This window comes from Leuresthes tenuis, unplaced genomic scaffold (assembly GCF_036924035.1).
Source record: "Leuresthes tenuis unplaced genomic scaffold, fLeuTen1.0.hap1 SCAF_6, whole genome shotgun sequence".
Lineage (NCBI taxonomy): Eukaryota > Metazoa > Chordata > Actinopteri > Atheriniformes > Atherinopsidae > Leuresthes > Leuresthes tenuis.
The window spans coordinates 11,092,588-11,378,615 of NW_027325360.1; the positions used below are offsets into that span (position 1 = coordinate 11,092,588).

Below are 286,028 nucleotides of genomic sequence, written 5' to 3' on the forward strand. Positions count from 1 at the left end.
ATTCTTCTAGGTTTTGTGACTTTTTTCCTCCACTGTTGTTAACATTGAGCGCTGCATGTTGCGCTGCACACGCATGACCTTTACATTTAATTACATGACATTCAAAAAATATATATATATATTTCTTTCATGAAGCTATAACTGATCAAACTAGATTATTTTCACTCCATACTCATGTGTCCTTGAAATTCAAATTAGCGCCACAGAGACGAACTACAACAGAAGTATTCCCCCATCACTGCTTAAATGATCATTTAATCACGTTGTAAAACACTCTGATGTGGGCATTTGTCTTCATTAAGTGTTATTTTACTTCTGACACTCTACGTTTATGTTTGCGGACAAACTTGCAGACGTTTATTCAAGTCATAGTTTACATTCAGGAGTTGTGTGTCAAATTTTTACAATATGATGTTACTTATGCATGTGAATGAACATCTCCTTTGCCACTGATTAATAGACTTGCAGAGAGAATGAGCTCAGCACATTATACTTCTAATAATTAGTTCCATAAATTCTGCCTCTTGTTTATAAACGAGGAATTCTTCAACCAGTTCCAACAAGTCAACGAGCCAACTGTTAAATTGGGTGAAAATGCACAACAAAGACAACAAAGAAATTTGATTTAAGGCTTTCCAAGTTGCTTTCACCTGCACAGAATAAACAACAACAAAATCATCTGGTAAACTTTAACAGAGTGACAATCTTTCCTGTTGCTGCCCAGCAAACAGCCCCCCCCGGCCCCCTGAATCAGCTTGGTTCACATACACAAGATTAAGTAGCAAACGTGACATCCAAGACCAATCGGGCCACCCAAGAGAATCACAACCAGCGGAAAGGCTGTCAGAGCCCCCTTTTGCAACATTAATCTTCAAGCCTCTCCTGCACTGCCAACTCACATCTCCTTCAAACAGGACACGGAGGTAGAAGACTGAACTTTTCCCTCCCTAAAGGCTTTCTCCTCTCCATCAATTAACTCTTTGGGGGACGATTCATCGTCACCCACCATGTGTCAGGCAACTTCAAACGCTGGCAAAATGAATTGCTTTTCCAGACATTTTTAAAACTGGTCTTTAATATAGCAACAAGGAGATTAGCGTGGACGTTAGTTCAACTTGTAATCCACCTAAATGCCTTCATAAAGACACGTAAGACAGAAATTACTCTGAAATGAGGCTTTAAAGTGATTTATGACCCAGAAAACTACTTCAAACTTGTCTTTTGAGGGCTGTGGAGGCATTTCTGTGGCCTGTTTCACCCATTAACATGTTGATCTGTAGAATTTATCTCAAACAGAGGGCCATTAGAGGACGTGGCATGCTAACTGGACTAAATCACCTAAGCTACCGTTGTCCTCTTAACTGACTAGTAGCATCTTTGATCTCTTTCAGGAGGATGACTCTAGAGGGTGTGTGTGTGTGTGTGTGTGTTCATCCAGCCTAATAGTGGTGTGAATAGGAGAGCGGAAAAGATGAATACAGCAACTGATAAATAGCAGAACACGACCGTGTTATGTGTGGATGCCTTTAGTCCCAGGAGAGGGCCTTCCTAACCCCAACCTCTCGCTTGCTTCAGAGCTGAGAAGCAAAGGGGGACGACGCTTCATCTGAAAGTGTTCCTTTGAAGAGTGCAACGCTAAAATCAAGCGGCATGCCTTGAATACTTTCGGCTTGTTTTTGGTAAGACTTTTTGCACATGGCTGGAAACCCGATCTCTTGGAATACACCTTTTTTTTAAAGGTTAAGGCTGGTGATATGTTATATTTTTCTCATTGTCATCAAATGCTTCACAGGCACGTAAGGCACCAATGATCAGGAATATCTGTATTTCCACTATCTTGTAATCTTCATCTGAGCTGAGGCAGCTCATCAAATGAAGAAAATGCAATCTTTAGTGGTCGTAAGAGTAGCTGTTTGTGGAAAGGCTGCAAAAAAGACTTGCAAATTAGACATTTTCATGTCCTTCTTTTCTTTTTTTAAGTGCATAAACTCGGCTGCATAGTGTTGCCAGAAGGTAGCGGTGCAGGCTTTGCTTAAGTTCTTTAGAATAAATCATTTTTCAAACCAAAAACTAACCTTGAAAAGGAAAAAAATAACAGCTATGGTGGACAACCCCCAAGAGGAAACTGTAGAAGGCTCTTCTCCATTAAATACTTTATTCTCTGGTAATATCTGGGATACTATGTGCTATCTGGGACCATTCTAGTCATCACATGAGTTTACTGTTTGCTGGCTCAGATAGAAAAAACTTATTTTAATTGTCATTGTAAAAGTATTTCCATGCACTCAAGTCTTTGAAACAAGCAAAAACCACCTCATAAATAACTGTTGCGAGTCTTGCATTTGTGTTTTCAACCAGTCATTTAAAACTTAAGACATCCGGACCAATCCTCTACCACAGACGACACTCTGATGGTTCCTCTTGTACTGGTTCCTCCAGCCTGAAAGGTTTAGGCCAAATCCCAAATCCTCCCGTTGGCCCTTCCTCCCCATTTCTCAGTTAAAGTGATCAGTTTCTTTCAGGGATCAAAGAGTCGCGGTTATTTAGCTCTTCAGCAGGGATATTGGGAGCTAATTGGATGGCCCGATGAAGACCACTCCAAATGTGTACATGTGAATCAAATCACATGTACACATTACGACTCTGTGGGATTTTGTCCAGGATCTGTTCAGAAACTCATTCATGTCTGATCCGAATGCACTTAGAGGATGATGATGACATCAAACTCACAGATTGTTATATTTAGACCTGGTGTTAAATCAGCTGAATGACTATGTATGCAGCCCCAAGTGAAGCGAATCGGTGCTGCTTTATTGGCTAAATTTTGTCTTTTCCCTTGCTGAGGTGACTTTTCAGCTACTATCTGCAGCATTATTCCAGCTTGCCTGAATTAGCAGGAAGAGGTGGAGGAGTCAGGTGACCTTTCAGCTTTTGGGATTAAGTTTTGGTTTTCTCCTCCATGTGTTCTCGCTGTACAGATTGCTTTTACACCTGTTTGAAAGCCGATCACAATACGAGCCTGGCCACCTCCAAACGTGGTCTGGCAGATAAATTATCCACATACAGATCACATGTAAATCACATGGGATATGAGATTAAAAGAACTTTCGTTGAGGCGCCTCCGCCTTTTAAGGAAGAAAATGTCTGTTCTTTTCCGTATAGAAAAAAAAAGTCTCCCTTCTCTATCTTGGTGTACTTGTGGAGTTTTTTAAGGTTCTTGGCAGGTAGTTTTTTCAGGATCTTTGTTGCCACATTTCTGTTTATTTGCCTGAGTTTCTTCTGTCTGATCTGCCCAAACTGACTGAGATGTTTAGGATCTGGACTGTGGGGGTGAACCCATCTGTTACAGCTCTCCTCGGTTCTTCTTGTTGCCGAGGATCACTCTTAATGTCCCTGGCTGTATGTTTTGGCCTGTTGTCGTGTTGCAGAGTGAATCTGGTAACCTCCCCGATACTGTTGGATAAGAATCTACATATAAGTGCCTTAAGTGCCTAAAACCTTTACGTAGCGCTATATATGATAACAGAGAAAGGTTTCTGGAAAATCTATCAAGGTATCTCTTACGGATAAGATGAGCAGACAGGAATGCCTGTTTGGGGCCAATCTAAACAAATTAAAAAGCTGTGAAGTCATAAAAAAAATCATCACTTTGATGTGGAAGTAAAAGAAGACCTCATACACCCGGAGATATGAGAAGAAATTCATCAAAGTTGAGAGAAGTGCATTATCTCATGGTTTAAGTCATCATATCGCTCCGTCTTCTTGGTGTCATTTAGGGGAGTTTAATTTCTGTGAAGAGGAGACATAAAACCTGTTAAATAAAATGTAGATATAAAGTAGAATAGCTGTTTTGTTATCTCAGTATGTGGCGGAATAAGTACATTTGTTAAGGGATAATGAATAATAAAGGAATAATAAACAGTACACTTTGGATAAACAGGTTCTTCTTACTATTACTTGCCACGAGATTTTGTTTGGATAACCAGGATTCATCATCAATCTGTGCTCTTCAAAACAAGCTCCAGTACACGCAGTGTCCCGAAACCTCCAACACACACACACTCGAACAGGGGAGCTGGTCTTTGGCCGCAGAGGAGCGTCAGTCAGACAGCGACCGCGGACGGCAGCGAGCGTTAAGTCATGGGGCTGCAGGCAGCTTGCGTGAGTGAAAGTGTGTGTTATTTAGAGAAGCTTCATTAACAAATAACACGCTGACGCATGTTCAAATAAGTTTGACACCAGGTCTTCTGTCCAGCTGCTGGGGTGAAAACAGGATGCTGGGCTCGATCCGTGTGCTTTCCAGCAGAGCGGAGGAGTGTTTTCTTTCTTTATGACATAAACCAGAAATCCTCTATGGTTGTAAATAAAAACAGTTCAAATCGGATGAAGAATTCTTTCCCAGCTGACAAACAGCTACATGGTCTACTTTGCCTATGACTTTTCCTCATCAGCACTATAAAACTTTAAAGCACGACTGAATTAAATGCAATACGCAGCGTAGTTTGTTTCAGCATGACTCTTGGCTAGTCTTTTTTTAATGTTTTTTTTATTGCATCTTCCAGCTGGTGCAGCCAATTGTTGCTCAACTCATAAAAACAGTTAAACGTTACGACAGCATTAGTATTTTATGGCGTTTTCAGTCACTGTCATAATGAGCAGGTGCCACACTATACTGCACTGTAGCTGTTGCACATATCAGTCTGAAAACTGTACACACTGATCGAATACGAACGCAGTCTTTGTGCTCGGTCCAAATATATGACAATAGCTGCATCTTAAGCACCAAAGAGGATGAGAGCTGCTGTGCAGTATCACGTGCTTCTCTTCTATCAGATTAGCTGCTGCACATGTGCTCTGTCATCACGGTTTCCCTGTAGGACCCACACGACAGGCTCTTATTAGATCTTTGCAGGAGGTAAACTACAGCAAATTGCACACGGTGATGTAAGTGGAGTTTTCAAACCGTTTCTGAAGAGACATATTGCTGTTGAGTGTTTTTGCTCCGCCAACATGTGCCATGGTGTTGGAAAGATAGATGAAACGAAAAGCCTCTAAAAGCCGCTAAACAAGACGCTGAAGGTTTAACAATAGGACACCTGATGAGCCTCCTTCCGATCAAAGTATTGCTTATTTCTTAGTTGTTCCTGTGCGAGCGGCGTTTTTATGGCTGCTAAGCTGTTTGGACTGCATGTACTACAGAACACTGAGCCAATGTTTACGGCCGGACGGATCAGACCGGTTGTCTCGCTGATGTTTGCGTTGTAATGATGGTTTTGAACAATGCCACTGCGCTGCCATTCTCATTTCACATAATTTATTGTGCTTATAGGCCAAGTCGGGTGGAATGCTTTCAACTTTTATGATACAAAGTCGTGCCAAAAGCATTTTTTTTTTTTCCCCCGCTGCCTCTCTGATGGGAATTCAAAGGGGAAAAGCAACACATGCTGTCATTCATGCCCTGCTGTTCAGCTGGGCCATTACGCTCATATCAGATCGGCATGTTTGAAGTGACGAGTGACAGAACAACATAAATAGAGAGCGCAAGGCTGGAAGAGATTTGCAATGCAGTGCGTTAATTAACGAAGGTCTATACCAATTAGGGCTCCCATGATTGTTGGGTGAATGTCACGCAGTTTGGGCCTCAGCGCAAAGTAACACCACTGTTTACCAAGCACAAAGAGCGTAACAAGCACTGGCAACAAGTGTGCTGCCGGTAGTGTATGAGAGCGTATAGATTTTCCAGAGATCTCAACTTCATCCCATTTCGTCGGCTTCTGAAAAAGTTTCTTTTTGGCAGATGGATTAAATTAAACCGCATTTTCCAAGTTGAAAATAGAAACTATCGTGATACACGTGAAGTATTGCGTGAACTATTCTACCACGCATTAAAGAAAGACCGTTTTGAAATATAATGGGATGTGAATGAGGACCAGAAACATAACTGGCATGTGTGTTTTGGAGCGTTTTGAGTTCCTTACGCAGTTTGTAGGTCTTGTTTCTTTGTCATACTTGTACACAGAATGATTGGGGTGACCTGTTGATGCCACACGGGACTTGAGGAAACACCTCCCCACCCCCATTACTCATTACTGTCACTGCTGACAGTAATGAGATGCAGCTTTAGTTTTATGTACTCGTTGTTCTGCTCATACTTTTACATAAAAAGCACGAATAAAAAAAAAGGTTATTGGTGCGGGGCTCACTTAAACCAGTTGGAATCTTGGAAACGTGCACATTAAAAACGGAGTAACCTCACTGCACAGGAAGACTGTTCAAAGCTGCCATTTACATTCTACTTGTGCAGCTCTCCAAACCCTGAAACAATCAGGGTAGCAGGAGGAAAACACTCACGCAGAAAAAATGTCACTGGCTTTGGCCTACAGATATATTTATCTCTGAGTTTAAACAGGTTCTAATTGTAATAACATGTTCCCAATTGTTTTGCTGTTGCACAACTCGACCCACGAGTGCAAACACTTCATTAATCGAGCAGACTACATTAGGTAGTCAGTAATGAGGTGAATGTTTGAAGAGGAAAAGCGATAATGACCCAAATGTTTGGTTTTCATATATATAATTATGCATTTATTGACAAGGGTGATACAAGTCTGCTGTGGGACACACGCAGGTCAGGTCATCTAACAGGTGGGTGTCTTCAGTTTACTTGGTGGACCTCCTGCTCCTCTTGTCCCAGGAAAAGTTTGCTCCGTAGGATTTCACCCGGGGCTTTGAGGTCCTCTTCTCTGTGACGTCGTAGCTCCAACCTGAAGAACAAACATCAGAGTAAGTGATGGGTTCCAAAACGTCACTTTTGTTAACTTTGGCTGAGTTCCAACCACAATGAGGGCTTTTGCACACATCAACAGGCAGCGTGTAGTCAGGACGGCTCTAATCATTTTCATGGCGCAGTAAACAAAATAAGCCGGGTTTCCTTAGCTCAGTTTCAACAAACTTTCCCAGATGCTTCAGTTATGAGTCAAATTGACTGCTGCTACACAGGTCAGCTCACTCGTGTTTGACTACATTCAGCCAGCTGCCAGTTGTGTAATGATCGAGCCCATCACAAGTATTCTTCTGAATGTTTCAACCCTTCTGAGGCGTCTGCACAGATGGTCTCAGGTTTGAATCAACGGAACATTAAATCATCAATATTATCGTGCTCATTTATACATCTCATCAGCTCCCGTTATGTCACCTGTATCGATTTTCCACTCGTAAAAAACAACCAGAGTCCTGCTTTTCAGTTAGATAGACAAAAGGTTTCAAATCAGAAATATGAGACAGAAGAGTGAGCATGGATTAGCATGAAAACCAGGAAAGAAAATAAGCGTATGTTTAAAGAGATTAAGAGTGGATTTGATAGGAAGGCAGCATCACAAAGGATTCAAAGCAAGATAAAACAGATGAGTCAGAAAATCTGATTTGAATTACCAAGGGTGGAGTTTTAATATGCAACAGAAAAAACTGAGCCGGAGTCTGGAAGCACCTTCCAGAAAAGCTTGCTCACCTTTGATTTCGAGTGAAGGACAGAAAACACGTCATGAACTAAATGACCTGCTAATATACAAGGGGGGGTAAATGTACTGTGGAGCTAAACCACGAGGGGCTGTAAATAATAGCATTTTTGAATCAATCCTGTAACTACTTGTTTACACTGGAGCAACTGTGCCAGAAGTGAGTGATGTGCTGTCTTTTATTAGTACCAGTTAGAAGTCTGGCAGCTGCATTCTGAAATAATTGTAGTCTGGAAAGGTTGGACTGAGCTAACCCCACACACAAAGAGTCCCAGTAGTCCAGACGCAAGGAGATAGACACACACATAACTGTTTGCAGGCCCTCAAACGATCAAACAGGTTTTAATTTGACTTCAGATGGAGTCCTATGCTGGTTGAAAATAACAATTAAAATAAAAACACAGCTGAATTGTTTATGAAAATCAAAACGGTTCAATAAAACACCTCATTTTTGCTTGAACATGCACATTGTTAGGCAAAGGACCAACGTTATTTCTGAGTGGAAATGACCAAATATTATTACTTCAGCCTCAGTTAAATTAAATGGTTCTCCTCGATTATTAACTCATTCATTTGAGCCACGTGTTGACAGGTTTCGGACCAGCGTTAAGAAATACTACTTTAATGCCATCGAACAGAACAGCACCGACAGCGTGGTGCCTTTAGATGCAACCAGAAGGTCAAACTGTGCATTATCTGCATGACAGTGGTTTCAAAGACCGAACTAAGGAAACACAAGAGGGCCTAAGATGGAGCCTTAATGGACTCCACATTTGACGGGAGCAGGAGATGATGAGCGTCGTTCTGTTTTAACAGAAACAGTCCTGCTTGTCAGGAAGACATTCTGTAACATGGCAGCAAAAATGCATTTACTGAAGCGTTAAGTCAGAACAAGAAGCGGTCTCTCCACACCCCCAAAACTCAGAGGAGAGGTATCTATCATCACTACGTCGCATCATGTTGTTGCTGCTTTGAATAAATCCTGAAAAGCGCCTCACCATTTTTCTCAGCGAAAGCAATTGCATCTTCCTTGGAGGAGAATGCGAGCACCATGTTGGATAAAGGATCGGCCCTGAAACACAAAAAGACATTTTAGCTACACAAAAGTCACACATGTTGGAGGGAAATATGCTAACGTGTGGGAAAAACAGTGGATTTCGGTTTATGCGATTTAGGATGAGGTGCTTACGTTGACGCCCAGCCCATCAGCGGGTTCTCCCAGCGCTCTCTGGTGTCAAAGTCCATCTTCCACTTTTTGGTACTGTTGCTCCCAGACTGCATGGAGGTTTTGGCCGGCACAAAGATGTGAACCTTGCGGGTTTTGATGTGCTCCTCTGGGACCCCTGTCAAAGTGCTGATGTCCTAAGAGACATAATAAAAGTCCCAGTGTGAGTGGATTTTAGATTCCCCTTGTTTCCCTTGACCTCTTTGGATCAAACTTGTAGGCATGAAAACAAGAATATCAAAAAACAACAAAGAGATACATCTTTGCTGCACATCGGCTCAACTGGCAAACAAAGGGAATTCTACACAAAATCCGATTGTTGAGCAGCTTCCCGAATGGTTGTCAAGATCACAACGAGCCGATTCGTGCGATTTCCTCTGCTCCAACTACTGGGCTAAAGTGCTTCAACTGTTGCCATGGTAATCAATATTATCCTATTGAAATGTTACATTTTATTTGGGAAAAAAACTATCCTTTTTTCTCAGCTGTGTAGGAGACAACAAAAGAAACTTGGAAAAGGGTTCAAAGCTTTCCTTTTGAGCTACATTGTCTAAAACTGATGTTTTTCATTGCCAGCAGCCTTTTGGAAACCATTCTGGCTTTCATTGGACTTCATTTCTGATGCCTTTTCATTCCCTAATGAGAGATAAAAAATAGAAGAAAAAAATCTGCATGTGATTGATAGAAAAAAAGCCAATTTGGGCATTAGATCATAGGCGCTAAAATATACAACTGGACATGTGCTTGATGGCTGAAAAATGGAGTAAAGGAACTATTCCGGGGCTATAAAAATTAACAACTCCGTCAACGGCTTCATGTTTTATATTTCTGAACTGCAACATCAATCTGTGGAGATTTATGTATTACTTTGAAAAGCAGAGGTGTCGAAAAACAATGCAGAGTGAGAATTATAGGTACTCTAAAACAACCGCAAAATTTGGACTTTTTTTATTGTTTCCACAATATGTTGGTATTTTTGTCATTTCTAATGATGAAAACCTCTGATCTGAGAAAGATCACCATGGCAACTAATGCATCAACTTGCCCAAGAAAAGGTTAAGTTGAGAGGATTAGATGAAACTGCCATACAAACGTCATATAAACGGATATTTAATTGTCATCAAACCTATGGCACAAATATACACACAGTGAAATAACACAGAACAATGGTATGAAAATTATTTTTTTGTTGTTTATTTGATCTTTCAAATTTTCCAGATGTTCTATAATTGCATTTTATTTAAAATATTTTTACATATTTTGTCATGATAACACGATATTCATTAAATCCGTGATTTCGTGATTCTTTGGACACAGAAAACCGCATCTTTTGCTCACGTTGTTTTTATCTGAACATCAACGTCAGGCGACTGGAACACAGGACGAGTGTTTTAGTGTTTGTTGCATGTATTCTTGTGTGGCACGGCACTATCGGCGGACAGCCGAGCGCTATATGTCTGCAGGCATGTGTGGAAAAGACAAAGATTTTTTCTGAGAATGTGCCAACGTGCGTGCTGGAAAGCGATCCTTTCAAAATTTTCTTTTAATGCGAGAATTAGTATAAAAGGTACACATATGCTCGGTAGACCCAACAGAGCCAGACACATCTGAAAAGTTCCATTTTGGAGCAGAAAGAAAGAAAACATTAAAGCCAGCTATATGCTATAATTCATGCATTTACGTTGATGAAACAAGCGCCTAATATTTGAGGTGATTTATTCCAGACCATAAGAAAGTAGGCCAGTGTGACAATTGGAGGGGGGAGAGAGAGAGATAGAGAGAAGGGGGGGGGGGGGGGGGGGGGGGGGGGGGGGTACTAAAAGCATATTCCTGAGCAACTGGAGCCCCTTTAGGCTCCTATCAAAAATCTGGTCCAATTCTTCAGGGAATTAGCAAACAAGCAATGGGAAGTCGGCGACAAAACACAGATGAACCTCCCAGCACGCAGACAGCAGCCACCCAAGACCGAGGGCTTTCCAGGGAGCTCTCCTTTCAATGCAAGAATTTTACACATTTCAATGGCCATTACAACTTCAAAGAATCTAATTTTCGTCATTGTCTGTCATCTGCCAGTTGATTTGTAGAAAGGGGGTCATTTTCCATGAACCCCACACAAAAGCCCGCCTTTCCTTTGGCAAAGGAGCCAGCAATGGTATTTAAGCCCGGTAAATTACAGGTCCGACTGCTAAACTACTGCTTGTTTCAGTAAAACATCTTTTGCCACGCTAAGAGGCAAAAGAGACTGAATTTAATCATAAACAAGATCTGCACATTGAAAAGATTGTTAAAATGAAAGGAATAGGACGGACAAAAGAGGGCGAGGGGGGCTTCACAAGTGCTTGGTAATTATTTCCGGCTGCCCCATCTACTTAACCTTAACAATTCCTTCTTGTCACAAAGAGGAGGAAAACATGTTCTCCTCACTCAGAGGGGGTAATGGTTCATGACACAATAACACACAAGACAGTGTTGAGCGGCAACAAAATGAGATGCCAGCAATGCTCGGCTATCAAAAATGCTTTAAAATGTTGCTTCTTGGTGGACTTAAGTTTTTATTTTTAGTGGTTCAAAACATTTGTCTTTCCAAGAAAGAGAGAGAGGCACAAAAAAGAAAAAAAAAAACAAACAAAAAAACTTTGGACAGATGACGGGAACCATTAAAATACTTTTGGAGGATAAAATCCTCTGAGATGAGTTCAATTAAGTTTTAAAGTCAGAAACATTTAGAATTGTGTGGTTCCCCGCCTGCTCAGGGAGCTTTATGCATTAAAATCTGAGACACAGTAGAAATGATACCCTTGGGATTAACAGGTCAGGCTATGGTTACACGCATGTAGTTACATAAAGCATAACTGACACATGAGGCCCATGTATGGTACATTTGTGCGATAATTCGTCCAGATGTAGCAGACCTTAACTCCTATCTTAGGCGTGGATGAGCACAAAAGGTCCTTCATGAAAGAGGGAGGATGTGTCAAAACAAAAGCTCTGCCAAATCACTGAAAACGCTCTGCTCATTATCAGGAATTGTTTGCAAAAATACAAGTCTAGACTTCTAAGATACTTGCCTGCTTTACACTGAGAGCTAGGAGGGTTATCGGCATAAGGGGCTCACCCACAATACCCAGATTCACAAAGGGGGGATGATTGTGGCTGGAATGTGGTGTGTTCCCAGGACTAGAGAGGGCCATCACAAAAGGAAAACCCACACGGTGGGCATTTTTTCTTCTACCATGTACAGGAAGCAAAATGAGAACTATCAAGTTTGACACTATTCACAGGGCCTTCACGGGGCCCTACAATACCTGGCTGGGCAGACAGAATGCCGGGCTTAAGAAAGGGGGGAAAACGGCTGGCAAAGTCTCTGTCACGTGAAAGCGTGTCGATATTTCTGACACCTCTTGGCTACGTGCCAAATAAAGCGCATAGGACTTTGTCGCTGTGGGGCTGCTGGGCCCACCAGACGGCTGAAAGCTGGTACCCCTAATGCTCCCAACAGAGACCTGGGATTGAATATTTCTGTGTAAACAACAAAGAGGTGCCTTAGGTTGGAAAAACTGCTGGACAGAACAAGATTAGAAAAAGAAAAAGAAAGAAAAGCTTAAAGAATATTGAGGGGAAGGTCAAAATGCCAACTCAAAGACCTGTGAAATACATGTGAACTCATCAGTTTGGTCTAACTCGAGTTAAATACATTCAGGTGTGGCTCAGAAACAAACCTGAAAATGTTATATATTCACTTTAAATGTTTGGAAGGGAACGTGGGTCTGATTCCCATTTTTATTCCATTCCTTCTTCATTGAGGCATTAGTTCATGTTGGAGGGCCAGAAGCTGCAGTGAGGGTAACTTTTAGCCAACAGAACAAAAATGTGCCCCAGGAAATCCAGCCTGTCTCACTGAACCACAGGAGACATTGGAAAAACATCTTAAAAACTCACAGAGAATCAAAACACAGAGATGCACAGTAAAAAGCACACAAACGGCAACCCCACTGGGCAATGCAGAAGAATTACACTGCGTGGGCACAGCTTTTAGACTGTGTTCTCAACCTGATTTTAAGACTGTCTATTTATCATATCTGCTTTTATCATATAAACACTCAGGTCTACTGAAACGGACTGTTTAACTAAAACTCCCATCGAGGCTTCCTTTTCGGATCGTGTTTGTGGAAAAGCTTTCCAGAGGACCCACAGGAAGCAAAGAGTGTTGACGGGGTTTTAAAAGCAAGCTGAAGACCTACCTTTGAGGAAATTTCTGTTATTTATTTGCCCGTTTATTAATTCGTTTCTGCTGATTTACTTTTTGGTATGCACATTTAGTCTAGTTTAAAAGCCTTTTTTGTTGAAGTGCACTCGGAACACAGTCTTTTAAGGGGGCCGAGCTGGAAATTGCTGCTTTTAATTGAGGAGTTGGGTTGGTTTGTCGAACTGGGAGGCTAATAATAATCACAAGAATATGACTTGGTTAACATATCTGCAATAAAAATCAACAATTAAACATATTGAAATAATAAAAAATATTTTAGCACATGATAAGAAAACCAGCCTGTTTGACCCTCTGACTGACAGATGACCACATGTCCTCCTGACCCACCCGTTTGTTTAGTGCTCTCAGACCTGTTTTTATCAGATGCAGACGAACTCGGCAGCATAACACTAAGCGACAAAAACCTTCTCACGGTGTCAGCTCTTTTATCTCCAGCAGCAGGGATCACATGGTAAAAATCCAGAAGTGCAGCGTTCTGGTTAGAAAAGGAAAATAGCACGGCCGTGTCCTTGCATGCGCTCAAATAAATCAGGAAGTTTTTCACACAAAGCTGTTGCCTGTATGCACGCAGAATGAGGCGCTTTGCTTTTATCTATCACGTAGTTTTAGGACTGAAATTTCAATTACAAGGTGGCATCCCTGCCCTAAATACCCTCAACAAATCTCTGATTGCTTCACTTGTTTTCTAATCGAGACAAACACCTGACAGAGGATGCAACGGCCGCTCCATTAGAAGAACGGGGATGATATGGCCGGCACCATGTCTGTTTCTGTGAGTGTTCTTCCAGCCACCACTCTCCACATATCGTTTAGCACATCTTGTCAGTTTCAGATGATTTGCAGGTGAATGTCCACATTTCCTGCAGTTCATTTCCCACAGTTTATACAAAGGGATATTAAACCCAGATTTGCCTGCTCTGTGATATAAAACATGGTCTCCGTACTTCCCGATATCATTTGCAGATTGGTCCAAATGAAAGAGGATTTTTTTTTCTTTTGTGTAATGCATTTATGAAAGGGAATGAACTCTGCCAAGAGAGCAAATGTAATTTACCTTAAAAAGTGGTTTTTCGGACAAAAAAAATATTTCACAAAGAAGAAAATCAGATTCGACTTTTCTGTGCACGTTTGAGAGAAGTGAAGTGATACAAATCAAATTTCTTTCAAAGCGACCAACTCAGTTCTCCTGAACATATGTACTGCCTGGAGAGTTTCGCACAGAGCTACACGGGGGACAGAAAGACTTGAAAACAGGTGAGTGGAAGGACCTCGACTTTTGAACGCTCACTCTTGATTCACTTAGAGAACCTAATAGCCCCGTCTTTTTTTACTCAATCATAGGAAACTCCCTGCCTGCCTGTTCAGAACGGGAGGACTAAATACGAAAAAATAAATAAGTAAACCACAAAGAGGGAAAATCACATCTGTTCTTACAATGATCGTCTTTTCGGAATGATTAATTCTCCATCAAAGCCGGCCTGTGAGACTGTGTGGGACACATAACACAGAGTTAGAATCCTGGCGCTGACGGCAGGATCGACATGTGCGCATGATTTTCAGTGGCTGAGATAAATCTTAAATCGGTAAACATTAGCTGTTATAATGTGATCAGTTTATCAAGAACTACCATCGAATATCAGTCAAATACTCCAGAAAACAGCAACAGTTTAATCAATATTAAAATAAAAGCAGACATGTTTACCTTTAAATCAAAGGAAACGGTGTGAGCCGAGGATCGCACCGTCCCAACAACATGTCACTGCTGTCAAAGAGCTGTTGATACAAGCTGATATTTCCTGTTGGTGCGCTCAGATAAACAATCAAACAGATAAAGGAAGTCGAGGCTTCTCCACGCTTTGCTGGACCTCATAACTGGGACGACGCAACGAAGGTCCAGCCTATCGTACCATGGAGACCCGAACACCAAAAATGCAGCCTGGCAGCCAGAGAGGTCAGAAGGTCAGCGGAGCTGAATCATGTTGAGTCAGCATGTGTTGAAAACGCAAACACATCGCCGTTAACCCCCCACTGTCCCACCCACACCCAGACCCAGAGCCTCACTCATCAGCCTCGGCCGGTTCCCACCTTCACACGTCTTTGAAGTGGAAAAAAAAAAAAAGTGTGCCAATTACTGATTGGACATGGGGGGCATCTCTAATAGAAACAAATATTATGTTGCTGGGATTCAACACGAAAGAACGAGAAGCAGCCGGCTTCAGGGTCATCTTGGATCTCACGTTACACATACTGGTAAGGATGGGAGAAAAGAACGGAGGCGGGGGGGGCATTTATTAAAAAAAAAAACAAAAAAAACAGAAAAGCTGGATGCAGTCATGCCCGTTTGTGTCTGCATCTCTGATGTAATTTTATCAGTAAAACAACTTTTAAATCGTTTAATATTTATGAAGCTAAAACGTATTCATTTGCTTTTGGACTTTTGGATAGAACTTGGTTAGTATTTTTAGAATTTAAGAATCGTCAGAAATGACCTAAAACGACCATTACCTGCCGCCCTGAAACGATGTGACGTCAGTGCAGATATTTAGTTTAGTATTTAGATTCTTAGTTTCTCAGGACATTCTTCACCTCTTGCTTAAGCTATGTTAAGATTTCGAAATGTACAAACTGCAGGGAGTTTGTAGTGACGGCAGTACATAAAGAGAAGAGATCGAAACATATTAGAAACCACATTTGTGGGTGTAAACGCTGAAACTAACTTGCAAAACCAGAAAAGGAGCTGTTGGTTTACAGCTAATGAATAAATGAGCGTAGGTAAACAGAAGCCTTTTTTTCATCCTGGAAAAAAAAAATAAAAATCTGTAAACACGACACTTAGCAGCGAGACACTTCCTAAAAGTATCCAGTGCTGGCAGAGCTGAGGAGTCCTTTTAAGAGGCTTAGTCTCTATGGAAGAGAGTGTTAATGAATGAAATACCATTTAGTGGATGATACATAATAAAGCCTCTTGTCTGGCACTCTTCAAAGACCAACATCCTCTGACCCACTACTCCAAACTTGAGCCCAGAGATTTCTTTTGCATGAGTGCGCCGTATGAGAGCGGACAACCAGACAAAACAGACACTTAAGTTGACTATGTGCGAAGGAGGGAGGCGGGTGAGGGAGAAAAAAGGGGGAGCTGGAGTGGTGAACGTGGTCTGCCTCACTGTAGGTCACTCTGTGTGTGAGACCAGACGGGACCAGAGAATATTCACCTCTTTACTGTAGCTTTAAAGCACCGATGCTACAGATATACACAAACGGAGCTTCACCTCGATCTGTTCTTTAAGTGAAGTGCTGGCAAGTCCAAAACACCTTCACTTCACCAGTTTTCTTCTTTTAGTTTTATGGAAACCACCACCCACCATACTACAGTTGCCATATAACATAAGTATAGTGGATAACATTTGAATGTCTTGAGCCAAAAGTTGCTATTCTTATCAGTCTACAAATCAACACTGCCAAAACGTCTCGATATAGTCCCATTTCCATCCAACTTTGATGTAAAAATTCTAAAAATCTGACTGAACAGAAAATGTGAATTACGCATAAACTAAATTAATTTAAATTCCAAAAAGCTAACTTGCTTCGCTAGAATCGGAAGGGAGATTACTATTACTATAACTAAGTGATTTAATGAGAAACAGGGTTGAAGCATTACAAACAAAAAGAAATGAAGCCGCACAACAGGAATATACCAGAATAGCTGCACTATTCAATCCAATTTATTTTCAGCACCAAGTTTCACCACAATACAGTTCTTTGTCCATGGTTGGTATTTTTCCAATGCATGGTATGGTACGGCTTTTTAAAGCAGGTATGACTGTGATGATCTATGATTGGCTGCATGACTATGGCAAAAAAAATGTTTAAATAAATCACAATTTTTACGATTGATCGTGAAATCACCATTATCGAACAGGATTATTCATTTTATCATTTTATCTTTAGTGAATTTTAATGCCACTGTTACTTTTTAACACTATGCCTTTTAACCATAGGCAAGAATGGGGGGGGGGGGACTTCCTCGGAGGATAAACAGTTGCATTATATTGCATCCTGAATGGATGATTATGTTGCCGGGAAAGAAGTCGCTATTTTTGCTTGTTCCAAGAGTGACTCCTTCGAAGTGTTTCCATCCTCTCGTAGTTGATAGTCGAGCCCTAACTGTAGGTAGTTGTTAACCTTAGGTTGAGGGTTCCAACCAAGCAGAGCCTGACACTGTGGAGCACTGATTGGCTATGCACTGCTGCAGCAGTCACCAATCGGAAAGAGCACAATAAATACACGCTAGTCACCAAAACAAAAATGGAGAGGGGTTTTCATGATTTTTAATTTCTTTTCCAACTGTGTACATTGTGACATTTTTGTTCTGTCAACAAGCGTCGGCCTTGTTTCACGTCGACAAGCAGAAACAGCCGATCTTTTGTGTAATCACTCGGCACAATGCTTGCTATGTCTTCTCTTTTGTGCATCAACTTTTGATGCACAAAAAGGAGACATAGAACTTTTTCATCCTAAAACCGGGCGATTTATTTTAAATTCGGCCGTTTCCATCGACCTTTTATAATGCACAACTTCAAAAGGCACACTAAAAACATCTTAGGACACACAATTAGTGCCTGTATTTACAATCTAAGATATGAAACGCAAACCCCTGTTGAGGACACTTAGAATAATTTTGTATGATTAGAGAGTTTGTCACTCAAGACAAATCCTGAATCTAGAATCTTTCAACCTGATTCCAATTTAGGCCTTAAAAACAACCAACAACAGGCCTTCTGACTCAACCAACTTGCAGCAATCAAACTCCACATCTTGTGCGCAGATGGGATGCCACTTGCTAAGCATGTGCTGTGCTCTACATTTCGCAGGAGACCGAGGATTTCAGATTAACAAACATAAAATGCCAAGAATCAAATGGGCCAACGAATCTACTACTCTCTTCCTCTCCCCAGCTTCCTCCTTCCTTTTCCCTCAATTCCCTGCAGCCTAATAGCTGTCCTCCTCTGTCTCGTAAAACCCTAGTGCCTTTAGAGAACTCTATAACAAGGCTTCACAAGCGCTTTAAGATTACGGTGTTGTCTTTATGTGGAGAGAGGGAGCGCACTTGGCCATGGCTGAGGCCTGAGTAGACGTTCACGCACTTGGGCGTAAGTGGAAGACATAGTACTGCTTGTGGAAGCAGCTGTTTTGGTTTTAACTGCAGTTGTTTCAGCAAAGGAACAGAAAGTAAAGCAAGAGACCTGACTTTAATTGACTGAGGTCAAAGACATTCCGTGTAAGGCTGTGTATCAGTGGCCAGCCAGCTGGACCCTGGGAGCTGCCCAGCATGCTTAATCAAACAGTAATTACAAACAAAAGCAGGTCGGCATGGGCACTCAAGGGAACAGCTTCAGGCACTGAACTCCATCACGCAGGTCTTTTTATTTGGCATTATTCCTACGTTTCAAACAATGGCCTCAGAGCTTTGCTCATTTTAAAGTCAAATCTCCGATTTTACAGTTAAGGAAAGACCAAAACGAGTCAAATCCACAACTGTTGTTTTGATAACTAATCTGCTTATTCTTAAATATACTATAAGAGCCTCATTGACAGACCATGTTTTGTCCCTCGAGATCATTAATTTACTCCAAGACAACCAAAAGTCGCTAAATTTCAAGCTTAAAAAGGAGAGACTAGAGGACTAAACGCTTCAAAGTCTTTGAAAAATGAATAAAATTTGTCATTCAAGCTAAAAGAGCAGAGCTGCTTGAAAAAAAAAAAACTTATCAGCTGTCATTCTAAAATGATTGATTACAGCTGCTTTAATGACACAGCAAAGAGCAAAAATGCTGCTCATTACTGTCTTGTAGTAAATTTGTGCAGCAATGCCATCAAAGACCCTTTCCACGGAGTTGGTGCAGATTTTTGACCGGCAGGGTATTTTTGTCCTTCACAGCCTAAATTCGTCTGTAATGGAGATGGACAAACAAACTGTAGAGATCCAAGTTCCTGTAAGGTTTGCCTTTTTAGGACAGACGAGACCAAAGGACAAGATAATGAGTGTCGCAGACGAGAAACTTTCAGACAAAATGCAGCCTCATCAAAAAGAGGTTATTCAGAAATGTCCGTCACACAACGAGCAGCACAGCTTTCTCCACAGGCTGGATACAGCGTGCTCACCCACCTCTAAACACATCCACATCTTTGTGTGATTTGTCTAACCAGAAAGCAATTCACACTTATTGACAGCCCGATGAATGAACTAGCGTGCTGACATATGTTGAATGCCCAAAAGGGAGAGTGCTCTGGTTGCCCTCCTGCATGTGAGATGGAGACCACTGTACTGTAAACAGCTGAGGGCCTCTCTTTCTGGCCTGTCTGGGTGAACATTCGGGTACTTCCCGCCGTCGCCAGCAACAGCATGCCACAAAGGAACTTCTGTGGCCGACAACACTGAAGTGGCCACTGTCTTTTTCGTGAGTCTCAGGGTGTCTCACAAACTCTTTTCCATGCAAGCTCTTTTTTTTCTTTCAACCCCCTCCCCATTTTTAGAGGCCCTTTTTTTTTTCCTCTCCTCTGCTGTTCCTCTCAGTGGCCCCTACTGAGAGGACAGAGACAGACACTCCGCCCAGCCAAAGGTTTGTCTGCCAGTATGGCCAGCTTTGGTCTGGGACAAAAGCACATGCTGCCCACACTGCCCCCCTCCAACAAAACAAGTCCACAACAGACTCCCACATTCTCCCAAACTCCCTCTTTCGCAGTTATCTTCCATCTCCTTTTAATGAGAAAGCATGAACCTCAAAGACCGGTCTTTGTTTTGTACAGTTGGTACTTTGCTAACCTTGGCCATTTCAAATGCAAGCCTATCGCTGTTTGGGCTGTGCTTTAACACTTAATGAGGAGGCCCCAAAGACTCCAAAGACCTCGTCTCGAGTGAAAAGCTGTGCGCTACGAGCTGTGCCAGAAATTTCTTGGGAATGTTATGAATAATTCTATTTTGAATTCTATTAAAGACGTTCTAGCATTTTAAACTGTTGCCATGCATTCCCTGCAGGGATTCAGGTAACATTTTGTCCCATTCTTACTGCCAATACATCTTAAGGTAAGAAACAGAACGGGGCCACTGGTATTGTTGCATTTTTCATTTCATAATTCTATGCACATTCTTCACTGAGGACAGGTCAGGGCAGCAGGCAGGCCAGTCAAGACCCCATACCCACTTCTTCCCTTTGTAATATGTGCAAAAAGCAGTGTTTACTTGATTAAATGCATGGATATGTCTTGGAAAAACTATTTTAGCTATTTTTCTGCAGTGCCATCTGAGGGAAAGGTGACCTCGACTGTCCAGCTTCGGCTCGTGTCCTTGCCTTTCATTCCTAGAGGATCCCTTGAATTGTTTCATGATATTGTGCACTGCGGTAGGAGAAATATTCAAATCCTATCCAATCTTTCTTTGAGGAACATTCTTTATTAACATTGTAATGATTCTGTCACGTATTAATTGAACAACTGGAAATCTTCCACCCATCTTTGCTTCACAAAGACTCCTGTGGATTCTGCTTTTGTACCAAAATCCCGATTGAAATTGTTGTTTTTTTCATAAAACATTATAACTTGCCCTAACTTTTCCCTGTCGTATTGCAGACCTGAAATGCAAAAACAGATTTATATAAACAAATTAAATCAATGTGATGTCACAAAGCTATTTGGGGTTTATACTGTCTGTGTATAATTAACATTTTTAGGCAAATGTAGGAAACCCCACAAACAACACAACCATATAATTTCCCACCTCTGACAGCACAATGGAGGGGAGTCCAGGCAATGCAAGATATCGAGTGGGTCAGGCTGTAGAGCGCAAGTTTGAAAATGCTAGAATTTCAAAGACAGATTGCTAAAGCTCTGCAGCCTGCTCCTTCCTCTTTTGGTGAATTTCATTAGGCTCAGAAGGCTAAAAGTCCAAGCTGAGCATGGAGTAACACCTGAGATGACATGTTTTTCACAGTCAGAAAATCACTAGGACATGCTCATTGTTGTGCTAAATGGCCAAGCACCCGATTACTGGCAACACAAGCCAATAATAAAACAATATGCTGCATTCCGTACGTATAATATTCCAACTTCCACGTGGAAACGGCGTGCACCATCTGTTTGAGTCCAGCTGCTAAATGCTACTTTAAATATCCACCATTAAATCTGGATCTCTAATGAAACCGCCTGCATTGTGAGTCAGACAGAAGCAAAATTTTGACATGACATTTAAAGTCTGACAAATGAAGTGCTGTACAGTATAAAAAAAAGCACGTGGTAACCCTAAAGCACATCAAACTGTAAATCGCACCTTCTCGCATTCCAGCTTGAACCGATTAACCTTTCATCAACGTGTTCAAATAATTTTGCTCCGGCCTCTTCTTTAAGTTTAATACCTTACTATCCCAAAGAAATGTAGTGAAAAAAACGTCACACAAAAAAGGCCTTTTGTTATTTCAGCCGATGGATTTTTATCTGCCGCTCTCCTCTCCTCCTTTTTGACCTCTGAGTCAAAAGCTAATTTCAGACATTGAGTGTTACTGGTAATGATCACACAGCCAATATTCAGTCATTAATAACCTTGGGTAAAGCTAAGACACAGTACATGTTGTACATGTGGCAATACGACAATGCCCTGCCTATTTCTGCTCTTTTGGTAACTATAAAAATAGAGGCTGTAGGTTGGATTCTAACTTAAGTCTGCGTTATAATGACAGGTACGTTATTTTTAATGAACTTTACCCTCACCAATTTAAATTGGGTGGACAAAATGTTGGAAAAGACCAACCTGAATGTTAGCCAACACCATAAACTGGGTATGTGGAAAGTGATGACGCCAAACTACTACCTCAATTGTATGAGGGAAGCTATTCTGTAGTTGAAGGGACAGGGAGAAGTTGTGCAAAGACAAAACAACTCTGTGAGCATGCACAGAACTACCAATGACTAAAATTTGCCATTACCCCGTTACAAAAGCCTACTGTCCTGCACCAGCTGATTTTGGCAGCAGTTTAAGAGAAAGTTTTGAACGTTTTCTCTGGAAAGTAATTGGAAGACGGTCTATCAGACAAACAAAAATCCATGCGTCACGTTGACCAGGTGGGATCCTTACCAATTTCTCATCAACCGTAATAAGTTGTGTGTCTTGTCCCGGTTTCTCTGCCAGCCTCGACGCTGATGTACTTGCAGACCTGAAAAATCATTACATAGACATTACAGTCAGAGGTGCTCGGCAAACAAGTTAATGACACAAACAAGAAACAATCTGCAACCACTGACAATCTTGGAGGAGGTGGCGGGGTGAGAATTCAGTGAAAAGGAAGCGACAGGGACGGAGTCCCCCCCGCCACCTATTAGTTCTGTCTGGTGAATCTCTGGCAGACTCTTGCTCTCATCCTAATGACAGGACGTGCTTAATGTTGGCTGTGGTCAACTGTCAGGCGAGGACTGAGAAGCTCTTTGTGAAAGTGCAGCCGCGTCCTGTCACAGAGCAGCCAAGTGCCGTCTACACTCATCAAGGGAAGGGCACATTGCACATAATATTGTAATAATCAAAATATTATCTTCTAACAGATGAATGAGGGGAATTCCACAGAAGTCCCAGGTTGCAGATTTCAATGACGCAGACAGAAAATGAATAAATGAAAAACATTGTCGTGGCCAACAAAATTCAATGGATTTTGGTGTTAAAAATGTACACACATGTTAACTGAATAAAAAAGGTTCTGTTTCTTTCTATGAATAAAGCCCTGTGGACTGCATTCACCAGAAAATGATTGTATATTAGGACCAGGATCTTTTTTTGTGCTGAGACAATTGGTTCAGGATAGGGACACATCAAGTGTCTGCCTTGTGAGCAGAATCTGAAGATTTTCAGTTTAACCAGCAACTGGCAGATTATTATGTGAAAATCTAACTTTCTTTTTTTTTTTCTCCTAAACACAGCAGCAAAAGCACTTACACTTAAAGGGGAACTCCGGTATTTTTAAACCTAGACCTTATTTCTGGAATGAAATATCTTTATCGACTCACCGAGAACAGTTTGGCGAAAGTCGGCGTCCTTCGGAAGCTATTTAGAAAACTCGCGACCCATATAACAGAGTGAACGGGGCAAAGACGATGCAGCCTCTAAATAAGGCATTATCTGCCTTTATTTCACCAATACTTTAAGAAGAATGAATGAACGAACATGTACTGTAGCTCTGTTAGCTCATATCAATCAAATTTTGACAATGTGCACGACGACTTTTATTAAGATGCACGTTCTTAACGGAGTGAATGAGCTGTGCTGCAGCCATGCATGTCGATGAAGTGGTCCCAGTACAGGTGTGTGTAGAATTCCCTCCGTTAGCTCTCCTATAGCCGCAAGTAGCCACATAACAGTAGCTATGTGCTAACGGAGCAATAGTATGCGTTTGTTTGTTCATTCATTCGGCTTAAAGTATTGGTGAAATAAAGACAGATAATGCCTTATTTAGAGGCTGCATCGTCTTTGCCCCGTTCACTCCGTCATATGGATATACGCCGATCGCGAGTTATCTAAATAGCTTCCGCCAAACTGTTTTCGGTGAGTAGATAAACCAGTAGATAAACCAGAAATAAAGTCTAGGTTTAAAAATACCGGAGTTCCCTTTTAAGCACGTCTTCGCTGAGGAAATGTATATGAATGCCCACAGCTCACCTTTTCTTGAAAGAAACGCACAACCATAACGTCTCAAACAGAGGCTCTGAGACTGACAGGAACAACTCACAGATACAGAGACGTCACTGAGTGTCAGCTCATTCATTTTCTGTGCGTGGGGCTGACTTTCACCCTCTTGTCAGATATGATAAATTAGCCTGATTTTCTTTTTGCGGTCCAACAACTTCTGCAGACGGCAGTAGTGCTTCCACTTGTTGTTGTAAGTACTGTCTGTCTGTAGCTCTCAGCAAACAGAGGGTTAAACGTCCTACTAACGGCAATAAAAAGGGAATTTAATTAAACCAACATATGTACAAATTTTGATGTGAAAAACCCAGTACACTATGCTTTTATTTACCAAAATATAAAATACCACCCTTAATTTCAACAAGGTGTACGTGAGGTCTTTGATTTATAATGTAACCTTACTTACTAATGTACTATTTCTAACTAAATTTTAAGATAAGGATCAAATCAAGAGATGAGGGGATGCCATGATTTTACAGATGCTTATTCATCATTAAGCACCATAAGCAGCCTGTTACTGAGTATTGGAAACATCTTTATAAACAAAAGAGTGTGTTTCTTTTCTTATGAAATTAGTCACATTTGGTGATATAAAAATTTGAGTAAAAGCTAAATGAGAACAACACATCAAGGCCACAATAAATTATACATATCCATAAACCAAAGCGACCTACTATACTTTGATTTTTATTGTTATTTTTTAAAGACACCCCCCCCCTCAAAACCATGAAGTGTACTGAAAGTGGTTTAGCACAAAGTGAAAACAAATGAGCAAACATAATACTTGAAAGAAGCATAATAACTGTTCTGTAATGACACTGAGCACAGCATTTTGTGACGTAATGACACTGAATCCAGCATCCAACCGTGCCGTCGTTTCCCCTCATCCCTTTATGCTTCCGTGTCCAACTGATTCAGTTATTTTGGCAAGTTGTAGCCGTTTTATCCATGCAAGGAAACCAGAGCTGAATGTACATTGTCAGATATATATAAGTATAACTGCAACAGTTGAGAAATAGCTTTGATATTGCTGTTTGTATCCAAATGCTAATTAGCCATGTGTTAGTCACTTTACATTGAACATCTGTGTCAAGATTCTGGTTAGATTTATCTAAAAGTTATTCAGATTTAAAATGTACTGTTTGCCCATCTCTCATTTTGGGGGGGACTAACATTTATTTGGAAACATGTACTGGACATAGGTAATAAAGGAGCTTGTAGTTAAACTCCAGTGACGTCGGCTTTACTGCGCAGAAAAGTTATTTTATTGTTGAACGTCTCTCTGCTGCTTGTTGTGCTGACATTATTAGATAAGCAAAAGGGTTTTGTTTGTATTTATTACATATATGTGTGAATTAAAAATAAAAATAGCTCAAAATGAATATTCACTTAACTCCAGCTATGAGCATTGGCATGACCACCAATTAAATTATTAATAAGAAAATATTGGCTGATAAAGATCGGTGCCAGATTTTTTATTTTTTTTTAAATGACCAAGAGCATCAGTTTATTTAACTATTAATTGTATGATTCAGTAACCTGCCTTTTCCCTTACCTTAATAAGTTTTGCAAAAGCCAATACTCAAAGCCAAGAATCTACCAATGGTAACTGCTCATTCCAACACAGCTCTGCAGAAGGTAAATAAAACCACTCAAGTAAAAGCCACATCAACCCAGTCTGTGAAATGATAGGAGCAGAGTTAAGGGTTTGATGATTAAGAATACCAGCCCTGCATTTTCTGCACGTCTTTTACCTCCTGTCTAAACAACACGCTTACTGTTTGTGCTGTTTGGCTGCAGGTTTTTAGCTTCCCTGCAGCCACAAGTCTCTGCAGTCCCTGCAAATAACCCCAAGGTTAGCAGTTGTGTTGCAGTCAGCTGTGGAGCCTCAGTCTTTGAAAATGTGTCTTTCCAATTAAGCCTCTTATCAAATAAAGTCCCCGTCGCGCCGATTGTTAGTAATGGTATGTACCACGTGTTCTACAGAGCAATGTACAACGTTTAATTGTGTTAGCTCTTAAACTGATTTATAGCTCGACTTAGCATTAGATAATTAGCTGGCTAGCCAGGTGTTGTAAGGACACTGACATTATATTACAACTTAATGAACTTAAAGACTAAATGAGTAAACAGGACCAAGGTTAAGAGCGTAAAGTTGCACCCTGGGCCCCAAAATAGCCCGTAACGTTCAGAATAGCTTTCACTAAAGTGGTCTAAAGATGATTAGCTTCCAGTCAGTTTTTAGCCTGTGACTTCTCAGAAACGCGGCCTTTCAGTCGACTCTGAATTGAGCAATTTAAACAAACTCAACTAACAGCAACACACGAACAGATTAAACAAATAAATAGTTAATATGGAAGTACCTGACAGGATTCAGAAAGATTTTCGAAGCCACATTGATAGCAGATATACGTCCCAAGCTGAGAAGTGACATTGAGGACGCCATGATTGTTGTCAACAAAGTCGTACGGCAACCGCCAAGGAACAAATAGTGCGAGTGATGAAGACAACGAGTTAGCTGGAGCTGTGGCGCCAGCCAGACATGTCCCAACCTGTTCAGTTATCATGTAGGTACAGATCTAAGGTCCAGAGAAAGGAAAAATAACTATTATATTAATAAGAATTCAAACTAAATTACATTGCAGTGCAGTGCTTTGATGTGTTTTATCCCTCTAAAAATAACGATGGTGGTGTGTATGGGGAACACAATGAAGTCATATTTACTTTAAACAGTTTAATACGAAAATAAAAACCTCTTTCGTTCCACTTATTTTTTTCTGTCTTATGTTATTGTTTGTTTTGTCTGTGATTATCAAAAAAAATATCGACCGGTATCAAGTTACTGAAATGCAACCAAAGAATTAGCTGAAAATTTGTTGATATTCGAGAAATAAATAGACTAAGCTTCACCTTTATTATGCCAGTTTAAATGACGACAACTTCGATCTGATGACGCAAAACACGTCCATGCTTACTGACAGTTGGTGACAGGTGATGTAGGGGAAAGCTAAACATTACCAAATGGGTTTCCACGGAGCAGGCAAAGCAATTTGTACTCTGAATAGTCATAGTTTCATGGAGCAGACACAAATAGAGGTGGTTAATATGATTAAAGCAAATGGGAGTATACATACAAATCTGTTATGCATAATTTTCGGTTTTGATAGCCTCTTGTTGGCAACAGTCGTTTGTAAATCAGATCATTCCAAAGTCTGAATAAATCAATAACTCAATCTCCATCATGAGGAAATTAATAACTGCTCAAAAGGGATTGATGCAGCGCAGTGAAAGAAATGTGTAAAAATGGACAAGATGTACCCCATATTTCAGTGTGAAGTGACACTGTCCAGATGCTGTAGGTCTTAAAACTTGATTTTAATGATCTTTTCAAATGACTTAAACAGAAGACCTGACACTCTACTGAGTTTGAACGCATATTTTTTCATGAAGAATGCAACAGTCATACACAAATATAAGGAAAAAACTTTTATTGTTTCACTCTTCATATCTGTACAAATACCATCAAACTTTGTATGTACATATGACATTTACATAAAAATACAAAACTATATATTCATAACAGAATTTTGTTTTTCTCTTGTGACTTTTGAAAATAAAAATAAATTCAGGAAAAAGAAACAAAACAACTAAAAGAAACAAGGTGAAGTCCGATAGTGTAGAGCACTGCAGTACATTATTCCTATTATAGCTCTGTGAGAGCAATGTGGAGCACATTGGCAAGAAGACAGCTCACAAATGTTAATGGCACATTATTTCCAAAATAATCAAGTATTGTCCAAAACTTACCTCTTCAATATTGTGAGACAAAAGAAATGCTATGGAATTATGTCTAAATTTTCTTGCTTCCAGGTGGAAACTAACCTAAAGGGCTAAAACCAAAGAAAAACCTACAAACAAGAAAAGAAAATCAAATGGCTCTCTTTTTCTTTTCCATTTCATCACTGCCGTGTTGCACCTTTTACAATGCTCATTGCAAAAACCATTGAGAGAATCCCTTTGGTCAGTTATTACAGTTGTAAACAAACCAGAAACACGTCTGTACATAAAATGATTGATATATACCCAATAAATAAACACACAGCCTAAACATGCATTTACGTATGTGTGACATAAACATCTGTGATAGAGATTTGACAGAAATAAGCAGATTTTTACAGCTTAGGGAATGCAATTTACAGCTTGTAGAGGACTATACTTACACAGTAAAATGACAAATAAATAACACTGTTTTTCTTTGGACAAATATAATTCTTCATGATTAAAAAAAAAAGTAAAAGGGACAACAAAGAAAGGGAAAATGAGTGGTAACACAATGTATCACGGTAGATGATAGCCTGACAATGTAAATGTATAAATTATAAAACACAAAAAGTATAAATAAACATCTAACAGAATGGACTATATGTATACTTCCTTTTTCTTTAAAAAATAAATAAGCATACACATAATGTACAGTATGGACATGATTCCTTGCCCTAGAACTGTTCCCCCTAGTGATGGGAGCCTATCCATCCAGTACAGAAGATAAATGGACATAGGCCATGTAGTCTGAGTCCTCATCTTCCTCATCCTCCTCCTGGTCTTCTGTAATGGCTATATGGGAGAATATATGGTAGCTGTTGTATGAATATGGACCACAACAGCGCAGAATATCACTGAATGTAAAACAAAGCTCACAATATAGCGACTCGTACACAGCCTTCATTTTGTTTAGTGTTTTTGTGTATATGATTATGTCTGTGTGTGCGTTTGTCTGTGAGGGAGAGTCTGTGTGACATGGCAGCAACAATTACTGTGGCATTTCCAATTATACAACGTCCATTTACATAATCTGGCAAGTCAGCACTGCAGCATGAGAAAAAGATGGAAAGAGGGGGTGGATGGGAGGTTGGGAGGGGTCATAAGGTGGGTTATGGGAGCTGGGAGGCGGGTTTAGGGGCACTGGGGCTGATGGTTCCAGTGGTTCAGGTCTCTTTTGGGCAGATTCCTGAAAGCAGACACATATAACACAGAAAAAGTGCTCTTGTGTTCTTGGATTCGCTAGTTGCTTTTCTCTGTATATTATTTTAGTTTCTGGCTCAAACGTTCAGGGATGGAGGACTCTGTGTCACAGCCTGGCCTTGGCAAGCAGGTCAAACATCATCAACACAGTTCTGAGGTATTTTCTTTTCCTTTTTACAGAGATTTACATTGGACACAATAAAACAGCACAAAAACTAGGAGAGAGTGACAATACAAAGAAATAAAAACACACACACGAGCGGTCCCTCATTAATCCAAGTGGATTTGCAATTTCTGATACAAATTCTGGTTGTCAACACAGTCACTGAAATAACAGGTAAGAGAGAGCGATTCTACAAGCGTATGCTGATCCTGCACACTGTAAATGATCACGTTTCTATCTTAGCTCATGAGGTGATCATAAAGTTGGTCACCATTCCACTGTATACTTTATATGCAGCTTATTAAGTCATTCAGGAGTAGAAGACTCACAAGGAGACTAAATTCTCCTAAATTGGAACCTGGAATGTAAATTTGATACCTCTCTGAGGCCATTGTTCAATTTGGTGGTTTTGTGGGTGCGCAAATGGTATACAGAAAGGTTGTCTATTATTATCTAGTATCAATGTTGAAATCAGATGTAATTATCACCAACATGGCACCAATGTTACAATCACCTTATGCTCATAACGTTTGGATGTTTTTAACATCTTCCTTTTCTGGGAAGTAGTGTGGTGGATGTCATAATAGGCAGTGCATTTTCAATTGATTGATTACAGCCAAAAGCAACAAAAAGATAAATATATGTATATATATATATGTATATATATATACATATATATATATATATATATATATATATATATATATATATATATATATATATATATATATATATATATAAAATAATATTACCAGGGAATTAGCAATCTAAGCATGGAATTTACAAGCTGTAAAAATATGACTATCATAAGAGTACTGCATGAGAGTTAAGGCAACCTGCATCTGCAAGTTACTAGCATGACCACAAATTTTATAACATTTAAATATCAGGATTGTTCTGTTGCAAATTAAGTCTCCACTATTATTTGAGTTAGTTTAAGTTTCCCCAGGCTCTTAGAGACCGCTGACGTCTTTCACTGATCTTTTTCTTGAACTTTTTATCCAGAAGAATTTGACAAAAAAAAAAAAAAAAAAAGAGAACAATTTAAAAACACAAAAACAAAAGCCAGCAACAAAGACAACTTCATGCAAGCTGTTTCGTTCCCAAGTCCCTTCTGCTTGCTTAAGCTGTGCTTGGTGATGTAGCTGGACGGGGAAACTTTGGGAAAGTTGGGGTGGGGGGGCACTTTCAGGGAAGGTTTTTGTTAGGAAAGCAGCATGGAATATTGTCTCTTGCTTTGATAGGGATGGGGGCTGTTTTGTTTCTTTTGTTTCATATTTTGCTTTTGCTGTTTACTTACAGTTGCAAGATCCTGAGTGTTTGACCTCCAGCAACACCCCCATAGAACAAGCAGCTTGCTTCATGGCACATTCACTTGGATATGTGGTGTTGTCGCTGGCACACACCGCCTCATCTGTCCTACTCTCCGGACAGGTCTCATCACAGAGTGAACAGCGGCCCCGGCCCATCCGAGCATCCCACAGACACTTCTTCTTAGGGCTGCACTGGATGTCCTCACATGACTTGGCCTCTGGATGGAGAGAGGAGGAAATCAGCAACAGTGGAAATCCTTGATTAGATTAATTATCTTGAATGCCTTTCAAGCACGATCAGATGACTTGAGTTTTTTGGTGAGCAAGGAATAAAAGCTGAATCGTGCCTTATGAGGGAATGTGTTATGGTGAGAATAGAAAGTTTTGGTTTAATGAGCATTTTTAAGATAGATCAACAGCTATCTGGATAGGAAACCATTTTGCTAAAAATTTAAGCCATGTCTTCATGGCCCCCAGCACTCCCTTGTTTTGCTCTCTTCCGTCCTCTCCCCCTCTCCTTCCTTCTCTCCCTTTAGGGATAGTGCTGCCAACATCAGGAAATAATAAGATGTCTATCATTTCTTGAGCAAACACAAGCAACTATCAAACACCCACTCTCTTTTAGACCCCCTCCCAGCTGGAATGTTGGCAAAAACGAACAGCGAATTACTGCAGAGCTGGCCAGCAAGAAAATGCACTCAAACCATATTCAGAGTCAGTGACTAGAGGCGCTGACAGAGTTGAGTATCACGCTTTCACGTCTCTAGTTGCAGACTTACTGATGCATTTTCCCTCATATGCCATTCCGATTGAGCGGCCCAGTAGACAGGTAGCCCTTCTCAGGTGGCATGCGCTGGCATAGATGATCCCATCGTTTCCACACAGGTACTGCTCAGGCGTCGCCTCGGGGCAAATCCGATTACACGTTACACAATATGCGTTATTTGTCTGGTCCACGACGCATGTGGAGCTGCCTGGGCACAGGACATCACGGCACGTTTCTGGCAACACAAAGACAGTGAGACAATTTGTGAAAAAGATGTTACCAAATAGAGCACAAAAGGAAAACCCCTCTCCACTGCCGCTCTCGGCTTTTAAAGACGTGAAGTCTCTTAAATAGAATTGAGAATATTTACTTACTTTTGCATTTCCCTTGGTACTGCACGTCTAAGTCGGGGTGGCTTTTACATTTAGCCTTCAGCAGTGCGCATTCGTCTTTGTAGGTCTTTCCATCTGAGCCGCAGACCGGTCCTTTCCACGTGATGTTGGAACAGTTTGGTGCGCACACGCAGCGCGGCTTACTTCTTCTGTTCATCTTGCACCTCTTGCCAGGTCCACAGTCAACATTATCGCAGCTTTCTGAAAGAAAACGCCTGTGTTACGTGATTCTAAAGAGGATTTGGTCTTGCGTAAAATAATCCTGGTGCAGACTAAATGGATAATTCAAGCACTTTGGCATGCGTCTATCGGTGTGATTTAGCAAAGATTATGCATCTTGTGAAAAAAAAAGAAAGGAAATGAGTGCACCTCCACCTTTGCAAGGTATGCAATTGGGAGCTCCGCCATTGAAGATCATCCACCTAAAGAGCGTGCTGTTGGGGACGTCCTCCTCGGTCCAGGACGTCCCCAGTCTTCCACTCCGACAGCACTCTTCCCTGCTCATCCCGGGCATATAGAGTACCTGGCACCTCCCGTTCTTCCCCTGCTGTAACCAGCAGTTTCCAGCTGTAAACAACAACAGAAAAAGCTCGAATATCGCATGTTGAGCGTCTAAAACCGCTGACCCAGACGCACTAGACACACAAGCAGACCGTATTAACCGAGACGCTCCCTCCCTCCCCTTTAGCCCTCCCGGCGATATTTTGTCTGATTTTTTTTTCTTCTTTTTCGAGACTGTTAAGACTTGCCTATACCAACTGTGACTGACAGCCCTTACAATACAGCCACAAACCAGAAAAAGGGGGAAAAAGGGAAAAGAAAAAAGTAATAAGACTCTTTGGAGGGGGGCTTTCTTTTATTCTCAGAGTCTCCTTGTTACAGCTGGACAGAAACTGAAGCGTCTAGACAGGGAAGCTCTCTCCTTGAGAAAACCACGGTCTATAGGTATAACATGATTGAACACACCATCGTCTCCAACGCCTCAGTACAATATCCCAGACATGCAACATGCGCCTCCCAGACAACGACATGCTCATTAACAGATCTGCGTGAAATGCATTTCAAATATACAAATATTAAAATCAGAAACGTTCTCTTTAGTCAGTGCCACAACATTATTCATTTGATCCTGTCAGCAGTACATTCAAACCGACACAGACACACATGCCATTATGTGTGCATAATCTGGCGTGTTTCCTAGGTTGAGGACAGGTTTCTGTAAGATCTTTTCTAGGTATAAGATCTGAAAAATAACATCATACGAGCAACACTCCGCACTCTGCAATATTTTGTTGTTGTTTTTTCTAGGTCCAAGTTAAAGATGTACAATTGGGGAAATGAGATTTGGCGCACAATGCTAAAAGGGTGTATTTAAATAAATAAGTAACACGCCCATGAACTCACAGTGGCTACTCTGAACTTTGCTGTGGGATAGACAACAGTATCATGAAGCTCTAAACGCTCGCATGTGTCGCAAAATGTGCCCAGGTATTCTGGAGAGCCCTCATTGACACCAACGCGGCGTGGCGGCTTTTAACGCGTGAGCCTGGTGAGGGCTGAAAAACTTGCCATTTCTCACTTTGAAGTGTCCCATAAGGCACCTGTTTTATATATGCCCAACACACGGACTGTCTTATGTACAGAGACTTGTATCACTGAGGGAGAAAAGAGAACTCAGTTTGAAAAGTTTCTCGGTGGCACCAAGAATCTGACACTCGCGCGTTTTGTGGCTGACAGCGGTCGAAGTTTTTCCTTTCCTTCTCTTCTCTTTTAAACGGAGACAATCCCATAAAACACATGAAGGAAGCTTACCTTGAACTTTTTGATGTTCCATGAGGTGACAAAGCCATATGAACAAGAGAAAAACGCCCGGGTGAACGTGTTGTTTGAGCATCCCAAACATGATGATGGAGAGGCAAAGTGAAGTACGTATTTGACACAGGCAGCGCAAAAGTAATCTGCTTAAGGTGGCAGTGTTGAATAAGTGTCAGCCTGAGAATGCAGCCTCTCTTTTTAAATCTATAAGGGGTCTCGGGTTGACTGTCTCTGGTGGGCGGTCTCCTCATCTGTGGGGGTGGGGAGATTTTTTTTTTCTTACCAAAGTTCTTTCAATCCCAATCAGGTGACATCGTTACAAGCAACTTTCTCTCGCTGCGGCAACTACAGAACATAAAATTATTTTTTTAGAAGACGCCAGACGTCGGGATCACGCAGCTTTGCAGTAGAACAAGATAAAGACGGCAGAGAAGGCGAGATGTGCCAGTGGATATGAATTTGATTGATCATGAAGAATACTGTTAATGTTCATTTTCAAGCCTTTTGGTTCTTTTTTTCATATCTAAATCAATAATGATAACAATAATACTAATGCCTTACACACTAAGGCCTTTATTAATTCATAATGGAATAGGCCCATTGCCAGCAAACCGATCCACATGTAGTATCATTCCTTCAAATTACTTGTTGGTAACTGATATATTTTCCACCAACTGCAGACAAAAGTGTAAATCTTTTGATGAGAGTTGCCTTGAGGAACACATCCGAGCCCAGACAATAATAGAATTCATAGTAGTCGGCAGCCGCGCTGCTAATATTAGAACAGACAGTTGTTTGGGTTTCTCTCCCGGGTCAAGCTTTTAAATATAATCAAACCTGTTTCCGAAGAGGCTTCAGACGGAGAAGAGGGGTGTTGCGTTTCACTGAATGAAACACACACTACACTCACACACGTACGCGCGCGCGCACACACACAGACACACGCTGAACTTCTTCAGAAGTCCTTGCGCGACCTCTTCAGCGGATTTCTGGTTACAGCTCTGCGGAGCAAAGCGTCTGCTGCGCAAAGCAGACACCGGGGAGCTCATTATCTGTCGGCCAAGACAGAGGACACTGTGGTCCCGTTCTTTAACTGCAGTGAAATACCGCTTTGCTGTCATTTATTTGCGTAATATGACCGCATATGACCGCACAGTCCTAAAGTTTTACTACTCACAATTTTCTTCGTCTCGCATCATTAAAAGACAGCCTTCCATTTTCTAAAACCAAGAAACACTATTCTACAATTATTGTGGGGTTTTTGTTCATATCACATGCTGAAGACAAGTTGTTGCAGTCTTAATTATGTTGTGCCCGTTTTGTGATCCAAGTTGGAGTTCATTAAATATGATGCAAATCAGCATCAGTTTGAGTGATATGGATGCAGTCAGATTTAAACGCCAAAATGGCTCCAGCAACTATCATCTCCTGCATATATCAGCTGCTGTTGACATTTCTCTTTTTTCTTTTCTTTTTTATATATATATATATATATCCTAATTTGAGTTTCTTAATAACAATCAGGGAAAAATCAGGCTACTTTCAAAGGTGCTGGACACGCTTCTCAAAATGACTAATAGCTTCTTATCAGTGAAATCAGAGCAATATTGGAGAATTATGCAATGTCTCATGCTTGGACAAATACTGAACATTTCAGCTATTAAAGGAGTAAACATTTGTTGAAAGATTTTTGTGTGCTGAAGGCAAATTTAAGCAGCTGTAAATAATGTGATTTGCCTCAGAGACAGTTTTATAGCCTCGTTCTTAAATGCTACACTTGTGTATGTCTGCCCTCATGACACTATTTTATGATTTTGTAAAGCAGATGATAGCTTCCAGTAATAAAAGTTAAACAAAACAAAACGAATAAATGGGAGCAATTTGACAAAAGATTTATTGTCACAGTAAGAAAAGATACAGCTTAAACAAAAAGAAACACATAAGCCTGGTCCAAAAAAAGTAAGACTCAGTCATGATTGGTCATCATTGGTTGAACCTGACTCATAACCTCCACTTAACTCTGTTTCTCTTGTGATACAAAAGAGTTCATATGGCACTGAATTTTTTACTGCATGGCCCAAAAAGTTGCATATGTTGGGAAGAATTTCAAAAGTGTTTTTTCATCCTTATGTCCCCAACTCTTTCTACGGGACGTGATGTCCTTGCAGTTCAGAGTCTACCTTATCTTCTGAAAATCATTCAGTGTCTAGTCTGAGTGATTTATGAGATCAGTGTCTTTGAAGGTTTGAAGTTTCCAAAACACTTCCTGACATGCGAGTATATTTCTGCCCTGTATCAACTTTAAAGTGCTGGCTGTTGTCCTGAAGCCATGAATGGCATATAAGCAAGGGGACAACCAGGGCTCTATGACCGAGGATCTGAGTGGAATTTGGTTCAAACCAACCAATGAGGCAAATGATTCACATCGATTGGAATGTTTTTCTACTCCAAGTAAAATCCCTGTGATAGATCATTAAACAACACCGATAGATTGAACACACTCCTGATGCCATGGGAGGAAACATTTACTATCAATCAGTCCGGCGTTTTTGCATTAAAAAGTCAAAAGTTTAAACCTGCTATACTTTTTGGGGTGTATCAACTAAAATAACCATATTCCACTTTAATCAGAAGACTTATTTAACAGATGTACCAGTTCATCAGTAATTTGCTGAGAAAAATCATCTTAAAAGTCTTTTTTTTTTTTTAGACCATTAGAAGTAGTTACAAAGATGTAGGCAGCTTTTCATAAAGTGCAAACAGAGGCCACCCGTTAAATAATCTGCTATGACATCATTTTTGATTTACACGCAGGTTGCAGCAATTTGTGAGTAATCATCCCACTGGGGTGTGGGTCAGTTGTTTGGCTGTACCTGCCAATCATCTGAAGAAAATCCCAGAGGGACGATCTTACAAACGTGTACAAAAACCTTTGCTGTATCTCATTTCATCGACTATTTCCACATCATTCCCTGTACACCTATACATAGAATCCAAAGGCTGTTTCACAACACAGCGGCACATGAGTAATCGTGAAACCGAGTAGTTCAACCATTTATCAAATCCTATATAAAAGGAGAGCTCAACCCCAAGCTCCCAGAAAATATGCTACTTATTAGAGACAAATAGCATTTTCCATTTCAGCAGATCCAGAGAAATGAATATTAAAGACTGCTGGGTGCTGGTGTTGGCTCGCTGAGAAGGGAAACAGTCAGAAACAAATTCCAAAACAGTCGAGGGACAGAATAATCTAACAGTGGGAGAACTCGACAGTTGAAAATGTGAGAGGAAATTAATTGACTTTGATAGAAAACTTCAGCTGTATTTAAATTTAAAAAGAAATGGTCCAAGTGTGGTTACTAGAAGGGCTTCTAAAGGTGTTTGAGTGAGAAACAGGAGAGGAGACAGACAGCACATGACATGATAAGACAGGACAAATACAATCTTAATACAAATTATGACAGTCAGAGTGATAATATTGTTACAGTCAACAGCTGAATTATGAGAAGAAAAAAAAGTCAGCTGTATCATGCTGCCACCTCCTGGCAAAGTTTTGCCATTACACATTTCAATTCAGCAAAATGATCTATGTCCTCTCACAAACTCACAAATCTGCTACGGTATGAAACATATCTACAGTTTGATTGCTAAAAGCCTCAACTAGCTTAATTCACTCTACAAACACAAACAGTCAAATCAAATATATCAGCGAAATATATTTCAGATCAATTTAAAGTATCACCGTGGTGTTCGACCTTGAACATAATGCACAGAGACAAAATGTGCATTTGGAACATGGCGGGTTTTGTTGATAAAAGTCTGTGCTTCTGCCACGCTTACAAAAGTTACCATTGAATTAATGAATACATTCAGAACTTTAAAAAAAACGTGCTAAAGACTAACTTTTCTTTGTCTTATGTAACAATAACATTAAGATGATTAGCTTTTGGACTTTAAAACGGCAAGCTACTATCTAATTAACGGAGATCTGTCAATTATTAAATCGTGCAAATATTGGTTCAGCCGAATTAATAAATTACTGACAATTTGTGCTGCTACTGGTGAAAACAAAACAGTTAGTATCAGAAACATAATCAGTAACAGTAACACAAGTTTCAACTCCGTAAAGACACAAAATACAAAAAAAAACCCAAAAACAGTACAAAACATCTGAACTTGATCACGAAAAAAATATACAGTACATACACAGTATATCACATATTATGCTCTTTACATAATGATTGATATAGTTTCTTATTTGCATATGAGGCACTATTTATAGCCAATATTAATACTTATGTAGAAGTATTAATAACTAATAATAATACTACAGAAGTAGCCCTGAGAGTTTGAGGTGAAGCGCATCCCAAGATAGTTTGTGCTACAAAGTGACTGCTTATAATTTGTGTGCCATCAAAGATCCCAGTGTAAACAAATGAGCTTTTTAATGATTACGTTTCGTCATTCAAAGTATTGTCTTTCACCCCTATTGTCCGGAATTTCTCACAACATATGACAATTCACAACTTAGATGCTTTAACAACGTAAAACTCAGGGTGCACCTAATTGATTAGGTCATCTTCGTCTTAAAATATAGTTTCAATGTTTGTGGTTGCATAATTTTTGAAAAGCAAACAAACAAATGCTTTTTCAAAGTCCATGTCAAATACTGTACAATCCTCCGAATAGAGGATTTAATCCCAGTTATCAGTTGTCCAGCATCCATTCTATTAAAGTGCCCAATTTCCAGTGATTGAGCTGTGGTCTTTTTGCACTTTAGAAGTACAAATATTCCTACTGGAAATGTACATCAGCGAATGAATGCTGTGGGTTTCCTCCTAACTTCACAGCACTTCATCAACATGTGCACGGCTTTGTCCATCTTCATCAGCCTCCTTCCTGAGCTGCTGGTATTTTCTTTTGAAAAACCCAAACTAGAAAGTAAACAGATTGTAATATCAGTCACAACAGGGTGAATCCATTACCGTTTTCTTATATGTCTGCATATATAGTCCATTTTGTAATGTAATGACCTTTGCCCCCATTTCCAGTAAGATTAGGGAACTATTTGAAATTCAACAAAAAAAATCTGCTATTGTTAATTGATTTAAATCTTTATTTTTTTTGGTCCAAAAAAATGTTGCTTTTAGTGTCTTTGTGGATCAGTACCATCCTATTTACAAAGTATAAACAAATCTAAAATCTGATGCCAGCAACACACTCAAAACAGTTCATATAGAGGCATGCTGCTTGCAGCTTTGCAAGAGTACAAGGTTTCAGCAGCTGAACAGTTCATTGCTTTTGTTGTCTGATTCCCCTCTCCATGATGTTCCATACATTTGCAATAGGAGATGAATCTGTACTGCAGGCAGGTCAGTCAATCACACACACAATGGTGTGTCTATGAAGCCACACCATTAGAAGTGGTGCAGAAAATGATCTGGCATTGTCCTGCTGAAACAATCGCAGACCTCCTGGGAGAAGAAGTTGCCTTGACGGTAGCACAAATCTTTTCAAAATTCCAATATACACCTCTGCATCAGTGGTGCCATCGCACTCATGCCATAGACACCTGAGCACACCCATACCATCACAGATGCTGGCTTTAGCACTTTTAACTAATAACAGCCCGGAGATTTCCATGGACTGCCTTAATCAATTTACAACATTATGCTGTGTAAATGTTAAATGGCCAAAGTTAACAGAAATTTAGCATTGAGAATTTTTCTTTCCCATCTGGTAGACCGTCCTATCTTTTTTGTAGTTTGTGGTTGGCATCAAATTCTAAATTTGTTTATATTTTCAAACACAGTAAAGTTGATCAGTGAAATCGTTTCTATGTATCTGTTAATAAAGGTTCCCAAAAAGCCAGCACATTACTCTTTCAAGTTTTGTTGCGTTTTAGAAAATGTCCCAACTTTTCTGGAAATTGAGTTTTTCAATCGCATAAGCTATGGTAAACGTGCTGTTTTTCAATAGAACCAGAACAGACTGTGGTTGTAAGCAGACCTGGTTTTTGATGGATCACTAAACGTAACGATGCACTTTTCTATGGCGACACAGATTAGGTTAACTTTTCCTTCTAAGACGTGGGTGGTGGCAGAGGTGAAATATTTATGCTTACTTTTACTCATCTGGATTGCCAAAGCCACATACCTTATAAAAATGTTGACCCCAAATTTTTCCACCAAAGGTTTAGATAAAAGCTTTACCTTCCACAACAGCCCCACAGCCAGAGCCAACAGTAGCAGTCCAGCTATGACGCTGCCAGCTATCACTCCCACTGGAACGTCACCTTCCTCTCCAGGTTTGCTCACTGTCACCACCACCTGGAAAAAAAAGCATATTAGGTCATTCAATGATCTGCCTCACTCAGAAATGGCAAATTGGGAGAACACTCATGCTCCATCGACTTAAGAATCGCATTACTTAGATACAGACAGCACCTCCTTCATAAGGCACCAAATTGAAATCTTCAAATGTGATCTTACAGGTAGCTGTTTGAGTCCAATAATGAGCAGATCTGGGTTGGAGGTTTCCACATCCAGACTGGAGGTCAGCTCAATGTTCTGATAGGATGCCTAACAGCGCAAAATAATGCAAATGACACCAGTGAAAACATCAGTGTGACTTCAATAATCAGTAGCATAAGAATTATACAAAATTATAGACTGAATGGATTTACCGAAAGGAATGTGCCACTCCAGATCCTCGTTTCAACCTTCACAACGTAGTCGCTTGCAACTTCAGCATCTTTAAGGATGCACTTTATACATTCACATTTTGCACTCTTACAGTCCTGTCAATAAATAAACACATTTTAAAAATATGACCATGAGCGGTGAAAAGAGGGCCAAGCAGCTTGGCACAGCCCTCCGGCATCCTGATCTGACTGCTGTGGCAGCATCAGTTAGGCTGCCATGATAAGCAGACACAACTTAGTTAGGAAAGACACAGAAAATGGGCATTAAACAATTTCGCTTGTTAGAACATTGATCTTGAGATGAATGAAAGTGTTTCTGGAACACAAAATATTACAAAAAAAAGGATATGCAATTTGAAGGCTTATCAATAGAAAAATTGTGAAATATTGATGCTTGATGATACAACTGAAAATATATCATAATATGTCTACAAAGAGCAGAAACATCAAACAGAAGAGTCAGTATCTTACCAGTTTCGTCATGCCTCTGAGGTTCTCCGTGGAGAAGGAAACCTCGGAGCTCTTCTCACCGATCCTCAGAGGATTGACCAGTTGGCCAGAGTCACAGCTAACAGATCCTCCCTGCAAGTGGAGAGCTGGGTCATTCTTTCTGTATCTTTCACACTTCAGATCTTAAAATGAGAGTCAAAGATCGTTTTCCACACTCTGACGTAAAAAAATAATATTGAGCAGTTGAATAATAAATACAACTGAGCACAGTGTTGTGTGTAAGTCCAGCAGTGTACTGTACATCTACTGAATATGCACATAAAAAACCTTTTTGAAGGTTTCTAATGTTTTACATACATTAACACATATCTTTGTAAGTTGCAATGTTTTAAACAAATCTGAGCACTCACTGTTTGTGTCTTCACACTAGTAAGATAGAGGAGCTGATTTCCACCTTTGGTGGTCATCGGCAGAGCAATGGTCAAATACAGGAGGCTGACAGGGAATTGTCCTGTTGAAACCTTCCAACATACGTTGTTGCAGTCAATCATTTTGATTAAGAAACATAGGAATTAGATTACAGTGTTTTAAGAGAAGGATTCAAAAAATGCACCTTGACTGTAAAGTTAAATTCAGGGCCAATGTCATCCAGAGTCTTCACCGTTGTTACCACTTGAGTGGTTGTATTTGCCACATAAAAATTTATATTTGACTGTCTGCAGAATACAGAAAAGATTAAATGAACACTTTAATTATTTTGTTGTCATCAAATGAAACTATTGCACTTCCCGAATTAAACAAGTAAAACGACAAACTCACCTAGATAAGACAATTCCTGTGTCATACTGAAGAGGAATGGATATGTCCACAATATTGTCTTCAGGTCTTTCCTCTTTACCATCACTACAAGGAAAAAAAACAAAACAAATAAACCCAGAAGGCATTACCACAAGAAAACGATTTTAATAAAGCTGAAAACTTTAACGGAACGTCTTCACAATTCTTTGTACCTCTTGGCCTCAAATTTCACCACAGCTTGGTTCTGCAGCTGGCCAAAATTGTAATCAAAAGTGATGAGAAATTTCACCTGCAATGAAATTAAAACGGTGTTTTGCTTTTTTTGCTTTCCGGTAACTCGTTGGTGATGTGAAAATCAGTTCAGAAGATTGGTTCTCTCACATACCTCTTGATCTGTTTTTAGCGCTGGGATTCCCACTTGACAGGTAACAGTTTCTTTTTGTGTCACGGTACATATGACCCCATCTGTCTGCAAATATGTTGTCCACAATAGAACATAACAGCTTAATGGCTTGTGCCTTTGTAACACTGACAATACATTACAATGACACAGAACAGCATAATGAATCATAAACAGCTTCTTAGCATTTATTTAGGGTATGCATCTATCCAAGGGGGGCATGCACTTTTTTTTCCTTTCCAAAATTTGCACCACATTAACAAAAAATGTCATTTTCACTCACAGCAGAGGCAGAGGAGTAGAACAGGTTGCTGGAGTACGTGGCCGAGACCTGAGCGTTGTACGCATTCTCCTTCTTGTTCTTCACAATAACCTCAAACGACAGCTGATTTTTATTTGCGCTGACCAGAATAGGAGCTGACCTACAAGACAAGAGCGCAGAATATTTTTCCCTGTGATTTTTGAATGCCACTGGCTGAAGAAGCATGGGCGACATAAAAAGAAGCATTTGGTTCAAAACTGATGCTGGAAAACCACAAATACTTTAAAGAGCTGTTGCACAGTCTGTGTAAAGTCATTGTTTGCGTCCTTTCATCTGAGTTAATTCGATGTCTACGTGCGAGGCAAACTTTGTGAAATTTTTTCCAAGCTCACAAGTCTGACCAAACCATTTTAAGGGCTCAGATCTGCGCACTTACTGGCAGTGAAGACAGACTCATAAAACAGAGAAAATAGAAAATGGTGTAATGGTTGTTAAGCGTTACCAAGGCATAATATTAAACAGAGAATTGCCAGGTTTGGTCCAATCGTCACACATTATTTCTTCTCTGTTGTATGTCTATACTACTGGATGCCTTTACCTGACATTATAACTCGTGCAAAGTTGCTGCTCTTTAAGAAGATTATAGGGCTTTGGTGCTGATAAAGTGATATCATCTGCCCTGCGCTTATGTTCTGTGTTGCCTCCAGGGGCTGCAAGAGGGACGTTTTTAATATCTTCAGACACAATAGACAAAATAAAAGTGGTAGAACTTCTAATTTATCATTTTGGTCAGGGATTTTTCTAGTAAACATCTGGTCCACGATAATATGATAAAACAAACAACACAAACACATGATTAACTCTTAAACTCTCAGTTATCTGGTAGCAAAAAAGAAAAATAAACAGTTAAAAATATATGAACAATAACAGGTTTACACATATATAGTATACTGTATATCATCAGCAAAAGATATACAAGGGAGAGGAGCAAATATAAAAGCAAAAAAAAAAGAAGTCTCTCATGGCAAAACAAATTAACTGGTCCTAACTGGCCTTTGAAATCTTTGCTTTCCCTTATCTCACAAAATACTCATGGTAGGACAAACACAGCTTTGCCCAAGCTTGTTCTGCCACACACTGATGTTAACAACATCACATGTTGAGCTCATCTTTTGAAATGTTTCAATGTGTTGCTCATGTGGTAAACAGCAAGTAGAACATGTTAAATTTTAAGCTAAACACTCGTGAAAGCTCAGCGATTCTTACCTGGACACTTTGGTGTCTTTTGTGACACTCAGCACAAGATCACTATTACACACGTCATCAGATCCACAGTCTTTTGTGAAGGGGATCTGAAACAGTAAAAGGGCAGCAACATTTAGCTGGATACTGTGTTATCATTCCAGTGCTGTATTTTGGTTTGGAAACTTATTATATGTTTACTACATTGGATGAGCTATAATTTTGTTGCTGGGAAAAATAACTTGTGTGACTAAGTTAAACAAGCCAGTTATTATCACACAGGCAAACCATGTCATTTAAAACGACTGTACGAACACCTTTGCAAAATGCTTTTAAAGTTGTTATGCAGCTGTATTGTTTCCTGTAAACCAAGCAGGACAAAAAAATCTGTGATTCAGAGGTACGTATTGTATCTGTTACTTACGAAGAATTCAAATGCACTTGGAGAAGAAATGTCGAGGACAGGGTTCACATTCTCATTCCCCTGCTCAATTTCTACTTTCATACTGAGGGAATTGACAAAGTCCGGTGTCTCCTGTTGAATACATGAACAAATCAGAAAACCCTCTTCACAACACTTAATGGCTATTTCTAAAAACAAATCTGGAGCAATATAGCTGCAAGCTTGAACAAATCAAGGTAATCAACATGTAATTTTCAACCATTACCTGGACATAAACCTGGTAGTCTCGACACAGGCGTTCAGATGATATTTTTGCCACGTCTTTTAGGAAGCGCTCGCTGTTTGCTGTAAACAGTCCCCTTGATGTCACTCGTGAATCCTGCAGGTCAGCGTCCAGAGTCAAACTGTAGGATATCTCTGAAAGACATTTAAAAAAAATGTGTCTGACATGGCCTTTGACATCTGAGATTAATCTTTTTTTTCTTGGGATCTTTATGAACACCCAAGAAAACAAGTTAATCTACTTTCTTGATATTAGTTTGATAAGAAATTTGGTATCAGTTGGCATTAAGTTGAACATAGTCAAAATGTATCACTGTCAACTGCTAAACAAGTCAAAGATGCCCTGATTTCCAAAAGACATAAAGTTAGAGGTAAATTATAATTTCTTTGTTTTCATGTGTTACACTTTCAAGTAACACATTTTTAAATTGAAGAATGTGTATATAAGCTTCCTTTTCAGTAAATATTGCAGCCTGTACAACATTCTTGTGGCCAGTGATGAGTCTTCTAGGTGTCTTTTGGAGAATTTCTGCCCAGTCTTTCTGCAAAAGTCTTCTAGTTCTCTGAGATATGCCTAACCCAACTATTTGTGTTGCTCTTTTAAGGTATATTCACACATTGTTGAATGTGTTTGTGTTAGCAGGACTGGTCATGAAGGTCATGACAAACCCACAGCTGGCACATCCTGAGGAAGTGCATTGTGGATTTGTGGTGTGTTATGTATTTAAAAAGCCATCTGCTTTTTCATAAAAATTTTTTTAGTTTTTTCTGATGCTTCCTGATGTTTTAGAATTTGTTGGTACCTAGCTTAATCGATTTGTCCATCTAACAGTGAAAGATTCTTGTACAATAAACTGTTTCAGGTTTGTTTAAATACTCATTTGGAAACTTCTGAGCTTGAATTTCAGTGAGTTTGCAGAAAAAGGTTCAGGTCTGAATTTGCTGGTTCAGGTTCTGAAACTTTAGTATTGAATGGAGTGTTAAAAAATCTGTGTGGGGGTCTTATGTTCTTATTAACTAACTAAAATTGTACAAAACAAACCGACAGCCTGGCTTTGAGTCTCAAGGAAACAAAATGCTTTAAAAAATATCGAACTGTTAAGGAAGTTTTAGATTCTATCATCCTTTAATTAATCCGTACTCATCGAATCATTATATCCAAGTTTTTTAATATTACTGCCTGAACCAAAGTGTCTGATACCGCTCATCCTGCAGCAGAATTGTCTCTCACAGATACTGTCATAACAGGAATATAACTATTCTTGGCAAGCTTAAAGGATAATTGGAATTACCAATGGGTCCCACAGGTTTCTTGGGCCTGAATGAAGCATTAAAACACAGCTTGGTGCTGAAACATGGAAGCATCCGCCCATTAATGTCACAGGGTTTGTTGAAAATGTTGATCTTATCAGGTGTGAAGGAGGCTTCAGCTGTTACGGTCGCTACACCTCTGGACCTAGAAAACAAGGTCAGTTTAAAATGATCGTCAGTCTAGCCAGTTCTAAAACAACAGATTTAGGGACTGAGCTTTTGAGTCCAAATCACTCCACTTTTAATAATTCATGTATACAATGAATCCCATTTATTGTTCCTGCACTATGTACTGCTTAAACTCACCAGAGCTGCACCACTTTGCCATAAGCTCCAACAGAGATGTCAAAGAGGGAATCATCATTCAGATCTTTGTAGCTGTCTAGAGACCTTCCAAAATATTTAAGTTGAGGATCCAGTTTGGAGCCAATGATTTTCTGTGAGAGAATAAATATTTTATCACATACACGACAGCAGAGCCGATCACATCAAACGTGTTTGTAATATGAAATACTAATGTCGTTTCTATTTTAGCTCCAACAGTATGCAAACACCTGAACCAAATTTGTGTAACTGAACTGAATCACAACTAAACCAGACTTTGTGTAAACTCAACCGTTTCTAGTCATACCTGTGAGAACTGTTTGTTTAATGTTTTCTTGTGCCCATTGTAGATGTAAATGACACCTTTCTCTTTGTCCTCTAGCGGCGCTCCGACTACAACATCATTATAACCGTCGAGATCGAGGTCAGGAATGGCAGAGATGGCCGATCCAAAACGTGCATTCTCAGTTGTGGGTGGACCGCTGAGGAATCCCTGCTCGTTCAGTATACCCTTCAGATGAAGTGGCAGAGAAAGTGTATGGCTGACAGAGCGAAACAACATCCCAAGTTCCCATTCATGTAAAAAAGTATGACTGAAAACTGCATTTATGCCCACAAAAAGCTACTAAAAAGGATATTTTACTCATTGTTACCTTGGTGACAGAGAATAGGTAGACCCTGCCTTCTTCTTTCTTTAGCTCACTCATGTACATGGGTGCTCCTACCAGCAGGAGGTCTGTCACCCCATCTTTGTCCACATCCAGTGAGCACAGGACACTTCCAAAGTATGACCCAATCTAGGACAACAATTTCCAGCTGTCAACCAGTGATGGGTGAAATCTGTTTGTCACATTCAAGCCATGTATTTTGGCTCTTGAGGGTAAATATGAATAGTCCTCTATCCTCCAGGAAAAATCCTCTAACGTCAGTACCTGTTTCCCTCTTTCTGAATCTATGACAGCAGATTTCTTCTGAGAGTCGATGGTGTAAACGATAACTTGCCCCGAATGATTCGAGCGAGGAGCGCCTGCCACAAAGTATTCTGCAGACCCATCACTCAGTGTGGTGACAGAGTAACCTGAAAAGGAACAAAAGAAACACACTTACTGACACATGAACTTGGGATGATCTTTCACTAAGCTCTATCTCTGTCTTTCTCTCTCTCTGTCTCTCTCTCTCTCTCTCCCTGTCTCTCTCTTAAAATGAAATCAGTAGGAGATATCAATCAATGAAGAGTAGTTTGTACATGCCCACATTATTTTGAGGAGAAATCTAAAATAGCGTAGTAGTGTTTTTAGACTATAGAGGGGTATTTGAGGGCTTAAATGTTGGGCTTTAAAGTATTATATGGTCACTTGTGAGATTTTAAGTTTGGTTACAAGGTAAGGTGGTCAATTTATGACCAACATAGCCCATGCAGCTCTTTCTTAAATCCAAGTGAAATTTGAATAAACAACACAAAACAAAACAAAAGAAAACAAAAGTGAAACTTTGGAAAAGGAATGTTGCCCCTTTCTTGTCTTGAAATAGGATAGACATCATCTGAATGGGAGCAAATGTTGCTCTAAAAGCTTGTATATACCATTCAGTATTAATGATGCCTTTCCAGATGTATAAGTTATAAGTTCCATGCACTTACGTAACCTTTATCGTCAGAGATGCAGGGCCCACGGTTTTCACAAAGCTTTTTGAACTGCGGTTGTGTGATGTCATGCTTCTCAGAATTGCTTTGGTGTTAAGGTGGCAGATTAAGTAGTTGGCTGATAATGAAGCTACCATTTGCACAAAGAGGCAGTTATCTGCAGCAATCACACTTATGAATGCCTGTTAAAATTGTTTATTAGATACAAAGGTGCAAAGCTACAATGTTTAATGCAAAAAAACTTTAAGGAACACAATCAAATAATAGAACAGGTCAAATAAATATAGTTTACAACTGTAAAAGCCTACCCAGTAATGAGCTGTGATTTTTGTCTTGAAGTGTCCTCTCAAAGGTTGAGAAAGGAAGAATGTTTACATTTGAGCCTGTCTGATGGACGATAGTCCCGCTCCAACCGTAGGCGCCCACTGCTCCGAGCATCATCACATCCTTAAACAGCACATCATACCAACAACATTATGTCATTTATTGTTAACTTCAAACTGCCAACACCACAAAATGGTTCTTTGACTGTTACAAATAATATATAGAGCTCACAGTTCTAATAGTAAATGGTTCTTCCATCAGTTTTTCCAAAATTTCTTTACTGTACCTGTTGACTGGAGTAGTGAGCACTAAATCCAACCTGAGACATCTCCATCTTGAAGTTGTCCCCTCCTTTTCCAGTACCTGATGGGAACAGAGCATTATGTATCCACTAGAAGCTAAAATGGGGGAGCCGATCAACAATCAAAATGAGTGCAGGGTGCATGTTTTTTCGAAAAAGTACATTTTCTAGTCAATCAGATTGAGATGTGAGCTATTACAGACATGATATAAAGAAAATCCAGTCTTAGATAAAGCACATTAATAAAAATAAAGACAGAAAATAGAAATAATATGCACCCTCTATGTTGAAGATGCGGTTCCCCAGAGTTCCAGCTATGGTGGAAAGGGCTGCCTCCTCAGACACATTGAAAAAGTAGTTCTGCGTGGGTAAACTGGCAATGGATTTGATTTCATCTATAAGGTTTTTAGTATCTATGTTATTTCTGATGTAATAACCCAAAACCTGTGGAAAAAAAAACATCCATTTAGGCTCATAAAGAGAAAACAATAAATGAAGTGAATAGAAATGTATAGATGGACTCTAAAAAACATTATTGAATGGACATGACCTTCAGCCCCACAGGTAAAACTGCATTAAAATATAATGCTGACAGATAACAGAACAAAAGAGACATTTGTGTTTTGATTTAATACTGCAAAGTTATATGATTGTGCTTATTTAGAAAAATCTTGATAATGCAAATTATTTTGATCGCGCAATTTAAAGACGTTTTTCTGTACAAATGTATGCTCACCACTTCTGTATTTTCAGAACAAGATTAAAGAAGTGGGAAACTGGTGAAGGAAGTAGCCAGATTAGATATAATGTACTACCAAGGGTGGAAACAAAAAAGTCCTTTTTACAGATATTCAAGTTGTGCCATGTCCTATTATCAAAAATGTCAAATAACTGGTTTTAACTTTCTGAGTAATGTTGGGAACAAACAGATAACTAAAAGCATACCAACCACATAGCTTCCTTGACAGAGATAATTAGATTCCATACAAAACAGTATTTGAGTGGAAACTCAAAACTAGATTGAAGCTGAGGTGTCAGCAACAGTTTTCTAAATATGAGGGCTTTCGTTAAGGCGGCCAAAGTGAAATCATAATCTTTATAGATTTATCAGAGTAAATGCAGAAGATAACATACCGCAATACCATAGCGGGTGATTCCCTGCCTCTCACATTCAGCAATGACTTTATCTCTGAGAGATTCATCGTGTGACTCGCCATCAGTGACGACCACCATTACTTTGGCAGCATCAGTTCGGCCACCATTGCTTGGATCGAAACCACTCTGACTGAAGGGAGCAAACACAGAAAGGACTTTCAAGGTAGTGTTTTTATCATAAAAAACACAAGAGTAAAAAATAGTAATAATAGTGAAATAAAATAATATTTTAAGCAAATCAAAAATCAAGCAAAGAATTGTACTAGTTAAAAAAATAAATGCTACTGCAACACCAACCTGGCATACTGGATCGCTTTGAAGGTATTGGTAAGTGTACCAGACATCTGATAAACTTTGGAAGCTGTTGCAATCACCTCCTCTTTGGTTTTATACTGATTCAATTTGAATTCAAACTTGGGATCAACTGCATACTGAATGAGGCTGACCTGGCATGAGTATTGAAAAAGAAAAACAGTGACAAATGACACAGATGACCTACTCTAATGACCAAAAAAGAAAATATGAGCTTCTTCCCAGCTTAGCGTTCTCGCTATGGGAGATAAAGTGTCAGCCTTACCTGTGTACGCTGGGGCCCAATATCTAGTGAAGGTATTAATTTCATCAAGAAGTCTACCATTGAATTCCAAGGATAAATGCTGTTGGAGCCATCCAAAACAATTACAATGTCCACTGGTCCTCCACATTCTAAAATAAGAGAGAACATATGTTCATGCAGCAGAAAAAAAATCATTCTAAATAAATGATCTATTGTCTGACTATCATTTAGCCACTGGGTTTAGTTATAATTGCACTCACCTGACACAGGTAATAGTTTAGATCACATTTAAACCTTGGATGCTTTTGCAACACCAACTGAACTCAACAGCTGCAGGAGAGCATTTATGCTTATGCATACACTGAGAATCTTTTCAAATCAATTATCAAAAGATTTAGAGACCTAAACTGTGGAGTTACCAGCCCACCAAGCACCAAGCCTGGAAAGGTATAAATTAGCTGAGGAGATCAATCCATCCTTTCTATCCTCACTGAATCCAATTCAGCTGCCATCAGGTAAAAAGTGAGGTACACCCTGGACAGGTTGCCAGTCCATTTCAGGGAAAGCTAAAAGATGATTAAAACAAAACCTCAAGCATTTATACTCATATAAAAAAAAAATCACCTACTTTGGATAGCGGGAGAGAAGGCAGGTTGGGGTTGAAAGAGCGGGTTCAATTTTGCACATATTCCTGGGTAGAAGTTTTGATCACCACACTGCTGTCCCCACAGAGGACCACACGTCTGTATCAGATAACCAGAGAAAAGAGTCAAGTCACTAAATGGATGTTTGGGGTTGTTAATGTCATTCAAATCTCCTTGTAAGATATTGTGTCTGAGATAAACTAGATTAAATTTTTTGACTAAACTCAAACATTTGGTAAAAATAAAAACAAATGCCATTATTAAAAACATCAAAGTACAACTCAAAGCCCAAATAATGTTTTCTTGCCTGTTACAAAGAAAAAAACAGTGTATCATTGTAGTAGCATGATATCATTCCAACATCTTGCCTGAAAACACACATACACACATCATGCCTGTTGGGACAGCAATTTAGTCCCCACACTTGCGGGAAATCTCTAAATTGATAGGCTATCAGATTTTGTGTCCCAACCATGATATGGGACTCACACACACACAGAGAACACACACACATACACAGAAACATACCATCAAATCACTAACAGCCGGGATCCGGGTCAGAGTCAGACCCAGGGACATGTTAACATTGACTTCGTTAACATCTGAAATACTAACGGCATCTGTGAGCAATGGAACAAAATATTGTAGCTGTTAAATGTGGAATTTAAACTATCATCATAACTTCAATGTTAATTAATAATTCAGTTAATTACACGCATTGCTAAAAATAGAATGAAACAAAAAAAACGTTTGTATCTATTTTCAAATTGTTAATCAAAAAAAGACAAATCGGCAAATCTGTTATTTAGGTATTTTAGGTACAGTACACTGTGTTAGATTGAAATGTCACAGGTTAAACCACAAATGGTAAACTGCACCTTGAAGATTGAGCTTGTCACAGCTGTTTCTGGAGCCTGAGACTGGACACTTGTAAACATCCCCCTTCCTGTTTCCACTGAAACCACTCCATGGCGCACCAACCAGGAGCCTAAAGAAAGCATCACATTCATCTCTGGTCCTCTAATAAACATGCATCACCGGAGTTATTGCCATTTCTATTACTGTCATAACAATAAGTTACATCGACAGATAATAGATCTACCTTACTGTAACAACAGAAACAAGTACATGTAAAAGGAAAAAGCTTTATTTTGTGACAGAAATAACACAAAATACACATATAAATAAGTCTGTAAGTTTGAGAAACTCTCTTAGTGTACTTCTGTAATAAGCATGTGTCAACACATCCCTGACATCTTTTCTTTGAACTTTTCATGAAACTATAACAAGATTGTACAAGTTCACCCAGAGAATATCCCCTGAAGATGCTTTATCCGCATATCACAACATTCAAACGTGTCCTACTTTTATAGAAGTTGTTTCTTAAGATTTAGACTCTTCTCAAAATACACAACAAACAAAGCACATATTGTGGGACACACCCTTCTGCTTTATTAGACGGAAGACAGGAAGTAGTTTGTATTAGTCATAGACTAAAATCACACACTCTGTTTTCCCCTCAATGATGCAAACAGGACACTCCTGTGGACAGTGAGTTACTCAGACTGAGGGAGCAGTGAGTGTAGAAAACTCAGACATGACTGATTATTTGTTACTGTTTAACTAAACATTGCACATGAGAGATAGTGAATGCAAGAGACTTTAATGATGGCAGGCATTACCTCTGACTTATTGCAAAAAAGAAAAAAAGAGTATATTCATTGCATACACTCATATAGTATTTCATATAGTTTTCTATTGTGCTCTTTAGGGTTATATCCTACTGAGTAAGCACAATCTGTGGTATTCCATTGTTTTGGTTTTCTTTAACGAAAATGTAGACACTGTATTCATGCCTGACATCTTGAAACCATTCTTCAACAATCATACGTCATCATAAAATAATGATCAATGTTTAGCATTTTCTATGAATGCATTTCCTCTCAGGAGGGATGCTGGTTGAACGGGCACATTGAGTCTAGTGCCAGCAGATCTGTGAGGCACTTTTCGGAAAACTGGTGCCCTGATTCACAGTTAATGATGACGCTTGTGGTGAAAAGAAACAAAGAGATGAATATCGGTCCAAAGCATCATGGTGAGACCAACAAAGGGGATCACACCACCCCTTTCAGTAGACCTTTTATAATATGTAATTCACCTTGCCATTCTTGTTCATTTGTTATTTGTGTTTCTTTGGAAAATTATTGGCACTGCCTTTAATAGGTAATAGATAAAGACTTGTGGCAGATATAAAAAGCTCATGAAAGGCATACCTAACCTATTTACAGACAGCAGCTATGTACAAATATTCTGTATTAGCCTGTTTGTCTAGCCCCCTGTAATTTATGGAAATTATATTGAGAAGAGTTACATGTGAATAAGCTGCATTTTATAATTTGCTAAATGTCCAAATGTCAGCAAAGTACTAAGCTATGTAGCTTTGGTGCTAAAACAACTTGTTCTTTTACAGCATCTTATGTTGGAGCTTACAGCACTAAGCAAACTGTAAAACTAACCGGTAGGTTACTTGTTCTGTTTGGATTCAGGCAATAAATACAGCACAGTTATAAACTGCAGCCAAGCCTCTCATGTTCCACACAACGCACAGTTTTACAGGTAATCTAAACCAGCATATTACTGTACAATAAAGTGCAGCTGAGCCTCTTTTTGACTAGTTCACCTAGGAAATGACAAACACCTCACAAAGTAGTCCTTCTGCTCTCATCAACCTTTGCACAGAATTAATTAACAGGTTACATGCATCTTTAGATTTTATCTTTGTTTTTTTATCTCAATTATACATCTGTAAATTTCTTAACCATATTTTGCACAGTTATAGTACTATACCACTATAAATCAGACATATAAACACCAGCCAAAGCAGGCAAAACCGTCATTGTAGTACTTCCTGCTACAGATCACATTTTGCTGTGATGACACATAGATGGGCACAGACGGATACATTTATACAGTCAGGATCAGGATACAGTCTGTTGTGGCTGGAATTTTCATTTCCTTCATTTGGTAAATAAAACTGTTAACTGCTGAAAATCAATTAAGCTCTGATGCAAAACTTGATGCAACAAACTAATAACTAAGTCTTAATTTGGTATGCTAAATGGACCAGAGCAGCAAGTGGCAATTCCTTATTAAACTTGCTAAACTCCTACTTAAACTTCAAATTGAGCTAACAGCGAGGAGACTTGCCTACATGGCACTGAATGCTTAAAGATTGCTTATAAAATCTGCACATCCCCTTGAAGCCAGCAAAGTGCTCACACAATGCAGCACAAATCAAATCTAAGGATATATTTCACCAACAATCTTCACAGCCTTGAGATTTCCATTTAGAGGACGACATTTGGGACAAGGCGGATTTCCTTTTCTTTAAATACAGTAATGTTTAAAACCTTTTGGTCAGCAAGGCCAGTGTTAATCTCTGAAGAAGCCAGAATACATTCAATTGTGATGCAAAGGGTGGAACTGATGACATCAGAGTAAACAACTTTCTACATATTTATGTATCAATAAGTGGAGACATTCAACATTAGGAGAGCACCACAAGCCAGTTAGCACCTGGGCAGGACATTGGATGGATAAGGTACAGTTAACACTGGTGAAGAAAACCAAAATTCTCTCTCAAATGAAATTTGTATTTGATTGCATAAATTCCTACCATTTGCCCTGATGGTTAGTCGCTTGTTGGACTGTGTAGCCAAACTCTTCTGCTGCTGGGCCGCTGAAAATCTTAGCACCAGCAGTGCCAACATTGAAGGACTGTGCCTGGTAGATCCTGTCAGCTGGTGGAAGAGAAAGATGATGTGGTATAACAAAGTCTAACTGACAACAAGTAGTTCGATGTGCTGCTCAGTGCCATCTTGTCAGAAAAGTACTATGTCATAAACACTAAAAGTTAACATTTTGCTGTATTCTAGGCTTACAGCATAAACTCTTCTCATGTTTAACTGTTTGTCAGAAACCATTTTCAGCCACCACAACTTCCTCTTCTGAGTCAGTTGTGGCTGAATCACCATACCTTCAAACACAAATAAACCCATCAGCCTGGCTCAAGAGTTGCAATACAAAAAAGTCTCACGGCACATTAATACAATACACCGCCTGGGGCTTTGTATTTTGCTTTAATAGACATTGCAGTTGCACGGTTGTTTCTCTAAAATAGTCCAATCTTCAAACCCTAACCTTGAACAACCTCAGGTGGAGTTTGCCTCAGTAGCCTATTAGTTAGTTCTCCTGCAGTATCAGAGCCACAAGCCCTAACAGGCTGTGTTCAACTATCAGCAGGAAAAGGAATGTGGAAGGATATTGGACTCATAGGATCTGCCCAAGCACAATCTCATGCCACACCTGTTTACCTGCAGCACAGAGTAACACTTTGTCTCCCGCAGTCTCCTCAAGCCCTAAACATGTTAACAGGCTATTTTCTCTCATCTGAGTAATGGAGAGAGGGCACAAGGCGTCTAAAAGTTAACGTCCAGCGATCGCCATCCACACAAATTATGCGACTGTTCTCTACTAAGATCCAACAAACTATCTTTGTTGTCTGTTGAGCATGTATTTGAACAGGCGGGGGAAACCTGTTGTTTAAAGTCAAGTCTCCATCTACATAAAACATTTCCAAGCAAATCCAGAGCAAATTCACACTCAGAGCTCCTCCGACGCGCTTCCGATGTGATGAAAGTTTATAAAACCGTTCAGAAACCACCTCTCTATACCAATAACGAGCGACTAATCCCACTTACCGACAAATATCTAACGAAAATTATGTACCATAACTGGTTAAATTGAGAAAAGAATATTTGGGTTCTAAAACTCTTGAAAGAAGGGCGGCGTGTTGTGCTCAACAGACCACTTGGGTTTTTATTTACTACTAACTTGTAAATGTTAAAGTTTAACGTCCATGAAAACAAATGCTATACTTACTTGTGAGTATTAGAGAGATGAAGATCCAGACGTGATCCATTCTTGTCTTTATTCTATTCGTCTGGTGCGATTAAATGAACACCCCTCACTTGTCAAAGTTGGAGCTCTACAGCGGCGTGTCAGGGGTGACGCACCGGATAGATTTCCCTAATAAGGACTTGTGCTCTTCCTCTCACCTGCACATAGTATTACGGAGGAAATGTCCAAGGTTCAATTTTGTAATAAAGTTTTTCTCAGCAGACTCAAAGGCAGTCAGATAGAGAGCTGGAGGCAGGAACTCTGGGATAGATCATCATCCAGATTGTATTTAAAGTTCAAAGTCCAGAGATTTCCAGATAAAAGATCAGATCTAGAAAATCAAGTGTTAGCTTTTCACTTATAATAGCACCCAAGACGTGCACACCTACACAGTCTTTACTTTAAACATCCTGAGCTGATCCTGAGGCAGTAGTTAATCAGCAGATGTCGATCAACAGACTGAATAATCTGAGACTTTTCCCATCAGTGAGTTATGGTTATGGCAACAGCTTTAGGCAATTAAAATATAAAGAACAAATGAACTGAAGCCCAGACAGCAGAATGCCAATAATGAGATATTTCATAAGACAAACCAAAAGCTTTTTTAAAAACTTTTTTTTTAACTTTTTTGGAAAACTGTGATGTAAAACTTTTGATTGAGGAAAGCCACTGTGGTGAAAATTTTGAGAGAAATTTTACTTCCAGTCAGTGTTGCCATTCCAAAATAATTAGGAAAGCATTTGAAGTGGTGCCTGTTGCTGCACATAATGTAAAGGCTTCTTTTAACATTACAATTTGATGTCTTTGATGGCCTCTGAGGAAGTCTGAGAAAATAACCCTCATGACATCACCCTGGATTCATATTTTTGACAGAAAGCCTTCATTGTGAACTGGGGTTGTGGAATTTGAAAGATGCAGGCATTCACCAGCCAAGGAGGGTCAAATGATGGCCTTTGGTTGCACTGTGCCACATCTAGGAAAGATAATTTGATAAAGACACAATAAAGGTATTCAAGCTTGAGGGGTGATTTGTTTTTTGCAGCTGAAAGCACTTGTTTGATCAGTTTCATATCCCAGTTTCAACCTGCAGGACAAACCAGGAATTAAACCAAAGGCATTTGTCCTAAACACTTTTATGTTAAAGTCAAGTCAACAGATCATTAGTTAGTTATGAATATGATGTGGTACTGCTCTGAGAGGGTACTGTTGCTCTAATATGCTTATACCCAATCACAGACCTCCTCTTTCCTTTAATGAAGCCAGAATCTGCTGGAAAACTGATGACAACCAGAATTAAAAACACTTGCAGTTTATTTTTCAAAGACTGGACTGAACTCATATCGTGATATCCAAGAGTTGACCATTTTTTTCCATCATTATCTGACGATTTCAACTCTGTTCCACTCTGTCAGTTCTAACTCTCTCGCCAGTTGCGAGTTCTCGTTTAACAGTCTATGAGCTACTGAGCTGCTTCCTCTCTTAGGCCAGTGATGCAACTGCTTAATAACAAAGATGAGTAGAGCGTAATTTTCCATCTCCACCCTTCTGAGCAGACCACGTCAAATCTTAAATCGTAGTGAGGCGTATGTAAGCTGCCAGACTTTCACATTACGAGCCACAAGAATGTATTAAAGGCTCTCACTCTCAGGCTATGAACTGTTCCGCCTAAAACAAAAACTCTGCAAGGAGTTGTGAGGTAAATGTAAGATTATCACGTTATGAATTCCTGCAGCAGTTATAACATACAGTAACCTATTTTCCTTTTGGCTGATTTGTTCAGGCAACTCGGGAGCTGATCGAGAAAATTATCCATTTTGATGGTGTGGAGGTATAAGGCTCAGGCTCAAGCCCTTTCCTGAAATCAGCTGACCTGTTCTCCACCTCCTCACTTTGTGCAGTGCAGTTGTGACTCGTGCGCTTGTCATCGGCTGAGCTAGACAGTCTTGAGCAAACAAAAAGGGCAAGTTCAAGAAAATTCAACAGTTGTGTGGCACTGATAAGGGATAGCTCCTGGAAAACCAGAGTTTGTTTTCCTTTTATAATTGTTTTGATGAGACTTTAACTACTAATTGTAATAACCAACTCACTTAGTCATAAGTTATACAAATCCAACTGCATGTCTTTAATCAATTTGCCTTTAGCACAATGCTACATTCTCTTATTTATACATTATTTCAGTAACAGCAGTGTTTTAGAGTTTTAGACAGTCTTGTTGAATCATGTAGAACAATCTAAGGAAGGAGTTGTAAATAGTTTGGACTATGATATATTTTCCTGTAAGGCGCTTACATAATGTGGCAGTGTGAGCATGTCAGTAAAAATCCCCTCTAAGGAGGATCATGAATCACTCCAAGTTGGTCAGGATGTTTAAACACCTTTTGTTATCACAGCCCACGTCTTTTCCTTTTACAATCATGGCAAAAAAAAAGAAAAGAAAATACACTCACATCCCTAAATTCCAAGGTTTTTCATTCCACGGCATAATAGAAATAAGAATTGCATGGTCTTTATTGAGTCTTAAATTTAGGTAAATATAAATAGAAAATCAGTAATCGTTCAGACTAAAAATAAGACTAAAAGTCTTATTTTCGACGTGTTTATCCAAACTGTGCCACACATAAATATTCAAGACAACACGGGAGAATTGATTTCTGTTTACTAGATTACTGTTAAATTACATTTAGTGGTTGCAACAGCCTGTGACAACATAGCACATTGTTAATGGCAGTATTTACAGCCAGAAATATGGTTACAATGAAAACCCTTGTTGTGCGCAGAGTCTGTGGTTTTTTGTTCGCTTCATTGTGGAACACAGCACCATAGCAGATCAGCTGTGTCAACTGCAACACAAACTGAGCATAACTGAGTCTCCTAAAGCGACAGCAGTGGTGGGACACAGTATTTCACATGAATCTTTCCTTCTAATGTCACTTTCATGAAGGTACATTAAAGTGAAATATTGTTTTACATAAAAAACATGTTCAATCAAAAATTAATTGAAGTGCAGTAGTTGATTAAAGTGAAAAAAACAAAGCCAATTATGGAGTAAAAACATACCAACAAACTTCATGTTGTGTTCTCTTCTCAATATATCGTCGCAATTACAAAAAAATATGCACTTTTAATAAAAGAAAATTAAAATAACACATTTTCCCTTGAATGCAGGGTTCTCTCCGGGCACTTCCTCCCCCGCCAGGTTACATCAGGGTAATTGGTGACTGTAAATTGTTTTTAGGAGTGAATGTGAGTGTGCATGGTTGTGTGTCTCATTTGTCTCTGCGTGGTCCTGTGATGGACTGGCGACCTGTCCAGGGTGGACCCCGCCTCTCGCCCAATGACAGCTGGGATAGGCTCCAGTCCCCGCTGCCACTCTGAGTTGGTTTAAGCGGGTATAGAAAATGGATGGATGGAAAAAACTCAAGCTATATTTGATCCTCCCAAGTTAAAACCAGTCAAAAATATGCTCATGTTTTTCTTATCACTGCCTTTTCTTTCACCACAACAATAATTTGTAATACAACAAGTGTTACAGTATATCCAGGCACATATTTTACTCCAACAGACTTCAGAGGAATATGTTGCCAGGGAGAAATATATTACTGATTTCCAGTGAGCTGGATACACATGCAGGAACACACTCAAAGTGCTCTGGGTGAGCGGATTGTACCACTGTGCTAATCCCTCTTTCACACCCTTCTGCTGACCAATGGGAATCTCCAGCCCTGGTTTCCCCTGTTGCATTGTGAGCCAGAGTCACATTCAGCTGGCTCAAAGGGGCTCACGAGTCATTGACTGTGCACAGACATGCTGGTACTGTAATGTGACCACTACCGAAGGTACTGTCCTATCACAGGACATTTTTGTCATGCGTACAGTTGCATATTCAATTTTACAAAAGAAAATTGTGAAATGCAGTTCTTTCTATATGTAAGAATTATGATATTTAGTTTTGTGCCAGTCATAAATTAGTGCCTAGTGGTTTGCAGATTAAGATATCAGCAGTGTACAGTGTACTTCCTAAACAGCCTTGCAGGAAACACACATGCATATTAGACTCACTCAGTCTCCCTTACATGCACAATCATTTTCTTGCCATTTCCCTCTGAAAAGACAACATACATTGAATTTACAGCAGAACTCTGCTCTCAGATCACTACGTGGTTTAGATAAGCTCAACAATTCGTTAGTCAAATAGCATAATTGCCTAAGTCGTATTTGAATGTCTTAGACTTAGCCAATTATGCTATTAGGCTAACGAATTGCATGTTGGCAATAAACTGGATTCAGACTTGTTGGGGATGTTTCTAGGTTATGTATGAAGACTGGGAAGTATGGCAGATGTGAACAACTTACTGCAAGCTTTTTTACTCTAAAGTGCAGTATATCAGTATAGTAAAAACATGACAGATTTGAAATATGAAATGACCTGGTGGTTATTTGTCATACATCTTTGTCAGAAACATTTTCAAAGAAAACTCAAACATTTTACAAGTTGAACACATGGTTGGAGCGGAGTGGTACGAAGGCACAAAAAGAGCTAAGCTATAGTAACAGGGAAATATTTGTGGTGTGGTGTTTAGCTTAAAGGAATGTCAGCGTATGATTGTTCATCATTTTCCTCACAACAAAGGCAACCACTAAGAATCTTCAAGGCCATTCTAATTATACATTACAACTTTCCCAACACGAACCAATGAAAAGGCAGAGGTCTGTATTCTCTTTAATTAAACAAAACTAAATAGTAATGGTTAATAAGCACAGACAGTGGGATGTTACGTAGACTTGAGGGAGAGTTTTATACTCAGTGTTTGAACTCCACACAGCAACATTAACATGAAAACTGAGCTTTCGTGAAACTCAAAGTTTACTTGATGTCCTTTTCCACAGAGTGTGGAATGTGATGATGTTTCATGGGTTGCCCACCTTTCAAAATCAGCTATAGCTTGTAAATGAGTTAATCTTTTTGCAGTCTTTTTAATCACAATAGATAAATCATTAAATTAGAGAATAGCTACGAATTTTGGAGAAATTGTGGGATGTAAACTTACGTAGCAAAACTCCTGAATGATAAGACACAGCTTTGCAGCAGTTAGTGAATGATTGCTGGCTTTAAAAACATGATTTATCTTATACATAATCAGATTTCGGAGATGGCAAAAAAATTTTCAGGAATGTTCAACATGATCATTCCTGACGAGTGATGGTTATATGTGGGAATGAAATGAATTACACTTGCAGCTATATATTATGTTAGCATTCTTTTCATTTTACTTTCAAAATGGACTAAATGGACTTTTAGATATGGTTCTAATTTTTGAGATATCCATGAAAACTCACAATTGTTTAATGTGTGATCCGCTTTTTGGCTTCAATCTAAATATAGCTCTTTTTACTTAAACTTTATAAACCTTAATAAACTTATCCATTTGATCTCTCTTCAATGTTTTCCTAAGGTACTGGAGTGCAGGTGGGAATGGTTGATGAGCTTTTTGTTTTTGTGAATTTAGTTAGTATTTCGTGTGTGTTAAGGGCCCCCCGTGAAAAAAATTTGATGACACAGCTTGATAGACTGTCCTATCCATGAATTCATATCCAAATTTGTCTGGAGAGCACTGCACATACCCACATTTACCACTTGATGGCAGAGTTTGTTCAGAAAATCTTCCTAGTCTGGAAAACCAGTGTTTTGTCACACACACAGTGACTCATTCATAGAAAGAAAAAACAATCTGTCAGCTAGATTAGCTGTAGAATCCATTAATGACACACAAAGCTTCTTTTTCTTCCATTGATTTAGACATACTTTCAAGTAGATCATTTTAGGGCCCGGGGTGGTCAACTCTCTCTTTGAGAGCTGTAGTTCTCAACAACCCATACAGCACATTATTATGGTATTAGAGTGCATAGAGTAAATGACCTGGGAGCGCCGACTACATACCAAACAGATAGAGAAATACTTGACTGCCAGTTCTGTTCTAAAATAGTTACATTTTCCACATCTGAACCAGGACGCCTGGATGCAAAGTGGGAAATCGGAGTTGAAAGAATGGCAACAAGGAGTCATATTTCCTTGTTGGATATCAAACATGACATATTACTGATGATTAACATGATTAACTAATCTACTTCTTCAGGTAAGTGAACTTTATAACCAATAGGGAATTTATATTGATAGCAAAGCAGAAGTTTCTACTTCCTACTTCTGAGGTACAGCAAAATCAGCATCATGAGATTGAAGTAAGGCGGAGATACAGAGGGAGGAGGCTGGATAACCTTGTAAAGTAACGTATAATTCCCCTACAAATCTGAACTGCTCACTGAATGTCACAGTTTCAGATATAAGGGTGATTTTTTTTGGCTGACTACCATGCACAGGTGGCATCACTGACTGGATAATGTAGTGGTACGATTGCCACCTTTCATATGGGTTCCCTGGGTTCAAATCCTCTGCATGAAAGGTACTATCTCCAGTGTAAGTCACTTTGGATAAAAACCTCTGCCAAATGCTTTAAAAATAAACTTGTTGTCATGATGTATACTGTTCCACTGTTAAAGGTATTTATAGATGCATCCATCTGCAAATCAACTTCACTGCACCACCAGCTACACGTCTCCTTTAACTTGAACATGCTCACACAAAAAACAGAATAACATCACATTATAAAGAATTTATTGCAGGCAAACAATACTATAAATAATATTTACAAACTATAAAACAACATTCCTTTTCATGAGACCTGTGAATTGCTGGTAAACAGTCTTTCAGTGGTGGGATAGCGATGATTCGTTTTGCTGTTGAGCTTTGTCACCCTGACCTGCAAGATGTCTTTACATTTGGATGGACACTCTGGAAATGAATCGGATTAAGACAAATTGCATTGTCTGAGTTTTTGATTAGTTTACTATTTAAAGTCCTCAGCCTTCTGCAAAGCTTAAAGACCTGAGCCATTCATTTAAATCAGGTGTGCTGGAACAGGGAAACATGGCAAACATGCAGGGCGGTGTGCCTTGAGGACCAGGGTTGGGAAACAATGCTCTAACGGATTCGTTTGGCCTCTAACGTGTGTGGAGCGATTGTTAATGTCTAAGAAATGATGCACAAGGTGATTAAGCAAACCTGCCTTTCAAAAAAATTCACACCACACAATTTCCCTCTTTGCATTCTTGTTTAGGCTTAGAAGAAAGCACTTCAGAAAGAAAATCAAACAAAGAGAAAACTTCCAAAAAAAAAAAAAAGTGAAAGACCTTTGAACAGTTATCCCAGTTATCACTGATTGTCCCACTTTCTAATAACGCTGACTGGAGAGAGTGTCAGAAGTGGAACTATGAACAGCTCTTTGTTAAAAGGCTTATTTGCAGTAAAACAAAAGTCGTAGTCTATCCGCTGCTATTTTCCTTTGCTTTTCAACATTCCAGCAACATGTGTGGGAAAAGTACAGTATATGCCTGCTGAGTCGCATTAGATGTCCACTCTCATGTCATTGTTGTCGTTTCCTCTCCGATTCTAAACAGAAATTCTCAAAAGCTTCTTCTATCTCGGGATCCATCTCATCATCAAAGTCAGATCTGTGAACACAACACAAAAGGTGATGTTAATGCATCAGACTGCTTCAATTTACACTTTTTATAAGCGTGTGTTGTTTCTTTTTTAATGGTTTCTGCAGCCTACACTGTGTGGAACCAACTGCTATTTGAGCAGAGCCACAAAAACACAAGCTCACAGACAGTTCTGAGAGGGAGGACAGGAGCGAGTTAAGCCCTCTTTCACGCCACACTGCTGACTAAACTGAATCTGAGGCCCTGGTTGACCCTGATGCACCGTGGGCCGCTCAAACACATTTGCCAAGCTCAGGGGTCCTGCAGGTCAGAGGCTGTCATGTGACCTGTCTGGTGAGTTTACCATTCAATCACATGGCCAAAGATGTGTCAGCATGGTGGCACAGTCAGGCTGGGCTCTAAACTACGAACTGATGATTACTAATAATAATATTTGTAACATTAGAGCTTATGTGTGCAGATTTCATTTTTCTTTTGAACAGGCTTTTCAGCTTTTGTGTCGATGAGATGATTCTGTATGTCAACAAACCTATGATAAATGGTTTCAATGCAGAAAGGAGTTGGATTAAGTTGGAACTGGAATTATTCTGCTCATCACGAGAGCTCAGATGTACAAATGACGCTGAATTAGTTAACCTTAACTATTAATAGCTATACGTGCAGCACTGTAGCTCCCAGCCCGGTGTCAAGAAATATGAGGAGCAAAACATCACAAATATGTTATTAAGTAGCTCATCCGGTTCTTGTTCTTTTGACTGTTAACCACATCAACACGCATCACCAACATTAACAAGTAAAGCCGGTGGCTCTAAAAACAAATGAATATAATTCAAACATTTCATTTTACATTGGCAATGTATACTTACTCCTCATTTCCATTTTCTCCATAAGTGTCATCGAAAAAGTCTTGCCTCTCCAGGAGCTCTTGGTATCTTTCAGCATATTCTGCAAAAACCAGACAAACTGACATTCAGGGACTGCAAAATTAAAACACTTCTGTTTGAAGCAAAGCTTTTTTTCTAGCAGACAAGTGCACCGCAGAGGAATAAAGTGACGTAACAATTCTTTGCATCTACACTAGCAAAGCAAAATGCGTGGGATAAAACCAAGAAATATGTATATATTTTTTTTCAAAGTCACATCGCATCTGTATGTGTGAATAGAGGTGAGAGGGGATGGTTACCTGCCTCAGATTACTAACTATTAATCCCATCCCTTTAAATCATTGGAATATAATGGCATTGGGTTTCCTGCACCATTCAGATAATCAGTTCAGTTAGGCACAATATCAAAGCTTTTTAAAAGTTAATTGTAAAAACAGAACAAGAGATTCAACAACTAAATTATCTTTTTTTTTTTAGGATGTTGAGGTTTTCTATTTTTAACTCTGTGCATTAATTATGCAGAGCCCCCCCATCGTTTAGCGGTTTTCCTTATCTCTCTTGGTGTAGCTTGGGCGTGTGACTCACCAGGGTCTGCTGCAGTAAAAGGTGTCCCATCTTCAGTGTAGAAAGTGGGTTCATTCTGAGAGGTGAAAAAACACGAGGCTTGTATGAATACAGAGGTAAAGGATGTAGAATATGATAAAAACTTCATTAATTCATGCATTTATCTTTTTTTTTTTAATAAAGGCAAAATAAGGGGTCTGGCACAGGCGCTGACCATAAAGTAGTTGGGGTCATTGTCTGGTGTGGCGTTGCTGGCTGCTGCAGCAGCACGAACTCGGCCCCAGTCACTGGATCTCAGCTCCACTAGTTTCAAGAGCATCTGTCTCACATTCCTAAAGGGAAAAAATATATAATACAGTTTCACCCATGATGCTTAACACCTACGTGCCTTGTTTACAAATTGATAGAATTTACTGAGGTCTTAATGAAATATCTGTGACATGATTGGTCAAACTAACAGAGTCAGTACAGCAGCACCATTTTCATCCCCTCTACTGTGGCCTTGTATGTACACAGGATGGAGGATGAAAGTTTCAGTGCGATCTGTTGGTTTCATTAGCTTCATTTTTTTTAAAGGAGCCGTTGTACTCACTGATATACACACCTGCTGCAGGTAGCATCCAATAAAACAGTTTCTATTCTTTGGATCAGTTCCTCCATGTGTGGTTTTCCACTCTCCTTCCATGAATCGTCCAGGACGGACCCTGTCAACTGTAAATTCAAAACATTCTCATTTCCTCCTTAAATGTGAGCTATGACAGCAAAACCCTCACTACGAATTCTGTAAGCATGCCGAGTGAATTTCCACACCTTGAGCAGTTTGACAGCACAGATGAGATTTTCATCCACAGGATTGGAGAACAGACTGTTCAACAAGTCTTTCAGACCAGTGAGGAGGATATCTGCCTTCTTTGGAGGTCCAGTTCCACTCTTAATCTAGAAATACAGAGCAATTACCACAAAAGGAAAAAAAAAAAAGCATCACCACTTTTCCCAATTTCTGCAACCAATCAGCTGCTCGTCGTTGAAATTCTACTTGTTGATCTTCTGAACTTCAGGACAGACTGATCTGTTTATCAACAGATCGCACGTCTGTGAAAGCATCATTAATGCTGAACAAGATGTAAAGGATTATAGAGCAAAATATGCTGCGCTCCAGGCTCTTTTTCAAAAAAGACCTTGCATATTTCAGCAATGCAATGCCAAACCACATTTTGACCGTTTTACAACAGCATAGCTCTCTAGTAAAACTGCTAAACTGATCTGCATGCAGTCCAGTCCTGTTTTACATACCTGGACACAGGTTGAACATCTTTGTTTTTTTTTTTAAAAACCGTAGCAATTGATGTAAGCTACTGTTGTAATTATTTGGAAGCAGTTACTGGCAACACATAAAAAAAGCGCATATATTTTACAAAATGAATCCATCTAATCCCAACATTTGATATTAACATTTTACATTGAAGCTCAATTTTTCAGGAAACGGGGTTGCATTTTTCTTTTGAAATGAATGAATATCCGCCAGAAAGAACGTGGAAGTACATGACAAGCAATGACAAGTTTGTTTAAAAGGACAATATTACATGCACCAAGACACCTTAAAATAAAAGCAGCTGCTTACCTCCAGATGCAGGTAGAGCTCTCCCAGAAATAGCACGAAGGAGTGAAATTTCTTCTGAGTCTCCGAGTCTCCTCTAACAGCTACATCCCTTTGTTCATACTCTTTTTGACATCTAGAGAAGACAACAATCTTTGTTTCAAAAACCTCTCTTTTATGCTGCTGTATATCCTGGCCCCTCTCTCACCATTTCATCCAGTTGTATAACTAGTTCAAGTCGTTTGTTGGAGGAGTTTGTCTCAATCTCATTTAAACACATAAATAAAAGCTGGTCAGTCCGTTTTCAGGATTACCGTTGCAAGAGCCGCTGACGAAACTTGCCACTTGGTGGACTGAAAGTGAGGTGGTGGGACAGGTAGTTACAAAGCCTGGCACCAGTGTACGAGAAGTTTGGGATGGCAGTAGACTGCAATGAAAACAAAACTTTATCATACAACTGTGTTTTTATCACAAACACGCATGAATGTTTCTATCAAATCAAGGTGATGTATTCAGAGAGGTTTGGTACTAATATAAATCATCTAACATTTAAGAAAAATTCGAGCCGAGCGTCTTCCGACCTGTGTGTAGATCAGTTCCACCAGTTCCTGCAACAACTCTTCAGTGGTGACCCAGGAATTGAGAATACTGGTCATATATTCAACATCGGACTCAAAGGACCCTGGTGAGGAGCTCAGGTGACCAAGGAAGTCTGTGACCATCTCAGCCAACGTTGGTTCCGGGTAATAGCTTTCACTGTCGTCATAGTAAGCAGGGTCCTGCACAAAAAGCGAGAAAAATTCAACCGAGAAATCCAGAGCACTATACAGAGTGACATGTCCAAACTTTCAAACAAACTTTGTGAGATTCTCATCATTTTGGACATACTGATGGATGCAGTACAGACACAACTTGGTCATAATAAAATGGAGTTATGCCATCAGATTAAATATAGTGGTGATGTGAAATTCCTCTTACTTCATATGGGCTCGTTCCAAAGGGGACAAACTCTGGAGCACTCGCTGAAAGCTTCGATGACTTGATCAACGTGTCCACATCATTACAACCTCTAGAGGAAGATGCATTGTTGACAGTTGCACTTTGTTGAGGTCTGGTTTCTTTTCTGCAGTCTATAGGAAAAACAAAACATGTGCGTTTCAGGCTTTAACGTGTGTGACACTAAACAGACCAACTTTATTTTCTGTTCTGACAAGTGTGACAGGGAGTCTGTAATTTATTTTGTTCCAGCCAGCTACTCATTCCATCAAAAAAGAACAAACAAAAGAAAATACATTAATACAGCTGATGACATTCTTTAAAAAAAAACAAAAAAAACCAGACTTTTTAATAAGGTTTTAGTAATAAAGCTCACAGTCATGGATATACAGGAACATATTTTGTCATTTTGCATTCAAATCAGTTGGAGTAGAATCAGTTCTTTGATGAGTGTTTATAAAGTACTTATAAAACCCAACAAAAAACAAGCACTGTCCTAAAGAGTTTATAGAGTACAGGGATTAATAGTAATAGTGTCCCTGTCCCAGGCTGCATGAATCACATGTGGTAACATTTGGTTAATAAACTGATTGGGTCAAGTGGCTCACTTTTCCGGGAGGATTTTGGTAAAACAAAACAGACAGTAGAACTTTGCACCAAATCCCCAGACTTAATTATAAGTCCATCCTGCAAAAAATAGCTAAGACACAGGATCTGCCAGCCTATTGGACAGGGGGATTGATAATTATATGTTTTCCATATACAAAGACCCGTTTCACCATTTTCAACCCGTTCTGGCTCATCCTGGTGTAGTAAGACAAGCTAATTCACTCCGAGTCTGCGTTTCTAACTCAAAATGACGTTAGCTCCACAGAGGCTTTAGCTGGATGGCCTTACTCTTGACACATAATTAGGTAACTATATCTGAGCAGGAGCTTTTTTAGGTGCCGCGTTAGCTCACAGAACATGTCGCAACGTCAAAAGAAAGGGCAGCTATCATCAGTGGAAAATAGCAGCTAGCTAGCTAGCTAACGACAGCTCCAGAATTAGGTGTCCCCCCCACACGCTTCACAGAGAAAGTGTCAACCTGGGTTAATCTTAGCTTCTGATTTCAGCTAGAGACAGATGTGGCCTTCAGTGACCCTGTCAACCAGCGATCCGTCATAAGAATCGAATGTGAAAGTAGCTAGCTACATTAGCTAAGGTAGCTTCCTACCTCCACCAACCAAGACGTTGGCCGTGCCCGAGTTGTTCTCTGCAAACGGCTGCGTAGTTCGCGGCTGTCTCAGTGGCTCCCTTTGGTTAAAAAGCGTGGTTTTGGTGTCATTTTCCCCCGCGTTACCCACCAGCCCAGGGTCTGCTGGAACATTACGGACTCTCCCCGCTCCCGGAGCGCGGTCAAAATTCTCAGTCATGACTGCTTATTGTCAGCTTAAACTCTCAAAACTGCATCTGAGATAGAAATTTAAGCTTCTCCCTAACTGTCTCTTTTTCCTTTTCCGTAGCGGTAAATGTTTATATGTTATCACCGAAACACACGGCCTATCTCTCTTTCATGGTGGCCTTTTCTCGTTTGGCTTGGTATAACAGTATAATGCTACACAACTTTTTGAGCTACTTCCTTTCACAACAAACTTGCTGTCGTCTAAAATCCACAATATTTGATACAAAACCAAAACTGTTTCCCTCTAGTGGTTTGGAGTGGAAGCTCTGCAATAGCCTGAAGCCGTGTCTGTTACAGTGAGAGATGGATGGATAGATAGATAGATAGATAGATAGATAGATAGATAGATAGATAGATAGATAGATAGATAGATAGATAGATAGATAGATAGATAGATAGATAGATAGATAGATAGATAGATAGATAGATAGATAGATAGATAGATAGATAGATAGATAGATAGATAGATCGATCGATAGATAGATTAGTTGGCAGATTTCAGTAGTGATTGCATTTCAGATGACGATTTCACACAAGACTGTATAACAAAATGTTGAAATACAATGGATAGTTTCATGCTACTTTTCCTTGGGTCAAGGATACATGTGCCTCCAGTGATGTGAAGTTGTAAAAGGAGTGAAGTAATTTGGAAAAATATAGTACTGCAACATAAAGATTCCATTTAGGTATAATTTAAAGAATTTTCATGCAAAAATCATTAGATGCATAGAAAGAGGATAATTGGACTTCCCTTCAAACCTATCAATATCAGTTTTATATATATATATATACATATATTATAAATGTATAAAATCCCTCAAATGCCCTCCCTCCCTGCATATTAAGTATTTTTTCCCTCTAAAGCTAAGCTCTAAATGTTGTTTCAAAGAATTCACCGCACTAGGAATTACAGAGAAATACAAGCTCTTTTACACGCTCAATTTTGTGTTTATATTCAGCACATATATATTTTTCCTTTGGTGATGGTCATATATTGAGAAAATGCCCAGCATGGAATCTTACTCAGGTTGTTTTAAACTAACAAACTCTCTGAATAAATACAGAGGACATGGTCCGCGGTGACCTCGGAGTCACAGGGTTAGCTGCTTTTTTTGTTCATACAGTTGTTGTTTGTGCAACATAGACATATAGTGATGGACTTTTTATTTTTTCATTATTTTTTAATTGCTCTAAGTGCCAAAGGTTAGATACGGCATACATTTTCATTTTTCATCTCAGAGAAGATTTAGGACCCGTGCAACCCGCTCAGAAGTGCCTCTTTCCCTGGCTCACTCAGTAGCTGCCCACTACAAACATGTGTTGCACCAGACATCTCAGAGTAAGTATTCATTAGTTGTTTTAGCCTCTAGGCATTTTCCACTTGTTTCCCAAAGCTGGATCACATTATACAACAGAGAATTCCCGTGCCAGAAAGTCAGAGACCCACTTTGATAAAAGATTACTGCACCTATTTTGTGTTATTGCTGTTTTCCCCTCATGCCAGTTTCTTGGAGGGAGTTCAAACCTTCACAAGTCTAGGGAATGCAGAAAATGACAAATGACTAGGATTGGTGTGTGTGCATGCGCCTGGATGATTGTGTGGGTTCTTTGGATCGGAGTCAGCAGTATAAATTATGTAGGTTATCCCTGGCTGTTTATTGACTGCATCATTATTTACACACACACACACACATTTATAGCTGTTTCTACTAAAGTTGGGATGCTTTTAAAATATAATCAGAAACAGAATGCAATGATAAGCAAACCATTAAAACAGACAGCATATGCAATGTTATGACAGAGAGATTTAACTGTTTATTTGAAAACCATACGCTCATTTTAAATTTGATGCCAGCAACAGGTTTTAGAAAAGTTGGACAGGATCATGTTTAGCTCTGTGTTGCATCACCGCTTCTTTTACCAATCATTGAAGCATTTAGGAATTGGAGAAGTCTAATGCTGTCTTTCCAGCTAGATACAGTGTTGGTACAGAAATACTTCTTGTAAAACTAGTTGTGAGATGTTACACCAGCTGTCTTTATCATTAAACAGTTTTCCAGTATCTTGCTGATGTATGTTTGTGTTCCAACATCACATTGTGGTGATGTTGGAAACTCGGAAATTTCAGTTGAACTTCTTAATCTGTCCTCTTCTGTGACCTCTGAGGGTTTGTTTTATCTCCAGGACACTGTTGTGAGTTTGGCCTCATCGGTGCAACAGTCACAACATATTTCACAGTTACATATAAGAGGAGAGAAAATGTAATAGACAGTGTTGCATGTGTTGTTGAAGTGATCTTACAGAGAAATTAAATTATATTTAAGCTACAGTGCTGAATCCTACATCCAATATTTTTTATTGTTTTCACTCCTTCCTTTCACCCCTTTTCACAGCCGCAAGCCAACTTAGATTAATTCAAGACTGAAGATCATGGCCATTGCTCTCTACAGTCCATCTTGTGCCTCTCTGTCTTCCTCTGCCTGTCCAGAGATAGATGCTCTAAAAGGCAGGATAAAAGAGCATGAGGCCCGGAAGCCTGTGGTGTTAATGTTCCCCCCGCAGTCTTTTGATCTGCCATCAAGACAGCTGTCATTGATTAGTGAGTTTGTGGATGATTACTGCAGGAAGTGGGTGGTCAGACTCAGGTCATATATCTCCTTCTCCCTCATCCTTCTCTTCCACATAGATTCATGTCCTCATCCACGGTCGCAACACACCGGTTTGCAGTAATCATGCAGTTCGACATTAAAAAAAACGTTCATATTTTTTTGCCAGTGTTATCAGCAGGTGTTAAATGTAGCAACTCTTTTTTAAAAAGAAATCACTTCTGCAATCAGGGAATGTTGCAGTTCTTGCAGGGATGGGCTGATGTTTGGAAATTATGTCAGCATCTACAGGTCATACCAGGGAAGTTGCCTCCCTCCTACTTTGCTGTGGTTTGTTTCCCATTTGTTTTGGGTACTAATCGTTAGTGCAATGGTTCCCACATGGAATATCTGGCTAGGCATTAATGGTTGCCTTTTGTCCCACCCTACCTCACAGACTCTGATAAGAATAGACCCACCATGACCTGAACATTTGCCAGCGTTTCTCACATGTGCTAAAACTTTACATTTTTCCTGCAGTTCACTCAGTCTGTGGTATGTAGATAAAAAAAAGACCCAGTGTGTTGCAGAAGAGAAAATGGTAATTTTATTTTCACATGATAGAGATCCTATAAAAAGTAGAATGCAAAGGAATGCTGGTGTTCCTTCCAGTTAAATATCTCACAAAATAAATAAATCATTACAATTCAGTCAAAACACAGTGGTTATGTATCAAACATTTGCTTTAAATGTGTTGTATCCTCTAATATTCAATGCTCTTGTGATAATCTGATCAATCATTTCCTTCACCTTAGCCATATTGTGTTCCATGTCTTACTGGAGAATCTTGATTATAAATAACACCTTTAGATTCTTCTACAGTTCTTTAGCTGGGATATTGCCCTCTGTGTTATCCACATTACACATATATTGCAGCTGCAAACTGTTTGGCACGGTAATAAAAGAATAAACTTTGCATTCGGTGCCACTTAAAACACAGATCACCTTCTCCCACTCAATGAACGTACACAATCTCAATCAAAGCATATATGACCATATGTTTTTGGAACAGTGTTAGTGCCTTTTTTCAAAATGAGAGATTTCCCGATGCATGTCTTTATTTCAGTACTATAGCTCAGTATTGAAAACCTCTCTGTCCAGTGCTGTATATGTAACTACTCCCACTCCAGGTGGGCTCCCAAGTTCACACCATAATTGGAAGGAAGTGGGTGGCTGTGTTCTTCCTGCGGCTTTTCTTTCCTCTCATCGGCCTCCCGTGGACATTTAGACCCACAAACATCTGCCTCTTCTTGTTCTTCCACTCGGCTGATGCATAAGTGTTGTAGCCGTTCTCCTCAATCCGCTCCTTCAGTTTGCAGTCAACGCCAAAGTCTCTCTGGAAAAACAGTAGGTATCATGTTTCAGTGTTATAAACCCAAAATGTAAGGTTAAGGCAAGCTACACATCATTTTCTTGTGCAGTTATATTGTTTTTCTTTATTACACCTCAATCTACATTGCACAATAGGATTTGTCTGCTTGTGTAGATACTAGTGCAGATCATTGAGGATTCAAAATGAAATGAAATGCAGGAAACTGCATTGCTCTCCCAGAGATTCACATGTGTGCACAAGCCTATTTGTGGTTCGGAGTAGATGTAGTAGCTGCAGGAGAAAATACAAGGCTGCCTAAGATAACGATAGGAGAATCTTAGACAATCTTTCTATCTGGAGCGTCCAGTATGACCTCTGACTTGGATACTAACCGCTCCATACAGCTCTCCTTTCCTGCTGATAGCCAGATAGTAGTTGCTGTTTAGCCCTTTGATGGCCACCACTCCCACCTCCACAGATGTGATTTCCAGAATACCTAGGATTCAGCAAAAGAAAGGTTTAATCAGTATGCATCAACATTCAGAATAAGCATTATGAAAGTCCAATTTATGTCAAGTATGAATGATGAATAACTCTCACTACAGATGCTTCAGTGTTCATAATAATTCACACTCTGTTAAATGTCACAAGCTGTCAACATGTTCATGTACAGACCAGAATAAATCCAATTTTTGCAGACATCAGCAAGAGCATAATGACTTGTAACATTTTGCATTTGATTTCAGGAATCTACGTGTGGGAATGTGTGGGAATTCTTTGTAAGCTTACAATTATTCTTGAGCACATTTATCATTTCTGTGATATTTTAAAGTGACTTTACAGCCTACACCTGTGTAACAGATTCCAGCTGCACAGGTCATTTTCTTGGCAAATTAATAGGTGAATTCCACAGATGTTGTTTATATTCTGTTTGGTATTTAGGCTTCTAAGTTCCTATACAAATAATTCAGGTTTCTCATAGGCTATTAGACGGGTTAATTTATGCCTTGGTTAACAAGCGCATGTTTTTCCTGCAGACAGCTATGGTTATTTGTGTGGTCTCAGTACCAGAGGTCAGAAAAATATAACTTCCCAATGTGTCCTTTGACCACAGAACCCACTTATCTCGTCTTTTGCTGATGTGTGTTTGGTAAGTGAACCCTGCTGGTTCCCATGACATGTTTGATTTCATGCCGCCCTCCCTGACTTCCTTTCCCCACTTCCTGTGAGCTGTCGTTATTCTATCTCGATAAGCACGCATGTGTATGCACTCACAGACACACACTCACACACTTCAGCACGGGGGCGTGAACTCCAGAGAGCCAAAGACATCCTTTGATCAGATCTGTAGCCCCTTCTGTGTCTGATGGCTGTTTGTGTGGCACCCCGCTCTACTGGCAACCCCACTCTCTATGAGGGGGGGCTATGAGGCTAGCGGTCTTGCACATGAGTGGACAGTGGATGATGCAGGTGTGCCCCAAAAGAACAATCCCCCTCTTAAATATACAGCAGCTTCTCTCCTCGTCCGTGAGGTCCTGACTGTATCAATTTCTAGTTCAAACAGTGGCACCTCAGGGCAGTGAGGTCTAAGGCTGCAAGGCGGTGGTGGGGACTGTGACACAACGGCCATTGAAGATCTGAGAGGAGCTGGTTTCTGTAAGGGATCGGATGTCAGGTATGAAGTGAGGATGTAAGACAATCTATGGCAGTCTTTGGCTGCTCTGTAAACATGGGAGGGATGAAAGGAGGGAGAACAGAAGAGGACAGAGGAGCCATGACAGTGAGACTGGGGGTGGAGTGAGGATTAGAAAGGCTGTAATGATCACTGATCAAAGTCAGCCACCGGAGGCAGGGGCGAGACAGGTTGTATATACACACATGCACACGCTTTAATGCACACACGCACACACACAGACATAGCAGTAGCAGGTGAATGTGCATATGTATACAACATGCAAACTCAACCTGGCTGTGAAACTACAATATCTTAGTTCACGGTACTCTGTTGAATGGCTCAATACTCAGCTTGACACACAAGTGGAGAGTAATGAGCTTATGGCTGTGAGAATTGGAACATGGCATAACAGAAAATATGTTCTGCATTTAACTTCCCCTAGATTACAACCCAAAATATGACAACAGTGCTTTATATGGCAAACATGTTACAGAACCCACTTGTAAAAAGTTGGTTAAACTGAGCCAACCTTGCTCAGCTGTTTGTGTGGAGAGACAGCAGTTTTTGTCTTTTTTTTCTTCTTCTGCACGTTGGTTGCTTTTTCCTAATGTGTGGCTTATTTGATACGCTCTGTTTGGAGTTACAACAGTAAATTGTGTGTTGGTTGTGAAATAGACGAACATGCCAGTGAGTATTAAAGGTGTTTTTTTTTCCACAGCAGGATGCCAAAAAGGCATGTGCTTTGCAGCTTGTGGCATTATTGTTTCTCACTCTTGCCCTGGCCTGCACAGGTAAGAGCAGATATGATAAGTATATAAGATTTGATTGGTATCATTTCCCATTAATTAAGTGGAATGAGGTGTAAATCAGGATATAGTGCAGTAACACTTGATAAGGACCACACTGAGTGTATTTATATAGAAGGAAGATCCAGCCAGAAGTCACTGTTTTTGTTTTCCCTGAGACAAAAGGCGACTGCTTTGATTCAGGAAGATGAATGTGCATCCTTGTGCACAAAGTAGCCATACATACACATGTGTGCAAGTGTCTTGCACACATGGCCTGCATCACACAAATACACGACTACACACACAATCTTTTACCGCCAATCCCTTTCCTGACTTCTATTTGGCAATATTTCACTCATAATTCAGAGCTGTTAGTTTTCTAGAAAGTTCAAATAACTCAGCTGTGAATCATAGATATTTTAATTGTGCATTTTTATGCCAAGCAGATAGCTACTTGGCTGACTAAAGACTGTCTTCTTCCTTCTCTCGCTGCCTCTCTGTAACCTCAGCACAGGCCCCTGGCGGGCTGGAAAGCCATGTGGGACAGTTTTACACTGGCATCCCCATAAATCTGTGGGAGGCTGGATGCTGGCTCTGTAACAGAGTCCTTTCAGGGCCACATACAGAACCAAAAACCAAATCCTGCACATTGCATGTAGCTCTTAAACAACAAATAATACATGCAATGATTGATTTATAATAAGAAATTGATTTTCTTTTTTATGTTCAAGTCAGAAAAAGGCAGTTCATCGTTCAGCCATTGCAGAAAAACTTGATATTATGTCACTTCAAGGGACCATCAGGGGTCTACAAAGGACGTCAGTTCAGGGATCATGTCTAGCCCCAGGGACCAGAGCAAAGACTGAAGCTGCTGTTGTGTAGTATCCTTTACCATGTGAACCTGATATGGGAGCACATAATCCACACACAGTGTCCCCAGACCCCCTTAGGACACATCTTTTTGATGGCACCATCATTGATACTGAAGATGCACGGCTTTGATGTGGCTACAAAGATGTTCAGCCGTGCCATTCATGAACTTGTACCTCTAGAGAATCACCCTTTCACCTCTTTCCTAGATGCTCAATCCTGTGCAAATACCAAATTACTTTTTTAAAATGGCCACAAACTCCTGAAATGTGAATTTGTGAATTAGTAAAAATAAAACAAAAAGAGGAGTAAGTCCTCTTTCAAACAATAAAGTTTAGAACAAATTTGCACAATCACTGTTACAAAGAACTGAGTCTGACTTCCTTGTGCTGCCTCACTTTTGCACCTTGTGCTGCTTCACAACTTAAAAGAAACCACTGATACATGTAGCAAGACAGGTAAGGACATCACTTTGTCATATGGTCAGGAAATAAGGCTGCTTCTACCACAACCTTGTCAAAACACACATCTCTCCTGACATTCTGCGTTGCAATTCTGTTCTGCTCAAGTCACTTTGATGCAGTGTGTGGTTTGACTCGCCCAAGTCAAGCATTCAGGCTTCCACACTCATACTATGTGGCTGAGAAGCAGGGAGAATAGGGAAGAAAGGAATAATACAGCTTAGATGCTTAAAAGTGTGCATGTAGAAGTATGTTACCATGTGTCATTGTTGGCTGCTATATGATCACACACCCACTGAAGCATGTGAGTGCCTGGTGGCTGATAGGCACACACACATAGTTCGGCGGGGATGCCGGGAGACAAATGAGAATGCTATTTCACTGACTGATACACTGAAACAAACAACATATAATCACTTTAAAGACATGTTTCTCTGAGTGAAAACGTCAAACAAACGTCTGATCTGTGACTGAAGGTATGCAATTTGCTTGCTGGCTGGCAGAGAGGCAATCTGAGTGGGAGAGTTAGGGAGTAACAGAGACAGAGTGGCAGAAAGGCCTGAAAGCATCAATGTGAGACTGATATTCATATCCTCCCCCAGCCCCAGCCCTGTTCTTCTGTGGCTGTTATCAACGCTGTTTACCCTGGGCTGTGAAGACTGTCTGATAATGGCCAAGTTATCTGCTCCTGCTCCTTTTTAAACCATCTGAGAGCTACCATCATTGTGCTGAGTGTTTGGTTTGGACAGGAGAGATATCAGCAAGATGTCTGGTTTAAAACAAAAAGACAACTCAAGGTGGGAATGCTTCCTCCAAACTATCATCCAATGGGCACACTAAAGTTATATTTTTCATTTGAATTTACTCCGGGACATCTTCTTAAATGCAAAATTTTTACTTTATGTTGCTGTTAAGTTGCGTTTTTTTGTAAGAAGTGAATTTCCTTTTCTTTTATTTAATTTCTTATTCTCAAATAAGTGCAGTTGATATATTTAATAGAAAATAATCAAACATTTAAAAGGAATCAACCTGTTTTTTATGTATAATTTGTATATGCCTAAAGAGGAGCTGAAGTTTGGCTTGTTGAGTTTAAAAATCTTGAGTCTATACTGACGGTTTAAAATTGACTGTCAGGTTTTAGTCCAAACGAGCATATCGTAGAGTCGCTATTGACCTTTAGAGCCACCACAGATCATCTTTAGGGTGTCTTCTCTTCATCAACTTTTAAACATCAATCTACTCTGAGAGTTACTTACTGAAAGGGTCATCCTTGCTCTTGGTTCCATTAACTTTTCCATTCTTATCGATCCTCAGGAAAAATTTCTGGAAAGAGAACAGCTTTCTCCTCCGTACGTCCCCTTGTAGATGATTGTAGCTGCGCACATGCCTACCTTGCGGTCCTCCAGTCCGACTCCAGGGGCCCCTGGTGGCCCTGGTTGTAAAGATCAACTCAGATTCTGAAATATTTACTGGGACCCTGGGAGCCTGCGGGTCAACAGGCCTCAGTCTGTCTCTGCTGAGCTGATGGCAGGCAGTCTTGGGTAAGGACAAGGAGAAAACTACCAGGGTAACCAGAACAGGAAAAGTCAGGGAGGAAAGCAGTGCTGATGACCTTTGTCTGGAGCTTCCCCTAGAGCCAGAGCAAGCGTCTAACCCAGGCCTGGAGCAAAACGAGGCAAAGGCAGCCTTACTCCCTCCAGCAGTCCATTTGATCATGGTAGTGTGCTGTGAGGAGGACTAGAGGCAGCCTTAGAGCCTGGGACATGCTGCTGGGGGCGAGGATAGACTGGGAGGGCAGGGAGGGGAGCCCTCCACAGTCCAGACCGGGTTAGATGGTTCCCCTGCAGAGTCCAAATTAACCAGCACCTGCATGAAATTCTAAGCTTTTCCACTGAATTGTTTTTTTTATTTTTTTTATCTTTCCAATAAGTCTCGGTGTTTAAAGCTGATACTCTCAGCTTCAGTTCTCTTCTCAAAAGATAGAAAGGTTTCAGAAAGTTATCAGGCAGTCTTCAGTAAAAGATTAAAAACAATCACTTCAGTTTTTCGCTAGATTGTTCGGGATATTCTTGGCTGCTCCAAAGTCTTGTACATCCAGGCAATTTATGGACACAAACGAAAAAAAAAGACAAAAGACAATTTCTTAGTATCCAAGGAGAGAAGTTGCCAAAAACTGGACAAATCCTTCAGTTCCAGTGAAATCAAAAATGATACACCCCACCATCTACCTGCACGAAACCTAATAGACTCCACATGTGCTCAAAAGCATTTTCAGATTCTACTCTGAAGAGCAAAAACAGGATTCAAGACTTAAATAGGAATGTTGGTCAATCCAGGCGCATGTCAGACAATCCATCTGCCCTCTTTGGTTGTGCGGCTCCTCTTGTTTTCCCCTCATTTCTCTTCCTCTCCTCTACCAAATGACTCCACCTTCACGCAGCAACAACGTCTAGGGAGGTCTCAGTACTGAGTCAGCGTTGTGCGTGTCCCTTGGTTGATTTGAGAATTCTTCACCTGCAGAGTGATCACAGAAAATGACTGTGAGTTGTGTGGAGCTGTGTGGTGCTGCTAATAGTTACTTGATCCCTCCCTCCTTTGCTGAACTTCCCGTCTCACATATGGGAGCAAGTACTGCTCTGCATGTGTGTGTGTGTGTCAGTACATGGAAATCTTACTTTTGAGAGTGGGTGAGAAGTGATAACAGGGTTTATCTTTGTAGATGCAGTGGGCAGGAAGAAGCAGTCTGATAGTAAATGATCTGTCCTACAGCTGCTGCTTGTGCTGATGATTGCTTTATGGGTTAATTCAATTAATGGTTTCAATTGTGTCTGATTGCCAAAATAAGATCTGGTTGTATTTTGCACTTAGTATTTCATATGTATATATTTCATATGTTTTTATTATCTGATACATATTCAGCGTTTCTATGCTTGAGTTTTCAAGAGATAAGTATTACAAATTGAAATTAAAACATGATAATCTTGACAAGGGACCGTTCTCCTGTATCCCTACAGATAAAAATCATATCAAATTACTTTGTGCTGGTTCAAGTCTGGACGCTGCCATATCACTGCCATCTTGCTAAGCCCCCCCAGGCCATTTTATCGCAGCATGTTATCTCTCTTGCTATGCTGTAATGCAATGAAGCTCTCCTGTTTCACTCACCAGACCTCTGCCTTCCTCTGTGACTCAGGTGTCTGAGTGGCCATCAGCCAATGAGAGTCTCTGCTCCTCAAGGCAAGGCAGGCGCAGGATGGACAATGTTGTGGCAGACTAAACATCAGTGTGCAATATGTGCTGTGAATGTGCGATCAAGGACCATGACCATTTTTAACAATCCAGTGTGATAAACAAAACTTGCTACTGGCAGTCCTATCTACTCCCCCCTCCTCTTCCGCTTTAAATGTCAGCATTTGTCCTGTTCCGTGCTTTCCTTTCCTTAAGTCCTAGTTTTTAGTGCCTGCTTTAATGTCTGTCAACGATCTACAGCCAGAGCAGAAGCCTGGTCTTAACTCTGGTCTTTGCATGGCTTTATCTGGAGATGCAAACAAAACAATCTTATCAGTGCTTCCTTTGCAGTGTCCCTTCCCACTGTGATAACCTGAATATGTGCAGAGGATACAAAGCTGGGAAGGGAAGGTATCACTTTTATTGATTAGTGATACAAGAATAATTGTGAGAAACAGTTTTGAACATCTATTTACAAAACTGAGATCACCTCAACTTAATACTACAAAAAACGAACCTGTTTACTTTGAGTTGTTCTGTCTAAATATAAGTTTCTTAGAATAAAGTACTTGTTGTTGTTTAAACTTTATATTCACCTTGTGGTCTTACAAGTACTTTTTCCACTAAAACAGTAATGTCCTCTGTTAGTGTCTCAGAAAGATGGAGGCTTGAAATGATGCTGACGAACACATGAGATTTGCACAATTTCTTTAGAGGCCTAGGTGCAATTTTTTTTGTAAACATATGCTTGCCTTTCTATTTCTCCAATATAAGTGAGATTTGAAGGGAATGAGGATGAATCATCTCCCTCCTTGCTCCGCAGCTTTAGCATTTAGTCTATCTTTATAGATCTATCCCCTTGAATTGCTTTTCAAAGTTCAAGACAGAAGACAATAGAATGGATAAATGAGCTCTCTGATCCTACCCTCAAGCTGTGATCTTGCACGATTCTCAAAAACAAAAACACAATCACGACACTGGCTAAAAGTCAAATTCCAGAAATTTATGTGTATAAGCTTTTTTCTTTAAGTCTTTAAAGGACCATTGTTATGCTTTTCCATGTTTCTGGCTTATTATAAGCACGATTTAGTATTTTTATGCAGAAGGAACTTGTTTTGTTCTGTAGTTTCAAACTCTTGCAAGGCTTTTTTTCTATACCCTATACATGACACAGTTTAGGATTTTCTGTCATGGTCATCCTCTCCAGGCAGTGCATGTCTGTGGGAGCTGAAGCATTCATTTTACGAACCACAACCTTGTGATTTTTCACAAAGAAAAGGCTCCTCTTTTCCCACACAAATGAAGTTGTGAGACCATTTGATTTTTTTTATGTTAATGTTAATTAGCAGTTATGACCTAACTTGAAATGATGCCACAGGCTGTTATTTAGTGTGTAGACAAAAAAATAAAAAATGATCATGGCTTACAGGTAAATCTTGTTTTGCAAATATTTGGGCAAAGCACTGGAAATATAGGTTTACTATAAGCGAGTAAGATCATTTTTTATTATTAAAATGTGAATTTAGTTTGTAAATTGGAAACAATTTTCTTTCAAAGTTTCTTGGTTAGTTTTGCTTTGGAGTCACAGTTTGACAGGGACTTTCACCAATAGAGATTTATGAACACATCTGTGTCAACTGACATTTTGTTGTATGAATTACTCAATCAGTCTATTTGCATTCTTGACCTTGAAATTACTGTTGTATTTTATGACCCTTGTGAGTCACCTTGCAACCTAAAGAAATTACATCCACAGTACTGCTTACCTAGATCCACGGTTTAAACTAACAAGTCATTTGAACTATTTTGTGCATTTATGCTTTTAATAGCCGTACATTAAAGCATCTTGCATCAAGTCATGTTTGAGCATCTTAGCTTGAAGAGCTCATTCCCTACCCTGGACAGTCAATCAGATTGACCCATTACTGGCTTCTTTCATTTGTGCCTTTTTTTTCTCCTTGTCCTGTTCAGCATCATGGCAGCAGAATTGTGATCTGAATATCATGTTATGACAAACACATTTGCTGTGCCAATGTGAATGTAAAGTTCCCTTGATTTCCAAGAACTGCTTATGTTTTTATTTTTGTTACAATACTTTATACATAATAATGCCAAACCTGACGGGGGGGACAGGTAAAGAGGGAGAGCAAAAAAAAGAAAGGGAAACGAGACAGAGATAGAAAGAAATGATCGGAGAAGACAGTAAAAACAAGACAAAACCAGACAACTAGCTGCTAAATCTGTAGAAACCAAACAGAAAAAACACCTGGGTTTACAAGGATGTCTTTTTTTCTTCCTTTGAGGTGCAACCAATATGTGGGAGAGACTATTGACAGACCTGATGACTTATTTTTGAGAAAAAAAAAATAGATGGGGTCCATCAAGGCTGAGGATCTGCCACTCAATGAAAGGACAGACATTCACTGATACTCAAGGCATCCCTGAGTCTCAGGGGCCCTGAGAGGACACAGTAAAGTAAGGATTCTACACAAATGTTAAAAATTGTTACAAAAATCATATTATATTTATGCCCTAAATGACAAACACTGAAACTTATTACTGTATTTGGCATATATTATTTGGACATACAGTACATTAAATATCCACAGTGATCTAAATTGACATTGTTTTGGTTTCTTTGTTTAAAATGCACCCCACCTGTAAAGCCAAATTGAAATTGTTGTCCATGTAATTACAACCATTTTTTAAAGTTAGCTGTAACACTTCCTGTGAGTCAGAATTTTATTTTCTGATGAAGATCTGACTGACCCTAAATGCTTGAAGCAGCATACAGTTAAATGGTATTCATGAACTGGGCTGAGACCGCACCAGTCCATTTGAAAGCAGACAGATTAGTTTTCTTTAAAGCTTCAACTGTTTTGAATGAATTTGTCTAACCTTTTATGAAATGTTGGATTTATTGCTACATGGAAGGCACATTGCAAACAGACGGTCAAAACTGAAACTCCTGCTCATGTGTAACATTCTAAGTGGATCCTCACCTAGCTTAGTCCCTGTGTTTTTCCCAGGTAAACTGGTTTGTTTCTTAAATACAGTGCAATCTATTGCTCTATCTGCTACATACTGTATCACACAACAAAGCTGAACCATGGAAATTGACCTTATTCATGTCATGTGTCTCTGATTTTGCTTGGCCTCATTGTGAGCATATTAGCCCCTCCCTTTTGGTACACTATTATTAAGCAGATGTTTTACAAAGAAAAGCACCTCACTCTGAGTTACATAAGCTCAAATCCATATGTGGTCTATCAGGTAATTAAACGCACAACACACAAACAACCAACCTGACCTATGGGAACCATATGTGTCTCTGTCTGTGTTCCCCGGGGCCCGATCTGTGTGTGCTGGGTCAGAAGAGGCCGAGGCTTTAATAAAGAAACAGGCCTGGTACAGGGATGCCAGTCTGCCTGCCTGGGGACATGCAACGTGATGGAGTCCAGATGAGAGCCACCAGACCGGACTCTTTGCTCCAGAAAACAGGCAGTTGGTGCACGGATGACCATACCGTTGCCATTTTCCTCTACCCCATCTCTGGGTTTAATCTGGGATTTAAGATTTAAGCAGCGTTCATGTTGGAAAGAAATAACTTGCAAATTTATGCTTAGCTCATGCTGGAGGCCTTGTTTTTCTCTTGGTCATTAAAAGTAAATATTTAATGTGTTCTTGGCCATTGCATTAGGAGTGTCTGGTAACCTAAAAGATGAGGTTGCTGTTTCCTACTTTACGGTGCTCAATTGATGTTAGACAGGTTATCTTCCCCATCCTGAACAGGCACTTACATCATCCTCTTCTGTTGAGTGTCAGTTTCAGATGGGGGGGCAGAGGAATTTACTTACAGGTCAGACACTGGATCAACTGTCAGACTCGGTTCAATATGAGGTGACCGTGCAGTATATTTCACAACTAAGCTTCTTACCATACCAATGAGTTGGTATAGTACTAAGCAATAATGTTGTTCTGTTTATACTGAGACAGCTCTCATTTTACTGTTGTGTCTTTGGGTTTTTAGGCAAAGCAAGCAAAGTTGCTCTTCAATGCACAGGATTGCTTTATAAAACGAGGGGTATTTTATTTTTGTATAATTAAGTGGTTTGTATTGTCAGATATGTAATTTGCTGGTTTGCACAAAAATAGACATGTTTGCAAGGTATTTCATACATTAAAAAGAAAGTTTTCCCAAAAATGTGTTATCAGATACTGATCCTGATTTGGTGATATGAAATAACTTTATGACAGGAGACTTTAGGGGACTTATGACTCACCCTTATTGACTACTTTAAGATATTTTGATGTAGGTTATAATGTCCAGTGTTTTATAGAAAAAAATCTATTTCCATCTACATGTGTCATGAATTAAAATAAACAGAAGAAATTAGTTGGGCTGATATTTATCACAAGCTTTTTTTTTAAAGCCTAATACTGCTCTCTTTAACCAAAATCCTTGTCTTCCCTTATGGTATAAAGAAAATGGTTGTATCGTAAGCTCAACCTGTCAATAAACATACAAACAAAAAAAAAGTAAGTAAGAAAGAAAATCCCCCAAAATATTCTTCCAAGTTTTAGGCAGAACTATCCAAATAAATGCTTTGAAAAGTGGGCGGATTAAGTTAAATACGTAGACAAGTTACATAATTTGCTTTGTGTATGAAATGTTTAAAGCTTTGAAGGCAACAAGCAGAGAAGGTCTGGAAAATCTACAACTGAGATAAACATTTGACAGCTTAACCCAAAACCACTGAAGTTTGGCATAAGAACAGTTAACTCGTGTTGCCCAAGCTGTTAAGAGTAATTGTATGACCATTTTCCTTTTGTTAGAAATTCACCAGTCATCATACACTTATATTGTTAAGCAAAAGTTTAAATCTGTTTTTTTTTCCAGAAAATTGCACTGGTGTAAGTAAAGAGAGCTATATAATCTTTTATTCTCGTTACTCTTTTCTGAAAATGTCTATTTGTTATCCAGATGACTTGTTTGTTGACTTTGTCTTTTGCCTGCTTTTCTTGATAAAGTCATACATGATTCTGTAGGGAAATGCAAATAGTTTCTAATAGTAATGTTGAACATTTTTAAATTAGAACTAAGCCACAACATATTTTTTCAAGCTGAAAAATGTGAATGGCTTCTTAAATACAGAAGACTTTCTTTGACTTCGGGCCCTACTACTGAGCTTACCGGTCTGAACATTGTGCAACTCTGCTACCTAAGCAACACACAATGACATAACAGAATGACAGCTGTGGTTAGGTAATACAACTGGATGATGTTTGCCTCGTCATAATAACACACAGACACATTGTGCACAAACACACTGTTTTACGACACGAATTTCCACATTGACCCAGTATTGTGTTACTCCTTCCATTACTGCTGACTAACTCCTGGTTTCTGGCTTGGATGACACTGGCAGGGTGTGCGTAGCAGGAAAGGGTCCGTTCGTGTCAAGTTATATGGTGTAGAGAAGCTTTGGAAATCTGGGCCAGCTGAACCTGATCCCTGAAACAGAGCTGCTGATTCAGGTGTTACACGTCCAACAGCATATGTCACTCATGGGCAACAATGACCTTGGCAACACAAAAGATCATAAAGCAGAAGACCGTGATGCAGAGGAGGCTATGACAGGATTATTAAGGATGATATAACTGTGGCACTCAAGCTATGCTGGAGTTTGTGTTTTATAATGTCCACTTTATTTTACATGGGGAAGAGCCTACCTTTTAAACGGGGCAGGATAGATAATGCATCTTAAAATGTTTGGATGGATGACTTGAAATCTCACAGAATAGAGCCACACAATCAAAACAACACCTTAAGAATATGAAAAAAAACCCAACTTTATTTCATTTACAAGAAACATCTTTATCATCATATTTATTGATGAAGACATGCAAGGGACAAACCAGTCAAGATGGAATATCCTGTGTGTGGCAATAGGCTTATCTCGTGCCCAAATTTGTACATCCTTGTTTCCTCTATTTTCCTGCCTGTGCCTGCCTGAGATCCATCTCAGAAAAACTATTTGCTGAGAAGGATGAATCACTTCCTAAAATAGACCCAGAGGAGAGAAGTGAGGAGTTGAAGGTAGTATGGAAAATGAATGAATGAAATACCTATATTTTTCCACTAACACTATAAATGCTTATCTGACTGGAATAATGAAATACAAAAAGCAGGCTGAAACAACACGATCATATGTTGCAGCCGCTGATGGCTCTGAAGTAAGGATGTGCCCATTAGTTAAGTATCTTTCTACTTGACTCCTCTCTCCTCGTCTCCCTATCTCGTATGCCTTAAGGCAAGGGCTAAGGCCTGTGGAGGGGAGTCAAATAGAAGAATCAAGGATGTACAAACCGAGAAATATGACAAGGGAATGGATTGGATAATGCTTGTACAACATCACACAGACACACTGGCCATCTTTTGAGAGACCTGAGAGGGATGACCTGCAACACCTCTTTATGGTTGGTAAATCTCACACCATAGGACAGTGTTTCTCAATTCCGGTCCTCATGACCCATTGCCCTGCACGTTTTCGATGTTTCCCTCCTCCACCACACCTGATTCCAATTAATGGCCACTGCAGAGCTTGGTGATGAGCTGATCATTTGAATCAGGTGTGGTGAAGGAGGGAAACATTGAAAACGTGCAGGGCAGTGGGTCATGAGGACCGGAATTGAGAAACACTGCCATAGGAGGAGCACCACGGTTCAACTTCTACAGTTGATTTAATGTAGTTTTTAGTGTAAGTTTTTTAAAATATTGTGACTGGCAACGTGACAGCTGAGGTGTGAATCATCAGCACCATACTTAAAACAGCACCTTTATCAAATTCATAAATGCACATTTAACCCAGAATATTAATTAAAATACAACATTATTTTCTTTCAGTTGCATAAGTGTATTATTTCATACTCAAATTAGCTACTTTCATTTTTAAAATTAGTTCCATGACTTTTTCCTGTTAAGAATTGTATTCAAAAAATTTTTTTTTCTCATTTATTAAGAATTTGAGTCCATTTTTTTGTCTACTTGTTACTTTTAAAAAAAGGTCTCCAGCATTAGTGTCAGGGCTTTGGCTTGGTTTCGTGCTCATTTATCTTGTAAAAGTTTTAAATATCAAAAAGCAACAGAAAACTAAAGAACCAGGAAAGAAAAAAAAACAAAAGTCTCTCAGCCGCAGCCAGTTTTGTTTGTATTAATTCATTTGTGCTTGTTGAAACGGTCATCTTAGTCTGTACATGGCTTTATATCGGTATGTCATGAGGATACACTGAGCCAGGATGTCCAGTCCTGGTTATGGCCCACAGGTGACACAACACTGTCTTTGGACTGACTTGAGAGAGCAGCGACCCAACAGCTTCAGCTTGTCACAAAAGCGAGAGGACATTGTGTTTTTCCTGCAAACTGGACAAGCATAAAAACAGATTTGAAGTCAAATAACCTGAAAAAATAACATGTAACTTAGGTACGCAAAGATCTGGCCCTGATACCTTAGCTGATAATTGCCAGTCACCTGAAAGCTGTAATTTGGAAAGTTATTCAGGAAAACAGTGAACTGGAAGTACATCCATACATCCCATTTTAATAGTTTTTAGTTTTATTGTATTTTTGAACAAATTACATGTTGCTTCAGTAGGAGCTAATGAATCACACAATTGCTAAAAATGAAATGGTCCATACTCAGCTGTGACTTTGAATTTTACACCATTTTAATCATTTTATCCAGGACATATGTTTGCATGTGTAGGTGCTGATACAGAATCTGCTTTTCAAATGTTCTTCCCAGTGAGATAACCCTAAAAACATAAGGTTCCATACAGACCTGAGTTTGTCTTGCATTCCTGCATATTGCACTTCCTGAGTGTTTCTGGTTTGGAAATATTCTCACAGAGGCTATTTGGCATTACAGCCAAATCCTGCTCACTCTCACAGTTGACTTCACGCTGTTGCAGGCCCCCACCACAGCTCACAGAGCACTGCAAATAAGAGCAACAGTTTAATAAAATTGCAGAAAACATTTAGAGATTCCTTGGATGGGCGATGTGAGACTAACCTCCTCCCAGTCATCAGTTTTCCAATGAGTACACGGCTGTAAACTGCACAGCTCTGTGCTGTTTGGCTTCACAGTGGTGCTACAGCGATGAGGCTCAGGGCAGTACACCAACCGCTCTCTGATGCCTTCTCCACATTTGCCAGAGCACTGAGGGAAACACAAGGACTTGAAGGGAGCAGCTGCTTTAGGTAAGACTACAACACAATTCATTCTTCTACATTTGTACATTCTACAGTAAACAATAATGGACACCAGTGAGACAAGAGTATTTCAAATTGAGGAGAGGATAGCAGTGAAATATCCTCATATAGCTCCCATCATATTTAGTTGAGGTCACATTGTCTGACATTAAAAGATCAGTTCTCCCTAACTGCAAAGCTAACTGATGATAGAAATGTTACAAATGTGTCGTGAAACCAAAACTATCAGCATGACCAAGCACCACTTCAGATTAGAAAGAGAATCAACATGATTATTTTCATTGACATGTAAAACCATTTATAAGCTATGAAATGAATAACAGAATTGTAAAATAAAGTGTGACTATATTGAGGTATGAATGTGTGATGCTCCTACCAGTCCCCAGGGTGATACACTCCAGTTCATACAGTGCTTGAGGGGGCAAACCAGTGTGCTGTGAGGTCTGCTGAACACAGCTTGACAGTGAAAGGGTCTGAGGGGACGTTTGCTCTGAGAATCAACACACTGGACATCACGATACCTCCTTCTCACTAATGCACAGTTATCTGGACACTGTGGAGAATATTATATTGCAATAAATGCCTAAAACACATGATGAATGAGAGCTACAACCAAGTCAAGCCCATTTCTTTGTCTTGTAAAATAAGAGATATTATAAGAGTCATTATATTTAAGTATTAGGTGTAATTAACAATTAACAAGACTAATTATCAGATTTAATGGCTGAGAGAAAATAAGGTTACTCACCTTGCTCCAGCCGCTAGTTTGCCAGGTAGCGCATGGCTGCAGGTGACATGTTCTTGCAGGCTCAGGTCTCTTCATGCTGGCACAGTCTTCTTCTTTCCCTGAACTGCACATCACTGTTCTCCACACAGCTCCAGTTCCACACGTTGTTGAACACTGGGGAAACATGAGTCTTTCCTGATTAAGATTCAGCTTTGGTTTATATGTACTTGGATGGCAAAGTGATTAAAGTGATGCAGTGATATTACACAGCAATGTAAAGTTCCAAGGATAAAAACAACAACCACAATTTCCTCACTGACTTTGTCCTTTACCCATCATTTATCTCATTTATCATTTTCAGTCTGATAAAAGCAAATCCATTAAAACCACATCATCTTTCACACTGCCAACAGTCACTGTGAAATCAAAGTCTTCTTTAAGGACTTCCAGCACATTCTCATTCTCAATTCATCCCACAGTGACACTGAATCTGAGAAAGTGCCTTTCGAGTAAGTTTTCACCACATGGGGGGGGTATGCTGTATCTTAACAGTGATTATTCTGAGGCGGCAAGTGATGCACCAGTTGTGCCAATACTGCACGATGACAGGAAAACATCATCCTATACTGCTACCGTAACACAGATCATCTTAGGAGGTCAGCAAAGGTGAATTCCTGACTTCCTTGGCTTCACTACTTTGTTTCGTAATAAAGTACTTGATAGAGTTGGGCAATAAAAGCCCTTAGTTATGGTTAAGTACTTGGATGAGGTGATAAAAACAATTAAAAAAATGATTAGACATCAAACTACACAATGAAATACATTTTATTGCAGAAAGCAGTGCCATTTTCCACAGTGATAGGGAGATTTGTTTATCAGCTCTGGAAAACCAGTAAATCCAAAAGTATTGCTTTGAGGGTACACTCTGTGTACAAAACCAAAGCAGTGGGCACTGACCTTATCTCCCCCTCAAAGAAAAGAAAAGAAAAGTTATTCACGCTTTTATCACGTCTTGACTTGACTACTGTAACGCTTTGTACATTGGTCTAGATCAGTGATCTTTGCGTCATTTAAAAATTATTCAAAACTCAGCAGCTCGTCTTTGAACTGGTTTAAAAAAGCATGAACACTTTGGTATCTTGGCATCCCTTCACTGGCTCCCTGTCCATTTCTGGATGATTTTCAAATTTCACTATTTACCTTTAAAGTTTTGAATGGATTGGCTCCATTTTATTTAACAGCTCTTATCAACATCCACACCCCTGTATGAGCACGGCAGTGAATCAGCTGGTTTCTCTCAGATCATCCAAGAACGAGATTAAAACAGAGAGGTGATAGAGCTTTTGCAGTGGCACCCAAAGTCTGTGGAGCACTTTTAATAAATGCACAACTCAGACTGTAGATATACTAGATATATGTAGATATACCATCAACCAGCCATTTAAGGTACTGCTGTTTTTGTCACTTCTACATTGACATCCACATTCTTCTGCAAAATAGAATAACTTTACAAACCTCACTCCAGTTTCCTACAACCCAGAATATATCCATGCTGACCGTCTCTCTGGCCATCAGGTTCCTTTGTTCACCAATGGAGCTGCTTTTGGAACTTCTTGGTTGCTGGTTTTGGCTCTTGGAGCGACTACCATTGGACTTGGTGGAAGGTTTTTTTGCACGAGTGGAAGAATTCTTCTTCTTGGGAGTCGTAGCAGGCTTCTTTGGTTTGATAATCGTTACTGTGGGCTGAGGTGATGCTGCAGTGGTGAATTGTTTTCTTGCAGTTGTAGAGGGAGTTTGTTTGGTGTGAGAGCCAAATTTGGAGGACACCGGGTGGTCCCTGTAAATGGGAGTGGTCAGTGGAATGCGATGTGTCCAGTGGTTGTATGGACTGATATGTGAGGTGGTGTGCTGGTTGGTTAAGTAGCGAGTTGTCTTTGCCCATGTCTCAGTACTGGTGAGATGTGTGGCGTAGGTAGTTGTGGTTATGTGCATGGTAAGTGGACTTGTCTGTGGTGTTGATATGGTTGGTTGAGGAACTCGTTTAAATGATGACGCTGTAGTAAAAACATCCAGGTCAATAATTTTCTCTTCGGATGTCCTGTCCTCAACAACATAATCATATCCTGGAGTGAACATCACCCCATTTGGAGTACTTCCCTCTTCTTCTTCCTCTCTGTCTTCTACGTTTTCCGTCTTTACATTAGCAGTTCTCAAGTGCTTTTCAGTAGAATTGGATAGAGTGGGGTAAATCTTCCTTCTTTTATCCTTGTTTTTCCTCATCATAACACCAAACTCATATTCATCTTTATCTATGATGTCAGGGACTGCTGTATTAGGGGTTGAAAGGGATGTAGTAGCAGGAATGGAAGCAGTTGTACTTTCTTTGATGGGTTTTGTAGGTGCAGCTGTAATGCTCATGGGAGCCCGTGTGGTTGAGCTCTGATACTTAGTGGGGTGGGTCTTAGGTGGATAAATACGGCGGTATGAAGGAGGCAGCCCAGGTTGTCTTCGTAGACTTGAGTTGGGGCAGTTCTGCAGGGCACATAGTGATCTGGACCAAGGTTTGGTTGAGGGGTCACAGGTTTTTTGGGGTGCCAGTGCACACGTGACGCTGCGTGAACGAACACCTCCTCCACATGTGACAGAGCACTGCAAGGTCAGAGACACATTCAGTCAAGGCGAGATAGGTTCTATAAAAGCCTGGGATCTGTAAATCACAAATTACGCAGCAGAAAATAACACTGATATAGAAATGTTTACCTTTTCCCAGTCACCAACAGCCCATTCCTTTCCACATGGCACATCTCTGTTGCATGGCACCACAGGTTTTGGTTTAAGGAGATGCTTGCATTCCACAGGGTGGAGCACTCTTTCCTCTCCTGAAACCGTGCGGACACAGAGAACTGTTCGCTTTCTCACTCCGTCTGATCCACAGGTGGCATTACACTGCTGCCAACCACCAACCCACCACCTGAGAGTGAAACGGAAGGCAGGAGTGGAAGATGAGGACACCCACCACTGACAATCAAGTGGACCACGTCATAATGTTTTTATAACAATTAATAGGGATTAGTATCATTCAAAATATCTCATAATGTTGCCAACAACTCAACTTAAATTCAGTAAGCTACTGACGCAAAAATCTTTTCTTTATGAATACCTGCTTTGAATGTAGGCATTTTACAGCAAGGCATACTGGTATCAATAATAATATGAAAAATAAAACATCAATACTGTGTTAATAATATCCTAAGAGGTTTTGTTTCATTAGACATTGCATTGATGACACTTGTTAGACGTTTTTAGATCTTTTAGATCAGGTCATTGGTCTCCAGTAGGTCACAAACTGATCCTGTGATCCTGCATGAAGGGTAGCGTGTTTTTCTAGTAACCACTTTTTTATGTTGATGAAAAGGTACACCTTCTAAAGATTTAAGCAACAGAACTTTGTTGGATTAAATAGTATATAACTGCTGAAATGGTGAGTTGCAGGAACTATACTTTTAGAAAATAAATGTCATCAAAGACATAAGACTATAAATCTAACCACTGACATCTGTTTCAATTTGTTAATTTGTGTTAAGGTTCCATTTGAAGCCAAAAACTACAAAATAATTTAACAGCAATTGAATTAGTTTGTTTCAGTGATTGCATTCTCAAAATTCTTACAATTTAGTAGCATGTGTTGTAGAGTCACGACAGCTATGACTGTGATAGAAAAACTGTTAAAGCATTTCTAAAAAGAACATTCAAGAGTTCACACCTAGCAGGACACTCCATATTCTTGCACTTTCTGTGTCTGTCTGCTAGTCGATTGTCTGGGTCACACAGTGACTCATCGACTACGCCCACATCCACCTCAAAACACCGCACAGGCTGGTGTTGCTCACCTAAGATCGGATGAAAGTCAGATTAAACATCACGATTCAACCGAAATACTAAATCCCCAAATACAGTTGTTAACTGAAAAAAAAACCTATTTGTTTAAGTCAAACACAAGTCAAACCTAGACCACATGTGGTGCTGCAATGTGTCCAAGCTCCATGTCTCCAGCTGTAAACAGGGTCAGTGACCTCATTTTCTGACTGTTTCGTCTTCTTGATGGTATACTCGTACTTTATGCCAGGATTCCTCTCCTGAAAAATTAACTAAAAACCATGCAAAACAACTAAATACAAGTTAAGTTACATTCAGATCAGTCTGATTTTGTACTTACTAGTTTTATCTTGTACTTTTGACAAAAGAATTGCTCATTTAACATTTTTTTTCCTTATGCCAAAAAATGTGTGAATGACTTACCTTATAAGTTTTAACTCATATCAAAATCAATGTAGACACTAAATTATAGCTGATATTTGGAAAAATAATGTCAAAAGTTTTGCTTTTATCCTGTCTTGTCAATTGGGTGGTCTACCTGGAGCATGACTGGCTGCTTAGTGGGTCCAGGAGCAGTGAGGTTCTCCATGTTCCCACTGCGCTCATAGTAGAATGTTGTCCCACCTGCCTCGTACTCTCCATTCCACTGGATGATGAAGTTACCGTTGAGGTAGAACTCGTCTGACCCCACACTTCTCAGAGCCAGGAAGTTACCTGCCTCTTCTACTTCCTTTACCACAATGTCCCGTGCCCCCTCAGGTATCACACCCACATCCACGTACCCTGGGAGAGTCAGGAGGGGAGTCAGAGTCACACCGAGGTAATGGGTGGCCCACCATGGCTGCAGCCGCACTCACATCCAGACTACCAGACAGCTTCTCTCTGATGTTTAATAGAGGGTGGGCTCAGTCTGTGGGGGTTGGCATGTCTGTGTGTGACTATACGTGTGCTTTTTCTGCGTGGGGGAGCGTTGCCCTGTCTCTGGTTTTTATTGTGTTGGGATTGGGTGGGTGGGTGGGTGGAACCAACGCAGCAATGAGTGGTTCTTTGGAGTTTAATGATGTTTGTGGGAAGGTGTGTGTGTGTTTCTGTTTGTGAAAGGAGGGGGAGTTCGCCCTTGGTCTAAGTCGTTTGAAGTCTTACACATCTGGGTCGGTTATCTGGAAAGATGCAATGCAAGGCAATAGACACGCAGAAAGAGGGAGGGAAGGGAGAAAGGTGGGAAGGAGGAGTCTTTATTGCTTTAGGGCCTCTTTCACTATGAATCTATCTTCACGGTATGTTGATCTGTCGATCTTGACAAACATGGGCCTGCAGACACACATGCATGCACACACTAGCCAAGTACAGCAGGACAAACAGCTGCACTATGTGGATGAGGTGGCTGCCATGGCAACAAAGAAACAATGGTGTAATGCTAATGAACTGTCCTGACATGACTTTCCGCCTGTAGACATGAATTTGAAATACGTGCTTTTTAACCCTTTTTTTGTGGTAACATCAAAGCTTTTCGTCATTAAGAGTTTGTCTGTTTTGCGTTACTACATTCTTGTGAATATACGAATTCTCATTTTTGTGCAATCTAATTTCGATAGTTGGTATTACACTCACCAAAACCCTCTCCTTCGTCAAACAACTTATAAACTGTCTCACAGCTTGTGCCGTCGCCCAAACAGACTCCACAACGATCCTCCACTGCGTTTGAGTCAATTCCATAGTCACAGCCTACCTCCTACAGACAAAACACACACAAACACATCGAAATACATCAAATCCCACAGATTACAGCACAATGGGAGTTTCCACAGAGAATCTTCTCCCTCTGTCTTAGCATAACTGAACTGCAGCATGTCAACCTGCTCCACTATAACTCCCCCCAGTCTCTATTAGTCTCTTACCCAGCCACACTACCTTGCATACTCCGTTAACACAGATGTTTCTGGAGTTGTTGTTCATGAAGCACGGCGTTCCGTCAGTCACAGTGTCAAACATCTTCTCAGAGAAATACTCACTGACTGGTCGACAGTTGAGTTCACAGGGGTTCACTAAGGATGATTGTGAGATGGCAGAAAGAGAAGACTGCAGTTTAATTCTAATGAAATGTTAAGACACTATGGGTAAAAGATACTTTTGTCAGACTGAATTGCCTCCAAATGGCGTAATCATACTTTGTTTTCTGCATGTTTTTATACAGCCAACAAGGAAAATCTGATGACACCATCAAAATTATATCTATTTTGTATGAGTTGTTGCTGACTATAATAACAGTGATTTGAATACACAAACTGACAACAGCGCTGTTGAGATAGAGTGGGTATGTGTATCACTGAGGGGTTTCAAGTGTAAATGCTGCCCCCTGTTGATTAATATAAACAACTACATCATCTGATTCTCTTCGGAAAGAGCAAAATCGGTCTGCGGTGTCTTACTGTAGATTTGAGGGTTTTACCACTTACATGGGTTAGCGACAGGAATCCACTGATAGAGCTCATTGTGGTATGGCACAGTGTCAAACTCGCTGCATAGCATCTCTCTAAAGGTTGGTGTAACACTCTGACAAGGTTTTGTGTTACAGGTCCGATAACGCTTCCTTTCCCCAGTGCAGTACTTGCCCCCAAACTCTGGTCTGTGAAGGACAGCAGCTTTCAAATCAACCATGTGATAGGTATTGTTTCATTTAATCTTTTCTGTTGCAGAAAGCAAATACTGGGACACTGCAAAAAGGGTTGATTACAAAAATCTCAGAGAGGCAGATCTAGAGTCAGCTCTTACTTAGGATTGTCACATTCCCTCTCTGCTGACTGAACTCCAGTTCCACAGGTCCTGGAGCAGTAAGACCAGGTACTCCACTGTCCCCAGCCTCCATTCACTGTCTCAGGGAGTTTACCCACAATTACACATTCTCCAGATATACACCACTGAACAATAGAGAGAAAAAAGGTGAGAAGACTCAATATGACACATTTATTCTTTATCCTTTGTTCCAGACATGCTCATATTCCTAACGACATCATTTCCAGAAAAATGAAACCCTAACAAGACAAAGCAGCTGGCATCGCTTACCTTTTCTGGTCCACAACGAGTGCCATCTATAGGGGAGTCCAGTTTGGAGCGACAGGATCCATTCACTGAACACCAAAGAACCTGGCAAACGTTCTGAGAGGAACATGTAATCCAGAAACAATGATGAAGGGTTGTTGTTTTACAGCGCTGATGACATTCACTTTTCAGCTAGTGCACAATACTCACATCAACCTCAGGGCAGAAGGTAGCATTTGGACCATACTGGAGTTGACACTGGTGGTGTGTAGTGTAGCGGATGCCCAGACGAGCCAGCGGGGTGGTTAGGTCTCTCTTAGAAGGACGGTCATCTAGACAGAAACCCCAGCCACGACTAAGACAGGTGAAATGACACGTAAAACTGAATGAGTCAAAGGAGATGAAAACGACTGAGTGCTGCAGGGTGTGGTGACTGAAAAACAGCTGACAGTGAAAGGAAAGGGGAAGCCTAACCCATAAGAAGGTAAAAGTTTTTTTTTCTTACTCTGTTTACTATTCTGAGTTAAAGGTACAGAGGATTTTAGAAATTCTAGGTCTGTGACATAATCCAGTTACTGGAGCGTGTTCAATAAAGTGCAACATTAAAAAACAGCAAGAAAAGCTACATAAAGGGGTTGATATCTGACATTGCTCCAGATAAAAAAAAAACAGGTTGGTAATGCACCTCACAAAGAGGGAATATCACCACTACTTGCAAATAGGAGCTATAACTATCACCTGTGAATCTTATTGCAGAGTGATGAACAACGTTCAGCTGCTTAGGGATTGATATCGTCACGATCCAACACCGACAGAAAAGTAGCATCAATATGCATTTTCCTACAGTGTCAAACATTTGATGTTAAACTGAATCTGCCGTGCTGCCCGAGTCAACCAACTAACCATAACAACCAGCATCCAAATCCGACCCTAAAGCTAACCACAAATCATAACAAGGTATAATCAGTGGTTAGCTTTAAGGTGATCCCCAACGGCTGATCCAGTCTAAGATCTGCAGCGTCAAATGTTTAACTATGCTGGGGACACATTTTTAATTCACTTAAAAATGTGATGAGCTTAACTAAACTGAGTAATCTTTATAGTTTTGTTACAGTATGATAAATGCATTCACTGGATATTGTTGGTATTACTAAATGTCACCTGAACTGTATGCTTTTTCATTTTTCCCCTTTAGAAGAAAATTGTTATTGCAAAAAAAGTCCCTTTGGACTTGAGTACTTATTTTTTCTACCATAGGTATCCTGCTAAGGTTTTTCTCAACAGAAAAGTTTGATTTATCACTCAATATATTCAGTTGCTAAAATAATTTTGTTAAGCATAGTTTTACGTTTTCATTGTTATTTAATGTAGAGATAAATGCATAGATGCTAATATTAAACATGTACAATTTTGATGGAATACTTACTAGCACACTGTTGGCACAATATATTTAATAGGATATATTTATATATACTTCTTAAATATATTTTGATTTATACTCCATATGTTTAAAAAATGGTGACATCTATTTAAATAAAAACATCCAGGCTGTTGTCATCACCCTTAAAACAATTAATTCCCAATTTTCATTTCATTTTTGACATTTTTAACTAAAGTGTTAGAAGGATTGACAAACAAATTTACTTGGCAAAGAACTTAAAAGAAAAATTATTCTAGCCGCAAAAAACATGGATTAAGAGGTCAGGGTTCAACAAACATCAACTCTGACCTCTGACTTTGCAGCAGCTGGTGAAGCAGTAGTTGTCAGAGAGGAATTTTTTAATCCATCATAGAGACACTTTTCAACAGAAAATGACGAGAGTCAAAGCAAACACCTGAAGACAGTTGTTTGAGTTGTGATGGCCTCCCAGGTTCCCTCTATTGTTTGTCAGTGGCTCGATTTTCTGACTCTAAATAAACTTCGCCTGAGCATATATTTGCACTAATGCCCTTTGTGTCTCTCCTAAAAAGAGCACATTGATTTCCATGCTTTGCCACACATTAGTTTTTGTATGACTCTGTTTCTCTCAAACACACACCACAGCTTTTGTGTGTTTTGGGTCATTTTCAACACCCATCTGAAACCTGCACCAAGACATCCACTTTTGTCTGCATCCAGGTGTCACTGTTGCTTAGAATTCAGCCTACAATATATTTTCCCAATGATTTCACATAGCTGCAAAGTCACACAATTTACACACAACTCATGAGTCCCTCGCAAAGAAAAATTACACTAAAACAAACTGAAAGGATTCATCATTTCATGATCATTGATTTCCGATTCAGCCTTACTCCAGGAAGCGTGTGATGTATTCTTTGGAGCAGGAAGACCAAGTGAGTGGTGAGCTGTCATACATCAGTTGTCTGGACATAATAAATGGGTGCCTCCCTTGCAGCTCACAGTCATTCCCTTGGCCATCGTGGTGAATTCCAAAACTGCATTCAAGCACAAATTAACATGAATATCTGTGATGTTCTCACTGCTGCACACATAAGTGTTCCTGATCAGGGAATCACAAAGACTCCTATATAATCTATAGTTTAAAGTATACATACAAAATATGTTCATTCAGCCCTTGTACACATATGTTAACACCTGGAACCTGGACCAGCTCTCATTTCATTGCAATCTCTGTATCAAATAATGACCATTCTTATAGAGCTGACAAAGTGCCTAAAACATTATTTTGTATGTCCCTTTAATCAATAGCTAAAAACAAACCCAACACCTTTATCCACCAAGTTTAGTTGTTGCTGAATGAGATACACCCTTCCCAGAACAAGCCTCTCTGGTGTCCACAACACCAATTCACTAGCATCGGATGAGCTACTGCTGTGTAACCTGTAGTAACTGATCATGGAAACTAATGCTTTCTTTGTCAGGTTGCCCATTGTTGTGATATTCCATTATTTAGGATTTCACAACAAGTAAATGGAAATATATAGACACACCTATGGCCCATTTCATGAGCGACAGTGAAGGCGACAGGTAGTCCGGAATCCTCATTGATGTTGCAGCTGCGGTGGGGCTGACACATTCCAGACAGATGAGACAAACCCAGAGTCTCACAGGGCTGATTCATTCCTGCACAGATGTCTTTCCTTCAGGAGGTAAAAGAAACACAAGCAAATTACGTGCATACATGCCACATTGTTAATTTACATGATCTAATTAACTGAAGTTGTCAACGAGCACATGCAGAGCTGTGTGTCACTTACCTGGTAATCAGCACAGCCACATCATGGTGAGCTGGGTGTGTGTCACTTTGGGGGTTTAAGTTTTTCTGCCAAGCACAGAAACTACCCAAAGTGGTGTCTGCATGGTGAACGATCTTCAACTCTTTCTGCGACAAACAGCAGAATTAGAGATACAACTCATCATCTTCTGGAAACTTTCACATTCTGTAGCTTCAGAACCATTTACAAATATGTAAGTTACTTTGAATGAATTCTGGATCTTTTTCAGTTGTCTCAGAGATTAAAGTGTAGTGTCAGAGGTTTAGGAATGGACTACAATATATCGTGTTAACCTTCACTTCACTTTCACTTTTTAGAAAAAGGCAACAGGGTTCACTGTGATGCTGACCAAGAAAACTGAGGACTCCACACATTAAACTAGTTTACTTCATGCAAATAGTTCATTCTACAGAAATTAGTTGAATGTGGGTGATACAAATCTCCAGAAATGTATAAATAGTAACAGACCAAGCACTTTTTTTCTGATCACAGTCTGTATATCCACCTTGACATGTCAATATCAGTATGTTTTGATTAATCCTGAATGTTTACTTATTTATTGAAAAGGAAGGGTCGAAAATATATAATAGTACAACCAATGTCTCTTGGCCCATTTTTACTTCCTTTCCCATTTGGAAATCTATGAAAGTACAAACTAGCCCCGCCTCCCCCTCAGCCACTTCCCTCCAGCCCACCTGTTCTGCTGCTCCACCATGTACAGAAGGCTATTGGTCTGCAGAAGTGTGTGTTTTTCTTATCTAGAATTGTAATTTCTTCCAAAAAGCATGAGATAGTCTGTAAATCAATAGGAATGTATTATAATAGCAATGATTCTCTTTTGCAGGATTAACTCTTGATGGGAAGCTTTTACTTCAACATTAAAAGGGCAAGTTCTCCTTGGCTCAAATGATTTACCTTTATTGTATACCCTCTTCTCCTTTTCTCTTCTATTGATCATGTATCTGTCTGCTGTGCTCAACTATGTCTGCATTTCAGACAGTATTATCTGTTTGCTATCATTTCATTAAGCTCATTGTATGAGTATCCACTGCTGTTTTTTTTATTCTTCAAAGTCATGATTCGGCTGTGTCACATGAAAAAACACACACTGAAGGGTTCAGCAGCAAACAGCAGCAAGACACACACATACAAATGAGAACCAGAGAGGAGGATGACGGCAGCAAAACAATGAAGACTCTAAGTCTGAATTGAAACAAAACTGTTGCACAAAGATAATATACTTTGGCTTCAATGTGTTATCTTACAGATAATAATGTGTTGCAAAATGCTAACATTGGATATTACCAGCCCTGACAAGTTGTTAACTGTTTGTTCATGTCAGGATATCAATAACATATTTATCAAGTTTAAAAGACTGTTTTTATGCAAAAAGATATCTGTAAAGATCTAAATATGAATAAATAAACCAAGAAATAGTTCTAAAATAGTTTAGAGCAACATTTTCAGATTAATGTTACCTCTTCTCCTTGTAGCAGGATGAGGCGCACTAAGATGACATGGATCGCGTTCCCAATACTGGCATCATGAAAGATCCCAGCTACCTGTCAACACAAACATCCTTCACCAATAATTAAGATAAACAAAAAAAAAAAACTGCTTAGAGATCAAGGTGAATTCCGACCCCTCACCATGTTCATGATGGTGAAGATGTAGGACTCCACATTATTACTGCCGTGGTATTCAATGAGTTTGGAATCAGCTACCACCATGGTCTCCACCCATCGCTCTTTGCTGACTGAGCGCTGCGAACGGGTTTGTGCCTGAGGCTCCCCCCTCTGCTGCTCCCTCTCCCATTCCTCCCTCTCCTTCTCCACCTGGACAGCGTCACTTGGAGCATCTGAAGCGTGAATAATGAGAAATACCATTTGCCTTTCAATCAACCTCGCTTGACTCAGGTACAGACAGAGAAAGAAATGATGCCTCATTTGCAATTACACACACACCAGCAGTATTACGCCAACTCAAACACATACACTGAGAGACGCACCTTGAACTCCACAGGGGCTGGAGGTATGCTTGGATTTTAGGCTGCGTTTTTTTCTGTGAATTTCTGTGGACGCTCTCGGATAGATGACGTGTGGCTCTGGAGTTCCTTTAGGATCCTCGGGAGATTTCGGGACAGGTTCAATAAAATAGTGCCCCTCTGGCAGGGAGAAGAAGCCTCTCTAAGGAAAATGATAATATTGACACTGATAAATACACACTGACAGAGCAAGTCTAGGCGTTGATCATGCAATGAAAAGACACAGGCAACCAAATATGGAAACCAGGGCTTGTCTAAAATGCTCATTCAATAGGACCGTTGTGTTTAGCTCCAGAATGTGATTAAGAATAAAAGAATGCTTTTATCCAAAAATCCACTAATGCAGCTTTATGTCTCCTTTTTATTTTCAAACAATATCAGACTGATTAAAACAGAAAATCCTAGCAAGCACGCTTTGGTGATAGAATGTTTATGAGCCCATTAACCAAAAAAAGTTTTGAGCTTCACTAACTCCCACACTTAAAAGGTGAAAGGGGAGACGACCCTCTTAAAGTCTTCTGAAACTACTACTCCAAAGTCATTTCCATCTGGGTGGAAGCTATCATTACCTAACACATCTGAATGTGAGCCATTCTCCTTCCCTCAGGCACATTCTCCACCTGAAGCAGAAGCGATACAACAACTCCTTCCTAAGTATGCTATGCATGTTCTTACTGGCGCAGGCTATTCACAAACTCATCACTTAGGTTTGCAGGTGAACACACAGAAAGATGTATGATACAATAACAACAACCTGAAAATACTGTATTTGCATATAAACAGACTTTTCTGGAGAAAACATTCATTTTGAAAGATGCAAGTTATGAAGGCGATTGCGTGTGTGTGAGGGGGGTGCACAAGTGTGTGCGTATTTATGGATAGGTTTTGCATCAAGCTCAGCTCAAACATGCCCAGACTGTTCCAGGACGAATCCCTCCTTCTTTCAACTTGAAAAAGAAAGGCTGAGAGGGACACGATTCTTCCAAGTGCCACATGAATGGAAAAAGGAAGGTCTGCATCAGCACAACTGAGTACAAAAGAAGAATATTTTTTTCTTCAGTAAAAATTTTGTATGAATAAATTGAACATGATTGTTGCATTTGATTGTTGGATTTCTGCAATGGAAAAATGAGGTTGTACAGTGCTTACAGTTTGGCTGTGGTTCCAGGTTCCAGGGATCAACCCTGCAGATCGGACACTGTTCATCCTGGCAAGTTTTGCATGTGTTTCTCAGAAGAGGGAAAAATATATCCACTTAGCACTCTCTAGAGCGCTAAACAGCCTTCCAAATGCTGCATTCAGGGAGTTCAGAAAGTACAAATCTGGGGTCTTCTGAAACGACTATATATATATGTCACCACCTGTTACAATTAGTCTAAGAAAATATGTAAACACACATTGGAACATACATTTTGCTGGACACAGCTGGGTTGTTGGAATGTTTTCTCAGCATAAGCCGCAATATGAGAAAAAAATAAGACCAAGGCAAAAGTCTTGTGTATGTGCCTGTGGCTAGGCTATCTTTCTTAACTCAAACATAACACTGAAAAAGGGGTTCTCCAACACTGACTCAAATAGTGGCCTTCATCCAAAGCTCCCAGAACTGTGGTGGACTCATCTCCAAAGCATGCAGGCTGATATGTCTATGTTCAGCTGGGAAAGTTTCCCAGAGGCCCTGTGCACAGAACACTCAGCTGATTTCAACACTGCTCTATATCTCATCCAAACATTGTGTCCGACAGCAACAACATACTATCTTTTCACCTTTTTCGTACAGGGATGTTGCTGCAAGACAAAATATTGAAAAAAACCACAGTAAACATGTGAGGTTGAAGTTTAAGATAGGTTCCTTGGTATTGCCTGTTGTCAAACCTTCCTGTCATCTCCAGTATCTACCGCTAGGTGTTGAACTTCAAGTGAGTTCGCGCAGACAAATGCAGACGGTGGATCAACCAGAAGAAATGCTACAGAGAGGCATTTCAGAACTCAAACTTCAGCTCTACATGACGTGTATGATGTGCATACCAACTGCAGTCCTACTGAGCAACACAGCATGAAAGGCTCTGCGTGTAGATTGTGGTTATGGTGTTACTTGTGATCCTTTAATTACGATGCACAGATCCTCTATGATGTCTCTGTTCAGCAAACAAAGGCAACCTGAAATCACAGAACTTAAGACTTTGTTTTTTATTTCACCAAAAAAAGTAGAATCACCCTGACCCACCTGGTCTTTGCTCTAAATCCTGAACGCTCTGTCAACTCCAGCAGCCTAAAACAGGAGTTCACTTTCACCACCTCTTCTCCCTCTTCCACCTCTTTCCCTTCGCTTCCTCCTCTCTATTAATCCCCCTTTTCTGATCTAGAGGAAGCATGTTGTTTGGGTGCGAGGTGCCAGAGCCCATGGAGGTTACCATAACACAGGTCTGTGTTCTAAATACACCAACCATGTGGAACTGCTTTACTTATATTTCCTGCTTCTGTGGATTTTGGAGTGCTAGCCAACTGGACTGGAATAAAGTGGCTGCTGTTACATAGCCAGTGGCCTCAGCAGTGATTATTGGGAAACAAGGAGAGGTGGGGGCTGATGGTGCTCATTACAGCAATAATGATTAATTATAATAATTTGTAGACAAATTTTAATTGATTAGAAGTTGGTCAGACCTTATTTTTCTTTGGAATTATTCAGGTTAAAATACAATTGTATATGAGAGCTTATTTCTTCCACAGAGGTCAAAAACATTATTGTCATTTTTCATCTGTGGAGGGCTGAGAAACAATTAAGAGGAAAATACCTTTATAATAGCTCTGAACTTGCATGTTCTTGTTTTGAGTTGTACCTTAGGGAATCCAAAAGATTCCACTAAAAAAGTTTTAAGTTTGCTTGAATTAACGTTTTTTTTCTTTAATGGATAACTAGATGTCTACATAGATTTAAAAACTGTTCTGATCCTCGTGGTTTCAGTTGGACAGAGAAGAGTAAAATGAGGGATAACCTGCATAATGTAAAGACACAATGTATAGTAGTTAATACAGAAATGCTCACAGCAGGAAAGATCTGTTTGTTTGGAATCTGGGCCATTATTTCTGTTACTGTTAAAATGACAGGCTTAGCAGTGTTAATGTAGCGGCAGGAACTATGTTGTGGCTTTACAGTAATTAGGAAGCATGATGCCACTCTGTGTCTGGTGGGTTGCAACATTTAGACCATTTTCCCACATGCACTACTACCCAGAGGACCTGTATGAGTATGTAGATATCCAAATCAGTTGTTCAGACTTTACTCAGCCAGCTTCCTAGTTCATATACAGATACTGTTGGTGATGTGTGTTCCTTTGTGCTTATTTCTAACTCGAACTTGATTGGGCCTGTGTCTCTGCATAGTAAACTCAATTTCTTTTAGCGTTTTTTTATTGCTGGGCTGCACACCAGTGTGGCAGTTAGGACTATCGCCTCACAGCAGGAAGGTTCCTGATTCGAGCCTCAACTAGGGTCTTTCTGTTTGACATAACCATATTCTGTTTGTGTGTGTGAGGGTTCCCTAGGGGTACTACAGCTTCCTCCTACAATCCAATAGCATGCATGTTAGGTTAATAAGTTATTCTGAATTGACTGTAGAAATGTAAGTAAGACAACACTTAGGAGCACAAATATTCCACTGCAGTAGTTGTGGACTTTTAGCGCTATTGGAATTTACACTTTGATTACTGATTACAATTTTCTGTATGCTTCACGTTCATAACTTTTCATCATCAATAACTTTTATTTTGTGCAATGTACACAAACACTTGTCGGGATTTATATTTTAAGCAGGCCTCCTCTCTCTGTCTCCTGAGGGTGAATGACCTCTCCGCAGCTATCGAGATTTCACTCCCACATCTGTCTTGCTGTTTAGCATACTGTATGTGTTTTTAGCTGCTATAAACCTTTTTCCACAGAACAAAGCAATGCAATATATCATATCAGCTCGACATGTAGGTTGGGGATGAAGTGACAAACTGGGGCATTCAAGATTACCGAACAAATACTCATACAAATACTAATATTAGAAGTTTGAATAAGTGGAATTTAATGTTATGCAATACACTTTTCCTTTGGGGATAACTTGAGAGCGTGTAAAGTGGGTCAGATATAAATTATGCTGGGCTGCCTGTCATTTCAGTCTTGTTATGAGTCACATGTGTAAGAGCGTTTAAAAAATTGGTCGGGAAGAGGCTGTGCAACCCACGCAAACATAACTGAGGCAGAAGGCAAGGTCCTGCCGGAGAGAAATCCCTGCTGTGACACAATCAAACACAAAAACTGAAACATTCTTCATGACACATCCCATCATTTCAGGGGCAGGAAGTTCCCCCTCCTCTATATCTCTTTCCTAAGTGGATGTTTCAAAATAATGGCGTAAATAGTGGTTTTATTAAAACAAAACAAATTTCTTGCTCCTTCATAACTTTGCTGTACAGCTGACTTCTCTCCTTTGTAATTGAACTCCACATTTGATTAGAAACACGGCAGCGTGAGTAAAATAGCACAACTTCAGTGAACAAAAAGTATGGGCCCATTTCCTGTCTTTCCATCTGTCTAATCTTATTTTGAAACAAAATAAACCAAAAGCCATTGCTGAGGCTCCCTGTCAGAATAGAACAAAGAATCATTGCAGGTTTAGTCAGAGTTTGCAAAGACGTCTTGCAAGTAAAGACGGCAGTGATGGCAAAAGTAAAGAGGAAATCATCTGAAAGACAAAGAAGACAGAAAGGGTCTCATGGTTGACAGAGAGGCAGCAGCAGTCAGTGGGTCTACAGCACAGTCCTTCTGCAAATAGTGTCAGGAAGTCTTTGAAGAGCAAACTAACAGACAGGGCATTGTCAGATGGAGAGGTTTGCTTACTTCATAAGCCACGTACCAGCTTCCCCTGTGTGTTGCCCCCTCAGTAGAGTATTTAAAAATCTTCCTGCCAAAAGCCACAAGATCTTTCCAAGGGTTAAAAACTTTTTTAAGGAAAGTAAAAATTTAGGGAAGTAAACAGCACAAAAGTTATGTGTGGGTTCAATCTGAGAAATGGGACTGTCAAGAGAGATTCAATTGTACCACTTCTCCCTGTTATATGAGTAAAAGAAAGAATCATCTTACCATTCCATCGCAGGTGCTGATGGCAGCCATTCCTCTCTCAGCAAAGGCTCCCACAGTTCCAATGAGGTGGCAGGAATTCCCCTCGGAGAGGCGATGCTCGGTCCTGTTGGCACTGCCATTCCTCCTCTCTAGGATGTAGTCATTTGAAACCAGGTGACTGTTTGCAGTCAAATTGAACATTAAAGTTCGACCCTTGTATTTGACCTTGTAGTAAACCTGTCCCTCTGGAGACAGAGACTGCAGGTCACGCCTGACTCTCCCACCCTTAAAGTGGTGAGACACTCGGTGGGAGATAAAAGCTCCGTCAGCGCTGGTTTTCACTGGGTGGACAATGGAAAGATCTGACCCCAACTGGGACAAGTGACCTGCAGAACAGAGTTTAATTCAACAAACCAATAGGCTCCATCTTAGTGCTCATCGAGTAAGCAATACGTTTTTTTCCCATGCAGACACGCACACAAACTCATTTTCTATGCACCACACTGACCTTGTTCTGCAAAGGGGGAGAAGAGTCTACCAGAGAGCTCTTCGTGGCCGGCTGCCAAAATGAAAACAAAGTGCAGAAAGAAAAGGACCGAACACTCCTCCGAACATCGCATAATTCAAAGAACCGAATTCAAAGCCCTGCAGAAGAGTCCTCGGCATTGGAGATCCCGCGGCGTAAGTGAGGACCTCTTCGATTCTGCGCTGCACCCAGTCATGACATGAACAAGCTTACAGGGGAAATATGCGCCGACAAAGACTGGCAGCCTGATCATGGTTTTAAGAGAGAGAAAGCTCCGTCTCTGCGGAGGACGGAGGGGAGGAGTGTCCTCTGGACCAGTGTCTACTTTCCTTGCAGGCGCTTGGGGGAGCAGAGCAGGAGCGCTGATGCAGAGGGAGAAGGCTGGCTGGTATGAATGGACCAGTCTGCCCTGTCCTGTGTTCAGACTTGTCCGTTGAATCAGTGGTGCATCATTCATGCGAGTAAACGCTCCAACAAATGAAGTGGACCAGTAGGAATGCAAGTTTATGAGAGACTAGGGAAGTTGTTCAAGAGCAGTGTTAAAAAAATGATGAAGTAACTGCTAAATAACAACGAGGTACTAAAAAAACAACGTGAAACCGTGTAGTCATGTTTGACCAGGATCTGTCCCTTAACCTACATATAAAACAGGTTTGTAGGACCCCCCCCTCTTTCACCTTAGTATTATCGTCAAAGCTAAGAGCACCCTGTTTCAGAGTAGTGCAGAAAAACTAGTGCATGTATTTGTTACTCCCGAGATTTGACTACTGTGATACTAAACTAGCAGGAAAAATCATATTTCTCCAATTTTGGTTTCTCTTCACTTCACCTTTCTGTTAAATCCCACATAGAAATGAATTTTATTCTCCTCACATGTAAAGCTCCATCATGTCCTAAAAACCTCATAGTTTTATATCCTAACAGAGAAATTTATTCTCAGACTGCAGGTTTTATTTGTGGTTCCTTGAGTTTCTAAAATGGGAGGTAGAGCCTTCGGTTATCAGGCCCCACTCTTGTGGAACCAGATACCAGTATGAGTTCATGAAACAGACACCCTCTCTACCTTTAAGATTAGGCTTAAAACTTTCCTTTTTGAGAAACCATAGACATGTCTCAGCTTAGGTTACCCTGAAACATATGCAGCTGGAGGACCTTCCATGATGCACTGAACACCTTTCCTCATTGTGCTCTCTTTACTCTCTATGAATGTTTTTATTTGTGTCATTAAATTGTGCTTTTCTCTCTGAGCAGGTACCCCTGGCCTGGTGCTTTGGTGCTTGTTGACCCTTCTTTCTTGTTCTTTCAAACCCCAATATTTTACAGTTTATTTTAGCTGGTACACACTCTCTTCTTCACACTGTTTATGGTCACATCATTAATGTTTTAAGAAGTGACCTGAATGTGAATATCAATGTAAACATGGTCTTACTATAATGAATAGAACACTTGTTGGGACTCATGTGGTCTTACTGTTATGGAAATTATTGTAAAGGAACAAGGAACTACTAACAAACTGATCAGATTAATCTTCATTTTACTTTAAAGTACATGGCAACAGTAGGTTAAAGCAATATGTATGATGCACCATTTTAAAGTCCAGGAGCAGATGGTTGCCCCTGGCCAAAGAAGAGTGATTCGCAAATGTCAGTTCCTGATAAGTTTCTTATTTTTTTTCCATTTTAAACATTAACTCATTGCTTGTTGTTTTTTCTTTTTTTTAATGAAAACAGATTTACCAGCTAGTAATCAAATACTGGTTACACATTACATCCTTTGTTCCTTGGTGACTAAGCATTTTGTTTTTTGTTCATTCTGAAATCCTATAGTTTATAAGTGTACAAACAACTTAAGGATAAATGTATCTTGTTGAAAAAGAATTCAAATGGATGCCAGTACATAAGAATGAACGGGAAGTTATGATACTGTGAAAAAGTTTAGACACAACCTGGTTGCTGAGTTAAAACTGACTTGATTTCCCAAAAGTCATATGGACATAATACTAATATTGAAGGAGTGTTACATTTTTTTGGCCCATCCTTTAGTGTCAAGATGATTACCATGTAAAAAAAAGCCTCAAAGCAAAGTAATGTGCATTCTGTCTGCTCCCCTCTGGCAAGTGTCACAGCTTGTAAACCTGTTGTAGACAGCTAAGAGCTTCTCGTTTGGGGGAGATTTGCCCACTCTTGCTGCAGAGGGATTCTGTTTCTCTGAAATCAGGCTGTTCTTTTAAAGGTTTTTCCACACTTTATTTTTTTTAAATGATATTCAGATAGGTAAGGAAGTTGGTAGGCCGTGGGGATGTAGTGTATGGTGAATTTAGAGGTGTTTTTAGAATCATGACTTTGTTTGCTACCAGAATTCGCAGACACTTAATCAATCAATTCTTCTAAATTGCAGAAATAATAATAAAAGTACCTAATAGTACACTAACCACTCTTGAACCATTTATCTTTAGCCTCAGGCATCTTGGAAATCTTTACAAACCACTGCATGTATATATTATATCATGCCCCACAGTATGTCTGAATATAAATGCACATTGAAACCTAATAAAAAAGTTATCAAACAACAATTATATCTGAAGTACTTCAACTCTGTCCCTTTTCTTTTATCATTTTTTTTTTATCAACCACCAATTAGATTCCTCCAGGATTGTACTAATTTCTAGAAAATTAAACACATATGCCTCCACATTATAGGTACTTCCAGGTGCTGCTGGATTTATGGTGAAAGAGTTTTTCCTGTAAAAACTTTAATCTCTTCCATCACATGCACTGCTATGGGTCAGTAGTGTGTTATTTGTGTGTGGCTAAAAGGCCATGAAGACACAGCCATTGTCTTGATCCATGGGAAAGACAGAGGCAGACAATATAATGAGCTCACACATCTCTGGAATCTAATGGCATTAGTTATCTATTTATCTGAAGTAGTAAAGAGGTTTGGATATAGACTTGTGATTATGGACCTGCCACAGACTTATCTTCTGTGTTTTCTGTTTTTTTAAAAAAAAAATATTTTGGGGAGGATTTGAATGTCTTTTTTTTTTTTAAGAACAAGGAAACCCGCTAAAGTTGCAGCACATAAGACTGCTGCAATGATGAGGTGATCTCTTAAAGAAGATTATTCTGGAAAATATGAGGCCCTTTTGAAAATGACCTCACAAACAGCTTATAGGACACAGTTCCACATAGAGTGAGACCATTTATCTTTGAGCTGATATCATTTGACCCTAACCTCAGCCACCCATTGAAAATAAGCAAACAATAACAACAGTAATGGACCATACTAAGGAGTTCCCTGATAGGACCCAGTAAAACAAACATACTGCATAAGCAGAAAGCTCTCTGTGTTGAAAGTGAATGTGATAAAAGACAGCTATTTTTGAATGAACAAGCACCCTGTTTTGTGTAGCTAACACACCCTAAACATTAAAGAACAAATTGTGCGTTGTTGGTCAGTGTTTTATTACACATGTGGAAACTCTACCTTGTTTTTAACTACTAGACAACGTGCCACATTTATCATGGACAAAGATGTGTCACATACCATCACTTAAAGCAAAGTGATCATGGATGGATTTTAGAGATTAATTGTATCGTCATAAAACTGGCCAGCGTCCTTTTGAAAAATTCATCCAGTCTGTCGCTGTTTGGATCAGGTTCAATCCCAGAATGAATCGCCCTCTCATCATTCCCAGAGACATTACCCTAACTGACCCCCTCAAGTCCCCAGTTATACTAGTGTTCAACAGACTGTGAAATGTCTGAACCTGGAGAATAATCAAGACCTTTTGTTAGTTTTAGGTGAGAGAGAGAGGCATTAACATGGGGAGACTGTTGCCACATTCCTCATCAAGGCTTGCCTGTATTGTAGTGAATAATCTGTCTGAGGCGCTTTATTCTATTTGGCTCCCTATGCTTTGCAGTAGTTTAAGGTCAACATTGCAAGTCATTATTTGATCAAGAAATATAACTGAACAAAGTTTATGCATGTTTGCATATTATATGTCTATATAAGGGAATATGTTTAATGTTTCTTTTTTTTTAAAATAGAAAAATATATTTTTAACCGTGTTTTCAAAAAAGCTTGATTCGAGGGCATTTTGCTTTAAGCAGTCTATGGACATAATGATCATTCATAAGCAGATTTCTGAGGCAAAGAATGCATTTTTATATTCATATTTATGTTTATTTCTTGCGCACTCTGACAGCTGTTTACAGTTTTGTTTTTGACCATTACATAGTGTTGAGTTTAGTTGCTCTTTAGTTGCTTTTTTTATTTCGGTTTTGTAGCCAACTCAAACTTCCCGTCGATGCAGTGTGGCTTTCCACTCAAAAAGCATGCTGAACTCATCCAAAAATAACACACGCACCCGAAAGGTGAAGCCGTTATGCGCGTAAGGGAAATTTGATCCGTCCTAGTCTTTTACTTGATCTGCAGGTTCAACTAGTTTTCCGTACTTTTACTGTGTTTAAATGTGTGCCAAATAGGCTACAACTGTCTCTAAGATTTTATGGCATAACCCAATAAACGTCTTGGAGATTTCCCCCTAGTTTAATTGTTTTATACACGTCTTACGGTCACATCTATCCCTGGTCCCACGTGTCTGCATTCTCCTGCCTGACCACAGGAGGGCGCTTTTGACCCCTACTTCGTGAACTTTGTTCAAGTAGTAAATGGGCGTGTTTGCCCTGTGGAAGCTTAATCCTCCGTGAAAGACAGGACATGGACAGAAGTTTGACACGTAAGTTAACAGTTATTGCTGATTGACTTAAGAAAAACATCCTAACTAAATGCGGTCGTTTGTTTAATACATCGTTTACCACTGAACACCCTTTGATGATTTGTGTAGTCGCCAATTTGTTGATATTGGTACTAGTAGTCTACATGTATATTGATTGGTCGAGTCTTTGTTAAGTGGGTTAGTGTGTGAAGGGTTGGGCGACCTTTAGAGACTTTAATACTTGTTAAATCAGCTGTTGCGTTACGGCTTTATTTATGCTGTTTTGCTTAATTAATTCCTTTTCTTGCCTTTGTGGCTCTCATGCCTCTGATGTTGATATAAGCTGATAAATATCAGTGTCCTACAAAGGATGCGTGGCGCTTGTTTATTTCTGCTTGTGTGACTATACTTGGAAAAATACACATAAAGGCATCTTTACTTTCCTACAAACAGGACCATACTACATCTGAGCCACAGGGCTTGTGTAAATCTCAGGGAATAAGGTGAAGATGGATGACTTCTGGGCAGGAGTACTTTGGGCAGTGAAGATATGGCTGTACCTCATTATCAGCCTCATCATGATCCCAGCCATGTTTGGATTCTCTCTTGGCATATCTGAGACCTACATGACAATCCTGGTCAAAACTTTAGAGGTACTGTCACACAGAAGTACACGCTTGAAGCAATACATATGTTTTGAATTTCAGACAGTGTTTTTTGGGGGTATAAGGTGGCCTTTAAACATGACTATGAATCTCTCCTGTCTGTCCTCTACAGTGGGCCACTCTGAAGATGCAGAAGGCAAACGCAGATGAACAAGCACTCAAAGCCTCTTTTACTAATGGTGGGTACAGAATACACTAGTGATGAGTGTGCTCTTGTAAAGACAAGTTGTCATATCCTCTATTGTGAAACACCCAAGTGGGTTTAGGGACAGATGTGTGTTTGCTGCAACACTGGATTTCATAAAATACTGTTTTACAAGTCTGGACAGGCCTGTTGCAATGGCATTCTGGTTTCAGAAGAGTAGCTGATTTACCTGTAAAGTGGCCAGTTTTCGTCTACAACTAGATAAAATCCTCACAAAGGATTAAGCCTTGTTACATGGCTGGTTTGTATTATTTTATTTTGGACCGTAAGAATGCTTCATCTGCAAGGAGATGTCTCTGTATGACATTGGGATTCTGTTAACTTAAGAACATTTACGACAGGCAGCAAGTTGAAGTTGCTCTCTGCCTACACTATCTCACAAGACGCAATTACTCAACTCCTTATCAGACACTTAGCCGCACAGTGTGGTATCCCCCCACTGCAACACTTAAGGATGTTACTTTTGTCAGCGAAATGTGGATTCTCCAAAGTCCAAAGTGTGTCTGTGGTACATTTTTAAACATGGACAGAGACAGTAAAATGTGAAAACACTGAATATTCAGAGATAAGGCAGAGGTTCTAAAAGTTTGGACTGAAAATTGAATACATTGAATTGAATACTGCATCCTTTTGGACTTTGCCTGCTCCATTATCACATAATGTGGAGTGTAAACTGTTCTCAGACATGTTAGGTCAAAAGTTAGATACTGTATAGTGTAACTTTCATTAATCAAGAGTCGAGTAACTATGTTTCATTATCGTCATCATTACTATTTTTGTCTTTCAGATAATAAGCAGAGGGATTTGGGTGTTTTTTGCAAATTCAAGTTTCTTGCAAAGTTCAAATTGTAATGAGTATTGTCAATATCTCTGACATATCAAATATATCTAAATGCGGTATCTCATCTGGGCTCTTATCAGCTGAGACCAGTATTAAATGCCGGCTTGTTAAGCCATATTCCACTCTCACACTGAGGTGATGCAAAGTTGCTGCTGTTTTTATTTTCTAGACCTTTTAAAAATTAAAGTTCATGTACTAAATTGTTTCATGCTTTATTTTGTTGTATGCCTTTTTTTAATGAACTCTTGCACCATAGATGTGTTCCTTTATTAACTTTGATTTATTTTCTGGTTGACTTAAACCATTTACTCATCTAATCCTATCAATATAATCTTTGGAGATATGAAACGGCTGACTTAAGTTCCAGATTGCAACTAAGATAATGATTCCTATCAGATGATGTAGTTTGACTTTGTGACTTTCTTACTGTGTGGTTGTTTGTGTGTCAGGTCTCATCCAGAGGGAAGGTGGGTCTATGGAGAAAGAGCTGGGGGAACTGAGACGCAGTAGACCCAAACCACCAGAGGGTGGTGACTTTACACTTAGTGATTGTTTCTATTTCACCCGCAGAGGAATTGAGAGCATTGTAGAGGATGAGGTACATTTTTATTTTGCTAAATGTTTTAATCTCTGGTTTGCATTTCAAACTTTAAGGTGTTCTGATTTCTGTTGATTTCTTTCTTTTTCAAACTCAGGTGACCCAGCGGTTCACCTCTGAAGAGCTGGTGTCCTGGAACTTACTAACTCGTACCAACATTGATTTTGAGTACATTAGTCTCAAGCTGACGCTGGTGTATGGCCTCGGTATCTTTGTGAGATACTGCATCCTTGCCCCACTTAGGTAAACAATTACTGACTAGAGTGCCGACCTTAAATGTAAGCAGCCTAACATGGTGATACAAAAAGTAACACAACTCTCCAGGCAGAAAAAATTGTCAAAGGTTGAGTTAAACCTCAGTGGGTGGATCTTAAGTGCTCTGGTAAGAGTATTGACTTTGAACTGAGATTGAAACCTATTGAAAAAAGTAAACTGTAAGAGAGGTAGAAACATTTTGCATGCAAGGTTTCTTTTTCACAAATGTGTGCATTTAAAAATGTGAATACTTACGCCCAGTGACTTTAACTTAAATGGATAATTGTGCTACAAATTCTGCTTGTCTCCAGTCATTTGCATTCAAACAGCTTCTTGCTTTTTTATTTTTACTAAGAATGAAAACATTTGACTCTTTGCAATCCTTTAAAAAATGGAAAACTAACTGATTATTCTCTCTTCAGGATAACACTAGCCTGCATTGGCCTCAGTTGGTTGGTAATAGGAACATCTACAGTTGGACTTCTTCCAAATTGGAGGTGAATAAAAAAAATATAGTCCAAGGATAATTGCTAACCCCCTTAAATTGTGCCTCATGTGTGCATGCAAATATGTGTTTTCAGGGTAAAGTCGTGGCTCAGTGAGTGGGTCCATGTCATGTGCTACAGAATCTGTGCTCGAGGACTCTCTGCTACCATTCGCTATCACAACAGGTACCCTCTGATATGATGCCGTTCTAAAACCTTTCATGAATAGCTTCACAGTATCTTCTTATTCTAATCTTATTGTTCATCCAACAACCACAGAGAAAATAAACCCAAAAAAGGAGGGATCTGCGTTGCAAATCACACGAGTCCTATTGACATCGTGATACTCTGCAACGACGGCTGCTATGCTATGGTGTGCAGAGAAACCATTATTTTATAATAATATATTAAAACTGTTTAAGACTGTGTTTTTGTGACTTTCTGACGTATGTTTCTCAGGTGGGTCAGGTCCATGGAGGGCTGATGGGGGTTATTCAAAGAGCCATGGTGAGGTCTTGTCCTCATGTCTGGTTTGAAAGAGCAGAGATGAAAGATCGCCATCTAGTGACCAAAAGGTTGGTTCTTCCTTTCCCCTTGAACATATGGCCTGTCTTGGGGTTGTGTTTTATCTCTTTGTATTCAGATTAAGGTTAATAAGGTAGGTATTTTTCTAGTAGTAAAAACATCTCGAGCCACTAAATTTTTTTATCATCCAGACATCACCAGATATGTTTTGGGAGGTTGCTACTGAATGCAGTTTGGAGTTCAGTATCTGATTGTGCCCCCTCATTTCAGATGCTTCTTGTGTTATCTTACTTAAAAAATATCCAAAGAGACATTATCTCTGTGTACATATAATCAGCAGAAGGTTTATTTACCTTTTGTTTTGCTTCCAGGTTGAGAGATCATGTGAATGACAAGACAAAGCTTCCTATATTGATATTTCCAGAGGGTAAGTGTGACTGTGTTACTTAATTCCACTCCACTTTGATGTTTGTATCATCAAAGCAAAGTCATGTAGTCGTTGTTGTTTAAGCTCATGTCTGATAGTTGTGTGGCCACCAAGCTGTGATTTAAAAAAAGCATGTATTGCATGTTAGTTTTGATTGAGGCTGGACAACTTATTCTCTTTCATCCCTTGATGTCTGGTTTCTGTAGGGACATGTGTCAACAACACATCTGTCATGATGTTTAAAAAGGGAAGTTTTGAAATTGGAGCAACAATATATCCTGTTGCCATTAAGGTACTTTAGTCTTTTACAATAATTATCTATTATTATGTTTTTTTTTAGTCTTCTGACTCACATATTTCTTCATCTCACTGCATGTCTTTTTGTATTTGAACTTTTCTTAGTATGACCCAAAGTTTGGAGATGCTTTCTGGAACAGTTCCAAATACAGCATGGTGAGTTACTTGCTGAGGATGATGACCAGCTGGGCCCTTGTCTGCAACGTCTGGTATCTACCAGCCATGCACCAACAGGTATGTGCCAGCCCTCCATATACGGACACACAAGACATAATATTGAATTTCATAATTCTCCTAGCTATTGCTCATTACCATAAAAATGATTTAATCACCTATCGTTCTTTTATTTTCTGCCACAATTGTAAATTCTGATCCCCACTTTCATACACAAGTGCTGTGTATAAGTGGTTAAGTGTGAGGTTCCTTTGATTTTTATTGATGCAAAGCATTTTACAATCAGAGCCTTTAAGAATCCACAAAATGTGAGCAACTTGTCTGTAAAGCCCCCTGGTCACTGATTGATATTTTCCCCAAAAACATGTGTCTTTTTCACTGACAAAGGTCCCAACCTTAAAGCTGAGTAATACTTTTGGCTAAAACAACAAATGATCTTTAATGTGTTCGCTCATAAAATTCTGGTTAACTCAAAAAATTATACGGTGATCTTAAAATAAACCCAGTATCCTTTGCATTTGTTAGACAGCTCAGATGATCCTATAGGAGTTTTTGTAGATTGCCTGACATACATTTTAAAAAAACAAACAAACAAACCTATATGAAACTTGAGAAAGAACTCGAAGGCAAAAGTTTTAGGCAAAAGTTCACAAAATGGGAAGGGATGATAAAGAATAGTCATTTATTGGAAAGGAATAAATTAACCTAAATGGAAAGTCAGTTATTTAGTCTTTTGGATTTTTAAACAAAATTTGCACATAACAGATATGATAACAGTTGAAGATAGAGGCACATTATTGGGATTAAAAGATGAAAACTTTATCAGTCAGTTTGTCAGCTCTATCAAGCTGTGGGAGAAAAATGTGGCAACGTGACATTTCAATTCGTCTCACTTTGCTGTTTCCATACAGGTGAATTAAGATAGTCATGCAGAGTTGACCACGATAATCCCACTTGCGAATACACGAGAAATTTGTTAAGTATGACAGGCCTTGCCATACATCGATTTTCATTCAACTTTACCTCACCAAGTCTATATACACAAATGGAACGCTTTAATACTTTCCTCATAAGGAAGGTACATCCCCACAGTGTAACCATTTAAACAGATTAATTTCCTCACAACAGGTGTAATAAAGACATCACAATAGACTGAGTTTGCTCTTTATTCCGAAATGTCAGGAGGGGGAGGATGCTGTCCAGTTTGCCAACAGAGTGAAGTCGTCCATCGCCCACCAGGGAGGGCTCCTGGATCTACAGTGGTAAGCTTTGACCTCATCACTTTTAAGTGAAGTTTTGAATATGGGAGTATTTCTGTCAGTTCTAAATTTCCACAGAGCAACAAAGGAACTTGCAGTCATTTGTCTCAAGGTCATGTTGCATGAGTTTGAATGATCAGCACATCTGTCTGCCTCTGCAGGGATGGAGGTCTTAAGAGGGCGAAGGTGAAGGAAACATTCAAAGAGCAGCAGCAGAAGAAGTACAGCAGCATGGTGGTGGGAGATGACAGCAGCAGCAACAGTGACTGAGGTCCTCTGCCAGTAGAATGGACCATCCTTCCCTCTGTATTTTTGAAGAACATATACTAACAAAGTTCCGCTCTACTCCAGTGTTTTTACACTAGACTTGACAGAAGATGCAAAACATTGATGGACTCCCCACTGAAATCTTGGTAGAGCTAAAAGGAAGTGCATCTCAGTGATTGACAGATTAAATAAATGCAGTATTGAACCTTGTTTCGAGCAGAGAAAATGAAAAGCTCTTTTTTTTCTGCTGCCGAAAATATCTTTATGATGTGACTGAATATTAATTCTTAAAAACTGCTGTGTTTGAAATGTATGTTTAAACTGGTTAAAGAAATGACTTATGAGTTTGTCTGCCTTCTTTTTGAAAACAATACACTTTAGCTTGCAAATAGCACACTATGTATGTGTACAAAAGTCTTATCTATTATTTAGATTTAAAGATTAAACATCACCTGAACACATTTAAATCTTAAAGTGTAAAATAACATACTGTAATAATCGTCAATCTTATTTGTACACTGAGCTGCTGAGTTGAATCGTAGTAAAAAGAAACACTGAAGTTTGGTACTTAGATAATTGTTGATAAAGTGTATAAAAATCAACAAGACATGTAACAGTTTCATAATACAACGCACAGCCTAGACGTCTTAGAACTCTCTCTTCTGGGTGGTGGACCTGAATTGTCATCATCAATGCATCCATTTTCCTGTGGGAATTCCTCTTTGGCCCCTTAAAACAAATTTAGGAAACATTTGTCCTTCCTCTGTAAGTGTGTGAATTTTGATTTCATGTTTAAAAGTGTGAATGTTCTCACCTTCATTCTCATGATCATTCGGAACTGTTTTTTCCTGCATGAAATCAAAAGGCGGTTTACTACTGATGAAGGTTTGTGTCTGACAACCTCGATGGTAGTCAGTGAAAAGCCTCTGAAAGATAACAGCACTTACCTTCAGCATGTTGTCTTTTTTCTGCATTTGCTTAAGCTCCTGATGCCTACAAATTGTTGTGAAATGAAGAAGTTCTCATGTCATTGTTTAGAATTTGAAGGGTGACTTCCTGTCTCCATTTTTACTGAAAGACAGATGTTCTGCAGATATATTTGTGATCTGGTTTTACACTTGCCTTCCTCTGCACATGTCAGCCAAAGGTTGTTTGAAATAAGCTCCTTTATTTCCAATAAAGAAAAGCCTATACAGTTTAACTTTATGAGACTATCTGCTGGTTGGTCATAGTTACTGCCTACAATACTGCTATGAAATGTAAAGAACACAAACACACATTGAAATTCTACCGCATAGAAATGCAGTTTAACAACTGAAACATCTTAAAACTAAAGCAGACAAATTTAAAAAATCTTTAAAAAGTTTGACTTGTATCTCATCGTGCAGCTGCAGGAAAATCTCACCGGAGCAGATAAGAGTCATAGTGACGGAAGAGAGGTTGGACATTCCTCTTCAGTCCATCTGGTGCCCATCTTTTATTTGAATCTACTCCTACATCCACCCTGCCTGTCGCTCCAGATGCAATAGGCATCTTTGCCAGTAGAACCACTGAAGTCAGAAATCAGAAAAAGATGATGAAGAAGAAGAAGAATTCAGTCATATAGTTGCAAATGTTGCTGTAGGATTAGCTTGCGTCAAATTTCACACACAAGCGTGTTGTGGAATGGCTGTTTGCTGTGAGGGCAGGAAAATGTGGCAGCGGAGTTTATGAGGGTGTTTGTCATCGTGTCCATGGCAACAGAGCCCCCCCCAAAAAAGAATGGAACAGTAGTGAGGCCTCTGTGAATGTGATAGACCTCTCTTACTTTACTTTACTTCACCCTTTTACCAACTAAGGAAACAGTTTATTTCTGAATCAGAGAGTATGTATCATGAAGATTACATATCTATACCTTGAAATGGTTTCACTTAGGATGTCATAACTCTTCCTAGAGTAGCAAAGATTGATGTGATTAATTTTTTAACCTGATAATTTGCTTCCGTCTTTATATAATTTTATTTTACTTTAATTTAGTATTGCGTTAATAACAAAGTTGCTTTTTCCAAACATTTATTTGTGAAAATAACTTTAGGTGAAGCAAATTGTTATGCTTACTCTGTAAAGACATTGACAGGCATTTGAGGAGTCCAACACTTTATTCTGAGTAACTTACAAAGAAATGCATCAGTTTGTACAACCAACAGAAGTGCAGCCCTGACAACTGAATCATATGTTCAATTGTTTTTCCAACAATCATCTTTATGAATCCCAAGCAGCTGATGTGAAATGAGCAGGTGCTTGTCTGGTTGATCTCTTTAACTTGACTTCGTAGGTGACTAAGATTCTTTTCACGATTCTTCCTTCTCATCTCCATGTGTGATGATGTAGCAAAGCGACTTGTAGTCGATATTCCCAGCTGGGTCGATGGGAGTGAGAGTGAAAGCCTGATCCACCTGCAGGTTTATAAAATTCCAATTTACTTGTTGAAATTCATCAGAGAGAATTATATAAGAACCTGTCACTGTAAAAATAGACAAAACCAACCTCATCTGCTGAGAATTTATCAGCCTGGTTCATAAGTAATCTTTTAAACCTGGATAAATTAGACAAATAAATAGTAAGAAAAAAAAAGAGGATTAGTAGCTCTTATAGAAAATGTGGATAATTTTAAAGCTAATTAAAATCAATCTTACTCATCCTTGTTAACAAAGCCTGTCCCATTGGGATCAAAAAGTTTGAAGGCAGCAAGTATGGTGTCTTCAGGATCAGTACCTGAAAGAAAACAAAATATTATCAACCATAATCTGGGAGTTCCTTGTAGAAATGCAGAAATGTGCTTGAACATCTGCAAGAGGCTCTCACCACTGAGTTTCTCCCCGAAAAGGGTCAGGAAAACAGTAAAGTTAATGGGACCCTTCCCTTCATTCAGCATCTCCTCCAACTCTTCATCTTTGATATTGAGTTTTCCTGGTGCACAAACACACACGGGGACAAGAACAAAACAAATCAATGAGAAAAGCCAGTTACATTAGTGTTCACTTAATTATCATCTTCTAATCCATCAACATGTATCTGTTTCTGTTACTGAAAATGAGGCTAAGAAAAAGACTTAATTATTGAATCAAATGAACTACCAAGCTGAGCATAGGTCTCCCTTAGGTCCTGTTTTTTGATAACACCATCTCTGTCCTGGTCAATGCAGCCAAATGCCTGTTGTATAAAACAGACCAAAAAAATAACTTACATCACATCACCAACAGATGATATTGATGACGTTCAACTGTACTCACTATCATTGTAGAAAATCAAAGAGATTAGTTAGTCAATTGATCTACCAAATTGTTTGTTGTAGTTAAAATCTTTTATACATTTATAATTTCTTTTTTACCTTCTCATCGACAAAATCTAATCATTCTAAAAGTGAGTCATGGATGTATATCACTTAAATATTTCCCTTCTGTTGCATTGATTTGAGGAGAAGTATCAAAGACACAAAACTGTACCTCCTTGAATTCCTGAATCTGTGACTGTTCAAACATGGAGAAGACGTTGGAGCAAGATTTCTGTGCTCCCCTCTGTCTCTTATTGGAGGCCTTCTTACTTGCCTGAGAAGATTAATACAAGTTGTTAGCAACAACACCAAGAAGTCTACATAACATCTTCTCTTAAAACAATTAAAAAACATATACCTTTTTAAATTCTGAATGCTTAAGGGATATATAAGAAGAAAACTCTGAGTGACTTACCATGTCTGTATGAATAACTGTATGTGGACTCTCAGCCAAGGTGTGATGCTGGGGTGGGTTTTATGCATTGCCCATCTTATCTGCTAACCTCCCATAATAGCCTGCGATGGACAGCACAGTCCCTTACTTGGTCATGTCTGCTCTCAGTATGTCGCTAAGGGGACCTGATAAGACGTGAATCCAGCAGGATTCCTCTGAGCTGGAAAGAAGAGATATAAATGGAGAGCTTGGGGGAGACAGAGGAAAGTGACCTCTGACATTTGATGGTCACTAAAAGAAACAAACAAAAAAAAAATCAAGCTCTAATGCTTAAACTTCAGTATAAATTCTATGAGCACTGATACTGAAACTTGATAAAAACAACACTGTGTGATGCTATGAGCCCCAAATCTGATTTAATATGAATACAAATATTTTCTGTTCTTGCAGTAAACACATCATGAACTCAAGGACAGAGAGGTATGTTTGACCTTCACACTTTTTAACCTTACTATTGCACTCCTCCCAGATGTGTTTTTTTGATAACTCTTACATTATAAAAAAAACTCTGGATAACTACATTTTGTTTAGTTTCAAAAGAAATCAGATTTTACTCATGGTTAGGGTAGATGACTCTTTTTTAAAAAAGATCAAAGAATTTCCATGTCAAAATCTTTTAGCTACCCATTATTTTAATAATTCGTCATTAAAAGAATTAGGATATGTTCCAGTTTTGGCTCTTGTCTCCCATTAAACCAATATCACTATAACGATTCTTTCTCTGTTACAATCACTCTGACTCTATAATTTTGAAATCAGGACCATGTGAGGGTCAAGTCAACAGCAGTAACCCTCCTTGTTCCTCTTGTTGCTGAGGTTTGAGGATAGATCTTTATGACTTTACCTGTGTCACAGCTCATGTTTAGTTAAATCTTGTTTTCAGGTCATTTGTTATGTTTTCAGGTTTTTGTCATGTTTTTAGATTCAGTTCTTGTCATGTTTCTCCCCTGCCATCACCTTCACTCACATCACCTGTTTCATTGTCATCAGCTGCACGTCATTCACCAATCACTCCCTCCACGGCGTTTAGTCTCCTGGTTTCCTTTCATTCATTGCAGAATCCTCACTTCCCTTTCATGCCAAATTCATGAAAAGCTAAGACTGGTTTCCTGCCTCATAGTCTTCCCATAATCATAGTAAATCATAGTCACCGTTATTCATAGTCATAGTCTTGTTCAAGTATTTATTCATAGTTTTGTCTCGTTTTCATAGTCTTGTTTATTATTAATTCTCAGTTTAGGCATTTTTGAATCCGGCTCTGCCATGCCCTCTGTTTTACCTAGCTCTCTGTTTTTATGTTTTTGGAAATCAACCTTTTTTTTCATTGAAAGAGCTGCATCTGGGTCCTACCTCACCAACGATCCTGACAGCCTGTGTGTTTGGGCTTGTTGCTAGGTTACACAATTTGCTTCCAGAGTGGCATTAGTTGATGGGGTGGCTATAGCTCAAGAGGTTGAGTTGTTGTGTTCCAATCAGAAGTTTACAACAAGTCTACAAGTCTTGGGCAAAATACTGCACCCAACATTGTCCCAGATGTGTCCCTCACTTTTTAAGTTGCTTTGGAATAAGTGTTAAATGAAGTGTCTAAAACGTTTGATAGAACTGTAGCCTATATGGATCATCATATTTTCACAAAAGCTTGGAGAACAAATTGCTAAATTTACAGGAAAGAGAGGACAACCTCAATTTTGTTACTTCTTGTCTCGTCTTCCCTGAAACCCCTGTAGTGACTGTATCTAATCATTTTCTATAGGGTCGCAGGGGAGCTGGAGCCCATCCCAGCTGTCATTGGGATGAGAGGCAGTACACCTTGAACAAGTCCATCAAGGGCCACATTGAGACAAACGGGGACAAACAACCATCCACAGTCACACTCACCCCTAGGAACAATTTACAGTCACTAATTAACCTAACATGCATGTTTTTGGGCAGTGGGAGGAAGAGTACACATGGGGAGAACATGCCAACTCCACACAGATAGGCACAAGCCAGGATTCCTCTTGTTGTGAGATGACGGCGCTAACCACCACACCACCGTGCAGCCCTGAGTGACTATATGTGTAGTAAAAATACAAAAAATCATCATCCTTCAAAAGTTGCAACTCTGTTGTACCTGTTAGTGACTAAATATGAGGATATATTTTCAGGTGAAAATTTAGATAAAGAGACTTATAGGAGTTCTTATAGAGTTAATAGTCTGTCACAGTTCTTAAATGGTGTTACATATGAGTTGTTTTATAATAGAATAGAATAGAAAAATACTTTTTTTCCCAGTGGGGGAAATTCAAAAATGTTTTAGTGTGATTTGATGACATATTCATTAACACTTGAAGTGGCAATTTTAGGTAAGTTTGGTATTGAAACTCAGTCATAGTTATCAATTGAAAACATAAGTGCAAAGCATAATATTATAATCTGTTTTATTTACAGTTCAGTTTATTCACATCCAAAGCACATTTCATTGTACACATAAGAAAAACTACACAATACGAGTTAACACAGTAAATAAGATGTAAACATAAAATTTAAATGTACAATACAAATAAAATACTTCATTGCTCACAAAGAAGATTACAAACAACAAAGCAATGAATCTGATTTAGTCATAATTTACAGCATTTACATCATTCCTGTGACACACATTAACCAGTGTGATCTGGTTCTATAATATACTATATTCAATCATATGTTATGCCATTTTAATGGCTCAAATCCACACTACCAACTGGCAGCAAAACATTATAAGCATGTAGCTTAAATATGTTTTAATGCAACCTTATGTTTTACATGTATCGGTAAACAAGTTCCTAAAGGTCAGAAACATTAAAATTGCTAATTGTTGGTCTAATACTTTTAAATACAGTCTGTTATACAAGTCATTTGATGCTTTCTTGTCCTCTTATCGTCCAGAGATGAGTATCGAGTTCGCTCTCAAACTTCCTGAGGCCTGAAAAGGCATCAGCTGCACATCTTTGGATAGGATTTCATCACTGTCCTCCAATCGGAGCTCAGGTTTTCTCCAATGCTGCTCAGTGCAAAGCTCTCTTTACTGTCTCGACTAGCATGAAGCCATCTTACAGGCCACTGCTGAGATAAGAGCTGCTCCACGACCGCTCCCCTCATCTGACTGGATGAAGGTAATCTCGCAGTGAGGAGTGAGATCCCTGACGGCGCTGTGGAACCTCTCGTGGAAACTGACATGAAGAAACAACCAGTCAGTATAGGTCAAATCCATAACTGTCTCGCCTGTTCTCATGGTTTTCTCATCCTATCTTGGTATCTAGTTATCTGTCAAATAGTCTTGACTTCCAAAGTGATATTTTCAGGGTGTAAAATCAGACAAACATTTATTGAATCTCTTAACCTATATATGAGGAAAAATTAACAAGAGCAAGAAACTGAGATTTTTTTGTTTTGTTCTCTTATTATATAGGATAAGTCTTTAAATCAGTGCCCTTAGGTTTTTTGAGGCTTTAAGGGGAAATTAATCATTAGTAGGGTGCCTTCCACTGGATTCTAATGAAATGTTTTACTGCCAATGGTTCTATGTGTAGATCATCTTTTGTTTATCACAGTAACTATTTTTACTTTTAAATGGTCAGTTTGCCCCTGGATGTAAAACATTTGGTATAAGATAAGATTGAAACTGTAAGCCGATTCACACAGTCACTATTATTGTCTTTAATGGCTACATGAATAGATCTTAAATGTGAAGACGATTAAAAACCTAAAGCACAGAGCATTTCTCACCTGGGGTGCAGCTTGTAGACAGATCCGTCCACTCCAACTGTGATCTTCATGACTTCCTCGCTGCGTCGCTCCCGCATCAGATTGATCACACCAGCGAGCCCTGCGCCACACATATGAGCAGAGCGAGTGGAAACACTCTCACAGACCAAACGCACAATGTCACAGTCCAGTTCAGAGGGAAGAACACCCAGGGAGGACAGGATATTGTAGATTTGTTTTCTGTCACCAGAGTCACTGAAATAAAGCCACAGGATAATATTTTATAGAGCAGTTCAAGGAGCTTATCTTATTGTGTGCTGAAAGTTTTCTATAAATGGTTCTGCTACTACTGCTATTGAAATACAACATGATTTACAAGATGTTTCACCTACTGGAGCACACTTGCTCATGTCATCAGCACTTCTGTTTATTGCTTTTATATATATATATGCTTTTAAGCAATTGTAGTGATTGTATGCATGAATAGCTAAAATCTTATCTTTATTATTGTCTGAATTTCATGGGCAATAAATTTCATCAGTAAAACATTTCTGCCATATGTTGTCAGATAACCAGATCTAGTATAAGACACTCTAATGCTCACCTCTCCACCTGGGAAACAAAGCGGGTCTCAAAGCTGCCACGAGCCTTCAGCATCTCTGAAGCTTCACCATTGAATAGCAGGTCTTCATTCACCAGCTTAATCAAAACCAGCCTTACCAGCTCACCCATATATTTGCCGCTGATCAGCTTCTCATAGCTACAAGAGGTAGAAACAAAAACAGAGGGGTGGATTTAATAAAAGAGAAAACTTGATAGGAAGGGTGATGTTTCGATCATGGAAGAAACTAGGGGGATATGCGTGTTAGAAAGTACTTGCGCAAATAACTCGTTATCTACAAGGACCGGGAAAGAGAGAGAGCGGATGAGGAAGACGGCGTTAAGGCTTAAGTGGCCGGCTGAGGCTGGGCTCAGCAGTTGTCTGTCTGAATGGACTGCCAGTACAAAAGGTAAACAGCCATTAGGCTTAGAGCCACTCTGGCAAGCAGCAGAGAGGGATCATTAATCTGACATCCCCACCTGCTGACTGACCACTGACGTATGAGGGCTCTGTCCATTAACTGACACCCTTAGGAAAACAGCTGGTATCCTGGCAACTTTACAGTTAATAGTCAGGTGAGTACTGCCAGAGTTGGATGATTAATTCATAAAAACATCACAGCAGAGTGTGTAGATGTTTAAAATTACAATCTGAAGGTTACTATCCATGCCAACCATGAAGGACTCGCTTTGAATGATGATTGCAAAGCCGTATGAAAATTAACGTGTTTGTGTGAAAGTGGTGAATATTTCATTTAATGTATCTTTTTACTCACAGCTGCTGTCCAGGGTTAATTGAGGACTCGTCCACCACTCTGTCGTACTCCAGTCTGAAGTCCTCCAGTTCCCCATTGTCTCCGAACGCCCCCCACTCTGTGTTCACACACATCCGACCTTCCTCTCCTTCTACCAGCTCAACAGTCCTCATCTCCTCCATGTAACATGCATTACAACCAGTACCTGATTTAAAGGAAAGTCCTCGTAAGTGTTATGGGTCACCAATACATAAGAGCATGCACACTTGCAAGTCTTTATGGCTTCTTACCAACAATCATTCCAACTTCACAGCTACGATCCTCATAATAGCAAGAAATCATGGTTGCTACTGTGTCATTCACCATGGCTACCACATCCATCTCAAAGTCCTGCACAACAACACAAAATTAGAACTATACATTCACCAGCTGTCCACACATTTTGCGCTTTGTATTAAGAGAAATCAAATCCAAAAAACTTACCCCTCGTCTCTTGATTGCATCTCTGAGCAACCCGACAATATTGTTCCCCTCTGCCCCAGAAGCCTTGAAGCCTTTGGTCCAGTTTAGCAGGATTCCCTGAAAACATTTAAAAGTAACACAACTCTTAGTTGTATAGGCGTGAAAAGAACTCCTATAAACCTGGCAGTTAAAGTAAATTGCAGTCTCTTGTTTCTATGGAGAAAAGGGTGATGGTGGTAAATGTGACCCATCTTAAAGTACACTATTAATCCCACCTTGTCAAGATCCTCATGTCGTACTGGAAAGGAGAAGGTAAAACCCAAGGGTAGCTTCTTATGCTTGATGTGGTGCTTGTCCAAAAAGTCTGACATACACTCTGCTATGTAGTCAAATAGCTGTAGAAAGAGAAATTTGTGTTAACCTAATTATTTTCAGGGCAATACACAAGTGTTTACAGCACTTCAGAATGCTTTATCAGCTCTACAGGTTGACAACTGCAAATGATTGGTGGTGAAGAAAATGATCTTACTGAGACAGACAAGTGATAACATTTGTCACTAACCATTTGAGCAGTCCCCGTCATGGCATCCTCTGGAATGGAGTACATTTGGTTCTTCGTCTCCACCTTAAAGCCTGTTTCCTCATCTTCGCCCACTTTCACAAGCATCACACGGAAGTTTGTGCCCCCAAGGTCCAAAGCCAAGAAATCACCCACCTCTATTACAGCCAAACAGAGAACAAGCTGTATTACATCTCTACTATACAGACAAATGTTCAGCTGCCACACTGAAGTAATTTTTGCAGGATTTTTCCCTTTTTTCTTTCAATAATGATTATCTACCTGATCCCTCTGGGGTGGAGCAGACATAAGTTGGAAGCATTTTGACACTGGCCTCTTCATGCGTCTCTAAACGCAGCCCTCTGTCCATTTCGCGCTGCATCCTCTTCATGACTTCTTTTAGCTCTTCCTTATTCAGCCTGAACTCTGACAGGATCTGCTCCACCTGCAAACACAGAAGAGAGGAGCAGGTAAAAAGCAGCACACAAGCCAGACTGTTTCCTGGTTTTATACTATGTGGACTGGACAAATGTTGGTTAACTCTGTTGGGAAAGGGTTTTTATGCATATTCAAACAGTAGTGCAGTGAAAAATAGGAGCAGCATTTAAAAAAAAAAGACCAGAAGAATACAAAATCATTTTAAAAGTAGAATAACTTTAGAAAGTCTTTTCTAATAGCTTCAGATAAAAAAATGTCTTACCATAAAGATTATTTCAACCATTTCATTAAAACTAAGAGGCATCTTCACCATCTGGTTGGGATGAGGGCTGATACACGGCATCTTGGCAGATTAAATGAGAGTGAGCTTGTGTGTGTTTCTAGGATTATGGTAAGTGTGTGCCTGTCCTGTGTGTCCAGACTCAGTGAAGTGTGAGTACCACGGAATGAGATCAGCTGTTTTTATGTCCAGGTGAAGTGGGCTGGACCCACCTAATACCCTCCCCTCTCAAACTCAACCCATCTGGTGATGAAAGATCAAACAGACACACACCCACACTATCACATGATCGTAGAGATACTGCCTGAGAACAAATCTATAATAAAACCAAAAAAAACAAAATGCGTGACCTGATTTCATGTGAATGGTCTGAGTTTATTACAGCAAACATTAACTATTTTATCTGCACAAAATTTGAAGATAAAATAGTTAATAGTCTGAGATTTCAAATATGGTCAGTTTGGTTCAGGTCATACATTACTCTGCATTCAGTTTAAGAAGATTGGTGGTTTGATCCCCAACATCTTCATATGTCAAAAAGATTTCGGCAAGACACTGAACCCCACATTGCCCCATATGCTTATATGCAGTGCAATAAGAAGAGCTATACGCGTGTTGCTGTGAATGATAGAATGATATAAAGGAATTTATATAACATAGAAAAGGTTAACAAGGTTATCAATATATAACCAAATGCTGACTTGTTAATGATATACATAATCCTGATAGGCCAAATTACATTCAGACCTTTTATGGCTGACAATATTCTAAATTGTTTTAAAATTCTTGATAATTAGGTTCTGAAAACTCTGTATTACTGTGTTTAATTGTAAAGACATTTTATTGTAGGTTTCTTAAGAATTTTGTGGTATTCAACAGGTAAAATTCAACCTAAACTCATGACAAAAAGTAGTCTATGGTTCAAAATGATGCAGTTTTACAGTAATCTAAAAAATTCTACTACTTATTCTGTACTTTATCCCCTAAGCAGATGTCACTATGCTGATCTGCATCTGCATTCATATTGCTACATTATGACATTCCCTTTACACCTCTTCCTACTGTCGGTTTGGCCACAAATGTTTACAAGGAAGAAGAACCAGATATCTTTCTTTCTAAAGATCAGAATGAATCTACATGGCTAGACTTAGATGTTACATAATCTAGGGTCTAGGGTAAATTCATTTTCAGGTATGTCTTACACGTGTCACTGTTTTTGGTTTACATTTCCTATCATGTCCCATGAACGCTGCCCAGTTTTAATACCATCTCAAAATCTCTAACTATATGGACAACCTAATATAACTTTTCTGATGAAACTGAAAGGAAAAATTACAGCAAATGGGGACAGTAAGTTATTGTTGCCTTAATTGTATTGATATACGAAATAGAGAGCTGTCACTCTGTTTAGGTTTTCAGTTTTAAGTTACAGTAAAATGTATTCATCTATCTAACGATCCCCATTGTGAGTTGTCAGTGCAAAGAACTAGTAATACATTTCAACAAGAAATCTTCAGTCAAGGTTTTGAGTGATCATTAACATGAGCCACAGCTGATGCAAGACACTGAAAATACATTTAAACATGAACTTGGTTATCTTAACCTCTCTCCTTTTTTTAGAAACACCACATGTTGCTACAGGGCAGCTCGAGGGATCAGATAGTTACACAAAAGTTTGTAAAAATAGAACATTTCTAAAATTAGTAAGAGAGCAGGATGACTGACCCCTAAAACCAACAGAAGCATGCTAAAGGTGAAGGACTCCTGTGCTTATCAGCTCCAGTGGTTTGCTAGATGGGTGGTCAGAGCTTTTATTAGTTATGACCTCGGTCAGCCTAAAAGAAAAGTGAGGCAACCCACTTCCCCAGCCCTTACTGTAGGATTTTTACATAAACCAACAGAAAGACACTTACCTAATAAAACACCAATATAAGTTATATAATTGTTCCCACCGTCAGAAATTACTAGGTGTTTTAAGGAAGATACTTGACTAATAAGCAACATATTTAAACCAAGTCTTTGTTGCCTTAAGGAAGCTGAATAACATACATTAATAAAACTATTACGCCATTTTTTTAATGTCATTGTTCTAACTTCTTCAGTTGCTTAGAAATTAAAAGGTTTTCTGGGACAGTTTTAAGTTGTTTTTTTTTAAAAACAGCACTTTGGTCTTAATGGGCTCATCCAAATTGAAATACATATTTTCTATGAAAATGAGATATCAGTTGGGTCAGTGGGGCCAAAAACAAAAAAATCACAAAAAGCAAAAAAACTCAAAATGGGAAATTAAAAACAGTCAACGTTCTCTGTAAATTTTAATTTATCATTGACTGATTCAAGCCACATGACAGTAGACTAAACCTTATCTACAACAAAGCTCCACGTAACATAAAATGAAGAAATGGGCGGGGGCCCATTTTGTGCTGCAACCATTAACCAAAAAGAGTTGAATGGATGCCAAGTGTTTGTCAATAGCTGATTATCCAGTTAATTTAACTTGCCTGGCTGTTTGAACAGAGACTTGCCTGATGGATGTCCAGCTGTCTCTAACAAAGTAAACTTAAAAAACCCAACAACTTTGTTATTCGATTACAGGAAAAGGAAATGTGAATGTGCAGACTGATTGTATATAAGCACATTGCACATGCACATTGTGTGTCTCAATCGGTGCATGAGCTGATTCATTAGGACCAGAAAAAAATCTTTCAGCTTAGTCTTTGTAAGTGTAACCTGGGGCATTTGCCCCTTCTTTAAATGTCCTTGATGTACAACCCAATATTTAAAAAAAGTTAGAATGTCTGGAGTTACACAGTCATTCAAAGATCAGTTTGTACCTGTCAGTTATTGTGTCAAATCAACCAAACTCGATAGACAATGGGCCTGAACTGCAGGTGCGACACTTTATCACCCTGAATCTTTTAAAAAAAACCATGTGTTTGCAGAATGTAGTTTGATGTACAGCTGAGACAAGAAAAATTGAAGATGACAGCATTTATTGATCCTCAACTCGCATGTTATTCTGTCTTAATGATGCCTTCACAGTCGTGCTGGCTACCCATACCATGAACTAATGCACCCCCATACCAATGCCATACTTTTAAACATATACCTGGATGGTTTTCAAACTTACATTTAAAAAGTGTTGTGCTTCTTTTGATCTGTTTCTTTTTAGCATTAAACACATCTTTTGTTCCCCCTATACCATCTCTGGAAAAACATTACATACAGGTTTAAAGTGATTAGGAAATCATTTTCTATTTACATTTCATACTGTACATTTCATTACAGTTGGGTATTTTAAACAAGTTTGTATGTATTCACTATACATAATTAAAGTTAGACTGCTTTGACCTATGGACTCATAGATAGATTGAGGGATAGATTTTCTTGGAAGGTTGATGAATGTACAAATAATATGTTTTTTTCCCCCTCCACTATGGTTCACTATTCAAGTGACATTTCTCATAGACAAAATGCAGCTTTGACTGTTGTTACCTTATCCATCCTGTCACGATGAGGACTAAAACGTATCTCTTCTGACGACCATCAGAACTCTTCAGTGAATGTCCACTCCTTTTTCCCCAGAGTTTGGAATTTCCCAAGTTTCTGCTCTGATGTTGTTTTACTTCGGTGTTCCCGGATTAAGTGCAAAGAATATGTCATCCTCTTGTGGGAAATTGACGAATCATGATTAGGCCTAAATCCCAGGATCTACATGATGCTTGGCAACGACTTTTAAATACATTTACACACTGGCAGCATTTTTAAGTCCTTGCTGGTAAACTGTGAAATGAAATCATTCGAAAAAACAAACAGGACGTTATTATTGGTTCTTGGATATTTTTTTCCTTTCATGCAAGTGTTTGACTCAAAAAGCAAAGAATTTATCTTCAATCGTGCACGCATTTTATGACAAAAGACATTCTTAAATATATTCTCAAAAAAAAAGAAAGAAAAGGAAAGAAAAAATAAAGTATGCACTCACCTTCATTCTTTTAGGTAGCATATATTACATCATCTCTGTTTTCATTCTTGTACCTAAAATGTTCCAGATAGTTTCCACGAAGTGTCATCCAAATTTTCTTTCGAGTGATGGGTACAAAAGGATAGAAAATAATTATAAGATTTTTCAAAGATAATGACAGTCACAAGAAAACCTCCAGTACGTGTCTGAATTTGTCAAATTCTCACTGAAAAAGGATGCTTCGAAATCTGTAACAAACCAAAACTAGTTCCAGGAAAGACAACACATTTCGTCCTCTGGTGTGGGTGCTCCAACAGATGCGCATGAAGGCTTAGCGGATTCAATTTTGTGTTACCTGGGAAATTAGTAACAGACACACTTCTTACATGGAAAACACTTACTTACACTAAGTTAAGTGGCCAGGAGTAAATTGTTAAATGGAGCAAGATTACCAGAGAAAGCATCAATTGAGAGTACCATGTCTGTGGTGGACAAAATAACTGTGAGACGGAGTTTTAGGCCAATAATGATAATATATCTAATACTGATAAAAATGACAATAATACACCATTTCTTACCCATCTACATCTAACATTACAATATTACATACATAAATACAATTTTAAAGAAGTTGTCTATCTCTATTATCATCACGCCATATCCCTGTTCATTCTCTTTGGCTGTATATCGTTCTCTTCTTCTTACGGGAAGGTGGTGAATAGCAACAATTACATAATATGAACGTTATACTATATATTATATTATCAGCACAAGGCCGGAAAGTCATTTCAAGCATTTCATGTGTTAAGAGGGGTGAAATGGTTAAGGTTTCTCGACAATATGGCTATGAGGTTGTCATTCATCAAGAATAGCTATTAGACACGCTTAACACGCAAAACGACACGTAAATTACACCGAATTACACACTATTAGTGGTTTATTATATTTACAACGGTATTGTAAACAATATTATTATTTCAACACTAATTATGTGGACGAGGGCTTTTCGCTGACCTCTCTATGAGCTACAAATACTTCATATTCATTTTTTTAATGAATATCTCACAAGACGATACAGTTTTTATCTTGATTTGACCGAACAGCGGAACTGTGATAACAGCGACGTGTTTGTTTCTACCGAGTCCATATTCCGTTGGACCGGTGTGGGGACTATGACGTGTGACTGAAGTACATTTTAAACTGTTGAGCTAACGCTTATTACGTTGCAGTTTGGTGGTTTATCGTTTGGTGGTTTACCGTTTGGTCTACATAACTGTCACTTTTAGTTTATCTGGGTTAAGTGATCTGCTGGGTTGTTTTGAGGTGAATTAAGCGGTTCGCTGTTCATCTGCCTGGTAAGTTTTCCCAGGCCTCGCGTATATTGGATAGCATTTGTGGCTAACTAGTTACTACTGTATTTCAGAAATGTTTACTAATTTTAATTCGGTCGTATTTAGGTTATCATCCGTCTGTACGCCTTCATGCCATTTGTACAACTGGTATTAGGACAGTCTAAGTCTGACTGTCAATAAACGGTTAGCTTGCTAGCTATTGACAAGACTACTACTTTACTTCTAAGCTAAGTCAGCTGCACTTCAGCTGAGTTTCCTTAACTCCTCTACTGTTAGCTGAGACGTCAGCTAGCTGAGCTGGATAATTGGGGATAATGCTCATGTGATTCTGCTCGTCGTATTTACACCATCTTAATTGCTACGTCTTAGAAACAAGATCGGATCCGGCGGAACCATGAAGCTCTACAGCCTCAGCATCCACTATAAAGGAGCAACCAAAGCCAATCTCCTCAAAACGGCCTTTGACCTGTCCTCCTTCAGTTTCTTTCAGCGCTCCAGGTGCGTCTGACTGATTATCAATAAAACAAATGATCATAGTGAGTGTTATTGGGTTTGAAGGGATCTTAATAGTAAGTCTTTACAAAGCAGACGACCTCTTGTTGTAAATATCTAATTTGTTATAAAGTGATATTATTGTTTTGGTTTGTTTAGTGTTCAGGAGTTCATGACTTTCACCAGTGCCTTGATTGTTGAACGAACATCACAAGGAACCCGTGCCTCCGTCAAAGAACAAGGTAAAACTGAGTAGTTTTGTCTACTTTTAAAGTTTAGAAACAGTTTACCGTTCATTATTATAACTAGGACTGCTTGACCTGAGCAGAAGTTGCTTTGTAATATTTTTTTCTGATGAAATTTAATAGATTTTTCGAGTAAAATGCTGAAATGACAGAATGTTTTTTGGATGTCATTAGACTCATGGGGTGAGGTTATCTGTATAAAATAAATATTATTTTCTTTAACTCCAACAAGCTTTTTCCTTTTTCCTTAACTTATACTTTTTTTACTTTTAATATAATTGGTTTTAATCAACAAAACACAGGAGAGCAGGCTGCTCTGTGTCTTCAACTGAGGAACCATCATAGATTTTTTTCATATACATTTGTTTTCACTACATCATGTTTGTTTTCCCTTTCCTTCTAGAGTACCTGTGCCATGTGTATGTGAGAAATGACAACTTGAGTGCTGTAGTCATCGCAGATACAGAGTACCCACAGAGGGTCTGTTTCACATTGCTCGACAAGGTGAGGACGAAAATTTAACACATTTTTGCAATACTTTGCTCTCAGTTTCGGTGCTGAGATAGTTCTGTTTTTTTAGGTATTGGAGGAGTTCTCCAGACAAGTGGACAGTATAGACTGGCCGTCTGGTAATCCTGAAACTATAAACTACAAAGCCTTGGACATTCACCTTTCAAAATATCAGGTCAGTTTGTTATTTAATTATTAAAGAAAAAAAAAACTCTGGTACCCCATCAGTTTGACTGGACTTAAATTTTTATTTATCATGTGGCAGCATTGATAGATAGCGTGTAGTCTTTGAAGTACGCACAACGAATAGTGCTTCAAAACAATGTCCATGAGTCCCTTTTTGGTCAGTCACAGAGCATAATTGTAGAAAATACTTTGAAAAAGAATGTTATAGCTGCTTACTTGATGTCTGGTTGTGTCATTCTTTCTTTTTTCCTCAGAACCCCAGAGAGGCTGATGCAATGACCAAAGTGCAGGCAGAGCTGGATGAGACAAAGATCATTTTGGTAAGCCACCTCCCTAAGCAGGGAAATGTATGCAAATGACTCCCTTCAGTAGGAGCAATAGAACTTATTGCATTATGCTACAACATTCACAATGAATATGGAAAGCTCACACAACTAGAAAACTAAACAGTTGATGTAAATATAATCACCACAGCATGTACTGGCTGTATGCTCATATGATTGAACTTGTTGCAACAACATGGACTTTTTTGTAAACTATTCATAGAATACCTCTCTTTGTAGATGTGCATCCACCGTATGTATGTATATATGCATGCATGCGCAGTCTATAAGCAGACTGTAAGCAAGCCCCATGAAAAGCTTATGCATCCATGGTGCCAGCAATGGTCTGAGTCCACAAGCCAGCATGATTAGGCCCCAAGACAGGAGATGCTCAGTGCCAGTGGCAGAACCAAATGGAGAAAAGCTTGTTTTCTCTGTTGATGTTGATGACTTTACTGCTCTCAAGCTACTGTGAGATGGACATTAACTCTGCCGTGGGGGTCCTGAGCTGGATGTATTTGACTTGTTGGCTCAAGCTCTGGTAAAGGCTGATGTTGAAGCTCTCAGAGATGCAGCAGTGTAAATGTAGAGTGGTTGGGGCACGTTGTGTTAGCAGAATTAGTTAAGCCGTGTTTTTGCTTGAAGCATTGATCATTGTGTGAGCGAATTGTGGCATCAACACAATGTGAAAAAAACGCATTAAACTTGGTTATTGAAAAGGAGATGTACAGGAATTCCATAATTTACAAACAAACTAACAGAATGGTGGCTGAGTTGAGCTGGATTTCTGCTCTTGTGTAAGAGGGGGTCCCATTTAAGTGGCTTAAATCTGGAGCAGCATTTATACTCATGCAATGTGTATATCTTGATTTTCAGTTTAAAGCCCATAGGCCTATTTAGTGGTAGGCTTCTATATGTGGGTCACTTTTACTGAAACACAGAAAAGAGGGAAGATGTTCCAGCAGATGATGTGTATGAGCATTGACAAGATGAATAAATAGAGCTTTAAAAATGAGGGGGGGAAAGCTGATAGTATCCCATCATCATGCAAGGAAAAAAAGACAAGACAAAAATCCTACTTAAAGTATATGAGGGATACACAAACTCATAGCTTAACCAGTTTACTTTTAATTGATGCAGTTGTTTGATTGACCAAATTGGACTCATAGTCTTCATTCTGCACTATTTCATGAAAAAGTATTTGCTTTCTGCAGCACAACACTATGGAAAGTCTGTTGGAAAGAGGAGAGAAACTGGATGATCTTGTGGCAAAGTCAGAGCACTTGGGAAACCAGTCCAAAGCCTTCTACAAGACCGTAAGTCATGTTGACTCACCTTATTAACACCGGACTGTATTCATGTTGGCCAGTCCCTGTTAAGAGTCTGTGTGTGTGTTCTTTGTTCTGCAGGCACGGAAACAGAACTCGTGCTGTGAAGTCATGTGATGTCACTGCCTCGTCCTCACGGGCGCGCCTCTCTGCCTTTCTGCTTTCCTACAACCCCCATCATGCACCAGCCACTAGCTCACCACGAGGACGTTATCTGATCTGAGATGGGGCACCAGTATGAGAGCAGGAAAGAGTGGCCAGTCTTGGTGTGACGTCTCTAAATTGTGGCTGATGGGGGCTGAAGGAGTGATGGGGTTTGGTTAGGGGAAGAAGTAACATTTATAACAATTATCATTAACCATTCAAGGGGTAAACATCGTGTGGTGATCTGTACCAGCTGAGGACATTCTATCCAGTGTGACGTACTGTTCTGGTGATGTGTCGTCAAAACGTCTTCAAACCATTTAATGTTGCTCAGATTGAATCAAATTTTAATAGCTTGATCGCTTGAGTCTGTTGGAAAGAGTATTAACCGCAGTCGTGCTTTTGCTTCAAGGTAACTCTGACAATCTCACAGTCTTGTGCACCCAAACGTGTTCTCATCTCAACGTGTTCTGCTCTTAAAAACTGGTTTTCTTTCAGATATAATATTACACGCCCACTAGGTGGCCCCATTTATTTACATCGCAGTTTTAATGAGCCTCAGTGTTGAATTCAGTCTCAAAACACTAATTTGAGCTAAACCAGCAAATAGCTGCTTGGACCTGTGATATGAAATTTCACAGACTCTTACAATAACTTTAAAATTGTTTTACTTTTCTGCGTTTAGTTGCTGTTTTTCTTTCCGATGATGTTAAATGAGATCTTCAACATTCCTAGTTTGGATGACTGTGTTATTAAGTGATGAGAAGTGTGAGATTAGTTGTTAAATGTATAAAGATGTTTCCATAAAGACACAATCTTATTGCAGATTTGCTGACACAGAGTCCCCCGTCTTGTTCAATCTAATTTACTGTGTGTACATCCACTATGCTGCACACATCTAACACACATAACCCCTCAAACCGAGGATCGCCTGACATTTTCCCTTCATTCATGTGACTGAGGTGATTCTGGGAACCTCAGGTATCGTTGCACCCGCTGGCCTCCTGGTGTGCAGTTGTGTTTCCCCTTGAAAAGGGGACAGGCAAGTGTCGAGTGATGTCACATCTTGCTCTTATTTAAAGTCACTCCAAGGCTGACTTTTTCTGCTTTTATTTAGCAATAGTTTGCTTAAATTTAGGTCTGATTGGGTAGAACATTCTTTCTGCAGGAACTGCTGAGTTTGAGATGAAGTAATGCCTTTGGTTGTGTGTTTTAGATGTTTCTCTGATGTGTGCGTGCGTCTGTTTGTATGAATTGCTGATATACAACATCCAGCTGTGGGCTGCATTGATGTTGAGTGCCTGTGTGTATGTTAAGAGAATTGTTTGTGTTGTCTGAATTTGCTTTTTCTGCTTTTACAGTGTAAACTTTGGTGCAATATCTGCAGACTGTAGGTGTGGCTCTCTCTTCAAAGTGAAGAGAGGGGAAAAAAGAATATTTCTCACAAAAGACAGTAAATTGACATTTGTATATGCTATTATTTGGACTATCTCCTTGAAGTTTGTCTGGGGTTGTATGTATGTTTCCTTTTTTTTTTTTTAAACTGTGTGGAATTTCATCACCTGTAAGATCTCTGGAGTTATGCTGTGGCAGACCTGGTCTGAGTGTGAAGTATACATTCAACAGTTTGATCCAGATGGAGTCTGCACATTCAAATCATCAATGTAGTGAAAAAAATACTGTTGTTTTCTGTCTGTATTAACACTTTCTTTTGCAACATGGATTTGTTCATACATTATTTGCTAAACATGTAATCTTGCTTAGATTAAAACAAGAATGGTTTCTTGAGGGCCTTGTTTTCATTTCTTCGTGTATGTATGTGGAAAATGTTTGATCTGAAAAGCCCTGCAGGAAGTCAGCAGCCCTATCTTTAACATTGGTTATCTTACTTGGCAAAATTTAGATTTGTGGGGCCTCTTTGCCTTTCAGCAAGAGGAAGTTGCTGCTGCCCCCTTCTCTTCGAAGATGGTATCACAATCCATGAAAAAATCAGAAGTTGTTGCTAAAATAGGTGGAAAATTGCTGTAAAGCTCAATCCCACAATATGTTGTTGTAAGAAAGAAAAATAAATGAAAAGTCCGACAAAAAGAGATTTCTGTTGAACCTGCTACAGCGCTCTGTTTTTATTTTGGCTGTACAGGCTGTTCATCAATATATTGATAGACTTGTCCTCTTTCTCACAATTTAACTACCAACTTGTGTGTTATATGCTTTGTAAAAGACAGACATTTGCCTAACTGCCCCTATACGGTAATATGAAAATGTGTGTCTCTGTATTTGTTACCCATATGCACACATTTTCAACACCAGAAAGACTGGTGTCAACCCTATGTGTGCAGGAAAGCCTTGTGGTGCTCACTATGGCAACATTTTGTCATTAAGAACTCAAGAACTTTAGAAAAGGAAGAAAAAGTGAATTTTCTGCCCTAACTTCGTGGAAATTTCAAATCCAACTTGGAACGCAGAGCTGATGGACTCTACATCAACAAGAGCTATTCTAATTTTTTGTCTATACATACACACTTCACTTGGATGGATTAAGCTGAATCTTTTTGACACTTACCAACCACCACAAGTCGAAGTCATTTGTTTGGGGTTAGTATAAATTACGACTTTCAAAGAAGCCCCTGAATGCAGCATTAGAGGCGCGTGTTACTGCACAAATGAAGTGGGAAGAAAAACAGCGTGTGTTCATTAAGTTTGAGCAAACAGTTTCGGAAATGTGGACGGCGGTCAAAAACAAGAGCACCACCATCATCGGTAACGGTATCAGTTCGGAGGTGAGACGTTATGAGAGGAAGTAAAGCAGTTTTTGTTCTTTTGGTCAGAAATAATGTTCCAAAACAAACCCGAGTCTCTTTGGGTATTTCGGTTAGTTGACGGATAAAGCCGTACACAGTACTGCAGAAGCTGTTTAAATGTTAAGGCGGATAATAATGCATTTTTGGAGGAATGCATTCATTTAGAATGTGTTATCTTGCATATTATTATTATTATTATTATTATTATTGCTTCAGTTGCTTCTTTGATTTTCCACATCATTGGACTTCCTGCAGCAAGTCTCCAGCACTACTATAGTTGCCTGACTTGCTGGTGATTTACACCAAACCTTCCCTTCTTCTTTTATTCTTTCTTATTCTGCACAGGCCATGTCGACAGTCTCGGTGTTGCTGTGTTGTGTCGTCGCTGAAATCTCTGCTCTCCTTTTTCTGTGTGTTTTCGCTCAAAGAAGAATGTTTTTACTGCATTTTCAGATGGTCGACCCAGATATTGGGGAGCAGCTGTTGCACACTCTTCAGAGAAACGGTAATCTCCCATATCTTCCTCTGGAGTTCTTGTTTTGCAGCTCTTTTAGATACTGTATTATTATGTCAGTTTTGCATCTTGTGGATGTGTGCTTGTCAATCAGCTTACATGTAAGTTCAAAACCACTGTTGTGATGTGCAGCAGATCTGTTTACTACCACACACAAAGGGTCTAACCTCGCTGCACCGAAATCTGATTCCACTACCAGACAAACGGAGAAATACACGCAGCATCTGACAGAATACCAAAACTCTTCGGAAGCTGAGAGCTCATTTCCAAGAATGAGGGAGCAGTGGTTGCAAACTTGCAAATTGTTCAGTGTGTTTTGAGGCTAAATCAGGGACATACTACATTAGACTCACATGAATGATTTTAAATTAGGTTTTAAATCCAATGTTGTGTCATGATTGGATTAGCTTTATTGGCAACAGTCTCAGAGGCATACACAGTCCTTTCTGTTGGGCATGTGTTTTTAAGTGTTTCTGTTTTTCTGCTTATGAAGTTTCCACTGCAGCTGCAACTGGTCCTTCTGGCACCGAGGAGTCTCTAACAAGGAGCAGTGGAATCATCCCTGGTAAGCAACACTTTCGTTTTTATCATTTTTTTCCCTAAAGTGTCTTATGTTTTTGCACCCTGTTTGTGGCTGAAAAAGAAACCTCGATTTTATTTATTTTCCTTCCAAAAATAAACTTTACAGTATAAAGTGTAACGTAAAGTTGCATAACACACACAAAAACACACACACACACTTGTACCGTGCCCATTTGTCTGTGTGTGCAAATATGTTTGACTGCCACACAGCTGCACATCTGCCTTTTGGTTGTTATTTAAACCTTGTATTGAAGATCTTTTGCACCGCGGTGACCTTGTGTCACTTGTATTTCCATGCTGCTGTTTGCTGTGTGCGCTGTTTGAATGGCAGTGCTTACCAGAAGTCATACAAATGTGTGTGCAAACAGTTGAACTGCACCTGAAAATGGTGAATACTCCAAAGCTTTGACACAATACTGCTCTTGTTTTATCAGAGTGAAGTTGTTATTCTGATACATGTGTATTATATCCCTGCATTGGACTTGGGTTGTAAATTGAGAAGTTTAAACATTTAGATGTATAGAAGCATACTGTATGAGACATTTTTTGCTTTCTGTGCAGAAACCAGCTGATGCAGCTCAAAAGACTGAACAGCAGCTTAACAATATTGACTGCAGATCATCCTACGGTGCACTTAGTTTGTGCAGTTTTCTTTTAACAGGTTCAAATAAACATATTTTGTGCTTTTAGGTGCAATCGCAGCCACAGTGTTCATTGCCTTTTTGCTTGCTCTCTATGCTGTCCTCTGGAAGTGCATGATGTCACCACCGAAACGGTAAATAACCAACGCAAGTTGGAGCTTGAGTTCTCTGGAGCTTCTGTTTGATTGTTGCTGACCCTGATCTTGCACGCTGCTGTTTGTTCACCAGCATTTTACATGTCTGAACTCTGTACCTCAGCTCATCACAAAAAACACACATCACCGCAGATGATCTCCCATTTCGTATGTCACTTCTGTTTCTTTTTCAGAAAGCACAGCAAGGTGAGGGTAAGAGTACAGCAGAAGACTCCTGTGTGAAGAGACTGAAGAGACAGTTCATCTATTTAGCATCTTAAGGATGCGGACAAAAATCTGAGGGTGAACTTTGTTTTCCGAGGAACAAGTTCAAAACAGATCAAACCTTAAGAAAGAAAATATGACTTAACTGAGTGGACAAGTCACTCTTCTCCCTGAGCTTTACTGTTTGCTGGTGGCTCCTGTTGACTCAAAGCTTCGTGATGATGTGAAACACTGTTTTGGCAGGTCAGCCTGTGCTGCTTTTTTCGCTCGCTGTGAATTCTGTACTATTCAGGCCGCAGCTCACTCCAGTGATCCATAAGCTGCATGTCTTAAAGATGTTACAGATCTTATAGACTTCTTTTTTTTTAAACTTTTTTAGACTTTTTTTTTGTGATTTCCAGATATTTTAGCATTTAGCACTGTTTTATTTTAAACGTAGAGCTGCATTCTGTATGTAATTCCATAATTGAAATGAAATCTTACCCTGAACGAAAGAATATTTATGAAGAAACAAATGGCACTCCACTGACCTGCAGGGTACAATTTGCTAGGCAGTTTAGTTTATGCTGCCATGAGGCCTGCATGTTGTAAATTCTATCATCTTCATCGGTTGGTGAGGGTCTACCAGGTTCTTTCACCAGCTGTTCCTATGTGGCCGAAATATTTGAAACCACACAGACTGAGTGTGCCGGTGATACATTCATTTGGATAGATATCTATTCAGAAAACTACATACCAGACTATTGAGACAGGGAGCAGAAGAACAAGGTTTTCTTGCTTTTTTTGGAGAGACTTTGTTGGAGAACCGCTATTATCCACACAGCTCTACAATGTACAGTAGACTGATTACATACCCACGCATGGGAAGCTTTGGCACCGCTAACCCATGAGGGACTACATATAGAACTGTGTGCTTGTTTGCAGAGTCTCAGTTGATTCAAACAGAACAACAAGGGACAATGCCCCCCCCCCCCCCCCCCCCCCCCCCCCCCCAAAAAAAAAAAACAATCTGTCTGCTCTGACTGGTTGTCCCCAACTGTCCTCAGTTCATTATCAGCTCTTCTAAAATTCCAAAATTTGATTTCCTGGGTAGTTATTTTTGGTAAAAAGCTGCCAGATGCAATCAGACTAGGACTGGACATTCTTCTGTTTGAAAGAGAATTTGTGTCATTTGAAATCCATTTGGTTTATTCGGTTCTCTCAGGATGTTGTGACTACTGTATGACTTTTGACAATATAATAAACTGGGATTAATGTTTATTTACATTTTGATGGTCACTGTCATCACTATAACCTCGCAGAGCACTTTTTTGACCTTACAAGTTAACGCAAATATCTGTCATAAAACAAAGATCAGCTTCAGTCCAACAATGTGCAGCAAAAACACATCTGTTATTCAAGGCCATAGCAGAGAAACGCTATGACACAATTCACTTTCATTGATTTCATGATTCACTGGATGCCAGGCGTTGCTATAAACCTGTAAGCTGCATGGTTTACACATGTGAAGCGTCCAGACTCTGTGCAGCAACATCAGCATTTGCTGTATTGTTTACTGTCGTGGCTAACACAATTCTCTTATTTTACTACGATTTGTATTAGACTGAATCAAAAATAGTTTTTGGATTCTATCACCAGAAGCACTGTTCCTACTCGTTACAAATAGTTTTAGGTTTGATTCTGTACTTTTTTCACAGGAGTGATGTGGATGTTTCGTAATCTGAGACTGAGACAGGCCAGACAGCTTTTCTCTGTCAACTTCTGGAATGAAGATAAAATCTTGTAATGTGGCAGTGCCACGTGTCTTCACTTGACACATAACTCGGTTTTCTTTTGAATGTCCTGCATAATCTTCACTGCTTCCAATTTTAGAGCTCTCTGCTTGGATCCTCAAAGTTATTTTTCTTTTTATTCAAGCAGGTTCAAGCAAGTTCCCCTTCTCTTAAAAAAAAAAAAAAAAAAAAAAGTATTTGACCATGTGAACATATCTATAAGATGGTTTTTATATCTTTATGAAATCAGCTTATGATGCAATGGTTTGAGTTTTCTGCTTTGAAACTGCAGAGCATATCTGACAGCTCCCCCTGGTTTTATAGAAAATATTTTTGTTATTTTTAAGGAAGCCCTTGAGTTTGTGTTTTGACCTTGTGACCTCGGTGGTAAGCGTCTGCTTTTCCACCAGAAACGTCTTTTTTTTGCCTCCTTGAGTTTTAGGAGGGGCAGCACGGTGTGACCCAAGGAGAGTGTGATCATAGATTATTGTTTGTCTTGTTTGTCTCTATGTGGCCTCGTAATGGACTGATAACCTTACCAGGGTGTACCCTGCCTCTCACAGTTGGGATAGGCTCCAGCCCCCCGCCACCTTGAGTTGGATTAAACGGGTATAGAAAATGGATGGAGTTCTGGAAGAAGTGCCTCCACCAAATAATCAAATAATAATAACTTGTATTTAAAAGGCCACTTTACAAATTTATAACCCAGAAATTGTATTAGATAGTGATCACATGTGACATTTGGTTTGCTGCTGAATTAATGTCATATGCTGTGTTACTGTTATGGCTACAAGATTGTGCTTTATCAGAATCAGTGGCATTTATTGACCTTTCATCAAATTCCTTCAAGATTCAGTCACCGCATTTGTGACTCTGAGCTGACATGGATGGAAACTGCAATTTGAGTTGTAGATTTAGTTTCCATTTACTTAGTGGGAATATTCGTACATACGATAATTGGTGATCGGCACGGAAGAAGTGAAGTTTTTGGAGTTTGGTATTTTTTTGTTAAGTTTTCAAACATGTATCTGCATTGATGAATCTTTGAAAGTAAGCTTAAGAAAACCTGCACGGCTGGATACGCACTCAAGAAATAGACTCAGCCCTACAACCACTGTTCCATCATGCTTTAACATGCTATTTGCATAGCTGACTGGCCCAGTCACATCACAGCAGAGATCTCATACTTCCATGTATTTAGAACCAGCTCTTCAACTCTGAAACAACACAAAGTGTTCCTGTCTCAGCTTAGTAATGAGCAGGGAATGCGTTTGGTGGAAAGCCTGCAATGGTATCAGGAAGAAATTCATATGATTTAATTAGAGTAGAGATACGACTTGGTTTCCTAAAGGCCATTTTAAAGTGCATTATCAGCCTTTTCATGCTATGGCAGATGCTATGGCTTGTAGATAAAGTTCCAAACCTCTGACGGTTACAGGGTAAAAATTTAGATATTTTTGCAATAGTATGTTGCAATACTCTTTGAGACTCTTTCATAGACATCTCAGATATTTTTTTATTCAATTTCCAAAAGTTTAACTCCAGTTTTCTCCGGAGACTTAAAAACGAGTCTAAAATGATGCACACGTGTCCATCATACAGTTGTCATCCTTATCACTGCTTCCACATCCATCCTGTAGATAAAAATGTCAAGTTGCCTTCGGGTTTAGCTCTATCTTTGCAGTGACATCCTCTTCTGCTGTTGCAAACACTTTGCAAACACTTACTTTGTAAAAGCAAAAAAAGGTGAATTTTAAGTATCTGTCGTTCAAAAAGTTTTTAAGATTACCGCTGAGTGTTTTCTTCAGCAACATACAGTATGATGCTAAGCTATGAAACAATCTAAAAGCAACAATTTACATACTAAAACACATGTCGATGAAGCAGATTTGGATTTTTCGTAAATACAAAATGTAGATTTGCAAAGCAGAGGCACATGTTCGCGTCTATTCTATTCACAGTATTTATACTGTGTAGAAAAATGACATGTATGATATGACATGCCTCAGATACAGTACTTAAGAGTCATCTGAGATATAACCGTAGATGAGAGCACATGATTCCTGCAGACAGAGCTAAAGCTTTTGCCACTTGTTGTGGCTTGTTGTGGCTCAGTGATTCTCAACAACAGGTCTTAAGTAACTCTTGTTTATGACGCATGTCATTTGCTGAGGGGTCGGTCTGTCCTGCAGCAGTATGGCAGACTGTGGATGGTATTCCGCCTTGAGTGGCACACAGGTAGGTGACTTGGATGAAATCGAAGACGGGGAACAAGGAGAACACAGTGTGTCTGTCACTGAGGTTGTTTCATTGAGCCGTGGTCTGATATTCAAGATCTCGATGTCACAGCAGATGCATTCCTCCACCCTCTGAGACTGCAGTCTCTGAGCTGCCTGTGCAAATATGCAGAAGGTATAACGACAAGAAAAACTGTTTGAATAGAAGACTCGCATCCAAGAGAGCAGATAAGCTGGAGGAAACTGTCTGTGCTTCACTTGAAGACTATTTTAGTGTTAGCTAGAGATTTTATCAGATCTAGATAGGTTTGCTTAATGTACTTCAATAAGTTTGATAAATTAGTGTTTTCAATATTTCCAAATTCAATCTAGAATTATCCCTGCATTTCAAGTAAATAGCTTTGAATGTTTCAATAAAAAAGCATTAAAAAAAACAAATCTTGAATTTAAAAAAAATGCTAATAAAATGTCCAATTCTGCTCAACAAAAGGAACAAAAAACCTTTTTCACACAACACGATTGTGATATTATGAAAACTTCAACCTTGTCTCGCTATAGTTAAGGAGTTGTTTACCCTCCAAGCATCTTTCCTTATTTTTTAATTATCTAAAAACAAACTAATGCACCGCCTTCCCAAAGAGCTCTAGTTTTCCAGTTTGTGTATTTCATTTAATACTTGTGTCCACCGAGGTCTTTAGCCATGGAGCTGCATTTTCTGTGTGCTCTGTATGTGTCAGGCTGAAAACATCACTCCAATCTGAAGCTTTTTATATTTTTTGCGTCAGGTTTTTTGCACCTTCTAAACCCACCTATACAGGCTTTTCTTATTTTGTCTTTTTTTAATAATTTGTTGAAAATATGAACTATTAGAGCTCATTTTGAGAAAGAAACTGAAAGCAGCCCCCTTTTAACCAGTTCGATCTTCATTCCTTGGTTAACTCAGAACTTGTGAACACCAAACATTTGGCATGACTCTTATGCATTTTTCATTTTGCTTGGGGGAATTAATATAAATTCACCAAAAGAGAATTACAAAAACTGAGCTCAACATGTATTTTACATCTATATTTTTAAAAAATGTTTGTTTTTGTTCCATAACCTTGGAATTTTTTATGAAACGACAAAAAATGTGTCCATTTTCATTTGATTGTGATGATATTTAGTATGCACTGCATTTGTATTTGCACATAATGACTGGTTCCTCTCAGTTCATGATTTGACTGTGTCAGTGGTTTGTCCATACCTCATTCAGGAAGCTGTCAAACTCTGGTTTTTTGATCTTCATACCAGCTGGATAAACAAATATCTCCCTCAGCACACTCTTTAGCCTGGAGGAGACACACATACTGTACATAATTTGAAATCATGAATTAATGCTGTAGTGAACATTTACAGATGACGCAAATTACATTTTGCGTTGGGGCCACAGGAGAATTGTGCAGCCCAGCAGTAACAAGATGGGAGTCAGAATCTTTGGTAAGTGAGCAGAGTCTGCAGGAGGAAACAGTGGGTTACATAATCGGGAAGTAAAATTCAAGCTTTATTACTGAAGTTTGACTAGTTTTGGACAAGATGCATTTCAGTAATATGGTTGTGTCTTTGTGTTTGCGTGGGACGTTATAATTCTCACAGTCAATTTTGGTCCTGATGATGACACTGGCAGGTAGTCCAGGCCCCACTTTAGTGAGAGCACTCACAGAGCAGGTATACTCTTGGTTCTGGCGTAGACCCTTGATAGTCACAGACTTCTGCAGGGGATCTGCCACTGTAACATTGAACAGATCTGGATACACACAATATTGTGAATGCATAATTTGATTTAGCTGAACAGCATAGAAACTTAAACGATGATAATCTGTGGCTGCTCCTAAGGAGCAGATTGATTTAACATATGACTGTCCAGAATAGTCCCCATTTAACAGTTTTAGCAGAATGTTTAGAGAATATAACTTTAAAAAAGTGATCAGGATCAAGAATTATTTAAACTGGAAGCTTTTCTCTGGACTTACTTTCAGTTTGACCTGGCAGAATATCAGAACCTACTTCCTGAACTGTAACCAGGTAGCCAGTGATGAACGCGGGCTGAGCTGGATCATCTTCATTATAACGCCACTCCAGTGCCACAGAGGAAGATGTACTCTGAACAGGTTCCACCAAACCTGGGGATTGTACTGATGCTATGAAAATAGAGATGGTTTGATGAAGAAAGACAGATAATATCTGAGAGAATTACAGGAACAGAAATTGGGCAACAGTGCAACTTCCCCAACACTCATGAACTTTCTATGTTTTGAACGTTTCTTTGCAAGTTAAGGCGAGCTCTGACAGATTCGGAGTAACAATAGAAAAATGTCAAGTCTTGTTTTCTCTGCTTTATCAGTTATTTCTCTGAGTATATCTAAGAATTATCATTGCTCACATGTTCAGAGAAATTCCAATGATGAGGCTTTGACGGGGACCTCTTGTGTCAAAACTGGAGCTTCTACATAATTTTTAGAGTTTTGGTGAATGATTAAAACTGTTGCACAGTACTTATGCTGATATGATCATCTTCTTTTCCCCAACAACCACACAAAGAACTAAATCTATGATTTTCAAATGTGGTTCAATAAAAATAAAACTCAATTAATTATCTGTAAATATACTCACTGAGTTCCTGTGAGTATCCTGTCTGAATCTCCAAAAGATTGTGTCCATTTTCTGTGCATCCATAGATATTAAATGCATACCTGAAACCTGCTTTGAAATCCCCTAAGAAATAAAAGTTTGTGAGAATAGATACCAAGGTAGAGACGGAAAAAGCATTCATACTGACCAGTTCCAAAAAAGAATCGCGAAACAAAAACTTACCATCACGCAAATCTAAAGTGTTGTTTCCCTTTGGTACCTTTATCCACTTCAGAATACAGGGTACAAAACTTCTCATAATGCACCATTCCACAGTATAGCCACATGTGACAGTACTCTGGTGATCCCAAGACAAACTGGAAAAACCAGCTGTGGTGCTGTTCAGCTGCTTATTTACTGGGTGGATATCTGGAGAGACACAAAGTTTACTCACTAAGCATCTAATCACAAATAGTGTGTCAGACTGTGACCAGTAAGAACATTAATGTTAATAGTGTTACACCAAAAAACTGAAGGGAGAGCAAAAACGGTATCAGAGAGTACATCAATCAGCGGACATCACTGATATAAATACAGTACTCCTCACATTTTAGCTTTGCACACATATTCAAGATGACCGAGTTGTCCACGTTGTTTTTAGACGTGTTTTCACGAGAGATAAATCTCGAGAGAATCTCAGCTAAGTTGTTCACCTGTGTGGTCCTGTGGTGGGATAGTGATGTGTGCAGGGATGGAGGAGCCACTTTGAAGAACCGCTTGGACAGTGAAGTCGCACCTTGCTGGACCGATGGAGACTTCTACTTGGCTCTGCCCACTCTCCTTCAGCTCTCTCCGGATTTGGCCTCCCTGTGACCACTTCAGTGAGTAGCCTGTGATGTTTACTGTGCCTGCTCTGCCAACAACATGCTGACAATAAATTGGATTATTGAGAGTGAAAAATGTTGCGCAAATGATGATATACTTTCCCAAAAAATGAAGGATTGTCCTTTATTATAAGATGCGATAAACATTTGTCCTGAAATAACAAGTGAAGAAAGACTTACTGGGTTCCACAACAGAGTAACGTGACGTTTGTATGAGTCAGACAGCTGCTTTATTCTCCTCCATAAATCCAAGGTCACCAGTGGATCTGAGGAACATTCTTCATTTAAGTCATCACAAGAGAATTTTATACAACAACCAATATACTCGGTGTTTGTACTAATAACATGCATACAACACCGAGTTTATGTCTAGGACTTGTACTGTGAGCCTCCCTTTTTCTTTCCTGCCTAAAAAAGAGAATATTTTAAAAAGAGAGAAAGAATTTGGGATAGAAATTAATTCTGGATAAAAATGTTCTGGATTCAGGCTACTCAGGGATTTTTTTTTCATCCTTTTATGTTTGCCTTTAATTTAGTCTGAGTGTGGTCTTGACTAAAGACTTAAAACACTTAATCTGGACTTGACTCCACCTTATACTCTCCTGTTTATACTTAGATTATGTACTTACATGTTGTATAAGAAATGGGCCGTGTCCATTCTCCCCAGAGTCTGCCATTAACAGAACAGCGCACTCTGGCAGAGTAATTTGTGTTTGGATGTAGATTATCCAGTCTGACTTTGCAGAGACCACTCGCACTGTTACAGTTCAGCTGTTCCACAGAGGGGAGAAAAAAATGACAAAAATAAGGAACTGTAATATCCAGTTCTGTATTCTGCACATTTTCAATTCAATTCAATTTATTTACTCCGTTTTATTTATATAGCACCAAATCAAAACAAATGTCATCTCAAGTTAGTTCACATTTTAATCAAACCAGATAAGAATTACCTGTGTAATGCTCACTGGAACTGTAGAAACCTGACAGAGGAGGGTCATTTGGGTCAAGTTCCCACTTACACTCCAGGACAAGCTGACGTTCGTCACCCCAGGGCTCACTCTATCCCACTCCAACACAGGAAACACTAACAAATTTATCAAAAACTTCAACCGGTTGCAACATTCAAATAACACAAGGGCAACAACACCAATGGTTTCTCAACATTCTGCTGATACATTTAGGGTGCACAGAAATCAGAAAGACATAGTGCCTGCAAGATTTCTGTGTGCACATTGCATAAATCTTTAGGCCACCGATCATACAGCTGAAACTATTTAGAACAACATATTCAGGGAATTCTACATTTGGTTCATATGTTTAAAGAACTTCTGACCTCTGTCAGAGATGTTGAAGCTATAGCTCTCTGTTTCCTCCCCCAGCTTGTTCTTCACCAGCACACAGATGTTGTATTCTTGCAGCTGTGGCACAGCTGGGAAACTACAAGACGATGTCTCACAGTTGATAGTGGCCTGGTTTGAGTTCCTGTGTTTTCACAGTAACATAGACAGGAATATGAAACTACAAGAAGCATCCAGCTGTCTTGTGGCATGATATAATAGGTAAATAGGATGTTTGTTTTGTTTTATTCAGTTATGTAGCGTTTCAAAAACCTGGGTTACAGAGTGCTTTACATAGAAACACATGTAAAATCAAACATTTGAAGCAAGAAGTCAAACATTTTTGAACAACATAAGCCATAATCATAAACCAGATAAGTCAGACACAAACATTTAGACAAGAGCGGATCTTCTGCTGTGATTTAAAGCACCAGCGTTAATGTGCTGTACTGACTCCCAGAGGAAGTTCCATTGTCTCAGACCCAGTTGAGCAAAGGAGCAAAGTGTCCCTTCAAGTTCTCAGTAAAGAGTGAGGAGCAATTAGTGTGCCTTGGAAGAGAGCTGAGGGGACTCAGAAAGTTGGAAAATGTATTCTGGAGCCAGTCCTTACAGAAAAGGAGGAGGGTTTTGCAATGAAACCTGAATTTCATAGGAAGTCTATATTGTGACAGGAGAATCAGAGTGATATGAGTGTATCCTGGAGAAGAGCTGTCGCAGAGTTGCAGAATTTTCTACCAACTACAAATGGGTGACATAGTCTTGGTTTTAATAGTCTTAGGTACAGGAACACAAACGCATGAATTCTAATTGCTGGAAAGATAATAGAAGGATTATTTTTGCAAAGTTTCTCAGGTGAAAATAGCAGGACTGAATAATTGACTTAACATGTCAATCATGTTTCAATTGATAGTCAAAAACTACACCTACATTTTCATCAGATAATTCAATTTTATCATTAATTTTGTAATATTATCAAAACACACAACTGAACTTTTGTATCATGTGCCCAAAAGGGAGCACATATATAGACAGAAAACGACATGTCAGAGGCGTGAGGGAAGAAGCACCATCACAAGTTACAACAACAAAGGTTTTGGTGTGATGGAGATGGTAGAAAATACATCAGTTTAATACTGCACTGGGGATCCCTTCCTATTTTTCTAATTGATCAGTAAGAACAACCTAATCAACTGTACCAAAGGCTGTAGGCAAATCTAAAACATCTTAATCAGTAATTTCACCAGAATCTAAGTGCATGGGGAATATCTTTAGAAACCTCAAGGAGAGCTGTGGCAGCGCTGCATTTCTGACAAAAGACCTGGATGGTATTCGTCAAATACGACACATCCACTGTTCTGTTACAGTGTTGTAGGTTTGAATCTACCCTGTCTCCTGAGTATAGACTTTGTAATTGAACTTTTTCATTGAGAACTCTAATTATCTGCACAAGTGCATCGTCCTAAAAAAAAAATATAAATAAATAAAATTTAAAAAAAGAAGAAGACACACCACCATCTATGCCTGATATTCTTCTGTGAAGGCATGCTGAATTTCTACCAACACGTGTGTTTCATGTGTTTACCTTATGTGGAGAGTCTGTGTTCGCTTGCTGCGATCACTGGGGTCGTGTTTCCTGCCTGAATCCCAGTTGCAGGTGATAGTTGTCATGTCTGACGTTGCACAGCTGAGGTTTCTAGGCTTCTGCGGGGGAACTACAGCATACGCACACAGATGTTCACATGCTTGAGTTCTTCCTCAAAATACGAAAAAGCTTTATGAAAGTTATAATAAATCAGACTCACAGCTGATATAGTTCCAGGTATGACTGTTGTTGCCTGTTGTCTCAGTACAAGTGAGTAACAAATGTTTAATTCGTATATTTGGGATTGTCAGATTGTGCACAGCAATAGCCTTGACTCTGGCACCAATATCTATATAAGGGAATTGACTTTTCCTGAAAGCAATGCTGGTGATATTGACTCCTTCTGGTGGAATACAGCAGAACATGGCACTCGAGCCTTCCCTCAGCACCCGCTGGAAGGGAAAAATCTTTGTCTTATCCTTTGCCTTGACTCCTACAAGACACAGATTAAATGAATAGATAAGGATCGGACCGGCGTCGCATTGAAGGAGGCATACTAGAAGAAATATATTTCAGTGCAGTCTCCAGAAGTATGTCACACTGAGAATAATATGGAGGAGTGTTGCTAAAAAAAAGCTTCAAGGATACAATAGAAATGTTTCTTATCTCAAATTTCAATGACGTAGGTATGTGTAGGTTGCACACTGCAACAAGTGTTTGCAGTGATGGCAAGTAAGACAGACTGATATAAAGATTAGTAAAGGGGAAGAGAGACAGGATGGAGGACTAAAAAAAAAAAACTAAAAAAAAGTTAAACTAGCACTTAAAATACCAGTACCTTTTCAGTGAAACGGTGCAAGTAAGGAACAAGCTCTCTATGTGTTTGGTTTGGTTTTAATCAACAGGCTGACAATAAAGGTTCGGAGAATCATCTCACCATAGTTGGTTATCCAGTTGCTCCAAAGACTCGGGGCGGATTGATTACAGAAAAAACGTATCCTGACAGAGTGATCAACACACTCTAGAGGTAGATCAGAGGTCCATGTCCATGTGTATTCAGCGGAACTGTCAGCGTGTACACTCACATTTATCTACGTCAAACAAAATGTGATACATCATGAATTCATTCTAATAAAAGGAGCATTGGCAATGCTACACAATTACTTAAATGTAACAAGTTTTTAACCACAATCAAATTAAGGCAACAAACCCTCCAATACTCACATTGTAAATAACAGCGTGCTCCTCAGTGCGGCTGACCTGGATCTCATAAATGTCACTCGATGAGGCTGTATGGTTCCCCAGCCAGCTTACCACAAGACTTTTCTTGTCACTATTAGCCTTCAAATGAGTGATGTTTGGTTTTGGTGGTGGAGAACCTGGCACACAGTTAAAACATAACTGATGTAAAGCTACAGGATGGAACTTTAAAAAAAGAACTTGAAAAATCCAGCTTACCAGTGCCAATACAGCAGTCACTGGGATCCTTGAAAAATATGAGAAACAGCACAAGCAAGCTAGTGCAGAATACTCTGACACTTATCATCCTTTTGGCTAAGAAATGATCAGACCAGAGCGGATCTCAGGCTACTGACCATGCAAATAAACTGGAAGCCTCCTCTGTCAACCGTAAATGGCAGTTTGCCTACAATTCATCAGAAAGTATTGCGTAATAGAAGGCAGGAACTCGTGAGAAGTGTGTGAACATCAAACGGATGTGACTGTACTGTTTTTCCCACACAAGGCAAATACACTGTGAATGGATCTTTGCCACAGTAGTTTTATTTACAATATCAACATGGCACTTTACAGATATGATTAAAGAGATTACAAGACATCATGTATTAAAACAAAATTATTATTAATATTGGCAGTGCAATCTATCAGCAATCTATCTGTAATAAATTATCAGAAAAAGCAATGAACTCACTCTTTACATCAGTTACAGTTATATTATAGCAAGATTTTTTGGCACTTCAAATGAGAAAAGTAATTGGTAGAATTATAAGATCCTCCTCTAACATTGTGTGCATAGGTAGCCTAAAACTATACACATGTTCAATATTTCTATGTTTGGCAAATGCTTACAATCACGTATAAATATCTGCATGGGGGGGAATAAAGAAAAAAATTACGTTCTATACAATGTTTGGGGCTCGATTGGCTTCTAATAAACTCAAATTTTCTTTTAAGTGCTCAGTGAATTACATCAATATTTCCGATTTCTTGATTCTTTAGATCACAAAGTGTCTGTAACACAAAGGTACCTGTGTCTTCAAACAAGTGCAACAAATATTTTAAACATAGCAGTAAAAAAACATGGGGAAATGAGCATAAATGCTGATTCACTTTTTGCAAAAAGGCACAATGGTTTGATGGCACTGGAGGAAGAATAATTTAAGTTCACTCAAAAGGCACATACTGAACAATCTGTTTATATTTTCTCCCAGCATTTGCCCTTCGATTTGGATATTCTTATATAAACCCATTACATTTAGATAAAACAACAGTACACAGACAAATAAGCTACAGATAAATTATTGTTTGTCCAGTTACAGATCAGGCAGCTTGCTTTACTCAGAGGTAAACAATATTTTCCTCTCCTCCATCTTCTCCATTTCGTCCTTCGAGAGAGAGGTAAGCTTGTGGTGGAAGGAGAGGGGTAAGAGAGGCTGAGGAAGAGAAGTCTTCCTTATAAAGTCTGTGATCAGTGCCCTCTGACCTCCAGGAAACGGGAGATTGTGTGTCCTGGGTTGAGCAGAAGTCTGCTGGAAGGAGAACAGAAACTGTCAAGACAACAATCATGTTTTGGAAGGCTTGACAAAAACAAGAGCCATTTGGGTAATGCTTTAATTTCTGTATATACAGGACAGACATGTCTTACTGTTGTTGGTTCTTTCCTGCTGTGTAGTGACCCTGCTGCTGAATGGGTGGAGGGAGTCAGTCGGGGGTCGGGAACAGGTGTGGTTGTTACTGAAGTTTGGATACGTAAGACCATCCAGGGGCTGTTTGTTGTGCGTCTGGCTCAACAATGTGTTGAGGCTGTTGTAGAGAGTGGCACTAAGGCTGGGGTTAGCAGTGTAGCTGGAGCTGTTCAGTGGCCCATCATGGTTCTTTTTCTGCATGGAGAGTGCATGTTGGTGCTGGTTGTTGTTGTGAATTGGCTGGTGGCGGTGATTCTGCTGCAGGGAGGCAAGCAAAGCCACCTCATTTCCGTACACTGAACAGTTACCATCCAAGCTGCCTGAGCGGCTGTGAGTGGACACCTGGGACGAGGAAACCGCACAAAAAAAGCAGGGCTGTCAAGGTATATTTCCCTGTATTTATCCCTGTCCTCTGTCATCATGAATGTCATCACGAATTTCCACCCTCCTGTCACTCCTCCCCGCTAACCTTGTATCCATCCAGTGGTATTGTGACTGGCAGGCTGCTCTGGCGGCTATGTCTCCAGCTCTGGAGCAGCCTCTGTTGGGTCTCAATCTTCTCCTTCTCCCTCTCCACACTCCTTTGGCCCTCCCTCAGTCGCTCCAGATTTTGCCGATACTCCAGCAACTGGGTCTCCAGCTCCTCACGCTCGTAACGAAGCCGCTCAGCCGCCAAGAGACACTGCTGCTCTCGCTGCTCCAGCACACTTTCCTGCTCACTCTGCAAGCATGCAAGGCTTATGTGGTTATCTATGTTTATGAAAGACTAAGCTGCAGATATGTGCTTTAATCTTTCAACAGACCTTGATTATCTGGCCTTTATTTACTATGTTTTTCACTGTTGACACGATATCTCACTCATATGTAGTCCTGTATGTTTATATTAGTTCACATGAGATGGTGATGGTCTAGATTAGAACATCACTTTGTGATCCTTTTTTTTTTTTACTTTTTATCTCTGATTTTACAGCTTTAAGTACATGCAACAGAATTACAAACCACAACACATATGGCCAAGGATTCATAAATACATGAGACCCACACGTTTAAAGATTGAAATCACAAGGCTCACCTGTTGTTTCTCTCTGGCCACACACTCTTTGTCCCAGCGTTGCTGCTCTTGTTTCAACTTTGCATGGAGTTTCTGCACATCATCCACATCCTCTTTCTTCCTCTCTAAGCTCCTCTTTTCCTCTTTCACCTTGTCAGTGCTCCTTTGCTTCTCCTGCTCCTGGAAAACAACACAACATTTCTCAAATGTCTTTCTTTTTACCTGTTATTCCTAATAAAAGATTGAGTGAATTCCAGTTTTTTTCAGCCTGAAAACAATCATTAACTTGCACAACAGAAAAATGTTTGTTTTAACACGAATATCAGGTGGCTGATACCAGGCTGCTTTGGAGGGAGGTGAGGATTCGAAGCTGAGGTCTTTCTCCCTCCTGGAGAAGGAGCTTATGGACTTCATAGCAGCTGTCCTGGAATGTCACTGCTGCCTACAAACATGAGGAGACACCCAGTCTTTTGTAACATAATCACTGTCACATTGAAGATTTGAATCTGATTAGTATCTTTTAGTACGATTTCTGGCATAAATGTCCTTTGAGGTTCCTCACTAACACTGTTGAGGTTTGTAATTATGTTGTTGTGAGTTGACCAAAGCTATTTAAATTAATATATGCATTTAATAATACTGCATTTATTCCAGTGTTCAATATTAATTCTGTCCTTTCGATCCAGAAACTGAACTCATTCAGCAAGCTGAGACGTGCACTCTTCTCACCTGCAGACTGTAGAGAAGTTGAGTGAGGCTCTGGATGCTCTCTGCCACCTAAAGAACATTGTGTTACTATGATGGAACAATATTGCATATTTATCAATCAACACATTTTTCATACTGAAGAACTAAAGCGGTTAAACCTTTAACAGCGTCCCTTTGGTGTCTCCCTTTTTGAGCTCGACAGCTGAGCTCCACGAAACATTGTCCAACCCCGCCAACTCACTGTCTGACCCAAGAGAGGTGGAGCTCATACTGAGTGTGCTCAGATAATCCGCTGTATGAACAAGGAAAGGTTAGGAAATATGTTAAATATAGTCACATCAGAGAGGATACAGCAGTATGTGGGAAGCAGTGTGGGAAACTCTATTACTCACGCTCAGAGGGAGACTCCTGAATGCTGCTGCCGTGGCTGTTGTAGCTGCAGCACTCGGGCCCTCGGAGAGGAGAGCTCTGACTTTGCAAAGAAAAGCCATCGCGAGCTTGAAGAATGGCAATCAGGTTCTCCGCTATGGAGGAGGCAAATATTGGTCAAAACTTTTCTGCAACAAGATAAACCTGCGGCAAGTCATATCACTTTTTAAAAAAGATCTTTTCGACTGTTCCTGATGACGACAGAGCACATGTAGCTCAGTATGGCCGCCTTTGTCTTTGTGTCAGAGTGTCCGTCTTTCTGGTTCTATTTCTCTCTGAACTTTTCTGAAAGGCACAACAGTAATCACTCTCACAGCATTTGAAACCTAACCAATGAAACAGGAGAGAATCTTTTTCTGGACATGAATGTCTATCCCAAGCTATTCTTCTTTACAGAAGTTATCACAACAGAGGCAGAAAAGCTCTTGTATGCCAGTCGTTAAAGTTGAGCTTTGATAAAGCGCTGGTATGAAGAGATTTCCGGAGCACTTTTATGGTGATTACGATGTAACTATAACAAAAACAAATGCTTTAGACTGCATCTAATTGTTACAATGTAGCACTGATGGGATTTTTCAGGTCTACAAAAACCACATCTAAGCTGATTAAAAGTCCTGCATACTTTGAAAACATCAAAGCTGGGACATGTTAGGAAATCACTGACAACGCTCAGCAGTCTAGGGGTCTGACAATATTCTAATATTGAAATAATCATGATATCAAAAGACTGAAATATGGATATTGCGTTGAAGATACACATATGATTATATTGTGCTTTGATCACAGCTGAATAAATCAAGAGTATTACATGCAGACTGATGTTTGCACAACTTTTGATGTTTCTTACCTCATATTTTAAGTGTAATTTAATTGGAAAGAAAACAACCCTTGGAAAACGTAGATTGAAGTTTTCTTCTAATGTTTTAATGATATTGTTACCATGAATATTTTTTGTCCATTATAATCATGAAGTGAAAATAAGATGTCGTCACAGCCCTTGTGCAGAGAAAACTAATAAAAACAAGTGTTGGCGGACATATATAGCTTAGAAAGACAAATAGAATCTGTATAAGGCATATAAAAATGTAACCCCTTTCAGCCTTGTGTATTTATAATGCTTTATGTTTATGTTTATGCATTTGGCAGACGCTTTTATCCAAAGCAACTTACAAATGAAAATATAACAATGCAGCTAACATCAAAGCTAACAATAAGCTAGTCAGGCTCTGTCAGCGGTGACAGTGTAGAAATAGACATAGAGGAAAGTTCAGAAAGGGAGAGTGCAGTAGAGGGGTTAGGGAAATGCAGGGTAAGTGCTAGAGTAGGAGATGCTCTCTGAGGAGCTGGGTCTTCAAGAGTTTCTTGAATATAGGTAGGGACGCCCCTGTTCTGGTAGTGCTGGGTAGGTCACATGAAAAAAGTCTGGATTGTCTTGATCATGGTGTAGGTAATGCTACACGACAATCCTTTGATGAATGGAGTGATCGAGTCGGGACATAAGCCTTTTCGAGAGCATTCAAGTAGGTGGGAGCCGTTTCATTAAACACTTTGTAGGCTAACATCAGTGACTTGAGTTTGATGGGGCGGCTAATGGTAACCAGTGGAGCTCAACGAGCAGAGGTGGGACATGTCATCAGGACCATCTGCAGAGGTTTCACACCACAGGCTGGGAGACCACTTAGAAGGGTGTTGCAGTAGTCAAGGTGGGAGATGACCATAGACTGCACCAGCAGCTGGGTGGCGTGTTGGGTTAGGTACGGCCTGATCTTTCTTATGTTTTACAATATGAAGCGGCACGATCGAGCAATGGAGGTTTAAAGGTTTATTTTGACTGCCTATAATAATAAATTTCATATACGCTAGTCTCTGAATGTAATTATTTGATATTTTGTTTGTGTGCATCATCTCTGTAGGTGTCTAACCTTCTCTGAGAGCAGCTGTGAGCAATGACAAGGCCTGACGTGGCGTCTCAGTGTCGGTGTACTGTGCCGGTTGTACCAGGAGATGGCGATGTGGTACATGTTCTGGTGAATTGAGGGTCAGTTCTGTGAGCTCAGCGTAAAGCTGTAACTTCTCCTCCAAACTGTGGCAGATTCGCTGGTCCTGACCAAACAGTGTTTCTGCAAAAAAAGCAAACATGGCTTGTGACAACCTGTTCATGATTTATATGATGAAAGGATTCTTCATATTTTGTGCAGAAGAAAATAAATAATGTAGGTATACGGTATTTTAGTTTCTTACCCTGGAACTTGTTGATTTTCTGAACTTTCACTTCTGCAGCTTGCCTGGCTTCCTCTGTCTCAGCACTTCGCTCCTCCTCCTCTTCTTCCTCAGGACAACTGCCATGTAGACCAGTTGGTTAGATAATGAGTGAAAAAAACATTAACACACACTAATCAGGCATGCGCTCACACACACACACTGATTCTAAGCTGGACAAATACTGTAGGACTGATGTGAACCACATGTGCGTACACACACCTCTCCACAGCCAGTCGGATGTGCCTCATCCACGCATTCCTCTCTTCTCTAGAGGTGGTGTGAACTTCATACATCTCTGGGCCCACTGAGGACGCAGAGATAAGAAACATTCCTCTCTCCTCATTGGCTACCTCTCTAACAATGAGCTTTTGCAGAGGGATTACTGGGGGCTTCTGGTCCTTAAAAAGAAAATCCAAAAGGATGGGTTAAACGACGGAAATTTTGATGAGGTCCCTGATTTTAAAGAGTTATGAGTGGTGCTTACCACAGAAGCAAAAACAAAGCGCTGGTCTTTCTCTTGTAGGAAAACCAGAACATCAGTGAGCAAAAGAGCCAAAGTGTCTGAAAACAAGAGAGCAGGCACATGAAGATTGGCGGTTTCAAACCTAAAAAGTCTTAAAAAATTATCTCGCTCCCACCTTTCAGACGTCCAGTGGCAGTCTTCCAGAAGACCAGCCCTTTGTATTGCAGATCCCTGTGCTTGCTGTGCAGATCCTGTTTGCGAAACACCTTGTCGTTTTTTAATTTGGCAAAACTCTTGGTTTCCAGCCGGGCAAGCACTTCCTGCAACTCCTGACGTCTCTCATACTTATTAACGGTCAGGTCCACTGCTACAATGACATCACGAATCTGGGACAAAGCACTTGACAAGTCAGAGTGTTCCTGACTTCCTTCTGTGGGCACAAAAACACACAAGCACATTAACACAGTGTAGCTTTTCAGTTATGGTGTTCTCAGAATAAAAAAATTAACATAGCTTTAATTAGAGCTAAATTACAAAAAAAACATCTTTAGATTATCTCCCACAGGATCATGTTACAAATTTTAGACAAGCATTCTCCTAGACAAGAAGATAGACACCCCTTGCTTTGCCATTTGGGTTGCTTCTTGCTTAAGTGTTGCATATATTTGTAGTTTTGCTAAAGACACAAAAGAGCTGACTGACCCTGAGTGTACTGTAATATCCTCTCCAGCAGTACTGGATACTTGGTGATGCGCTGAGTGACCAGCAGGATAAATTCTGGCACCCCTCTTCGTCTGACCAGAGAGTTACTGCTCTGTTGCTATGAGGTAAGAAAATATAAATATGAGAACATCAGCTGCTCGGTCAAGATGTTTTACTGTCATGTTCTGATAAACACAGGAGTCCTGGGAACAGGAGCTTACTCTGACAAAGTTTTGGAGTTTCTTGTTTTGTTGCTGTAGCTCTTTGAAGACATTAACAGCCTCCATGTGGTGACTGCAGAACTCTCCGTACACCTGCTTCATCTTCTCAGCATTTTCATCTGAGAACTGAGGGAGACCATCCGATGCTGAGTACAGACATGTTTCTCTGAGTATTTATGCACATTATCGCATCAACACTAACCTGCTGGAGCAGTATATCTCCAATCTGATCAATGAGGTAATTTCGGGAATTCTCTATCTGGGTTGTGGCCTGTCGACGTTCCTGCAATGCTCGGAAAAGGTTCCTGTGGAAGTGCAGGAGGGGATCCAAGCATGGGAAGATCCGGGCCACACAGTCCCAGTCCAGCTGCAGCTCCTCCAGCATACCTCTCCTGAACACCTCGGACATGACACTCAAGGTTTGGATGTGGTGCAGCTCAGTCTGCATCAGCTCTACAGGGAGGAGGAGAGTCGCACCACAGTGGATTATGGCCAGTCAAGTATGTGGTAGAAATGTGCGTTCACAGGAACAGATGAGCTGTTTACTTGTGCAAATTTGTCCCACAGAGTGGAAATAAACCTCATTGGACAATTAGCCTTTTCTTGCCAACAAAAAAAAAAAGCTACGAACCTGAAATTAGTATATGGTTTGTTCAAGATATGATTAGCACTTGGGACTGGTTGCAGGGAAATCATAAAAAAAAAAAACTGCAAATTTTTTTAGCTGTGAGTGATCATTTAGAAACAAATAGCTGTAAAAAAAACTGAGAGTGTCAAATTGTTTCCATTACTGTGCGTTTTTTGACCCTTTGCTTCCTTTTCCTCTGCAGTGGTTTATCTCGCCACTCTACCTACCACCACTCTAAAATTTTGGTCTTAAGCCTAAAGAACATGGAGAGCACTATAACTTGGTGAATGTGATTTGCTTAATTTTCCAGAAAAAGTGTGGCAGATGAAGGCACAAAAATCACAACTTTAAAACATACTGCCCTATATAATAAACATAGAAATACAATAAATTGTTAACTAATTAATCTGTATGACATACAGTCAGAACAAAGAACATGAACACAGAACACGCATGAGGAGAAATAGAAGCAGTTCAGCAGTTCAAGAGCCTAACAATAATCCAATCATAAAAAACTCATTCATATGCTGCTCAATACTTTAGAATGCCCTAAACATTGTCATTTGCCAAACAAAAATCTGTCAGCTTAACAAATTAGAAAGCTTAAGTATAGACCATAGGTTGTATGTAAGAAGTGGAAGAAGACAGAAAGCTCGCACCATAAATGACATCCTGTCGCTTGACGGTGCGCCTGTCATGTTTCCTGCAAAACTCTGGACTGACTGCAAGACTCCATGACTCGACTTCAAGTCCCTGCAGGTCAGCTGACAGGTCACTCAGTAGAGGAGCATCAACAGTGTCTGTAGGAACAACAACAATGAGCAATGTCCCATTTCCTTATCACTGCTTAAGCGATGCATACAGAAAATTGTGTTGGTGTTTGTTCCTCACCCTGCGTGCTGATTGGCAGGTCGGTGGATGGGGGAGTTGTTGTGACAGGTGTTCCCTCTTCACACAGTGAGCTGTTAGTACAAGCTGTCATGGTGCTCTCACTGTCCACCCCTGCTGTGTCACTCAGCCCTCTGTTAAGAGACCAGAACATGAAGCTTGTTGACAATATGCAAGTGCTTTTCTGTTAACCAGTTTCATTCATATCAGCATTTCGAAACAGAGTTTCATTGGGTTGTGAAACTGCATTGGGCTGTTATTTTGTGCTGTTATTTAAGATCTGATCACCTGTATTGAATGTTCTTCTCAGAATTTAGAGATAGAAAAGCCAAAACCCAATTATTTAATATCTGATGTGATCTAGAAATCCCAGTTCTCAGTCACTCATATTATCATCACATGATTTATAAAACATTTGAATTATCTATAAAAATAGATACAATTTAATGTCATTACTCAGTATCTAAAGGACTATAACTGACAAACACTACCTGCTGTCTATAGAGATGGACAAGCTTTTGGAAAAAGCGGCAACTGCTTCTCTTTTCTCTTTGGTCATTGTTGCGACTGAAGAGGAGGAAGAGGAAGGTGAAGAGAAAATGGAGGCTGGAGAGTTCTCTTTTGATGAGTCTAAAGGAAAGATCAACAGGAAGAGGAATCAGTCTCACTCTTGGAGGCTTTCCCACTCCACAAATGAATATTTTCAAGTGTTTGCATAATGTTTTTAAATAATCTGTGCAGCACGGTCACATGTTGAGTCAAGCTTCAGTTACAGCTCGACCTGGCCATGTAACTGGACCACTGTCCTTATCCCAGCATACATGCATGGGAGTGGGATGAAGTTACTGACTGAAGCATGTCTGACGTCTATAAAACATTAAAAACATTCTGCTGCTTCTAACTTACTCAGTGAGAGATGATTGTACATGTAAGCATAGCTGAATTTACTGCAAAGCTGCTGTCTTTAAGTTGTTTAAATGGTGATTTGATGACACTGTGCTTAAAAAATATCAGGATTTTATTAGAGTAGAGCAAGCGTCTGGAAATTATTTAAACAAGTGTGAGCTGACGCGTAGTCTTTATGGGCTGATTTTCAGTCACTGATGTGTTAAGCTGTCTAACAAAAGTAACGGAAAAGTAAGCCAATGAGAACAGCCTCACTGGGAATTTGGCTGTAAGGAAAGTGCTCCAAGTAACTGTAATATCACCATCGTTATCACTGTCATCATGAAGACAAAATGATCCTGGCAGTGCAATAGAAATACTAAACCCTGCAGTCATGCACAAACTCACACATGAACACAGCCCAGACCAGATCCCCCACAGAGGTGGATTGAAATTTAACAAGAAAAAGCGGGGGATGAAAAGCAGTGGCTTACTTAATCCACCACATGACAAGGGAGGACAGGTAAATGAATAAAAAAAACAGGGGAGGACATTGTCGATGGTGTTGATGGCTTGGCGGTTTAACTCACTCTGTGGGAGAGACATGGTCTTGCTTTTCATCAGTTTTTCATTCCTCTCCGGCTGTTTCTAGTCGACACACATAATAACAATGACATCAACATGGGTAAATCCTCGTGGTTGTGTGTATAAAAAGGTGTTGCACTTGTAGCGATGACAGATACAGTTAGTATTAGAGTCCAATTTATGTCTAAAGAAATGTAAAACCTGCTCTCAGATACTGTGGTTACAGATACCTTGTTTGTGGGGTTCATCACAATATGGGAGTTCCTTTAACAGAGCAAATTCTTATAATCCTTTTTACATTCTGCCTTTATCAAACAGCAATGCCCTGTAGTGTATTTTAATTCAGAAAGTGTAGTGTAAGTATATATATACTATATACTATATTACGATGAGGATTATAAAAGCCTTCTAAAACCTGAGGGTCTTCAGGATATTTGAAAGCTATTCACTAAAATCTTCTATTTTTCAGCCCCTGAACAAACAAGAAACAAAATAATCGATTGAGAGGTTCAACCTACTTGAATTGTAAATCACTAACTTTACCCTCATTATTCAAAAATATCACAGGAGTTTGTGTGTCTTGAAAATGTCGATGTGGCAAATGAGCAACGCATATGTTGCTAGATAAAAACACACATTAGCCACGTCAGATCACAACTGATTTATGGTGAAAAAATCTTGAATGTTTTTTCATCAGCAGAATTCTGAATTTCATAAAACTTGGTTGAGAGGGTGAGCAATGTAAAGTAACAATGCATTACATTCTACTTTGATTAAAATTAGATTAAAAACAGGTTGTTGTTTTACAGAATTTCACAGAACCATGAAAACATCATCAGATCTGGGTCTTAAAATGAGATGAAGAGGACCCAAGCAAACTAGATAAAGATATTATATTTGCTGGACCTGGACCACTGCACTTGTCCCAGCAACTGCTTGTTGATTTTGAGATCAAATGAGATAGTGTTGAAGGTTACCTTTCCACAGGCTGCAACTGACTCTCTGCAGTTTTTATGGACATTCAGGTAGCAGTCTGCAGATTATGAAAGACAAACAGATGAAATCCAAGTTAATTTAATAAATTAACTGATAATTAACAGCCCTGCTCCTCTTGAGCAGTGCTGACATCACGCTAGGAATAAAACTGACTTCATGTCTTCTACTAAACAAAACATCATCCCAGCACATGCAAATGGATTCAAACAAACCCTAAACACTTCAGCCACCAAAGCACATAAAACGACAACACTTCTGACAGTGCAATACTCACTGGAGCACTGCAACAGCTCTTTCCCAGAAACAGACTTATCACAGGCCACACAGAGAGCTGGACCAGATGGAGACAGAGGAACAAATTGGTGTCCATTAGCGGATCCTGACTTCTCCTTCCCCTCTTTCACCTCCTTCCCCTTCACCTGAAATGCAAGTCATAAATATTGTTGATTTACTCATTTAGCTGACATGTTCTGCAATTAGAGTCACATTATCATGTAAACCACTGAAAAGAGGCATACTGCAGCTCTCCGCTTGCTGCAAAACACCTGTTAAAGTGAGGCTAGTAGAGATAAAGGGGCCTCTGAGTCTGCTTTTCTGTTTACTTTGTTAAGGTCCATGGGGACGGCTGCTGTTAGAGTGCTTTATCCTTAGGGGGCATTAGTAGGATTTTTCTCTCTGTATGTGTGCGACAGAGCAATGTTTGTTTTTTTATCAAACATTGCAAGGAAGTCTAAGAGTGTGTGTTTGTTTTTTTGCAGTTCACGTGCATTGTGTGTCCGAGCATGCAGGGAAACATGTCTTCAAGCACATACAAACATGAGCTTGTAAGATCATGAGAACACTGTAAAACGTGTTTTGGTTTCTCAGCCTTTGTTGAGAGGAGTTGACATGTTATGTAAGAGAATGTTTTCCCTGTGTCCTGTTGCTAAGACCTGAAGAGAGGGAATTTTCGCCCTTGCCAAAAGAAGGCAGTATGCTCAGACAAAGCCCCCCCCAGCACAGGAATTCTGACCTGGCCTATTTGAGAGCTGGTAAACCTTTTACAGCACAACGCAGGGAGGCCTGTGTTGTGCTCTGACTTTTTTGAAAGGTCAGCTACAGGGTTTTTATGTCACATTTTAGACCCATTTTGGGGAAATCTTCGACAACAAGAATTGCATTTATTGCAGTGCTGACTCACCTTGGTCTTGCTGCGGGTGCTGGACATCCTGCTCTTGAGAAAGCTGAACGTCCGGCTCACTTTGTACTTCTCTGACTCGACCTTAGATGGGATTATGTATTTATCCCAGTCCTCATCCTCGATTCTGTATCATATTTCAGAAAGAAGTTGTCAAAACTCCTCCTTTAACACTGTCCCATGCTTGACTGCAACATTCAAACCGACATGCACGTTATACAAAATGAGTCCTTTTTTTAGTGTTTTTAAGAGACTGGAAAGAATCTAATCAGGAACAGTGGTGTCATGCCGGAATGAAAGAATGTCCAGACAGTGTTCCAGGACCCCTGGTCTACAGATTATTACTCTTAATAACATGCTTGGCATGCTTGGGACTCACTATGGACTCTTGTGGTTGCTATTTATAGTATGACCTTGACAAACTGCAATTTATAATGTGTTGACTATTTACAGCAACTTATTCTACTTACAATGGGCTCTCTAGGTTAAAGGTAATAATGACAAAAAGGAAAGAAAGAAACATGCAGTATCTCGTTACAACTATGTTATGATCTTACGTAAAAAGTGTTAATATATTCTACCACTGCTGATTCCTACATCAACAAATGCAGCTCCAAAGAATGTGTGGTTAAAGGATGAGCTGGAAAATGGTTTTACGATGAGGTTAGAATGAGTTAAGCCACACATGCATGTCTCTGAGGCCATTTTGATGGAGACATACTCTTTGAGGAACTCTGTGAGGGTGAGATGTTGGAGTGATGCGCTGCTCTCCTCCTCTGCAGATTGGGCCCGCTTACGGAAACCCAAAACCCTGCGTGGATATAAAACACCTCAGACAGGTCGCCGTGTCTCTGCTCATCGGGTTTTCAGACTTTAAAATAATGTTGTAGCATCTACAATTACAGTCTAACACTACTTATGGGGACATGTGTATATGGAAAAGCAATATGACTAGAGGATGAATTGTTATCTGTTTCAGCTGAGCCATAATACTTCAGGAAATGCAGGAAAAGCCAGATCCACATCTTGTTAATATTGGATTGATATTGATTGTGAACCAAAATGGTTGATGAGCCTAATCGGGTGAGCGTTGGGAATATTCTATCAGTGTAATCAAAAATAATGTAGATTGCCTAATGTCACCGACAACGCTTCCTCTGTTAGCAATGCATGGTTATTAGAAAAAAAACGTACATCTGCAAATGATGAATTTATGAGGCAGTAAGATGAAATCAACTGTAAAAAGAATATGGATGGAGGTAAGATTAAGGGAAATCAAAATGCGTTACATGGTAGGACAGTATAGCAAATGTTAATTAGGAACAACTGTTAAACTCTGTACCCAGGATAAAATACAACAATATCACTGAAGTGGTCTAAAAATTAGCAACATGTCTCTGAAGTCTGACATCCAAGAAAGCAATGAGTTTTGGTGTTTACTCAGGGTTATTTTGAGGTTGCAATCAGAGAATACTCTGGCCCCAGACTCTCAAAAGGAAGTATGTCATATCCTGCACACTAAGACCACAACCACAGGTTCAAAACTAAAGAGAGACACACACACGCATACACTTATCCCCCCACACACGTATACACAAGCATGCTACATCTGAGCCAATCTCTAACCACTGGTCAACACCGATACCTAAAAAGGAGGAAGATCTGAACAAGACCTGACACAGTCGGGGGGGATTTTGTGTGAGCTCATGAAGTGACACAATGGTTTTACCTTTTTTCTCTGGAAGTCTCAGTCAAGTTGAATGCTTTCTGTTCTGTAATGAAAAATAATGAGTTAGCCAGAAATACAAGTCAATAAATTTGAAGATGTGGCTTTAGAGTCTACGTAGATCAGTCGACAGGATTAGAAACCAACACCCCCTGTTACAATTGATTTAGAGGCAAACACAGGGATCACAGAAAAAGTCTGGATCCAGCAAACCCCAACAGAGAAAGAACAAACACAGCAGCATGTCCTGCTTTGAAAAACCAGATGACAAGAAGATGGAAAAATAAAAACCAAGAGGAAAACAAAATGTGACCAAATGGAGGCATAACAGAACCCTCAGACCAGAAACAACTCTTCCTTCAGATGATCTACGGGAGTCGAGCGTTTTTCCAAAGCCTCAGTCCTCCATTTGTCAGCCCTCATATGGTATATTATAACTTCAATTTTGGGAAACTATTATTTCATTATTAAGTGAAAGAAAGAAATCAAACTGTGGGAAAGTCTGCGTTTGATCACTGGACAACTGAAATGATGTTATTTACAGAAACGGTCTGACACTCAACCCCAAGAATTACATTTGACCACAGATAAAGAGCTGCACAATTTAAGCAAAACATTAGAAAATCTGTTTCTGCCAAATTTATTTCACAACAAAATGTGCTGGAAAATGATTTTGTTTTTCACTGCATGTTTTACAATCTTGTAGAACTATGCTAAGACAGTGGATCATAAAAAGTTTGAAGATACTAAATGTGGCTCTTAATTGTGCGGCTCTTGGTTATCTGTCCCAAGGTTTACCACAAAGGGGAATAAAATACATCCTTAAATGATTATTCCAGCCAGCTGAAGTTTGCTCTTGTACTTACTAACTTGGTTGAGACGAGAGAGGGATTTAGAAAGTGATAAAGCCTGAAGTAGAGAACGACCACTGCTGCTGAAAGCGCCATCTACACAAAATAAAATATGACCTTAACGCTGCGCATTTGCATGTAGTCACTGTCACCCTTGTGAGTGGTGCTGTATCAGAGAAGAGCTGACGCTAAACACACGTGTACTTTGTAGAGAAAGGGTTGATTTATGATGCTTGCCTGGTCTTGCCCCTGTTAAACATGTGGCCCATTTGTCCATTCAGCTGGCTCCTGAGATCAGAGAGTTCGTAGGGCAGAGGGGGTTAAAGTTCACTCACCTTCTTCCAGGTCGGTGATTGCTGAATCTCGGTTTAGCAGCGGCCGTGAAGGCTTTGCTTTAGGAGAGGAGTAGGAATAGGAGCGCAGTCGCACCTCGGCATCCTCGGAATTCTGGGTGAGAAAATTCACCAGAAACGTATCAGAAAGAGGACATCACAAGTTCAGTGCGTGTACAGGAATACTGGCAAACAGCAGAGTCACCCATCTTTGACCTTTTGTTCACATTATTGAGCTGTTGACAGTGTGCGCTTATCTACTAATGACTGTCCGTAGGGGAGGTTGTGTCTATTGTCATTCCAGAAGAGTTTCTGAAGTAGAAATGTTTTATATATAAATAGGGAGAATATCAAAATCACTATCTTGAGAACCATAAAGTCATAGCAATTTTTTCATGTTGGTCATTCAGTATTGTGGGGTTGGGGGGTGCACCTTGTTGGTTTTGTGCGTGCTGTCGGAGTGTGAGCGGTTAAAGTCAGGTGACGCGTCAAAAGAGTCCCTCTCCTCTCCTGAGCTGGATCGCAAAATGGACCTCTGTCTTATAGATGAGCAAGGGTAGGAGTGTCCCAGTATGTCCTCCTCTCCGCTGTCACACTCTAGACTGGGACTGCTTACACACACAGATGGAAAAACATATACATGCCCAGGTTATGACCCCGCAGAAAGCCAAAATACTCTACTTTTGCTTCTTTATAAGACATATTTCGATAATAAAAAAAAAATGGTAGACTTGAGAAATCCCTGATGCATCACACACACACTTTATTCAGTCACCTATTATAAACCAATTCGACCAACATTTGAATTACAGTCACATGCGTTTCGATCTGACGTCAAAGGTTCATGATGCCACCAGCTGGTCAGAAGTTAAGAATGGAGAAAAATCTAAACTCAAGCAGGCTGGAGGATAACATCCTGGTTAATAGTGCAGTACATGATTTAGCGGAGCTCAAGAAAGAAGGTTCCCATGATCTAAACGTCCCCACAGACAGTCTTCATGGACTAAAATAAACATCATTCAGGCTTTTGACAGATTTTTCTCGATTTTTCTGACCCAAACACACAAACTAAGCACATGTTTCAAGCTTCCAGTCTTATTTCACACTTTCACCTGTTTAACTCCTTTTTCTACCGTTCTGCTTATATTTTAGGTAAACTATACCTGAAAGCATATTTCTGAAGCAGTGCAATGGTTTAATATTCTGCTTGGCCAATTTTACAAACCTGTTTTATAAACATTTGGAAAATGTGGAAATATTCAAATGATCTAAACATTCCATTAACAGAACAGAACACAAGGAAACATGTCTAAAACATGTCGGAATTAAGAACAGATCAATTTGACAACAGCAAAAAAGTCTTTTTCAGGAGGGCTCAATTCAGCCAAATAATCCCAAACCATATTCTGCTTGGATTGCAACAGCAAGACTCTGTACTAGACAGTCAAACTACTAAACTGGCTGGCTTGCAGTCCAGAGCTGTCGCTCACTGAAAACATTTGAAAACTGTTGAGCAGCTGAAATCCAAGAATAGGAAAGGATTTTGCTTTCAAAGCTGCCAAAATGGTTTTCCATGGAGTATTGTGAAGAGATTAGGGGATGTATCCTAACCCTGCACAAACTTCTTCAAACAAAAAAGCACAATAGAGTTAATCAAATTCAGCATCTTATATGTTGTCTTTAAATTATTTTTGATTGATCATTTTACTCATGTTTTCAGTTACATTCTATACTAATGACTGGTATTCTCTCAATAAGTAACACCAGTTTGTTTTAATACAGACTGTTTTTCTTAATTCAACTGAGAAACTTTGGGTCACACACATTGAATTTCTTTAACAGCTTTCACTTTGATTTTCAATTCAAGAACCAGCGTCCTACCTCAGACCTCGGCTTGCATCTGTCAAGCTCCATCCTCTATGATTCAAGGCCGGAGAGACTGAGGGGCATGTCTGCGCCTGACGCCTCTGAGCTCCCTCGAACAAACGGAGGGCGGAAGCCAGGGGAGAGGAAGGAAAAGACGTGGAGGAAGCAAAGGGAGTGGGGGGAGAGATGCAGGAGGGTGGCTCCCTGTTATTGTCCATGCCAGGGCCATGGCTTCCCCTCAACCCACGATGTGGTGACGATGGGTAACATTTCTGGGAGCAGTTCCCTGAATCGAGGGGAGTCGCTGAGAAGGAATCCCAGCAGGGGATGTCGACGTGGGACACAGAGCTGACCTCCTCCTTCCCGGGAGAGCGGTACTTAATGTCCGCGTCATCTACCTGGACGAGAGAAGTGAGAACGCTATGAAAATCATCTTTTCTACTAACTAATTAGGAGCTCCCCTTGTGGAACATTTTATATCATGTCAGCCAAGTCTCCTATTCACGTGATATAAATCACATAACTGCTATACGCTGTTTTCTTTTTTACTTACAATGTCTAGAAAACTGTGTTTTTTTAGCTTGACTCACCTGGTCGACCAGCATGGCGTTGGCGAACACTTGGTCTTTGCCGTGTATCATCGCTGAAAGTCTGGCAGCTGCAGCCAGAGTCGGGGACGAGGCCTGGCTCTCCCTGATGGACTGGCTTTTCTCTACACAGAGGCAGTGAGCCACAGTGAGTGGGTATTTAAATTTTACATTTGGTTTCCACAGCAACACCAAATAACTTGTCACAAACACAGGAAGTGACATAGACATCCTGGGCAGTTGCATTTCATTGTTCAGTACCAAGACTCTCACACTGTATGTGTGTGTGTGTGTGTATGTGTGTGTGTGTACGAATAGCTCTTTGCACACTCATGCGAATGGGTGTGCATGGACTTGTGAGTGGACAGCTGTGGGCATGTTTCTTCCCCACCCTGCTTTTCAATGCAGCGGGCGAGTGGAAATAACTCTTGGTGAGCACACAGCAGCATTGAGAGGAACCCCTTTCAACACAGTAGAGTCAGTGTGAGCAGTAGCCTGGTTTTGCTGATCAACACGGGAAAACACCCCTGCTCTCTCAAAACACACACACACACACACATCTCCCCTGGGGATTTTGCTCTTTACAAAGCACACCTTCTCCATAACGCTATTTTCTAACCTGAAGTTTAGAAAATAGCCTTTGCACGTAAACAAAGAATTTGAATGAATTTGAATTTGAATTTGAATGTTCCCAGCCCCAGCATCCACCACAATAAGTCTTTGAGGAGACATTTACAGTAAAGCATTGTTGAAGTTTATCTGAAGATACCATAAGTCCTGTAAACATAAAGCTAAAAATAGAACATTACCATTTCTCAATAAAATTTCAAGAGCTGCTGTTGAATGTAAAGTAACTTATGGAAAGCTGCAGGTGATAGGTGAGACGACGTGGTCATTTGCTGTTTTCAGACTTAAGAAAGTTCTCTTTTTTTTAACTAAAAGGCATGGGGTATTTGCCCGGACTGCTTTCAAACGTCTGTGAACCTCCAGCGGTGTCCACTGGGTCTGACAGGACAAAAAACCAGTCAAAGTTTGTTAAATCTCGTTACCCCACTGACTGTGAAGTCTGCTCACCGTATCTGCAACTTGTATAGTTATTTGAGAAAGGCTTGGTGAACACTAACTAATCAAACAGGGACCAGCATTTTGATACTGGTTTTAGGACCTTCGTAGTTTGTATCTGTTCTACTTTTAATTGGCCCTCTTGAACAAGTGTCTGCCGGAAATCATTGAATTTTGAGCTGCTTGATTACTCAATGTTGGGAGCTCATAATGTATATCTGAAGCAGTCCTGTACATTTTATGCTTTAAATTCTGAGAAACTGCTATCAACTCCCATAGTTAACTATTCATCTTTTAAGCATCTGAGATTATGGCTTTTACTGGGAAGTATTGATGTTCCAGTAACGTTTATCAATGTTGTTTCTTGATAATGGTTTGTGTGTTTAGAAAATGATGATGCAACCATCCCAACGAATTAGGCTTAAAGAAAGTAAACAAGTTCAATTAAGTACAATCCTATTCAGTCCAGCTCATTTTAATAAATTTCAGGCCAATTTAGTCCAATCAAGTCCAACTAATTCCAAGACAGTCCAATACAATATAACAATATTTTCAAAAATGCCAATTTGTAGAACATTCTTAAGCAAAGGAAAGTAATGGCTCACATCTAATCATCTTTTCAGTTGAATCCCAGAGCTTACGGTGCAGTGCTGAGACAGGTTCAGTTAAAGTGTGTTGCTTTATTTGAAGACGGCTCATTGCGTAAGTGTAGCAAAAGCTTCCTAACGAGTGTTAATATCTCCAAAACAAAGATGGACCAAGTGTCAACTGCAAAATTTGAAAGTCAAGCCACCCTACTGTGATCAGGAATCAGTGGTGAGGATAAAGTCTACAAGCTCTGCTGCCAGAGAACTAGCAGATAACAGAACTGCTGCACCCGGAAACAAAACAAAGAGTTGGGGTCATTCTTTTTAAGTGCAGTTTTGTTTGACCTTTTTTTTTCTCTTGGTTTCCATGCCTTGTTGCATTTTGCACGTAAGGGCCTCCGTCGCATTTCACATTCGTTAAAAACAACTCCTGCTTCAAATGATGTCAGCGGAGCGAAAACATGTCTTTGTCACTGCTGCTTCCACCTTAACTCCTGCACAGACAACAAAAACAAAAGTTTTCTTTCAAAACAAACTCTTAGTTCATCTATCGTTTAGGGGCTGCAAGCACAACAGAGTAGAAGCAGATATGTCCAGCATTTTTAACCGAGAGTAAATCAGACCAACAATTGGCTGTGCTTCCTGTGGGCAGCAAGTCCCATAAATCTGAGAGGCATCAGAGTCAAGCAGACACTGATGAGGACACCAGATGATTCCCGTCACATCCACATAAAATATAAATGAAGTTGAACCAACAGAGTACATACTGAGATGATTCCACATAGTTCCTCGTGCTCCCAAGTTTGGAAGTATCTCTCAAACAGAAAAGAAAAGGTTACAACTTCCTCTTCTGTTGTAGGCAAGGCAAGGCAAGGCAAGCCAAGTTTATTTGTAGAGCACAAGTCGTACACAAGGCAATTCAAAGTGCTTGTAAGAAGTGTCCAGACCCTTCTGGTCCCACATGAAAGCAATATAGTCTGTATAAACCGGAGTCCTCATACATGGACAAAGACACTTTAGACCTTCCACTTTGTATCATAAGATTAGTTTTTCATTTCAACGTCAAATCCACAGAGTGGGTTAGAGCCTGGATGTGGGTCAGCCTGCTGTTTGAAAGTAGAGACTGTTTCATATAAACCAACGTCACAGACTTGACAGACGGGCCTAATAGTTCAGGTTCTGGTCCAGGTCCAAAGCCACAGCTGGCCGCCATGGACTCAATTATTCACACACCTCTGACCCATAAACACTGCTTCAGTGAACATTACTGTCAGACAGTATGATCTGTGTTTAACATTAGTTAACTGGGGGAATAACAGAAGCAGGGAGTTCATATTCCTAACGAGTTAGACTCAAGAAGCTGTCTTTACTGCTGAGACAGCGAGGTGTCTACAGATTACCTCTCAAAAAAGAGCTTTCAGGGACACTGAGTGGTGTGTGGAGCTATTTATATGGGATTTTTTCTGACAGAAGGTATACATTCGGAGTGGTGGGACATTCAGAGCATATCCCTGAGTGAGACCAAACCCTATACAGTAGCAGTGGCTGGAGTGACAGTAGAGTGAAAAAGAGAGAGCAGGAGCTCTGCAAATTCAGACAAAGACAGCAGTCAGGGCCAGGTTTCCAGACCATGGCAGTTAAACATGCAGAAGGTGACCCTTCAACCCATGCACACCCCTGGGAGAAAGAGATCGAGGAAGACAGGATGGAGAGAGGGTAGGGCATGGCAGTCACAAGGGCTCTTTCTCAAGGCTCGCTCCATTCATACGCTGCAGGGTGAAAACCAAGGACTCAAGATAAACACAATTATTAATTGTATAAACACCTGGGTTGGTTTATTATGCGTATAAAAGAAGTATTTGTTCAAGCTGAGTCGTTTCTTGTGATGTAAGTTGCTATTTAACCACGGCACTAAACAACTGCCACTTTGAAGAGGGCTGAACGATATTAGGATCGGATAAAAATAACAAACCAGGTCAAAAACAATCACAACAGATGCATTATAACCTTCTAAAGGGAGAGAGGTAATTACTCAGCTCCAGGGTTCAGACTGCTTAAATCATAAAAGCAACTGTCCACCAAAATCCACAAAAGCACTCTGAGTTATGACACCTGCGGTCAAACATTCCCGTCCAAGCATCACATACCCATTGTGTTTACATTTTGGTGCATCAACCAGCCAAAGACATCCAGGAAGAAGTAGAGCCAGACTGATCCGTTCTTGAAGTGTAGAAATAAACTTGCAGCTGTGCACACCTGAAATCACAATTCACTTTGCACGGGCACTGTCGCACAGCCAACTACTGAAAGGGTCTGCATCCAGCTGAAGAATATTCAGTCAGTTAGAGAAGTTTACGCAGGGCCACTGTTTCTGCTTTGAGGTAGAGGAGCCCAAACAGGCAGGGTGTGCAATATTTGCCGATGTCAGTCACTATTATGAAGAAATAACATGGTTAATCTTGCAGAGGTCTACGTGAAATATGAGGAAAAGATCACTGGAGTAAAGCCATGACACAGTCGTGGCAGTAACAAGATCTTCTTCTGTGTCTTTCTCTCCTTCCAACAAACACACAGTCACTTGCCCACAAGCAATAAGCTTTTTAACCTCCAGAGTTTAATTTTGTACTATTTTCAGCAGCCACTTCAGCTCTCCCATGACCGTCAATGAGACAGTAAACATACATGCCAGGTTAAAGCACTGGTACTCACTTCAATTTGGTTCAGATGATTATAATAAATCACTAAAGCTCAGCTCTAATCAAACTTTTAGTGACTCTTCCAGACAACTGTAGGATCTTATAGGCTGATGAAGAGACATTAAACTTCCCTTCAGCACTGCACCCCAACAGCAGCAACTGCTAAGGGAGCCTCATTCATGCACATAACAGCGTTGCCGGAAGATGTTGAAAGCCCTGAAACACTCAATCAGCCTCGAGTGGACATCTGACATTCCCCAATACATTGTCACATATCAGGTTACATCACTGCCAAAGATGCAGCTATCTAACTCTGACTGACCCGGTGCTGCAGCGGAGGCCTGTGAGTAAGACTGTGTAACGGGAACAGTCTAATTTTAACTTCATTGTTCCACATGGAACGGTGAAACCTATCTACCGAGAGGGCATTTGCCATCTCAAACATGGAGTGTCTCAAACAGCTTCTCTCCAGGGTAATCCACGTACATTAAACTCTGCAGCAGACATAAACATGCCAGAAACAATTCAAGGTCAGTTTTGAGCGTGAGGTAAAAAGCGAGTATGCCAACAATTACGGCAACTCACACAACTGTCAACGTGAAAGAAGACATTTCACATTAATTACCGCTCTGTTACCTTTTTTTCCTGTTTTCCTGCGCATCCTCATCCTGGGAAATGAAGGCCAGGAGTAGTTGAAAGGAGAGTCTGAGTCAGAATCCATGACTTTTGATGCTGAAGAAAACCTTTATCCAAACAGCTCAAAATGTGTAAAAAAAAAATGAGCAGTGCCTCAAATTACATCCATTCCCACATGGCAGAACAGACTCCAGACTAGCTGTAGCACTCCCTCTCCTTTTTCCAGAGTCGCTCTGTAGACTCTGACACTTCAGGAGAGAGCCAGCATGTTCCCCTCTGACTCCCCCAGCCACCCCTCCCCCTAAAATCCTCGCCTTCCCCCTCTTCGACTGTCGGGCAGATCTGGGACTGAACCCTGTCTTCTTGTCTCTGCAAGTCTTTTTTTCCTTCACTTTTCTCCTCTTGGTCTCCCACTTTAACCTGACTTTCTGACAGCTCTTTTCAAATCCAGCTTCTGGGCTTTTAAGTCTTTCTCCGTCTCCCTCAGTCACTCATCTACCACACTCAGCACTGAGTGAGCGGGAGAGATATCAACACATGCTGACAGGAGCAGGGGGAGGAGGGTATTGACGGCCGGAAAGAGTGACTGAAGGAAGGAGAGAAGCAGAGAAAAATCTAACTCAAATATAGGAGTGACTTCAGAGCCCGCAGTGAAGACAAACATTAAGGCAGACAGCTTAGCAGAGGTGAGTGTCAGACATTGGAGAAATCATTAACCCAGCGAGTTCATGATTGTCTCTGAGATATGCCGGGATACGGAGCTGCACTCTCCAACACTTGAAAGTACAAGCAACTGGGCTGAAACATGCTTCACGCCACATCTGAAGGGAGTTCTTCTCAATCAGTCAATTCTCTCATTCTCTATATTTTAGCATGTCAAAGCCAAGCTAAGGGGGAAGAGAGGGGTATCGGTGGGAGGGGAGGGGTATAGGAGTGGGGGGGCAGACTGCCAGGTCAGCAGTCTCACCATGGAGACAGCAGTGAGAGCTGCTGCTGTTTTCTTCCTTCATGCTGTTTCTTTCCTCTTCTTGCCAACCTGCAGGAGCACAATGTGCCATTTGCTGCAGCAAAGGATGCAAGAAAAATGTGGCAAATTGGGTGCTAAAGAGAGTTTAAGAGACAAATCAGACAATGGCACTGTGGAGGGGGGGGGCAAACATGGGTTTATAATGGCACATAAATTTAGGAATGTGATAAAAATAACATGACTGAAAAAGAGGATAAGAAGGGTTTTGTGGAGAGAATATATGCTGAGGAAAGTGAAAGAGCTACACTGTGACTATAGAAAAAAGTTTCAGTATGTGTGCTGGGGGGGGGGGGTAGTTGGCACTGTAATTGTGAACATTAATGCTGCCTTTGTGGGGTCTGTGTGGGGTTTAATCCTTTTTTTCCATTCTCCAATTAGATCCCTCAGTCGGGGTCGGGGTCTCTTGTTGGTGCTCCTGGCATTGCACTTATTGTCTCTTGTCACCTTGCCAAACTATCCATATCATAAATCCCTTTCTCTTGCTCTGACTCGTTTTCCCCGTTACACACACACACACACACACGCACATGCTCAGGCCGTTTTAACACTCCACTCCTCTCCCTGGGGATCACAACAAGCTGCTGGAAAACTGCATTCAGCAAAGCCCTGGCAACCCCCATTCAGCCACAAACACCCCATTTCTTTACTCCTTACCCCCTTTAGAGCACTCTTCCCTTCTGCATTCTTCCTCTACAACACACAATTGAACACATACACACTGACAACACATTCACACACAACGACCTCCTTCCTTTCTTCGGCTGTGGAGAGCAGAGCTCTTCAGGATGAAGTATCCTTTGCAATTTGTTCACTAAACTCACATTAAAATGCTGGCCTGGGAGGATGGGATGGGGGACATGCGTGTGTAGGTCTGTGTGTATGTGTAGGTACTTGGGTGTTTTGGATGGGGTATTTAAATATCAGGGGCATTAGAAGGGCAGAGATGGGGGAAAGTAAAGGGGGGGGAGAGGAATACAAAAATGAGTAAAGAGGCTGTCTCTTTGATCTTGAGAATGAGAAATATTTTTGAGAAGTATTAAAAACCCTTCTTGGTCAACAGCATACAAAATTATTGTAGTCTTGTAAATAAAGTTACAGTAATTTGAATTGGAGGGTAGAAGGATTACATCAAGAAGACAGGAGGAACATAACAAGTAGGTTCAAAATTCCACATCTCTTGCTGAGACTCAAGGCTACACAAGTTCTATCTGTCTATCTGATGACGCATGAGCTCAAGTTAAACAGCCATATTGCATGTGTTAACAAATAGATGGACTCACAATATAAGCTTCACTACTTTGCTAAAAAATGTATAACTCTGCCAATCACTGGTGATGTCTGACAGCTCTGGAATGTCTAATGAAGAATTCAAACTCTCAAAGGGTCAAATGTGAATTGTTAACCATGTATAAAACCTGTGTCATTTCCAGTGTCTGCTGTCTTTTCATTCAAACATTCCACGGAATTCTATTTAAGTGACCAATATTATTTCATATGAGCCGCTAAAAGCATTTGAAATGGGTTGAAAGAGGTCACGGGTAGGCAATAATCAAAGACTACACAGAAAATATGCAAATTCAGCCGACAAACAGACACCCACTCTCAAATACACATGCATATGGAGCATAAATGGCTACACCATTTAGCACGGAAAACTACACCAACCACAGGATGTTAAGATTAGAGATGTCCAGTGCCAAGTATTATAAAGCCTGAAGCCTCAACTTGTAACCACAGCATTCTTAAACCGAGGCATCAGTCTTCTCTGCTGCAGTGAAAGCCAATTATTAACCCACAGGATGTTCCCACTCTCAGATCCTTCACAATACCAAAGAAGCTGAACAGGATGAAAACACTTATAGTTAGAAGTAACCCTAGCTCATCCCTATTCCTCTATCATTGCTGACAGAACCAAGATGACTCAGAATTATTCTGCCAGTTTGTCATGTTGTGTTAAAGATTTCTCTTCGGTGGCACATTAACCGTAAACAGTGTAACAATAACCCAAAAACTCTAGACAAGGCGGGGAGGCGAGTCAGGGGCCTGAAATGTTATCCCACAGTCAGTTGGGATGGTATTCGGCCATACTTGAGGATAACTGGTGTGTTCCAATTTTTTACTCGGGAAAGGAAATGTTTCCTTATTTAATGATTAGAAGCTACTTGGATAACCTCCAATGAATAAAACACCAGCTAAAACAACAATGATCAGTTTTAGTCTGCACAAAGCGTGATCTATCACTGAGGTACCACAAGCTCTAAAATTACAACCATGTCTAAAAGCGGGCCTGTGTGAAAGGGAATCTCAAAATCTTTACCAGAATCAGACTGCGGTGGGTTGTCCTCTTCGTCCTCCTCGTTCAAGCAAAACACCAGCTGCTCCTCGTAGTCCTCAGTCAAGAAATTGGGAACCTTTTGAGAAACAGCGTACATGTTTCCACGGTGAGACTTTTTGCTTCATGCATACCCGAGAAGACATGTAGAACTGAGCACAAAAACAGAAGTGTTTGGCGAGTGCCTAGGTGTGCGAGACACATCAATTAGTTAACCATCTGTATCACACAAAACAGCTCCTATTGGATGACCAGAGTCATGTGCCACACCTGTCAAAACATTAAACACCCATTTGACCACAAAGTAAAGTATTCACTGCTGTGTGCAAGGTGCCAACTCCAACACCTTAACAATAAGGGTGAAACAATGTGGTGTATTGAGGCCTGGTCAGTGCCTTGTTCTGGCCATAACCATACTTGGGCAAGAGTTGGTGCAGATGTTCATAAAGTGGGCTATAAACTGCCCCTTGTAGGAGAGTTTAAAGAGCGTACAAATTATAATCTGTTCACATTTTCATCCGCTGTTATTCTACATCAAATACTCACATTCTTCTCAGCAGAGTTTTCTCCATTTACGTCAGGATACAGTGCTGAAAGAGACAGAGCCATACAGCAGCCATTACGCTTCAAAAAAGACTCCAGTGAGCACAGATGTTAGTCGGTTTTTAATGATAGCATGTAAAGTCTTACTTTTGTTTTCTTTTCATAACCTCAAGGGATTTTTACTGTGTTGCCTTGATCTCCTTTCTTTTTATTTTACAACCATCCCAGTGCATCCCAGATCAAAGGACAGACTATGACTGCCAACCAAAAACATAGCAGCGAAAGACTGTTTGGTTGGTTTGATTTATGGCTTGGGGTCATGAAAATGGAAAGGAATGAAATGTAAACTGGAAAAGGTTGGCATGGTTGGGAACAAAAAACGAGAGACAACACAAGCCATGAGAGGTACATGAGAAAACGCATGGTCTAAAACACATGAACATGCAAATTTATAGCCTCCTTAGACCTGACAATTCATTTTTGGGCTGAGACCTCTAAGTTGAGAACCATTTATGAAATCTCTTTAAGTCCAACAGAACAATGAAGAGGACATCTTTGCATTTTATTGATGTCACAGTTTCGGGGATGGACTTGTCACAGTAGCAGACATTGCATTTTCCACATTTTTAAAAGGAAAATTGAGGTCATTAGTCAATTCTGTGCAGATACTCTTTTTTGACAACAATCGGTTTGTTTCCTCAAAATAAGAGTCTTTAATATAGCAGAATTTCAACAATGTATAGAAATTTTAACCTTTCGAAAAACTATTTAAACTGAAAGTATTTGTAGTGGACAGCAGGACTTGTTACTTTGTGCAGCAGAAGGATGGATGAGAAAGAAAGGATTTTATTCAGAAATGATGCAGAAGAATCAGACATAGATGCAGGAGGGCCAGACAGTATAAGTTGAAGGTGAAAGTTCAAAACAGGATACAACTTTTGAGGGATCTGACTAGGGGCAAACTGGTAAAAACTCATTGTCCATTGTTTTGTAATCTACTGACCTTATTGGTTCATGTAAATCATTATACAGTATATTTACTAATAGTACAATGAGCTATACCTCTTCTGTTTCACTAAATTCAGTTTAAATTCCACTGTACATAAGAATACTTTACTGGATGACACTGGGCAAAACGCAGGCTTTCTGGTTACTTTAACCAGGTTTTGCTTAAAAATGAACAGAAATTCACACGAAAATTGTGAGAAAATCCTTGTCCTATGCTATCATATTCTTCAATCTGCAAGATCCAATTTTCACTAAAAGGGACGTGATAAAAATTAAATGAATAACACTGTCAATCTGTAACATGTTTGTTGCAATCGCGTTATTTGAAATATTTAAATATAACGTTCAAAAGCTTTTATTTTCTGGGTCTCAGACAAATCTAAACACAATCCCTCAAGTTCACTGTGCTGTCAGCCTGATATCAGGACCCACAGTCCCTGTTACAGATAATGTCAGTTTGTTCAAATGAGCCTAGAAAAATGAACAAGAGGTTTGCAAGAGTTTAAACTGTACTGGGCTTAATATTATATGTGTAAGAATGCCAACTGTGTGGCTCCCTGTCTGTTTATTGGCAGACATCATGGTGTCCTGAAGCCAAATCACATGACATTATAAACTTTTCTCCGAGCACCACCGGGAGGTAGAAATTTTCACTTATACAGAGAAATAACAATCACAACGGAACAGGCACAACATGGAGATGAGGTAGTTTATCTGTTGATCCCAAAACAAATTTCTCTTCAACTTCAAGTGTATGTTGTTTAGTGATAATAAAATGTTTAAAGGCAAATCCAACATGATGAGCACGATAGACTCAGCAAAATATCAAATATGGGTACTTTTTACATGGGATAATATGGGATTATTTACACAGTTTTTTTATCTTTTACTTGTATGTTTTAAATATTTCTTCAAGAGGCCATCACTTTTTCAAACAGTGATAAAAAGCATGAAATCCTAAAATCTATTTGTTAGGTCAAAGAAAACTTTAAATTTTTGGTCAAAACTAACGTCATTAATCAATCAACAAACTGACAATTTCTTCATACAGCTCGCTTGTTGCCATTTTTTTAAATGGCTTGCAGTACCTCTAAAACTCAGTGGAGGGCAGTCTGTTTCTATTAACAGCAACATGAAACCACCTAGACCTACCAAAAAAAAAAAAAAGGCACATCATTGCAGCATAAAAAAGAGAACTTGTTGTTTAAGTTCAACAAGGCTTCCCATAAAACAGAATTATAGGAAAATATGTGATACCGCTGTCTGCAGGATCATCCACAAGTTCTTCTTTTCCTAAGATTGTCTTCACCCGTTCTCTCCTGAGTGCTTTAATCTGCAAAAAGAAAAGCAGCGTCTTCACAAAATGATTCCATAAACGAACTTTAATAAACCAGATGTGCACTGGGTTTGACATTGGTAGGTGTTTTCTTTAATGTGCTTACTTAAGAACACATTTCTTACTGGCTTTATCTAAACAGGGATGTATATGAAATTAAAAAATATGTTATTCATCTTAAAGGGAAATTATATTTACATTTTATAAAAATTTTAGTACACGTATGTACCAAAAATAGGTACAAACATACATATATATGTATATATGTTTATATACTTTTTTTTGGTCCATTTGCTCAGTGACCTTTGAAAACTTATTCCCACATCACTGATAACTCTTTCTTACCTCGTTAATGAAGTCCTCATCTCTGAGTCTGTTTCTGAGAAGCAGGATGTCAGCATGCCGGCTCTCCTCTGAGCTCCATCCCAGGTTTTGTCGGACGGTCAGAGTCAGGTTCCCCGTGTCATGACAAAACCGCAGCAATCGAGAGCGATCTGCCCACACCTGGGACAAACCTGCTGGAGGCGTGGCGAGAGGGTTGGGTGGGCTGCAGCGTGAAAGGATGGTTAGTTTAAACACAAAAAAAGAAGCATTGAGTAAAGATGCTAAATCTTCTAACAAACACTCAGTAACTCTTGCAGTTATTGGTCTGAAAATATTACATTTACATCCAGAGAAGTACAAAAAAAGTTGCATATGCTTGTTTTTCACAAACATTTCCGCCTGTGGTAGCCATATTGATCCAGTAAAGGCGAGGGCAAACCACCAAATAATACACCTTTCCTGGCTTCCATCTCTTTGATCAGCACTTTTTTACTGGACAATATTTGACATAAGGGGGTGTGTTCAATTTACTATGCATAGCAATTTGGGGTAATTGACTCATTCATTGAGATTTATAAAGGAAAGGCAAGAAGGATACGGCATGTGCACAGTTTAAAACATGTGGATACTTCTATGTGTATGTACTTTTAAAGTTTTGTGAGTATGTCCTGTTCCAGCATGAAAGCTGTGCAGCATTTTATACATGAAGCCCCAGGATTTTCTAAATAATATGCTCTGGATAGACTTAATGATTTCACAGTTGTTGTTTTTTTACAGCAATATTGGACAGGTTTCCTGCAGATCCAAGACAGCCTTTGAGGAGAAGAATTTCATACCAGCTGTGATGCATGGTGGTGGGAATGTTTTGGTCTGAGGGTTGCTTCGCTCTCCTAGGGACTTTGCATATTGTCGTCATTGATTCAAGTACGAAATGGGTATAAAGTTGAACAGAAAGTGGACGTTTCAGAAGGTTAAGGATGCTCAACCCATCAGCAAATCCCCCAAGGAAAGACTCAGAAAGAGGAAATACAAGGTTATGGAATAGCTAGTCCAAACTTAGATTTAAATCCCACTGAAATGTGGTAGGATTTGAAACAGGCAAACTATAATTTATTTCATAAGACAGCAATACAAGCTTGTAATTTTTCCAAGCACTTATACACTTAAATTTAATGCACTTGGTCTTTTTATAGAAAATATCAAATCTATTGATGGTTTTTCCAACAAATGGTGGGAAAATGCACACAGCCTACATTTGCAAGCAGTGTTTTTTATCAATGATAACAAGTTTCAAGAACAAGAATTCAACATATGCACTGGCAGACCTTTCTTTTTATATGCCTGTCTTTACAGTATTTGAGAAATTTAAAGAATGAAAAACGATCTGGGTTTAGGGTTGAATTAAAACTTGAGTTTTCAACATTTTGAAGAAAGCTTTTCTCTCAGTACTCTGTGTGAGAAAGTTCTACATGGAATGTATAATGTTTCAGCAAAACAGTCATTCATTTGTCAGTCTCTCCCTTTAAAGTGCCTTAAGGGAGCTTAAAGTCTTACTGTGAGAGCAGCTCCAGGAGCTCAGTGTTGCCTGCTGTCTTTGCCAGCTGCAGCGGTGTTACTCCCTCTTCGTTCGGCAGATTGACAGCCATCAAACCCCCCGGCTGGCACAGCAACAGCTCTGCAAGACGATACAGACCCCATCGCACAGCCAGATGGAGGAGAGACTCTCTGGGACTGTGCTCTGGAGATGAGGAAAAAATACAACACAATAAAAAAGATCCATCTTCTGATATCAAAAGGCAGGAAGATCTATGACGGCTGCTGCAAGAAGAGGGAATTAAGCCAGAAGAAAAAAAGGAAGTAAAGCACGGTGTTTCAAACCTTATCTTGACAAGAACATCTAATCATTATAATTAAACAATCTTATTTATTATCCTCAGTCTGATCCACTGACCCACATTAAGGCCATGAAATTAGATACTAGCAAAGCAACTATTAACATTGGACATGAATATATTTTTTTCTTAGCTTATTTCACACTAATCAGAAAACACATTTTATTTCCGAACATTTCTTTTAGACTTTTAAGCACTATTCTTTAATAGACTGAATAGTGACAAATTCAAAAAGTCTATGATCAGATAAAATCTTCCATCCATCAATGGGAAGAGAGTGGGGTGGTTGAGAAGCAAGGTACACCCTGAACAGGTCGGCAGTCTATCACAGGCCCACACAAACAGAAACAAATGAGACAAACAACCATGCACGCTCACACTCACTCCAATGATGAATTTAGAACCACCAATTAGCCTAACACGCATGCTTTTGGATGCTGGGAGGAAGGCAGAGTATCCGGGAGAACACGCGCAGCTTTCATGACTAAGGTTTGCTGCAGAGGGTTATTTAACTACACTTACTTTGTATTGTTTGGTAAAGTTTATTAAGAAAAGAACACAATTTTACACAACACAATCATTTGGGATTGATATGGAATTTTGCCAGTGTAAATCAGTATGAGCGTAAGTCGCTTTGGATAAAAGTGTCTGCCAAATGCATAAACATAAACCTAAACATAAATCAGACTGTGTGCCCATTGCTTTAAACTAATCCTTTCTGCGTGTGTTATGAAACCAAATAACGGCAAGAAGTAATAAGCAAGTTTTGCACACATACAGTAGGGTTGACAAGGATTAAACACTTTAAAACATTTAGGATTTCTTGAGCAAAATAGCACATTTGCAGCCACTGGTCAGAATTTTATTTTTAAACTGTATCCTTAATTTTCTGACAGCAGTGAGATTCAATACTTTTTTCCTTTAAACATTCTCAATGTTGACTGTTAAGGAAGAGTTGGAGATTGATAACTGAGGTGTATGAAGCATCAGCAGTGGAGTGATGTCATAAGCATGGTTATCCAATTAACTGCAGACATTGAGAGGGAGACGCTGCGATGAAACAGACTGCCATAACAATATTACTGCAAAATCTAGTTTGTTATTTATGTAAGTGGCCTTACATAAACACTCGGATCACATAAACAGATGGTGGCATCTAGTAAACACGGTGGTCGGCACAACCAGAGACCACACGCATGCACACACACAAACACACAGGCACACTTACTGTCGGAGTTATTAAGCTCTGCCCGGGGTTACTTCCAGATGGAAAGGCTCTATTAATCACATTACATGCGGCTTAATTGGCTTTGATGAATTTGACAGAAGAACACATATGACCATGTTCACTTCCGATTTCAGCCATTTGAGTGCAGAAAATGGGAGTGATGGCAGAAGTTGGTGTGGAGGAAAGCAGGGTTGAAGAGTTCACCCTGCCTGCATAGTACAGGCTTCAGGTTTCCTGTATGTGAGGCTATGACAGAGCCTGCCAAATGCAACTGCTCATAAACTGCTTTTTTGTTTGTTGTCCCTGAGTGGACGAGCACTAAATCCCTCTTCCCTTGTGCGTCAGTTCAATTCAGTTTTTCCCACTTTTAAATATTCCTTCTCATCTACTAATGTACCTGTTCCTGTCTCAGAAAATAATTTGTACTCTTTAAAACATTTAAATATCTGTGCACTTGTTGTAATGTAATAAAAAACAATCTGAGCAGGAATGCCCACTCAGCAAACTAAGCATCCTGTTCTCACCGTCTCCACTGTGATTCCCTAGTACATTCCAATTCGGGGGGATATCCAGATTGGCCATGGCCAGAGCCACTCTACGATCCATAGCCCAGCGAGAGCTCTCCTGGCCCAGACTAAAGAGACTGCTCAGCTCCTTGTGATCAGTGGAGCTCAGACAATGTCCATGGATTACCAGGTGTTCTGCCAGGTCCTGAAAATAAATAAGTTATAGATAGGATCGAATCAGTACTAAATGGAAAGTCATAGAGAAGGTCAAACTACTGCGTTTGTGTTTCATTTGAACTAAGGACTCTTTTTTCTTTTCTATCTGCAAAATACATGTGTTGAGAATTTCCATCAGTGAATCAGTTTGAATTTATAATTTACCCGTTTCATCCCTTTAGAAAAGTACATTTTCCTGAGAAAACTAAATATTACACATTGTAAAGACGAATGTTTTGTTTAGCACACACACAAAAATAATCTGTGTAGCAACCTGTTATTTCTATGGTAAAGATATACTATCCTAGGTGTAATGTACAGCTTGAAATATTCTGTGTTTGTGTTGCTTACCTGAGCATCATCAGTTACATACTCTAATGAAGCCCCGCCCACCCATATGAGAGGCATGGTTTTAGAGCACAGATAGGCCTGGACAGAGACCATCTCAGCCAGGTTATGTCCTAAAAAGACAAAACAAAATCCAGACTTTGTATATATTTCTGTCTGATGAAAAAGAGCTGAGGTTCATATGGCCTAAGCTGCTGTTGTACCACATATAAGGAGAGCAAGTATTGAACTTTTTGGGAGCGGGGGTCCTGAAAGAGACAAGAGCTAAAGCAGAGCACTTCCTGCAGAGTATAACAAGAGGCGCTGCAGCAATGCATGTTGAGAAAAAACAATTAGATCTTTGAAATAACGCATCTAAAATCTCTTCCGGTGAACTCCCAAAATAAAATAGTGAACCTGTAAATTAGCATGCTATGGGCTCTTTAAGGACCAATATTCAGTCCAGGATCTTATCGTGTGCTTCAAAAAAATCCCAGATTTACCTTTTCATACAGACGGAAATGTCTTCTCACTTTTTTGATTAGGATGAACACTTTATTGTATTAGTCAATCAAAAATACAGGCTCCAAAGAACTGACAGTTGTCTGTGTCAAACCCTTAGAGAGGCTAAGTGATGTTGACGTAATGTTCAAGGAGACGCTTCCCTTCTGAGAGGAGGCTGATGAGATTGGGTGCCATTCTAGACCTCAAATCATTGATGCATGCATATGTTTGTGTGTGAAAAACTCCAATGGTGTGGTTTCTTATACAGTGTAACAACATACCACGGACAAGAGTGGAATCTGAGACTAGCAAAGTCAAATACTCCTAAGGACATGAAAACATATACTCAATCAAGATCATACATGCACGTCTACATACCAGGTACGATAAAGCAGAGCATGACATCACTCTGAGCCCTGGTTATATGGACCAGCGTGGATCCTTCCAAAACAACATAGACCTCAGCATCCTCTGGCACTGAGTCTAAACCCTCCAGTAATGCAAATACCTTTGCCTCGCCCTGAGATGAAGAGAGGTGAGAGAGGTTGAGAGGAAAATAAACGGGCAAGATGCTCCAGAGAAAAGCACTGATATGTTCCTAAGTATATTGGCTCAGGTTAGAGTTAAACTTTATTCTGATGCAGAAATTCACCATTTCTCTAAAGTACAGCAAATCCCCTGACAGCATTCCTTAAGGGTACAATAAAACATACCCCCCCTCAATAAAAACAGGAATGCCTCAGTGTGTCTTCTGCAAAGACCTGCCCTGATCCCAACAAGCTAGAATGCTTTCAGCTTCTCCTCTGAGGCAACAGATTGGTAAAGTACCTGAGTTGTAATACCACTGAACAAGCAATAAAATGAAAAAAAAAAAAAAAAAAATATGACAGCAGACTTTAATTAATCTGCAAAGTGGTCTAAAACGAAGACTCTTCTATCTGAAAAATGGGATTTTCATATCTCAGTTTGGCACAGACATCTCAAACACATCTCTTAAGATTACAGAACTTGCAGAAGATAAAATAAACACGTGTTCTTTTTGTTAGTCAGGATACTACATGGTACACACAAAAACAGCACATATTTACCACATAATTACATTATGTGTTGATAAGCCAACAAAGCATAAAGATATGTGATAAAAGTTGTAAAATACTGATACACTATCATGCTGAGCAACTTCTACTCAGAGATGTGCTTGCACACACCTGAGAAAGAAAAGTCAAACCTTCACTCTTTTACTACCAGTTTGGATACCAGATTGACTCAACCTGCCAGCCAGCATTTATATGACATGCCCTAAAAAAACAGGCTTAAGTATTGGTTACCTCTAATCCTTGTTTATACATTGACTGACATGACTTGATAGCTGAGAGGTCAGTGGGTTTTAATAAATGCTTTTGAGGGTGTCTGTGTTTGTGGATTCTTGCATATGGTGTGTTCGATTGCTACGTTCTGTGTATTTGTATAACATGCTGTGAGTTTGCAGTGGGTTTTAAGGCTGCTAATTCAGCAAGGTCTCTGTAGAGAAAGATATACAGGTCAAATTTGATACACGGGTAAAATAAAGGTTAAATTACATTCATAATAATATTATATTAAAAAAAACAGATGGTATGAGCTTTCAATGCTGGATACAAAAGTTTTCTATGTAGACTGGAAACAACTAACTTGTTACAAGAGCAGTAAGCTCACGTGTAATTTGTTCTATTTTCTTGTAAAAGAAGCAATAAAGAGAATTCAAAGTTAAAAAAGTGTTTTTCCTACTCAGTCAGTGGTGCCCCTTTGCATCCCCTCTGACCTTGCAGCAGCAGCAGTGTGGGACTCTGTCAGAGGAGCATTGAACTTTGGCCAAACTCGCTTCATTGGCAGCGCCTGTGAAGGTGTGTATATAATATTTGCCTGGAGAAGCTTCCAGGGGATTACTTCTCTTACTGCTGCAACCCACCATGCTCTTTTATTTGAAGAGATTTGGCAAGATTTTTCAATTTTGTTTGGTTGCTTTATAATTAAAATCCTCCTTTTGTCTTTCTTTTTTTCTTTTTTTTTAACTCTGTCTTGGTCTTGATGTGACCCAACAAGCTGGGCCATAACACAGCTTTACATTGTAGCCTGCCACAAACACATGGTATCCATACACTGAGATGCACAGCCAAGCATAACTGACATCCTTTCACTTTCTGAAATACAGCCAATCTTAATGTGTGGCCAAATCAGCAAACCAAGTCAGAACCAAGTAGAACGCAGCCAGAGAGAGCCACTGCCAACTCGCTGCATCTATGAAGCCATCTAATGAGGGTGGTACGCATAACAGAATATTCATCTTATGCAAGCTCACTTTTAAAAAACGCACACTAATCCTTAAGTGCACATTGTTTCTTTAGAGCTTTTAGTTTTTTTTACATAAATGACTGCATAGTGCAGAAATATGACAGAACCTTAAGGCAAAAACTAAAACTTTTACTTTCAGTCCACCAACAAGAAAAAACAAAACAAAAGCCACACAAGCCCATTAATAAAGCTGCCACCCTTCATCATATCAATTTGTCCACCTACAGTGGCCTCAATAGATGACAGTATTGAGGCCACAAGACACAACGTGTGGGTTATTCTTGGAAGCATATCAAACAAGTGACTGGGGACAGGAATAGAGGAAGGAGACAGGCTGAAGGAAGAAGGTACAGCAAAAATATTGCATATAAAGTTTAATACAGATTGGTGTTGGATGGCTCAGAGCAGGCATTTGTATTCTTTGGAGATCTATTTATTAATCTCGTACGACCTTAACATCTGACCTAATTTTTTTATGCAGTAAACGAAGAAGCTTTTCCTGTGTACTTCTCTGTCTCGGATAGCGAGACTGGGAATAATTCTGTCTCAGTTTCTCTCTGGCTCACTTGATCCAGCACTGAAGTTTGCCTATTCTGTCTTTAATCCCTGACATTTATTCTTTAATAGAGAGAAAATCATTTTTCCCACAAATCTAACATGTCCTCTCATTAAAACACACTGTTGTGTGATTGACCATGTGGTGACTACAAATTTTGTCACGCTCACTAGATGAAAGGCGGGACATAATAAAGAGTAAGGTTCACTTTAGGCTTAGAGAGAATGGATTCAAACTGACTTTGAAACTCAAAACAGTGGATGTTACATGCGCTGACATGGTGTGACAGTGTGGCCATATGGTACTTTTTACTTTGACCACCAGCAAGAAAAAGATGCCCATAAACTATTCTGTGGATATGTTTACATACAACTTGGACAGACAACACACAAACCCCATATTTTAATTGAGAAAGAGTAAAATGACAACAAGAGGGATTTTTTTTTTTTTGCCTTTGTGCATGTTCAGAATGGGGAGTTGATTCGAAGAGATGTTTTGATTAATGAATTTGATTTGGTGCTATATAAATCAAACAGAATTGAAACAGTATCTTGTGACAGTAGCAGTTGTAGGTTTAAGAAAATATCTTATTTAAGTACAAGCACTGGTATTGCTATCAAAGCTGCTGAAAGAATTCTGTCCCACCTTAAGATGAAACACAATAACTATCTGCAGATAAACATTACCTTCTAAACTTTAGCACGACAGCATAGTGACTGCAAACACTGCTGTCTGCAATGCCTCAAGGATCACTGGCAAGGCTATGAACTGGGATCGTTTCAAAACTGGCCAAAAATGTATCCCCTGCCTTTATAAATTTGCTGTTCCTCAAAGAGCAGACCGGTGCGGGTAATACAAGCACATCTGAGGTGTTTCATTACACAGAATGGGCAGAATGGAGTGTCCGCATTATGTGTTTGATATCCTTTAAGTAACCTTGAGTAAAAGGAAAAGAAATAAACATTCAAAACATGACAAATTTGAAAGCATTCAATTGAACACAGTGAGGAATGCAGCCCCACTTTGATCTTTAAAGCAGCACTAGTACTCAGTATTTGCTAACCTTGTCAAGATGCCCAAACTGAAACCAGTAACAATTATTTGACCACAGTCCTGCCCTGTTTGACTGCAGCTAAATCACACAGATCCATTCAAAAGCATAAAACTAGAAACACCACAAATCAAATTAATAGCAAACACGAGCTTTTTTCCAACTTTGAGTGAGCAATGCAAATGAAAAACATCACTGTTAATGAATCACAGGGTTACTGATTTGCTCGTACTCTAAACAAATGCCAAGTTGGTATTGTCAGTGCTGAGCTGATTAATAACTTTTTTTTTCTTTTTATTTACTATGAACATTTAAGCGTTGAAGTTGCCCAACAGCAAAACATGGAAACGTTTAATTCAAAGACCCGAAGAGTTAATCAAAACATCAGTGTGCAGGTCCTATGTAATGTCAGTGATCTTGATGAAACTGCGTGCACACACCGACACATCAACGATGGTCTGGCCCGGAGTGAAAAAACGTCTGCCACATGACATACTTTTTTTTTTATGAGTGCACTGATTTCTGATTGCCTTCCAAACTCAATTTGCAGATATATTCCACAGGGATAACTAACTATTGAGATTAATTGGAGACGCTGATCTCGAACCACAAATGACGGCAGATACTTACATACAGTGGCACTCTCCTCCTGCTCAGCTCCATCTGCACAGCAACTACAGGGAAAGACAAATATCGAAAGAAAGAATTATAGAAACAAAAAGTAGAGGAAAAAAACACACTCAGCTTAATCATGTGACTCCTCATTATTTCGTTGGTTATTTGGGTATTTCATCTGATCCTGAAGAGATTATCAAACCTTTCATGTTCCAAGCAGTCAGGGGTTCATCGGATGAGACGGGATAATCTTTTGATCACAAGAATGTGAATAATGATTTTAATGATGATGCTCTCTGCCTCGCTGGGTGAATAGGGTAGTAGAAGACCAAATGTTGCGAAATCTGATATGCAGACAGTATAATAATGTATGCGCGCGCCCGCGTGCAGAAGTAGCAAATCGATTGAATTTAAATGCTGCAGGGTTCAGGTCTGCTCTTTATCAGAAGCCACTTCCTAAACTGGACTCAACAGCCAGATCTTCACATACTACAGCAATCACTAGACCATTTCCTGTGCAGTACCACTGACTGTAGTCATAATAACGTACTCGGGAAAATAATAAAGAAAATATCTCTTAACCAAAACTAATTAACCAGAGAGGAGGATTTTGCAGGTGAGCTAGTTTATGACACAGCAAAAGTGCCCAGCTGTGATACCAGTGGGTATGTTGTGGATGAATAGCAAATACTGCAATCTAGCTCTAAATTGATATAGAGGTTTTTTTTTCATTGTCTTGAAGTTTCAAAATTGTACTTTCATGCAAGCCTGTTTAGCAAAAGATGAGGGGCTCTTATCATACGTCATAAAGTATTAAAAAATATTTAATATACTTACCTTAACAGGAGCTCAAACTCCGGCAGTTAAAACCTAACGATGCGTTTGAATGTTTCCCCCCAAAATAGCCTTATATAATATAAATATATACAATAATAGAAAATACTTCGGATTCATCCCCCTTCTGCTAAATTCTAATTCAAGCAGTGAGGCGACAAGTTGTCAGGGCCTGCTATTCGCCGCCAGAGTCTCAGCCTCCACTGACACAGTATCACCTTCTTCTGTGTTGATGCTTTCTGTCTTCCGTCTGGTCAGTGAAAATTCCTCCCTAAATCAGAAAGTTATCGGTTTCCTCAAGGATACAGCGACCTCCCATGGAAGATGAGAAAAGTGACAAAACCCAAATAAATAGTGGAAATTTACCACATGAAATCATTTCATCCGTCTTATATAAAAAAAAAAAAAAGTAATTTCAAAACAAATGTGTCCAGTCAGATTTAATATGACAAATACTGATTTAATTATGCTTACAAAACAATCCCGAAGTATTATGAAAAACACAAGGCAGGCATTCACAGAGAAATTGTTCAAACACTCATGGGCACACGCTCACATTTACAATAGTAATTACAAAACTTCCGATAAAAGCAATTCTTTACATCCACACATTCAAAAATTCCTCATACAGTAAATACACGTCCTCTCTGCTGTTCGCTGTGTCATCGGTGGTCTTACATCGGTGTAGGTTAGAGCGAGATTGGATCAGCCGGAGGAACGTCTTGCTGTTATTGGTTGATATGTTCAGCAAGAAGGATGCTCTACTGTGATTGGTTGATACGACTTTAGCATTTTCGACTTTAACAATGCCAGTTCTCCAAATTGGGATTCTAATATAGAAATTATAAGTTTCAAATTTCAGGGATTTAAACGATCACAATTCGAGGTTATTCATACCATTTGCTTGGGGAAAAAAAAAATTAAAAGGCAACTCATCATTTATACTCTCAAACAACCATTCACAACAGAAAAGAGTATTTCTCCAGCTGATTGAATCTGGCACAAACCATACAGAACATGCTCAGTTTGCCACATCTGCTTGGGATCCTGCTTCATAAGATCATCACATGACAAGTGTATGGATGTCACATTGTTACGTGACAGATTACGAATTTAAAATAGGATGTTTCTATTATGCAACTGTACCGAAAAATATTTCTGTTTTAAATTCTGCATTCAAATTTGTGCTCGGCGTTGAGGTACCACTGCATGTCCAGAAAAAGCGCTAGTTCCTTCTTTATTAGAAAAAGAAACCAATTGAAAAAATTAAATAAAATAAAATACTGCAGCAGCCTGCAACAAGAGGAAAACTCTGTTGTGCCTCCAGCTTTCAGATCTCACACCACCTGCCTTCTAAAAACAGTATTTTAATTTCATTTCAGCACAAAGCAACGTTAGATACTAACAATGATTCACTCAATGGACATGTATGTCATTTCTGCAAGCTTTCCTGGATCAAAAACAGAGCAGCTGCCAAAAACAACTCATCAACAGTCCTGGTATCCAATAGCAAAGCCTGTTAGAGGACTCGTCTTTAAATGCAGGACCCCATGCAGATCTGGTGCCTGCACATGTTGTGTCAGGAAATTTGTGTTGGGCATTTCAAAAACTAATTTCAAAGCATTTTTCCCCCTTAAAAGACTCAGGTGACCTGAAGCTGAGGTCTTGATGTACTTGCTTCGCCCTGAGCCAGGCCATTAGACCTGTTGATACCAGAGCATGGTACTTCCTTCCGAGGGAGGGAGAAGGCAAACATTGTGTCCAACATGCCCAGGACCTTCAGGAGCTCCTTCTGGTACTCGAGCTCGTCCTCCATCAGCGCCTGAAGACGCAGCAGCTGTCGGTCCACGATTGGCGACTGGCCGATTACCGACTGGTAGGTTTCCAGGATAATCTCGGCTGCCGTTATGAGGACAGGAGCAAACCTGGCGTTGACCAAGTTACTGTAGAAGAAACAGGAAAAAAAATGACGTGAATATTTGCAACCGCTGATCATCACACGAAACGTTTAAGAAGACGTTAAAGCGATGGATCAAAACATTATGAGCCAACTCTGCACAATAAAGTGCCGGTTGCACCACCACTGAAGTCTACCAGAGTTATGGAGTCTTATGCACTTCTTACCCAATGAGGAAGTTGAGTAACCGAGAGAGCTCCTGCTCATTCCTCCCTGCCAGCGCGTTCTTCAGCGTTCCTCTCCGGTCAAGCTCCTTTATGACAGCCACCGTGACCTCTGGCTTTTTTTGTCTTGTCCATGTCTGTGAACAAAATGAAACAAACTTGTAAGTTTCTCAATGCAAACTGCGCTGCCACTTTTTAATGTTCGTGTTATTCCACACGGTGCGCCGCAGCAATAAAAAAGTAGCGTGTATCATCTATTGAAAATCGAAGGAAATGCATTCAAACGAAACCACCTGATAAACTTCACTGCTCATGCTTTAAATGTGCGAAAGGGTTACCTGCAGGGCGGCATCAAAAGCTTTAGATGCATTAAATTTCTTGAGCTGCTTGTCATATTTAGCCAAATGCTGTTTCACTGGTTTACTGACAAGATAATCACCCTGAAAAAAAAAAGTGAAGTAAAGGAAAAAATGGTGAGAAAGACAAACAATCTCATATACACAAAGAAAATACTATCATGAAAACAGTTTGCAGAAATTTAAGGCTCAAGCTGCAGTTTGTCTTTTGTAACAGTCTCCCAAAATGCATTTCTTAGGGGACTATTAAAGGAACGGACCACATGCAGTCTGCGTTTGACTGACTGACCTGTTTTGGGACATAGTTCTTTCCCTTCACAAAAACCCGATAAGATGGTCGCCGCCTCTGCTGGCTACTTATTTCCTTTGAGTCTTCAGGGCTTTTCCTGTGTTTGATGCTCAGAATGCTGTTGGTCATACCCACGACAATGGACTCATCATCAGGCTGAGGGGAAAAGAATTTAAATATATATATATTCTTAGTTTTACTGTAAGACAATATGCATGCTTAAAAAATAATAATAAAATGGTGTCTTGTTTCATATTCTTCTGATAGAAATCACTGACAGCATTAACTACTTCAGGTGGCTGCAGCAGAATGGATCTATTACTTTGCGGTCTCATCATTTATGTTTTGTATCACAGTTCCCTCTCAGTGCACATCACCGTGAGCCACTTCCCATTTTCAGGGACTATAATCAACACAGCGTAGTTGTTTCATACTCAGTCTTTGTTTAAATGGGAAAATGCAACAAAGTTCATTTCTTACAGCCAAAGCCAGACTGAGGACAGCAGCAGCATAGTCAAAGTTGTGGACCACTTTGTAGTTGGTTGTGTTGTACACCTTTACGTGCCTGAAAGACAAAGAAAAGCTCTGCATTAGATGGGATTCATTCATTCCTCCTTTATATGTAGAGGGTGTTACCAACGAGAACCCTTTCACTCTCTGTCAAGGACACCTTGTGCACACGGGACATTTTATTCAACAGTGGACACAACAGCCCCAGATTTTTAAAACTTTCCTGTCACCTTACCTGTCCAGAGAGGCCGACAGCAGTCTCTGACCATTGCTGCTGAGAGCCAAACAGGTGACTGTTTTATGATGGTTTCTTAAAGACACCAGGGGCTGGCCTCCTTTTAGTAGATCCCATACTTTGACGTAGCGTCCCCCTTAAAAACAGAGATAAAGAACATTTTGATTTACGATTTTTTTTTCCTTCTTAAAATTCTTATGTTTGTTCAAAAGAATATATTGAACTGTATTCCCCATTCTGACTGACACCATCGTGCTCCTTTGAAAATGGATACAGGCAAACTTATCAATCACATGTTGTCGTTGCCCAAAAGTATAAAGTATACCTACTTTATAATCCATTTTACTCCAAACAAGGTCAGAACTAAACAACATGCTCCATTTAACAAGACTTGAAACTAGATACAGAGATGCACAAAGGAGCTACACTGTCTATTGAGGGAGAGAAGTTGAGAGAGAAGTTGAGTCACCAAAGATCCGATGTCCTTTTGCAACCATGCGTGACCCTACTGCTGATTAAAATACAATGGCTGCATATAACAGATGTACATAGCAACAGAAATGTCACACGTTAGAATGTTGCTGCCTGACAAACTGAACATATCCAACTTTTGTTGATATTAAACAACCAACACGCTTAAGCTGAATCATTAAAACCAGGTTAGTCGTTTTGGTTCAGATTTCCAGTTTGGTCTGGTACGAAGTCAACATATTTTCTGCATGTGTTCTTCGAACATGATGATCATAAGGCTGCCAACCTGCAGAGACGAGGAGTCCCTCTGAGGGATAGAGGAGGACACTCTCCACGGGCTGGCCGTGATCCATCGTCATCACACTCTTATCCACTCTGGCATCAAATACTTTCAGCGAGTGGTCATATGACCCTAGAAGAAAAACACAAAAGGTTGGTCACAGAAATACCCCCCCCCCCCCCTTTCTTTTTTCAGTTTCAGTTTCAAATTAGAAGTTACCTTGAATCCACCAAATATTAACGCTAATGGGACAAAAGGTTAACTTCCCGTTATCCCCACACCATTTACAATGAGCTTCTGTCTCACCAGTAATGAAGAGATCTCTGTTGAGTTTGCTCGTAACACCGCAGCGGATGTAATCTGTGTGTTCTCGGTAGGAGGTGAGCTCAGCTGCATTTGGGATGTCCCAAAGTCGGCAGGTGTAGTCATCCGACCCTGTGAGGATCTGGTAGCGATCTGATGTGAAGTCTGTGACGTGCACAGCCCTGAGAGACAGTTTTTTTGTTGTTATTTTTAATTTACTCTTCATCACCAAACATTTATAAAGGCAGCTTTACAAGTTGTCAGAATTCTTGAGATCATCATAAAATTCAGTCGATGGATCACTCAAGAGATCATCATTCAACTATACTAGAAGTATCAAGACAAATCCAACCTTTTTCATTACATGGACAAGGACTTGAAAGCAAACAGAAATAAAGTTCACTTTCTATTAGCAACACTGTTTTGCAGCCCTGTCCAGAAGCTGTGACACTCCCCACATTCCCTTTGTTAAAGAATCCCTGTAACTTTATCAACATAACCCCTGCAGGGACAGGCGAAATCTACTCACGGCCCCAGATTTCAGCCTGGAACACAACAACTAGAACAGTGCCAGGTGTGACGCTTACTTCGTGTGGCCCTTGAACATCCTGAGTGCCACCTTGCCACTGACATCAAACAGCCGGACTACAGAGTCCTCACATCCTGCAACGAGCAGCTGACCGTCTGACCTGAACCTGCCACAGTATGCAGTGTCCTTGAATCTAGTAAATGTTTTGACAGGCTCCTGGGAGAACGGCCCGTAGACGTGTATCTGTAGAGGAACAAATGTTGGAACAAGAAGGAGTGAACAGATGCTTCCTTTTTTTTTTTTTAATACCCAATCACTCATTAGATACTGAATTGATTAAAACCAGAACCATGGATCAAGACAACTGGTTCACGATTAGTTAATGATTTCTGCATCGGACTCCACAGGCAGTGTGCAGACAAGCACCTGCATTCATGGAAGCAAAGACAACTCACTCGAGTGAATGCCGTAACAGCAAAGTTATGTGGAGTCGCGGGGGAGAAGTCGATGCTTGAGACTGCTCCAAATTCTTTTATCTGGACCGGAGCCTGTGGAAAGGGAAACAGAGAAGACACGGCTCAGAAAAACTCATTTTGCACTACTTGCAATTCTAAAATAATTAATTGAACGGGATATTTTTTTCATATTCAATGGAGCACTCAGCAGAAGCGACTAACCTTGTAGTTTTTCCAGTACAGTGTGTCTTGCGTGACTTTCTCTCCAAGTTTTGGATAAACTGGAATTTTTGTGGGTTTAAATGAAGCCATCTCAGCAGTGACTGCAGGACGGCCTATAGAAGCGAGGACGCAGCAGGCAGGAATACAAACGTACACAAAAGTTACTACTGGGATCGTTAGCCCGGGTGCTTCTATAAACAGGCAGATAAAACATCATTCCAACTCAGTGATCTTCCCTCTGCATGACAAATATATGCACGGATGATGTGAAACCATGCAAAAAAAAATTTTGACACTGTCAGACTGACTGGAAATGGGTGATTACTGTTAAACTACGCAAGGCAAAATAAAAGTAACGAGCCAGCTTTATAGGCTAAAACAAATCTTTATCGATTACAGCTAAGTCAACTTAAAAAGTGTAGTTCAATAGCTGAAGCAGCAACGACAAAACCAACCAAGCTAAATTAATCTCACTCAAGTTTTGGATTGTTCATAAACAAATCAAGAAAACCCGTAGTCCATCTTTTCTTAAAAGGCAACAAAGTATTTGATGTTACTGGTATGAAAAAAACTAAAGTTGCCCAACGTGCTCACGACAACACAATTAGCCAGCACACTGCGCTCCGGCCGGTTAGCATCGCGGCTAAACTGCGCTCTGATAATTCTCACCTTTACAGAGAAAGATCCTGGAGTGTAGACTTATTGTTCTTGTATGTACAATGTGCTATTTTTTTCTATGATACAGATATAAGTTGTTCGAGTAAACGAAAACTTTCTCATTTTATCGGATGATCACGTTGCCTCTCGGCACGCAGGAGGACGCCATGACAGTAAACGTAACTACTTCTTCGTTCTCTATACGCAGCGATGGCTTGTTGCTGCCCCCTGCAGTCTGGATTGCTCTATTTCAGGACACTCGAAAATAGCCGAAGTGAACGTGAAAAGTCCGTCAGTTTCTTAACTTACCGAACAACTAGTCTAAGTAAAATTAACGGATGAGATACATTTTCCCCATCTCTAACAGGTCTTAGAACAATTTACTCCTCTGTCTATGAGGAGTAACCCTACAGTGTTCGACTATTAGTGACTTCGCCAGATAATTTTTTCTCCTACCACATATAGAGCTTGAACCCCATTCACAGTCAGTTGATATATTACATAAATAACTTCCTCTGTATCTTATTTCATATACGTCAAAATAATTCAGTCTTTATTTGTTCTTTTTTTTAGCTGAGATTATAAATTCCCATTTATCTGCCCGTGTAACAACGTCATCACTCGCTTGCGTTCATTTGACAGCAAACATATGGTAGATTCCTTCTATGTACCTACATTGCCTCCATCATCCACAAATATAGATGTTATGTAGTTTTCCTTAGTTCCTTATCAGTACTGATCACTCCTTGATCAGTACTATTCCCTAGAAAGTAACATTACCAAGAAAATATTCTGATATTTCCGTGACAATAACTTAAATTGGGAAACCAGCAAATTAACGTCGGGGAATTCCTCCTCGAACCGCTGCAATTACAGCGAATTTCTTGAGCCACCGTCCGGACATCCGGATGTTATACACATATGTACGTCACTTCCTGCGTTCCCTCCTTTCTGTGTGACCCGCGTGTTTACACACTCCCAGGTCTATTCACGACTGTCTAGTGTTTTAAGATGTCTCAGATTAATGTACTGTTAACGTAGCAAATAACAAATAACCCCTTGTCACTTTATTGAGTTGAATGTGAAATAAACAACAGGCTACTTGGATGCTAATACGAGTTTTTATCAGGCCTAAGCTAGGTGTTTGGCTTCGTTTCCTAACTAGTCGGCAGTTCAGTGGAAATAATCTTCAACAACCAGGCTTAAGAAAATAGTTTTGGAAGCGGTAAGATCTGAAATCAAATGAGGTATTATGTCCTACTTGGTGCTGAATAAGTAAAATAAGCAAGATACGGCTAGCTTCCCACATCCGTGAGAATCGTACACCGAGTACAGAGTTTAAATGCTGTGCAACTATTTTTGTCCTTTTGAGAGCTGTACGTTGTTACGTCAAGGTAAAACCGAAGGGAGCGTTTAAGTTTTTTTTTTTTTTTCATCTCGATGAAATGAAACGTCGTGGAAATCCTCCTCGAACCGCTGCAATTACAGTGAATTTCTTGAGCCACCGTCCGGACATCCGGATGTTATACACATATGTACGTCACTTCCTGCGTTCCCTCCTTTCTGCCTCTATCTATTGCTGTGTGACCCGCGTGTTTACACACTCCCAGGTCTGTTCACGACTGTCTAGTGTTTTAAGATGTCTCAGATTAATGTACTGTTAACGTAGCAAATAACAAATAACCCCTTGTCACTTTATTGAGTTGAATGTGAAATAAACAACAGGCTACTTGGATGCTAATACGAGTTTTTATCAGGCCTAAGCTAGGTGTTTAGCTTCGTTTGCTAACTAGTCGGCAGTTCAGTGGAAATAATCTTCAACAACCAGGCTTAAGAAAATAGTTTTGGAAGCGGTAAGATCTGAAATCAAATGAGGTATTATGTCCTACTTGGTGCTGAATAAGTAAAATAAGCAAGCTACGGCTAGCTTCCCACATCCGTGAGAATCGTACACCGAGTACAGAGTTTAAATGCTGTGCAACTATTTTTGTCCTTTTGAGAGCTGTACGTTGTTACGTCAAGGTAAAACCGAAGGGAGCTTTAAGTTTTTTTTTTTTCATTTCAATCTTGATAGAAATGGGTCATGTTTACTATAAATTGTTGGAATCGCACATGAAGTGCTTGCAGTATTATTAGGTGTTATTTTTGTGGCACGAAAAGTATGACTAGCACATTTCAGCAAGTTTCATTATGAAGTAAAGAAATAAAACTAAAATATGATTCACACCACCAATCATAGCAGCGTGATTGTGACATGTATGGGATGGCCATTAATGGTTTCCTGAATTTCATGAATAGTCGTTATCGAATTGTTGTTAATGAATTAGTGACTGTAGTTGTTGTCTCTTATGTCAGATGAAGGAGTCGATAATGAACCAGGAGAAGCTTGCCAAACTGCAGGCACAGGTCCGCATAGGTGGCAAGGTGAGTTAAATGCATGTTGTGAAATGAGTGTTTTTAAGTTTGCGGTTCATAGGTTCAAGCTTACCTTTTGTGCTTTGTAGGGGTCAGCTCGCAGGAAGAAGAAGGTGGTGCACAGAACAGCTACAACAGATGATAAAAAGCTCCAGTTTTCCTTGAAGAAACTGGGAGTCAACAATATATCTGGTATTGAGGAGGTACTGCAAATTTTATCTTTATACAGCAGATATTGGACTGACAAGTGTCCTCATTACAGTGAATGATGTTGCTTTAATTTATTCCTTTGGTGTAAAACTGAGCGTGACAATAGGCCAAATTTAACCAAAGAAAACATAGTCGAGCTCTTAAGATTAAGCCTTTTTTACTGTTGGTTTATGAATCAGTTTGTATAGGTAAGGTAGTGTGATGGTATCATGATGAATAACATAACAGTGTTGCAAAATTTGTCTATCTTATTTTAGATTAAATAGTCATGGGTGGTATTTGTACATGTGGTATTGTGTTATTGTTGTGGAAGCCAGCGGTTTCCTTGACAGTGTTTGAAGAAACAACATGAGAGGAAACTAGAAGAGGAACAAGATTTTTGTTAAAGGGAATGTTTACATCAATCTAAGGTTGGAAAAAAGTGTTTTAACAAGAGGAGAGCTGTTGTTTTGTATCGTCATTTAACACTTCTAAAAGGGTTCATTCAATCCCTTTTGTGCTTCGCTCCAGGTGAACATGTTCACAAACGAGGGGACTGTGATCCACTTTAATAACCCTAAAGTTCAGGCCTCTTTGGCTGCAAACACCTTCACGATCACAGGCCACGCTGAGAACAAACAGCTAACAGAGATGCTCCCTGGAATCCTAAACCAGCTTGGAGCTGACAGTCTTACCAGCCTCAGGAGACTAGCAGAGACCCTGCCCAAATCAGGTAACCCTCAACGCTCTATTCCTGAACAGTTTGTTTGTATCAGCAGTTCTGTGTGTTAACCATCACTAACTTTCCATTTCTTCTCATAGCTGGAGAAAGCAAAGTCCCAATTTTTGCTGCTGAAGAGGAGGATGATGAGGTTCCGGGTAAGTATATTTATTACCCTCCCCAAACTTGTTTTATGGGTTTAAGAAAGGGGCATAACATTCAGCAATGGGTCACCGGCCAGGACTTAAATTCGAGTTACATCGAGGAACCACAGACTCTACACTTCTGGCGTGCGCCTGCCAAACCAATCAGTTGAGCTACACAGCGGCCCTTTCATTTCCTCTTCAACTATAGGGTTTCAGTAACATCACCAAACTAACAGCCCAGAACATGCACACCTTTACATTTGTCTTCGTCAGGCCATAAATTCCGGACTATAAGCCATTACTTTTTTCCCAGGCTTTGAACACCGCGGCTTATATTACAGTGAGCCTAATATGGTTTTTTTTGTTCCTTTTTTTTCAACATTTTGCCTTGTAACATTAGACCAATAAAATGAACAAATAGTTCACAGTGGTCCAATGAAATGGTACGATAAATCAAACACACTTACACTACTAAATTATTGTAAATCGGTCATTTGTACTCACCCTCAACATGGAAAACAAACAAAGAAATGCATATGATGCAGTTTTTAAACTGAAGGCGATCAATGACTTTTCCTGGTAGGCTACTGTCTTTGTTTTTTACCAGCCATGTGACAGGCACTGTTGGAAAAAAAAAAGCATTTACGCCACATATTTGTGCGTTACCGATGGGTATTTAAGCTAAAACCATTGGTGTTACAGGCACTGTTCGGGGGAAAAAAAGCATTTACCGTATGTATTTGTGTATGTTGCCATACGCATTTAATTAGAAGTTTAAAAATCCTCACGTATAACATCTTTCTGTGTAAATATCTCATATTATAATGTGGACACCCGCGGCTTATAATCCGATGCTGCCTATACATGTACAAAATGGATTTTCTGTTTAAAATTAGATGGGGTGCGGCTTATATTCAGGTGCGTTCTATACTCTGGAATTTACGGTAAACATTTTTGGATCAGTATGTTCTGGATTGGTTTCCATGGTGCAGTATCTGCTGTCATAAGGTCTAACAAGCCACAGTGTTACTGTGTTCGCGTGTGTAAAAATGTAAGACATGCCTGATATGTTTAGGGATTTTTGTGTTTCATAAGTAAATTTGGCTTGTTAACACAATGATCGCTTGTTTTCCGACTCACTGTTCTTTATCCCTCTGTTTCCATTTTCAGATCTTGTTGAAAACTTTGATGAGGCTTCGAAGAACGAAGCAAATTAAGAAACACCAGCAAAAATTTCAGAGCTTTTCTGGACCCTCAATGCTTTGCAAGAGCAGTATTTTCTTCATCTGTTATTTCTCTGTGGACACAAAAGTTGCCTTTCATTGTAAACGTGACGCCTGAGCTGAAACAAGTAAAATTAACTTTTTAAAGTAACTCCCCATTTGTCAGAACTTGTTTTCCAGTACGAGTGAATTTTTTTGCGGAATGTGCATACCCCTCTCCTGCATTGCCCACACATCAAAAATGTATTGGTGGAACTGATAATGTAATAAAGATTTATTTTAAATTTCTTTTAATAATGCCTAATGATTTTACAGCTTGTTCTAAATACTCAAACTCATGGTTCTACTAAGTTGTCTAGTTGATAGGGGTCATTGAAAATGGGAACAAACCAGAGAAAATAAATCTCTTACCAGTTGAGCTAATTGGAGAACAGATTGTCTGTAACTGTAGGCCTACTTGGGACCTCTGTCTGTATTAAGATAACACTGAACAGACTTTAACTCAATAGGCAGTTTAATGTATGTTAAGTTGTATGTTTTCTTGTATGTTAAGTCATTAGACCTTCGACTGTAGCTGCAGGAGTAGCGTTGGTTTAACCACAAGAAGCTCCATTAAGTTAAAGGCTAAAAAACAAATGCAGCAGGTATTAAAAACTTTCATTTGACAGAGCTGTGAGCTTCAAACGTAGGCTTGTGTTGTTCCTCTCACAGGACGCACAGGACGGTGCATGCAGTATTCAGCTTTCCTTGTCCTAGTACCTTATTCTGGATTTTCAGTGTTTAATTGTAACGTTGCCACCTGAATCTCAGAATAGAGAATAAAAAAAAAAAGCAGCTCTCATTAAATATCACAGGTTTAGTCAAAGTGTATAAAAGGAGGCATCTATGTTCATTGTTCCAAAGCTGGAGCTTTAGGCTTGTAAAAAAAAAAAAAAAAAAACATTTTTCTCTCAAAATGATATTTTAAATGGTCGGCCACAGTTCTGTCATATTGAAGTTTCTACTGAAGTTGTAACAGTTGAGCTGTTCCTATGTAAAACAATGCAGTTCTACTTGAACCGTCATCAGCAGCTAAGTGAACCCATCTCTGAAGTTACACGTGATGCATGAATCAAAGAGCTGTACTGTCAGCTGGTGCCATTGCTTTTCAGGTCTAAAGTCCAGTGTTTTATAAACAAATGACTTTGTTCATCTGTGTGGGGAAGCATTTGTGGGTTGATCTGTTATCAGGTCTGATATGACTATAGGTTTTAGTACAGAGATGACAACAGTGTTAGTTCAGATATACATACAAAAAAAGTTCTAGATTTTTGGATATAGTTTCAAGTAATGCTTTGAATTATCTGGAACTTTACAGCTTTGTTCTGAATTGCATAGAAAGATGTGTTGAGTGACCTAAAGCCATCTTTGACCTTCATAATGCTGTGGGTAATGGCATATGTAGCATATGTTTATACATCGAAAGTACAGTGTATAACTATATGCTTCAAGGTGAAGTTAATGTTTGAAAAGGCAAATGTAGCACAGCAGTTGGTTCCTTCCCAAACAAGCGGGATAAGGAACTGACAGCCCAGTGCTCCCCAGTGTGTTTCTCTCTTGTAACTCTGTTTGGATTAGAGCATCTGATAAACTAATGTAAGGTAATTGTTGATTTTGGGATGCGAATAGTTGATATAAGTGGAACTTTAACTTGAAATGATTCCAACAGCAGATACATGAATAACACATGAATAAACATTTAGTTGCTCAAGAAACCGAAACCCGCATTGGACTATTTCTGTTTAAGTGACACAACATGCTTCGCAGAAATTTTGGTCAGCACTATGTTTATGTCATGCATGTCATACTTTTGAGGCTGAATTCACCTAAGCTTTGAAGGGACAAACTAAATGAAAACACTGAATATTAATGCAGTGTTTCTGCGAATGTTGGCTCATTGTGGAAGTATTTCACATCACAGTCTAACACATGATCTACATGCTCTATGGTTGAGAATAAACACATAACATGTCTCTAGTTTCTAGTTCTGGTTATGACATTTGGCCACACAAAGTAGGACTGCCCCTTCTCTGGTTAATGCAGGGAAAGTCCTGCTTCCTGTCCATTTTTCTTTTCCTGTGTGAAGTTTGCGTGTTTGTGCATGTTCTTGAACTCTGGTAACATTAGATGTCCACTCAGTGCTATAATGGGTAAAACCAATGAAAAGAGACTTTTTTTTTAAGGTCTTACTTTTGGCCAAGATACTACAAGATCATTTTTTAGATTTAAGGCCAGTATTAAATGTCAGAAGGAGTCTTATTCAAGATAAGGAAAAAATAGAAAAAAAATAGAATATATACATATATATATAATGTGAAGATGCTTTTTATGTGAGGCTTTTCATCTTTGATTTATCTCACAAATAAATGTTCACTACACTAAATTATTGTTTCGTCCGTAATTGTGAAGAAGCAGTACATATTTTATCTCTCAAAGCTCAACTTGATATGATAAAATTTGTGTTTTTTATTTGGAACGACCAGCAATTGAAAAAAAAACCCCTCAAATTTGTCATTGTTTTATGTTGGTATAGACCAAAGAAATAGAAAGTAGAAATATTCACATCTGGGAAGCAGTAATCAGTGTTTTTATGAAAGAGGACTTTGCTTACTATTACAATAACTTCTTATATTTGTAGTCTAAAATCTAGAATTGGAAATCTAGAATTTGACATACAAATAAATAGTTCACATTAAGATTCAAGTTAAAATGTGTTTGTGGGTGTGTTTGTGTGTCCTGTTTGCATGATGCTGGGTTTACTTATCAAATGCAGTACAGCTGTTGTGTTAGAGTATTTCACCTTAAAGGCCGATGGTAACCCCCCACCTCAACATACACCCACACTTCTTATCTCGATCTCTTAGTACCTTATTTGAAACACAGTTTGTCTGTTTACAAAATTTGACATGCAAAACAGAATAGAGGAAATTCAGAGACTGCCTCTCTTTCAGAGGACTTGTCAGGGTACTATTTTTGTCAGTTTCTCTCTCACCTCCCAAGGTGCTAAAACAGGCTGATGATGATGATGATGGTGATGATGTATGCTGTACGCAACAATATAAAAGTGCGCTCAGTGGACACACATAGTACACATTGTCAGTATTACTCCGACTAAATTTCTACTCTTGTCTTTGTAGCATCACTTTGGTGTAACTTCATCCTGAAGGTAAGAAAAAAATACTGGTATTCTTGCCAGAGAAGTGGGTGCTTATTATACGTGTCTTTTTAAAAATTTACACATAATCTGGTCAGTGATTGTGGTATTTGACTGTAATATGTAAATGTCTTTACTCTCCTGTTTTTGTTATTCTTTTATATTAACACATTTGTCTATCTAAAAGCATTCACGGAACAGTTGGAATGTCTCAGACCTGCATTTTGTTTCTCTACTAATGAAGAATCAATTGCAAATCTAACGTTTTAAATTGAGTAATCACCTGACTCTCTTCCTGTCACAAAATCCCTCAGATGACCATATTGGTGTGGATATCTGCGCTACTGGTGATGAACCTCACAGGAGCACATGGACTCAACCACTTTCCAGATAATTGTAGGTCGTCGCTTGACATACTGATACACATGTTTTTCTGCATATCTGTTGTGAGCTGTGTTGCTCTAACTGTATCTATCTGCAGTTGTGGTGGCAAAAAGAGACGATACAAAACCAGTCACACTGGCCTGCAATGCAGAGACAGATGGACCTGTCATTTGGAAGTTTAATGGTGAAGAATTGGATGATGAGGACAACATTCAGATGGTCGGTCAAAATCTGATCATATCAGATGTGGACACACTCATGTTGGGAGAATACAGCTGCTGGAGAGGGGGAGAGAAGCTATCATCAACCTATCTGCTGCTGAACGCTGACGAGGAGGAAGACTTAGGTGAGAATGTACTCTTCATTCTGCTATTCATACTGTAAATGGCTGTAGAGAAATAGATACATTTGTTGTGCTGATATTAGGCAGCATCGTACTGGCACAAGTCGGGGGAAATTACCTAAAGTGGCACTGACAGTTAAGAAAGACAGAAACATACTATGACGTGCTGCCAGTTTGAATGTCTTACATATAACAATATTCCTTTCTTCTTATTCTTATTTTAGGGGAAATATTTTTGCTTTCATTTATAATCAACTCACGTTTTGTATCATTACAGATTATTTCCTCAGTTGTCGTGCAAAGTCTTATGATTGTAACTTCAGCTGTAGCTGGACTAACAAGAGATACACAGAAGTGCGCCTTGGAATTGGCCAAGACTGGTAAAGAAAAACATTCGCAAACAATTTGCATAAAGAGACCAAAATTATTATCTGTATTGTTGAGTAAAAGTATAGATCAACAAGTTGCGATAAATATACACGTATTCATTTGATTTTTTTGAGTGTTTCCTTTTTGTTTGTTTATTTCTGTAGCAGTGAAGGTAAGAGGTCATGTAACTGGGAAAGGGGCAGTGACCAGCTCCACATAGGGGGAATCCAGTTTCTGCTGTCACACTCCCTTTTGCCGTATGCTGAGGAAAGCACCAAGATTCAACTCACTGCTGAGGCCATCAGTAACCACTTCATCCTCAGGAAATCCAAGGCGTTTTATCTCAGAGACATCAGTAAGTTGAGCAAAACTGAGCAACATTAAAAGCAGAAGAAGATTATCAAGTAAACATCCTCTTGAAAAAAATTCCAGCCTATTTTCCTGAAAGTACTAAACTAAATGCCAACATTGATCTTCAAGGCTGAGGTTGGTACAGATATATAGTGTAGAGACTTCTGAGGATATGTAACGTTCAGCAAATGTCTCGTCCAAAAATCTAAATGTAGCATTCCAGTAAAAGTAGTTGTGTTGTAATAATTGCTCACCAATGCGTCAGTGATTTTCTCTATATCTAATTCCTCACTGACGCTCCTTATGTGACAGCAAGTTTAATGGCTGTTTTTGCCTTTACAGTTCAACCCGATAGTCCTACGATTGTCAGGTGTCGGGAGGTGGAGCAGGACTTGAACGTGACCATTGAGCCGCCATCCAGCTGGTCAATTCCTCACAGCTTCTTCAGATTGGAGCATGAGATTGAATATGAGTCCAAAGACGATGGCAAGGTATAAACAAGCTTACTGAGATACAACATCTTAAGTTGTATACTACTGGCAATGTTGCTGTGTTTGTGTTTTTCTAACTGTGTCATCTGTCTGACTTTAGACTGGACGCTCTTTATCTACACTCATCCCAAGGGGGATCAGCAAGCTTCGGGTTCGCTCCAGAGACCCGCTGGTGCCCTCACCCTGGAGTCAGTGGACTGCATGGAAAAATGTAACCCACTGACATTATACAACTGTCAGCTCTTGCTTTCCATGTTCTTACATGTCTGCAATGTTCTTCTGTGTTGTCTTTTTTTATGTCACTGTCCCTATGTGTTACACTTACATTCTGATTACAAATAGAGTTTTGTTTTATATTTATTTAAAGACCATTCGTGAAAGACACTTTAATTATTTAACTGTGACACTGAAATACTAAAAACTACTCAAGTTATTTATTTATTTATATATTTATTTTCTATTGTCAATCTTACACACAAAAAAGTAAAGCAAAAATTGCTACAGACCCCCCCAAAAATGATGGTCAGCTGACAGAAGCACTGTTCTCCAGTGCGGGGTCTGGTAAACGGTAGAGGTCTTTGTGAGGGTTAACTCACAAATGTATGCACTGCTACAGTTTCTGTCACCTCTCAGTCCCAATTTATAACATATTGTATCTGCAAGCGAAGAAAAAAAAAAATTGTTACTGGAGAAGTTTTTCTCCATTTAAGGACATTTACAATTTCACATTAACCAGAAGTTAAACTGGTATCTAAGCTGGTGGAGTCCAATGCAGACCAATATTTCCTGTGACTTTCACACGTAATCTTTCTGGTCACTGTTAATCATGTCTGTACATGTGTGTGTTGGTGTTTCTCTGTACTTTGTGCTTTAGTGCAAAAAAAAAAACAAAACTATAAAAAAACAAATGGCTATTAAAAGAGCTTGATGCTTCCTTCCTTGTATATGTTACTTCTTCATTTATGTGTTGCCTTTGTACTGTGAACCCACATGTGAATACTTTATGGGTCTTAGTTCAATATGTCTGCTGTTAGTTAACTGCATCATGGTCATAGATTTTAGGCTGCTTGTTTGGAAATAATAATGTTTCTATGAACAAGTAACTTAAAAAGAAACAAAATTAGATGTCAGTATTTCAGTTTCTAATCTCTTTTGTGTCATTTGAACACTCAAGTAGCAAATAGGTGTCTTAATGTATATGAAGGCCAAAGACTGTTTACATTATTCAGTGGTTTAAGTTGACAATGGAAGAACAATAACTAGTTTAGAAAATGAATACTTCTTTTTAATCTAATTTGATACATTTCCCAAGGTCACGCTTAAGGTCACTTTAAGCAAAATCTACCTTATTCTGAAATATGTCTAATATTTAGACAAAATGGTATATTGATGTAAGATGTTCTAATTGCTTCCAGTAATATTCCAAAACAGAGAAACAAACAAAAAATCTGTATTTTGTAATTTAAGAAAAAAATGGCAAACAATGAGTATTGCACTTTAGTCTCTATTTTCTTACAATAACGTCACCCTCTGTGACATGCTTGTTGGGAATTCAGACCTTGTCAGGTTGATTGTATAACAAGAAGTGATATACAGCGAAAATTTATCATAGCTGGACCTACATACAGATATGTTCCATATTATCTGGGGCTGTTTTTTATGTAGTTCATGCATTTGTCACGTCAGCAGGTCAAAATTTCCTGCTGTCATTCCCTGAATGATATCATAATACAAAAAAACTAACAAAACTAAGAAATATCTTATTTATAGATGCTAACCATAAAAAAAAAATAAGGTTTGTGAGTATCAACAAGGAGCGTAGGTGGTGGGGGCAGTTCCCTTTTCATCTTACGCAATACTTGAAGCAGAGCTTGCTTGGCTTAAAGCCTCTACAGTAAATGAAGCAGTGAAATCCAATAGCATGAATACAACTTTGGTCCTACATTTTGTACCATGAATCATTCTTGATGTTTATAACCAGGGCTTGAAAAGAAAAGTGGTTTTGAGTAATAATTTCTCAGGAATAACTGAACTGGATTTTTAGTTTTGATATTATCAACGAATCTCTTAACAACTCATTGCAGGTGAAAAACAAGAAAAAGAACTCATGCGGCCGTAAAAAGAGACCAAAAATGCACCGTTCTGAGTCATCATCCAGGTCCACAAATGCAAGAGGAAAAAGGGGGAAAAAGACTTAAAGAAGCAACAAGAAGTATAACACATTGAAAAAGAGGATATTCTACAAAACTGTAACTGTAAATGTGCTTGTGCTCTAAATGTGAAAACAGATTTTTTTCTTTTAATGTACAAAAGATGTCAGATCAGATTCATTCTTTCAAAGAGCTCTAGATTAAAGAATAGTCCCATTTTATAGTAATAACATGTTTTTTACTTGTCATAGCATAACATTTTATAACAAATAAAGACATTTATAACGATGTGTTTCCATTTATATTGTTTAAAAGTTTTGGCATTGTCTTATGCAGATGTCCCTGCATGAAAGGTATTACCTCCAGTAGGGGTCCTTAGGCAAGACCCCCTTACCCTGCCTGTCTACCTGTAAGTAGCTTTGGATAAAAGCGTCTGCTAAATGCATAAACATAAACATAAAAATAGAAGAGTGTCTGCTGCCTGAACCCAAACAGGCAGCTGGTTCCACAAGAGAGGGGTCTGATAGGCTGAAGGCTCTGCCTCCCATTCTACTTTTAGGAAATCTAGGAATCACAGGTAAACCTGCAGTCCGAGAGTGAAGTGCTCTGTTTGGAAAATATCCAACTACAAGATCTTTGAGATATGACGGAAGAATTTAGAATTCATAATAGTCCTCCGGATACTGTAGAAATCATAACTATACAAAAACACTTAGCCACCAACATGTCTCAAAAAAATTGCCACAGATGTCTTGCTTACCACTGTACTGAACCAAATCTATGATGGAGCTTGGTCATTAAGAGCTTTATATGTGAGGAGAAGAATTTTAAATTCTATTCTGAATTTAACAGGGAGACAGTGAAAAGAGGCTAAAAATGGAGAATTACGACATCTCCTGTTAGTTCTCATCAGAACTCTGGCTGCAGCATTTTGGATCAGCTGGAAGTTTTTCAGAGAATTCGTGGGACAGCCCAATAATAAGGAATTACAGCAGTCCAATCTTGAAGTAACTAATGCATGCACCAGTTTTTCTGCATCACTCTGAGACAGGATGTTCCTAATTTTGTCAATATTACGAAGGTGAAAGAAGGCAGTCCTGGATATCTGTCCTACATGTGAGTCAAAGGACAGATCCTGGTCAAATATAACTCCAAGGTTCCTCGAGGAAATGCCATCTAGAGTAACTATATAGCTAGACAGTTTTTCCCTAAAGCGCAAGTCTATCTTCAGTTTTGTCTTTATGTCTTAAAGACATGTTTGTAGTTTAGCCAACTTATTAGTTTTGTCTGGTTTCATAGATAAGTACAGCTGACTATCATCAGTAAAGCAACGGAAATTTATTTTAATGGAAGCATACAAAGTGAAAAGAAACGGTCCAAGCACAGAACCATGTGGAACTCCATACCTTACTCTGGTGTGTGAGGAAGATTCTTCGTTTACATGAACAAACTGGAATTTATCTGATTAATATGATTTAAACCAGCCTAATGCAGTTCCTTTAATCCCAATAACATGTTGAAGCGTTTGGAACAGAAGGTTGTGATCAACTATCAAATTCTGCAATGAGATTCAACAGGACAAGTACAGACACAAGTCCGCTATCAGAGGCCAAGAAGAGGTCATTGGTAACTTTTACCAGTACTGTTTCTATGAATCCTCACTGAAACTCATTAAACAGATTACTTCTGTGCAAATATAGTGGATTGATTAGAGATTATGGTTGTGTGGTATATGGATCATCAGCAGAAACATCTGTTAAAGAAATTCTAAAATTTAAATAAGATACTATACCGGGCATTAAGATTATTGCTTTAAAACCATGTAATACATTCTTGGATACTTTGTCAGACTTCACACTACTAGAAAAGAAGAACACACAATCATATATTAATCATTTTTACAGATAGGTTAAAACCTACAAAGGTGCACAAAAGAATTGACTTAATACAACAAGCGTTGCATATATCATTCCAGAGTTTTATATTAGTGTAGGGAAAGGGATCAGTGGGGGATTATGAGCATACACAGGAGAAACGGTTGCAAAACTATTAGCACTACAATGGATTGAAGATACATGACCATTAAGATCCATAATTTTTCCATAACCGTCAAATTACACTGTTAGAATATTAAGTAGAAAGCAGAGAGAAGACCGATGATCCAAAGCCAATATAAAATTAAAAATAGTAACTCAATTAGCTGAAAGGATTTTTTTTTTACTTTTTTTTTTTCAAAAGATATAACACACCAAGCGTCATTCTGGTCCACACTCCATACCAGTCGGGGTCGGTATTGCACCATTTTGTCGTTTGCCAACCGCCAATAGAACAAGAAGAGGGAGAATCCGTGTTAATCGACTGCCAGAGGTACGGCCACAAATGGACACGATACTGCTCCTGAGAGTAAAACCACACTGAAGTCTCATCCAGGGATCGTCGAGGTTCTCTGCAAATGTATTTAACATGTCAAATGTTGCTCAAGCGACAGCTTTAGTCTTATTTCTCTGGAGTGTTTTCACGCAGTATGGTCGCTTGTCCGGTGAGTAAGATTTCGGTGGAAAGTTTAAAATGCTTGTACAGCTAATTTGGCTGTTAGTCGGTGTTAATAGTTTCAGCTCAGATGATAAGACTTTGCTTTCTCGACAAGTAGCCGTTAGGATTTGGCTCTTGTTAGCTGTAGGAATTGATCACCCTGATGTTGTGGCTCATGAACACTGCCTTTGCTGTGCTGATGAGGTTTCTGACATGCTCGTCAAGGAAAATTATATTGTTGTTATTATTTGGACTGTTTAGGTCTTGGGGTGAATGAACTGCTGTATTTCCGGGTTATCAGTCCAGAGGAGATAAGCTACATATTCAGTGCAGCACCTGCTAAAGACTTTGGAGGACATTTTGTGAGTACTCTTTCACCTTTTGAACACTCTCCACCACACACTCTGTCTCAAGCCTCTGCTATCCCTGCACATCCACTCTCTAATCACATTATTGTCTTCTCCTTTTTTCCTTTAGAAATCCTCTTATGATGAGATTTTTCTTGTGCCTGCAGACCCTGCAGATGGCTGCTCAGACTTCAGCAACAGACACATCATTAATGGACAAGTAATCCTGGTGGAAAGAGGGTATGCACACATACCTCAGCAACCTTTACCTGTGTAGGCCAAAAACTCTGGGCTCATCTCATCTCTTCAATTTCAACTGCGAATATTTGTCTGCGAAATACCTCGCAGAGAAATATTTTGAGGGATGCTTGCCAGGGGAGTTTTAACAAGCGTACAGCGCTGCATCCTTTGTGGAATTTGTTTGGAGACCTACAACATCTTGAGGAGGCGTGACACATTAATCCTACGCTGTAAATTGATTTAAAACCGATTTAGTCCTCATCTGATAGAAAAGAATAAGATGGCAAGCTGCAGCAAAGTAATGGCTATATTGTACAGCTGTGTCACATGATATTTGATTTAAAATTATGCCTGAAGCAAGAATTTTTCATTTTTCAAATCCTGTCAGCTTGCCTCCTCTCTCCCAGACACCATAACTTTCCTCTTTGGTGGGGGGATGGAGATGTGAGTGGAGGTGTTGAATCCACATTTGCTAAAGTCTAAAGTTGTGAAATGTGATGAGGAATATGGGAACATAAACCTGGGATGGTGGACGGGAAACTAAGTTTACGTGTAGCAGAAAGGAGGCAGTGAGACAACTTGAAGCTATAGCATCAGTTTCAGCCTTTGCATTTCTCCATTACTTGATCAAGAGCATTCATTGGTCAAATAAAGTAACTGAGGAGTGCAGTTTCAAGCTATGCTGTCAGAGTTGGATTTAGCTGCTATGTTGCGGGTTTTGTAAGCCACCTTGGAAATGTAATTCTCACTATTGTATATATCTCTGGAGGAAAAACTACAGCTCTTTAAAAACTATGACCTTCCAGCGCTGTGCGCTGCAAAGACAACAATTCCAACAGGTGGACTGTGACCTAAAGAGTATTAACAAATCGTATCACATTGAAAATGATTGGAACTGGTTAACATTTAAGTTTTCTCATTAGTCTTTCAGTATAGTCTCACTCTTAGTGGTTTCATACCAGGATAGTCCGGGGCCTTTGGTTCAATTTGCCAAAAATGTTCACACCTTGATTTGTTTTGGTTAATTTTTAAAGCGAACCAGACCTCCTGGACCATGTCACACAGTTACAATAGCTGCTCGCATCATAGTGGGCTTTCACTCCTGCCCAAATTATGTGGACTATCCGAGGAAACTAACTCTGGTCCGCTTCAAACAGACCAAACGGCTCTAATGTGAAAACGCTCTTAGTCATCAGAGTGACTCAGCAACAAAATCCCTGTCGAGTTTTGTTCTTGGGGATAGTGATTATGGTTTTAAAAGATGATTTGAGATATAGAATACCACATTTTGTTGGAAACACTCCGGTATAGTTCTCACGTTCTCACTATCTTTATGGGACAAATATGTTTATGGGACAACATTCATGTGTCAGTGGTACCGTAACATCTTTCGTCCGTTGGAACGTACTGAAAACTTTCTGAGGGTTCTTTCTCTTTTTTTTATGTGCACTCAAGAGGTTGCTCCTTTGTCCAAAAAGCCCAACGTGTTCAGGAAGCCGGGGGAAAAGCTGTTCTGATTGCTGATAATGCAGAGGACAACGACAGTCAGTACCTAGACATGGTCACCGATGGAAGCACTGACAAACCAAGCATACCTTCTCTATTCTTGCTTGGACGCGATGGGTAAGACGTAAACACAAAATGTTCATTCAGACCCATGTTTTGTTCTTTTTTTTTTTCTTTTTAAATTTTTTTTTTTTTAAAGATTAATGCAAAACATTTCAGGACACTTATGTCTTATTCTAGGATGATGATCAGACGATCTCTTCAGAGACAAGCACTGCAGTGGGCTGTCATTTCGATTCCCGTGAATGTTTCTGCACTGGCTTCATTTCCACTGAAACAGCCCCCATGGACACTTTGGTAGAACTGACTCACAACTTTGTGAACTTCCTCACCTAGTCAGAAATGTTTTGTTAGTGCATATTCTGCCAATGGTCAATAACCACAGAGACTCGCTGGAATTTTTTTTTTTTGTTTCGGTTAAGTTCAAATATAGCAGTGGTGTATAAGTAAATTGAACAAATTCTGAATAATGAGATTGCATTCACACTCAAATGTAAAACAAGCTTATCAAGTCATAAAGGCAGTCTTATCCTCAGGGCTCAGTTAAAGTGGAAATCTTTGACTGGGGTTTTCTTTCCTGTGTTTTTTTTCAGAGTACATGTGTACAGATGATGTATTGTAAGAAAAATCCAATGAAACAGCACAATCAGACTGATTGTCATTTCCCCCCTTTATAATGTACTCCTGTACAAACTGTTTAGTTGGTCTCTGTGGAAAAGATGAGGCCATCACAGCATAACATTTGTTTGTCTGCTTGAACATGAACAAAATACATATTTGAGAAATACATTTCTTTGCCTTGGTAAGTTATACATTTAGGCATCTTAATTTACTGCATATTTTTGGAATGTCTTTTTTTTAAATGTGTTTTTACAGTCGTGACCAAGATTTACAATACTCACAGTGCAGATAGATATGTTAAGAACAATTTGGATAAAATACAAATTTGTGTTTTCAGGTTTACAAAGAAAAGAGACACTGGATCTACAGAGGGCCTTTTTGGGCTTACTCAATCTTACATAATGCTCCCATTGATCACTGCAAAGAATAGAAAATGTCATGAGATATTAGAGTGGCCTTATAAGTCAGATTCAAAGAATCAGAAAATGGTTAAATTTCTAAATTTTGGGCATCTTATCCCACACAGCTTCTTTTAAACTTTTCAACGAGTTTTACATCTACAGTGAATTAGAGAAGAAAGTTTAGCTGTTGAACGTGCTGATATAACATTTGTTCTACAGTCATAAAGAGAAAATCAAGTTGCTCTTTTGGAGCGTCTTTTCTTTTTTTTCTTTTCCTTTTTTTTTTTTAAATCACTGATTTGAATATTGAAAAATACTAACGGACCGTTTAAATATAATTTAGGGCTTTTCTATGGCAAAAATTATGAATATTATGTCTTAAATCAAATTACTGCTAAAATGGTCAGTGTAGCTGATGTATTAACTGTGTAAATGTATCCGATTCATTCCACATAAATTAAACTCAAAAGGGTGAGAGTAAAATAAATAGTGGAGAATGACATTATCGTAAACTATACGGCGTAAATGTCTACTCTCTATGGATAATTTCATGAAACACCATTGACAGGAAAACTGACTCTACATGAAGTTATTCACATTCTGATTTAGGATACAATCAATGGGACATTCAATTAACTTCAGTGATGTTAGAGTTGATCTGCATTTTTTTTTTTATTACTGTTCTTGAAGAATCAGGTTGTAGTAAAAAGTGTTTGGGGTGCCAAATGTAAAAACTGAGTTAAGTTTATATATGTATATATTATTATATACTTATATATATATATATATATATATTATGTTGTATGTATATATGTTAAATTTAGATATGTATCTCAAATGTTAAATTTAAATAACATTAAATTTAGATTAACACTTAGATTTAGATGTAATATTTATTTGTAATGCAAAAATTTTGATTTAACATTTAGATATAATATTAGATTTAACATTTAGATCTATGCTTTGAACATCTGAACTCTATACATGTTTACAAGTTTGCTTACAGTGTTAGTTTAGGTTCATTTTCATCTTTAATGTGAGGAAATTGAGATAAGTATGGAATTTTAAAGCCATGACTGAGATTTTTACACTTGACACAAAATTATAAATGGGGGGGGGGGGGGGCGGGCTTGTATTTTATTCTTGTCCGATGCCCATTGACTCAGTCAACCAAGTAGCCCACCTTGGATTTTAATCTGAACACACATCACTACTTTTGAGAGCATGCATATAAACTTTCATAGATGTATGTCTTTCAGCTTTTCGGCTGTCATTAAATTAACAGCTGGTCGGACATAAACATTTGTAGCAACATCACCTTTAAAGACTAAGAGGCTGTGGGCAAGAGAAGATTTAAAAAAAAAAAAAAAAAAAAAAAAAAAAAAAGAATAACGTCCTGAGAGAGTCCCCTTTATCTGAGTGCCTTACTCGTACAGGAGCCAATTCTGAAGAAAAAAAGGGGGTCAGAGTATTAACGAGCAGTTCTGAAGCATCACTGAATGTACACGGTAATTTTGCATGCGTGTTTCTCGGCAGTGTTGTTCTTGCCCCACTCACCTCCTCTTGCATCTCGGGCACACACGACCCCACACTGTCTTCACCACGGCTTCCCTCAGAGCCGGACTCCCCCAGATGTACACGGACGGAGTGCACACGGCATTGAAACGAGCCAAAATGGCGAAAAGATTGGTGGCCTCGTTTCTAAAGGTCAACCCTCCTCCTGCTACAAACTTGATGATAATGTTCACAAAAGAGGGACACCACAACACCAGGAAGCTTATAACAACAAAAATGATTATTTTCAATGACTCTTTCTTGCTTTCTCTCTCCGCGCTGGGGGGGTCTCTTTCAAGTTGATACCTCGCAATCACATAAAGTTTGATAGTCATGATGACTTTGGTGAACACGATTAATTGAAAGAAGATTATGCTGAATACGTATAGCTCCATAGATTTGGAAACTGGCAACAAATTCCTGGCGAGCAAGTGAGCAAAACTGTAAACCCAACAGTAGATGTTAATGCATATCACCACGTGTCTTGTTATAAAGCGGCTGTAGATAAATGGATAGCACACAGCAAAATACCGGTCAAACTGTGCGAACAAAAACGTTAATATATTAACCCCTAAAAGTGATCGTAACACACTGTATGTTCCGTTTCTGGAGGGATAACTCTCCTGGACATCAAACAGACCCAGATAATACACTGAAAACCCAACCAGGGTGTCACAAATACTTGTATTTAGCATGAAAATAAATCTGTTCTGAATGCGGAGCGCTTTAGTGGCCGAGATGCCAATGACCACTGTTCCAGCGACAAGAACTGTGGTTGTGGCAAATAAAATCTGAAATATAAAGATGAAATAATCCTCAGGACTGTCGAAGTCCACCGAGAGAGGTACTCCTCCTCTCGCAGAGTCTGTCATGTTACTGAGTAGCATTGTTACTAACTTTCAGGCACAGATCACGATTTATATGTACCAAGAAGTCTCCTGATACGATCTTATGAGCTAATGTAGTTTTCCACTAAGTGTCAGCCCGACGAAGAGGTGTTGCAGGATTTACTTTAAACAGATGTTATTGATTGTAATTGTATTCTGGGCTGTTATAGGTCATCATCTAAATGCAGTTAAAAAGAAACAAGTAAAATTAGACTTCTTAAGGAGGGGTTATATTAAGAATAGGTTATAACATCATGTTGGAAAATGTGTCCAAGCTTACTGCATATGAGAGCAAAAACTTGCTCGATCTAAAACTAAGTATAGGCCAACTGATTTAGATTACATAAATCACTGCAGACAGTAAATTCTCAAAGGATTTTATTTTTCGTTTGACTTAAACCACCCGAAATCAGAACAACATGACAACATGAAAAATGTAAATATTTATCCCATTTTTGTGGCAAAAACGACTGAAGTTTGTTGTCTTGTGAACAGTTTTATACTTTGCTGAGTCTGCAGACAGACCTGTCCATTACCCTTTTCGTCCAGAATCATGCCTTTGCAATATGTGCACAGGATGGTTTCGCATTGTCTTGTTGAAAAATATATGGACGTCCCTGAAAAAAGATGTTGTCTTGAAGGCAACATGTTGCTCTGAAATGTCAGAGAACTTTTCTGCATAAATGCTGCCATCACAGAAGTGTAAATTACATTTGCAGAGAACACTGATACTACTTCATACCATCACTAACCCTGGCTTTTTGACTTGTTGCTACTGGTCTTTATTAGTTTAACGAGAGACTGTTCTTGTTGAAGAGACCACTTTGTATTTATAGGTAATCACACATCTATGTCACAAAAATGGCATGGGGGTGTTCCTCAGGGTTAAATTCTGGGGCCTCTTTTATTTATCATTTACACGCTCACATTGGCTGAGATTATGCAAAGCAACAAAACCACACTGAAGGAGAGGCACAGTACTATGGAAGCAAATCTGTACCATAATTCAAATTAAAATGTATTAACAGAAATGCTTTTTCATTTTTAGAATATAGCTGCATTTTTAACTCATAAATAAAATGAAAAATAAATTATGGTTAAGAGTGTTTGTAGAGCTCCATCGGGAATTCTGGATCCTTAGAGGTAGAGAAGCAGTAGTGAACACGCCTAGAATGCTGTACGTGGAAGTCTAAGCCTGCCTGCCAGAAAACTGAATTCAGAGATACCTACAATCAACTCGATCCTGATCTGCCACAGCTCCTGGCCATGCAACCACCTTTTGATAGGGTAGCTAGATGGCCCCCTACCTCCAGTTGTTTATCCGGAATCTGAAGTGTTCAGCAAGAGATGATGGAAACATTCCCAGGTGCTGGCTGAGAGATTTTGGTCTGAATTTGTCAAACATTGCCTTCTCAGACTGCAGACCAGAGGAAAGTGGCAGAATCCTTCTCCCGATGTCAAAGTTAGCATAGTGATGTTGATGAATTACCTTCAGCTACCACGGTCACTGTGGCACATGGACAAAGTGACATAGGTTTTTGCAGGCACTGATGGACAGATGAGGACTGCTGAGGTACAGATAAAGAATTGTGTTTATACCAGACCTATCACCTGCCTGATTATGTTGCCAGAGATCCAAGACCCAGAGGATGACTCTGATGACCGTAACAGACTTTAGAGCAGCCTTGGGACAAATTGACATAAATTTGGTGGTGGCTTTGTTCGAAAAGCCACTCCTGTGTGCATGCGCCAGTCAGAACGTTTCTGCAGGCCACTAAAGTTGGATCCAGCAGCAGAGTAAGGGGAAATTTTATGTGCCTTGTGTATGTAATTGCCCCAAAAAATATACTATTCAAATTCTAAAAATTTATCTTCTTTAGAGTAATGTCTGTTAGTGCTGTTGAGAACATTGTGTCAAAGAATGCCTGAAATGTGCCTAGAACTTACCTGAAGATGTTAACAAAAAAGATTACAAAGGTTTATATTGACTTTTCTGTTTGTAATTACTGCTGCTGTACTCTTTAAATATACCTTAGTTTACGTCTATCTTACGTTAACATGTTGAGGTAAGGTTTTTTGACCAATTCCATCTGATTCTGGTGAGGTATTGCTTGTTAAAGATATCACCGAATTGTACTTAGATTAGTAGTCATGTTCATAAACAATTATATAGCGCTTTGTAATCACTGCAGTATAAATACATGCGGCCACAAGGTGGCAACATTGTAGCATTTTCTAACAGGAAATGCTGTATTAGTATTTGGGTGTAGCTATTACACTTCTTTAAAGTCTGTTTGACCTATATTAACCGAAACAATGTGAATCACTATGTAACTTTTTGATGTTAATGTGAAAATTGTTTCTTATTTCTTCTAATTTCAGACCACATGCACAAATATAAAATTATTCATCTACATTCCTATATAACCTGATGTAAATATGGATATTTGTACCAATTTGTGCACTGCTGTGCTGTTAACCCCTTTAATACTTAAGTAAACTTACAGACTGCAGACATCTTGGTTCCTTGTGTTCTGACCAACACATCAGGGAGACACACAATATAAACCTATAATTTCCAATGCAGTCCATCCCTTTATTGCCTAAGCCACAGAATCCATTGAAACAGCACAATCAGACTGAGGATTGTCCTTTTTCTCCTTTATTATGTACTCCTGTACAACCTGTTGATTTGGTCTCTGTGGGAAAGATGAGGCCATGACAGCATAACATTTGTTTGTCTGCTTGAACATGAACAAAATACATATTTGAGAAATACATTTCTTTGCCTTGGTAAGTTATACATTTAGGCATCTTAATTAACTGCATATTTTTGGAATGTCTTTTTTTTATTGTGTTTTTACAGTCGTGACCAAGATTTACAATACTCACAGTGCAGATAGATATGTTAAGAACAATTTGGATTCACTCACTGATCAAGTGGTTGAGTCGAAACAGTGACGATATAAAACAAAATGTGCAACAAGCGGCATTGCTTTTAAAACATTAAAACAAAAAAGTGATAGCAGGTATTTACAGCATTCAGCACAATCCAACACATCAGCACTTAAAGTCTGATCTGTATTTTTGCTCTTTATAGCTCAGAGTTTCTTAGAGCTCTGCAGTAAGAGTGAATGTAGAATCATGTAAAGGTTTGTGTTTTCATTACATTGTGAGTCATATATCAACAGACAGTGCTAGTCCCTTTTATACTCTGCCGTGTAGCATTTTTAGATTTATACAAAGAAAAGAGACACTGGATTTGGAGAGGGCCATTTTTGTGCAGCCACTTTATTTTTGCCATATCCCTCAAGCTTGGAAAGCTGGCGCCACTCAGTGGGTTGCAGTTGGATTTTTTAACCAGTAGATGTTACTAAATCTTACATAATGCTCTCATTGATAACTGCAAAGAATAGAAAATGTCGTGGGATATTAGAGTGGCCTTATAAGTCAGACATACTAAAGTATGAGGAGGTTAGAAAGAATCGGAAAATGGTTAAATTCATAAGTTTTTGGGCATCTTAGCACTGAGGTTCATATCCCACACAGCTTCTTTTCAACTTGAGTTTTACATCAACAGTGAATTAGAGAAGAAAGTTTAGCTGTTGAACGTGCTGATATAACATTTGTTCTATAGTCATAAAGAGAAAATCAAGTTGCTCTTTTGGAGTGTTTTTTTTTTTCTTTTTTTTTTTAAATCACTCAGATTTGAATATTGAAAAAAACCAACGGGCAGTTTAAATATAATTTAAGGCTTTTTTTCATAGACAATCTGTACATTCAGTTACTGTCCAAAATAAAGCACAGCCTAGTATGAATATGGTACATTCAATTAACTTAAGTGATATTAGAGTCATCTGCATTTTTTGTTACTGTTCTTAAAGAGAAATATGGTATCATAAAAAATGCACATACAGTTCTGATAGAAGTCGACCTTTGACTTACTGTCATTAAGTTTACTTTCACCAGTAGTGTTGTGCTTTTCTCACCAATTTGATCATTGTAGAGTACAGGGGAAAAAAACTGAAGAAAAACCTTAATCTTTAAATGTCAAAAAGTGTTTCTTCCTATTGAAAGTTAGGTGCATATTATCATATTTCATCCGAGCTCATAACAGAAGATAATATCGACAAAACCGTAGAAGTTTTAACAAGCAATAAAAACAAAACAAACATCAAAACAGTTTATGGTGTAAAAAAATGTGCCTGCGGTTCAGCACCACGCAGTGCACAACGTCACGGACGCATTGGAAACAAAGGGGAGAAAAAACTTGCATCTTTTTCTTGTCCGATGCCCATTGATTCAGTGAATCAAGTAGCCTACTTTGGATTTTAATCTGAACACACATCACTACTTTTGAGAGCATGCATATAAACTTTCATAGATGTATGTCTTTCAGCTTTTCGGCTGTCATTAAATTAACAGCTGGTCGGACATAAACATTTGTAGCAACATCACCATTAAAGACTAAGAGGCTGTGGGCAAGAGAAGATTTTTTTTAAAAACCTGTTAAGAATAACGTCCTGAGAGAGTCCCCTTTATCTGAGTGCCTTACTCGTACAGGAGCCAATTCTGAAGAAAAAAAGGGTGTCAGAGTATTAACGAGCAGTTCTGAAGCATCACTGAATGTACACGGTAATTTTGCATGCGTGTTTCTCGGCAGTGTTGTTCTTGCCCCACTCACCTCCTCTTGCATCTCGGGCACACACGACCCCACACTGTCTTCACCACGGCTTCCCTCAGAGCCGGACTCCCCCAGATGTACACGGACGGAGTGCACACGGCATTGAAACGAGCCAAAATGGCGAAAAGATTGGTGGCCTCGTTTCTAAAGGTCAACCCTCCTCCTGCTACAAACCTGATGATAATGTTCACAAAAGAGGGACACCACAACACCAGGAAGCTTATAACAACAAAAATGATTATTTTCAATGACTCTTTCTTGCTTTCTCTCTCCGCGCTGGGGGGGTCTCTTTCAAGTTGATACCTCGCAATCACATAAAGTTTGATAGTCATGATGACTTTGGTGAACACGATTAGTTGAAAGAAGATTATGCTGAATACGTATAGCTCCATTGCTTTGGAAACTGGTAACAAATTCCTGGCGAGCAAGTGAGCAAAACTGTAAACCCAACAGTAGATGTTAATGCATATCACCACGTGTCTTGTTATAAAGCGGCTGTAGATAAATGGATAGCACACAGCAAAATACCGGTCAAACTGTGCGAACAAAAACGTTAATATGTTAACCCCTAAAAGTGATGGTAAAGCATTGTATGTACCGTTTCTGGAGGGATAGCTCTCCTGTACATCAAACAGACCCAGATAATACACTGAAAACCCAACCAGAGTGTCACAAATACTTGTATTTAGCATGAAAATAAATCTGTTCTGAATGCGGAGCGCTTTAGTGGCCGAGATGCCAATGACCACTGTTCCAGCGACAAGAACTGTGGTTGTGGCAAATAAAATCTGAAATATAAAGATGAAATAATCCTCAGGACTGTCGAAGTCCACCGAGAGAGGTACTCCTCCTCTCGCAGAGTCTGTCATGTTACTGAGTAGCATTGTTACTAACTTTCAGGCACAGATCACGATTTATATGTACCAAGAAGTCTCCTGATAGGATCTTATGAGCTAACGTGGTCGTCCTCTCAGTATCAGCTCGACGAAGAGGTGTTGCAGGATTTAGTTTGAGCAGATGTTATCGATTGTGACTGTATTAAAATGTTTTACACCACGAAAAACATTGAGGTTTTATCCTTGGCTGTTAAAGGTCATCATCCAAATGCAGTGTAAAAAATCGAGTACAATTAAATATGTTAAAGGAGGGTTATATTAAACAATAGGCTTTTACATCATGTTGGGAATTAGAAAAGCTGGTCCATCCATTTATCTTCAGTAGACTTGATTACTGTGACAGAGATTATTGCATACCTGAAAATGCCAATAATCTCAACACTTGCTTCGAGGAGGTCAATGGCTTGTTGGTCTTCCTGTGGTCGCCTCACTTGCTTCTCACTTCTCAGTGGTAGGGTGTCTAGTTGCCACACGTTTTCCACATTTCTTCAAATTTCTATTTCCAGTGGACTGAGGGAGGTAAACAAGCCCTACTGGGAGGATAACTGTTGTGCTATTAATCTGGTACGACCCTGAAGTGTCCAGTTTAGCCTGGTCCTAATAACTGCAGGACCACCTGGGAGTCCCAAGTGAACTGGCTCAACAGGGGTTACCAGGTAAGGGTGGTCTACTCCCTTGAGAAGCACAAGAGTAACTTTGTCAAAGGGTTGAATAGGAATGTCTTGGAAGTACTTGTACTTTGACTTAAGACTGGCCATTGGATATGTGTGATCAGGAAGATTAAGGCACTTGTCTGTGAAGGCATCAATAATTGGGAATGCTCTATTTGGCTATGTAATGGGTGAGATCCTGAGAGTGACAGCTATGTTAAACATCTTGGTGAATGGTTGACAGGGCGGAGGCCAATGTAGTCCTAAAATGTAGTAGTGGTCTGCTCTGTCTTTCACCCGAGTTTTACGCAACACATTAAGATACCAGGGTGGAAGGATGGTTGTGCCATGTGGAGGGGCAGGACCTAGCAACAGTAAACCCCATTGTACTTGACCCCCATCACCCCTCTACAAAGTTACTCATTCAGGAGTATAATGCCAAACTTTGCCACACTGCACCTAAACGAGTATTCAATGAACTAAGACACAAAGTCTGGATCCTTAGAGGACAAATTTGCACTGAATGTTGCAAATGGAGATCCAAGCCAGCTGTGAAAAAGGTGGTGGGAGGTCCATCAGTTATCTATCATTTTGAAATGACAGCGTTGAGGCTTTCTTAGGCTATGCATATGTCCCTGTTTGGCCAGTAGATGGCAGTATTGTTCTGTAAATTAATTACCATCAGAATAGGCTTTACTGACGGATTGTTTATTTCACTGCATTCTTTATTTATGCGTGTAAGTATATACAGCTAGCCTGTTCATTTATGTTATCCTATTATCTCTTTTATATCGCACAAACACTCCCATATACCTGCATTTCTACCATCCATATCAGTCTTGGATATTTGTTGATCTGCAAACCTTGGATAAATCCAATAAATTCTCCAGAAATAAACTCCAGAAATGTTCTTACTGACAGAGACACACCAAACAGTCCTGAACCTCACCCATATGTTCCTTCCTTTATCATTTTTTTTTTTTAACTTTCATTGCACTGTGCCTCTTCGTGTTCCTTTTTTATTTTCACTGTAATCTTTTTTAGTACATCCTTCCTAAAGTCCATTGAATGGATTTTTAAAATTTTTTTAGCCTTTCCTTGCCTTTACGTATTTGGTCTGGAGGATGGGTGACGTATTAAAAAAAAAAAAGAAAGAAAGAAATGTGTTGGGACAAATAAACAAGAATTATGTACAAGGTCAAAAGACCTTCCATCCCTTCCATCATTTTCTATACCCGCTTAATCCGTCGGGTCGGGCCACACAGAGATAAACGAGACAAACAACCACACACACTCAAGGTCTGCAATTAGGGAATGAGTTATGCGAGTTATTTATTTATTGCTTCTGTAAGTTAATAATAATGATAATGATTCAAATATATTCATGAATGAACAGACTATTTTAAAAAGAGGGGTGAGATTTTTTCAATTTGAAGGTGTTTTGAAAGAAACAACGTTCAAAAAGAAATAGTGTGTACCTCACGCATGCACTTTTTTATACAAGTGATTCACTGATTCTTCACAAAACAGGGGAGTGGAAGTGGCTCGTACAAGTGCCCACAATTTCACGAGGACTAAGATCCTGAAAAGGGGAACCATGTCTATGTGTTATGTTATAAGTTTAGACTTAGGAAAACGAATACAGAGTGATAACCAACATCGCCTCGTGGCAGTTCGAAACTGGACTTCTCTCTGCAGATGCTGCTGTCAGTGAAACATGGACGTGGGCAACCATTCAAGAAAATAAAACAGCAAATAAAACAGAACAATCAAACAGCCAAGGTTCCACGTTTAAGATAAACAAAATAGGCAGCTGTTGCAGAACACGGAATCAGAATTTATATTGTTCAAATATTCAACGATCAGTGTGTGGTTTCTGCGAGAAATTATGCACAATTTTCCCTTGGATGGAAAAAAAGAGTCAGCACAAAACAATGTTCAACTCTGTCGTGTGCATTTTGTTTCAGTCATCCAGCCTCTCTGAATATCATGAAGTGGCGATTTAGTCCAATGTCTTTATGATATTCTTGATGAGGTCGATGCTGGCGGCCTGGTCATCCAGTCAAATTTAGAGTCAATTCTGTAAAAGAGCATGGCGTGGATCAGACAGATTTACAAGAATTGTGTTAGGAAAGAAAAAACAACTTTCAAGGACGGATTAAATGTTTATTCTGCCACCTACCTTGCCCTGCGCCTGGGGCAAACCCACCGCCACACTCTCCTCCATACGGCTACCCGCAGAGCCGGACTGCCCCATAAGTACACAGCCGGAGTGACCAGTGCGTTCAGACGGGCCATGATAGCGAACAGATTAGTTGCCTCGTTCCTAAACTTCATACCTTTTCTAGTTAGCTGTCTGACAATGATATTGACAAAGGAAGGACACCACAGAGCTAAGAAACAAATAACCACAAACACAATGATGCGCAGCGACTCCTTCTTGTTGTCTCTCTCAACACTGGGCGCCTCTCTAACCAGGTGGCTCCTGGCTATGATGTATAATTTTATGGTCATAATCACTTTAATGAGAACTATAATCTGTAAGGTCATTACACCAAACGCGTTTATTTGAGCCGCCTTTGAGATAGGTACCATGTTCTGCACAATGAGAATGGAGTATGTGTATGTCCAGCAAAAGGCGCAAATTGCGATGATCACAGACCTTGTTATGTAGCGATTGTAAAAGAATGGGTGGCAAACGGCAAAGTAGCGGTCAAACTGGGCAAAGAGGAAAGTTAAGACATTAACACCGAGAAATGATGGTAAAATGTAATACGTCCCATTCCTGGACGGGTAGCCCTCTTGGACGTCGAAGAGGCCGAGGTAGTAGACCGAGAGGCCGGTCAGGGTGTCACTGATGCTGGTGTTCAGCATGAATATAAAACGATTCTGGCCTCGCAAGGATCGAGTGGATGATATCCCGATGACTACCGAGACGGAGACCAGCACGGCACTTGTTGCGAAAAGGATGTGAAAGATGAAGATGAGGAAGTCCTCAGGGGTGTCGAAATCCACCGACAGAGGGACGGTGGCATTCAGGAGCATTCTGGAGCTCCAGGACAGCACCAGCCTTTGATTTGATTTATAGGTGAACGATGCGACTTGTCTATGTTCACGCAAACCTCTCAAGGGTCTGGGGCTTCAGCATAAACAAATTATGTTTACAGGCAAAACAGGTGTATGGAAAGAAAAATACACCTAATTACAAGAACGACGAAAATAAGATGATCAGACACCTTCTGCGCTTTAGTGGGCTTACTTCACGAGACCATCTCACTTTAATAACTAAAAAACAACACTTTAGTTTTCAATCACCACCTCCAATGAAATCTTCATTTGATAATCCAAAGTCAACAGTGATATAAACTTCTGTCAGCTGACTAACAGATCAGCCCAGTGATAATGTTTTACTTTTTGACTTGAGCCTGCATGAGCTTTTAACTAATGCCCATTCTGTCATGTGCAGTCCATGTACTATATTTTCATCAAAATAGATATGCGGGTTCTAAAGAAAAAAAAAACTACCAAACGCTGGTTGCACAAAGAAGAACAGAGAAGACTGCACACACGTATGTCTTATTTTATTTCCCTATATCGGTGTATGATTGATATGGCTTTTACAACGTGTTATCAAATTACTCAGGTTTTCGCTTAGATATCATTCAATAATACAATCATTTCCCAAACTTCAATTCATTCATACATAATATTGGACGTCTGCCCTCTAAAAGACTACCGGAACAAGAATGATCACCCCACAATGATTGTTTAAAATCTATGCTTTTCTTAGCACTAGAGGGAGCAACAGATCTAATTTTTGTTGTTATTGGCAGTGGTCACCACAGCCACCAGCACTGATTATTACCTCATTATACATCACAAGTTCTGTAAAGGTTCCATTTTATGCAATGTAATAAATCTTCGTGTTGCCAATCATGAGTTTGCTCTCTGTGGACATACTGGAAATGCATTTGATCCATCACTTTATCTACTGAGGTTTTATCTTGAAGTATTATCGGGCATAACAATAATTTACCAAAGAACAGTGATATAAAGAGTTGGTAATAGTAATAGTGATTGAGATGCATTCATCTGAAACGTGAACATTTGAAAAAAATACTCTCTTCTAAGAACACAAATAAAGAATACATCACCAAAACACAGTTCACACTGTCTTCTTACTAACTGAGGAACATTTTTATTTACATGATGAAAAAAATCTCTGATATTAACTTCAGTGATTCATAATGTGACAAATGCACATAAGCGTTGCGGAGCTGTTCAAGGGCCCGAATCTGCAACTGCAAGGTCAGCCCAATCTTAAAGTTTAACTTTGCTTATCTTGTTATTGTATTTTCTTTTCTTATCTCTTTCATTTTTATGACATAATTAGGACGTAAAATCTGGTCATTCATTCATTCATAAACTACGTGTGAATAGAGGACTTGCATTGTTGTTCATATTTTTTAAGCTGTTTTCCTTCCTTTCTTTCTTTTTTCGATTTTCTCAGCTTAGAAATTACTTTAGGGACAAAGTTGGTGTGTTTCAACAAATCAGCCTTTTTAGCCAAAACTTACACACAATTTATTACAAAGATCAGAACTGCGGATAACATTTCAGGGAGGTAATATGTACACAGGCGCAATTTTGCATTACTGACAGCGTTTTCATGTCATTTACATTTCGTTTCACCAAGTTAAACACACTTTCCAGTACCGCAGAATAGATTGTGAAAATCTTTAATATTGCGTTATTGCGATATTCACAGCCCACAAGGCATGATCCGTCGAAAAGCAACATAATAATGGCATCATTTTGTAGGTGTGGAAATCTAACAGTTCCAAACCTCAAACGTATGTATTTTTCTGCCATCGTATCGAGCCTGAGACAACAAGCTTGAACTGAAGTGCCTTGAAAGAGCAAAACCACAGACGGCGTGGCTCTGGCTCCGAAACCCCTTTATGCTCCATGACTCTGTCACGTCTGTAATTTTGTTGGGTTAAGTTTCTGGTTATGTCACTAGTTTTGCCATAGTTTCCTTTTGTCACATCTGTTAGTTTTGTTATGTGTTTAGTTCCTTTTTTAGTTTTGCTATGTTTTCTCTCAGTCACTCTTGGTCATCAGCTTCACTCACCTCACCTTTGCTTTCCCCCTCAGCTGCACTCCATCACCGATCCACCCCTCAGTATTTAGTTTCCAGGTTCCCCCATGTACTCTGCCAGATCCTCACAGTCATTCATGTGTTCCAGGTTTGTCATTGGTTTTCTCGCTCATGTCATGTCAAGTCAAGTCAAGTCAAGTCAAGTCAAGTCAAGTCACAGTTTCATGCCAGGTTTTGTTTTGTTAGTTTTTTCATAGTCTCAGTTTATATCTATTGTATTCGTGCTCAGCCGTGATTTTTTTGTTATTCTTTTTTTTTCGTCAAATAAATCAAGTTTTTACTTTAAAATATCTGCATCCGGGTCCTCTAATTTAGACCACACCACGTATACCCACCATACTTGACAGACTCCCATTTAAAAAGCTCAAATTTATGACAAAAGATACATAACAAGAACCCCACGTGTCATTCTCTCGTTGTTGTATTCACTCCTTCTGACCTGCAAGCTGGTGGGCCTTCGGAAAATAGTTTCATAATCTAATAGGCCTTAAACATAAGCCTCTTATGATAACTCGATTACCATATAACCTCTTATGATAACTCGATAAATTGACTGATTCAAGTCACTCCATCAGACACAAATCCAGTCCTGCAAGAGATGAAAATGAGTTGCAAATAGAGCTCCAATTACAGCATGTATTTATATTTATTCAAAACCAAAATTTTAACAATACCAGAAAAACAATTTGCCATCACAAGCGGTTTCAAACGCTAAATCTGCTAACATAAAAAAACAACAAGCATTTATACTTCCTTTCACATCTCTTTGGCCAAATTAACACCACCAGAAATTGAATAGTTTTGCGCCACGTTTGATTTCGAAATATCCATTTTAGTATCACAATAAAAAAAACAACTGAAAAGTTGTTGAAAATAAAAATGTATTGTTAAACACACGGCCTAAAACCTAAGGCTTAAGACCCTAATTTCTTACTGATCCCCACTCCCAGAATTAAAATAGAAGATATGTGAAAATGTACAAAACATAGTCCACATTTGGATCAATGAAATATGGCCCTTACACGTCACTGTTTATAACGAGTTTGACTCTGACTTTTTCTGTATCCAAAACATAGATATATCAAAAACAAATTAGATTAATACAATGAAATAAATAGATGATCGGTGTGGAAATAAAGCGCAGAGCCACTTCTCCGCAGACTGCTTAGCGATGTTTTGGATATGAACGATATGTCATAACTGTCAAAACTATATTCTGCACAAATTTGGAACTGCTGCTTTCGTCTGTTTGCTGACGACTTTAAAAGTTAAAACATCATGCACTCATCACTTCTCCAGTGAAGCATTTGGGTCTTTTGAAGCAGAATGTTTTGCTCCACACAGTTTTCCACACTGCTGCTCTAAGTGAAGGGCTCGCGCATAGGTAGAGAGACGGAGTGCACAGAGCGTTGGTTCGAGAAAATATGTTCACTGGGTTTACCGCATCGTTTTTAAAGATCATGTACTTTTTGGTCAGCGAGGACAGATTGGTGTAGACCATGGATGGACCCCAGAACAGCAGGAAGAGCACGACCACCACTACTATTATCAGCAAGGACTCTTTGTTACTATCTCTCTCTTGGACCGGTGGCTCCCCGCCACAGCAGCTGGTATCTGGCAACGACGAACAGCTTAATTGTCATGGATATTTTCGCAATAATAATCACAAACAGGCTGATTATGCTGTACACTGCTACGGCTTTAGACAGAGGCACGATGTACTGAGCAGCTGACCATACACGTACACGTTCAGACACACAACTACTTTAGTGCTGATAAAACGAGCGTAAGAGAAAGGGTGGCACACAGCAAAATATCGGTCAAATTGGGCAAATAAAAACGTCATAATATTAACTCCAAGAAGAGTAGGCGAGATGTAATAGACCACATTTTTAGAAGGGAATCCCACCCGAACATCGAATAAAAATTGATGGAATATCCCGCAGCCGGTCAGTGTGTCACTTATGCTTGTGTTCAGCATGAATATGAACTGATGCTGTCTTAAACTCGCACTTGTCTTAAAGATCCCGCAAGCCACAGAGCTGGCCATGATCACAGTGCTGAGCCCAGTCATTACGTGGAATGTAAAGAGAAAGTAGTCTCCAGGAGAATCAAAGTCAACACACAGAGGAATAAAACGTATTCTGATCCCCCAGAACTTGAGTCGTCAGCTGCTGTCCATGGTGCTGAATTTGTTGACAGCACAAGGGCCGACTGTCCAGTATTTACATGAGCCATTGCAAAAAATACAAAAACTCACAGTTTGGTCAGGTTCATCAAAACTACTTGTCAATGTTTAGACCCATAATAACGGCAATAATAATAATAGCCAATACCATCCTGTCCCTCTAAATGGTCAAAGTAGTGGTGGGAGAGACGCCTGATTCTTCCACTGCAGGGATTTTTTTTTTATAATTTAAATGTAATTTAAACAAAAAAAAGCTACTCTGAAGATAGCTCGGACTGAATATCAAGACTCTTAACACATGTGGCACCTGATTGAAAATGAGATGATAAGAAAATAAAATCACACGTGGAGCAAGTTATATTGTTTCAAACGAAACGCTTCACTAAAACGTAAGTTTCCGTTAAAAGTTTGTGAAAGAGTGTGAAAAGTGTGAAAGAATATTTCAGAATGAACAGACATTGTACATCACAAGTTCTGTAAAGATGTGTGTTGTTTTTCCATTTAAGGCAACGTAATAAATCTTCGTGTTGCCAATCATGAGTTGGCTCTCTATCTGTGGACATGCGGGAAATGTATTTGTTTCATCACCTTATTTACTTAGGTTTTATCTTGAAGTATTATCGGTCATAACTATTCATTTGTCAAAGAACAGTGATATAAAGAGCTGGTAATAGTAATAGTAATTGAGATGCATTCATCTGAAACATGAACATTTGACAAAATCATTCTCTTCTACTACATAAAAAAGAACACAAATGAAGAATGCATCACCAAAACACAATACAAACTGCCTTCTTACTAACTGAGGAACATTAAGTTTTATTTACATGATGAAAAAAATATCTGATATTAACCAGTCTATTCAAATTCATAATGTGACATTCATGAAGGTTCATGCATTTATCAAACAAGCTCAGAGACCAAAATGAGCATAAGAGATATTTATCTGATTGAAACCGACATCATGTTTTTCTTTTTGGGCCCCAAAGCCAACTTTGGAAACAATGGCAGAAAGTGGTTTTAAAATTTTACTTTGTCTATTCTCTGTCTTGTTCCTTGAGTTTAACCAAACAGATTGGGAGACTGAAATCTGATTTTACTCCCTCCAACACTGTATGCATTAACATAAAAATCATCTGTCTCTCACCAACAAAGGTTGCAGCCATTTGGCTGAATTTGTTTATGCTCCTGTCGATGTTTGGGTCCACTAATTTTGGTCCACTAATGAACGTTGGTATCGCCACTTTATCAAGACTCTCAAATAGTTTCTCAAAGTCTTTTTTTAAGATGTCAGACTGATTATCTCTGTTGTCCACTGCACCCACGTGCACAACCAGCTGTTTCACCCCTTGTTTTTTTGCCAGTACCTCAGGTAGTAGTTTTGTGATGTCAGAGGCAGTGGCACTTGGATAGCTGCAAGTAACTCTTTTGTTTATGTTAGATATGGCTCTGTCTCCAAGCACAAGAGTATCTTTGACCTTGACACATTGGACAGTTTTTCTGTCCATTTGCTGCTTTGTACTGTCTCTCTGTCTGTTACACTCAGTCGCATTTGGCTCGGACAGTGGTAAAAATCTGTTTGTTAACTTTATTCCGGGTGATGTTATATATCCTCCGTTGATACCAACAGTTGGAAAATTCTTAGCACCAAGTCCATCATAAGTACCATTTCAGTTTCTATTGATAGATCAGTTTCTTGTTGATCTATCTGACAGCTTTCACAGGGCATGTTGAAAGGATTGTAGTCATTGGCTTGTCAGATAAGTTGTAGAAAATAATCAAAATGATTTAAAAAGTCTTGGTTCACTTAAAAGAAAAAGAATAAACTTTGCAGCTCTCACAAACTTCCATACTTTTGAACCCACGTACAGGAGGTATCTTAAAAGTTTTATGGCTGTGAAACTTTCAGATAACACTACAAACTGTTAAACTGGGATCTGTGTTGCCTTATAATCTTTAGAATTCTTATTTTCACTAATGATTCCTTTTCTGATCCTGCGCTCTTTTTTCTTTTATTATTTGCTTGAGGATTTGTTGTCCATGGGAATTAAAGTCACAAAGGTAAACGTCCTCCTGTAGAAAATGCTTCCTACATAAGTCTCATTAGAAGCAGCCCCTCTCTGCTGTACAGATACAGCTGCGTTACTGCTGAGAGATGAAGACATAAACCCGCTGTTGTGCACCTTTTCTCCGCCCCGATGAGAAACTCTAGTCATGTTTTGTCTCTTGTGCTGCCCCTTACGAGCTTTGGTAACGTGTTGCTGTTTCTCTTCAACATATTCCTGGCTGCATCTATTATTTTCTTGAACGTGTCCGTGTCTCTCTCCATCCTACTCAGCAGTGCGCTGCGCAGCGAGAACCGCTTCATGTACATGCTGAGCACTTGCTTCAGTGACATCTGCTCTGGCGTTTCATATTACTATGTCGGTGTTTTAGATGTGAGAGACCGTTTTGACTCGCCTACTAGAACATTTCACGTGGTGCCCACGTTTCTGGGTCTGTCTTTCATGGCCATTCTGGCCGCGCAGGCAGACAGGTACCATGCAGTAGTGTCGCCCTTTAAATACTCCCACCGCATGACCCGAAACAGAACCCTGGTGGTCATCTTTGCCTACTGGGTCTATGCTTTCTGCATTGTGGGTGCGAACAACTTGGTCACAATCGGGATAGCCGGTCAGATCACGAGCATTGGTACGTTTGTTGCCAACTTATTCGCGGTGGCTATAATGATAGGGCTGAATATCAGACTGTTCATCATAGCCATGTTTCAGCTGGGCAGAGAGCCGCCCTCTGAGGAGAGAGACAACAAGCGCTCGTCTGTGTATCTCATACTGGTGGTGGCTGTGTTTTTCTTAGGGGCCTGGATTCCTTTATTCTGTCATATTATTGCTTGTAATTTTATCGGTACCGCCTGCTTCAGATTTAAAAATGAAGGCACCGATCCCCTTCGCATTTTGCCCCGTGTCAATGCTGCCCTGACCCCCATCTTATACATCAGAGGCTGCGGCGCGCTCAGACAGGCGTTGTTCTCTAAAGTGTGGAGACCCTGTTGTAAAAAGAGGTGAGAGGCTGGTCATGTTTGACGGATGTAAAGTACAACAGTCAAAGACGATTTGATTTCATCACATCAGTGGAAACATCCAATTTTTATATAAAATGTATTTTATATTTACCGCCTTTGTACCCCCAAAAAGCACCTAGGTGCTCCGCATCGTGCTTTTATGACATTAATAGGAACTCTTCCAACCACAATTCAGGACTTGTTTTGTATCACTGCATGTTTTAATCTAATCTTCTTCAGTTGGCTGTTAATGGAACAACCCTTGTGGTCGATTGTGAAAACTGATAACAACTTTTTTTCATCTTTCCCTCTCTTAATAAAGGCCGTTCCAACGACAACTTGCACCCTTGAAACAACCAGTCCCGTCTTAACCCACCAGTTGGATGATACGTGGATGGATGTTTGAGTCAGCTGTGATTGGACCGATGCTAATATTATCTTAATTGTTTTTTTAAAGAAAGTGTTGAAACAGTTTGTATCATGGACACCTCACATGGCTGATTTTTTTCACCTTATTATATCCTTTGCTATTCATATCACAGAAAGGAAGGTTGCTGTATGTTTTCAACTTAGAAGTTATTCTAATAGTACTGCCTCATGATGAATACAAGTTTCAAGTAACTTACAGATTCCAGCTTTTTGTAATTGCATGCTTCCAATAAGCTACCTGTGGATTTTTTTTTCTGTTTTGACAATGTTTGGCTCCTTCGTTACTAACTTTATATTCATTGCAGATCAACACGTTTGATTAGCATTATATTTAGAAGCCACTTTACAAAACGTAACAGGTCATCAGTCTGTGTCACTCACTGATAAGTAGAATGATCTAATCTTATTGGGTGGATATGTTGCCCTGTGGTACAGATCTTCTTTTAGATGTTATAAGTTCATCATTGGCATGGATTTGAAGTAAACACTTGCGGGAACCAATTAATATGGTGACGTGTTAGTCAATGGAGGAAGGAGCTGTGAATTAGTATTCATTTACTGGTGATCTATTAAGTGTGAGGCAATCACATAAATACACAATGAGTTGATCATTAGTTCATGGTGTCAGGAGAGGGTTTATGATAAGTCCTGCATTCATTTATAGATTAAATCATCATGACTCGTGCATTAACAAAAGATTACTTAACCATGTGATTTGTACAGGTTTTACAAAGTGTCACCAATTTAATCAGGTTTTCATTGAGTTGTCATTATGAAATCATTTTCCACACTTAAACCCATCTGCCCATGAAGAGGCTACTGAATGGTTTAATCAAGAGTGATCACATTACAATTATTGTTTGAAATCTATTTTTTTAAGCATGAGAGGGTGCAATAGACTTGATTTTTGCTGTTGTTGGAAATTATCACTATAATCTCTCACCAGCACTGATTATTACCTCATCGTGTACATTACAAGTTCTGTAAAGGTGTGTGTTGTTTTTCCATTTAATGCAGTGTAATAAATTTAAGCGTTGTCAGTTATAAATTGTCTCTCTCTATGGACATTCAAATAGGGCTGCTGTGTTTTATCTTGAAATTTTATTGGTCCTAACTATTCATTTACCAAAGAACAGTGATATAAAGACTTGGTAATAGTATTAGTGGTTGAGAAGCATTCATTTGAAACATGAACATTTGACAAAATCATTCTCTTCTACTGAATAAAAAAGAACACAAATGAAGAATGCATCACCAAAACATAATTCACAAACTGCCTTTTTACTAACTGAGGAATTAAAAGTTTTATTTATATGATGAAAAAATGCCTGATATTAACTCCAGTCTATTCTGATTCATAATGTGACATTTTCGAGGGTTTATGCATTTATCAAACAAGCACAGAAACCACAATAAGCATAAGAGAGATTTCTCTGATTGAAACCGACATCATGTTTTTCTTTTTGGGTCCCAAAGCCAACTTTGGAAACCATGGCAGAAAGTGGTTTTAAAATTTTACTTTGTCTATTTTCTGTCTTGTTCCTTGAGTTTAACCAAACAGATTGGGAGACTGAAATCTGATTTTACTCCCTCCAACACTGTATGCATTAACATAAAAATAATCTGTCTCTCCAACAAAGGTTGCAAGAAACCTGCATGTCATAAATGGTGATATGTTTTCCTGTAGGTAGGGTGTTCTTTTCATTCTGGTCTTTTTGTTGTCATCTAATGAACTGCATTCCACGGGTTTTTTATTTACTTTGTCCACAGAACATTATCCCTGAAAAAGATAATATATCTTCTTGAAATTCTGAGTGTTTATATGTCAGGACATAACAAGATTGATCTAATTCTTAAAAGGTCTTATGAGGAAAGTACAGCCTCAAATAAATAATGACATATGAGACACTATCCGGTGTCATTGTTCATTTAACAAAAGTTAAGCCCAAATTTAGAGGCAGTGTGTGAAAAATTAAGTATACCCTCACTTCTTTCATGAGACTTAAAAGGGTTTAAGTAGCAGTCAGATGCTACTGATCAAATGTATTTGATTAACTGGCCATCAGTAAGTGTGACCATCTTTATAAAAGTAGAAGTGTTTTCCATGTGCTGGTCTGGAGCATTCAGGTGTGTTAACACAATGCAAAGAGGAAATGACATCAGCAATGATCCCAGAGAAACAATTGTTGCTGGCAATCATTCAGGCAAGAATTATAAATGCATTTCAATTAATTAGGAGACATACATTATACATTGTTAAGATTATTCACAAGTGGAAAGCATTCAAGACAGTTGTCAATTTCTCAGGAGATGACATCCCAGCAAGTTTGCAAGTCAGATCGTTCAGTGTTTGGAGAAACTACAAATAACACAAGATCAACATATCAGAGTCTACAGGCCTCAGTTTAACATGTTAATTTGAAAAAGACTAAACAAGTATAGCTTGTTTGCAAGATTGATCTAATTCTTAAAAGGTCTTTTGACTACCCAATTCCAATACTTCCGCATAGGTTTTGCTTCAGCCACTGAAAGAATTTCTAAAATTTCGTCCAACGTCGTGATTGAGAACTTACGTGAATTACAAACTGTAAAAAATACAAGGCCTGTCAGCTGGCCGTTAAAACACGGCCTTGATGATGGCAGTCTCATTAAAGCTGGGCAATGTTAAATCCGCTTCTGCAAGAAAGAATTGCAGGGGACAATTAAGAAGAAGGGTGAAGAGAGAGTTACAGTAATTTATTTCAAACCTAAAAAACGACTACTAACAATGCGTTAAACACACACCGGAGCTTTTTTTCCTTTTCTTTTTTTTAATGTTTTGTTTCTATTTTGTAGCTTGGCTTTGAAATCCCATGATCATTTCAGTGTCTCAATAACAAAATAATAAAGGTGTATTTTTACTTTTTAATCTTTTTTGATCATTATTTTTCTCTTAGCTTAAATCAAACAGGTGTACTGCTGTCAGTGAAATATGGACGTGGCCAACCATTCAGGAAAATAAAATCAAACAGCACGGTAATCAACACAGAACACGGAATCGGAATTTATATTGTTCAAATATTCAACGACCAGTGTGTGGTTTCTGCGAGAAATTATGCACAGTTTTCCCTTCGATGGAAAAAAAAGGAGTCAGCACAAAACAATGCTCAACTCTGCCGTGTGCATTTTGTTTCAGTCATCCAGCCTCTCTGAATATCATGAAGTGGCGATTTAGTCCAATGTCTTTATGATGTTCTTGATGAGGTCGATGCTGGCGGCCTGGTCATCCAGTCAAATTTAGAGTCAATTCTGTAAAAGAGCATGGCGTGGATCAGACAGATTTACAAGAATTGTGTTAGGAAAGAAAAAAAAACTTTAAAGGACGGATTAAATGTTTATTCTGCCATCTACCTTGCCCTGCGCCTGGGGCAAACCCACCGCCACACTCTCCTCCATACGGCTACCCGCAGAGCCGGACTGCCCCATAAGTACACAGCCGGAGTGACCAGTGCGTTCAGACGGGCCATGATAGCGAACAGATTAGTTGCCTCATTCCTAAACTTCATACCTTTTCTAGTTAGCTGTCTGACAATGATATTGACAAAGGAAGGACACCACAGAGCTAAGAAACAAATAACCACAAACACAATGATGCGCAGCGACTCCTGCTTGTTGTCTCTCTCAACACTGGGCGCCTCTCTAACCAGGTGGCTCCTGGCTATGATGTATAATTTTATGGTCATAATCACTTTAATGAGAACTATAATCTGTAAGAGAATTACAGCGATCGCGTTCATTTGAGCCGCCTTTGAGATAGATACCATGTTCGACGCAGTGAGAATGGAGTATGTGTATATCCAGCAAAAGGCGCAAATTGCGACGATCACAGACCTTGTTATGTAGCGATTGTAAAAGAATGGGTGGCAAACGGCAAAGTAGCGGTCAAACTGGGCAAAGAGGAAAGTTAAGACATTAACACCGAGAAATGATGGTAAAATGTAATACGTCCCATTCCTGGACGGGTAGCCCTCTTGGACGTCGAAGAGGCCGAGGTAGTAGACCGAGAGGCCGGTCAGGGTGTCACTGATGCTGGTGTTCAGCATGAATATAAAACGATTCTGGCCTCGTAAGGATCTAGTGGATGATATCCCGATGACTACCGAGACGGCGACCAGCATGGCACTTGTTGCGAAAAGGATGTGAAAGATGAAGATGAGGAAGTCCTCAGGGGTGTCGAAATTCACCGACAGAGGGACGGTGGCATTCAGGAGCATTCTGGAGCTCCAGGACAGCACCAGCCGTTGATTTGATTTATAGGTGAACGATGCGACTTGTCTATGTTCACGCAAACCTCTCAAGGGTCTTGGGCTTCAGCATAAACAAATGATGTTTACAGGCAAAACAGGTGTATGGAAAGAAAAATACACCTAATTACAAGAACGACGAGAATAAGATGATCAGACACCTTCTGTGCTTTAGTGGGCTTACTTCATGAGACCATCTCACTTTAATAACTAAAAAACAACACTTTCGTTTTCAATCACCAAACTTCAATTCATTCTTATAGTGGACGTCTGCCCACTAAGAGACTACCGGATCAAGAATGATGACACTACAATGATTGTTTAAAATCTATGCTTTTCTTAGCACTAGAGGGAGCAGCGGATCTATTTTTTTGCTGTTATTGGCAGTGGTCGCCACAGTCTCTCACCAACACTGATTATTACCTCATTGTACATCACAAGTTCTGTAAAGATGTGTGTTGTTTTTCCATTTAAGGCAATGTAATAAATCTTCGTGTTGCCAATCATGAGTTGGCTCTCTATCTGTGGACATGCTGGAAATGTATTTGTTTCATCACCTTATTTACTGAGGTTTTATCTTGAAGTATTATCGGTCATAACTATTCATTTGTCAAAGAACAGTGATATAAAGAGCTGGTATTAGTAATAGTAATTGAGATGCATTCATCTGAAACATGAACATTTGACAAAATCATTCTCTTCTACTACATAAAAAAGAACACAAATGAAGAATGCATCACCAAAACACATTGCAAACTGCCTTCTTACTAACTGAGGAACATTAAGTTTTATTTACATGATGAAAAAAATATCTGATATTAACCAGTCTATTCAAATTCATAATGTGACATTCATGAAGGTTCATGCATTTATCAAACAAGCTCAGAGACCAAAATGAGCATAAGAGATATTTCTCTGATTGAAACCGACATCATGTTTTTCTTTTTGGGCCCCAAAGCCAACTTTGGAAACAATGGCAGAAAGTGGTTTTAAAATTTTACTTTGTCTATTCTCTGTCTTGTTCCTTGAGTTTAACCAAACAGATTGGGAGACTGAAATCTGATTTTACTCCCTCCAACACTGTATGCATTAACATAAAAATCATCTGTCTCTCACCAACAAAGGTTGCAGCCATTTGGCTGAATTTGTTTATGCTCCTGTCGATGTTTGGGTCCACTAATTTAGGTCCACTAATGAACGTTGGTATCGCCACTTTATCAAGACTCTCAAATAGTTTCTCAAAGTCTTTTTTTAAGATGTCAGACTGATTATCTCTGTTGTCCACTGCACCCACGTGCACAACCAGCTGTTTCACCCCTTGTTTTTTTGCCAGTACCTCAGGTAGTAGTTTTGTGATGTCAGAGGCAGTGGCACTTGGATAGCTGCAAGTAACTCTTTTGTTTATGTTAGATATGGCTCTGTCTCCAAGCACAAGAGTATCTTTGACCTTGACACATTGGACAGTTTTTCTGTCCATTTGCTGCTTTGTACTGTCTCTCTGTCTGTTACACTCAGTCGCATTTGACTCGGACAGTGGTAAAAATCTGTTTGTTAACTTTATTCCAGGTGATGTTATATATCCTCCGTTGATACCAACAGTTGGAAAATTCTTAGCACCAAGTCCATCATAAGTACCATTTCAGTTTCTAAGGCAAAAATCCTTTCTTGTAGAGCATACATTTCTTGTTGATCTATCTGACAGCTTTCACAGGGCATGTTGAAAGGATTGTAGTCGCTGGCTTGTCAGATAAGTTGTAGAAAATAATCAAAATGATTTAAAAAGTCTTGGTTCACTTAAAAGAAAAAGAATAAACTTTGCAGCTCTCACAGACTTCTCTTACTGTGCGGCCTCCATACTTTTGAACCCACGTACAGGAGGTATCTTAAAGGTTTTATGGCTGTGAAACTTTCAGATAACACTACAAACTGTTAAACTGGGATCTGTGTTGCCTTATGATCTTTAGAATTCTTATTTTCACTAATGATTCCTTTTCTGATCCTGCGCTCTTTTTTTCTTTTATTATTTGCTTGAGGACTTGTTGTCCATGGGAATTAAAGTCACAAAGGTAAACGTCCTCCTGTAGAAAATGCTTCCTACATAAGTCTCATTAGAAGCAGCCCCTCTCTGCTGTACAGATACAGCTGCGTTAATGCTGAGAGATGAAGACATAAACCCGCTGTTGTGCATATTTTCTCCGCCTCGATGAGAAACTCTAGTCATGTTTTGTCTCTTGTGCTGCCCCTTACGAGCTTTGGTAACGTGTTGCTGTTTCTCTTCAACATATTCCTGGCTGCATCTATTATTTTCTTGAACGTGTCCGTGTTTCTCTCCATCCTACTTAACAGTGCGCTGCGCAGCGAGAACCGCTTCATGTACATGCTGAGCACTTGCTTCAGTGACATCTGCTCTGGCGTTTCATATTACTATGTCGGTGTTTTAGATGTGAGAGACCGTTTTGACTCGCCTACTAGAACATTTCACGTGGTGCCCACGTTTCTGGGTCTGTCTTTCATGGCCGTTCTGGCCGCGCAGGCAGACAGGTACCATGCAGTAGTGTCGCCCTTTAAATACTCCCACCGCATGACCCGAAACAGAACCCTGGTGGTCATCTTTGCCTACTGGGTCTATGCTTTCTGCATTGTGGGTGTGAGCAACTTGGTCACAATCGGGATAGCCGGTCGGCTCACGAGCATTGGTACGTTTGTTGCCAACGTATTCACGGTGGTTATAATGATAGGGCTGAATATCAGACTGTTCATCATAGCCATGTTTCAGCTGGGCAGAGAGCCGCCCTCTGAGGAGAGAGACAACAAGCGCTCGTCTGTGTATCTCATACTGGTGGTGGCTGTGTTTTTCTTAGGGGCCTGGATTCCTTTATTCTGCCATATTAGTGCTTGTAATTTTATCGGTACCGTCTGCTTCAGATTTAAAAATGAAGGCACCGATCCCATTCGCATGTTGCCCCGTGTCAATGCTGCCCTGACCCCCATCTTATACATCAGAGGCTGCGGCGCGCTCAGACAGGCGCTGTTCTCTAAAGTGTGGAGACCCTGTTGTAAAAAGAGGTGAGAGGCTGGTCATGTTTGACGGATGTAAAGTACAACAGTCAAAGACGATTTGATTTCATCACATCAGTGGAAACGTCCAATTTTTTATATAAAATGTATTTTATATTTACCGCCTTTGTACCCCCAAAAAGCACCTCGGTGCTCCCCATCGTACTTTTATGACATTAATAGGAACTCTTCCAACCACAATTCAGGACTTGTTTTGTATCACTGCATGTTTTAACTTAATCTTCTTCAGTTGTCTGTTAATGGAACAACCCTTGTGGTCGATTGTGAAAACTGATAACAACTTTTTTTTCATCTTTCCCTCTCTTAATAAAGACCGTTCCAACGACAACTTGCACCCTTGAAACAACCAGTCCCGTCTTAACCCACCAGTTGGATGATACGTGGATGGATGTTTGAGTCAGCTGTGATTGGACCGATGCTAATATTATCTGAATTGCTTTTTTAAAGAAGGTGTTGAAACAGTTTGTATCATGAACACCTCATATGGCTGTTTTTTTTTCACCTTATTATATCCTTTGCTATTCATATCACAGAAAGGAAGGTTGCTGTATGTTTTCAACTTAGAAGTTATTCTAATAGTACTGCCTCATGATGAATACAAGTTTCAAGTAACTTACAGATTCCAGCTTTTTGTAATTGCATGCTTCCAATAAGCTACTTGTGGATTTTTTTTTTCTGTTTTGACAATGTTTGGCTCCTTCGTTACTAACTTTATATTCATTGCAGATCAACACGTTTGATTAGCATTATATTTAGAAGCCACTTTACAAAACGTAACAGGTCATCAGTCTGTGTCACTCACTTATCAGTAGAATTATCTAATCTTATTGGGTGGATACGTTGCCCTGTGGTACAGATCTTCTTTCAGATGTTATAAGTTCATCATTGGCATGGATTTGAAGTCAACACTTGCGGGAACCAGTTAATATGGTGACGTGTTAGTCAATGGAGGAAGGAGCTGTGAATTAGCATTCATTTACTGGTGATCTATTAAGTGTGAGGCCATCACATAAATACACAATGAGTTGATCATTAGTTCATGGTGTCAGGAGAGAGTTTATGATAAGTCCTGCATTCATTTATAGATTAAATCATCATGAGTCGTGCATTAACAAAAGATTACTTAACCATGTGATTTGTACAGGTTTTACAAAGTGTCACCAATTTAATCAGGTTTTCATTGAGTTATCATTATGAAATCATTTTCCACACTTAAACCCATCTGCCCATGAAGAGGCTACTGAATGGTTTAATCAAGAGTGATCACATTACAATTATTGTTTGAAATCTATTTTTTTAAGCATGAGAGGGTGCAATAGACTTGATTTTTGCTGTTGTTGGAAATGATCACTATAATCTCTCACCAGCACTGATTATTACCTCATCGTGTACATTACAAGTTCTGTAAAGGTGTGTGTTGTTTTTCCATTTAATGCAGTGTAATAAATGTAAGCGTTGTCAGTTATAAATTGTCTCTCTCTATGGACATTCAAATAGGGCTGCTGTGTTTTATCTTGAGATTTTATTGGTCCTAACTATTCATTTATCAAAGAACAGTGATATAAAGACTTGGTAATAGTATTAGTGGTTGAGAAGCATTAATTTGAAACATGAACATTTGACAAAATCATTCTCTTCTACTGAATAAAAAAGAACACAAATGAAGAATGCATCACCAAAACACAGTTCACAAACTGCCTTTTTACTAACTGAGGAATTAAAAGTTTTATTTATATGATGAAAAAATGCCTGATATTAACTCCAGTCTATTCTGATTCATAATGTGACATTTTCGAGGGTTTATGCATTTATCAAACAAGCACAGAAACCACAATAAGCATAAGAGAGATTTCTCTGATTGAAACCGACACCATGTTTTTCTTTTTGGGTCCCAAAGCCAACTTTGGAAACCATGGCAGAAAGTGGTTTTAAAATTTTACTTTGTCTATTTTCTGTCTTGTTCCTTGACTTTAACCAAACAGATTGGGAGACTGAAATCTGATTTTACTCCCTCCAACACTGTATGCATTAACATAAAAATCATCTGTCTCTCCAACAAAGGTTGCAAGAAACCTGCATGTCATAAATGGGGATATGTTTTCCTGTAGGTAGGGTGTTCTTTTCATTCTGGTCTTTTTGTTGTCATCTAATGAACTGCATTCCACGGGTTTTTTATTTACTTTGTCCACAGAACATTATCCCTGAAAAAGATAATACATCTTCTTGAAATTCTGAGTGTTTATATGTCAGGACATAACAAGATTGATCTAATTCTTAAAAGGTCTTATGAGGAAAGTACAGCCTCAAATAAATAATGACATATGAGACACTATACGGTGTCATTGTTCATTTAACAAAAGTTAAGCCCAAATTTAGAGGCAGTGTGTGAAAAACTAAGTATACCCTCACTTCTTTCATGAGACTTAAAAGGGTTTAAGTAGCAGTCAGATGCTACTGATCAAATGTATTTGATTAACTGGCCATCAGTAAGTGTGACCATCTTTATAAAAGTAGAAGTGTTTTCCATGTGCTGGTCTGGAGCATTCAGGTGTGTTAACACAATGCAAAGAGGAAATGACATCAGCAATGATCCTAGAGAAACAATTGTTGCTGGCAATCATTCAGGCAAGAATTATAAATGCATTTCAATTAATTAGGAGACATACATTATACATTGTTAAGATTATTCACCAGTGGAAAGCATTCAAGACAGTTGTCAATTTCTCAGGAGATGACATCCCAGCAAGTTTGCAAGTCAGATCGTTCAGTGTTTGGAGGAACTACAAATAACACAAGATCAACATATCAGAGTCTACAGGCCTCAGTTTAACATGTTAATTTGAACAAGACTAAACAAGTACAGGTTGTTTGCAAGGGTTGTAGGAGAAAGCCTCCACTCTCTGAAACGAACATGGCAACCCAGCTTAAGTTTGCAAAGTTGCATCAGAACAAACACACCACTTCTGCATTTAGAATGACTTATTCTTGAATAAAGTATGACTCTGTGTAATATATCACGTTTTTGTTAATCTGATGTTGTATCTACACAGCTTTGAAATACATTTTTCAATATCAAACCAGAAGATTTGATGAAGGTGTGCACACAACTCCACATTGCTCCAGGTCAGCCTGAAGCTCTTTAGAGATTTTGTGTGGTGTTTATTCCTCTATCGGCTGCAACTTTCACAAACTTCTCTCACTGTGGGTCCTCCATACTTCTGAACCCACATACAGGAGGTATGTTAAATGTTTTATGGCTGTGAAACTTTCAGATAACATTATAAACTGTTAAACTGGAATCTGTGTTGCCTTATAATCTTTAGAATTCTTATTTTCACTAATGATTCCTTTTCTGATCCTGCGCTCTTTTCTTTTCCTCTTTGTCAGAAACACTGGAAACAATCAGGTCCTTATGTCCAATGAAACCATCATTCACTGGTTATTTTAGGATATGTAAACATTCAAAATGATGCATACCTAATATGTCATTTGTTTTTCAAGCATTTAGTTTGATAAGTGTGTCCAGGATATATTCCTGGCTGCATCTATTATTTTCTTGAACGTGTCCGTGTCTCTCTCCATCCTACTTAGCAGTGCGCTGTGCAGCGAGAACCGCTTCATGTACATGCTGAGCACTTGCTTCAGTGACATCTGCTCTGGCGTTTCATATTACTATGTCGGTGTTTTAGATGTGAGAGACCGTTTTGACTCGCCTACTAGAACATTTCACGTGGTGCCCACGTTTCTGGGTCTGTCTTTCATGGCTGTTCTGGCCGCGCAGGCAGACAGGTACCATGCAGTAGTGTCGCCCTTTAAATACTCCCACCGCATGACCCGAAACAGAACCCTGGTGGTCATCTTTGCCTACTGGGTCTATGCTTTCTGCATCGTGGCTGTTCATCATAGCCATGTTTCAGCTGGGCAGAGAGCCGCCCTCTGAGGAGAGAGACAACAAGCGCTCGTCTGTGTATCTCATACTGGTGGTGGCTGTGTTTTTCTTAGGGGCCTGGATTCCTTTATTCTGTCATATTATTGCTTGTAATTTTATCGGTACCGCCTGCTTCAGATTTAAGAATGAAGGCACCGATCCCCTTCGAATTTTGCCCCGTGTCAATGCTGCCCTGACCCCCATCTTATACATCAGAGGCTGCGGCGCGCTCAGACAGGCGCTGTTCTCTAAAGTGTGGAGACCCTGTTGTAAAAAGAGGTGAGAGGCTGGTCATGTTTGACGGATGTAAAGTACAACAGTCAAAGATGATTTGATTTCATCACATCAGTGGAAACGTCCAATTTTTATATAAAATGTATCTTATATACCGCCTTTGTACCCCCAAAAAGCACCTAGGTGCTCCCCATCGTGCTTTTATGACATTAATAGGAACTCTTCCAACCACAATTCAGGACTTGTTTTGTATCACTGCATGTTTTAACTTAATCTTCTTCAGTTGTCTGTAAATGGAACAACCCTTGTGGTTGATTGTGAAAACTGATAACACCTTCTTTTTTTATTTTTCCCTCTCTTAATAAAGACCGTTCCAATGACAGCTTTCTCCTTGTAAACAACCAGTCCCGGCTTAACCCACCAGTTACACCAGGATGATACTGGATGGATGTTTGAGTCAGCTGTGATTGGACCGATGCTAATATTATCTTAATTGCTGTTTTTTTCTCCACCTTATTATCTCTTTTGTTGGTCACATCACAGTGAGAAAATTTATTTTATGTTTTCAACTTATAAGTTATTCTAATAGTACTGCCTCATATGATGAATACAAGTTTCAAGTAACTTAACAGAAACTTAACGGTTTCTGTAATTACTGACAAACATGTTTTCAACTTAACTTACCCGTTGACATTCTTTTTCTGTTCAGTGTTTGGTTGCTTCTTTACTAACTTACTGTTCATGAATATTTATTACAGATCAACGCCTTTGATGAGCTTAAACCCATCCATTGTTTTAAGTTACATTTAGAAGCCATTTTACAAAATGTAACAGGTCATCAGTCTGTATGACCAGGTTAGGGTTCGGATGAGGAATTACATTTTAAAGTTTGGTTGCTTCTTTACTAATTTACTGTTTGTGCTGCTTGCCACATGTTGTCTATGGCCGTCAGTGCTTGACCTGTCAGTTCAGTAAATACCTCTGAACCTCGATTTTCATTGTGTGATGTCGCAGAGGATGCAGTTTCCGCAGTAACCACACAGCGTCAGAAGAGGACTTTGGCACAGCGCCATCACCTCTATCCTGGAAACATGGACCACAGGCACTAGACATTGGGGGATTTGACTTTTGATGTTATCTGTTTGAATCTCCTGCTTCATCTAGCCGATGGGCAGAAAGATTAATGATCAACTGCATGTAGATTCATTAAGACTGAAAACTTTAATAGAGGTTTAATAAAGATATGAGAGTGAAACCCACCAGAGGTTTGATCCAGTTTCTTTATTGGCTGGGGGTTAGGGGGTGGAGTTTCATATCACCATACTTCCGCACATCTGGTGCCCACTTTCTGAATCTCAACACTCTCATTATCTTTCCCTATTTTTCATCACTTTAAAAAACCTCGCTCGTTATTTGACCAACATCAACACCCCCCGTGCCCCCATACACAAACCTTTTTTTTTTTAACAAAAAGGTGGGGGGCTATCTTAAAACCTGTATAACAGTAGCTACGTGAACATTACAACAGTCGGTGGACACCTGACGTTTGTTTTTATAGCTTTTAGGTGAAACTGGAGTCGAAACCTGCCAATTTCTCCTGCATCCCGTCATTCTAAAAAAAATGACGGTCTTTGCATTCAGAGAAGCGAGAAACACACATACACACAAGGAGAGCATTTTCGATTAAACTTTTTTCCTGTGCAAAACTGCATTCAGCAGCAAGCTTCGACTTCGTGGCTCAGTCGAGCTGCTGAAAGAGAAAAAGGCAAAAAAGCAACAACAACAACGCAACAGATTCTCTGCTCATGCCCCCCTTTCTGCCATCTTGCAGGTAAAGTTGCCAGGGGTTCTGATTTGAGAAAGTGGCCAAACCCTCCCACAGTGGGGTGTTTTCTTTTTTTTTTTTTTTTCTGCTGCGCTCTGGGCTGGTTTCTATTCAAATGTGGGTCAGGGGTGAGGAAGCCCAACGTCATAAGCTTGCAACATGGCGTCCCGAAGGCTGTGAGATGAGCAAGAGGATGGTAAAGAACGCTTGAGAACGATCCTACCGATGTAATAAGGTATTTAAACACATTATTTCTTCTTTGGGGTGGATTGTAATGGGATAAGGGAACTGCTTTCGTCCCTGTTTTGTTTAATTATCGGATCGGTTTCTCCCTGCTCCTGCAAGAATCGCAAGGCTTTTCGGCGTCACGGTGGTGTATTTTTTTTTCAACGGCGTGCCAACAAAAACGGACTCTGCTGGTGCCTGTCCTGGCTCCACCAGCCCGCTTGGCGAGCTGATAAACCCCTCATCGTTTGACGGGAGCTCATCGCGAGTCCTGCTGTAAAACCGCAGAATATATTGTTTGCAGATATTGTGTGAGATGCCCCACTGGACGAGCGTGTGCCAGATAATTACCAGGCTGGCAAAGCACGTCGGGCAACAGAGAGGACCCAAGCACGGTTTCCTAGGAAGTCCCGAAATGCATCCATACCAGATCTCGTTTCCTCCGTCCAGTTAATGGCGTTTTCATAAAAATGAAAATAATAAAGTCACGAGCCGCGGGTCTGGTTTAAATCGATTGTTGTCACGTAACCACAACAGACCTCCTCAAGTGGAATTTACTTTGGATTTTTCCACGTTGAACGAAGCGGATTTTGCGTTTATTTTGCGCAATCGTGCGAGAATCGCAAAGGCGTGAACAGTTGCAGTCGTTACTTATAGTGTAGCCTGTATTGTTTATATGTATGTAGGTTAAGCCACCTTGGTCTTAGGTAGGGCCAAATCAAAATGATTTAACGGGATTGAGTTGCATGTATCCAACCGAGTGGAGACGCAACTCGCTCCTGGTTCGGAAACGTTGTCTGCCCACATGGATATCGTCGATGCAGTTGATTCTGTAATACTTTCTGTAGAGCATAGACGGACCAGCGCTTGGTATGTATGACCATCTTGTGGGTGTAACGTTGCACCGTGATCCAAATCTGCAATGTTTTGTGCAAACGATGGTGCATGACGTGGGGTTCGCGTGCACTGTTGCCCCGGTAAAACAAAACCCTCATCAGCATGTTGCGCGTTCGATCGTTAAACTCTGAGCTGAGAGCAGGCACATTTAAAACAATGCGCGTGCTCAGGTGTGAAGGCAGCTTGGCTCCCAAGGTGATCAGTGTTGTTTAAATACCAAGGGGCATGGCAATAATAAAGCACAGGAATGTGAATAATGCGTGTTCCCTTAACTGAGTGCTGGTTTTGTATCACCAAATTTTAGCCCTGGACACGGCTCTCCCCTGTAGATCTGATCTTAATTCACAAAGTTGTAACCAAGCAAAAGTGACACAGTGCACAACGTGTATAGACTTCCTTGGTATATATGTTGAAGTATGATATGGGGAAATCTATTTGGGCACTTTGGTATTAAATTAGTAACTCTTGATGCCTGTGAGTGAAAACAGTTGAAATAATGCTCATGTTTGACTCTGGTTAAGCTTGATGGTTTGCATATTCTTCTTTGCACTAAGGAACTTTCGGTTGACATGCACTCTAAACGGTTTCTAAAATCTTCTCTAAGGAGAGTTATTTATTAGGGCAATATAAAGATAAATCCATCTGTTTTCACCACCTCTTATCCTGTTCTGAGTTTCTGGGTGCCGTAGCCTATAATATGAAGATTACAAGATGTTATTTTGGCTGGTCACACCCAGCTAGTTGAAGTGTTCAGACACTCTCTGCCTGCTGGCCTCCAAATGTGCCTGAATTGTGCTTTTCAGCGATACAGTTGGAAAAACAGTTGATACAGTTGTTTTCAAGCCTGTACGAGTTGCATCCAGAAACAATTTAATCCAATTTGGAGCAGGAATGGGGCTCCTGGCTGTACTGCCTGAGGCATTTGATAATAGCTGTGCTGGTTCTGTACCAGACAGTTGTATTTGGTGCATGTGATACCATTACTTTCTAAATGGTATCTCAAAAACTTGAGGAAAGGTATGCAGAAAATGTAACTGATCTTTGACAATGTGTTATTTGGAATATGTGGCACCAAAAAAAGGCAAGCTGGTATCTTCAGTATAATTTGAGCTGCAAATACAGTAACCACTTTTAACTGCTAATCACATATTTTATTGCCAAGCTTTCCTTGGTCTGCTGGAGTTGTTGTCAAATAAGTAGATGACCTCATACAAAGGGTCATACAGATTAATTCCGGCCATTAAAATGACCAAGGCAACTGATCAGTTTGGCAAGGTTCATTGATTACTACATTGACGACAAATTCTAGCCTGGAGGATGACATGAGGCCAGTGTATGTTTTGTGCCTCATGATCCTCCTGATCAGCTGGTTGTGTCACCCTTCTTGTCCCTTCCTCTTTTCATCATACACTCAGCATCCTGTGTCTAGTGTGATCATGGCTTACTGTGGCGTGTGTGGGCAGCACAATGCAGTAAGAAGGCTACTTAGGCTATATGTTCTGCTGACATGCTGGACGAGGACTTATAGATTGTGCGAGACCGGCCTGCTCTGCTCTGCGCTGCCTGTGCAGTGGATGAAGCACCTCGGGGCAGGGTTGTTGTTGTTCTTTAAGAAAAAGAATGTGGAATGTAGTGCTGATAGCCAGAAGGTTATGCAGTGTTTAAAGGCTGGAGGAAAAGGTGGAGGGGGTGGCAGTAGTTGTTTGAAACCTTGGATCACTCAGACTGTCTCCTCAACCGACCTGCTGTCCTCAACCAAACCATCAGGCACCAGGTCATGTGGGTATGCTGCTTTTTACAAGCTAGGGTGGGGGGTGTTATCTCATCAAGTTTATTCTGTCAAGACAGAGGTCCCTTTATCACACTAATCATATGTTCAGTTGTTAGTGAAGTGGTTGATTACTTCACTTCTGGAGAGGGCACACAGTGGGATACAGTATCCGTGGATGCCATGTGCTACACAGTCCTGCTGTTTGCCTCAGTGAAAGTTTACCGTGTTCATTTCAGTCTTTATCTAATTTCACTGAGGGTCACTTTGGATGAGCTACAAAATGCATTATAACATGGATGACAGAGCAGAGATGCACATTCATACATGGCATTCACACAGGCTCTGAAAACATGGTTAGGTTTACATTAAGGCATACATTTTAATGCCTTAAACTGCTGGATGTTAAGGTAAAAAGTATCCAATAGGACGTTTGAAAGGATTTGATGTGGTCGACAGGCTCAACATTTAGTATGAGAGTTAAAACAATTCTGTTAGACAAGGAAATGTGAGAAAGGGAAAATAAAGGCAATGTTTTGGCCTGGAGTCTTTTTCATATTAACCCACAGTGTCAAAAGAGAATTACTGAATTTCTTCAGAAAGCGTACAAAATGCCACTGTAGCCTTTATAAGTATAGAAATATATCATGACATTTGTCTTTTGGCACTGTGCTTGTAGCTTCATACATCCATCTGCTCATCATGTACCAAGAGAAATGGAGAAACTCTATACAGAAGACTGCATCCAACATGATGCCTGATCAAACAGCAGAGCACTCACTACTGTAGTGCATGCAGCACCCAACCCAAAAGAACAGAAAACATTTGTGGCTCTTTTCCACTACTATCGACTCGACTCTACTTGGTTTAGGTCGTTTTCCATTACAATTGAGTACCACCTCAATGTGGGTTGGGTAGTTCTAGCAAGGCAGCCCAAAAGTCCTGTGACGTCAGTTGTATGCGACACAACGATGGAGGACATTGAGGCGGTGGTATACCCGCTGCTTGGTCTATGGCTTTGCATGTAGCCATTTACCTCGTTGACAATCACAGAAATAATGAAATCGCACAGTCACTGTTGATGGGTTTTTAAACATTGCGGGGGTTCTTGTGAAGGAGTCATCCAGTGACGTCACTCCCTGGCCCGTCAGTGGCCTGCAGTCTGTAGACATTTTCAGCTCGACTCAGCTCGCTTGAAACCTCGGCCGAGTATGTTCGAAACAAGTGGTACCAGGAGAAACTCCCTAATGGAACACTTTCAAAACCAAGTCGAGTAAAGCCAAGTAGGTATTAGTGGAAAAGGGTCAATTTGTGACACGTTTGATATAATTTCCATCACTTCCATCATTAAATAAGAATTCAGTCTTTGGAGGAGTCCCTTGCAGTGCAGTTGTATCAACATATCAGAGTCACAAAATGGTCTTCAATTTATTTCTGTATACCTTGTAATTTGACATCTTTAAAAAGGTTTAATTAAAGCTTTTGATCATGATGTTAAATTGTAGCATACTGATAAATAGTGTGAAAATGTTTGATCCTTCTAGATTTAGCTATGACTTTTGTCTCTAATATTACTGATGATACATGTTTTGTCACTTCAGTGACATATGTTTTACACGCATATCATTTAAGCAACAAAACCTTCAGAACTCTTCAGAATTCATGGTTGATGCCATGCTGCAAGAAATCTCTGAAATGCAAAAGGTGTTTTTTTTCCCTTTCCTTTTTAAAAAAGAAAAAAGAAAGTCATACGTCAACCATAACATCCTTTGCATCAAAGTGTGTATACATTTGAGTGCACAGCAACATCTGCACCTCCTCCTTTAATAAGATGAACAGGGCTCTTTTCATTCCACTGCACCATGGGCATGACTTGTTCGCCTGCAAAATGGCTGAGCTGCCTGACAGAAAATGAGTCTTAATTGGAGGGGTTCCCCCCAGACTGCACCACGGATACTGTAATTCATGTACTCCCCTTCAGCAGTGCAGCACCGTGATCGTTCACCTGTTCAGTAGCATCTTGGATCCAGCAGCGCTGCTACATTTGATGTTTATAAAACCGAACAAATGCACCTTGACTTTTTGCCTTAATGTTTTATGGCTTTTCTACAGCAGAGTGTCTCGCCTGCAGCTTTTCAGAAAAGATTATATCCAGAATGGGATTAGTGTCCAGAATTCCAACGGATACTGATGCATCATTTCTATTCAACCATTTGCCACAGAGACATGAGTATAGCCAGGTTTACATTTCAAGAAAAGATCAGTGCAAGTGATTTGGCTTATTTCAAGCTCTCTAGGCTGCAGAACAAATGTGGGTTTTCTATGCTCACCTGGCTGAAGAATTGTGCTCTGAATTTTTCCTTTTTACAAAACAAAGGTTTTGGATAAAAACTATACTGAAGATGTAGCTCCCTTTATGTGTGCAACTTACTTATGAATTGTTGACTCTAAATGTGTTTAGGTAATAAGGAAAACCCTACAAGAATCAAGCAGATTTCTTTGCTTTTTAAGTGCTCAACAGACTCGAAATGAGCTCTTAGATGTGCACATGTGACGCAGTTCAGATAGGCAAAGTATTGTGACAACAGTGTTTCAGTTATTATTATTCCTATGCGTATATCTATATATTCAGTCAAATTCTAGTACCAAAAGTAAGCGTGCCGCCTTCTTTATTAGTAGTTAATTAGTAGAATAAGCAGGGAGAACCCCTCAACTCTCCAGCTGAACAGCTTGCCCAACCCAGATATTCTGGAAATAATGCTCGACCACTACTGCATGTCAAGTATGCAGAAGTTCAAAACATGATATAACCTGATTTGCAACTCTGACCATTTATTATTTTATTTGTGCATTCAGCAGACCAATATCCAAAATCCTAAGTACTTAAACAGAGGCGGTGACTGCTACATTTAATGACTTTATTTTATTGGAGACAGTATAAATTCAAGATGTCACGATTAGTCTTGTCAACTTGATTTGATTTGTCAATATACAAATATTTGGCATTTCAGGCTTGCGAGACATTCCAAAGAAAATGTGGTACAGTAACAGTTGAGGGCTAGAAGTGAGTTTAAAATAAATAATGAATTTATGTTGACTATAATCAGGATTTGGTACGATAGTAGTATTGGGGAAAAAAGTCTTTCAAGCAAGAATTGATGTGAGATTTTTGCACATCGGTGTCATCTGTGGTTATACCGAGGACTTAACTTACCTTTGAGTCGGCGAGGGAGTGGTACCAGAGGCGAAAAGGTTGTGTGTGTAAGGGAGAGCCCGCCACTCTCACCAAAGACGCTGTCCTCACTCAACTGATTCCATGATGCTGACTTTACAAGTAACCAACATGTGGAGAATTCTGAAGCAAAAAATGCAACAACTACAACCTCGTGCTGTTGCACATCTTTAATTTTTGAAGAAGGAATAGGACATAGTAACAGGTGAAACGCTGTGACACTAAGTATCCTCATTGCCAGAATGTATTTTAACTGTTGAAAGAGGGAATTGCAACATTACTAAAGGGCTAAAGCTTTTTACCATTGCAACATTTTGGGGGTATTCTGCAGGCCTTGAATGCAAAAGTGGTTGAATATTAACAGATTAAATTAAGCTGACGAGATAAAGCACGAAATATCATGGGTGCATTCAGTCTGCAGTGAAATAAATTAAAATTATACAATTATCACAGTGTTGTTTATTTTATATTTTTTTTTTTTTCATCCCAACTTTCTCTCATTTGGGGAAGCACTACAGAATCATAAAGGAACGTACTCGGTGTTTAGCCGAAAAGCTCTGCTGTTTGCTTTAATCTCCTCATTGTGTCGTGTGCCGTCCTTTCACTTCTGAGAGAAGCGAAAGTCAGATAATTGCAGCACCCATGAGTCCTGCCTGGATCCGTCATATCCAGGCAGCAAGGTCAGCCATGTTGAAATGGCTCCGAGGTGGTTGCTTGGTGTTTGTATTTCAAACTGGCTTTGCACCATCCCCCTCGACCCCTCCCCCACTCGCTCTGCCCACCAGCATGCTCCTCTTTCTGTGTGCGTGGGGTGCGTGTGTTTAAGTCCACTGTCTTTGAGTCCATGCACACATCAAGGCCTTTTGCTTCTGTACATGTTTGCTTCTTTTTCAGTCTATCTGCCTCTGTCATTAATCCTTTTTGTGCAGATTGTGAGAGGTTAATGACAGTTCTGCAAAGTCAATACTGTTTTTTTTTTGTTAGTTTTTTTTTTTTGCTTAGGGGAATAATAACTAAACTAAGAAAAAAAAAAAAAAAAAACAAGATTTACAGCCTAGGTAGAATATGTTTTTAAAATTCTACTCACTCTGGTTCTCTATCGGTTGCCAACAATGACCTTTCACAGAAGTAGGGTGTGTTTTGTTATTGCGCCACAGGACTTTGCCTCACCTTTGCCCTCTCTCTTGGCTCTCTACCATCACTTCAGGAGATTAGTGCCACAGCCCACTGCTCGCTCAGTCACCTTCACTAAATGAACACGGACTCGGTAAGGTTTACTTACTTAAAGTTTAATCCATAAACTCCTTGGAAAAGAGATGCAGCGGCAGGCGCCAGTAAATGAGGTCAAACCTGATCTTCAGGATCTCTTGTGTAACTAGTTTAATGCAGAGCATGCTGACATTATTTCACTGCTTGGGTCACTTTGACACTCACAACTTTACAGTCGTAAATCAACACACAAACTTGTTATGATCACGGCTCTCAGTTTTGTTGTAAATATCCATTCCAGTTCATCTTCTCATCAGCAGGCCTCTGAGACAAGTCAAGTTTGAGCCTTTTGTAGTGAGGTGAGGTTGCCCTGTCTATGACTGAACCATAGTTTTTGAAAAGGTTAACACTGCATGCAAGGTAAGCTGATCCTGTGCCTGGGCTTGAAGGGCAACATTTACCCTGGTCTGTTACCGTCCATGCCAAAGGCTGACTTTGGATGGTATGTGGTGCCATACTTGGTCAGAGCATGTCTTGTTCCTTCTGACCAGCCATCATGCCAACTGTCATGCCAGTCATTACAGAGAGCTTAAAAATACAGCCTCCGATTCTGCAGGAAATGTTGCTTGCTAGCTACGTGACATTAAACATTTGAACCAGTCATCTTGCTTACATGAAACAATTTTCTTGCCTGTCTTCTGGGATCATTTTTCTATCTGTCATCCATCCCAAACTGAGGCTGCAGAGCTGAAAAACAAGAGCAACTTCCTGGATGTGGTGTTTGAAATGTTTCTATGAAATGCACACCAGGCACTCGCAGATGGAACTATAATGATGATGCAAAGCTAACTGTCCCCCTCTGTAATATGCCTCTTTTCCTGGGTAGCATCATTAGTAGGGGATCTGGGACTACATGTGTCCCACCCTAGCTGCATATAGATCAGCCGTAATCCATTAGCAGCCCCCTGGAATCCAGCCGGCACGACACAGCACTGAAGGGGCCAGGGGGAGAGTGTAGCTGCGTGGGTGAAGGGGGGGTGTGTGGCGAGGGAGAGCGAAGGATGAGAAGAGGAGGGGGATGGGGGAGGGCAGCTTCTTTTTTTTTTTTTCTCCTCTTTCCTCCTGAACTGCCCTCTCTACTCTGAGCCCAGCCCCCTTTTTATGTCGGTCTGCTGGAAAAGCCTCTTGAACCCTACCATAAAGCATGCTGAGGTGTGTATGTTAAAAGAGAGACTTGAATGATATATGGCTTCCTGGCTGGCATCGTAGCAGAGGCCCTTCTTTCTCTAGCAGCCCTCTTCTTCATTACCGCCTGCAGGGTTGAGAGCCGCAGACCCCTTTAGCATGTTCTGTGATTAACAGATCTGGGTTATGCATTCCAGGATAGCCCATTATGATTAACAGTGGGGACAGATAACTGTTCCTGGGATATGTCTGCATGCCCAGTAAGAGGCTGGTGAGGGTTGGAAGATAAAAGCTAAAAGGGATGTGCAGAGAAAAGATGGGGGAGGGTAAGAAGACCACGAAGAGAAGTGTCAAAGCAGAGGGGGCAAGCCCAGGCATGGACCTGAGAGTAATGATCACTTCAGCTGATTGTATCAGTTAGTCAGACTGTGACAGACTCACTATCTCAGTTTGCAATTTCAACTATGTTGCCCTTTCACAATGTTCAGTTAACTGACTTTTTTTTTAATGTTCATTACTTAGGAGGTGTGGTGGGTGTAGACTTTAAGTATAGGACTATGTCATATATGCTTGAGGCTGTAAGAGAGCAGAATGTCCTTATTGTAGGTTCCCAGATAAATTATACACATTCATTATAATGGGTCTTTCAGACCAAACAGACCTGGGGACTTACCAGAGGGTAACTGCGAACTGGGGAGCTCCCCTGAGGGTAACTGCGAACTGGGGAGTTCCCCAGAGGACTGCATAACTTGATATGCATTTTATTTTTTTTTGTTGTTGTTGTTTGCATTCGCATCATTGGGTTGGTTGGGGTGACATGATAGCCTGTGGTTGGTAGACAAGTCAGAATTACACATCTTCTCTGTTGCATTCAAGCCCAGTAAAGCCTGGATGTCACCGTGAGTCCATTGTTTTCTCCATTTCTTTAAAACCAATGTTGAGAGCCATTGTTTAAACGGGCTACATCTTACAAATGTTTACAGAGACAAGTCTGCCGTTTTAGGCAAACTTATAGACTGTTCCTTTTGTTCTGTGAAATAACCTGCTCTGATGTATTTACATTGTGTTTTCTAAAACTTGGCAGTGTTCACCTTATGTCTCAAACTCTGACGCATTTAGAGAAATGTATTGATTATTGCCTTTGCCATTATCATCAACATTTGAAAAAGAGAAATTGCTTTCAGTCATAATGGGCCAATTCATGAACAAAACCGTTTATCTTATTGCAGTTGCAACTGAATTAATTATGAGACCAGGTGGGTGAGATATATCTTATTATTGGTATAAAAAAGAAAGAAATAAACAATGCACTTGTGTGCCATTTGCGCTCAGGATTTATGCCTCTGTCACTTTAAATTAGTTGAAGATGCACTCCCTTTTTCTCTGGCATGATTATGAAACATGTTTTTCAGTAAATCTCAAGGTTGGCACAGAGATAAAATGACACATTTTCATACGTACTGACGGCTTGAGTGAAGCATTTCTCTGCTTTTCTGTACAATCGCTTTTAATGTGCTGTTACCCTACTGTGGTCAGCAACATTTAAGATGTGTTCCTATGGAAACATGCCAAAGACAGACCTACTGCCCAAACCAAAGCCCACTATTGATGTTGTAACCACAGTTTTTGAATGTATAGCAATACATTTCTGAGGCAAAGTTAGTTTTTAGTGTTAGGCTGGAAAAAGGGCACAGTGATATGTAGCAGGTCATCAGTAAATGAGATTCACTTGTCCTAATTCCATAAATGAGGGTCTCTCTGGAGGATCAAGTGGTGCTGTTCTTGTCTTTGAGCCACACCCTCCCTCTGCTCTTCTGGCCATGCTCCTGTGTAGTTTTACCTGCTCAGGTGTCACCTAATCTCTCCCCCTGGCCCTGCTGTGCCACCGACCCCCACCCTCAGACAATAGGGCAGGGCTGACATTACCATGACCTAATGGAGACGAGAGTGGGCCATGTTTCCAAAGAGGGCACCCCACCGAAACTAGAGTTACTCTGCTGCAATTGGGAAGAGAAGCTGAGAGGAGGCACCTTAGGAAAAAAAAAAAAAAAAAACTAGTTACTTTACCCTTTCCTCTTCTCCACCCCTCTGGCTTTTGTGCCAGAACAGTGGCAATGTGTACAATCAGAACATGATCCATGTCGAGTTGCAATTTGTCTGAAATGGAAGATGAGCGGGAGAGCGGGGTTCCAGTTTCTATACTGCCATGTGATTATGTGGCACAGTGTGCTGAGAGTTTCCTAGTTTCCATGTGAGCGCTACAATTGATGTTTGTGCCGTGAAGGACATAAGAAACGCAGCTTGATTGCTATGTGAAACGTGCAAGCTGTGTAGCTGTAAGCTAAAATAAACCAGTCCTTTCAAAAAACGTCCTTTCAAACAAAGGAAGTTCTGTTTTTCCACTAAACCTATGCATGTTGCATTGACTAAGCTGGCAAAAGACATTGCTTGGACAAATATTTTTCTTTTGTATTATGCAGACTTGTGTATTGATGGCTTTGCTAGTAACCTTTATTGCTTTAACCGGGCTAACACACTGCATTGAACGGAATTGTATTAGCCCAGTTATCAGTCTATTACTTTTATTTTCCCTTATAATTCCAGACTAACCACCTTTTCTTCCTTTCCTTCTCAGCTTTAGGTGGTGCTCGTGTAGGAAGAGAGAGAAGGACAGAAGGAAGGAGGAAATGGAACTGCCAAATCATGCCAAACAACTGCTGCTGCAACTCAACCAACAGAGAGCCAAGGGCTTCCTGTGTGATGTTATCATCGTGGTGGAGAATGCGCTCTTCCGTGCCCACAAGAACATCCTGGCAGCAAGCAGCATTTACTTCAAATCTCTGGTCCTCCACGATAACCTTATCAACCTCGACACAGAGATGGTCAACCCCTCTGTATTCAGACAAGTACTTGACTTCATCTATACTGGGAAGCTTCTGTCCTCGTCAGACCAAAGCAGCGAGCAGAACTTCAGTGCCCTCTTGACCGCAGCCAGCTACCTCCAGCTCCATGACCTCGCTGCTCTGTGCAGAAAGAAGCTCAAACGCAGTGGCGGGAAACCCCTGCCAGGAAAACCCTCCACTCCAGGTCCCCTTAGCCGCTTACGCCTCAACAACCAGCGCCTTTCCTCTTCTACCCCTGCTGGCCCCAACAACCACTATCCCCCAACCCCTTCAGATGCCGACCAGCCACAGCCAGACGAAGGCCTTCGGGACAAGCTCTCAGATGATGAGATGTTTGTTGGCAGCTCTGGGAAGAATGGGAATGGGGGGAATGGCAGCAGTAACGGTAATCTCAGCAGTGGAGCAAGTGCTGGGGAGCCTGATCTCGGACTAGACTTGTCCAAGAAGAGCCCTCACTCTGCAGGCACGGCCACTGATGCCCTCAGCCCGCACAGCAACTCCCAAGAATCCCCTCAATCTGCCTCAGTATCCACAACCAACAGTGCCTCACTGGATGACTCCTCAACCACTTTACCAGGTGTTGACACATGCATCTCAGAGACCATGGAGCTCAACTCCTCCTCTAAAACTTCAGAAGAATCCCAAAGTCAGCCCGACGGCCCTCCGCCCCAGAAAAAGACCCGACATGGTGCTCGTAAGAATGAGTGGCCTAAAAAAGAGGCATCAGGGTTGAAGTCAGAAGATCATGACAGACCACTGGTCAATGGGGTAATAGTGGGACCTAAAGATGGCCGGTCTTCTGGGATTGGTGGAGGGAGTGGTAGCAGCTTTGCATCTGACCAGTCCTTACAGTGTAAAGATGAGGACGAAGGAGGAGAGAATGGGCAGGATCACAGTGAAGAAAGTGGTCAAAGTGATGGAGAGAGTGCAGGAGGTGGAAGGGGAACAGGTGGAGGGCACCAAAGTGCCAACTATGTGTACCGACAGGAAGGTTTTGAGCCAGCATTCGGGGACAACCTCTATGTGTGTATTCCTTGTGGAAAGGGCTTTCCCAGTTCTGAGCAGCTCAATGCTCACGTTGAGTCGCACACTGAGGATGAACTCTACATCAAAGAGGAGGGAGGAACCTTTGTGAAAGAGGAAGATGAGGAGGAGGCTGAGGACCTTTCTGCACCCGTAGGTCCCTCCAACTTTGGCTCAGAAACGCGTCCGTTCAAGTGTACAGTCTGCAGTAAGAGCTACAAAGACCCTGCAACGCTGAGACAACATGAAAAGAGCCACTGGCTGACCAGGCCTTTCCCCTGCAACATCTGTGGCAAAATGTTCACCCAGAGGGGAACCATGACACGCCACATGCGCAGCCACCTTGGCCTCAAGCCTTTTGCATGTGAAGAGTGTGGCATGCGCTTCACACGCCAGTACCGTCTGACAGAGCACATGCGTGTCCACTCTGGGGAGAAGCCGTATGAATGCCAGCTATGTGGTGGGAAGTTTACCCAGCAGCGCAACCTCATCAGTCACCTGAGAATGCACACCTCACCCTCTTAGAAATGCATCAAGCCAAAGAACTCTGGGAATAGAAAATAAGAAACATTTCTCTACCTTTTTTCCATCTCAAAAACAAAGAAATGCACACCTTCACATGCAGACACATGGTTCTACATATTAATTCCAGTTTATGATGCCCTGGTTGAGTGAATGATGTAGCCGAAAGCCACAGTGCTCTCTTGGTGATGGTGAGATCTTGCTGATGTAAGGATCGAGTCATCATTTATAACGAATGACGTCTGCTCACCTCTCAAGAGTTCCACAGGGACAATGTCCTCCTATCTCTCTCCAAAGTCACAAAGCCATGGTGGAGTGGCATGACTTCTGGTTTGTTAAATGTGAATGTGGGTAATGATATAATGTCAAGCCCTTCACCTCATACCCCTCAGCAGCCTTCCTCGCTTCACTCTGTAAGCATTATGTCTTTGAGTTTTTCAGTTTGTTCCTTAAACAGATTAAGTCCAGTCTGTACTCCAGAGCTATTTTGACCAAAAACCCGTGCAAACAATACTGGCAATAATTCAGCAAAAAGATAATTTTTACCCTGACAGCTTTATATCCTGCATTATGTTGGTGATGGGTATCTGTATGAAAGAGGAGGGGTAACTGGGGTTGGGACCATCTCCATGCTTTAACTGAAAGTCTTGAAAGAAAGAAAGAAGGTTAATGTTGGGAGGACACGTTTGTTTTTAACGCATAGCAAATACACAAAGTCCTCTCTACAGCTGTTTGCTTTGACGTAGAGAAGATTTTTATTTTTTATTTCAGATTTTGCCTGCTCGTGCTCCCGGGAGTGAATCCTGACTGGAAAGATGAAACCCTTGTGGTACTTGTTTTACTTAAAGAACTTGTCATGTTTCAGTGAATGTTTAAACTGGAAGGTCTTGGGATTTTTCTTGTTGAGGGGAGGGATCCGGGTTGGGGTTGGGCAGGGGAGGGGGGGTGTTGTTTAATGGGCCTAAGGAGAGGGTGTTTTCGACCGAACTTTATGTTCAGTGGGTACGTTTATTTTCCTGTCTGTATAGCTTTCCTCCCCTCTGAGAAAAAGAAAAGTCTATTTATATAGGCTTGTGACCTCGCTACCTCTGATTACACTTATGAACTCTGTCGATTAGTTGAAAGTTCCTATGTAATTAATTGTAAAAAGTGTGTAGATTATGGTAACTTTTCACCTAATGCTTTAACCTGCCCATCTCTCAACACAGGTTTTTAATGCTAATAGATTTTACACATTTAATATTTTTATTTTTTAGCTGTTTTTACTTGTCAGATATAGCGTTTTGGGTGCCCTGGTCATTGCGGCCCACTTCAAAGTGTACTGTAGCGTCCTGCTGGGAGCAAATAGTGGTTAGTTGGTTAGTTTAGATGTATAGTGTTCCAAAGATCTTATGAATGTCGAGGAGAACAGAACTAACTAACAAGCATTGCTAGACAAGTTCATAACCAAAGTTTTTAAAAGATGTACTTAAGATATATAGCATACTAAATTATTTCTCTTTTTATTTCTTTTCGCTGTATAAAACAAATTTATGAATTATATTCTAAGTCCGGACAAATAAATCCACTCTTTTGAGGGAGTTTTGGCCAATGACTCTGAGACTGGTGAAGGTTCTTGTGGTTTGCAAGGAAAGCTTGTGCTGATTGGTGGGCCGGTATATGTAAACTTTACCACCTGACAAAACTCGTAAAGTTTAAACGCATGTTCCCTGAACATGTTTTTCTCGTTTCTTTTCGTTTGTATACAGAGTCCTTATCACTTTATATTCCCTGACTTTAAAAACAGGACTTGATGACATTTTATGTGTTCAATTCAGACCAAAAAAAGAAAAACGACAAAAAAAAAAAGATAGGAATTATAATCAGACTTTTAATGTGAAGTTCAAGTTGCTTGTTATTTTTTATTTTTTTGAGATGGGGAGGGGGGGGTTGAGCCAGGCTTGTTAAAACTTGTTATAAGAAGGGAGAAGCAGAGATGCACTGGACAGCTCATTGGTCTCCTTCAGCATCCTTTTGTCTGATTGTATTCTATTATAACAGAGAATGATTTTTAAATTATTTTAACCAATTTTAGCTGTACTTCCTCATAGAAAACCACAAGTTGAGAATGGCCCCTCTGTTGTCTGTAGGATTTGCTGAAATCTGTCCAGTGTATCTAGTCTTTCAACAGTCACACTGTGGATCATGAACCTTCACTACAAGTTTTTCGTATAGGCATTCCTCTATTATGTTGGTTTAACTGTCCTCATGATTTTTTTATTTTTTATTTTGATACCTCTTTCGTCCTCATGTTAAGGTCTGTGAAATATTCGTTACCACAGGGATGCAGCTACAGTTACATAAATATCGCTACCGTTTTAAGGTACCTGCATCCTGGACTCCCAAAGCTGTTAAATGGTTATATTGGACTTTAGTGTCTTGCAGTTCAGCAGTTGCTGTTTAGTTATTGCATGGCACATGTGAATTTTTCACACTCCCCCACCCACAAACATGTTATTTATTGCCTGATACATAGTTGCTTGTGACCTCTTCAAGCTTAAGAGGGAGTCCACAATGCATTGCCTTCAAACGTTACTGTATTTGTTGGCACTTCCTGCAACGCAGCATAAAGTCTGTAGTGCAAAAGGTGTTTGTACAACATGATCTCTAGCCATCTCTGCAAAGGATTTTGCAGCTGCATTTTAATGCTTGCTTGCTTGTTTGACATAACGAAGAAGAAAAAAAAACTCCAAACTGTGACCATACTACTACTACTATAACTATTACTAGTACTACTACTATTCAGATACTTCAGGGATTGTTCTGCATCTGTGAATGCAGACTTTCAGCTACATTTGTAAGATAAAACATTGTATCAATTTCTCTGTATTTTAATCATGGGAAAAGCAGAACACTAGTTTCATATTTAAGACGAACAGGGGGGTACTTTTTCAACTAACACGAAAAGCCTTGACAAAGGCGAGGCAGCTTGAAACAAGTCTACATTTTAGTTAGTAACATAGTATGTTCAGAAATAGTTGCAAACTTGTACAAAGAACTTAGAAGAAAGAAAAGCTCATACCCAAATCCACAAACTATTTTTTAAACCAAAGCACATTTGAATGATTATGGAACCATGTGTGGCTCTAAAAAAAAAAAAAAAAAAAAAAAGAAAAAGGAAAAAAAAAAAAAGAAACATATGTATTTATCTCATTGTTTACATGAACTTTTACAGTTTTACAGACCTCAGTCGAAGCTCGGCCAGCCTGGGAGGCGTTTGTGTGTGTGTTTTTCGTCGTATGCTATTTCCACAGAGGTTGCTGCCAAAACGTAAGCAAAGCGTTAAACGTGGGATGAGCTACTGCATATTCAATTAGGGGGAGGGTGTGTGGTTTTAGGGGCACTCCCCCTCCTCTCCTCCCTGCCAGCTGGCTTTGGGGTGACCCTGCACCCCAGTCCTCCTGCCCTCTGGCCTGTCTTCGGATCGGACCATAGGAAGGGGGGGTGGGCAGTGCATCCTTGACGTATTAATCAAAAGGCATTGTTAGTTAGGGTCTTTAGCTCCATATCGTATCTCTGTGTTTACCCAAATGCACTTGAGGACTACCTCTTCTGCTTGGGTCTCTTAATATGTTGAATTTGGCGGGTGAGGCTTGAATGGTTTGGATTGTTTTGGTGGTGTAACATGGTACATCTCTTATGCTGGTGGTTCTTGAAACTTGTCAAGAGAATGTAGCATTGATATGTTCATTGCATGTAAACAGGCTTATCTGGTAGTCTTAACTGTGAATGTTCTCGTTGTTTTTCTGATGTTTTAAAACTTTTTTTTTTAGTCTGTATTCTGTGGGTAAAAGCAGCACAAACCGCTGGCTGGCCGAGCCTCAAACAAAGTTGGCGCAAACACTTATTGACAGTGTTCTTTTTTTTTTTTTTCTTTACTTTTTATCAAATGTTTATTGTCATTGATGAATGTATTTATTTCTGGGCTTGCCCTCACCTCTTCAAAGAATTTGCTCTGTGTGTGAGACTGAGGTGGAGGCAGGACCCCCCCCGCCCCCTTTTTGTTTTAAGAATTTCAAGCTGAGAATCAAAAATGAGACACAAAACATAGCCATTAACTGCAATGTGTGAAGTTGACTTTTTTTGTGGGAGAACTGATGTATTTCTTCCAACTCAAAGAAAATGGTCTATGGCATTTACTATCCTCTCAGTTATACCTGACAGTCTGTAGGGTTTTTATTTCATGTAATTACTATGGGTGTTTTTTTTTTGTTGTTTTTTTTTTTGCCCATGCGGTCTTGAGTTCTCACTGGCTGACTGCACACGATGGGGAGTTGAACTTTAACCCTTTGTGTGTCTGTCTGTGGACACAGGCAGGACACTGCCCGTGCAGAGCGGAGGCTACTGTATCTTTTCAAGCTTGCTCTCCCTGGGTGTTGCCATGCTGCTTGCGCTAAAGAAAGAAACATTTACACAGCAGAAACATGCACATAACCCACACTTCTTTCCTCTGAACAGTAAAGGTCTCTACTTGAGTATTGTTACATTTCTTGTCTTAAACCACTTCTTCTATCTCTTTTACGTGATTTTTATGTTTTTAGTGTCTCTTAGATCCACATCGGAGAATTTTAGAAACGTTGGATGAGATAGCTTTACTAAGTGCACTTTGTATGTTTTTCAAAGCCTCTTGGAGAACCCAGATGCTCTCATATCAGTTCCGATTTAACTGACGGTTTACTCTTTGTCTTTCTTACCTCATTGTTGTTGTTTGTCAAAGATACCATGTCATTATGCAGTGTTAGAAAAGCTTTAAAATTACATATACAAAGCAGGAAACTCTTCCGAGAGGCTGTGCTTAGCTCTTAGCAAAGTTTCCATCTTATTTCTTGATAGTTGTACGGTTCTTACTTCTACCATCCTCTCCGGGCATTTTGTCTTCTAGAGGAGCTGGTCTGTCCAGTTGTTATGGAGATGCTCCTCACCTCGGCAGACTGAACCAAAGCCAGTTTTAAAATGGCCTCCAGTGCCATTAAACCCTGTCTAAGCTTTACTGTCCCTTGCTTTATCTCAGATAGACCTGACCCCTGTTTTAGCCCTTTGGCCCTCTGTAATCTCTGTGTTACTGCGTAGGGTCCTGTATTCTCAGCTCTACTGCATTTTTCAGTATTTACTGTACCTCCAGTGAGACTACACAGTAGTGACTGAAAAAAAACAAAACAAAAAAAAACTGAAAACACCAAATTACCTCAAAAATTTCAGTGTTTACAAAAATGTGCTGTCTTGCCATTACATTTATACTTTTTTTTTTTTTTTTGCCGTCCATCTGTAACCAAAATGTTCTTTTTGAAGAGTTCATAGCAGCATATTTTCATAAAACTTTTAAATTTACATTTGTTTATGGATTTATAAAGGCACAGTCTCTCCTTGATGTACTTTGCATTAATGGACAGACATGACGAGCTGCTTTAAAAAGAAAAAAAAAAGCTGGTACTTGAAGAGTTGATTAGTGGAGCTGCTCATGAAGAGGGCATATCAAGCTTCCTCTCTGGTTTTCTTCAGGAACGGCCTCTCAATAATGTATCAGGATCTATGGGCTGAGAGGCTCTGGAATGGACATGTAGGGCCTTTGCTGATGAATAATTAAAAGACAGGAAGCCCACCCCCTCGTTAAACATACTCCACAAAGTAGTCCAAAGGTGTACACGCCCAGGTGCACTTTTGCTGGCATGCATCTGCATAAATCTCCACTAATGCTAACACAGATGCCACCGTCTAGACTGCAAACACCGCCTGACATGCACACACCAGTATTTAAGGTGAGGATCTCTGGCCCTTTTGTGGCTTTTGGCAGCACCCAGGCTGGGCTCTCTCTTCGTCTTCACTCCTCAGAGAGCTCATATTCAGGTCAGAGCCACCGCCGTGCGTAGCGATGGGGCTCGCAAACTCAAAAGTGTCATAAAAGTGTAATACAGCTGACCTCAGCACTCACAACCTTGCAGTCTTAATGTACAGCAGTGAGGAAAAATAAACTGTTATTTTATGATCTTTTCATTAAAAGCTTGTTTGAAAACCAGAACTGTGTCTGACTCTTCTTAGTTTGGGTTTCTCTCTTGAGAGCTAGTCCGACTCTTATTGTTATCACATACACTCAAATATCAAGTGCAAGTTATCCTTTTCACAGAGAAATCCAATGGGTAATGTTTCCCAACTGGGGAGGTCACACTTTGTTGTGTTATTTCAGGTACGGCTACCCTTTTGCCTCGGGGTTAATTAATGCACTCTGAAGGGACATGCCTTAGTCATGGCTTGTGTAACTCATTCCTGTGAAATGAAAACCTGTTGTTAGTCCTCCTTACAGACAATAGCTGTTAGGGCAGGGTGCATGGGAGACTCTGAAGTGTGGTACAGGGTGGGAACAAAACTTTTCAAATAGTTATCTGCTCATGAAGCTTAGCAAGTGTTTGACTCGAGTATTGACTTAATTTGTGACATGAAAACAGTTCATAGGGTTAATAAATGGCAAAGATGTAGCTCCCAGTCTTTCTTGCACATTTTTGTTGTTTGCCACATACAGTACAGCGCCTAACCTGGCCTCTGTTTATCTGTATAGGTTGCCTTGAAAGCTCTCCCATAAGCTATGTCATAGTAGTTATTGGCTGAAACAGTTGCTTCTAGTCAAACTGTAGGCTATGTGTCGTGTGTTATGCCTCACACACACACTCCTTGAGCCAATGGCCTGAATTAAGAACAGCCAGTAATAAACACTGGGCCTTTTCCTGCCTGTATGCAGCTCCCTTCCCCCAGTGTCTCTTTCTCATTTCCTTTAATGCCCTAGCGGGAATACCAATAGCAGTCAGCTTCTACCTGCCAGTCACTGAATTGAATGCACGCTTGCAAAGATAAAACATATTCGTTCGCAGACACCACCACCCCTGTATGTAGATGAGCTTGTTCAACTGTGCCACTAGCTTTATGTCAACATTTCTCACTTTTCTGACCACTGTTCGTGCTTTGCTTTAAACATTGACTCTACTCTCACTTTTCCTCTGCCTCTGCCTGACTCAGGTCAGAGTATAGCGAGCTGGCACATTCATTTCCCATCTGTGCCATTTGTAACGCACTGTGCCCCTATAGGTGTCACATGCTAAATGACCCTGAATGGGGGTTGCTCAGAAACAATGGCCCTGGTGTCGATAGCCCTACCCTGCCCTCCCCCAACGGAGCCCTTCTCTCCCCTAACATCAGCGCCAAGCAAACACAATAGTATGAGTGGAGGAGGGGGGGGCAGGTGGGTACAGAGTGGACATCACCCACGGCAAAGATCTGGAGAGCCCATTTGTCAGCCAGGGATTATTCATAATGAGTTTTGACTTATTTTACTTCGTAAGATAGCTCAGTGGACAGACTTGTGTTTTTCGATGTCATTTGGTGAAGTGAGACATTCCCAAAAAAATGCCCTTTTTCTTCTTCTTATCCTAGTTGGGTCTGAGAGCATGACTGGAATTTACCAGGGTCTGCCCAGGTGGGTCCAGGCTTGCCTGTGCTCGTCTGGGATGGCTCTCTATAATCTGAGGAATGTGGATGAGAGATGCCTGGCCTGCCCACATTGGGTGAGGGAGATGGACAGTGTCTGTTATAAGTGGTATATACACACACAACCACACACACACACACACACACACACACACACTCAACCCACGCCCACCTTTATCTTCAGTGCCAGATGACCTTCTTGTCTCTGTGCTGATATTAAACAGATGGACCTTGACTTCTCTTGGTCACATGCTTTGTTTGAACCTCTGAGTGAGGAGCATTTTGACATAGAGTTGTGGAAGGAAACTTATACAACTCTATGACTTTCTTGATGGTTAAAATGAGGCAACAAACAAGTCAAATATCAGTAATAGTCCAGCATGTAATCCCCAAAGAACTTTCACAATCTTGCTCTTCATTTTTTTATGGATTAAACATATAAAGATGCTACAGTGAACTATGCAGGCACTGACAAGACAGTTATATCCCCAAGTTTACAAACTAATCAATGTATTTAGCCTCATATTCCCGGCAAAGAGGTAAACAGATAAAACATTAGTCCATCTCATTTAGAATGTGTCATACAACTGTACACCAAAGCTGTCCTTTAAATTCTTAATCTTTCCCTGAAATATTAAATTTTTTCTGTCCTATCATCACACTGTGAGCTTGTTTTGGCATTTCATCCAAGCAATATGAAAGCAAAGAGTGAAAAACACTAACAATTTTACCATTTTTAACAAGAGTGCGTCAGAACCAAAATTAAAGGTTGTTCCTTTGCTCATTCACTGTTCTGTCAAGTTACATAAAAGTATGCCAAGTAACTTTACATAATCTTGTTGACAAACAGACAAAGCAACAAACAAATGGCACCATGGAACAATACTGTTGGTTTGTTATAAACCCAGAACTGAATGCACTGAGTTTGCTGTTACAGTAAAGTTACTGTAATGAGAGACTGAATATACCTACAAACTAGGCTGATAACTCACTCCCATGAGATGGTTGGTTACCCTCAAATAGAATTTATTCATTCTGATCATGTGTGCATACATCTTCAATGTTTTGATGCACATCAATTATTAACAAGCTGTTGAATTAATGCTTGGGAGCCTCAGGTTGTGTGCGTCGCCCTTATATGATGCTCCAGGAGGAGCAGGAAAGACATCTGTGGAAATGGATCACTGCCGCTCTTCCCTTCGACACAAATCTCTGTCGTGCTTACCCCTGGATCCATTGCTATTTCTTCTTTTCATAGTTTCTGCCTTGCCTGTGGGGGCCATTCCCTCTTTCTGTCCAGTTAACTCTACCCTCCTCCCTTCTCCTTCCTCCTGAGGGAAGAAGGCATCAGATCCCGTCCCACTGGGAAGACACGTGTCTTGGAACAAAAGTGCAATGCTGCAGGCAATGTATATATCTCCATTTGTGTGAGATTTCATTGATTTTTTTTTTTTTCCTTTTTCTAATTTTTTTGTGAGTGTGCACACACTTATATATATATATATGACAACGCCTTGCTTCTGACTCTCATTATTTCATCACATACACACAGATGATTTCCTGACAGTGATGGTCTCATGATGCTGCAGTACAAGGATTCACTCACTCCTTCATCAATAACCCATCAGTATTGATGGAGACTAAGCACACTCTGAGCATCAATACCTGATCTTGAATTCAGTTGGTCTGTTTATGGAGCATGGGGAGGATATACAAGGCCTGTGTTGCAAAAGCACAAGGCCAAAACTAAGGCAGAGGCATATAATTGTATGAGGTATGGAAGTAAAGGTCCAATGTCAGGTTTATATGCTTTTTGAAGATCATTTGAATTTTATCTCTTGACAAGATACATGAAAATCCTTTTAAAATACTGAGCCAGGTGCAGCTAAGACTTCTCTTTTAATGCAGAGCAAAATACAGTACCTATGTATCTGCCCGCTTTCCCCCCTTTTCACCCTCCCACCCAAGAAATGAATCTTTTCACTATCTTTTTGTTCCTTTCTTTTTTTTTCTTTATTTTATGAGGCCTCAGCCTGAATTAAACCTGGACTGCTGAGTCACCAAGCTCTTGACGTGAAAGGCAGAGAAAGAGAGTAGAGAGCGAGGGAGAGATGAAGGAGAAAGAGCTCGGCAGGTGGTGGGCACCGCGGCAGCTTCAGCCCGCGGAGTCTTTTCAGCTGGCACACAACTGCTAGTCTGCCACAGAGGCCCTGTTTTCCATCAGAATATTCCCCCGCTCTTCCCCCTCTTTAAACGATAAACGGGGAGAACAGGCTTGGGCTGGAATAATAGGATCCTTTCTCTCTGCCTCTGCCATGTGTGAGGACAGGAACAATGGCAGGGACAGGGAGGGGAAATGATTCAAAGTGAGATTTTCACCTGCTCCCTTCAACCCCAGCCCTTCTCTTTTCAGAGCATGCTAATGCCAGTTCATTTGTAGAGTTTTACTGTAAGCTCTAACACACAGACACACACTGAAAATGCGCAGAGCCTTTCACTGTTTGTGATTAACAGTTTAGATTATTGTGCTTCAAGACTTCCATTTTGGTAATCACACTCATTATAGTCATTATCCCATTTTCAGAACTAAATAAGAATTAGCGGCTTGCTGACCTTCTTCACGTGCTGTCTCTGTTCGTTTTGGTCTGTACAAATGGCAGCTGTCCTGTGGTTGTCTTCGAGAGAAATCAGCAAGAATTTCAGTACATTTTTTAAGCCAGGACTTAAAAGTTATACTTTCTATTTTGCAAGTACAGCTGCCTTTTTTGTCCCCTGAATTAATCTTAATTCATGTCACTATGACACTTTAGCACCTTTAACTGTTAACACTCCTGAGGACTTCTCATTCATATTGCTTAGATACACTCTTGTCCTTTGAAATGACCAAACAATTTAAAACTGTGCAAGGTAGAAACGTGGTAGAGGATGAAAATGATACAGATGCAACATATATGTTATTCTCCCTTTTATACCTGTCTTGTCTGATCCTTTTCACATTTTCAGCGCATACGAACAATATATTTTAAAGATTGATAAACAATTTTTTTTTTAATTTAAGGCTTATTGTTTCAACAAAGGTATAAAGGTTTTGTTAAACAGTTTTGGGTTCTTCAAGTTGCAGGAAGCTTATTTCAAATAATGTTTAGACTTTAGAAAGATACCTTAAACAACCCTTACAGTCTACAGAGTTAAGCAACTCATCCAAGATGAGCAGCAGCCTCATTAGCTAAGTGAACATGACCTGAAAATCCAACATGGCTGCACCACACATAAAAAGTACTGATGAACTGTTTATCGGCTGTTGTGTCAGTTTGAAACCCATGAATCAGTGGCGCTCACAGTCTTGTCCAACCTCTACCAGAGAATGTGTTGCAACAGCGGTTGTGTGCACAAAATACAAACATATAGCATAATACGCTGTTATCAACTCTCTTTGCTGATAATACACCAGGTTAGTGAGCCCATCCCACTGGTTTTATGACTTAAAAAAAGAATATAGTCGACTTTTGAGGCAAATTAAATGCAGAATGTGATTCCGTGTTACAGAGGGGGTTTTTGCATCACGATTATTAGGATAACACATATCTGTAGTTTCCAGAAAATCCAAATATTATATTCTGGCAACTAAGCTGCTATTCTTTTTTGCTGTTGAATCTTTGGTTTGAAGTAATGCAAACAGTCCAATTAAAATGCAAACACTGACAGTTGTATGAATATCTGTGTTTTAGTTTTTGATCTTACAACCTTTTAACTGGATAAAAAGGTCCTTCCTACATTTTCTGGCTTCATCTTGTCAAATATGGGATTTCTTTGTTCATTTGAGCACAAGTTTGATATTCTTATTATTTGAGGACCAACATTCTGAACTGGAAATTTAATCAAATAAACAACCATTCAAAAGAGAAAACGAACAATAATGCGCATGTAATCAGACGTTGATTGCAGGTTTAGTCTGGTTTATTCAGTCGAGAGAAAAATAACGCAGCGAAACTTCACACCTTTCCACGCTCTTGACTTTGAATATGACGCCATTCACTGTGTACGACTCTCATTCAATCATTTACCGTCCGTGATGAGACACATAGAGAATACAAATCAGGAATATTGGAAGGGCATTTGTCTCAAAGAGTAATAAGTGTCACAGTGTATGAGTAAACTCATTTGCTCTCTAATCTTCACCCTTTTGTAATAATTTGTTTATATCACTCCTGTATGTGTATGTTGTCCTGTATGCGCTTGTGGGTGTGTGAGGTTTTATTTTGATTGTAATATCTCTCAGTGGTGAGTGAATTAAAGCTTGCTGATAATTCATCACTCCCTGGCCGACTTTCAGTATTAACCAGAGTGTGTAAACACACTCATCTCACACAGACTCAATCGCACTGATAATCTTGGGCCAAAAAACAGAGCAGGTACATTACTGGCTGCTGCTCATAACCGGTGAAACGAAAATGTTCAGAACAAGAGTGTGACACATCTATGACATGCCTCCATATCACAAAATCCAAGCAACTCAACATATACAGTATTTACAGTCACAGTGAGTGGTTTACTTACATGCCTCTTAAAAGCCTCTCCTAAAATCCAATTATTATCAGCTGTTTTTGACCTTATCTATCTATCAAAGTAGTTGATTTAAAAGAAAAATATGAAAAAGAATCTCCTAATATCAGGTTTTATTCATTTTAAAGAAATAGCAGTGATAGCGTGAAAGAGCCTTGGATGATTTGGCACTGTTGGAAGATCAATCAGTGTTCTGTAAAGGGATGAATGTCTCAGTATCAAAGAAAATTCCCTTTCTTTCCTTTTTGCTCCTCATTAAAAGCCCACACTGTGTGAACTATGAGGAGTTTTACCTTGAGCTGTGATATGGGCTTTAGATCATATTTAAAAAAAAACTAAAAAAAACACATTTGAATAAAAGGGGAAATAGAGCACTATGTTCACTTGGAGACATTAAATTGGTTAACATGTGATACATGTAACTGTGTTCATGTTTCAAGCCTGTGAACAAGTGACTCACGATCACAACAACATAAAGATGATTACTTTTATTTTTGATCCTTTTTTAAAAAAAATTACCACAGGCATTCACTACCTTTTTTGTTATAGCTTTATTTCTAGTTTTTGGGTGACAGTGGGCTTTTGTAAAACTTGTCACCAAGTAAAATATTTTCTGTCATTGCAGCTAATGTTCATTTTGTCTCATGTCTGAGTAGACTCTGAGCGTGCTGTCGGATGCTACTTAATTATCTCAGCTGATTTTTTTGGATTTACAAAATTACCAATGATTTAGTTGTTTAAATAGAATTCTTAATGACTGATTACAAAATGAATATGGTCCTTAACTGCTTGATAACGTGGAGTATGTTTAGGAGAGTGCATGTCTCTCTCTTAAAAGGCAGCTCGATACGTATCTGTATGCATGGGCAATACGATTCAGGAACAAGTTTCAGTTTCAGTTTGATTTAATGCAGGCTTGTACAGTCGTTAACGTTTCTTTAATGTCTTTCATTTTCTTTAATGTAGATATTCATGTTTCATTGAAAATTAGTGCAGGCCATTTCTATAATGTGACATTGGTTGTCTACCTGCAAATTATTATATCAGCATAAAGTAACAGTAAAACGTGCATTTTATAGTTCATGCTTGATATTGTTATTAACTTGATACACAATTTTGGTACCCAATTGCCACTGAAATACCATTAAGCTGGTATCTTTTATCACAGCTCTAGTCTATTTTGAGTTTCATGTAAACAAAGCCTTCAAAAGATCTTCAGTATCTTTGTCTTTTTCATGTGCTGTTGTTGCTCATCTTGCTTGTGCTAGCTGTATTAGCATCCAGAGATTGAGCATGATGTTACAGGCAGATGTTCAGATGCTACCACTGTACAGACTTTTGTCCAGTGTTTCATCCTCCTCATAAAATTCAAATGATTTCCAGACAATGCATATCGTGGTGCAATGTAAACAGTGCCAACGGTAGTCATCAAACACATATTTGTGTTTGTTAAGCAAGCAATGACTGTGTGCTTATATTCCACTTTCACCATTATATCAGAGTGGGGCATCCAGCAGACGGGTTAGCTGAAAAGTGATTTCAGTGGTGTGCAGAATTTGCTCTGCTCACCTCTGGTGTAATAATGGTGCAGACTCACATTAACAGTATATTCAGTTCATCAATCAGCTTTTAGCACATTTTATTCAATCATGAGGTCCACCTACTGATCTAATTATATGGTTTATGTTGAAATTTAATTTATAATGACAACTTATTATTACTGGGAATATTGTTTCCTTGCTCTCTAGTTATTTTTCACCACAGTTTTAAACTCCCTATACATACTGCTAACCATACCAACCTCATTCCTTTGGCTTCTCCTCTCTCGTGTATGTTAAGGGGGAATACCTCCTCCTTCCCATAGCCCTTCCACTTTACGCCTCAGCTCCTGCTATAATTGGACAGAACTCAGTCTGCTTCTTTTTCTCTTTCTCGCTGCTGTTGTCTTTTTCCTTCTTTCCCCCTTTTTTATTGCTGTTTTTCTGTCTTGCTCTCTTTCTCCAGTATATTGTATGCAGGTTTTATAAATCTTTGTTTATTATCTTAATTGCTCTCTCTCTAACCTTTCTCCTCTGCTCTCTTTTGAGCCCTTACCTTGTGTTCAAAGACAGAAGAAGACAATCAGAGAAGAACGAAGGGGTAAAATGAAGGTAAAGGTTGTGTGTTACAGGATCGGAGAAAAGATCCCTGGTGGCACAGAACTACACCCTTAGCCCTGAAGCAACTGCAGTGCATTGTGGGAAGGAGGTGAGTGACAGCTTTACTCAGGGTGGAACAGTTTCAGGGGCTGTTTGCTCTGTTCCTAACAACAAAATGAAATATTTATTCAGCGTAAACTGGCATCTGTTAGGCGTGTCTACTGTTTTTGCCTAATAATAATCTGGTTATTCCACTTTCTTTGTGTCCTCCTATTATATGCTTGCTGGAGCCCTTGATTATGTTTAATGCAATTAGATTTACTCTTTATATTGGATGCATTGAATTCATCTAAACAAGATACAAATTTGAGCTGACCTATGGTAGGGCCTTGTCAATTTTTTTCATTGGGAGGCTTATCCTGTTTTCTGCTTTTTTGTTATTCTTAGACTGAGTTCTTATATTTTTATTGCACATAAATGAGCCATCAGTGTGTGTGTCCATCATTATCAGATACTGCTTTAACGTAGAAACCATCCAGTTAGTGGTGCTGTCTGATGCTGCTGGCTGAGGGAGCATCATCACCATCATAGGCAGTACACAAGGAAATAGAGGCTAGAAGTGATAGGTTCAAATAAAATACCAGCTGGTTAGTTCAGTTCTGGAATGCTGCTGGAATCATAAACCATTTCCACTCACAAACAGCAACCCTGACATTTTGGATGTATTTAAGGACTTTTTTTTCTAAACAGCTTTCTGACATACACAATTTTGTGCTTTACATGTTTTTAAATAACCATCCACCTCTACATGGTGAACAACATCAACTTCCAGTAATTTTGCATCCTTCCTATTACAGTGTTTGTAATTTTCTCTCTTTAGTCAGCAGTCAGAAACTCTTCAGTGTACCTCTCAGAATGATCACATCATTACCAGAAACAAATTAAAGACGAAATATTTACTTTTGCCACTGTGTATTAAGTCATTGGACAACTAGAGCAACACTTTAATGCTCTGGGTCTCTCAGTTTATTTTTTTTTTTTTTTATCCAGGTAAGAATCCAAATCGTGTGCTGATGAAAAACATTTTCAGTGTTATGTCGCATTTGGCCTGCTTTATACAGCTGTATGAATGTTACACAAATGTTGCACTGACACAGAAAATGAGCCTGTATTTACAGCTGAATAGGGTCATTTTTAGATTGAAGGCACCTGGAACGGCTCTAATAACCTAAGAGCTGTGCCTGACCCTGTATTCACGACACCATTACTATGCTAATGCTTACACAGCAATCGCAGCAGTATTGTTCCATCAAGGCTTTCTTGAGCGTACACATATGAGTGCATTAGTGTGAGAGGAGAGATAGTGAAGCTGCTGTGTGAGTGTATGTGTGTGCAAGAGTGTGCATGCCATCTACAGTTAGTGCTTGTGGAACCAGATACTTCCATGTCTGATACCCTCCAGGAGATAATAGAGCTCAGAGTGGATGAGTGAGTGGCAGCTTCTTGCCAAGCTCACAGATTCATCAACTCTTTCTTCACTCCCAAGTTTCTCTATTCCCTCCCCCAAGCGTCCTCTCCTCATTCTCTGCTCGTGGTGATTGGCTTGGAGCAGGAGAGGATGTTATGGAGTATGAATAATTGAGAAGAGAGAGATGTGAAAGCTGACCCTTATCTGTCCTCGCCTGTAGCCAGGACTGCTTAGGAATCCACCTTTGACTGTTCACAACCAAGGTATCAAACTACAGTTACTGGAATGGGTTAAAGATAGATAGAGTTGGATGGTGAAACATGGCGCTGGAGACCTTCAGTGTGTGTCTGTGTGCGGCGTGGGTGTGCACAAATGCATGCACCTTCATTCAAGGGTCAGTTTGAGGTTGCATTGCACTTATCTTTCCACTCCCAGGAGACCACCACACTCTGCAGCTGCATATGTCCTTGTATGTGTATGTAGAAAAAGAGGAAAACCATGTGTATGTGTGTACAAGTGAGTGGGTGAGTCAGTGAATGAGTTTTATGCTCTCCTGGTTTCTTTTAAGGATCCTAGAAGGCCACAAAGGAAGAGGAGATTGTTGCCATGCAGGCTTGACCCTATTCAGTTCCTGAAAGATGTAGAGTGGCTCCAGCGAGGAGCTGCTCAGTAAGTCAGACTATGCAAGGCTGATGGGCAATGGAGACCCTTAAAGGCAAGTAAACACACCACACACGCTCTTCACCATACCTTGTGAGGTTGCCATGGTTTCAGGGGAATGTTGTGGGGCAAGTTGAAGCAGGTCGTTGGTAATTCCGCCCTGCCTGGCAGCAATATATTTGTCTGTGTGTGTGTATTTCTGTGCGTGTCAGCAGGCAGATAGACAGGTAGGAGGGTAAATATGCTGTGGCTTGCAGCCTGCAAGTGGATTCCAGATTTCACATGAGCAAAAGATGAGGAGCTCATCTGTGTTAATATGTGCTCCTGCAGCAGCATCAGTTTTCTCCTCGTGCGCACAGATGAAGTGAGTCATAAGAAAGACTGTGCAATTGATTAGAGCAAACATTTCAGCTTCCTATTGGTGAGACTCAGTGTAATGCTGTGTATGGAATTAACATTATGAAGCGACAGTGTTAATGGTTATTGATTAAGTGTGACTGTGAGGCTGTTGGTCATAAGACCTTTTTCTGTCACATTTCTCCTTATCATATCATTGGTCATTTCGTTCTGAATGGCTCAAGATTTGTTTGTTGTGATCAAATAATTCAACTTGCTGAATGATTCCATTCAAAAGGACCAAAACAATCTTTCTGCCTGTCTTTGACCACTTTTATGTTACAAAACGATGGACAATTTTTTTTAACAGCTGTTTTTTGATGTTTTTGAATATATTTCAGACATGAAATAATTCACAGGATGTTGAACCCTGCTTGAACTGCTTAATCTGCTACAAAAAACAACAAGTCTGCATTTGATTTTCTGCCTTGATAATTGTGAGGTCATTCGAGACTTCTGAAGTTGACATGTATTCAAGTGAATCATTTTAATACAGTGGATCAAATGATCAAGTTAACACAAAGGAAATTTGATTTATGGGACTCAGAACATGGGAAGAAAAAAATCGAACAATTTTCCTGTTTCTGTGTCTTATTCACACATAAGTTGTTTGGTTTTGAAACGTCTCTCTAAAGAAGCTACCTTTAATATGTTTATGAAGGGATTTTTTCTAATTTTTTTGTATCTAATGTAGTTGTTTTTTTTACCCCACAATGAAAATTGCCCTCGAATGATTAGGCGCTATGTTACTAAAACTAAACTGAAGGCAGTTGATAGCACCGATTCTTGAAAGGTGTGAACTGATGGATGTTGAAGCTACTATTGGACCTCTGTCATCATCACATTATACAAACATGGGGGGATAGTTGTTTTTTTGTTTTTACAGGACATCCAGTCTTGTTATATAGGTGGAGACATACCTCAGTTATGCTTGTATGGGCTTTTCTGGTTGATTACATCATGGACAAAAACAAACAGGAAACAATGTAGCATGCAGCAAATCCGCATTATGGAAATCTGTGAACTGGGCAGTTTTATAGCTTTGTTCACATTGTATACTTTACTTTTTGTTTGTGTTTTTCTTAGTGAGAATCATGTTATCCTTTGTGGTTTCTGTTTCTTCTTGGTTGAAGACTACGTCAGGAACTGTGGAGCATGTGCATTTCAGTCAGACTAACAAGTTTGAATGTATTATAAAAAAACTGATTTAATTCGGAAGTACGCAATGATTTGATTTTTGAATTTTTTTTTTCTAAAGTCACATAAACAGAACAAGAACTACTGAAGTCCTTCATGGTATTGATTTCACAAATATGTCTAACCCACCAGTTGAAATGAATTCATAACATTATAAATCTCATCATATCTAAAACACCAGACTGTCGTACTAAAGGCAGGTGACATAGTGCGTCTTAAACATGGTGGCTGTAACACCTCTTTAAACTGCACTACTACACAGTGATGCAGTAACTGTCTTGCTTGTCTTGACACATCAAGCATCCAGTGATGATTTTGATATAAAACAAACTTGTAGCCACAACAGTTGACATGAATGTTGTTCAGATTCCATCAACAGAGTAATTCATACATATCTTCAAGCCAAGGGGATAGAAGATCTTTGAAATCTTCACAGTTTCAAAGTGTGCACACAAGGTTAGTGTCACCAGTTAAATATCGACTGAATATGAAAGTTTATTTTCCTTTATAGTATCAGCTTTGAATGATAGCCAAAAGTTTTAGCAGAACATTACAATGTCAGAGTGCATGTAAGATTAAATCACTTCTTTATTCTATCATTTTAGATATTTATGTGAACTTCCATCCAATCTGAATCTGAGGTCTTCAGCTGAGCCCAAATGGGTGTTTGAATAAAGTCCATCAATGAATTTCTAAGATATCACATGTTATGAAAAAGTATCAGGGTCAGTGAAAAATGTCATCCTCTCTTTTTTTTCTTAGTGTGACCCTGATACTCCATCGTAACCAGCAACTGAGTTTTAGGCAGTTACCAACACACATGAGATGAGTTTCATGAGATGAATATAGTGGGGTTTCCTTTCATTTGTGAAGAAAATCTGAATTAAAGTTTTGAAGAGTGGTAACAGAGAAATCTGAAAATAGACATGTTTTCATTAACTGGTCTGGAGTGAGTAAATTTGACTACATAGAGTCCAGAGGGTGGTGTTATAGACCTCGCTGATTGTGGGTTTAATTCCGAAGAGGTAGTTGTCTTAACTGGTAGCAAGTTTCTGGAAGGGGAAAAAATAAATAGATAAAAAGATAAAGCAACAACTGCAGTGAACATCTGTGAGAACAGTGAGAATTTTTTTTTTTTAATTTTTCCAATTTATATTCATCTTTTCTTTTTTTAAATCTTCTCAACACAAATACAAAATGACAAGAGGAACTCGACTAATATTGTGTATATTTGACTAGTTTTCTTCAGTAAAGATGCCGAATGTTGCAAAGTGGGTGCTCAAATTGGCATTTCCTCAGCCATTTGTAGCTGTATTTAAGTTGCTGCTCACCCTAACCATGTGTGATTTTCAGCCACAGTTGAGTATTGCCCCCTTTGACCGAGGAATGTCTACTTGTGTTGGACATTCATCTTTTTTGTCAAATAAAGTTTTTTTTCTTCATGTAAGGTTAGATACATAAGGAAAAATAGATTAACACTTAAGTAAGATATATATGATTCTTATAGAGCTATTTCCTTTAGATCTTCTTCTCACTACTTAGTTTTTGCAAAACTGTATTGCTGAAACAACCTAAATATGCACTAGCATAGACAAGATAAAAAGTGTGTTAACTTTGTCACTCTCTTACTCTCACATACACGTATGCATTAAAAAGCTTAGCCCTGGAGCTGTGATTCTGAATGCTGTGTCAATAAAAGCCAACTTCATTATGATCTCACCCCCAGCAATTGGACAGTTATACCTTGGCAATAACTCGACAGGCAGTAAAATCATGAGCTACCTCATGGGGACAAATAAACACACACATACACATGGCATCACATGGTATATGAATTCACACACATGCCCATAAATGGATTTAATAATCTTCACTCTGTCTTTTCAGAAAGACTCACTTGCACAGATTAAAGGTACACTCAGCATTCTTTTCAAGTGTTTCTCGTGCTAAGGCACATTTGTTTTTCATGTGTCTTCTTGAGTGTGTTGAACCTGTTCCCCTCATACACTCCATGACCCCACTCACACTGACAGGATTTGCTCCAAGGCTTTCTATGCAGCCCCTTGTTGTTCCACTGTTTAAATAAGTCTTTGACAAACACTTTTAGCACTAGCTGCTTACACCTCAAATCTCCCATGTATTCCACCAGACAGTGAAGCTGCACAATGTAATGCTGATGTCAATTCCTATTTCCAGCTAAGTGTTCCTTTATAGATGCAGAGAGTTGATGGAGGGAGATGATTTTTACTTTAATGGTTTAACTTGGTCCATTTCAGCACTTCTCTTTCTGGGTGGGGTCTCAGTGGCCCTGTCCCCCTGTTCTGCTCTCCAATATACAACACCCACCCCAGCTTTCCTTAATCATAGTGACCCAACCTACCTTGAGCCTATGTGCTTTAGCATACTCAGCAGTACTGTGGTAATCAGTAATCAGCCTATGGGTCTAAGCTTCTCCTCACTCGGACAGCCTGGGCTCTTTTGTCATCTTATCTCAGTCAGAGGGATGAGAACTAAGCATCACTGTACCCTGGCTTTTGCTAACACAGGCAAAGACTGAGGATTGTTTTATCAGTGGGAAATAAATACTTCAGTTGGCTTTTCAGCATTGCAGACTTTAAATTAATTAAATATGTCTTTGTATTGTTTTTTAGAGACAGAAATACACATTTTAATGCTGCAGGTAAGCTTTATTTTTTATCCCAGAAATAATTTTAATCAAAGTAAACCTAATAGTTTAGGATCTGCAGACTGACTTTCAGTGGGATTGTGTCTATTTAGTTGAATACCTTTTATATTTGCAGGCACTTTTCGATCAGATGACAAGATCTTTAACCAAGAGAATGCTTTTAGTGATTTATTTTTCAGTTCTTGATGTTTAAGTTTATCAGATCAAATGTCACTGTTTGTAAAGATTGTAAATCCCACCCTTCAAAGAAAGAGAAGTGTCGTAGCTCAAAATTTTCCTTTTGAGTTATCAAACAAAACCAAACATTCAGAAAGGTGACAATTTACATCAAAACTGTTTTAGAAAAGTATTGGAAGTAACTCTACAAGTCTGTTGATGTTTACTTGAGGAATGAAACGCCATTCTTCCAAATAATGTTCCTTCATCTGGCATATTTATGATTGTGGTTGAGAGCAGCATCTGAGGTCTGATGTCTTCCACAGATCTTTAACAGTGTTGAGATTTGGTGACTGTAAATACCACAACATGCAATCCACATCAATTTAGTTTTAATTAACTAGGATATAGGCACTCAATTCAGAAAAACAGTTTGATTTAGCAGCAAAACTTTGATGCAAAAAACCTCTAAAGTGGACAAGCACATGACAGTAAGATGTCCAATAACATAAGACCCTCTCAATCCTCTCATTTTTGGGATCAAACATTTATGCCTGAAAGTTATTTTAGTGTATAACACACAATGACAAAAGAGGAGAAAATTATAAAGAATGAATCATATCTGAGTTCAGTGATTTTTGAACCACTGAACTCTCAAATGCGTGTTCATCTTTCTAATGTGGGGGTTTAAGCACTGAAATCCTGCTATAATTTCCCTCTCTATGTAACTGGTTTGCTCTTGCTGACAGTCTGATCACATCCTACACTGACATTTTCAGTCATATGAAGAAGAATTACTCTTCTGTTCATTAAACATCACACTAATGCTAAGGCACTGACAAAATATAATGCACTGAATGCACTGATGTCGTCCCTATGGATTTACATTCAGATGCCTACTGGAACACCTGCAATCATTTTAGCAGTCATTGTAGCTGAAGCTCCTGCCATTCACACCTCAACACTGAACCCTCTCACTTAGATCTTTTCTTCTCGTATTCTTCATACAAAACTGAATTGTATACAGAACTGGTCCTGCTCAGCATTTCTGACATACCACAGAGCCTGATTGTATTATAATTTCTCACTCTATGCAGTACACCTGTATGGAACCATCTTCATTCATTGTGTTTCTCATCACATTTATTTAAGTCTTGTCTTTGATTTCTCATTCCTCTGTACATGCCAACATAAATCTTTTTTTTTTTTTTTCAAATCCTTAAGGGTTTTCACCACCAACCTCAATTCGAGCTACAATTACATAGTATCTTGAGGAAAGAGCCAGCACACAAAGACAGTGGGGGTGGGTGTCATTAGTGTTGCCACAGCAACCTCCATCAACCCCCTTCCTCATTTTATGAATTTCTCGCACTAATCTAGCCCAGATACAGGGAAGCAGCAGTAAATGATTTATTAACGAGCTGATGGAATTATTCCTGATCATCATTCATGGACATTAATTCTCAGAGTGCTCAAATGTGACATTGTACATGCTTTCATTTGCTGTATAAATAGGCATTTACTTGTAAGGCATTTACTGGGGTCATCATTACCATCTTACCTTGGCTCACTTTCATTTATAAGGAAGAATAAAAGAACATAACAACTGCAGCATTATCAGATTTAATAGTCTTATCATCATTGTGCCAGTTAAGGCTGCCTGCAGCACTGGACACTGCACAGCACTGTCTGAGTGGTACAAGGTTATAAAGAGAGAAAATAATGCAGCTTCCGCAGCTTTCTAATATGACTCAGAAGTGCTATAATTATATGTGTTGGAGGAAAATAGTAATTCGATTTAAACAGCATGCATGTGTACAGGAAATAACACCAGTAAATTTTAATTGATGCCCAGAAACAACACACAATAACCTCATTCCCTGAAATCATCTAGTCGTGCATTCATGAACCCCTTGAAAAGGAGGTTCTTAATCTCAATGGGATCTTCCTGGTTAAATAAAGGTTATAATGAAGGTGAAACATAAAGAAATATAATACTAGTGTTTTTTCTATTGTGATTCTCTGATTTTCCAATTTTCAGCCTATAAAGTACGAAGTCACAATGCATCAAGCATACAAAACAAACGACAACAAAACCATCTCAAAAAGACGAAATAAAACAAAGGCTTCTACATTATGTCTACTGATATGATACAGACCTGCAATGTTTGTTTACTTTTTGCTCATCATTATGTCATGTCTTTTGCATCAAATATGTATGTAAAACCCTCTCCACGCAGCATGAAAGTCTGCTGTAACAATAAAAACACCACTGATGGCTGACTATGTAAACTGCCATTCCCTCTAATCAAATCTTTTTTCCTCTAGCCAAGTATTTTCCCCGTTACTGTCTTACTTTTATGCCTTTATTAATATTCCCCTGCATACCTAGCAATCTCCCCCTAGTTATGTCTCTTTCATAACCACCCCCCTCTTCGGTTTTCCCCCCAATCTTTTCTCTTTCTGTCCTCTCTGGCATGTTCATTAGTCTGACAGGAGAACGCTGTTAATCGTGGAGAGCGGAGGAGGGAGCTGAGAGAGCCCCTGGTCTATAATGGGAGCCAGCATGGTGCATATGGTACATAAACACATCAATGCTGCCACCTCAGACGCCCAACAGAAAAAGAGTGAACGTTATCTGTAAAACAATCATTATTGTGACTTATAGGTTACACATACAAACCACCCCACACACATGCAGACACACTGTACATCATAAACTACAGGTTATATTCTACAACTGTTCCATCTTGTTCTATCACATCCAACTGGATAATAACCTCATATAGAGGCTGCAGCTGATATTAAATCTTGATCTGGGATAAAAGTACACACTAAAGAATTAAAAAGCATCTCAGAGATTCAGTTATATGCTGTCTAACCACCTCTGAAGTTGTTTTCACATCACAGGTTTTTTCACAAATGTGATTATATGTGATTTGGTATTGTTTCATTACAAGCTCAAACTATTCAGAGATTTCTCTCTCAAATCTCCAAACAGAGTTGTTTAGCCCCCCTCACATGAACATCTTGACACCTCATTGTTTTGACTTGTGAACACTGAACTAATTGAACCACTGCTGGTATCCTAATGTGCGTTTTCTATCAGCAACAATATGTATTTTTTGGTTTTGATTTTTTGGTAAGTATTTTTTTTTTGAGTGACCATGTGTACTTGATGGATGATGCCCATGTGAAATGTGCCCAAGGTTGCATGGCATTTATATGCAAAGCCTTGAGAACGTAACAATACTAATAATTCAGTGCAGTAATTGCTGGCCTCAAAGGTGCAAGATCGATGCTCCTCGTTCTTTGTCTGCACAATTCATACATAATGCCAAGCTGCAATGAAAGTGCAACAGTTTTTTTTGTGAACAAAACTGTTGCTTGGATGAATTGATGCCAACTATGTTGCGTTCACATTGTATGGAGTTTGATCATTCGATTCTCTGTTCTAAA

General features: G+C 39.6%; 18 protein-coding genes across 23 annotated transcripts; 7 read left to right on the top strand and 11 right to left on the bottom strand.

The window, feature by feature from the left end:
- Nucleotides 1–6,557: 6,557 nt before the first annotated feature.
- On the bottom strand, nt 6,558–26,221 carry ndufs4 (NADH:ubiquinone oxidoreductase subunit S4). The gene is made up of 5 exons (XM_072387543.1): nt 26,090–26,221; nt 22,131–22,209; nt 8,704–8,876; nt 8,513–8,586; nt 6,558–6,764 (listed from the first exon to the last, which is right to left on the bottom strand). Exons 1-5 carry the CDS (start codon nt 26,170–26,172, stop codon nt 6,661–6,663), a joined length of 513 nt encoding a protein of 170 aa, XP_072243644.1. The 5' UTR covers nt 26,173–26,221; the 3' UTR covers nt 6,558–6,660.
- A 1,003-nt stretch (nt 26,222–27,224) lies between these two features.
- fsta (follistatin a) lies at nt 27,225–33,415 on the bottom strand. 3 transcript variants are annotated; one of them, XM_072387544.1, is made up of 6 exons: nt 33,195–33,414; nt 31,752–31,949; nt 31,365–31,583; nt 31,004–31,225; nt 30,212–30,442; nt 27,225–28,340 (listed from the first exon to the last, which is right to left on the bottom strand). In XM_072387544.1, exons 1-6 carry the CDS (start codon nt 33,283–33,285, stop codon nt 28,252–28,254), a joined length of 1,050 nt encoding a protein of 349 aa, XP_072243645.1. In that variant the 5' UTR covers nt 33,286–33,414; the 3' UTR covers nt 27,225–28,251. The 3 variants fall into 3 exon arrangements, with proteins under 3 accessions (XP_072243645.1, XP_072243646.1, XP_072243647.1); XM_072387545.1 differs by having other exon boundaries at nt 31,758–31,949; nt 33,195–33,413; XM_072387546.1 differs by lacking the exon at nt 27,225–28,340 and having other exon boundaries at nt 29,935–30,442; nt 33,195–33,415.
- Nucleotides 33,416–37,435: 4,020 nt separating this feature from the next.
- On the bottom strand, nt 37,436–55,064 carry itga2.2 (integrin, alpha 2 (CD49B, alpha 2 subunit of VLA-2 receptor), tandem duplicate 2). Its single transcript, XM_072387547.1, has 30 exons — nt 54,936–55,064; nt 53,671–53,794; nt 50,873–50,982; nt 50,523–50,614; nt 49,979–50,093; nt 49,372–49,499; nt 49,092–49,240; nt 48,774–48,924; nt 47,918–48,083; nt 47,625–47,701; nt 47,323–47,461; nt 46,305–46,450; nt 46,026–46,169; nt 45,680–45,883; nt 45,355–45,485; nt 45,030–45,193; nt 43,721–43,872; nt 43,477–43,587; nt 43,077–43,162; nt 41,832–41,970; nt 41,534–41,617; nt 41,361–41,437; nt 41,170–41,253; nt 40,964–41,066; nt 40,761–40,871; nt 40,372–40,482; nt 39,883–39,996; nt 39,689–39,778; nt 39,410–39,526; nt 37,436–38,131 (listed from the first exon to the last, which is right to left on the bottom strand). The coding sequence occupies exons 1-30, from the start codon at nt 54,973–54,975 to the stop codon at nt 38,042–38,044; spliced, it is 3,549 nt and encodes a 1,182-aa protein (XP_072243648.1). The 5' UTR covers nt 54,976–55,064; the 3' UTR covers nt 37,436–38,041.
- Nucleotides 55,065–61,606: 6,542 nt separating this feature from the next.
- On the bottom strand, nt 61,607–68,181 carry paip1 (poly(A) binding protein interacting protein 1). Of its 2 annotated transcripts, none has more exons than XM_072387552.1 (11): nt 67,768–68,181; nt 66,534–66,685; nt 66,137–66,334; nt 65,870–65,982; nt 65,580–65,691; nt 64,769–64,894; nt 64,563–64,669; nt 64,173–64,290; nt 63,980–64,034; nt 63,377–63,455; nt 61,607–62,519 (listed from the first exon to the last, which is right to left on the bottom strand). In XM_072387552.1, the coding sequence occupies exons 1-11, from the start codon at nt 67,964–67,966 to the stop codon at nt 62,432–62,434; spliced, it is 1,347 nt and encodes a 448-aa protein (XP_072243653.1). In that variant the 5' UTR covers nt 67,967–68,181; the 3' UTR covers nt 61,607–62,431. The 2 variants fall into 2 exon arrangements, with proteins under 2 accessions (XP_072243653.1, XP_072243652.1); XM_072387551.1 differs by having other exon boundaries at nt 64,551–64,669.
- A 3,036-nt stretch (nt 68,182–71,217) lies between these two features.
- Nucleotides 71,218–77,810, bottom strand: fgf10b (fibroblast growth factor 10b). Its single transcript, XM_072386939.1, has 3 exons — nt 77,003–77,810; nt 72,345–72,448; nt 71,218–71,976 (listed from the first exon to the last, which is right to left on the bottom strand). Exons 1-3 carry the CDS (start codon nt 77,460–77,462, stop codon nt 71,785–71,787), a joined length of 756 nt encoding a protein of 251 aa, XP_072243040.1. The 5' UTR covers nt 77,463–77,810; the 3' UTR covers nt 71,218–71,784.
- A 7,813-nt stretch (nt 77,811–85,623) lies between these two features.
- Nucleotides 85,624–106,159, bottom strand: LOC140309621 (A disintegrin and metalloproteinase with thrombospondin motifs 12-like). Its single transcript, XM_072387553.1, has 24 exons — nt 105,781–106,159; nt 105,294–105,658; nt 100,134–100,311; nt 99,775–99,983; nt 99,604–99,687; nt 98,108–98,232; nt 97,841–97,990; nt 97,181–97,324; nt 95,099–95,243; nt 94,913–95,005; nt 94,622–94,767; nt 94,306–94,475; nt 93,761–93,894; nt 93,461–93,581; nt 92,388–92,632; nt 91,980–92,121; nt 91,737–91,863; nt 90,734–90,944; nt 89,489–90,622; nt 87,995–88,147; nt 87,623–87,799; nt 87,047–87,193; nt 86,816–86,969; nt 85,624–86,397 (listed from the first exon to the last, which is right to left on the bottom strand). Exons 1-24 carry the CDS (start codon nt 105,890–105,892, stop codon nt 86,288–86,290), a joined length of 4,776 nt encoding a protein of 1,591 aa, XP_072243654.1. The 5' UTR covers nt 105,893–106,159; the 3' UTR covers nt 85,624–86,287.
- A 4,310-nt stretch (nt 106,160–110,469) lies between these two features.
- Nucleotides 110,470–116,887, top strand: agpat9l (1-acylglycerol-3-phosphate O-acyltransferase 9, like). Its single transcript, XM_072387554.1, has 14 exons — nt 110,470–110,542; nt 110,975–111,174; nt 111,299–111,365; nt 112,682–112,830; nt 112,928–113,073; nt 113,508–113,582; nt 113,667–113,756; nt 113,850–113,943; nt 114,030–114,145; nt 114,467–114,522; nt 114,729–114,814; nt 114,925–115,053; nt 116,176–116,255; nt 116,414–116,887. The coding sequence occupies exons 2-14, from the start codon at nt 111,031–111,033 to the stop codon at nt 116,520–116,522; spliced, it is 1,341 nt and encodes a 446-aa protein (XP_072243655.1). The 5' UTR covers nt 110,470–110,542; nt 110,975–111,030; the 3' UTR covers nt 116,523–116,887.
- Nucleotides 116,888–118,638: 1,751 nt separating this feature from the next.
- myl7 (myosin, light chain 7, regulatory) lies at nt 118,639–120,288 on the bottom strand. Its single transcript, XM_072387555.1, has 7 exons — nt 120,248–120,288; nt 120,005–120,106; nt 119,636–119,711; nt 119,364–119,468; nt 119,195–119,273; nt 119,046–119,094; nt 118,639–118,954 (listed from the first exon to the last, which is right to left on the bottom strand). The coding sequence occupies exons 1-7, from the start codon at nt 120,248–120,250 to the stop codon at nt 118,850–118,852; spliced, it is 519 nt and encodes a 172-aa protein (XP_072243656.1). The 5' UTR covers nt 120,251–120,288; the 3' UTR covers nt 118,639–118,849.
- A 2,401-nt stretch (nt 120,289–122,689) lies between these two features.
- gck (glucokinase (hexokinase 4)) lies at nt 122,690–127,248 on the bottom strand. The gene is made up of 10 exons (XM_072387556.1): nt 127,092–127,248; nt 126,674–126,836; nt 126,395–126,549; nt 126,108–126,227; nt 125,854–125,949; nt 125,661–125,760; nt 125,392–125,575; nt 124,620–124,775; nt 124,037–124,270; nt 122,690–123,480 (listed from the first exon to the last, which is right to left on the bottom strand). Exons 1-10 carry the CDS (start codon nt 127,170–127,172, stop codon nt 123,345–123,347), a joined length of 1,425 nt encoding a protein of 474 aa, XP_072243657.1. The 5' UTR covers nt 127,173–127,248; the 3' UTR covers nt 122,690–123,344.
- A 4,978-nt stretch (nt 127,249–132,226) lies between these two features.
- Nucleotides 132,227–137,427, top strand: ykt6 (YKT6 v-SNARE homolog (S. cerevisiae)). The gene is made up of 8 exons (XM_072387557.1): nt 132,227–132,428; nt 132,795–132,923; nt 133,077–133,159; nt 133,566–133,666; nt 133,743–133,847; nt 134,113–134,178; nt 135,396–135,497; nt 135,591–137,427. The coding sequence occupies exons 2-8, from the start codon at nt 132,820–132,822 to the stop codon at nt 135,624–135,626; spliced, it is 597 nt and encodes a 198-aa protein (XP_072243658.1). The 5' UTR covers nt 132,227–132,428; nt 132,795–132,819; the 3' UTR covers nt 135,627–137,427.
- Nucleotides 137,428–138,199: 772 nt separating this feature from the next.
- LOC140309112 (uncharacterized) lies at nt 138,200–141,814 on the top strand. The gene is made up of 5 exons (XM_072386940.1): nt 138,200–138,433; nt 138,908–138,959; nt 139,462–139,533; nt 140,241–140,325; nt 140,520–141,814. The coding sequence occupies exons 1-5, from the start codon at nt 138,317–138,319 to the stop codon at nt 140,566–140,568; spliced, it is 375 nt and encodes a 124-aa protein (XP_072243041.1). The 5' UTR covers nt 138,200–138,316; the 3' UTR covers nt 140,569–141,814.
- Nucleotides 141,815–143,813: 1,999 nt separating this feature from the next.
- Nucleotides 143,814–152,589, bottom strand: osmr (oncostatin M receptor). Of its 3 annotated transcripts, none has more exons than XM_072387559.1 (18): nt 152,428–152,588; nt 152,194–152,348; nt 151,907–152,060; nt 151,190–151,462; nt 150,970–151,099; nt 149,384–149,532; nt 149,001–149,134; nt 148,680–148,821; nt 148,231–148,316; nt 147,880–148,093; nt 147,410–147,595; nt 147,209–147,310; nt 146,569–146,736; nt 146,190–146,324; nt 145,969–146,050; nt 145,803–145,887; nt 144,444–144,715; nt 143,814–144,277 (listed from the first exon to the last, which is right to left on the bottom strand). In XM_072387559.1, exons 1-18 carry the CDS (start codon nt 152,513–152,515, stop codon nt 144,274–144,276), a joined length of 2,559 nt encoding a protein of 852 aa, XP_072243660.1. In that variant the 5' UTR covers nt 152,516–152,588; the 3' UTR covers nt 143,814–144,273. The 3 variants fall into 3 exon arrangements, with proteins under 3 accessions (XP_072243660.1, XP_072243659.1, XP_072243661.1); XM_072387558.1 differs by having other exon boundaries at nt 146,190–146,342; XM_072387560.1 differs by lacking the exon at nt 143,814–144,277 and having other exon boundaries at nt 144,593–144,711; nt 146,190–146,342; nt 152,428–152,589.
- Nucleotides 152,590–152,735: 146 nt separating this feature from the next.
- LOC140309016 (rho guanine nucleotide exchange factor 28-like) lies at nt 152,736–185,817 on the bottom strand. Its single transcript, XM_072386855.1, has 37 exons — nt 185,809–185,817; nt 185,446–185,632; nt 183,356–183,539; nt 181,823–182,024; nt 181,399–181,474; nt 179,137–179,180; nt 178,576–178,669; nt 170,254–170,375; nt 169,679–170,061; nt 168,231–168,405; nt 167,801–167,912; nt 167,481–167,561; nt 166,618–166,660; nt 165,610–165,699; nt 164,892–165,015; nt 163,986–164,130; nt 163,693–163,748; nt 162,721–162,778; nt 161,737–161,875; nt 161,249–161,379; nt 161,017–161,157; nt 159,932–160,182; nt 159,730–159,855; nt 159,509–159,626; nt 158,982–159,236; nt 158,828–158,904; nt 158,563–158,741; nt 158,323–158,420; nt 158,004–158,201; nt 156,045–156,176; nt 155,811–155,944; nt 155,674–155,721; nt 155,282–155,386; nt 154,966–155,124; nt 154,363–154,614; nt 153,854–154,235; nt 152,736–153,737 (listed from the first exon to the last, which is right to left on the bottom strand). The coding sequence occupies exons 1-37, from the start codon at nt 185,815–185,817 to the stop codon at nt 153,547–153,549; spliced, it is 5,301 nt and encodes a 1,766-aa protein (XP_072242956.1). The 3' UTR covers nt 152,736–153,546.
- Nucleotides 185,818–192,274: 6,457 nt separating this feature from the next.
- utp15 (UTP15 small subunit processome component) lies at nt 192,275–198,502 on the bottom strand. The gene is made up of 12 exons (XM_072387561.1): nt 198,302–198,502; nt 197,633–197,745; nt 197,411–197,503; nt 197,014–197,198; nt 196,430–196,608; nt 196,130–196,255; nt 195,373–195,508; nt 195,108–195,192; nt 194,628–194,783; nt 194,321–194,422; nt 193,986–194,119; nt 192,275–193,804 (listed from the first exon to the last, which is right to left on the bottom strand). The coding sequence occupies exons 2-12, from the start codon at nt 197,720–197,722 to the stop codon at nt 193,504–193,506; spliced, it is 1,587 nt and encodes a 528-aa protein (XP_072243662.1). The 5' UTR covers nt 197,723–197,745; nt 198,302–198,502; the 3' UTR covers nt 192,275–193,503.
- Nucleotides 198,503–199,719: 1,217 nt separating this feature from the next.
- LOC140309631 (transcription factor BTF3 homolog 4-like) lies at nt 199,720–203,134 on the top strand. Its single transcript, XM_072387563.1, has 6 exons — nt 199,720–199,899; nt 200,645–200,713; nt 200,794–200,907; nt 201,425–201,626; nt 201,716–201,772; nt 202,931–203,134. Exons 1-6 carry the CDS (start codon nt 199,735–199,737, stop codon nt 202,975–202,977), a joined length of 654 nt encoding a protein of 217 aa, XP_072243664.1. The 5' UTR covers nt 199,720–199,734; the 3' UTR covers nt 202,978–203,134.
- Nucleotides 203,135–206,117: 2,983 nt separating this feature from the next.
- Nucleotides 206,118–210,378, top strand: il12b2 (interleukin 12B 2). Its single transcript, XM_072387562.1, has 8 exons — nt 206,118–206,188; nt 206,491–206,572; nt 206,658–206,906; nt 207,181–207,283; nt 207,437–207,627; nt 207,966–208,114; nt 208,215–208,325; nt 210,199–210,378. Exons 2-8 carry the CDS (start codon nt 206,491–206,493, stop codon nt 210,310–210,312), a joined length of 999 nt encoding a protein of 332 aa, XP_072243663.1. The 5' UTR covers nt 206,118–206,188; the 3' UTR covers nt 210,313–210,378.
- Nucleotides 210,379–212,602: 2,224 nt separating this feature from the next.
- LOC140309632 (protease-associated domain-containing protein 1-like) lies at nt 212,603–216,213 on the top strand. The gene is made up of 5 exons (XM_072387564.1): nt 212,603–212,803; nt 213,058–213,158; nt 213,274–213,383; nt 214,839–215,006; nt 215,130–216,213. The coding sequence occupies exons 1-5, from the start codon at nt 212,728–212,730 to the stop codon at nt 215,248–215,250; spliced, it is 576 nt and encodes a 191-aa protein (XP_072243665.1). The 5' UTR covers nt 212,603–212,727; the 3' UTR covers nt 215,251–216,213.
- A 32,701-nt stretch (nt 216,214–248,914) lies between these two features.
- On the top strand, nt 248,915–262,697 carry hic2 (hypermethylated in cancer 2). Its single transcript, XM_072387565.1, has 2 exons — nt 248,915–249,064; nt 259,981–262,697. Exon 2 carries the CDS (start codon nt 260,033–260,035, stop codon nt 261,794–261,796), a length of 1,764 nt encoding a protein of 587 aa, XP_072243666.1. The 5' UTR covers nt 248,915–249,064; nt 259,981–260,032; the 3' UTR covers nt 261,797–262,697.
- Nucleotides 262,698–286,028: the final 23,331 nt, after the last annotated feature.

Bases quoted from the DNA above. Each gene is read 5' to 3' on its own strand.
- ndufs4 (XM_072387543.1), bottom strand. From the start codon at position 26,172: ATGGCGTCCTCAATGTCACTTCTCAGCTTGGGACGTATATCTGCTATC. The intron at 22,210-26,089 runs GTACTTCCATAT...ATGATTTTTCAG, and splicing joins ATCTTTCTGAATCCTGTCAG to GTCTGCAAGTACATCAGCGT. The intron at 6,765-8,512 runs GTGAGGCGCTTT...TTTGTTCTTCAG, and splicing joins TGCTTTCGCTGAGAAAAATG to GTTGGAGCTACGACGTCACA.
- fsta (XM_072387544.1), bottom strand. From the start codon at position 33,285: ATGTTTGGGATGCTCAAACAACACGTTCACCCGGGCGTTTTTCTCTTG. The intron at 31,584-31,751 runs GTGCACTCATTT...GTTTTCTTTCAG, and splicing joins CATACCTTGCAAAGGTGGAG to AAAGCTGCGATAATGTTGAC. The intron at 31,226-31,364 runs GTAAGTAAATAT...TTGTGTTGCCAG, and splicing joins GTACCAAGGGAAATGCAAAA to AAACGTGCCGTGATGTCCTG.
- itga2.2 (XM_072387547.1), bottom strand. From the start codon at position 54,975: ATGGATCACGTCTGGATCTTCATCTCTCTAATACTCACAA. The intron at 41,618-41,831 runs GTGAGTGAAAAT...ACATATTTGCAG, and splicing joins TCTACTCCTCTGCCTCTGCT to ACAGATGGGGTCATATGTAC. The intron at 39,779-39,882 runs GTAAATCCATTC...TTGCGCTGTTAG, and splicing joins GGAGTGGCACATTCCTTTCG to GCATCCTATCAGAACATTGA.
- paip1 (XM_072387551.1), bottom strand. From the start codon at position 67,966: ATGACTGAGAATTTTGACCGCGCTCCGGGAGCGGGGAGAGTCCGTAAT. The intron at 64,035-64,172 runs GTCAGCGCCTGT...TTCACCTCTCAG, and splicing joins ATGACCCCAACTACTTTATG to AATGAACCCACTTTCTACAC. The intron at 63,456-63,979 runs GTGAGTCACACG...TGGTTTTTGCAG, and splicing joins TTTTACTGCAGCAGACCCTG to AATATGCTGAAAGATACCAA.
- fgf10b (XM_072386939.1), bottom strand. From the start codon at position 77,462: ATGATCAAATGGACTGCTGGAGGGAGTAAGGCTGCCTTTGCCTCGTTT. The intron at 72,449-77,002 runs GTAAGTAACTCT...GCTGAATCCTAG, and splicing joins GAGCAAGGATGACCCTTTCA to GTATTCTGGAAATCACATCT. The intron at 71,977-72,344 runs GTTAGTATCCAA...CTGTTTTTCCAG, and splicing joins AAGGAGAGCTGTATGGAGCG to AGAGACTTTGGCGTTGACTG.
- LOC140309621 (XM_072387553.1), bottom strand. From the start codon at position 105,892: ATGCGATGTTCGGAGGAGTGTTCGGTCCTTTTCTTTCTGCACTTTGTT. The intron at 97,991-98,107 runs GTAAGTGACACA...TACCTCCTGAAG, and splicing joins GTGGCTGTGCTGATTACCAG to GAAAGACATCTGTGCAGGAA. The intron at 94,476-94,621 runs GTAAGAGCTGAC...TGTCCTTCACAG, and splicing joins AGGGAATGTGACAATCCTAA to ACCAGAGTTTGGGGGCAAGT.
- agpat9l (XM_072387554.1), top strand. From the start codon at position 111,031: ATGGATGACTTCTGGGCAGGAGTACTTTGGGCAGTGAAGATATGGCTG. The intron at 115,054-116,175 runs GTATGTGCCAGC...CCGAAATGTCAG, and splicing joins TACCAGCCATGCACCAACAG to GAGGGGGAGGATGCTGTCCA. The intron at 116,256-116,413 runs GTAAGCTTTGAC...CTGCCTCTGCAG, and splicing joins GGGCTCCTGGATCTACAGTG to GGATGGAGGTCTTAAGAGGG.
- myl7 (XM_072387555.1), bottom strand. The intron at 119,274-119,363 runs GTGAGAGCCTCT...GTTTTCTTTCAG, and splicing joins TTTCGGGGAGAAACTCAGTG to GTACTGATCCTGAAGACACC. The intron at 119,095-119,194 runs GTAAGATTGATT...TAATTTATCCAG, and splicing joins GGCTTTGTTAACAAGGATGA to GTTTAAAAGATTACTTATGA.
- gck (XM_072387556.1), bottom strand. From the start codon at position 127,172: ATGCCGTGTATCAGCCCTCATCCCAACCAGATGGTGAAGATGCCTCTT. The intron at 125,576-125,660 runs GTAAGAAGCCAT...CCTTTAAATCAG, and splicing joins TGAAGTTGGAATGATTGTTG to GTACTGGTTGTAATGCATGT. The intron at 124,271-124,619 runs GTGAGCATTAGA...GCTTTATTTCAG, and splicing joins TTTGTTTCCCAGGTGGAGAG to TGACTCTGGTGACAGAAAAC.
- ykt6 (XM_072387557.1), top strand. From the start codon at position 132,820: ATGAAGCTCTACAGCCTCAGCATCCACTATAAAGGAGCAACCAAAGCC. The intron at 133,667-133,742 runs GTGAGGACGAAA...CTGTTTTTTTAG, and splicing joins GTTTCACATTGCTCGACAAG to GTATTGGAGGAGTTCTCCAG. The intron at 134,179-135,395 runs GTAAGCCACCTC...TGCTTTCTGCAG, and splicing joins ATGAGACAAAGATCATTTTG to CACAACACTATGGAAAGTCT.
- LOC140309112 (XM_072386940.1), top strand. From the start codon at position 138,317: ATGAAGTGGGAAGAAAAACAGCGTGTGTTCATTAAGTTTGAGCAAACA. The intron at 138,960-139,461 runs GTAATCTCCCAT...CTGCTTATGAAG, and splicing joins GCACACTCTTCAGAGAAACG to TTTCCACTGCAGCTGCAACT. The intron at 139,534-140,240 runs GTAAGCAACACT...TTGTGCTTTTAG, and splicing joins GAGCAGTGGAATCATCCCTG to GTGCAATCGCAGCCACAGTG.
- osmr (XM_072387558.1), bottom strand. From the start codon at position 152,515: ATGATAAGTGTCAGAGTATTCTGCACTAGCTTGCTTGTGCTGTTTCTC. The intron at 149,135-149,383 runs GTCAGAAGTTCT...TAAATTTGTTAG, and splicing joins CTTCAACATCTCTGACAGAG to TGTTTCCTGTGTTGGAGTGG. The intron at 147,311-147,409 runs GTAAGTTTTTGT...TTTATTTCTTAG, and splicing joins CACTTTAGATTTGCGTGATG to GGGATTTCAAAGCAGGTTTC.
- LOC140309016 (XM_072386855.1), bottom strand. The intron at 170,062-170,253 runs GTGAGTCAAGCT...TCTCTCGTCCAG, and splicing joins ACGCCATGCTGGTCGACCAG to GTAGATGACGCGGACATTAA. The intron at 165,016-165,609 runs GTATGTCTCCAT...AATATGATACAG, and splicing joins CTCACAGAGTTCCTCAAAGA to AATCGAGGATGAGGACTGGG.
- utp15 (XM_072387561.1), bottom strand. From the start codon at position 197,722: ATGGCTTCATTTAAACCCACAAAAATTCCAGTTTATCCAAAACTTGGA. The intron at 194,784-195,107 runs GTAAGAAATGAA...TTTTCCCCTCAG, and splicing joins TCCTCAGTCTGGCTTTGGCT to CCTGATGATGAGTCCATTGT. The intron at 194,423-194,627 runs GTCAGTCAGTCA...TTTTTTTTTCAG, and splicing joins AGAACTATGTCCCAAAACAG to GGTGATTATCTTGTCAGTAA.
- LOC140309631 (XM_072387563.1), top strand. From the start codon at position 199,735: ATGAAACGTCGTGGAAATCCTCCTCGAACCGCTGCAATTACAGTGAAT. The intron at 199,900-200,644 runs GTCTGTTCACGA...CTCTTATGTCAG, and splicing joins GCGTGTTTACACACTCCCAG to ATGAAGGAGTCGATAATGAA. The intron at 200,714-200,793 runs GTGAGTTAAATG...TGTGCTTTGTAG, and splicing joins AGGTCCGCATAGGTGGCAAG to GGGTCAGCTCGCAGGAAGAA.
- il12b2 (XM_072387562.1), top strand. From the start codon at position 206,491: ATGACCATATTGGTGTGGATATCTGCGCTACTGGTGATGAACCTCACA. The intron at 206,573-206,657 runs GTAGGTCGTCGC...ATCTATCTGCAG, and splicing joins CAACCACTTTCCAGATAATT to TTGTGGTGGCAAAAAGAGAC. The intron at 207,628-207,965 runs GTAAGTTGAGCA...TTGCCTTTACAG, and splicing joins GTTTTATCTCAGAGACATCA to TTCAACCCGATAGTCCTACG.
- LOC140309632 (XM_072387564.1), top strand. From the start codon at position 212,728: ATGTCAAATGTTGCTCAAGCGACAGCTTTAGTCTTATTTCTCTGGAGT. The intron at 212,804-213,057 runs GTGAGTAAGATT...TGGACTGTTTAG, and splicing joins GCAGTATGGTCGCTTGTCCG to GTCTTGGGGTGAATGAACTG. The intron at 213,384-214,838 runs GTATGCACACAT...TGTGCACTCAAG, and splicing joins GTAATCCTGGTGGAAAGAGG to AGGTTGCTCCTTTGTCCAAA.
- hic2 (XM_072387565.1), top strand. From the start codon at position 260,033: ATGGAACTGCCAAATCATGCCAAACAACTGCTGCTGCAACTCAACCAA.